This window comes from Eutrigla gurnardus, assembly GCF_963514095.1.
Source record: "Eutrigla gurnardus genome assembly, chromosome: 19".
Lineage (NCBI taxonomy): Eukaryota > Metazoa > Chordata > Actinopteri > Perciformes > Triglidae > Eutrigla > Eutrigla gurnardus.
Genome location: NC_139930.1, coordinates 18018587 through 18304554, shown reverse-complemented (window position 1 = coordinate 18304554; position 285968 = coordinate 18018587). Strand labels below are relative to the sequence as shown.

The 285968-nt window shown below is 42.2% G+C and overlaps 18 protein-coding genes and 1 long non-coding RNA gene across 33 annotated transcripts in view; 8 read left to right on the top strand and 11 right to left on the bottom strand.

The window, feature by feature from the left end:
• The window catches only part of LOC311029452 (uncharacterized protein), a 7604-nt gene extending 4024 nt beyond the window's left edge, over positions 1–3580 (top strand). Inside the window, exons 6-10 of the mRNA XM_084034593.1 lie at positions 1267–1466; positions 1936–2198; positions 2286–2461; positions 2582–2709; positions 2794–3580. Of these exons, the coding sequence (XP_083890719.1) occupies positions 1267–1466; positions 1936–2198; positions 2286–2461; positions 2582–2709; positions 2794–3038 (1012 nt within the window). The 3' untranslated portion in view covers positions 3039–3580. The remainder of the gene's footprint in view (positions 1–1266; positions 1467–1935; positions 2199–2285; positions 2462–2581; positions 2710–2793) is intronic.
• Positions 3581–6868: 3288 nt separating this feature from the next.
• LOC311029667 (torsin-1A-like) lies at positions 6869–9598 on the top strand. The gene is made up of 5 exons (XM_084034935.1): positions 6869–7237; positions 7708–7973; positions 8061–8236; positions 8357–8484; positions 8569–9598. Exons 1-5 carry the CDS (start codon positions 7039–7041, stop codon positions 8811–8813), a joined length of 1014 nt encoding a protein of 337 aa, XP_083891061.1. The 5' UTR covers positions 6869–7038; the 3' UTR covers positions 8814–9598.
• Positions 9599–12197: 2599 nt separating this feature from the next.
• On the top strand, positions 12198–14830 carry LOC311029924 (torsin-1A-like). Its single transcript, XM_084035342.1, has 5 exons — positions 12198–12458; positions 12929–13194; positions 13282–13457; positions 13578–13705; positions 13790–14830. Exons 1-5 carry the CDS (start codon positions 12263–12265, stop codon positions 14032–14034), a joined length of 1011 nt encoding a protein of 336 aa, XP_083891468.1. The 5' UTR covers positions 12198–12262; the 3' UTR covers positions 14035–14830.
• On the bottom strand, positions 14066–24323 carry LOC311029925. Its single transcript, XR_014598930.1, has 2 exons — positions 23855–24323; positions 14066–14512 (listed from the first exon to the last, which is right to left on the bottom strand). It is a non-coding gene; the product is annotated as an uncharacterized lncRNA (long non-coding RNA).
• Positions 17270–21184, bottom strand: LOC311029822 (zinc finger MYM-type protein 1-like). Its single transcript, XM_084035208.1, has 2 exons — positions 18505–21184; positions 17270–18259 (listed from the first exon to the last, which is right to left on the bottom strand). Exon 1 carries the CDS (start codon positions 20897–20899, stop codon positions 19340–19342), a length of 1560 nt encoding a protein of 519 aa, XP_083891334.1. The 5' UTR covers positions 20900–21184; the 3' UTR covers positions 17270–18259; positions 18505–19339.
• Positions 21513–23941, top strand: LOC311029923 (torsin-1A-like). The gene is made up of 5 exons (XM_084035341.1): positions 21513–21795; positions 22269–22531; positions 22619–22794; positions 22915–23042; positions 23127–23941. Exons 1-5 carry the CDS (start codon positions 21597–21599, stop codon positions 23369–23371), a joined length of 1011 nt encoding a protein of 336 aa, XP_083891467.1. The 5' UTR covers positions 21513–21596; the 3' UTR covers positions 23372–23941.
• Positions 24324–25082: 759 nt separating the features above from the next.
• Positions 25083–29004, top strand: tor1 (torsin family 1). Of its 2 annotated transcripts, none has more exons than XM_084035339.1 (5): positions 25083–25382; positions 26729–26994; positions 27083–27258; positions 27414–27541; positions 27651–29004. In XM_084035339.1, the coding sequence occupies exons 1-5, from the start codon at positions 25184–25186 to the stop codon at positions 27893–27895; spliced, it is 1014 nt and encodes a 337-aa protein (XP_083891465.1). In that variant the 5' UTR covers positions 25083–25183; the 3' UTR covers positions 27896–29004. The 2 variants fall into 2 exon arrangements, with proteins under 2 accessions (XP_083891465.1, XP_083891466.1); XM_084035340.1 differs by lacking the exon at positions 25083–25382 and adding an exon at positions 25736–26113.
• A 594-nt stretch (positions 29005–29598) lies between these two features.
• On the bottom strand, positions 29599–32122 carry nsa2 (NSA2 ribosome biogenesis homolog). Its single transcript, XM_084035933.1, has 6 exons — positions 31964–32122; positions 30808–30995; positions 30569–30719; positions 30284–30463; positions 29961–30153; positions 29599–29876 (listed from the first exon to the last, which is right to left on the bottom strand). Exons 1-6 carry the CDS (start codon positions 31964–31966, stop codon positions 29809–29811), a joined length of 783 nt encoding a protein of 260 aa, XP_083892059.1. The 5' UTR covers positions 31967–32122; the 3' UTR covers positions 29599–29808.
• A 228-nt stretch (positions 32123–32350) lies between these two features.
• On the top strand, positions 32351–40848 carry gfm2 (GTP dependent ribosome recycling factor mitochondrial 2). Of its 3 annotated transcripts, none has more exons than XM_084034802.1 (21): positions 32351–32366; positions 32492–32577; positions 32658–32742; positions 33063–33108; positions 33190–33287; positions 33381–33506; positions 33583–33671; positions 33753–33841; positions 33929–33989; positions 34635–34820; positions 35409–35489; positions 35570–35718; positions 36216–36356; positions 36440–36539; positions 36616–36802; positions 36879–36955; positions 37024–37162; positions 37240–37410; positions 37511–37626; positions 37713–37895; positions 37977–38346. In XM_084034802.1, exons 2-21 carry the CDS (start codon positions 32536–32538, stop codon positions 38103–38105), a joined length of 2295 nt encoding a protein of 764 aa, XP_083890928.1. In that variant the 5' UTR covers positions 32351–32366; positions 32492–32535; the 3' UTR covers positions 38106–38346. The 3 variants fall into 3 exon arrangements, 2 of the variants coding, with proteins under 2 accessions (XP_083890928.1, XP_083890927.1); XR_014598895.1 differs by lacking the exon at positions 32351–32366 and adding an exon at positions 40836–40848 and having other exon boundaries at positions 32375–32577; positions 37977–38238; XM_084034801.1 differs by lacking the exon at positions 32351–32366 and having other exon boundaries at positions 32375–32577.
• A 114-nt stretch (positions 40849–40962) lies between these two features.
• Positions 40963–49316, bottom strand: hexb (hexosaminidase B (beta polypeptide)). 2 transcript variants are annotated; one of them, XM_084034803.1, is made up of 14 exons: positions 48994–49316; positions 48759–48910; positions 48297–48362; positions 47619–47665; positions 47429–47539; positions 47237–47338; positions 47017–47149; positions 46744–46924; positions 46563–46649; positions 46398–46470; positions 44735–44915; positions 44295–44385; positions 44095–44199; positions 40963–41248 (listed from the first exon to the last, which is right to left on the bottom strand). In XM_084034803.1, exons 1-14 carry the CDS (start codon positions 49269–49271, stop codon positions 41185–41187), a joined length of 1671 nt encoding a protein of 556 aa, XP_083890929.1. In that variant the 5' UTR covers positions 49272–49316; the 3' UTR covers positions 40963–41184. The 2 variants fall into 2 exon arrangements, with proteins under 2 accessions (XP_083890929.1, XP_083890930.1); XM_084034804.1 differs by lacking the exon at positions 44735–44915 and adding an exon at positions 45435–45612 and having other exon boundaries at positions 48994–49309.
• Positions 49317–52253: 2937 nt separating this feature from the next.
• On the top strand, positions 52254–64886 carry enc1 (ectodermal-neural cortex 1). Its single transcript, XM_084034517.1, has 3 exons — positions 52254–52536; positions 57732–59549; positions 62452–64886. Exon 2 carries the CDS (start codon positions 57738–57740, stop codon positions 59511–59513), a length of 1776 nt encoding a protein of 591 aa, XP_083890643.1. The 5' UTR covers positions 52254–52536; positions 57732–57737; the 3' UTR covers positions 59514–59549; positions 62452–64886.
• A 75793-nt stretch (positions 64887–140679) lies between these two features.
• On the bottom strand, positions 140680–177274 carry arhgef28a (Rho guanine nucleotide exchange factor (GEF) 28a). Of its 7 annotated transcripts, none has more exons than XM_084034765.1 (36): positions 176907–177274; positions 174583–174637; positions 168034–168178; positions 167637–167960; positions 165133–165322; positions 164855–165044; positions 164463–164532; positions 163283–163317; positions 163094–163172; positions 160238–160314; positions 159897–160156; positions 159704–159827; positions 159512–159623; positions 158619–158705; positions 157505–157547; positions 156693–156797; positions 155066–155189; positions 154387–154522; positions 154260–154315; positions 154103–154163; positions 153919–154027; positions 153748–153833; positions 153307–153447; positions 152976–153226; positions 152782–152907; positions 152578–152695; positions 151812–152066; positions 151074–151150; positions 150783–150961; positions 150386–150477; positions 150120–150305; positions 149295–149530; positions 148623–148670; positions 147553–148077; positions 145753–146029; positions 140680–141981 (listed from the first exon to the last, which is right to left on the bottom strand). In XM_084034765.1, the coding sequence occupies exons 2-36, from the start codon at positions 174613–174615 to the stop codon at positions 141809–141811; spliced, it is 5130 nt and encodes a 1709-aa protein (XP_083890891.1). In that variant the 5' UTR covers positions 174616–174637; positions 176907–177274; the 3' UTR covers positions 140680–141808. The 7 variants fall into 7 exon arrangements, with proteins under 7 accessions (XP_083890891.1, XP_083890892.1, XP_083890893.1 ...); XM_084034766.1 differs by having other exon boundaries at positions 159512–159620; XM_084034767.1 differs by having other exon boundaries at positions 165133–165316.
• A 3274-nt stretch (positions 177275–180548) lies between these two features.
• Positions 180549–225242, bottom strand: erbin (erbb2 interacting protein). 2 transcript variants are annotated; one of them, XM_084035745.1, is made up of 27 exons: positions 224639–225242; positions 216525–216599; positions 202969–203163; positions 202519–202636; positions 200961–201039; positions 200770–200859; positions 199854–199910; positions 197763–197826; positions 197386–197460; positions 196596–196740; positions 195874–195946; positions 193957–194086; positions 193737–193852; positions 193224–193293; positions 191175–191274; positions 189897–190018; positions 189498–189671; positions 189199–189366; positions 189006–189123; positions 188739–188913; positions 187159–188650; positions 186705–186848; positions 185600–185653; positions 185344–185508; positions 183601–183693; positions 183006–183080; positions 180549–182928 (listed from the first exon to the last, which is right to left on the bottom strand). In XM_084035745.1, exons 3-27 carry the CDS (start codon positions 203152–203154, stop codon positions 182821–182823), a joined length of 4191 nt encoding a protein of 1396 aa, XP_083891871.1. In that variant the 5' UTR covers positions 203155–203163; positions 216525–216599; positions 224639–225242; the 3' UTR covers positions 180549–182820. The 2 variants fall into 2 exon arrangements, with proteins under 2 accessions (XP_083891871.1, XP_083891872.1); XM_084035746.1 differs by lacking the exon at positions 186705–186848 and having other exon boundaries at positions 224639–225241.
• A 206-nt stretch (positions 225243–225448) lies between these two features.
• On the bottom strand, positions 225449–233519 carry nln (neurolysin (metallopeptidase M3 family)). The gene is made up of 13 exons (XM_084034982.1): positions 233338–233519; positions 232723–232991; positions 231823–231971; positions 231384–231488; positions 230699–230801; positions 230440–230600; positions 229406–229541; positions 228211–228577; positions 227147–227348; positions 226894–227080; positions 226695–226823; positions 226421–226557; positions 225449–226344 (listed from the first exon to the last, which is right to left on the bottom strand). Exons 1-13 carry the CDS (start codon positions 233370–233372, stop codon positions 226201–226203), a joined length of 2124 nt encoding a protein of 707 aa, XP_083891108.1. The 5' UTR covers positions 233373–233519; the 3' UTR covers positions 225449–226200.
• On the top strand, positions 233519–239402 carry sgtb (small glutamine rich tetratricopeptide repeat co-chaperone beta). The gene is made up of 12 exons (XM_084034983.1): positions 233519–233598; positions 235269–235384; positions 235666–235769; positions 235855–235930; positions 236481–236580; positions 236689–236793; positions 237478–237616; positions 237705–237767; positions 238035–238072; positions 238162–238245; positions 238425–238545; positions 238635–239402. The coding sequence occupies exons 2-11, from the start codon at positions 235285–235287 to the stop codon at positions 238534–238536; spliced, it is 921 nt and encodes a 306-aa protein (XP_083891109.1). The 5' UTR covers positions 233519–233598; positions 235269–235284; the 3' UTR covers positions 238537–238545; positions 238635–239402.
• Positions 239403–240188: 786 nt separating this feature from the next.
• Positions 240189–247936, bottom strand: trappc13 (trafficking protein particle complex subunit 13). 2 transcript variants are annotated; one of them, XM_084034406.1, is made up of 13 exons: positions 247795–247936; positions 246469–246537; positions 245186–245285; positions 245008–245092; positions 244810–244937; positions 244659–244731; positions 244329–244373; positions 243974–243991; positions 241529–241662; positions 241252–241450; positions 241067–241167; positions 240569–240716; positions 240189–240491 (listed from the first exon to the last, which is right to left on the bottom strand). In XM_084034406.1, exons 1-13 carry the CDS (start codon positions 247838–247840, stop codon positions 240387–240389), a joined length of 1251 nt encoding a protein of 416 aa, XP_083890532.1. In that variant the 5' UTR covers positions 247841–247936; the 3' UTR covers positions 240189–240386. The 2 variants fall into 2 exon arrangements, with proteins under 2 accessions (XP_083890532.1, XP_083890533.1); XM_084034407.1 differs by lacking the exon at positions 243974–243991.
• A 1041-nt stretch (positions 247937–248977) lies between these two features.
• On the bottom strand, positions 248978–253048 carry LOC311029317 (lysosomal membrane ascorbate-dependent ferrireductase CYB561A3-like). Of its 3 annotated transcripts, XM_084034409.1 has the most exons (6): positions 252599–253048; positions 251875–252063; positions 250087–250295; positions 249413–249567; positions 249175–249328; positions 248978–249074 (listed from the first exon to the last, which is right to left on the bottom strand). In XM_084034409.1, the coding sequence occupies exons 2-6, from the start codon at positions 252059–252061 to the stop codon at positions 249048–249050; spliced, it is 732 nt and encodes a 243-aa protein (XP_083890535.1). In that variant the 5' UTR covers positions 252062–252063; positions 252599–253048; the 3' UTR covers positions 248978–249047. The 3 variants fall into 3 exon arrangements, with proteins under 3 accessions (XP_083890535.1, XP_083890534.1, XP_083890536.1); XM_084034408.1 differs by having other exon boundaries at positions 248984–249328; XM_084034410.1 differs by lacking the exons at positions 251875–252063; positions 252599–253048 and adding an exon at positions 250328–251210 and having other exon boundaries at positions 248984–249328.
• Positions 253049–253691: 643 nt separating this feature from the next.
• Positions 253692–255051, bottom strand: LOC311029866 (uncharacterized protein). The gene is made up of 2 exons (XM_084035262.1): positions 254905–255051; positions 253692–254422 (listed from the first exon to the last, which is right to left on the bottom strand). Exon 2 carries the CDS (start codon positions 254360–254362, stop codon positions 253925–253927), a length of 438 nt encoding a protein of 145 aa, XP_083891388.1. The 5' UTR covers positions 254363–254422; positions 254905–255051; the 3' UTR covers positions 253692–253924.
• Positions 255052–260691: 5640 nt separating this feature from the next.
• On the bottom strand, positions 260692–283707 carry LOC311029574 (tumor necrosis factor receptor superfamily member 10B-like). The gene is made up of 10 exons (XM_084034789.1): positions 283400–283707; positions 272868–273039; positions 270464–270595; positions 265249–265360; positions 264210–264343; positions 264017–264124; positions 263895–263941; positions 263496–263804; positions 263373–263409; positions 260692–263013 (listed from the first exon to the last, which is right to left on the bottom strand). The coding sequence occupies exons 1-10, from the start codon at positions 283430–283432 to the stop codon at positions 262712–262714; spliced, it is 1386 nt and encodes a 461-aa protein (XP_083890915.1). The 5' UTR covers positions 283433–283707; the 3' UTR covers positions 260692–262711.
• Between the last annotated feature and the right edge of the window lie 2261 nt (positions 283708–285968).

Below are 285968 nucleotides of genomic sequence, written 5' to 3'. Positions count from 1 at the left end.
CGGGGGGACCACGGGGCGCTGTGTGTGACGTATGCGCTGATAAAGAGGTGGGTGATCGATTAGCCTGGCATCGATTGATTCAGTTTCAGCACCACCGCGGTGGACAGCTCCCACTAAGAGCTTCTTAAGAAGCTTCTTTGGCTTGATCTTAAGGTTGTCCTAAGAAGGCAGTTAAGAACGCGTCTGGGAAACACCCGTATCTTAGCGCTCCTTCTTAGCCCAACTCTTCTTAAGAGCCTTCTTAAGTCCTTAAGAATGATCGAATCTGGGAAACGCGGCCCTTGAAAGTTGCCTATATCGCTGTCTCTGCTGCTGTTAGTTTAGCATGTGCTGAATCCACCCTCTCCTCTGATTGGCTGTGGGGGAAAAAGCCCCTCTCCTCTGATTGGCTGTGGGATCAGTCGCTCTCAGATCAGCACCCTTTGCACCATAGACTGAATGCACAGATCGTTTTGCTCCACATATCTCAGTGGAGGTGGGATTTGTGATTTGTAAGTGTACTTGCGCAGTTGTACTTCTCGATTTGTGTTTGTGTTTTAAAAGAACACAAATATTTTCGTGGGAAATTATTTTACATACATTGAACATTTATTGCACAAGTTCACATTCAGATTTGCACACATTCAAATTTTGTCCACAACTTCACATTGTCTGATACAGGTACACAAATATGTTTTGCACCAAATATACTATAACAATAGGAGCAAAAATGTGAGCGTGTCAGTTTTTTAATCTGTGACTTGTAAAATAGGATTTGTGCATCTGTAATTAAGAATTTGTGAATGTGTAAGTGTTGTGTTGTATTTGTGGAGAGAGAAAAAATCTACAAGTACACAACTCATAGAGTCTGTGACTTCAAATGTACTGATACACATACACAATCACTGTCACAACTACAAATTCCACTGTTACAGGTGCTCAAACCTTTTGCACCAATAATACCTTCATAGTAAACTAGCTAATATCAGCGAACGGTTTTAACGTTAGTTCGCATTTATTTGCATCTTGCGTTAGCTAAACATGTAAGTAAATGCTAATGCTAATACACTTTTTTTAGATTGCCATTTGTCAAACATTTCGCGTGTTTGTGATTGAACAGAGCTCGCCGTGTTTGTTTTGACGCGTGTTTGTGACGTACAAAGAAGTTAGTCTGGTTAGTCCGCTGCCGCTTTTTTTTTTTTTTTTTTTAGCATAGTTCATTCGTCCCATGATAGCTGTACGGTCGCTTCCACCCACAGCAACAACACCGACTGTAGGGATTTAAAGTGGTGGTGGTTTTCCACGATGGACGCTGCTCGCTTCCATCTGTTGCTGCTCGTGTTTTCGTCCGCCGGTTTGCCGGTTAACACGCTGGAGCCGTTCACAACCGTTGTGGGTGTCGGTGCGGCTGAGGGGGGGGGCGGCATACAAATATTATAAGGCTTATGAAAAATGTGATTCGACATGGATAAACTTCAACCAAATAGGTGAGCATTTTCATCAGCATGTAAAGTAGTTTGTATAGAGTTTGTTTAAAAGCGACCCGTTAATGGGACAAACCCTTGTAACGATACTTACTGAGAAACGAAAGTGAAAGTGCTATGGTTTCGGTTTTTTCACCTTGATTATTTCACTTTGCTGTTATGAGGACAAAAGTTTGACTTTTTTTTCCTTTATAAATGGAGCAAAAATGACTACAAATGCGCAAAAATAATTTGATAGATTACAATGATAGCCTATAAAAATGAATCTGCTCATATGTTGGCCTCTAAATATGTGCTATGCCAACATATAGGTCTAAAAAAAAAAAAACATATTTGTCGAGACTATCAAGCACTGTATTTTCATCACTCACATGATGCAGAACAACCAGTGCTGTCCATCTGAGAATAACTCAAGTTAGGGAAAGTGTTTGCAGCCATTATCCCCGTTGACTCTGTGCTCTGGACTCTTCAGGTCTCGAGGCTGACCTGGAAAACAAATTGTTCGGACAGCACATTGCGTCACACATTGTCCTGAAAGCTGTGACTGGATCCATGCGCGACAACCTGAAGAAGCCCCTGGTGCTCTCTCTGCACGGATGGCCCGGGAGCGGGAAGAACTTCATTACTCAGCTGATCGCTGAAAACATTTACAAAGAGGGACTGGGCAGCAACTTTGTCCATTTATTTACCTCTACACTTCACTTCCCACATTCAAGTAAATTTGAAACCTACAAGGTATGATGATGAATCCAGGTCAGATAGAATCCAGTTACTTTCAATGAAAACACACATGAATTTTATGTTTGGACTGTTCCTCTTCAGTCTGAGTTACAGCGGTGGATCAAAGGCAACGTCACCAACTGTGCACGCTCCATGTTCATCTTTGATGAGATGGACAAGATGCATCATGGCTTGATTGACAGCATCACGTCGTACCTGGACTTCCACGACAACCTGGATGGAGTCTCTTATCGGAAAGCCATCTTCATCTTCCTCAGGTGAGAAGCTGAAATCATTCGGACCTGTCAATCATTTTCCAGAATACAGCGCTACAATCATTCTCTGCCCCAATCGGAGGCCAATTCTAATTTGTTCCCCATTTCTAATATCCCTCCTAGCAATGCTGGAGGGGATAGCATCAGGCAGGTGGCTTTAGAATCCTGGAAAGCAGGACAAGATCGAGAAGCGATCAAGCTAAAAGATCTGGAAACGGAGCTCTCTGTAGCGGTGTTCAACAACAACAACAGTCAGTATTAAAATATATTAATGCTTTATTTTGTTGAATACTAAAAACGTGATCCTTGTCTTACTGAAGTCTCGTTTCTTATAGGTGGCTTGTGGCAATCAAGTCTGATCGACAAGAACTTGGTGGACATTTTCGTCCCGTTTCTGCCTCTGGAGTACCGCCACGTGGTCCAGTGTGTCATGTCGGAGATGAAAGCCAGAGAACTTAAGGCCGACCCGAAAGTGGCAGACGATGTGGCCAAAGATGTCGTCTATTTCCCCAAATCAGAGAGACTGTTGTCTCTCACAGGCTGCAAGACCATAGGGAGCAGGTTGAACTTCTACATATAATATCGGTATCTGATGTGCACTTTTTTTAAAGAAAATATCACTTGATGATGAGGGAGAACTGCACCTTTTGAATGAAAATTAAGACTGGAATGCTATCCTTTCTAAGTCATGGTTGCCACTTTATATCACTGCACAGCTCGGAGGTGGTCTTGTTTCCTGTCTGTGTCCTTATGTTATGTTGCTGTTTTTGCATTTGCTTTTTCAAATGTGTGCTTGATATATATTGATCAATGGAAAACCTGCCTAAATTATTTTTTTATTTTGCACATCGGAGTTCATCAGCAGTTGATATTGGCCTTGGTGATCATATTGACAGTTACATCAGCAAGATATTTTTGCACTTTCATAGTTAAATTGGTTAGTTTTCTATGTAAGATTTTGTTGTGTATATATCAGTAATTTACTGTAATTGATAATGATGAGTCCATAGTGAAATATTTCCAAGATGTAATATTTGCCTTACATTTCTGATCTTATTTACACTGTGACTGGACTATAGCAGCATTTGGACACGGTTTATGAATTCAGGACCAAAATTTTATATAAATGGTGGTTGATTTTATGGTTGATTATCCAATTACTTTGATTTAAAATTCAGCTAAAAGTTCTTTTTAAGCCACTCTGCTCTTTATTTTGTTTTTAATGAGGGGGAAGTCATATATTATATTGTGATGGAAGGAAATGTGTTGGTTTCTGAAGTATCTGACTGGAAAGTCGACACTAGCACACTTCCTTGCTGTACACACCACACAAACAATTCCAAAAATAAAACGTGAAGGGACCATGAACTTCCTCAGGTGAAAATCTGTAATCATTCCAGTTTGACCTGTCAGTCCAGGGAACGAAAGTGAATAACATGTCTATTTGTAGGTGCACAATAATATCACTGTCGGGAAGTGTAGTTGTGAAACTGGAGTTTAATCCATTTAAATACCCTTTGAACTCAAATATTACTCACTAAATGCGATCGGTGACCAACATTTGGCAGGTTAAAAAAACTTGGACTGAAATAGCTGTGTAAATAACACTACTGCTTAACACTACTGTACAAAGTGCAACACTAGGCCCAATGCTAAAATAAAGAAGAGGCAAAGTGGAATAATTCTGTGTACATTATGAAGATTTGAAAGAAACCGCAACATATTGCTGTGAAAGAAGGATGTGTTTCCCAGAGTCGCTCTTATAGCCTAAGAAGATCTTTCACTAAGAAGGAAACGTAAGATCGAGCTGACCCACTCTTAACAGCCTTCTTAGCGACGAAATGCTCAGTGATCAAGCCGCGTCAGGGAAATTTATATTCTCCACTTTTCAAAATAATAAACAAACAATGCTCAATGTTGTAATGCGCTAAAAAAAACAAAAAACAAAAAAAACTTTTCATTGAATTACACGTTTAAGTTTTCCACACACATCTGCATATATGAGTTTATAGTACTACACATAAAAACACATCAACAACCCTGTGGCATTTCACAGATATCAAGGAAACAGATGTAATTGAACTCAGCTGAACCTCATCCAGAGAGGCTCCACCTGCTACTCTATATAAAGGCGTTGCCAAAGTCCACGCGTGTGAGAAACCATGGCTGCAATACAGCACATTCTCGCTGCGAACCAACAGCGTCGCCGTGCGCGAAGCCAGACAGTCTATTTAAATGCTTACGTGCGTCAGCACTTCTCGCCACTGGACGTGCTGTCAGACCGGGCTGTCCAGACAAAGTACCGGCTGCCCCGTGCGGAGATCCAACGGCTGATCACTCTGGTGTCTCCACACATCCAGAGAGCAACCCGCTGCAACTTTGCCCTCAGCCCTGAGGTGCAGCTCCTGGCTGCGCTGCGTTTTTACGCAGTGGGGAGCTTCCTGGAGGTGGTGGGGGACGGCATCGGCCTCAGCAAGGCATCGGTGTCACGGAGTGTGGCAGCTGTGACACCGATTCTCCTCGTCCACTAACACGCCCATCTCCTCCGCGGTGAACGCCGGTGCCCGCTTGGTTCGCTTGCTGCTGCTTTCTTCCATTCTCACATGTGTGTGCCTATATCCACGGGGGTATATATGCGCTAATGGGCTTGATTACTACTTGGATACAACTGTTGGCACACACACAACCCCCCCCCCCCACACACACACACACACCCACCCGCACCCGATACATGTGTAGCCTAATTGCACCTGTGTGGGGGGACCACGGGGCGCTGTGTGTGACGTATGCGCTGATAAAGAGGTGGGTGATCGATTAGCCTGGCATCGATTGATTCAGTTTCAGCACCACCGCGGTGGACAGCTCCCACTAAGAGCTTCTTAAGAAGCTTCTTTGACTTGATCTTAAGGTTGTCCTAAGAAGGCAGTTAAGAACGCGTCTGGGAAACACCCGTATCTTAGCGCTCCTTCTTAGCCCAACTCTTCTTAAGAGCCTTCTTAAGTCCTTAAAGGAGTCATCACCAGGAAATCGCAATTTCTCTTGTTAAAACATGCATATCTGTGTTTGACCTCAGTTGAAACTTGCCTGAAAGGCTGGAGTTTGAAAGTGGCACCGTTTTTTCGCTTCTGCTCTTTTTCCGAACAGGAATAGCACACAAGGGTGTGCATTCCTAAAGCACGAGATTTTGATTCTGCGCCTTCGGTGACGTCACCGTGGCGGCTACTTGCATAAGCCCACCCCTCTTTCACCACCCAACCCCGCCCCGTCCGCTACCTGAAATCGCCGAAGCGCCGCCATTATGTTTTGGAGTCTGCATGCAGGCAAGCCCCCCCGGCTCTGTCCTTCCTGCGGCGAATCAACGCGCGCCTCATTACATATTATACAATGCACATCCGGACCAGTCAAAACCTCGCGCGTAATCTCGCGTGATAAAATCGCGGTACGAAAAAGGGTCAGAACAAGCTCAATGTTTGATTAAAATTTTTTTTTTTTTTCTAATAAGTTTTACGAATTGATCCAAAGCGATCCAAGGGGGGCTGGATACGTATAAAACCAGGTTATGACTCCTTTAAGAACGATCGAATCTGGGAAACTCGGCCCTTGAAAGTTGCCTATATCGCTGTCTCTGCTGCTGTTAGTTTAGCATGTGCTGAATCCACCCTCTCCTCTGATTGGCTGTGGGGGAAAAAGCCCCTCTCCTCTGATTGGCTGTGGGATCAGTCGCTCTCAGATCAGCACCCGCCTTTTGCACCATAGACTGAATGCACAGATCGTTTTGCTCCAAATATCTCAGTGGAGGTGGGATTTGTGATTTGTAGGTGTACTTGCGCAGTTGTACTTCTCGATTTGTGTTTGTGTTTTAAAAGAACACAAATATTTTCGTGGGAAATTATTTGACATACATTGAACATTTATTGCACAAGTTCACATTCAGATTTGCACACATTCAAATTTTGTCCACAACTTCACATTGTCTGATACAGGTACACAAATATGTTTTGCACCAAATATACTATAACAATAGGAGCAAAAATGTGAGCGTGTCAGTTTTTTAATCGGTGACTTGTAAAATAGGATTTGTGCACCTGTAATTAAGAATTTGTGAATGTGTAAGTGTTGTGTTGTATTTGTGGAGAGAAAAAAAATCTACAAGTACACAACTCATAGAGTCTGTGACTTCAAATTTACTGATACACATACACAATCACTGTCACAACTACAAATTCCACTGTTACAGGTGCTCAAACCTTTTGCACCAATAATACCTTCATAGTAAACTAGCTAATATCAGCGAACGGTTTTAACGTTAGTTCGCATTTATTTGCATCTTGCGTTAGCTAAACAAGTAATACACTTTTTTTAGATTGCCAGTTGTCAAACATTTCGCATGTTTGTGATTGAACAGAGCTCGTCGTGTTTGTTTGTTGCGTGTTTGTGACGTACAAAGAAGTCAGTCTGGTTAGTCCAGATTGATTGTTTTTTTTAGCATAGTTCATTCGTCCCATGATAGCTGTACGGTCGCTTCCACCCACAGCAACAACACCGACTGTAGGGATTTAAAGTGTGGTGGGTTTTCCACGATGAACGCTGCTCGCTTCCATCTGTTGCTGCTCGTGTTTTCGTCCGCCGGTTTGCCGGTAAACACGCTGAAGCCGTTCACAACGGCGGCGGCGGTTGTGGGTGTCGGTGCGGCTGTGGGGGGGGCGGCATACAAATATTATAAGGCTTGGAAATCATATGAAAAACGTGATTCGACATGGATCGCCTTCAACCAAACAGGTGAGCATTTTCATCAGCATGTAAAGTAGTTTGTATAGAGTTTGTTTAAAAGGGACCCGTTAATGGGACAAACCCTTGTAACGATACTTACTGAGAAACGAAAGTGATGGTGCTATGGTTTCGGTTTTTTCACCTTGATTATTTCACTTTGCTGTTATGAGGACAAAAGTTTGACTTTTTTTTCCTTTATAAATGGAGCAAAAATGACTACAAATGCGCAAAAATAATTTGATAGATTACAATGATAGCCTATAAAAATGAATCTGCTCATATGTTGACCTCTAAATATGTGCAACCGTCTATGCCAACATATAGGTCTAAAATATTTGTCGAGACTATCAAGCACTGTATTTTCATCACTCACACGATGCAGAACAACCAGTGCTGTCCGTCTGAGAATAACTCATTATCAGTAAGGGAAAGTGTTTGCAGCCATTAACCCCGTTGACTCTGTGCTCTGGACTCTCCAGGTCTCGAGGCTGACCTGAACAACAAATTGTTCGGACAGCACATTGCGTCACGCATCATCCTAAGAGCTGTGAATGGATTCATGACCAACGACAACCCCAAGAAGCCCCTGGTGCTCTCTCTGCACGGATGGACCGGCAGCGGGAAGAACTTCATTACTCAGCTGATCGCTGAAAACATTTACAAAGAGGGACTGGACAGCAACTTTGTTCATTTATTTACGTCTCCACTTCACTTCCCACATTCAAGTAAATTTGAAACCTACAAGGTATGATGATGAATCCAGGTCAGATAGAATCCAGTTACTTTCAATGAAAACACACATGAATTTTATGTTTGGACTGTTTCTCTTCAGTCTGAGTTACAGCGGTGGATCAAAGGCAACGTCACCAACTGTGCACGCTCCATGTTCATCTTTGATGAGATGTACGATATGCATCCCGGCTTGATTGACAGCATCACGCCGTACCTGGACTTCCACGACAACCTGGATGGAGTCTCTTATCGGAAAGCCATCTTCATCTTCCTCAGGTGAGAAGCTGAAATAATTCGGACCTGTCAATCATTTTCCAGAATACAGCGCTACAATCATTCTCTGCCCCAATCGGAGGCCAATTCTAATTTGTTCCCCATTTCTAATATCCCTCCTAGCAATGCTGGAGGGGATAGCATCAGGCAGGTGGCTTTAGATTCCTGGAAAGCAGGAAAAGATCGAGAAGCGATCGAGCTAAAAGATCTGGAAACAGAGCTCTCTGTAGCGATGTTCAACAATAAGAACAGTCAGTATTAAAATATATTAATGCTTTATTTTGTTGAATACTAAAAACGTGATCCTTGTCTTACTGAAGTCTCGTTTCTTATAGGTGGCTTGTGGCAATCAAGTTTGATCAACAAGAACTTGGTGGACATTTTCGTCCCGGTTCTGCCTCTGGAGTACCGCCACGTGGTCCAGTGTGTCATGTCGGAGATGAAAGCCAGAGGACTTAAGACTGACCCGAAAGTGGCAGACCTTGTGGCCAGAGATGTCGTCTATTTCCCCAAATCAGAGAGACTGTTCTCTGTCACAGGCTGCAAGACCATAGGGAGCAGGTTGAACTTCTACATATAATATCGGTATCTGATGTGCACTTTTTTTAAAGAAAATATCACTTGATGATGAAGGAGAACTGCACCTTTTGAATGAAAATTAAGGCTGGAATGCTATCCTTTCTAAGTCATGGTTGCCACTTTATATCACTCCACAGTTAGCATTTCGGAGGTGGTCTTGTTTCCTGTCTGTGTCCTTATGTTATGTTGCTGTTTTTGCATTTGCTTTTTCAAATGTGTGCTTGATATATATTGATTAATGGAAAACCTGCCTAAATTATTTTTTATTTTGCACATCGGAGTTCATCAGCAGTTGATATTGGCCTTGGTGATCATATTGACAGTTACATCAGCAAGATATTTTTGCACTTTCATAGTTAAATTGGTTAGTTTTCTATGTAAGATTTTGTTGTGTTTATATCAGTAATTTACTGTAATTGATAATGATGAGTCCATAGTGAAATATTTCCAAGATGTAATATTTGCCTTACATTTCTGATCTTATTTACACCGTGACTGGACTCTATGGCAGCATTTGGACACTTTATGAATTCAGGACCAAAATTTTATATAAATGGTGGTTGATTTTATGGTGATTATCCAATTACTTTGATTTAAAATTCAGCTAAAAGTTCTTTTTAAGCCACTCTGCTCTTTATTTTGTTTTTAATGAGGGGGAAGTCATACATTATATTGTGATGGAAGGAAATGTTGTGTTGGTTTCTGAAGAATCTGACTGGAAAGTCAACACTAGCACACTTCTTTGCTGTACACACCACACAAACAATTCCAAAAATAAAACGTGAAGGGACCATGAACTTCCTCAGGTGAAAATCTGTAATCATTCCAGTTTGACCTGTCAGTCCAGGGAACGAAAGTGAATAACATGTCTATTTGTAGGTGCACAATAATATCACTGTCGGGAAGTGTAGTTGTGAAACTGGAGTTTAATCCATTTAAATACCCTTTGAACTCAAATATTCTCACTCACTAAATGCGATCGGTGACCAACATTTGGCAGGTTAAAAAAACTTGGACTGAAATGTAAATAGTAATCAAATATTTGTTTAATAATCAAATAGTTTGCTTAACACTACTGTACAAAGTGCAACACTAGGCCCAATGCTAAAATAAAGAAGAGGTGAAGTGGAATAATTCTGTGTACATTATGAAGATTTGAAAGAAACCGCAACATATTGCTGTGAAAGAAGGATGTGTTTCCCAGAGTCGCTCTTATAGCCTAAGAAGATCTTTCACTAAGAAGGAAACGTAAGATCGAGCTGACCCACTCTTAACAGCCTTCTTAGCGACGAAATGCTCAGTGATCAAGCCGCGTCAGGGAAATTTATATTCTCCACTTTTCGAAATAATAAACAAACAATGCTCAATGTTGTAATGCGCTCAAAAAACAAAAAAAAACGTTTCATTGAATTACACGTTTAAGTTTTCCACACACATCTGCATATATGAGTTTATAGTACTACACATAAAAACACATCAACAACCCTGCGGCATTTCAAGATATCAAGGAAACAGATGTAATTGAACTCAGCTGAACCTCATCCAGAGAGGCTCCACCTGCTACTCTATATAAAGGCGTTGCCAAAGTCCGGGCGTGTGAGAAACCATGGCTGCAATACAGCACATTCTCGCTGCGAACCAACAGCGTCGCCGTGCGCGAAGCCAGACAGTTTATATAAATGCTTACGTGCGTCAGCACTTCTCCCCACTGGACGTGCTGTCAGACTGGGCTGTCCAGACAAAGTACCGGCTGCCCCGTGCGGAGATCCAACGGCTGATCACTCTGGTGTCTCCACACATCCAGAGAGCAACCCGCTGCAACTTTGCCCTCAGCCCTGAGGTGCAGCTCCTGGCTGCGCTGCGTTTTTACGCAGTGGGGAGCTTCCTGGAGGTGGTGGGGGACGGCACCGGCCTCAGCAAGGCATCGGTGTCACGGAGTGTGGCAGCTGTGACACCGATTCTCCTCGTCCACTAACACGCCCATCTCCTCCGCGGTGAACGCCGGTGCCCGCTTGGTTCGCTTGCTGCTGCTTTCTTCCATTCTCACATGTGTGTGCCTATATCCACGGGGGTATATATGCGCTAATGGGCTTGATTACTACTTGGATACACCTGTTGGCACACACACACACACACACACCCACCCGCACCCAATACATGTGTAGCCTAATTGCACCTGTGTCGGGGGGACCACGGGGCGCTGTGTGTGACGTATGCGCTGATAAAGAGGTGGGTGATCGATTAGCCTGGCATCGATTGATTCAGTTTCAGCACCACCGCGGTGGACAGCTCCCACTAAGAGCTTCTTAAGAAGCTTCTTTGGCTTGATCTTAAGGTTGTCCTAAGAAGGCAGTTAAGAACGCGTCTGGGAAACACCCGTATCTTAGCGCTCCTTCTTAGCCCAACTCTTCTTAAGAGCCTTCTTAAGTCCTTAAGAACGATCGAATCTGGGAAACGCGGCCCTTGAAAGTTGCCTATATCGCTGTCTCTGCTGCTGTTAGTTTAGCATGTGCTGAATCCACCCTCTCCTCTGATTGGCTGTGGGGGAAAAAGCCCCTCTACTCTGATTGGCTGTGGGATCAGTCGCTCTCAGATCAGCACCCTTTGCACCATAGACTGAATGCACAGATCGTTTTGCTCCACATATCTCAGTGGAGGTGGGATTTGTGATTTGTAGGTGTACTTGCGCAGTTGTACTTCTCGATTTGTGTTTGTGTTTTAAAAGAACACAAATATTTTCGTGGGAAATTATTTTACATACATTGAACATTTATTGCACGAGTTCACATTCAAATTTGCACACATTCAAATTTTGTCCACAACTTCACATTGTCTGATACAGGTACACAAATATGTTTTGCACCAAATATACTATAACAATAGGAGCAAAAATGTGAGCGTGTCAGTTTTTTAATCGGTGACTTGTAAAATAGGATTTGTGCACCTGTAATTAAGAATTTGTGAATGTGTAAGTGTTGTGTTGTATTTGTGGAGAGAGAAAAAATCTACAAGTACACAACTCATAGAGTCTGTGACTTCAAATGTACTGATACACATACACAATCACTGTCACAACTACAAATTCCACTGTTACAGGTGCTCAAACCTTTTGCACCAATAATACCTTCATAGTAAACTAGCTAACATCAGCGAACGGTTTTAACGTTAGTTCGCATTTATTTGCATCTTGCGTTAGCTAAACAAGTAAGTAAAAGCTAATACACTTTTTTTAGATTGCCAGTTGTCAAACATTTCGCATGTTTGTGATTGAACAGAGCTCGTCGTGTTTGTTTGTTGCGTGTTTGTGACGTACAAAGAAGTCAGTCTGGTTAGTCCAGATTGATTGTTTCTTTTAGCATAGTTCATTCGTCCCATGATAGCTGTACGGTCGCTTCCACCCACAGCAACAACACCGACTGTAGGGATTTAAAGTGGTGGTGGTTTTCCACGATGAACGCTGCTCGCTTCCATCTGTTGCTGCTCGTGTTTTCGTCCGCCGGTTTGCCGGTAAACACGCTGGAGCCGTTCACAACGGCGGCGGTTGTGGGTGTCGGTGCGGCTGTGGGGGGGGCGGCTTACAAATATTATAAGGCTTGGAAATCATATGAAAAACGTGATTCGACATGGATCGCCTTCAACCAAACAGGTGAGCATTTTCATCAGCATGTAAAGTAGTTTGTATAGAGTTTGTTTAAAAGGGACCCGTTAATGGGACAAACCCTTGTAACGATACTTACTGAGAAACGAAAGTGATGGTGCTATGGTTTCGGTTTTTTCACCTTGATTATTTCACTTTGCTGTTATGAGGACAAAAGTTTGACTTTTTTTTCCTTTATAAATGGAGCAAAAATGACTACAAATGCGCAAAAATAATTTGATAGATTACAATGATAGCCTATAAAAATGAATCTGCTCATATGTTGACCTCTAAATATGTGCAACCGTCTATGCCAACATATAGGTCTAAAATATTTGTCGAGACTATCAAGCACTGTATTTTCATCACTCACACGATGCAGAACAACCAGTGCTGTCCGTCTGAGAATAACTCATTATCAGTTAGGGAAAGTGTTTGCAGCCATTAACCCCGTTGACTCTGTGCTCTGGACTCTCCAGGTCTCGAGACTGACCTGAAAAACAAATTGTTCGGACAGCACATTGCGTCACGCATCATCCTTAGAGCTGTGAATGGATTCATGACCAACGACAACCCCAAGAAGCCCCTGGTGCTCTCTCTGCATGGATGGACCGGCAGCGGCAAGAACTTCATTACTCAGCTGATCGCTGAAAACATTTACAAAGAGGGACTGGGCAGCAACTTTGTTCATTTATTTACGTCTCCACTTCACTTCCCACATTCAAGTAAATTTGAAACCTACAAGGTATGATGATGAATCCAGGTCAGATAGAATCCAGTTACTTTCAATGAAAACACACATGAATTTTATGTTTGGACTGTTCCTCTTCAGTCTGAGTTACAGCAGTGGATCAAAGGCAACGTCACCAACTGTGGACGCTCCATGTTCATCTTTGATGAGATGTACGATATGCATCCCGGCTTGATTGACAGCATCACGCCGTACCTGGACTTCCACGACAACCTGGATGGAGTCTCTTATCGGAAAGCCATCTTCATCTTCCTCAGGTGAGAAGCTGAAATAATTCGGACCTGTCAATCATTTTCCAGAATACAGCGCTACAATCATTCTCTGCCCCAATCGGAGGCCAATTCTAATTTGTTCCCCATTTCTAATATCCCTCCTAGCAATGCTGGAGGGGATAGCATCAGGCAGGTGGCTTTAGATTCCTGGAAAGCAGGAAAAGATCGAGAAGCGATCGAGCTAAAAGATCTGGAAACAGAGCTCTCTGTAGCGATGTTCAACAATAAGAACAGTCAGTATTAAAATATATTAATGCTTTATTTTGTTGAATACTAAAAACGTGATCCTTGTCTTACTGAAGTCTCGTTTCTTATAGGTGGCTTGTGGCAATCAAGTTTGATCAACAAGAACTTGGTGGACATTTTCGTCCCGTTTCTGCCTCTGGAGTACCGCCACGTGGTCCAGTGTGTCATGTCGGAGATGAAAGCCAGAGGACTTAAGGCCGACCCGAAAGTGGCAGACCTTGTGGCCAGAGATGTCGTCTATTTCCCCAAATCAGAGAGACTGTTCTCTGTCACAGGCTGCAAGACCATAGGGAGCAGGTTGAACTTCTACATATAATATCGGTATCTGATGTGCACTTTTTTTAAAGAAAATATCACTTGATGATGAAGGAGAACTGCACCTTTTGAATGAAAATTAAGGCTGGAATGCTATCCTTTCTAAGTCATGGTTGCCACTTTATATCACTCCACAGTTAGCATTTCGGAGGTGGTCTTGTTTCCTGTCTGTGTCCTTATGTTATGTTGCTGTTTTTGCATTTGCTTTTTCAAATGTGTGCTTGATATATATTGATTAATGGAAAACCTGCCTAAATTATTTTTTATTTTGCACATCGGAGTTCATCAGCAGTTGATATTGGCCTTGGTGATCATATTGACAGTTACATCAGCAAGATATTTTTGCACTTTCATAGTTAAATTGGTTAGTTTTCTATGTAAGATTTTGTTGTGTTTATATCAGTAATTTACTGTAATTGATAATGATGAGTCCATAGTGAAATATTTCCAAGATGTAATATTTGCCTTACATTTCTGATCTTATTTACACCGTGACTGGACTCTATGGCAGCATTTGGACACTTTATGAATTCAGGACCAAAATTTTATATAAATGGTGGTTGATTTTATGGTGATTATCCAATTACTTTGATTTAAAATTCAGCTAAAAGTTCTTTTTAAGCCACTCTGCTCTTTATTTTGTTTTTAATGAGGGGGAAGTCATACATTATATTGTGATGGAAGGAAATGTTGTGTTGGTTTCTGAAGAATCTGACTGGAAAGTCAACACTAGCACACTTCTTTGCTGTACACACCACACAAACAATTCCAAAAATAAAACGTGAAGGGACCATGAACTTCCTCAGGTGAAAATCTGTAATCATTCCAGTTTGACCTGTCAGTCCAGGGAACGAAAGTGAATAACATGTCTATTTGTAGGTGCACAATAATATCACTGTCGGGAAGTGTAGTTGTGAAACTGGAGTTTAATCCATTTAAATACCCTTTGAACTCAAATATTCTCACTCACTAAATGCGATCGGTGACCAACATTTGGCAGGTTAAAAAAACTTGGACTGAAATGTAAATAGTAATCAAATATTTGTTTAATAATCAAATAGTTTGCTTAACACTACTGTACAAAGTGCAACACTAGGCCCAATGCTAAAATAAAGAAGAGGTGAAGTGGAATAATTCTGTGTACATTATGAAGATTTGAAAGAAACCGCAACATATTGCTGTGAAAGAAGGATGTGTTTCCCAGAGTCGCTCTTATAGCCTAAGAAGATCTTTCACTAAGAAGGAAACGTAAGATCGAGCTGACCCACTCTTAACAGCCTTCTTAGCGACGAAATGCTCAGTGATCAAGCCGCGTCAGGGAAATTTATATTCTCCACTTTTCGAAATAATAAACAAACAATGCTCAATGTTGTAATGCGCTCAAAAAACTAAAAAAAACGTTTCATTGAATTACACGTTTAAGTTTTCCACACACATCTGCATATATGAGTTTATAGTACTACACATAAAAACACATCAACAACCCTGCGGCATTTCAAGATATCAAGGAAACAGATGTAATTGAACTCAGCTGAACCTCATCCAGAGAGGCTCCACCTGCTACTCTATATAAAGGCGTTGCCAAAGTCCGGGCGTGTGAGAAACCATGGCTGCAATACAGCACATTCTCGCTGCGAACCAACAGCGTCGCCGTGCGCGAAGCCAGACAGTTTATATAAATGCTTACGTGCGTCAGCACTTCTCCCCACTGGACGTGCTGTCAGACTGGGCTGTCCAGACAAAGTACCGGCTGCCCCGTGCGGAGATCCAACGGCTGATCACTCTGGTGTCTCCACACATCCAGAGAGCAACCCGCTGCAACTTCAGCCCTGAGGTGCAGCTCCTGGCTGCGCTGCGTTTTTACGCAGTGGGGAGCTTCCTGGAGGTGGTGGGGGACGGCACCGGCCTCAGCAAGGCATCGGTGTCACGGAGTGTGGCAGCTGTGACACCGATTCTCCTCGTCCACTAACACGCCCATCTCCTCCGCGGTGAACGCCGGTGCCCGCTTGGTTCGCTTGCTGCTGCTTTCTTCCATTCTCACATGTGTGTGCCTATATCCACGGGGGTATATATGCGCTAATGGGCTTGATTACTACTTGGATACACCTGTTGGCACACACACACACACACACACCCACCCGCACCCAATACATGTGTAGCCTAATTGCACCTGTGTCGGGGGGACCACGGGGCGCTGTGTGTGACGTATGCGCTGATAAAGAGGTGGGTGATCGATTAGCCTGGCATCTCCTCTGATTGGCTGTGGGGGAAAAAGCCCCTCTACTCTGATTGGCTGTGGGATCAGTCGCTCTCAGATCAGCACCCGCCTTTTGCACCATAGACTGAATGCACAGATCGTTTTGCTCCACATATCTCAGTGGAGGTGGGATTTGTGATTTGTAGGTGTACTTGCGCAGTTGTACTTCTCGATTTGTGTTTGTGTTTTAAAAGAACACAAATATTTTCGTGGGAAATTATTTTACATACATTGAACATTTATTACACAAGTTCACATTCAGATTTGCACACATTCAAATTTTGTCCACAACTTCACATTGTCTGATACAGGTACACAAATATGTTTTCCACCAAATATAGCCTACTATAACAATAGGAGCAAAAATGTGAGCGTGTCAGTTTTTTAATCTGTGACTTGTAAAATAGGATTTGTGCACCTGTAATTAAGAATTTGTGAATGTGTAAGTGTTGTGTTGTATTTGTGGAGAGAAAAAAAATCTACAAGTACACAACTCATAGAGTCTGTGACTTCAAATGTACTGATACACATACACAATCACTGTCACAACTACAAATTCCACTGTTACAGGTGCTCAAACCTTTTGCACCAATAATACCTTCATAGTAAACTAGCTAATATCAGCGAACGGTTTTAACGTTAGTTCGCATTTATTTGCATCTTGCGTTAGCTAAACAAGTAAGTAAATGCTAATGCTAATAGCAGTGGCGGCTGGTGAAAATTTTTTTTGGTGGGGCTGGTGTGCCAACAGATTTCCCTGCCTAATCTAGCATAAGCATTCAAATGAACAGTCGGAAAATGACTACAGTTCCACAATAATAATTTAATTTCACAGTTTCACAGAAAAAGTAACAACTTACAGCTATATTAGACTTTATACTATCAAATACTATACAATACAATCAAGGGATAAATTCACAACAAGGGTATGATTTCAGCTGAATCTATACAAATCAACAGTGTGTGAGTGAATGAGTGAGTGAGTGTGGGTTGAATTATTGTATGGAGAGAATGAAACAAAACATTTCCTATTAAGATGTGACATATACAAAGAATTGAGAACCAAGTTCAAAAATTAAACATAAACTGATGAAATTAATACCCTCTCTAATCAAGAAAAAATGCAACATTTACTTGGAGAAAACAGCATCAGTGCCATAGAAGCAGCAACATTTGTCATTGCATGTCACAGCCTGAGAGAAACAACAAAGCAGTCTCCACAACTATATTACTATTACATATAATACTATAATATTATTACATATTGCCCATTGAATGTAAAATAAACTTAAAAGACACTCTGTTCCTCTGTGTGTCTCTCTCTCTCTTTCTCGTCCTCTGTGTCTCTGTTTCTCTCTCTCTTCCTCTGTGTGTCTCTGTGGTTCTCTGTTCCTCTGTGTCTCTGTTTCTCTGTGTGTGTGTGTTTGTCTCTCTCTCGGTTTTATTTGTACAAGAATTTTGCTCGTCTTTCTTTTTGAGAGGCAAATTTTTTAATGACCCTACTGTTGAAATCAGGAATGTCTTTTGTCATTTTCTTCTCGATGGAGAGCATAGCCAGAGCGTTGAGCCGATCTTGTGACATAGTGTTCCTAAGGAACGTTTTTATCCTCTTTAAGGTAGAGAAGCACCTTTCAGACTCTGCTGTTGTCATTGGTGTTGTGATGATGATGTTGAGAAGACTTACAGTTTCAGTGAATGTTTCTCCAAGGTTGTTTTCCATCAAAACCTGATAGAGAGCCAGTGCACCTTTGCAACTCCGGAACTCCTCATTCTCGTAGATCAGGGACAGTTCTGTTTTAAGTCTGGCCTTGTCCAATGAGGGATAGGCTTCCACCGTGGTTTCCAGCGCTGAATCTGGGAACTTTCTGCTGTGTTGTTGGAACAAGTCTCCTTGCAAGAGAGTGGCGCTGATGAGGTGCTTGGTGAAAGAAAACCTCTCCTTGGCATGGCTCATGATGGTGTCACATACCTATGCGATAATATACAAATTTAAAAAAGGGAAAGAATTAGGTCTTCACATGTCTCACTACAATCAATGTTCTGAATAGCTAGCCTATATTGTGTAATAAACCAAAATGGTTAACTGTAATTATTCATAGATATCATATGGCAATATACATTTGAGTCTGGACAACTATATCAAGTGGCGAGCATCTTCATTAGATTTTATTTGATGATGTCTCTGTTCCTCTGTGTGTGTAGGCAAGTGCTTACCTCCAGTGCCAAATGGTGCTGCGTGTCTTGTCCCAATGTTCTCCGTTTCTTTGTGGGTGGCTCCTGAACAGGTCCCCTGTACTCCTCATCCTCAACCAGATTAGGAACAGCCTCCCTGATCCAATACATAAGTTTTATGAGTCAGTTGTGAAAACTGTTTAGGGATGTAATAACCAAACCCAAGGTTGTAATAATTACTGGCAATTATAGTTCATCTAAACTTCACAGATAAATTAATTATTTGAATAAGATGACATACACTACTCACAAAAAGTTAGGGATGTTTGGCTTTTGGATTAAATTTCAGAATGCATGTAAAATGCACTATAACCTTTACAGGTGAACTTAAGTAAACCTTCTCTAAACTTTTGAATGCACATGTCCAATGTTCAATGTTTCTGTTCTTATTGAATAACATGCTGTTCTGTAACAAGGTGATTAACCAAAATCACAACACCTGTCTGATTTAGTGGTTCAGTTGTCATTGAACCTCTAAATGTTCTGGTTCAATGACAATTTGTATTCAAACAGTCCTCTTCATCTTGATGTTCAAATTTTGACATCATCACTTTAAAATTGATCAAGTTATTGAGACATTGAGATTTTTTGTTGTGGTATAGCCACCACTGTTGTTAGCTCTTGTTTGAGATAAAGAAATTACCATTACATCCTTCTACTTAAATGCCCTGCTTTCATGGTAGAATATCATGAACATAGAAGAACAATAGAAAAGAATAGCATGAACTTTTTATAAGGATATTCTTGTCTATGTGAGTAGTGTATAAGCATTTAAGGCTACACATAATTTATGCAGAGAATTAACAATTAGGCTAGGCTACATAATAATGCATTTAACATACCTGATAGCCTGCATGCGGTTAAAGAATGTCTGGGTGATTCCTGCGATGTAGACAGCATCGATGTTTCTCTTCTGGAGCTGATTATACAGCATGTCTACATGTGGCATGATCTTATGGAACAAGGCTAGGAAAAAACAGAAAGCTTCATCTTCCAGCATTCTCACATAGCCTCCAGCCTCTCTCTTCGTAGGGCCACCAAACTCTTCACTGTTCCGGATGGTCTGAAAACACTTCACCAGATCATTCTTGTGCTCATAGACTGTGTTGACTGCACGACTGTTGAAGTTCAAACGTGTTGACGATGCACTTGGAAGTCGGTGTGCCACCATCTCATCTAGCACTGCAGTTCTCTTGCTCGATTTTGAGAAAAAAGAAGCAAATCCCCCCATATCAGCAAAAAAGTGACTGATCTGAGGGATGTGGGAGGTTGCCTGCTGCATTACCAGGTTTAACTGATGGGCATAACAGTGAATGTAGTGAGCGTTTGCATAGATGTCCTGTACCTTTCGCTGCACTCCTCCAGTGGCACCCCTCATTACCGCTGCCCCATCATATGCCTGGGCGATCAACTTTTTTTCTTGTCCCTCGGGAAGGATGCTGTGCAGTCTCTCTAATAAGGCACCGGCTATTGAATCCGCACAGCTGTTGGGTAGCTTGATGAATTCATAGAAGCGCTCCTGTATATTGTTGCGTCCATCCATGTATCTCAGTACGAGGACTAGCTGACAGTGTGTGGAGATGTCAGTAGTCTCATCAGCTTGGATCGATAAAAACCCCGCTGTCTTCACTTCATCTAAGATCTGTTCTCTCAGAACTGCCAGCATACAGTCCAGGAGCTCGTTCTGAACTGTCTTCGAGGTGCCTTTAAATACGGTCGCATGTTCAAGGTGCTCCCTCAGGTCCCGATCAATGGATGCCATTAAGTCGACTAAACCTCTGAATATTCCGGCGTTGTGTGAGGAATCCCTTTCATCATGTCCCCGCATTGCCAATTCAAAAGCACCACAAAATTTCACACAATTGATGATCTTAGATAAAATATTGCGGTTTTTATCTACCTCTTCATTGTGCCTTCTTACAGCAATGCGGTGCCCGTCATCTAGCTGCGTTGCTATGCTAATCTTTCCGAACACAGCTAGCTTAACGCAGTTTTCCATGTGAACTTTGGATCTCTCTTGCTTCTTGATCCGTTCGGAAAGGTGCTTTAAATCAGTTAGTCCAGTCTTTGTCCAAGTCGAATCACATTTGTCGCTTCTGAAGAGGATACAGGGGAAACAGAAAAGTGCGTTGGTTGCTCCACAACCTGCCAGCCACGCCTTACGGTCGAACCAGCTCCGACAAAAACTCCGTTTGTACAACTTATCTTTCTCCTTGGTTTGCTGGGAAATGTTGATTTCAGGCTTGTCGGGTCCCAGCTCCTTAACCATAAGTTTTTCCTCCGTCGTCCGTCTCGCAAAAGGGTACATTAATAATGATTTCACCGAATTTGGTGAACGCTGCTGCTCTTGAACTCCAGTTGTTACCTCCGCCATCATCTCTTCCTCGTCGTCGTATTTTTTTCCCTCCGGACCGAGTCTGGGAGTCGCACTACGAAAAAAACGTTCGCTGGCTCCTCACGTAGCTCTAGCAATCCTAAACGTTCACGCATTTTACGTAGCAGTTGGGGCTACATTTCCAGCGCCCCACAGGCGTTAAATTTTGCGGCGTTGATAGGCCAATTATTCATCATTTTCACCTAGCAACCATAACCGGATTGGCTATTTAGCTGCAAGTCAGGGGCGCTTTGCCGAGCGCCCCATGAGAGAATGATACACTGTTTGTCAGTGGAAATTCACTGTTTAATGAGTGTCAGTTAGTGGAAATGTTGTTTAAATGATTTAAATTGCATGTAGGCACACCCACACACACACTATTAAGTAAAACTGACATTGATTAAAAAAACAAAACGCAAAAAATATCCCCTCTACAGCTGGTGGGGCGGAGCCCCAGCGCCCCCTATGGGCCACTTTTTTTAGATTGCCAGTTGTCAAACATTTCGCATGTTTGTGATTGAACAGAGCTCGTCGTGTTTGTTTGTTGCGTGTTTGTGACGTACAAAGAAGTCAGTCTGGTTAGTCCAGATTGATTGTTTTTTTTAGCATAGTTCATTCGTCCCATGATAGCTGCACCGTCGCTTCCACCCACAGCAACAACACCGACTGTAGGGATTTAAAGTGTGGTGGGTTTTCCACGATGGACGCTGCTCGCTTCCATCTGTTGCTGCTCGTGTTTTCGTCCGCCGGTTTGCCGGTAAACACGCTGGAGCCGATCACAACGGCGGCGGCGGTTGTGGGTGTCGGTGCGGCTGTGGGGGGGGCGGCATACAAATATTATAAGGCTTGGAAATCTTATGAAAAATGTGATTCGACATGGATAGCCTTCAACCAAACAGGTGAGCATTTTCATCAGCGTGTAAAGTAGTTTGTATAGAGTTTGTTTAAGAGCGACCCGTTAATGGGACAAACCCTTGTAACGATACTTACTGAGAAACGAAAGTGATGGTGCTATGGTTTCGGTTTTTTCACCTTGATTATTTCACTTTGCTGTTATGAGGACAAAAGTTTGACTTTTTTTTCCTTTATAAATGGAGCAAAAATGACTACAAATGCGCAAAAATAATTTGATAGATTACAATGATAGCCTATAAAAATGAATCTGCTCATATGTTGACCTCTAAATATGTGCAACCGTCTATGCCAACATATAGGTCTAAAAAAAAAAGATATTTGTCGAGACTATCAAGCACTGTATTTTCATCACTCACACGATGCAGAAAGTGCTGTCCGTCTGAGAATAACTCATTATCCATAAGGGAAAGTGTTTGCAGCCATTAACCCCGTTGACTCTGTGCTCTGGACTCTCCAGGTCTCGAGGCTGACCTGAAAAACAAATTGTTCGGACAGCACATTGCGTCACGCGTTGTCCTGAAAGCTGTGACTGGATCCATGCGCGACAACCTGAAGAAGCCCCTGGTGCTCTCTCTGCACGGATGGCCCGGCAGCGGGAAGAACTTCATTACTCAGCTGATCGCTGAAAACATTTACAAAGAGGGACTGGGCAGCAACTTTGTCCATTTATTTACGTCTCCACTTCACTTCCCACATTCGAGTCAATTTGAAACCTACAAGGTATGATGATGAATCCAGGTCAGATAGAATCCAGTTACTTTCAATGAAAACATGCAGACATTTTATGTTTGGACTGTTCCTCTTCAGTCTGAGTTACAGCAGTGGATCAAAGGCAACGTCACCAACTGTGCACGCTCCATGTTCATCTTTGATGAGATGGACAAGATGCCTCCCGGCTTGATTGACAGCATCACGCCGTACCTGGACTACTACGACAACCTGGATGGAGTCTCTTATCGGAAAGCCATCTTCATCTTCCTCAGGTGAGAAGCTGAAATAATTCGGACCTGTCAATCATTTTCCAGAATACAGCGCTACAATCATTCTCTGCCCCAATCGGAGGCCAATTCTAATTCGTTCCCCATTTCTAATATCCCTCCTAGCAATGCTGGAGGGGATAGCATCATACAGGTGGCTTTAGATTCCTGGAAAGCAGGAAAAGATCGAGAAGCGATCGAGCTAAAAGATCTGGAAACGGAGCTCTCTGTAGCGGTGTTCAACAATAAGAACAGTCAGTATTAAAATATATTAATGCTTTATTTTGTTGAATACTAAAAACGTGATCCTTGTCTTACTGAAGTCTCGTTTCTTATAGGTGGCTTGTGGCATTCAAGTTTGATCGACAATAACTTGGTGGACATTTTCGTCCCGGTTCTGCCTCTGGAGTACCGCCACGTGGTCCAGTGTGTCATGTCGGAGATGAAAGCCAGAGGACTTGAGCCCGACCCAAAAGTGGCAGCCGATGTGGCCAGAAATGTCGTCTATTTCCCCAAATCAGAGAGACTGTTCTCTGTCACAGGCTGCAAGACCATAGGGAGCAAGTTGGACTACTACACATAATGTCGGTATCTGATGTGCACTTTTTTAAAAGAAAATATCACTTGATGATGAAGGAGAACTGCACCTTTTGAATGAGAATTAAGACTGGAATGCTATCCTTTCTAAGTCATGGTTGCCACTTTATATCACTGCACAGCTCGGAGGTGGTCTTGTTTCCTGTCTGTTTCCTCCTGTTATGTTGCTGTTTTTGCATTTGCTTTTTCAAATGTGTGCTTGATATATATTGATCAATGGAAAACCTGCCTAAATTATTTTTTTATTTTGCACATCGGAGTTCATCAGCAGTTGATATTGGCCTCGGTGATCATATTGACAGTTACATCAGCAAGATATTTTTGCACTTTCATAGTTAAATTGGTGAGTTTTCTATGTAAGATTTTGTTGTGTATATATCAGTAATTTACTGTAATTGATAATGATGAGTCCATAGTGAAATATTTCCAAGATGTAATATTTGCCTTACAGTTCTGATCTTATTTACACCGTGACTGGACTCTATGGCAGCATTTGGACACTGTTTATGAATTCAGGACCAACATTTTATATAATTAATAATTATTTTATATGTTTTTAAATGCAAACACTTCAGAATTCTAAATTCTGGTGGTGATGTTTAATCAGAGTGGTTGATTATCCAATAACTTTGATTTAAAATTCAGCTAAAAAGTTCTTTTTAAGCCACGCTGCTCTTTATTTTGTTTTTAATGAGGGGGAAGTCATATATTATATTGTGATGGAAGGAAATGTTGTGTTGGTTTCTGAAGAATCTGACTGGAAAGTCGACACTAGCACACTTCTTTGCTGTACACACCACACAAACAATTCACAAAATAAAACGTGAAGGGACCATGAACTTCCTCAGGTGAAAATCTGTAATCATTCCAGTTTGACCTGTCAGTCCAGGGAACGAAAGTGAATAACATGTCTATTTGTAGGTGCACAATAATATCACTGTCGGGAAGTGTAGTTGTGAAACTGGAGTTTAATCCATTTAAATACCCTTTGAACTAAAATATTCTCACTCACTAAATGCGATCGGTGACCAACATTTGGCAGGTTAAAAAACTTGGACTGAAATAGCTGTGTAAATAACACTACTGCTTAACACTACTGTACAAAGTGCAACACTAGGCCCAATGCTAAAATAAAGAAGAGGTAAAGTGGAATAATTCTGTGTACATTATGAAGATTTGAAAGAAACCGCAACATATTGCTGATAAAGAGCAAAAAAGTTGAAACCAGTGTAGTTGCTGTTCGGCAAGGATACATTCAGTACAACAGTGCTATGATCAAAGCGCTATAGGTAAGAACATAGTCGTGCATTATTTATATATATATATCATATGTAAGGGAAAATTCAGAGTCGATATATTGAAAAATAAATGTACATATATCTATCATAAATCTTGAGGATGCATTTGACAAAATGAGCAGTTCACATCAATGTCCCTTTTTTATATCTCTCTGTAAACTTCGCTAATTTTTTTATTTATTTATTTGTTCATTTTTTTTTAAATAACAAACTTTATTTAATAATTTATTTTACAGCAGACCAGACATGTACTCAACATAAAACTGACTTGACAATACATTTAGAAAAAAATAAAAAATAAATAAATCTGGGGATAGAACTTCGCTTATCCTCAGGTGAACGTTTGTTTTCTGACGTCATCGCGCGTGTGCATGACAACCACAGCGTCTCTCCGCTACCAGCAGCAGTCTGCACTGTTGACACACACACACACACACACTGCCCTTTGACTTAGATTTCCAAAACTAACCGAAGTTTGAAGAAGCGCTGATTCCACAGAAATGATCCCGAGGAAGCGACACGTCCTGCTGCTGCTGATGCTCGTCTGCTCCGGCATGACGGAGGCCATCGAGCCCATTAGCACCAGCATCGCGGTGGGCATGGCCGCGGCTCTCACCGGGTTCTTAGCCAGCTACCAGAACATTTTCTACTACTTCCACGAGTGCTGCCGTCCCGAGTGGATTTCCTTCAACAGGACAGGTAACACAAACGTATATATATCGAGCTAACTCATTAGCCACATAGTTTGCGATGTATTCCGCTAATGTATATAAGCTAGCTAATATCAGCGAACGGTTTACCGTTAGCCGTTAGCTAAAAGTACCACCTTCTTCTTCTTCTGCTTCTTCTTCTTCTTCTTCTTCTTCTTCTTCTTCTTCTTTTATATACTTGTATATTTTAAACTCACTCGTGAAAACAATACATTTGGGGAATGACTTCGGGATTATATTCTTGTGAATGAAACATTTTGCATGACAGAATTTAATTACAGCAGATTTCATCAATTTTGTTTGTCGCTGTGTTAGTTTTGTTTGTCGGTTTTGTTTGTCGCTGTGTTGGTTTTGTTTGTCGCGTGTTTGTGATTGCACAGAGCCCGTCGCGTGATTTGTGACGTACAAGGAAGTTCCCCGTTGTAGAGAGATGCTAGCTAGTTAGCTCGGGGTTTAGCGCAGTTCGTTCCTGCGATATTACGTCGCTTTCACGTACAATAACGACTGTAGGGATTTAAAGTGGTGTTTTTTCCCCCACGATGAACGCTGCACGCTTCCATGTGTCGCTGCTCGTGTTTTTGTCCGCCGGTTTGCTGGTAAACACGTTCGAGCCGTTCACAACAACGCTGGTTCTGGGTGTCGGGGCGGCTCTGGGACGGACCATCTACAATTATTTACACGAAAGTTGCGACTCGAAATGGATAGCCTTCAATAAAACAGGTGAGCGTTTGCAGCGTGTTAAATGCCGGTGTGAAGGGTTTGTTTGGAAGCAACCAGCTAAAGGGAAACACACCTGTAACGTAGAATATATTATATACAGTCTGGAGACGAAAACGAAACTGCCATTCGAGAGCAAAAACAACCTAAACGGTTGCCTGAATGGGCCTTTTAGACACCCGTCACACACTTTTAGGTCAGGATTTCAGTCAGACACCTGGTTTTATGGCCGAGGTGAGCCACCTCACCTGAATTGGCTATAAAACGGTCTCCATTTACCCCCGATGCCTGTATATGACCTACATGAGCAACCTTTGACCCCTTTTAGTTCACACCCCGGTCATATTGTGCACCTTTCTAACAATATTTGCAAAAATAGTAAAAATAATAATAATTCCTTTGTGTTTTTATATCCAAATCCAAACATATTTTCTTACTGTAGATAGATAGATTACTTTATTCATAAATTGCAGTGTTACAGCAGCAATTAAACATTTAGGCATTTATCACAACAGATACACTTCATGCAATTTACCCTGATGCAGGTGCTGAGACAGGTGTTTCTGTCAGGTGTTTACAGCCACTAACCCCGTTGACTCTGTGCTCTGGGCTCTCCAGGTCTCGAGCTCGACCTGGAAAGCAAACTGTTCGGACAGCACATTGCGTCACGCATCATCCTAAGAGCTGTGAATGGATTCATGACCAACGACAACCCCAAGAAGCCCCTGGTGCTCTCTCTGCACGGATGGACCGGCACCGGGAAGAACTTTGTCAGTCAGCTGATCGCAGAAAACATTTACAAAGAGGGAATGGACAGCGACTTTGTTCATATTTTCACGTCTGAACTTCACTTCCCACATTCGAGTCAGTTTGAAACCTACAAGGTACGATGAGGAATCCAGATCAGATGGAAACACAGCGGCGTTTTTTATGTTTGGTCTTTTATATGAATGTTCTACTGTTTCTCTTCAGTCTCAGTTACAGCAGTGGATCAAAGGCAACGTCACCAACTGTGCACACTCCATGTTCATCTTTGATGAGATGGACGATATGCATCCCGGCTTGATTGACAGCATAAAGCCGTACCTGGACTACTACGACAAGCTGGATGGAGTCTCTTATCGGAAAGCCATCTTCATCTTCCTCAGGTGAGAAGCTGAAATAATTCCAGTCTGACCTGTCAATAATTTCCCTTTGACCCATAAAAACAGTTTAAATCTGGGGAGTAAAAGCGTAACACTTGTTCACTGCAGTCATCTGCTGCCCCAATCAGGCCGATTCTAATTTGTTCTAATTCTCCTAGCAATGCTGGAGGGGAGAGCATCACAAAGAGGGCTTTAGATTTCTGGAAAGCAGGACAACAGCGAGAAGAGATTGAGCTAAAAGATCTGGAAACAGAGCTCTCTCTATCCGTGTTCAACAACAAGAAAAGTGAGCGTTAAAATACATGAATGTTCCTTTTTGTTTATCGTCATCGTTCAGAAGCTAGACTTGGTGGAAAAAAGTGATCCTTGTCTTACTGAAGTCTCGTTTCTTATAGGTGGCTTGTGGCATACAAGTTTGATCGACAAGAACTTGGTGGACTTTTTTGTCCCGTTTCTGCCTCTGGAGTACCGCCACGTGGTCCAGTGTGCCATGTCGGAGATGGAAGCCAGAGGACTCGAGCCCGACCCGAAAGTGGCGGACCTTGTGGCCAGAGATGTCGTCTATTTCCCCAAATCAGAGAGACTGTTCTCTGTCAAAGGCTGCAAGACGATAGGGAGCAAGTTGGACTACTACACATAATGTGGGCATCTGATGGAAGTTGCATTTGATCACTTTGTGCACTTTTGTTTTTTTAAAAGAAAAAACTGTCTCAGCCAAATGTCGAGCTGACTGAACTCTGAAGAGGTCGCCGAGGCTTCTCTGTCTGACCTTGTGGCCACGTGGAGGATATTCAGCAGGCCTTCTCTTAATGTTGTGTATCACTTCCTCCTCATGTGGAGGCTGATGAAGGAGACCTGCACCATTTGAATGAAAACATGTTAAGACTGGAATGCTATCCTTTATAAGTGATGAAGGGGTTGGAGTCTCAAAGGCGCTCTTGTCTTCCCTCAGAGCTTTTTAACGACTAACAGCGTGTCCTCCTGTTATGTCACTGTTTATTCAATTTTAAAACGTGTAGTCCATATATATGGATTCCTGGAAACACCTGCCTTAATTCTTTTTTAATTTAATTTAATTTTAAGATCTACTGAGTTATTTTTACAAACGGCACATCTGAGTTCATCAGCAGGTGATGTTGACCTTTGTGATCATATTGAAATTTACACAGATATAGCTTTAATAGCTGATTTGATATATGTTGTATATATGTATAATAGACACTGTAATTGATAATGATAGAGTCCATAGTGAAATATTTCCTAGATGTAATATTTGCCTTACAGTCCTGATTTTATTTACACCGTGACTTGACTCTATGGCGGCATTTGGACACTGTTTATGAATTCAGGACAAAAAAAAAAGTTTTTTAAATTCTTAAAAATGCAGACACAGAATACTTAGTTGTGCAGATGTTGTATACATCAGAGTGGTTGATTATCCAATTACTTTGATTTAAAATCCAACGAAAAGGTTTGTTTTAAGACACTCTATTTTGGTTTTTAAAGAGGGGGGAAGTCATATGTAGTTGTCCTCTTTTATCGTGGGGGAAGAAAATGTTCTGTTGTTTAAGAAACCACAAAAAAAAAAAAAAGGTTATGAATGTCTTCTCTACAATCGTCACGGTTGCCTGCAGGTGAAGGAGCTTCAAGCGAACTGTGAAAGAACCTCGTTTGTGTGGATGGAAAGTCAACACTTCTCTGCTGTAAACACACCAGACAAACAATATACAAAATAAAACATGAAATGTTCCTGCTGTCGCTGTTTGTGATGTTACACACATCAGGCTGAAGAGCGAAGCGACCTTTGACCTTTTGAACCTGTGCACACTCCCATGTTCATCTTTAATAAGATGGACGAGATCATCCTGGCTTGATTGACATCATAAAGCCGTACGTGGAATACAACAAGCTGGATGGAGTTTATCGGAAAGCCATCTTCATCTTCCTCAGGTGAGAAGCTGAAATTATTCCAGTTTGTATGAAGAGAACGAAACATCTGTGACATGGTGTGGTAGATGCTGGTAGATGTTGCATGCAGGGTCCTTCTTCAGTGGAGGGTCGGGTTGGAAGAAGCTGAATTTGGTAAGAATTCTTAAATTATTTTCATATAAGCTGTTCCTCTACTATAATATTAGATGATTGGGGGAATGTAGTTTTGTTCCTGCATTGTTTTTGCATGTTTGGCTCCTCACATTGTAACATTTAAAAGTAGGCACACTACATTCTTCGAGATACTTTTGTGCATTTCACTCACTATGTTTATGGATATATTATAATAATGTATAACTAAGGGCAGAAACACAGTTTGGATTATCACAGGTAAGCAAAAGAGGAGAGAAAGTATCTGGTGTCATATGAAGTTTAATTATTTATCACATTTAACACAGTAATCACACCATTTTATTCTTCAGTTACAAAAATTGCTGCAATGGAAAGTGCAGCATCGGCGTCCGTCCTGCGATGTTAAGCCCGTTGCATCGTCGGGGAAGTCGACACTCCTCGTGTGAAGTCAGAGTTACCAGGCAAATCCAGTTAGTGTCAAGGTCAAGAGTCTTATACCAGCAGGACTGCATTAATGCAGCCATCATTCTCTGGGTTATTTGTCACCTGGGCATATTTACCTGGTAAGTAGAAGAAATATTTTAGTTAAATGATCCCATTAATGTAGTGCATGTAAATCCACCGATTCACAGATGAGCACTCACCCCAGACGACCTTTCCTCCTTGTGTGACCAAGCCCAGCTCGCTGACATTGACCTCTACGACTGTTCCTTTTGTGATGACTCCCAGGGAGGTGTAGAGCGGCGACGAGGGGTTCTTCTTCACGCCGAGGATGGGAAGGCAGAACGTGGCCTTCAACTCTGGATGCGTGACGTGAGCCTTCTTAAAACGCAAACCCTGGAAGTAGAATAAAAGAGACGGGAGATTCAACAATAAGCCTAAATGCATGTGAAGAAACCGCATCGCAAGTGTTGAATGTAACCAGACGTACAAAAACATGTCAGTTCAAGTTATACTGCGATCTCACCATGGGTCTGATGAAGCGCTCATATTTGGGAGGTTTACGGGTGAAGCCGTCGCCGACGAAGCAAACTTTGGTGACCATTCTCTTCCAGGCTTTCTTTTGTCTCTTTCCGGTTTTGATGACCTTGAGCACTTCCGTCTCTCCCTGGGCACGCACTTTTGGCAGGGGCACCTCCCATTTCCCCTACGGAAACCATAACAGTTATGATTAAAAACCAGTTACGTTATTTCCACAAATTATATTTCCCTAGAACTATTTTTTAAAAGGTGGATTTCATCTACTACTCACAGCCTTCTCTTTCCTCTTCTGTTTGATCATGTTGGAGAGGACCTTAGCCCGGGACTGTCCCTCCCTGTCCAACAGGTAAGCCGGTACTGCTCCCTCTGGGGTCTTATCATCATTCTTCTGCTTGGTCTTCCTCTGTTCATGCATTTTGATCCTGCAAGGATACAAGTGAGTATTGTTAAGCTGTTCGTTCATCATTTTCTTCGTTATAATGCTGGCAGATGTTCTGTATCTGTACTCACGTCTTCTTCATCTGGATCTTCTCTGAATGTCTCTGTTTGTGGTACAGCTTGGCCTTCAGCCCAATCAGCTTCCTGGCTTTGTGGGATCGCTCGTGGACCTCACGGCTCTCCTTCTTCCTTTTCTTTTCATGGTGGTCCAGGCGGTAGCCATGCCGCTTGCGATGTAACTCGATGTGCTCGTTCTGCGGCTACAAAGGGAAAACAAACAAACATGCAATTCAAATTGGTGCAGAAATCTACGGTTTCCGATGCCAAGTAAAAACTACAGCACGGGATACTGAAACAATATATTATGGTGAATATTTGAGAAGCTAACATCCACGGAGTCAGGTTGTATTTGCAATTTTTAACTTCTGGTATTAAACTGGTCTTATCTAACAACACCTTCCTCTTTCTAGGGTTTAATTAGTAGATATCATCAGTTCTGTCAACATAACTTATCATTGATTCATGTTCCTGTCATTCTTTTTCAAGCAAAAATGCCTCCCAAAAAATGAACTCTGGTTCCCGCTTCTCAAGTATGAGAGTTTGACGCCTTTCTCCGTTTTATATCATTATAAATTGAAGACATTTGGGCTTTGATACAAATAAATCTCCTTGGGGCACATTTGTGATATTGTGCTATACAAACGATATTAACTATATTGGTACATCGATCAATAATAATAAAAAAAAGTTAATTGCAGCCTTTAATTGATCCACTCCTAGTTTATTGTTGTGGAAACACAAATGTCAACAAAAACAATTCAGCTAGATCATCACTTTAGATGAAGTTCATTGAATGAAAACCTTACAACCTATCAGTCCATCATCAATGAGATCTACACTTATTACATCATAATACCTATTCACCTTTAAGTCAAGTCCAAGGGTTTGACCATATAAGGAACACCGTTCAGACAACCGAAAACCGTATGTTCACCATATGGATGTTAAACATGTACGCTAACTTTCGCCAAAAATCAAAATGCTCCAATAAAAATTAATTCAACCGTAGGGAACATCACATGGTTTTAATACAGTAAAAGCAACACTAGGGCAGCGCAGCACGTCACCTCGCCACATGTGAACCAAAGCTAACGCTAGCACGACATGCTAACCTGTTAAAATGCTTCGTAGAAGTCATTAAAAACAATTAAACCGGCGGTCTTCTTACCATGTTGTGATTAGTCGGTTAAGTATTTGCGTGAATCCGTCGCAGGTGGTAACAGTTGGTAAAGACGCAGACTATTCGGTGTGTTTTTGCTTGAGGCTGGGGTCGTTTCGATGTTGTTTTCCCCGTAGCCAATATGTAGAGGAAGTACGTCACGCTGACGCGCCGGATTGTCCGTTCGTTTAATGTGCTCGGCGTCGACTCAACAAAACCCTACCGTGACATTGAACTGTGTTAAAAACATAATTCGTGATTTAAAAAAAATAGAATTCGGATAAATAATTGATGTTGAACTTTTTTTGCGTACACAAAACATTTTAAATGATTTAATATCGACGGGACTTTTTGTTTTCGTGCCCGGAAATAGAAGCGACACACGCTTGTTTCTAGGGGATGTGTTTTGGAAGTATGACATTTAACAGCATATTCTTTTTTTGTAGGACATTTAAACGCTGCCGTGTTGGATAAATGTTTGTCTTCTCCCTCTGTTTCTTGTTTTTCTGACTGCACGATGGTTCCTCCGGAGCTCAGAGTGATTCCGGGGAAGAAGCCTGGAACATAAGAAGTCATTGAAGATGCGACTTCGAGGCTGTCAGACATTAAACAGCATGGTTTGGGTACGATATACGTTGTCAAGATGAATGCGTCATGTATTAATTTTAATATCGCGTTGACGTCAAAACATGTTAATTCACAGGGAAGGTATCTATTGGCTGCTGGGCTCCAGTGCTGCAGATGTAGAGTGAGCTGCCATGTGAAGAGACATTACAGCTTTCTCCCTGGTACGTGGTTTCTATAATTTATAACTATTCAGATCCTTTACTTAAGTAAAACACTGAACATTTTAAATACTCAAAAATGAAGTAGTCAATATGCAGAAAAGTCAGTGTTTTACTATTATATGTGATGCTGCATTGATGTGTGTGTTGCTGTAGATGGATAGTCTGTTGTTAAGGGCCTTGATGGACGGGGGGGACAGATGTTTAATCCACAGTAATGTGTTACAGTCTATAACACAGTAAGACAAATGGATCACATTGTAAGTAATCAGGGATTCAAAGGGATCCTCATGACTGTACTTCATGTTTATCTACCGTCACAGATGATGTGAAATCCCTGCGGACTGTGGTCAGCCCGGATATATCCAAGTAAGTGATCACAGTCAGTATTTTTTTTGAAAATGCTGTTGAGATCCAGCCCTGGGCTTCAGTGTTTAACTGTCTTTGCAGGATCCGAAACATCGGCATCATGGCACACATCGACGCGGGAAAGACAACGACCACGGAGAGGATGCTCTATTACTCTGGTTATACGAGAGCACTGGGAGGTGAGTTGAGTGGTTAAAAAACAAGATGAGGACACAGGGAATTCTTTATTGTTTTGTCTCTTAAATGAATTTCCGCTACTTTGTTGCTTTCAGATGTGGACGACGGGGATACAGTCACGGATTTTATGGCTCAAGAGAGGGAGCGAGGCATCACCATCCAGTCGGCGGCAGTCACCTTTGATTGGAAAGCTCATAGAATAAACCTCATAGACACGCCAGGTAGAAATAACCGTCTTTGTGAGAATAAAACGTTCGTATTGAAATGAGAAGCTCAAATCTGACCTTGTGTTTACAGGACATGTTGACTTCACTCTGGAGGTAGAACGGGCGCTTCGTGTTCTCGATGGGGCCGTCGCAGTGTTTGATGCTTCCGCGGGTGTCGAGGTGAGCCGAGTGATTTCAGACTTTATTTGTTTTGTGTCGTGTATTTTTGACTGAATAAAGTTCCATTTGAAAAACCCACAGGCTCAGACTGTGACTGTGTGGAGACAAGCAGACAAGCACCATATTCCCTGTGTTTGTTTCCTGAACAAGATGGATAAACCTGCAGCCAAGTAAGTGACTAAAGCAAACACAACTTTATTTTGTTGTTGTTATTTCTCAACATTTAGCTGGAAATTGTCTTTTGTTTCTTCTCTCAGTTTAGGTTTTTGCCTTGAGAGCATAAGACGCAAGTTGAAAGCCAATCCAGTCCTCCTGCAGGTAGGCTTTTAGAAAAATAATCAACTATTACATGCCATTAAAGACATCTGGAAACAAGTACTGAGCCTCAGCATCCAAGTAGCAAATTCAGGTCAGTAAAGTAAAAGTACAAAACTATGAGCATCCAAATGTACATGAAGAAAAAGAAGTAAAAGTATTCATTGTGCAGAATGCCCCCTATATTATATTACTGGATTATAATTATTGATGCATTCATGCAGCTGGTAAAGGTGGAGTTCATTTTGATTACTTCAGATTCTGTTGCGTAGCTTCACCTGTAATAATAGATCACAATTTATTATTTGATTTATGTTTTGCATTAAAAAAAATCTGGAAAGCTATCAAAAAATATAAAAAATACAATATTTGCCAACAAAATGTAGTGGTGTAGAAGTATAAAGTAGAATAACATGTATACATAAAGTGCAAGTACATCAATATTGTATTTTAGTAGCATACAGTATTTGAGTACATGTAGTTAGTTTCATTGTTAGTTATCAATCAGATAAGCAGCAACAACCAGGTTTATGAACAATAAACCAAATAAGTAGAATAACTTTTAATTACTGTATAACTTGTAATGATTTAATAATAATAATATAAAAAATGTAATGTATTTTCATGGAGGGACGTCCTGTTTCATAGATTCCCGTCGGCAGCGGTAAAAACTTCTCGGGCGTGGTCGACTTGTTGACCAATCAGAAGCTGACGTGGAAGCGGCGAGCTACGAGAGACGATGGCCGGACGTTTGAAAGCAAACCTCTCGACCGGTCGGACGAGCCGGAACTCCTGCAGGAGGTGAACGAGGCCCGGGCAGCTTTAATCGAACAGGTCAGGACATTCATAACGGCCATTTCCTCTTCAGTTTTATATGGTTTCCTGGACGGAACAAAGTATGAATATAATGACATTTTAAAAAATGGACAAAAGATCTTTGAAAAGTACAGAAATGAGGAAGGATAATGTAAATCTCCCAGATGTTAATGCTTTCTTTCTCTTTTTTTCTTTTTTTTCTTTTTTCCTTAATAACTTGATTGGAGTTTTTTGTACCGTCCGTTTAGTTTATTTGATTGGACTTGACAAGCAATTTATATAATTTTCCTTTTGTTTATTCATTTTCATCTTTTTTTACCTTTCAAAATAAATAAAATAAAATTAAATAAAATTAAATAAAATAAAAAATAAAATAAAAAAATAAATTAAATTAAAAATTAAATTAAATTAAATTAAATTAAATTAAATTAAATAAAATTAAAAATAAAATAAAGAATCAAATAAGAATAAAATAAAAATAAAATAAAATAAAGAATAAAATAAAAATAAAATTAAATAAAAATTACATTAAAATACAATAAAATAAAATACAATAAAATAAATAAAATAATAAAAAACATAATAAAATAATGTTCTTAATCACAGGTTGCTGATCTGGACGATGAGTTCGCCGAACTCTTGTTGACTGACTTTAGTGACAACTTTGATGCCGTTTCCTCACTCAAAGTAAGTGTATTGTACCAATTTAATGTGAAGTAAATCTGTGACTGGTGAATCCAGCGTGACCAGGGTCAATGTGTCCCCAGCTACAGGAGGCGGTGCGGCGGGTGACTCTGGCCCGGAAAGGTGTCCCGGTTCTCTGTGGGAGCTCTTTGAGAAACAAAGGTGTTCAGCCTCTTTTAGATGCCATCATCGCCTACCTGCCTGCCCCCCATGAACGCCACCACGACCTGGTGTGAGTGAAGAACTACTTTATAGATGCTCAGGAAATAAGATGTCTGCTGTTAACCGTTTATTATCAGCCTGCCACTTCAAATAATTAAAAAAAATCATTTGTGTGTAGCTAAATGTTGTTAGTTTCCTGAAACTGTCACCAAGTAACGTTCAAGGACAAAAACAAATAGTTTAATTAGTGGTTTAAAACAAGTCAAAATAAGTTCATATTAAATTATATAACAATTAACAAAATGATTCCACAGGTATTTAAATGTTAACTGATAAGTAACAGTTCACTTTTATAGTTGGCTAACATAACATTTTACTTGTTTCACAATTAAGTGTATTTTGTCAGATTATTTCAAGGTTAATTTCAGCCATTTTCCATTTGAGGTCCGTGGACTACTTTTCCTTGTTCCATGGAATGGGAGAGTAATTGAAATCATGCCTTTTTAATGAATTTGCTTTCATGAATATTTTTCTCCGTACACATAAACTCTGTCCATCATCCCGCAGGCGCTGGTACAAGGAGGATTTATGTGCTCTGGCCTTTAAGGTTCTCCATGACAAGCAGCGTGGTCCTCTGGTGTTTCTCAGGATTTACTCCGGTACTCTGAAACCACAGACTGCGGTCCACAACATCAACCGGAACAGCATGTACGTCACTTCCTTTACAACACATCGTCCAAAAACAAGCAACATGTCAGATATTTAAAACATTTCTGCATCGTTTTGTGTAGTGAGAGGATGAGCAGGCTGCTGGTGCCGTTTGCTGATCAGCATGTAGAAATCCCCTCGATGACGGCGGGAAACATCGCTCTGACTGTAGGACTGAAGCAGGTAGGGCATCATACATTCATTATATTCTCTTTTTTTTAAGAGGTTCATCTATAAAAACGGTTATGTTTTCCATTAGACGGTCACAGGGGACACCATCGTTTCATCGAAGGCTTCTGCAGCAGCTGCAGCCCGCCGAGCCCAAAACGACGGCGTGGCAGGGAGGAAGCGTGGGGAACATGCCGGCGTGGTCCTTTCAGGGGTGGAGGTGCCCGATCCCGTCTTCTTCTGCACCATTGAACCGCCCACCATGGCCAAACAGACTGGTCAGTGACAGTAATGACAGCGTTGCTCTTGCAAACTCCTCGTCATTCACACATTGTATTATTTCCCCCCTGAAAGATCTCGAGAATGCCTTGAATTGCCTCCAGAGAGAAGACCCCAGTCTCAAAGTCAGGGTTGACCCAGACTCTGGCCAGGTAATGCCGTCATCGGATTGGCCAGGAGATTGTTCCTCCGCATGTCAACTAATTGTCTCCATCCTCAGACCATCCTGTGTGGGATGGGAGAGCTGCACATCGAGATCCTCCATGATCGAATCAGAAGGGAGTACGGCATCGAGACTCACCTTGGGCCGCTGCAGGTGGCTTACAGGGAGTCTATTCTCCACGAGGTTTCTGCTACAGGTACAACAAACAATCACTTAGCAGGCGCATTAAGTTCTGTGAGGAGGAAGTACTTGACTTTTTGTATTCTAATGCAGATACGCTGGATCGTACTGTTGGGGAGAGACGACATGTTGTGACAGTGGAGCTGACCGTCACGCCTCTGGACGTCTCGTGTGAATTCGCTTTCACGGAGGATTTGGGGGAGCAGCTGTCGCCAGACGTTAAAGAGGCAGTGGAGAACGGGATGCACAGCTCACATCTCCAAGGTATCTTTGAAACCTGCCTTTCCCTTTTTTATAATGCTAGATTTTATTATTTCATAATGAACCGAGCCCACTGATTTTAATTACTTGCCTCCACCCTCAGGTCCGTTGCTAGGATACCCTTTACAGGGTGTCTCGACATTGATCCAAAGTGTCAACATGGAACCTGGAACGTCTCCCGCCATGGTGTCCGCCTGTGTGTCCCGCTGCATGCTGAAGGTTCACCAATATTTCATTGCCGCATCATAACCGTAAACTACAGGGTTATCAATGTGTGAGAAACAGCTCTGCTTCATTGGGTGCAGGCCCTGAAGCTCGCAGGAGGTCAGCTCCTGGAGCCAGTGATGTCCCTGGAGGTGACCGTCGGGGAGGAGCGCCTCGGCGCCGTGCTCGGGGACTTAGCCCAAAGACGAGGGACCGTCCGAGACATCCAGAGTCGTCACGACGACAAGGTGCTGCTAGCAACCGTGCCCCTGGCCGAGACGATGGTGAGACCATGTGCAATTCAAACATTTTTTTGGTTTAACCGCTCAGTTGTTTTACTGTTCTCACCCGTTTCTTTTTTAAAGGGATACTCCACCGTCCTGCGAACGCTGACATCCGGCAACGCCACCTTCTCCCTGCAGCTGGACACTTACGAGGCCATGAACCCCCAGGACCAGAACACCCTCCTGAAAAGAATGGCTGGTGTGCTGTGATCCCCTATTCTCAAATGTGTGCCCAGTAATGGGACCAACACAGCTGTGACAAAGGCATAGCGATTACTCAGTTTTCCAGAACTTTCAGTTTACTGTAAGTACAGTGTTCTGTATCAGACTCAGAAAGTGAAATGTTTTTTATAGAATGAATACCCACAGCAGGAAAGAGGAATATACAAATTGTGTACCATATTTAATGTTGGATGGAAAATAAATGAGCAAAAAAGAATTTTCACCATTGTTTATTTTTAACAATTTGATTCACAATCAATTTTACAAATATTCATAAAAAAAAAAAAAGAGTGCATTCATAAATGTGTGCTGTTTATGTCATTAGATGGGATCAAGTGTTCTGTAGAGCAGATTTAAAAAGGATGATATGTCTACCAAGGAAGCTTGGCATTTGATTTCTCAGTTTTAGATTCAAGCACAGGGTTGTTGGATTTGCTTCCTGTTCCCACGACGAGCTTTTCAGTCGTTTCAGATCCCTCTGTACTCACGGGGACAGTAGCTGGAAAACAGCGGCTCAGCTGGGATCCCACGCCTGAGAAAAGATTAAGAAAAAAATAATGAAAAAAGTCCTGGTATGCCATGAAAAATTTGTATGTTGAAAAAAGTCAGTGTACTTTTAAAAAAAGTCGAGAAAAAAGTATAGTACGTCAGAAAAAGATCATGAAACAAATCAAAGTGCAGGATGTCGAAAAAAGTCATAGTATAGTATGTCGAAAAAAGTTGTGAAAAAAGTAAAAGTATAGTACGTCGAAAAAAGTTGTGAAGAAAGTCATAGTATAGTATGTCGAAAAAAGTCATAGTATAGTACAGTGTTTCCCCTACCATTGTACAGGCCAAGGAGACCTGCGGCCAGGCCAAAAAAAAAAATCAATATGCCAAAAATAAGCCACCTATCAATTCATTCATAAATCAATAATCATTTACATTAGGAGCGCCTCCACGCAGCCACTGGCGGCGCCAGAGTATTTTTTCTGGTTCAACTACGGTGGGGCTAACTCATACGACGGTGGGGCTCAAATCAATGTCAGAATTTCAATGTGAATATATAACACCCAGTGGCGCTGCCACATAAAATGGAATCCAGTACGCACTGGGAGGACTTTTTTTGAAGGTGGAAAAAAAAAATTGATGCTGCTGAACCGGGCCGGATGCAGCCGCATTTGAGAGGACGATCGCGCGTGTGTGCGCAATTACGCATAGCGTGTGTTGGCCCCTCTCCACTACACAATACAGCTCGGCTCTAGGCTCGTCACCTCTCTGCTGCTGAGCACTGTGGGCCGAGCCGATGCATGTCTCTCTCCCCGGGCCGGCAGAGTTATCATACCGTACTGTGCGTGCGTGTCCAAGCGTGTGTGTGTGTGCGTGGAGTGCTCACAAGCGTGCGCTTGTGTTTAGGTCGGGGATGGAGGGCACAAAAAACTATTTGCACCGGGGCCTATCACCATGATATACACTACTGATTTCACTGATACTGAAAACATTAGATTTTGTCTTAAAAAAGTATTTTTCCATTTGTTGTTGTATTTGCCGTTTCTGTGCGTACATTGAAATTGAATCCTGGCGGCGGCGCTGACAACACCCTCCCACAACTATAATCACGCACACAGTGAGAGAGAGAGACAGAGACAACCAGCTTACTAACGTTAACTTAACGTGAGTGACTATAAGCCGCTAACGCGAACTGCTAGAGCCAGGTAGCTTACAAACTAGTAGCCTGCTGTCTCTGTGTCGAGCATACACTAAAAGCGGGCTCACATGAGTGACGTTGACGTACGGACAGTACAGTCTGTTAATGAACACAGATCAGTGACAGTTGTCATCGCAGCTGCCTGAATGCCGTTACGACGTGACGTGGTGGTGCTGTTGAACTCCGCACTTTTCACATGGGAGAGAGAGGGGGATGTGACATGTATCAAAGGATCTCCAGCCGGGATTCGAACCTGAGGCTGCTACATATATGCAGACATGGGTAAATGGCATGCACTCTAACCACTCAACCACCTGCCTGCCTGCCGTGAATAAGCCTTTTTATGACTGTTTTGGACTCACTACACTCATATTTTGATTGACACGCGATATAGAAGCATATGTTAGGACTTTTACATCATTTTTACAACATTTTATGAATTTTGTCGATTTTTCACTTTTTTTTCCACATGCTATATATGACTTTTTTTTTCCTGAAAAAATGGATCATGGCTTTTTATGGCTGTTTTGGACTCACTACACTGAGACTTGGTGCATCAAGCAATATGAGCGATTTTTATGCCTTTTTAACAATTTTAAATATTTCTTTATGAATATATCCTGACTGACTTTTTCATGAATTTTCGACGTGCTATAGTATGACTTTTTTTTGGGGGGGGGGGATATGACTAAGCCTTTTTATAACAATTTTGCACTCACTACACTCAGATTTTGATTGACACGCGATATAGAAGCATATGTTAGGACTTTTACATAATTTTTACAACATTTTATGAATTTTGTCGATTTTTCACTTTTTTTTGAAAAAATTGATCATGGCTTTTTATGGCTGTTTTGTACTCACTACACTGAGACTTGGTGCATCAAGCGATATGAGCGATTTTTATGCCTTTTTAACAATTTTAAATATTTTTTTATTAATATATCCTGTGACAAAGGCATAGCGATTACTCAGTTTTCCAGAACTTTCAGTTTACTGTAAGTACAGTGTTCTGTATCAGACTCAGAAAGTGAAATGTTTTTTATAGAATGAATACCCACAGCAGGAAAGAGGAATATACAAATTGTGTACCATATTTAATGTTGGATGGAAAATAAATGAGCAAAAAAGAATTTTCACCATTGTTTATTTTTAACAATTTGATTCACAATCAATTTTACAAATATTCATTAAAAAAAAGAGTGCATTCATAAATGTGTGCTGTTTATGTCATTAGATGGGATCAAGTGTTCTGTAGAGCAGATTTAAAAAGGATGATATGTCTACCAAGGCAGCTTGGCATTTGATTTCTCAGTTTTAGATTCAAGCACAGGGTTGTTGGATTTGCTTCCTGTTCCCACGACGAGCTTTTCAGTCGTTTCAGATCCCTCTGTACTCACGGGGACAGTAGCTGGAAAACAGCGGCTCAGCTGGGATCCCACGCCTGAGAAAAGATTAAAGAAAAAAATAATGAAAAAAGTCCTGGTATGCCATGAAAAGTCATATTTGTATGTTGAAAAAAGTCAGTGTACTTTGTCGAAAAAAAGTTGAGAAAAAAGTATAGTACGTCGGAAAAAGTCATGAAACAAATCAAAGTGCAGGATGTCGAAAAAAGTAAAAGTATAGTATGTCGAAAAAAATTGTGAAAAAAGTAGTTTGTCGAAAAAAGTTGTGAAGAAAGTAAAAATATATTACGTCGACAAAAGTCGTGAAAAACGTCATAGTATAGTATGTCGAAAAAGTTGTGAAAAAAGTCATAGTATAGTATGTCGAAAAAAGTTGTGAAAAAAGTAAAAGTATAGTACGTCGACAAAAGTTGTGAAAAAAGTAAAAGTATAGTAGTTCACAAAAAGTTTTGAAAAAAGTCATAGTATAGTATGTTGAACAAAGTTGTGAAAAAAGTCATAGTATAGTATGTCGAAAAAAGTTGTGAAAAAAGTAAAAGTATAGTACGTCGACAAAAGTTGTGAAAAAAGTAAAAGTATAGTAGTTCACAAAAAGTTTTGAAAAAAGTCATAGTATAGTATGTTGAACAAAGTTGTGAAAAAAGTAAAAGTATAGTACGTCGACAAAAGTTGTGAAAAAAGTTATAGTAGAGTATGTCGAAAAAAGTTGTGAAAAAAGTCAATAATACGTCGACGAAAGTTGTGAAAAAGTAGTGTCAAAAAAAGTTGTGAAAAAAGTAGGTGTATAGTACGTCGACAAAAGTCGTGAAAAAAGTCATAGTATAGTATGTCGAAAAAGTTGTGAAAAAAGTCATAGTATAGTATGTCGAAAAAAGTTGTGAAAAAAGTAAAAGTATATTACGTCGACAAAAGTTGTGAAAAAAGTAGTACGTCGAAAAAAGTTGTGAAAATGTAGTTTGTCTAACAAAGTTGTGAAAAAGTAGTTTGTCGAAAAAAGTTGTGAAAAAGTAGTTTGTCAAAAAAAGTTGTGAAGAAAGTAAAAGTATAGTACGTCGAAAAAAGTTGTGAAAAAAGTCAATAGTACGTTGACAAAAGTTGTGAAAAAGTAGTTTGTCAAAAAAAGTTGTGAAGAAAGTAAAAGTATAGTACATTGAAAAAAGTTGTGAAAAAAGTAAAAGTATAGTAGTTCACAAAAAGTTTTGAAAAAAGTCATAGTATAGTATGTTGAACAAAGTTGTGAAAAAAGTAAAAGTATAGTACGTCGACAAAAGTTGTGAAAAAAGTTATAGTAGAGTATGTCGAAAAAAGTTGTGAAAAAAGTAAAAGTATAGTACATCGACAAAAGTCGTGAAAAAAGTCATAGTAGAGTATGTCGAAAAAAGTTGTGAAAAAAGTAAAAGTATAGTACGTCGACAAAAGTCGTGAAAAAAGTCATAGTATAGTATGTCGAAAAAGTTGTGAAAAAAGTAAAAGTATAGTACGTCGACAAAAGTTGTGAAAAAAGTCATAGTATAGTATGTCGAAAAAAGTTGTGAAAAAAGTCAATAATACGTCGACGAAAGTTGTGAAAAAGTAGTGTCAAAAAAAGTTGTGAAAAAAGTAAAAGTATAGTACGTCGACAAAAGTCGTGAAAAAAGTCATAGTATAGTAAGTCGAAAAAGTTGTGAAAAAAGTAAAAGTATAGTACGTCGACAAAAGTCGTGAAAAAAGTCATAGTATAGTATGTCGAAAAAGTTGTGAAAAAAGTCATAGTATAGTATGTCGAAAAAAGTTGTGAAAAAAGTAAAAGTATAGTACGTCGACAAAAGTTGTGAAAAAAGTCATAGTATAGTATGTCGAAAAAAGTTGTGAAAAAAGTCAATAATACGTCGACGAAAGTTGTGAAAAAGTAGTGTCAAAAAAAGTTGTGAAAAAAGTAAAAGTATAGTACGTCGACAAAAGTCGTGAAAAAAGTCATAGTATAGTATGTCGAAAAAGTTGTGAAAAAAGTCATAGTATAGTATGTCGAAAAAAGTTGTGAAAAAAGTAAAAGTATAGTACGTCGACAAAAGTTGTGAAAAAAGTCATAGTATAGTATGTCGAAAAAGTTGTGAAAAAAGTAAAAGTATAGTATGTCTAAAAAAGTTGTGAAAAAAGTAAAAGTATAGTACGTCGACAAAAGTTGTGAAAAAAGTCATAGTATAGTATGTCGAAAAAAGTTGTGAAAAAAGTAAAAGTATAGTACGTCGACAAAAGTTGTGAAAAAAGTCATAGTATAGTAAGTCGAAAAAGTTGTGAAAAAAGTAAAAGTATAGTACGTCGACAAAAGTCGTGAAAAACGTCATAGTATAGTAAGTCGAAAAAGTTGTGAAAAAAGTAAAAGTATAGTACGTCGACAAAAGTCGTGAAAAAAGTCATAGTATAGTATGTCGAAAAAAGTTGTGAAAAAAGTAAAAGTATAGTACGTCGACAAAAGTTGTGAAAAAAGTCATAGTATAGTATGTCGAAAAAAGTTGTGAAAAAAGTCAAAGTATAGTACGTCGACAAAAGTCGTGAAAAAAGTCATAGTATAGTATGTCGACAAAAGTCGTGAAAAAAGTCATAGTATAGTATGTCGACAAAAGTCGTGAAAAAAGTCATAGTATAGTAAGTCGAAAAAGTAAAAGTATAGTATGTCGAAAAAAGTTGTGAAAAAAGTAAAAGTATAGTACGTCGAAAAAAGTCAATAGTACGTTGACAAAAGTTGTGAAAAAGTAGTACATCGAAAAAAGTTGTGAAAAAAGTAAAAGTATAGTATGTTGAAAACGTTCGGATTATCATCCCTGATCCCAGAATGCGGGACGCCCCTAAAAACAAGACCCTCATGCCAAGTCCGGACGTCGGCGTGAACACAGACTATACTCACTCCACCATGCGACAGCGGTGTGCAGACAGTCTGTTGAAGGCATCGTTGATGTCCGTCACATCCTTGGCGCTCCAAAGTCTCTCTGCCACGGCGCTGGCACGAGGCCTAGGACCCACAGAAGGAAAAAATAAATCAGGATACAGTCATGTGATGTGTCATGGTGGAAAATAAATGTATTTTCAGATTGAAGAATAAAATACCAGAGTCTGGGTGTCAGGTTGGTGGCGTCCACATACTCCCCCCACAAACAGGCTTCTCCACCAATCACAAGCTTCTTCTGTTCATCAGTTCCTGTTTTAAAACATATTATTTGATGAGATCAACTAGATCAGAGAGATAAATATATATATATATATATTTTTTTTTTTTTTAAATACAATAATGCTGTGAATTCTGATAGTTCATTCAACAGGCTTACACATCTTTGCACAGGAGTGACAAAACAACATGACATTTCAGATGTGTGTCAAGAGTCAAACAATATAGAGCACAATAAAGCTGAATGAGTGAGGCAAAGTCCTACCACTCATGTGAATACTAAAAAAAACCACAGCAATGTTGCATAAACAGCACATTACTAATCCTACCGGGCAGAGAGAAAAAAAAGAAGCTTGCCAATTACAATCATGCAGACACAAACCCTTGAAATCCTGCGGGTCGGCCTTGTAATGGCCTTGCCAGTCCTGGCCGTAGGAGATACGGTTCAGGTACCAGGGAGTGGACAGCAGGGTCTGGTACCCTGATGATGTAACTTTCGCCATCTCACTCTGGTATTGCTCCTGGTTTCCCTTCCAAACGTGGATAATTGTGTCTGGTTTCAGCTACACAGCAAACACACACAAGTAACAGTGTCAGTGTCAGCGAGATAAAAGAAGAAAAATGGGGGGGTTGGAAGGACAAAGACGAAAATGTCCGAGCCTCGTATCGTTTAAGTCCTGCTTGTATTGGTTTTTGACTATTTTGCAGAACATTAAAAAAAATAAAATAAAAAAAGGTTCAATCCACTCATCTTTGTCCAGGTTTATGGAGGACCAAACACGACTTATTTTCCCCTTGGCAGATGGATTTGAACTCATTCTTTAGTCTTACTTAATTTGCATATTTCGCATATTTTTCTTTACACCCCAGGATTGGTCCTCCACTGAAGTGACCTACATTAAAGACCATGTGAAACCACCGACCCCTTCTCCATTCTGACTCCTTGTCACAACTGTGCAGTTATCAAGCGTAAGCCTGTTGAACCAAATTCACCTCAATTAACCATGCCCAAATTTCCTCCACCAAATTAAATTGATCAGACATGAAACATATATATATATTTTTTAATGTTAAAAACTGACCGTTGAAGTTGAGCGGCTCAACCTTGTAGTACCTCTGCCAGTCCTGTGCGTAGCTAATGTAATCTAGGTACCACGGGGCGGAGAGGATGGTGGTGTACCCCGCTGCTGTGACCTTCCCCATCTCATCGTTAGTACCGCTGCCGCCGATCCACACATGCACTAAGGTGTCGGGCTTTAACTGGAATAATTACAGACCGAGCTACTGTACTGAGATCAGATAATACATGTTTAAAAAAAAAAAAGGAATAGTTTAACATTTTTGGAAATGCGTTGATTCCGTTTCTAGTTGCGACTTCAACTATAATTTTGATACAACTAATATCTATAACAAACTAGTATGTATGCTCAACATGAAGCTACAATAAGAAGCTTGATGAGATAGCAAGCTAAGCTAAGCTAACTAGCTTTGTATGCTCAACATGAAGCTACCATAAGAAGCTAGTTAGCTTAGCTTGCTATCTCATCAAGCTTTTTATGGTAGCTTCGTGTTGAGCATACAAAGCTAGTTAGCTTAGCTTGACGATATAGCAAGCTTATTTCCCAAAATGTCATACTATTCTTTTAACCACCAAGAATGAAAAAAAACAACAACAAAAAAACCCTACAAATGACCGATAAAGTAAATCAAACCAAAATCTTGGTTTTGCGAGTAGAGATGCAACGATTACAATTTGAACGCTGACAGTCTAATTCCAATTTTCACTCTAAACATTTTAATTGACTGTAAATTTTGTGACTTTTCTTGAGTATACAAATTCAGTGAGTGTATTTAGGCCTATTATAGTGTGTGCGTGTGTGTGTGTCCCTGATTAAAGTGTGTGTATGTCCCCGACGATAGCCATGGCCATATCCTAGACCGATATGTCTGGTAACCAGTCACGCCACGATCGGTGCATCTTTACTCATTAGTATTCAAAATACCTTATTTTATTATCTTGAACATGGAAATGACTCTTTAGTTACCTTAACACCGTTGTCAAAGACCTCCTGCCAGATTATGTAGCCCTTCTTCGTAGTGGTGACGATATCCAACAGTCTATCGGATCAACAAAAAAAGCACAAAATAAATTAAAACTCTAGTTCAAGAATGTTGTTTCTCTGCCAACAAATGTAAAATGAGCAACGCACTTTTGGATATAGAACGATTCCAGTTTGCCGTAGTCTTGTCCGAAGCCCTGCTGGTCCATAAACTTCTGAATGTCTGGGTTGGACTTCCTGCAGGAAAAAAACAAAACAAACCCAGATATTAACTGCCGGCTAATCATTTTATGCTGAGGAGGAGTTTTTAAACATTGTGTCGAGGTCGTACCAGCAGGTGAAGTCCACCTCATCACCTCCCAGGTGAATGTAGGCATCGGGGAACACGGTGCTGATCTCCTTAAAGAACTGGCTCATGAAGTCGTACGTGGTGTTGTGGATGGGATTCACTGGTCCAAAGGAGCCAGAGGGCTTGGAGCCGGAGTAACAGGTGGTGAGCAGATCCGGCTGTCCTGAGAGGTATATGGTATATATATATATACATATCGTTTATGGGTATATATATATACATTGTGGATTTTTCTGCAGCGACACCTAAACTCACCTTTGCCCCAAGACTGCGTGTGTCCTGGAGTGTCAAACTCCGGGATGACTCGAATGCCTCGCAGACGGCCGAACTCAATCACCATCTTCACGTCGGCGGGCGTATACACGTGTGTGTACGGGTGGTAAGCTCCCTGTGAGCAGTTGAATGAATTGTAAAAAAAAAAAAAATACAACGTCTTGATATTAAAAACTGTTATTCTATAACCAGGTGAGCTCACCTGCTGGCTCAGCTGTGGGAATGTCCGGCTCAGGTAAGGGAAGGACTGATCATCCACGATGTGCCAGTGAAAAACGTTGAATTTGTTCATTGCCATCGTCTCCTGTATGAATGAACAAAAAAGGATATTTAAGCAGTGGATACAATTAAAAATGAGAAAACGAAATAAAAAAAAAATGGATTATTTACATACCAGATTCGCCAAAATGACTTTAATGGGCAGGAAATGGCGAGAGCTGTCCAATAAGATGCCTCTGTGTGCAAACCTGGGGAAGTCCTTGATGGTCGATGAATTGATGCTTTTCTGAAAAGTAATTAAAACATGACTCACATACTTGACCCTGATTACAAATAAAACATAAAGTATATCGTCCTTCACTTACAGCTCCATATTCATCTTCATACACCAACTGGCTGAACGTTTCCAGACCTAAAACGCAAAACAAACATCGTTCTTAATCATTTCAAGTTCTGGAAGATTTTTATGAAACCATAAAATTAAATAACCATCACATGATAACAAACTCAAGATATGCGAGCAAAAGTCCACAGTATCAAACCCACACAGTGTATACAGGAAGTGACAACACATTTATCAACCCAGCGGCTTTTGATTGTACAGATTACATCCACAAATACATGCAAAGATATACTTTTATGCAAACATTTCCATCCGCGATTGGGTGTTTGTAAAGTGGTAACAACAGTTGTGATAATCCATTAATTTACATTTTGGAAAAACACTCTTGTTTGGGTTCTTTTGCCGAGTCAGATGAGATGGTCAATATGAATATTTCATAATAAATATTATCAAGAAAAAATGTTAAAAAAATGAAGAAAAATAAAGAAAAAAAAGTATCAGTTTCCACTTTTCTCTGTTTTTACATAATTTGTCATTTGAATATATTTGGACCAATAAAAAAAAGCGAATTAAAGACCTTGTGCTCTGACAGTGAAATTCTGATCTACGGATTAAATGATACAAGAAATAATTGTTGGCTGCAGCCCAAATGCATAGTTTGCTTTGAAGTGATGCAATAACGGGCACAAAAAAGTCCTACCGTGCAGGGCTCCCCAGACCTTCGGCGCTTTCAGGACAGCATACGGCTGATCCACAGTCAGCTCATCTGTGGACACAAAACAATCATGACATTGCATGTATGTATATATATAAAATATAGCTTTTGTATAGTTTCTAATGTATAATATATGTTCTATGTATGTTATTGCTACTGGATGTTTGAATTTCCTTCGGGATCAATAAAGTATCTATCTAAATACACACACACACACACACACACACACACACACACACACACACACACACACACACACACACACACACACACACACACACACACACACACACACACACAGCTACATATTTCAACTTGGCAGCTACATATTTCAACAATGCTGTACTTTGTACAGCATGTCCCTCAGAAACGTAGCAACACAAACACACAAGAAACGCTCACTTCAAGGTGTACTCGGTAACCTGATCTGAGGAGGAAGAGACTCACATGACTCGTCGGAAGTCACACTGGGGTGGCCGTCGCATTCAGAGTCGGACGATGTGATCAACACCTGCAGCTCCGTCAGCTCCGGGGAGCCGGTCCCGCTGCTTTTTCTCAGCTCCTGTCTTTTCGCGAAGCCAAAGATGTACTCAAAGTACCTGCCGAGACAACGGAGATGTTTTTTTTCGAGGGGTACGTGAACGCAGCACGGCGCTTCGTTTGAAACCAGAGGGGGACTCACCTCCGGTACGCGTCCTGCAGGAGACTGCAGCTCGGCCCCGCGGATGACCCTTTGGCGTCGCCTATTTTGAAGCTGAAGCTGGTCAACTTGAGTGAATCGGACGAGATTTTCACCGACTGCGGCAGAGGCCACAGGGAGCCGTATTTGGACGCCGTGACGACATGCTCAGCCTCGACGTAAGCCTCCTCGTCGACGTCATCGATGTAGTTGTGCTGGAGCCCCTGGGAAAAGCCAAGGGCCAGCAGTAGTACTAGTGTACACTTTGAAACGGTCCCCATGCTTAGCGGCGGACAGGCTAGAGTCACAAGACCGGACAAGCACAGCAGCGTTATGAGTGGATGGGGAGGTGGGCGTGGCTTCCAATGCGGAAGTCAAAATTTAAAGGGGACGTGCAACCAGCTTTTAGTTCATTGTAACGTGCAAAGAATGCAAGATAACAGCAAAATATCATTTGTTTATAACATGTCATTGTATTTATTGGTCGTCTTTTGGATTTTTAGAATTAATCATCAGATTATCCTGTGAGGCTCTGTTTGGATTCATCCACCTTTTGACAATAATTCAGAGTCCTAAAGAATACAACCAGGCATCAACTCATCTGGTGAACAACACGAACATCTTCTCTCTTTTTTTTCATTGGAAATAAACACAGATACAAAAAGAGAAGCTCGTCATGGCAGGAAATTGAATGGCAGGAAATGCTCCAACGATGTAGGGAAGGATAAAGAAGAATCAGATTAGTAATATAGTAGTAATAAACTTTATTTGTATAGCCTTTTGACAGCAAAATATAAAAACATACAGGTTAAGAGTTAAGATGAGGTAAGAATACAGTAGAAAGTCAGTAAAATATAAATAAATAACTAAAATAAAATTAAAGAAATGAAAAAGCAAGTATATAAAAGTGTGTTTTAAGAAGTGATTTAAAAGACTCCACTGATTCAGCAAGATTGTCAAGTGAATAAATGCATGTTATATTACATAGTTAAAGCATAAAATGCAGGGCACTTCACATAACAGCAAAAATAAATCAATAAACTTAAAAAACCCAAGGATATGTATATGGTGGATAAAGAGAGAGAGAAAGCAAGATGTCCCATAAATTCAGTGCAAAAGTACAATTCAGCTTTAACTGTTTGTCGGTGTGGATGTGGTTGACAGTAAAAGCTCTAAAACAGTGAGTTATGGATCTTTATTATGTCGTTACTGTTTATTATGTTGTATTATCATATAAATTATCATATAATCCTGTAGTAGTAGTAAACTTTATTTTAGCATTTTTGTTAGAAGTGTAGCCCATGAGACAAAGACATAAATATACTGGTATATGTTTTAATTTGTGATATCACCCATCACTGCAAATCTCTAGAGAAGGAACACAACTAATTGAACAAACCTTAACTTTTAATTTAGTACAGTGTCCTCACTTTTTATTGACTCATTTTTATTTGATTCACTTTATTTGGTTTGAGATCAATCATAATTATTCACTTTTTTCTATGATTAGATAAATAGAAGTGGGCAACAAACTTAACAAATATTTAATTCAATGAATAGCGACAAAGATAAAACGGTGTTTTTTTTTTTTTTTTTTTAAGAAATCTTAAACGAAAAAATACACCTTTCAGTGTTGCCTTTCAGGATCTGTTCCCACCGCGTCTGTCAACAGTTTGAGTCCCAGGAATATTTGTCTACTAGGTGTTTCTCGTATATACATAAAGAATTTACTGCTGTGACATTGTGCTTTACACACCCCTATCATTCGTTTGTTAACTGTCTGCATATAACAATCTATTTCATTAAGTAAATTAACAAAAAAATAAAAATAAAACACCATAATATTGAAGAATCAACTGTTAGAAAAATCGTCTCCTCCCAAATACAAAATCAGTTTATTTGAATTTATCTTATTTAAATGAATTAATCTAACAGGGATTTAGACCAGTGGTGTAATTCAGCCAAACGTGTTGCATAACATACATTTCATTATAGGTTAGGTGATAAAAAACAATAATAATAATTTAAAAAATGTATAAATAAATATTTTAACACACTTCCACTTTTCAAACTTCATATTTTGTCCACTAGATGTCGCTCCTGTCACATACGTGAAGTCTTTGCTGCCATGAGTTCACAACTAAATACACTTCTCCTAAAGAACACAGTGCTGGAAACACAGTAATAGTGTTATTTCTGTTCATTAAAGCAGCTGATGGGAAAAGAAACCGGATGCACGTTTGTGATCACCGCAACACACGAGTCGCCTACACAAAAAAACAAAAAAACAAAATAATGGAATCATGGCCTCGAGGGTCCACTGGAGAGTTTAGTCACAGCCAAGAGTCTCGTCAACAAGCGCCACAGATGTGACTCACACAAGATGTCCAGGCATATAATTGGACTTCCCGTTCCAGCTACTCCAACCGAAAACCGCAGCGTCATTAAAAACCTATAGGATGTTATATTGTATATGTGTATATGGCTTTCCAGTGGTGAGTTGGCATGTGACTCAGTCAAACATTACGGTCTTTTCCACATGGAACTGTTTTTATCAAATATATATCGTTGTCATTTTTAAAAGCCAAACACAAACAAAGGGGGCTTTTACGATCTGTGCAGCACGCGCCACCCTCTTGTTATTAGACCAGCTTGTTTTGCATTAAAAAAAAAAAAACTTAAATGGGGAACAAGATGGAAGAGATTTGGAACCACTACACTAAAATGCACCTCACGTTGAACACAATGTGTAACGGGTACTTTTACTTACGTACATGTGATTTCCAATACTTCTCGTACTTCAATGCAGGACTTCTAACAGGTTTTTTTTTTACACATTGTTGCATTGGTACTTTAACTTAAGTAAAAATGCTTCTTACACAAATGCTAAATAAATATATGTTAATGACCCTTTGAAATATAGTAATATAGTAGAGTAGATGTTTAAAACAGTATAAATGGAACTACAATCTCTCTCTCTCTCTCTCTCTCTCTCTCTCTCTCTCTCTCTCTCTCTCTCTCTCTCTCTCCACATGTTGCCAAAGCATCAAAACATAATTTGTCCAAATATTCAGATATAACTCAATAAAGAGTAATATGAACATTAACATTGATTTCTATGAATTATATAAACAGTATATCATATACCTCATACCTCATAGCTCTCTCTCTCTCTCTCCTCCCCCTCTCGGTAAACACACCCCCGGTTCCAGGAGAGGGAGGACCGGGAGCGCAGGAGGAGAAGCCGTCACACAGGAGCTGAGCGGCGCCGGAGGAACATCTCATCCTGAAGAGAGTTAAAAACAAACCGTTTATTCCACGCGCGGCTTTTCTACACAGAAGTCCCGGCATTCGGCAGACGGACACAGTTTAACGGTTTAACCGGCGGGACTCACTATTCGACGGTTACGCGCACGCATTTTGGGAAATAACACGCCAGGAGTCCTTCCTCCCCCGAGCGCAACGGCTTGCATCGTGGCTCTGTCACAAGTGGCATGTTCGAGCGATACCGCGGACACAGTTGAACTCCTGCTTTCACCCAAAGAGGTAAATATTATAATAATATGTGGATTATTATCAGAGTATATGTTGTGACAGCAGCTCTCATCTCTGGTCACCTGATGATGATGATGGAGGCGCAACAGAAATCCGGCTAACGGATACAATGTTGCCATTTTTGGTCAATATTATGTTTTTTCTTTCTTTCTATAATCTCCCCTTCACGCGCATCAATGATTTCTTTATTCTCCACGAGCGCTCCTCCCGGTCCTTTGTGTTCTCCTCGGCATCCCGCCCCTACATACTCATGCACGTTATTAATACGCTTTTTAATATATATATATATATATATATATATATATATATATATATATATATATAAAAGGCGACATCAGGTGCGACACGCGCTCCGCGGTGATGTAAACACGATGACGTGGAGATGTTTTTTTTGTTGGTTTAAACACAGTGAAGTACATTTAGAGATTAAAAAAATTGATGCATGCAGATCAATAGATTGTTTTTGCATCATTTTTTTTTGTCCTAACAAGTGGCAGATGTGCAGAGCTGGCCCACATATAAGCCTGGTGTTTACTTTTGAAGTCTTCTCCCACCAATCCCTCTTCCTGAGTCCACGGTTGACTGTGAACACCTGGCAATGATTTGAAACAGACTGCAGCCAGCCAAGCCTCAGATATCTGTCCAGAGGCTGCATGCATGCCTTTTTTTTTTTTTTTTTACTGTGTGCTTTGTGAGTGTGGCATGTATATGTGGATCTGTTTTTTTCTGTGAGGGGGACGAGGATGACAACTCTCTCATGCTGCTGTTGTGTGAATGCATGTTGATGTGACACGAAATAGCCTGTGAGGCCGATCGGATGAGTTTATAATACAATGAGGATTCCCTAATAATGATAGTTAATGATTGGCAATTGGTTTTTAGGGCTGCAATCACAAAACATTTTAATTAGCACTTATTCTGGTTTTAATTGGTCAATTGATGGTCTGGAATGACATGTGGGAAAATAAATGTTCCCAGGGTCTGTGGTGATTCGTTCTTACGTTGTTTTATTTGAGCAACAAGCGAAACTTAAATGTAGTTTAAAGAAAAGCAGCAGATCGTCACGTTTGAGAAGCTGAACGTGTAACAGTTGATCAACTGATTGATTGTTTCCCACTAGTTGGTTTGTTCGCCTGTTTTTAGTTGATGGTTGTGATGTTGTACTCACAATTAATATACTAGATAAACAATAATACACTCAGTGGAAGTCAAAGTGAATACTCCAGTAAACCAACGGAGGCCAAAGGTCGTGACCTTTTACCTGCAAGATTAAAAACTTGTAGTGAGGATTTAAAACAAACAAAAATACATTATCTTAACTTTTTCTCAAGTTTCCTCGATGATCCGCAAATAACATCCCTATAATTAAAAGCATCTGGACTTTTAATTTTGGATTAAAAAAATGCTTTTGTCCAAACAACAGTCCAAAATCCAAAGGCTCATATTTTTCGAGGTGTTGAATAAGAGATATTTGTCAAATATGAGACATTAATATCCGCAATTTCACAGCAACTCGTTAACCCTCAGGATCTTTTACACTCGCTGTAACAGTGTTTACTGTGAACAACCAGATTAAGGTTATATGGGTTGCAGTAATCTGATTACCCCCCCCAATAAGCTGTGTTTACCCGTGCTGGGTTAATCTCCAGAGGGATGTGTGGCAGTCTGCAAAAGACATGTTTTTGTTCATTCCATTCAGCCAATAGTGTAAATCGATGCTTCTGATCGAGAGTCCATGTAAAGAAAATATCGTTTGAAAACTCTGAAACCATCCAAGTTCTTTTGCATACAGTAATAAAAACTTGTTGAGGAAAAGCAAACTTGCAACAAAAGACACATTTCCATTTAAATTACAAACACAGGGGTTTCAGGACGTGCAGGTTTACTTGGTAATCCAGGCTTTATCCTTTAATATGCAAATAGAATAAGTATCTGGTTTACTGCTTTTCTTCCCTTTGTTCAGCTCCCGCTGTATGTGTGAGTGAGCTTGTTCAGCTTGCTTGGTGAAACACCTTTAGTGTTGCAGAATTATGTGGAATTAAAAAACAGATATCTTGTATTTTCACAGTTTCCTCCCACGAGCAGAAAACAAATCATGCTGCATAATTGGATTATTAGATTATTTCACGGATTTTTTCCTGCCTTTCAGCTACCGGACGTGATATATATATATCTATTAGCATGCTAATTATTAGTATCTGCAAAAACCTGATTCATTAGAGCCACATATTAAAATCAAGCTTTCCAATTAGGATTTGTGTGAATTTGTACGTAGGAAGTGACATGTGCAGGTGAACGAGTGAGGGGGAGGATATTCTCATTATAGCTGAGCCAGAGGCACAACATGACGGGTTGCCAGATTTCTTTCTCTCCAGCGCTGGAATGCAATAAATCCTGTTGAACCAAGGTTGCGGTCGGTTTTTGTATTTAATCACGGTGTGATAAACGATGTTTTTCCTTTCTTTTTTATTGTTGTGAAATATGAATATGTTTCATATAATATATGAGACTATAATATGTGAGAATGCTTTGAAATGAAATACATTCTTCATTCAGACATGCAGGTCTACCTGAAAGCTGTGGAAACAAATGAAACATTCACCGATGTCTTACTCCCTCTAAACTGTTTCAGGCTGTGAATGCTTTTGGTTCATTCAAGCGTATCTTTATTTTAATACGAGTATTTTAGCTTCAAATTTAAAATGAAAGATTTTTCTTTGGTTAGTCCTTGTGAATAGAACAACAAGAGTCCATGCTAGTGGCTCTGTGCAGAGATACATGCTAATGTCAGCATGCTAACATGCTAAAAATGCAGCAGTAGGCCTACTTGCTATTTCTGCCTGTTAGCATGCTAACATTTTTAACTAAACACTAAGTAGCCCACAGCTGAGGAGTTTCGGTATTTAGTCGCCAAACAAATCTACATTTAGTTCTGATGATGGTGTGAGATGGAAATTCAAAAAGTCTGTATTGAATGTCATGGCGATACATCCAACAGATGTTGACACACTTCACACAAAACCACAAATATGAACCTCACGATGACATTCGACAAAAAAAGTCAACCGATCACCAAAGTTACGAGGGATCATCCTCTGGGCACCATGAAAGTCGGAAACCAAATTTCATGATGATGCCACGTTTTGTTGAGATATTTTTGGCGGACCAAAGTGGCGGCTAAAAACACGAAACCTGTGTTGTCCTTATTGTCCGTTTGGCACAAAAGAACCTGAAAATGAATGGATGCAGTTCTTTTATGAAGCGGTCGCATTCGTACATTCCCCAAAAACAATGCACGTCCAAATTACAAAAGGGTTGTTATCCCCCACATCGCCGCGAGCCTCCTCACCTGGTTTCAGTTGTGGCTCCCGTTTTAAAGGCTTAGCTTGGAATGCAGTGCTTGCAGCTTAAATACCTCATGTTAACACTGGTTGTGTGTGTTACTTTCCACCATTGACAGCTGCAACCAGAAACACCAAAACGGTGCGTCTGGCTAGCAGCTGGTTTGGTCAGCGAGTTTAACTGGAATTCAGTTGCGTTGCCCTGGAACAATATTGTTTCTGTTGAAGGTGTGAGTGACGACGCTCACCGGATAGCAACCCCCCTGTTGGACTAACACATGTAGGGTTCACATCTGAGGATGTTTGGATGGTTGGATGATGCAACTGGAGGTAAATGGAAGCTGTACTGTTGCGTTGCAGAGGGATCGCTTACGACACCTGGAAGCTTTTAAACTTCTTGAAGTTCACCAAAAGAAAATCGTTCAGGCAACACCTGTCGGTTTGTAAAACACGCTGAGAAACTGACAGATACGATGGATTACAAATGTGAAAAGCTCCCGTGGTCTCGTGTCATGTTAGCGCTCACTTCAAAAGCTCCAAAGCTCTGCAGGAAGTCGGTTGTTTTAACTTTAAGTTTCACTTTTGTTGTCTTTAAGACATGTCTTCATGGGGCCCAATCTCTACTGAATTCAAGCTGCCAAACATGCTAAATCCCTGTTTCAACACTATAAAAAAGGCAGATTTGGGGTATAATGAGTATTTAAGAAATCTTGAGGACTCCTTAAATCACGTTATGAGACCTCGAAGAAAACTTGAAATGTCCTAGAGTCTGGTCAAAGTATCTGACAGCTGTGGATTTACTAGGTCAGACAGTGACTATGGAAAAGCGCGGGAGGCACTTGACAAGTCTAGAAATTGGGTTGAATGAATGTTCTCTCCGAGCGAGGACGGAGCAAGGGCGGCGGAGACGGGAGCTGCTGCTGCTTTATGGAAGGGAGTAAATTCTGTGCATTACTCAGCGGCTTAAGAGAGTCCTGCTGTCTCTTTTCTTTCCCTCTCTTTTGCTTTAAGAACTGCGCACAAGGACTCTTGCTTGTAAATCACCGTATCTCTAAAAACAGGGTTGGGGATTAGTGCTGCTCGGGGGTTAAAAGCAGAAAATCCTTGTGGTCTCTGCGAGAAGACAATTGTTATCTACTTGACCTTCATAACTCCCGGGGCGTGTGCTGTTTTTTGCAGTTTGCAATCACTGGATCTCTTGCTTAATGCTTTTCTATCTCTTTGCAATACTCACCAACAAAATAGCACATCGTTCATCCTATTATGAATATTGGGGCCGAAAAATGTGCCCACACAGTAGACAGGCTGAGAGTACAATTTAAGTCTTAACCTTCAATGAATTTAGATGGATTGAATGGTAGAAGATACATTATTATAACACTGTAAGGATCTACTTTCTTCCCTTAAACTGTCTTGACAGCAACATGCTCCCATATAATTACCGCCTCCTTTTTACAGTGACACTCATTATTGTGATGCTAAAGTCTTCTCACAATAATTTATGTTTTTTTAAACAGAAGGCTTTTTCTAAAGTTGCCACTTTATTAAATTTTAAAATGATTTGAAATTCCTTAGAGGATGTTAAGGATGAAGGATGAGGCTGTTTGTTCGTCTTTACTTTGAGTCATAGTGAAAATGCCTCTTCCCGAAGGCTGTCTCAGCTTAACAAGCAAGCAAAAAAAAAACATTTATATTTCTGCCTCACGGATGCAAATTTAAAGACAAATACCACAAACAAATAGCTGAATTGTGACAACCATTTCATCAGCAAAACAGAAGCTTGTGTGATGCCCCTTAAGTATGAAATGCATTAAAGAGAGATTTTTCTTGTCTTTTCTTTTTCAGGATTCAATGAAAATGTCCGTGTGCGTCCATGAGAACCGGAAATCGCGAGCCAGCACGGGCTCCATGAACATCTACCTGTTTCACAAGTCCTCCTATGCCGACAGCGTCCTCATGCACCTCAACTCGCTGCGGCAGCAACGGCTCTTCACCGACGTCCTGCTGCACGCCGGCAGCCGCTCCTTCCCATGCCACCGCGCCGTGCTGGCCGCCTGCAGCCGCTACTTCGAGGCCATGTTCAGCGGCGGGCTGAGGGAGAGCCAGGCCAGCGAGGTCGACTTCCGCGACTCCATCCACCCGGAGGTTTTGGAGCTCCTGCTGGATTACGCGTACTCGTCGCGCGTGGTCATCAACGAGGAGAACGCCGAGTCGCTGTTGGAAGCCGGCGACATGCTGGAGTTTCAGGACATCCGGGACGCCTGCGCCGAGTTCCTCGAGAGAAACCTTCACCCGTCCAACTGCCTTGGCATGCTGTTGCTGTCCGACGCCCACCAGTGCACCAAGCTGTCGGAGCTCTCCTGGGGCATGTGCCTCAGCAATTTCCCCGCTATTTGTAAGACCGAGGACTTCCTCCAGCTGCCCAAAGATATGGTGGTGCAGCTGTTGTCACACGAGGAGCTGGAGACGGAAGACGAGAGACTGGTTTACGAAGCCGCCCTCAACTGGATCAACTATGACCTGGAAAAGAGGCACTGCCACCTTCCGGAGCTGCTGAGAACTGTCCGCCTGGCCCTGCTGCCGGCCATCTTTCTCATGGAGAACGTTTCTACGGAGGAGCTGATCAACGCGCAGCCCAAGAGCAAGGAGCTGGTGGACGAAGCCATCCGCTGCAAACTGAAGATCCTGCAGAACGACGGCGTCGTGAACAGCCCGTGCGCTCGGCCGAGAAAGACCAGCCACGCCCTCTTCCTCCTGGGCGGGCAGACGTTCATGTGCGACAAGTTGTACCTGGTGGACCAGAAAGCCAAAGAGATCATCCCCAAGGCGGACATTCCCAGCCCCAGGAAGGAGTTCAGCGCCTGCGCCATCGGCTGCAAGGTGTACATCACCGGTGGGAGGGGTTCGGAGAACGGCGTGTCCAAAGACGTGTGGGTCTATGATACCGTCCACGAGGAGTGGTCAAAGGCGGCGCCCATGCTCATCGCCAGGTTCGGCCACGGCTCCGCGGAGCTGAAGCACTGCCTCTACGTGGTGGGGGGTCACACGGCGGCGACCGGCTGCCTCCCAGCATCCCCATCCGTGTCGCTCAAACAGGTGGAGCAGTTCGACCCCGTGGCCAACAAGTGGACCATGGTGGCTCCGTTGAGGGAGGGCGTGAGCAACGCGGCGGTGGTCAGCGTCAAGCTCAAGCTCTTCGCCTTCGGCGGAACCAGCGTCACCCACGACAAGCTGCCCAAGGTGCAGTGCTACGACCCGCAGGAGAACCGGTGGTCGGTGCCGGCGTCCTGCCCGCAGCCGTGGCGCTACACGGCCGCCGCCGTGCTGGGGAACCAGATCTTCGTCATGGGCGGGGACACAGAGTTCTCGGCGTGCTCGGCTTACAAGTTCAGCAGCGACACCTATCAGTGGACTAAAGTGGGCGACGTGACGGCCAAGCGCATGAGTTGCCAGGCTGTGGCGTCGGGCAACAAACTGTACGTGGTGGGGGGGTACTTCGGCACCCAGCGGTGTAAAACTCTGGACTGCTACGACCCGACGCTGGACGCTTGGAACAGCATCACTACTGTGCCGTACTCACTCATACCCACTGCTTTCGTCAGCACCTGGAAACATCTGCCTGCTTGAGCCCCGGATCCCTCGACCTGCTCCCTTTTCCATGAAGTAAGTTTGACCTCTCATGTCTCTAAGTATGTTTACAGGTCTTGGGTTGTATATTTTATAAAGTTGGGTGTGAAGACTACGAGTTTGAAAATGGAAAAAGAAAATCAGGAGAAAGAGGACTTCTGTAGCTCGCTGCTAATCTGTGCATGATAACGGCTCAAGGCTACATAGCATACCTAGCATAACACGCACAAATATGTGACCGAAACTGTTGGCGGTTGAGGTGCATTGTGGGTAATGTAGCATCAGGTTTTAACATGGAAGAGAAAAGGTTGCATGGATAGAGATTTTCTTGTGTTTTACTGTCTAGCAACATTTCAGGAGGACAGATTTATCTTCTTCTTTTCCTTTAGCCATCTGTAAAACATTGATATTAATTATATAATTTGAATTTATAATGTATTTATGCATGTACACACATATGTTTTACGCATTTGTTAAATTAATTAGAGTCCAATTACTGTGGTTCTTTTTGAGGCAGATTACAAAGATGCAAAAAACTGCATTTATAAATATTAATACATACAATGATACATTGGCTCGTATTGCATTGTCACACGTTACATAAACATTTTGGCAGTAATGCTTCAATTTTAGCAAAGATAAGGATAAAACACAATCCATAAACCATTAATATAATGCAATTAATATGCATAACATATATGCTCATACGGACAATCTGTGATACTCAGTATTTATGGGTTTCTAATATGCATTTGTGGAGTCTCTAGTGGAGATTTCTGTAAGAATTGAAATACTGACAATCAGAATGAGAGGAAGCAGCACTGGGGGAGGGGGGAGGGTGGTGGTGTTCAGGGCCTTGTGTGCGTTAGTTAAGTGAGTTATGTGGCTGTGGGGATGGGCCGAAGGACATCGAGGGTAATTGAAAGAGAATAGGATACTTTTATTGCTCCTGCGGGGGAAATCCCTCCTAAGAGGGAAAAGGGGGTCCGCCAATTAGACAAGCCACACAGCAGCAGGCTACAACACTCCGCCGCTGCTAATCCACTCTCAGTCACCTTCCTTTGACGAGGTTGTGGTCATTTTCACGCCACCCCCCCGCCCCGCCCCCCGCCGACTCATGCGGAGTCGGAAACCATTCATCAGGGGGTTGGAAGTGGAGGTGATGGGGAGTGGTGAATCTCCCCCCCCCCCCCCAGACATCCTAGTAGTGATGATCTCTCTCTGAATATTTCCCGTCAAGAAACCACAGCCTCTTGTGCCTCCATCTATATTCAGTTACCTCATTCTAACTCTCCGTGCTCTGATGATAAACGGGCTGGACGCATGTGGAGCTCTCTCCATGCTGCAGGGCATATGACCCCCCCCACCCCCACACACACACACATAGCCATGCATCCTTCATTCTGCTGTATTTATATGTATTGAAATGTCTGGGGGCCCCTGAACTCACCATGGAGAGAAGCTGAGTCTAGCACTACAAGGTTTCCCCATTTGATAAAGCCAGGAAGCAGCTCAGAGCAGCTTCAATGTGACGCCCCCCCCCCATTTCTCTCTCCGCAGGATGAAATATCTGTTAAGACGTTTATTATTCCCTTTCTTTTCACTGACTCATCTCTGAAAGGGAAGAGGCTACAGTGAAAGGTTTTTATACTATCTCTAAGCCAACGCAACACGGTGCTCAGTGGAGAGAATATAATCCTGTCCCACTAATTTAATACACAATTTGTGTTTTTTTTTTCCCGGGATAGTCTGTCATGGCAACTGACAGTCTACTCTAGTGAACGCTATGTGAAAAGACACAGAAAATGTAGAGGAATGGAAAAGAAGGCCGTTTAAAGGAATGAAAGGGGAAGGAAGTATGTCGGACCTCACAGAAGGAGGATTGTCGCTGGGAGAGAAAGAAGAAGTTCTCTCTCACTTTTTTCCCATGAGAACAATTTAACTTCCCCCTCGGAAAAAAGCGAGACTTCCTGTATGCCGTCGACGACTGTCTGTGATTTAGATATTTACAAGTGACTTAAACGTGAAACTAAACACAGACATTCCCTGAGATGCAGCTGTATTACCAGGAAGCTGTCCAAGATTACGACTAAACAAAACGAATGAAAGTCGGCCTCCGCACACACTTTTCATCTAAAGGAACCCGATCGGCGTCATCTGGTTTCCAATTTCCGTGGCGGTTGATGCAGTTTGAATGAGTTCCAGTTAAAAGGAAGAAGCGTGGCGTATGTGCACGCTTTAAGGGAATCATTTTAAATACACGTGATTACTGTTTCTCGGTGCGAGGATCAATAACGACTCTTATGTCCGTATGTGGAATTTTTGCAAAGCCTAAGTGTGAGAGCATGCAGATGAAATGCACCAGTGGCAGTGAAGAAGGAACATATTTCCATCCATTCTTTCTCTGGAATCCAGTGCAAGACATATCTCTCTCTCCCATGATGCATGCTGGGTAGAAAAGTGCTCTTCAAGGTTTACTTCCCTCATCACATGTACGTCCTCTGGCAGGAAACAGGGAAATACCCTCCAAATATGTCCAAAACACACAGGGAGAGATAGCGGGGTGATAGTACACTCGTGTTAGACACGTAGAGGACTGCCAAGTGTGTAGCCGTCTGTGGCGTAAACAGATAAGAAGGCCTACATATGAAGTAAAAGCTTTAAAAAAAAAAGGTCAAAGTGATAATATGTGAGTAAAAACACACTCGGGGGAGATAAGAAAGCCTGACGGAGGAAACAGAGTAGGATCACCAGATCTAATAGTCTAGTAGGAGATACAGAGCAGATACAATTCCAAGAAGGTTGTGAGCTTCGTTTCCAACATGTGTATTATTTTGTTTTTAAGCTTTGTACTTTGAATACATTAAAAAAAGTCACCTGTTTGCCTTCAGGCGTCTCATTCAACCATTTTAACGACTCCTTCTCTTCTCGCCCTCAGATTTCCCCCCTCCCCCGTTTTAACTTCCTGGACTCCAACTGTGAAGAAGCACACATCCTCTTCCTCTAAAAAATGAAAAAAAATACAAAAACAAGACACTGAGCAGTGATGTACAGACGCCCACGTCATCTCCATGTTGCAAAGATGCAGAAAGCGGGACGAGTTACCTGGAATGATGACGTCTCTCTCTTTTTCCCGGAGAAGGAAGCCGAGGGTTTTTTTTCCTCGAATCACGCAAAAAAGAAAAAGAAAAACAACCAAACCAAAACAGAAACTGCTGCTTGTTATATATACGAGGCACAGACTCCCACCTTGTGTACATCAGGCTTTTCACGCTGCCGTTCAGCCCCCCCCCCAATTAGTCACCACAGGCTGTATTGATGTTTTTCTCTCCATGATCCAAAAAAAAAAAAAAGAAGAAGAAAAAGGCTGCAATGTATAGCATGATGGATGTTCTATTTAGAGGGAGGGAGCAATGATTGCTGTGCTGAGGACTGAATATAGCAGATTTATAAAACAAAAAGGTACAATGAAGGAGCCGACCTTCCCTCCTCTAATACTCCTTTCACCCCCCTTTTTTCTTCTTCTTCTTCTTTCAAAGACTGTCTCCTCTCGGCTCAGACACAGAAAGTAAACTTTTGAGACTGAAGGCGGTTTTCGCTGTCACTGCAAGGCCACGAGGTGTTGACGACCAACGCCAGCTGAGGTTGAGGAGGATGGAAGGGATCTGTGCGAGGGCCCGGGGGGGTTGAGAGAGGAAGGAGGGGGAGGGGGTGTCGGGGTCACGGCCTTACATGTTTGCTGTTTCGCAGCTACGCATTAAAGCCCGCTGAGTGCCGGTTAACTAACCGACTGTACACATGGGGGGGGGGGGGGGGGGGACATCGGGCTGTAAACTTAACGCTTCTGTTATTCTGATAAAAGCAGCTGCTCATGAACACTTCCTCGAGCATGTCCACTCATAGTGACTCAGTAAAAACTGGCATGAACTCTTCTCTTTGGTCACCTTAAACCTAAAACTGAGAATGGAATCAGTTTCCTTTTTCTTTCTTTTTTTTTTCTTTTTTTAATATAACTCTTGCTGCAACGTTGTCTTAATTTATATGGCGATGCTTTTACTCTGTTAATGTGTTTTTAAATCCTTATTTATTACTTCTCTGCCTGCATTCTCATGTGAATGCATGTTCATGGTTATGTCGTGCATGGCCAGATGATGTGTTTTTTTTTAATTTTTGTTTATTTGATCTCAAGTTTTGGGCTGCATTTTTTTGCACAATTCACTCTTTCCTCCCCCTGGGAGGAACTTTTCACTTTCTTTTTTTTTTTTTTAATAAATAAAAGACGGGCGGTGAAGCTCTCACCGAGGACGTATGGGAGAACGGCTCGGTTTACTGATGCCGTGAAGCAGTTAAGGCCACATATAAGAAGACTGAATGGGGGTATTTTTTTATTTTATACTATCTTTAAGCTCTAAACCTGGGGTCCAAGTCTTAAAACGTCCCCGTCGGGGACTGGACCAACAAAAACAAAACGATATGCTCTGATAAAACAGATAAGGTTGCAGCATGTGGCCCAGGGAGTAACCCTGACATGGGGAGGAATGCGACAGTCCTTGCAGCTGTCCTGAGACAGCTGGAGGACTGTTACATGTGCTAACTTGGCTCCTTCGGGGTGTGAACCCACAGTCTTCTTCAAAAAGAGTTGAATCCTGTAAGCTGTGCATTGATAAAGGGCAGACACCGCAGTGCTTTTTCACCATAGTGTCAATAATGCACATTAAAAAAAAGGAAGAAAAGAAAACACATGGCAAGTTCCTAAAGACCAAAAAAGAGAGAATGTCCCTAACGAAATACAAGTCTAATCAGTGTTTTTGTCTGTTTGTCTGTCTAAGTGACCTGAACATTGACATTTTACAATTGAATATTAATGGAATTTCAAAGTAAGAGGAAATGTTTTTGGTGGGATATGTATATAAATATGTTTATTTTTCAAATGTCTTCCTTTGTGAATTCATAAAAGAGAATCTGTTGGGATCAAACCAGTAAACAGCTCCTGCAAATTCCTGCTCCGCTCCTTAAGCCTCCCAAAAGTTCATCCTTTTTATTGGCAATTTCAGGACTTCTGTGGATGGAGACCCTCGGGGCTCCATATAGCGTTGACCTCCTCCAACCACTGAACCAATCAGATCGGAGCATCCCCCCCCCAATAGAATGCAAGTTTCCCTGGCAACAACAGCAAGTAATGAATGACCCCTTCAATTTTTTTTTTTTGCACCGAGCGGCATTTAACATCGGGTTTTTCATTTCCCTCCTTTTGTCATGTAAGAGTTTTCATTTCTATTTTTTAATGGCATTATTTTGTACATGTGATTTTTTTCACAATGTGAAATTCATGGCTAATAAACATAAGAGTTTTTTCCTCTTGACTGTAACATCTTTTGACTCATGTGTGGAGGTATGTGGTCTTCAGGAGGGGAAAAGGGTCATTAACGGCGTGATTCGCATATTTAGGCAGCTTAGCAGCGGACGCCGCAGCTAAAGAAGGTATTTTAAGGGGGTATTTTAAGGCGGTCTTTAAGGCGGTATATCATGCGTACAGCTTTTGTTCTGTGGAAATCATCTTATCTATGCCTCCGGCTTTCTAAAGCCTTTCCTGCACAAGAACAGGCAGCCAGATACTTTTCCTTTCTCCGCCGAGTCACCTTGGCAACGGCTGCCTTTATCTGCAAAACTGTGGGGGCTGGAGGAGAACATGAAATCTCAAAAAGCACCTCCCTCCCTCCCTCCCTGACCTGCCTCCTCCCCCTCCCACTTTTCATCGGTAAAAAAAAAAAAAAAAAGCATCACAAAGTGGTCGGCCTGTTGTTGGCCCTCCCGCGTGCGACGCCTGGTTTGTAACAAGTCTAACATCTCATTAGTGAGCGGCTGTAGAACGCTGCTCGCCACATTCCTCCTCCTCCTCCTCCTCCTGCTCCTCCTCCGAGGAGTCTGTTCACTGTTTACATTCCCCCTGCTGACCGGTGACTGGAGGCTGAGAAACACCAGTTTTACTGGATCCAGACCCTCATGTGTCACAAACAAAATACACCCATATAGTAGGGGGGAAGAAATGAACAAGAATCCAGTGTCTCAACACTGGCTGACATTTTCACCTTATCTGCGTTATTTCAACACTATTTTCCAGCACACTGGGAAAAAAAAAAAAAAAGTAGGGGGGAGAGAGGGGGGGCATTCAAGGTGAAATGTGGGAACTCTGTGTGCGAGAGGCCCCTCAGTGCCCCTGTGTGATCCAACAGACCCCCATTAATCAAGACAGGAAGTTGAATTTCCTGTCCGCCAGGAAGTAGGTCTTACCCCCCCCCCCACTCCACACACAACATACACTGACCCTTCAACACAGTGAGTCCTTTGGGTGCCGTCAGCGCACACAGAGCTCGGCTGAACAGACCAAAGTCTAGTATTTTTGTGTGTGGGCAGTCTGTATGTGTGATGAAAAAACAATGCACCTACACGTCGCCGTCGCCTAGCAACAGGAGCACTAGACGCCACACATGTTCACATAGAGAGGCGATGAATTTCAAATGAGTTGCAGATGTTCAAACCGTCAGCATCTGTTTGTGGATTTATCACGCCGAGATTTAGAAGAAATATCAAGAAGAGATGAAGCATTGTTGATCGTGTACACCCAACTGTTTTTATTGGTATTCAATAACTTTTATGACAGAGAGGTCTGCAGTCATCGGGAACATTAAGATGAATGTTTTCCAGAACACGTCTTAGAGGATAAGTCTGGTGTTTTTTTTCTCTCTCTCTGTCAACAAATCCCATGAAAAGACCGAAAACCAGCAATGTGCTCCGTCTGCCCTTCAATACTTAATGACTTCCCTCGTCTGCCCGAGGCGTTCCTACTGGGGACGTCAATCTTTCAAACCAACATTCAGACTGGTTTTTATATCAACAGATGTATGATTTATTCTCAAAACCTCCGTTTTTAGTCGGATTAATTCATCATTCGTCTTTTTAATTTGTTGACTAAATAAGAAAAATATTGAATATTGCAAAACAGCTTCTACAAATCAAAGTTATGAAGTAGGCACTTGACTTCTTGAGTTGAATACAGCAATAATATTGCATTTTATTGACATTTTGTTGTTGGATTGCATATAAATAAGAGAGCCGGAGGGGGAAAATACCATGTCGCCTGAGGGTTCTGGAGGATTTCATCAGCTGGGTGGAGGTCCAGGCTGATCCAGAACTGAAGAAGCCTTCTGAGCTTTCAGAAAACATTCCTGCCGTTCTGGGTGGAGCTGCTTTAAACCCATTCCAGACATTACACGAACAGACATCGCGATGATGTCGGAGGATGTTTTCAAAATGAGGCGAGTCGTCCGCCGGGCTCTGACCTCCGCTCTGCCCTTCGAGTTACATCAGCATTCAGGACCGATCCGCCTCAGGCGGGGAGGAGACCCTTGTTAGGGGGCCAGTGTGTCCATGTCCTTAAAACCCAATTTAAAGATTCTTCTCATGGCAGAGTTACATTTAAATTCCATCAGAAATCCACCTAGCTCCGTTTTTTTCCCTCCCTTCAGAGTAAATTTGAAGCCGTTTCCTGCTTTGAAATATCTACTTTAAAGAAGGTTTGCCTTCCTTCCTTGCTTATCTGGACCACAAGGCAGACTCAGGGAGATAACACGCTGAGAGAGAGAGAGAAAAAAAAAGAGCATCTGCTGGACTGCTAAAGAAAAGAGTCATGTGAGGCCGAGATCACTGAAGATTTTCAAAAAGCTGCCGTTATCAGCGCTTCCTTTCACCTGCAGCACACGGTGACGTCTGGCTGCACAGATAGATCCTGAGTTTGTTTCCAGTAGCTCGAATGTTTTTAATAGTTTGTTTCTTTAACTTCATTAGCCCTGTGTTTATGCCCCCCCGTGTTCTCGTGAGAAGGCTGAATGAAAATGGATGAGCGAGGTAATTAAGTCTAAGGAGATCTGCTTGAACGCACAATGCCTCCTCTCTTCTTCTTCTTTTCATTCTTTGCCTGCCTCCCCTTTGTCTCTCTCTTGTGTCATTACTTTGAGCCTCCTCCTCCTCCTGGATAATCCCGCCTGACCCCCCAACCTTAAAAAAAAAAAAAAAAAAGACAAACGCGTGGCTATCCGAGGAGAAGATAGTCTGCTGATTGGGGTTTGCTTTGCAGCCCAACGAGCTAATTTACTGCTCGAACATCACCTGGAGTGATTCTCCATCAGTTGAGGACATTTAGAAAAAAAGCGGCGTAATTAATGGAGCGCCGGGGAGCAACAACTACGTGACTGACCTTGACTGTTTTCCTTCTCGAAGAACTCCAATGTTTTAAAAGGGCAACAAAGTTCAACTTCAAGGAAAAGTTTGAAAGATGCTAATTCGCTTTCTTGCTTTAAAAAAAGGTTCACGAAGCTACACAGACAGCAGCTTGTTAGCTTAGCATAAAGACTGGCGATGAGGGGGAAACTCCTAGCCTAGCACATCTAATGCTAACTACCTACCATCCTATGTCTTGTTCAATCAAAATTGACATTTCACTATTTCTTGGCCTGCTAGCTAGCTTTATCCCTCCGTTTCCAGTCTCTATGCTAAGCTAAACGCTAACACCTGTAGCTTCATACTCGTTATCTTTAGAATACACTGTATAGTTCTAATTAGCATGGTGCTAATTAACATTTCAGATGTGCTGTTGCTTCTTTATTTTACACCAGACAGGGCCATGCTAGGCTAGCTGTTTCCCCTTCTTTCCACTCTTTGTGCTAAGCTAAGCTAACTTGTTTAGTCACCATCTGACTTTAGCATGCTAACACTAGCTAATTAGCATTTAAAAAACAGTGTGCTGGAGATTAAGAAGACTGATTTGTGAAACAGCTGACTCACTACCTATCTTTTTTTATTATTTTTTTTTTTTCTAAGACAGCTGCAGATTTATGAGCCTGTGAATGAAAACACCACTTCACCCTTTGGATATCCTGCTAGCTTTATCAGGCTTTCATGTTGATAAGATGTGTTTGGGGGTCATTAGTACATACTTATTAACCGCTTAGGGATGCTTTTAAGAACACTTAGCTTACCTCAGCCATCTCAGGCTTATCTCGTAGCTGGAAAAAAAGATGAAACGCGGCGCGGCTTCATAAAAGGTAGATGTAATAACAGTTTTGGAGTGAGTCACTGCAGGCGGCGAGCTTGTGACATTGTTTACGCTCTCTTTGAAAATGGGGGTTTGTTGGGTCTTTTTAATCAGCATGGCTCAAAGGCATTTTGCCTCTGCAATTTCTGCTGTTATATGGATTTTCACCCGGGTGTGGTTTGAGGTTGGGTGAGGTAAGAGGGGAGGGGGGGGGGGCTTGGATGGGGATGATGGGGTTGAACTCACTTCACTTTAAAGTAACAAAGCTCGAGTGAAGTCTGTTAACAGTGACCATTATTCTCTCCTGACAGTAATGGGAAGCCAAAACAATCAATTAAACCCAGCCTTCTAATTAAAGGAAGGGAACTCACGGGCGAGGCGGCGGATGGAAGTGTGCCGCCGCCGCTTTCTTCTTCCATTCCTCGTCAGCTGACCTTTTCAAACAGACAACAACGGGGAACCAGTGTGATAGGGCGTCACTGTTGACCTATATCATTCTGACAAGATGTATGCTTTACGAAATCCCTCCCGATTGGACTGGTAGAGCAAAAGTACAAAAACAACAAATCTAAGGTTGAAAAGTATTATTAATATGTATATAATATCTAAAACTACCAAAGAATAATAACCCCTGTGCATAATAATAAAGTATAATACATGATTAGATTGCTAATTCATGTGTAAGTAGCATTTTTACTATAGCTGGTCGAGGTGTGGCAAGTTTTAAATACTTTATTTATTGGTATTTCTGTCTGGCGGATTCCAACCTGGGGGTCAGGCCCCTCCTAAAGGTCAAGAGATAAATGTGGGGGGTCATGAGATGATTAATGGGAGAGGGGGAAAAAAACAAACACATTTGCATTCAGCTTTTAGTCTTTAGCTATTATTTTTTTATTAATCTACCTAGTAAGGCTCCAATTAGATGCTGCCAAAAAGTTTGAGAAATGAGGCATTTAATTATAATTTTTAAGGTTACAATGAGTCCTTAACTAAAATATTAATCTAAAAATGAATTAGTTACTGGAAATAGCAGAATAAAAGTTTAGAAAAGTAAAGTAAAAGTAGCTAAAAACTGCAAATAAATACAGTACTTGAGTAAATGTAGTTCACTTTCCACCACGGAAAAATGATAAATGTCGACTTCTAACTTTCCTAACGAACCCAAACGGATCGCTTCAGTCTCTCGGCGATCCTGCGGATAATGAGAATCTTTATTACCCATCATGCTCAAGCAGAATGAGCCTCCCTGATCCCCTGAAACTATACCTGTCAGATAAAGGTCTGCCCTTGCTTTCACTCCCGACAGGCATGTCTGTGCAAACAAGACTGTAATCTGCAGCAAAAAAAAACATCACTGAGAAAACAATTTAGCTGAAGGAACGGAGTGGGCTGTGTTTACGGAGGCACGAGGCCGGTAAACGAGCGCGTGCTGATGTTGAGGTAATGAATGAGGAAGGTGTGCAGAACTCCAATTTCCCAGGCATTTTTATGAGCACTTGAAGTCAAGACTGCGGTTTTTGAAAGTGGCTCTCTTTCATCAATTAGGAGACTCTTTAACTAAACGCCTGGGTTAAAGATGTAACAGAGGTGATGCTGGAGCACTATGTGGTGAGGGGGGAGGGGGGTCAGGAGGCCTACTGAGTTTGTAATTAGCAAAGTAATGCAGGACGTCTGACAGCTGGTTAGGATTTTGACTGTTTTATCCTCCCTCCCCCCTGTGGCAGGTTATCTGTGCCTTACAGAGATTTCATTGGCTTCCACTGAACCCCCAATGGGGATTCTCAGCCCCCCTCTGACAGCGGGGGACCCCCTAAACTCCCACAAAAGGATTCCTTTGCATGACTCGGGCATGTGGTCTCCATTGGGGTCTCGGCCAGCCTGAGCGGAGATGAAAGCCTGCCTCTCTTGTTTCCTGCCGCGAATATGTTGCGCACACGCCGACTTCGCTGTCCGCTTTTTGTTCTGGGACCACACACACACACACACACACACACGTGTACATAAACACAGCAAGCTAAACCACACACGAGTCCAACACACTTCCAAACGCCCACAGACACTCTCAGTTAGCCGCAGTCACTCAGACACTCAATATGCTGAGAAGACTTTAAAACCCCCCCTGAAATAAAACACCCCCGAAGCTCAAAATGATGATGAACTCTTATTTCTTCATGTGTTTTGCTGGACATACAGGAGATGGAGATGGTTATATTTGTGCTCTGAAAAAATGTAAAGATTTACATGAAAAACTTGCAGAACTTTAAACCATTCAAGTGTTCCTGAGAGGCATTTTTTCTTTTTTTTAATACCCATTTTCATTAGATTTCCTAATCTCAAATTTTCAACACGAGTGCTGGGAAATATCCTAAAATGCGTGATTTTTTTTAAATGAATCACACACTGGTAGAGCAGATGTGATCCACATATGGGATGTGTTGGAGGGGGAAATCGGTTAAGCAGCGTAAAGACGGCTCTTTTTGCATGCGAGGAAGGTCGAGCACAACAAACAGACCCACACTGTGGACAAAATAATGCAAATTGTGCAACTTCATCGGCATCTTAACGAGGGAAATACAATCCAAAGAAAAAATCCATTCAGCAGAGGATTTCAATTACTGCTGCGTGTGCCTTTGCTGTCTGTTTGGAATCAAAAGCTATTTCCACATCTGAACTGCTGCATCCTGTGTAAGGAATTAGCTAAATAACACGATCCAAACACAACCTCTCGGTTCAGCCACAGTCTACTTGTGCCCTTTTTAGTAGGGCAGTAATTATAATTGGCCTATGCCAGCTATAACTTCTCAATCCTCAGACCTTGTCATCTTAATCTCTGCTAATCCTCCTTTGTGTTTGCAGAAATGAGTTTGGGAAGTGGGCTCAATGTAGGTCAATCCTTTCGGGCACTTTAAGAGTCTGATGGGGTTTGTGTGTGTGTGTGTGTGTGTGTGTGTGTGTGTGTGTTAGAGTTCCCCATGACAGATTTGATGGGAGGTTGCATGAAGTGGGGGACGGAGCCGGGGTGCAGCGGTGGGCACCGAGTTGGGCAAACACCTATTATCACCATTTTAATTGGAGATTAGCGGGAGGATTTAGCCGCAGAGTTCTACAGGGAGCTGACGCCGATGTGGGTGCTGGCACCGCTCGCCGTGGGCATGACTCCATATGAGCCTGCAAATATTTGTGGAGAAATAATATATATATAAAAAAAATAAGAAGATAATCTGTTTAGGTGGATGCTGAGGAGACTCTTCTTCTTCTTTTTTTCTCCACCCTCAAAAACTTGGGACACGATCCAATGAAACGACAGGCAATTTTTCTATTATGGTGCAAAATGACTTTGCCCTTTGACAAAGTCGCAGGCGATATTCCTTCAGCGGATTCCCGAGGCGCTGACAGAAATGGGTCAGATCATGAGCAGAGAAAAATAATAAGAAAAAAAAAAAAAAGGCCAGCAGGGAGAGGTGAGAAGTATTCGTGACAATATCATGGAGAGGGAGAGGGAACCATCAGAGAGACCTGTCCATCGACTCAGTGACGGAGATTAAAGGAAAAATCTGGCTCATAATCCCCCAATAACACCACCATTTTTACACTTTAGTATGTATTAAACAAAAGGTGATATAATGTGTGAATTAGATGAATTATTAACCAATTAACCTGCAGGTCTTTGGTCTGTGGGAGGAAGCCGGAGTGGGGTTAAGTGCTATAGTGGGCGGCACCCATCGTGCTATAGCTTAAAGAGAGCGGTATCAATAAAAGAAGCTATCTCAAGAAAAGTCAAAAGGTTTGCAAACGATAAAAACTGCAACTGCATTCATTTTCTCCGGTTTTATATTCCCAGGCAGCGAACCGGAGATTAAGATTAAAGAAAAACGCTGAACTGTCGGTAGTAAATACTGTCTATCTGAAGCAAACACACACGCACACACACACACAGAATCAGCAGCCGCAGCAGAGCAGCTGCTAATTGATAAGAGTTTTTATTGTGATTATTATTCCCGTTATCTCAGAAGCACCTTCGGTTGTTGCCGTGTGACTCCGGTCATATGGCTCCAAGGTGAAAAGTGCTCTTTAAATTGCCGGATAGTGCGCCGCCATAAAAAAAATGCAAAGGGATGTAAACCTTGGCCGGAGTGTGTTGGAGTGTGATAACACGCATGCCCCTCCCCCCTCGGTGCTAATGGCTAATAGGCTGGGGGGGGATTTAGCATGATATACTGTAGCTTAACAGGGTTCATGTGCTTGAAAGAATGTCTTTTTATCTTGCTTTACTTTTGCTCTTTTCCCACAACCGAGCTCCTTCACCCTCCCCGTGATTCTCATTCCTCACTGTCCTCCCGGATGTCTTCTTCTCTACTCGGTTATCTCCCTGATTTTTCACATGTGGAGAAATTAAAGCACTCAAACACTACATTTGTATTATTTACATGTGTACATTCACAGCTGACCCGCTTACAGAGTCGCTCAGGCCCGGCAGAGGTCCATTTGTGACGGAGCGGGGTCCGTTACGGCGGAGATCACTCAAGGTCGCCGCTCAATACTCACATTTCTGTTTCCTGAGGCGAGTCATGTACTATATTTCTCCCTCTATGGGACCGCAGGGAGAATTTAACTTAGTGCCATTAAACATCCAGCAGCTAAAGCCTGAAAGATGAACATTACTTGTAGGTTTTTATCTTGAGGTTGTGAAGCCGGTTTGATACGGTATGGCATCTGTTATCCCAGAATGCCCCTGGGGCTCTCAGTCACCCTCCGAGGAGTGACACTGGAATGTTAATTGACCTAGAAATCTCTAGGTGTTTTTTCTGTTCGGCTCCAGAGTGCAGCCCATACATTGGACTACCGTGCAGCTTTATGGAAGCTTGAGCAATGACTCTTTATCAAATGGAATATCTGCTAAAATATGGCTCCAACTTATTAATTATACAAACAACTGTCCCTCCTCTTCATATGGCAGTTTAACATTTAGCTACAGAGAACAGAGAAACAAGGTAAACACCTAACGTATATACATATTTAAAGAAAATTCTAGTAAAAAATACCCCTACAATGTTAGCTCACATTGGGTTGATCAATGCAAGTTCAAGAAAAGTTTGGTGACAGTCTTTACTTCAAACTACAAATCAGCCTTCAACCCATTCATTCCTATTGAAGACATAAAGATCCATGCTATACTTCTTAGCAAACGTTACTCAAACTGGAGTAAATCGCGTATTTGTTGGGAACTATTTACCACGGCGGATTAATACACATTTGTTGCTGCAGTGAGGATTTACAACAGAATGGTGTATGGTGGATTGACTCAATATAAAACTACAGTTCCTCACATTCATCGTTAGAAGTAATATGTCAGTGTGACTCATCCGTCTGGTTTAAATTTTACCGTTTTGTAAAAGAGACGTCGCAATCAGCATCACTCCATTTAAAACACTTCAAATCAACTAACAGTTCCAAATCATTTGAGATGATTTGTTATTTGCAAATTGATCACTACGAAAAGAAAAACATTTAGTAAGTGTTCAGACATCTTGAAAACCACAATAATGTCTTCAGTGGTAAAAGGCGCCTGTGTTATTGTTTTTAGCTCTCCAAGTGTATTTAGAGGTTCGGTAATAAGCACATGTATCTCATCAGCACTCAATCATACAGCCACACACACACACACACACACACACACACACACACACACACACACACACACACACACACACACACACACACACACGCACACACACACCTGCCAAAATGCTCGCGGCTGCTCGTCCAAAAAGATGGAAATTCCAGCAGTCACATCACATGCAAATCAGCTGGCGAAGCTGCTGCTGCAAAGAAGGTCACAGGTTACAGTTTAACCCCGCTTGTTAGAGCCGCTTGGTGGTGGCAGAACTGTTCCCCCCCTCCCCCTCCCACCCACCCAGCCATGCGCTCCATTTCCACACCAAAAAAACAAGCCTATTGCGATTCAGGAGAAGGCGTTTAATTTGCCCCGGAGCTAACATTTTTTTCTTCTTCTCCCCAGCATGTGTGTTCACTGTAATGGGATTTCCACTACATTCCTCTGAGCTGTGAAACCATTCTCACCACATTTGAATAGAGAGAAACTGCTGCAATTCCCCCCCAGAAATAAAAATGTATGGTGAATAACAATAAGTACCCGTTGGTTGTCTTGTTGGTTTTGCATCATTCCACTGTGTCTGGGCCTCGAAGCCTCTGAGAAAGCAAGAAAAAAAGAAAAAACTCGGTAACATAATGCCTTGTTTACTCATTAGTGCTCGTCTTCTGCCGAGGAGAAATAATGGGATAAAATGAGTCACACTGCAGCAGCGCTGTGGGCCGGGCAGCTTATTGCCGTTTGTTGTTTATTGGACTTGTTTGGTTCTCAAAACTATTGCTAATTCCTGCACACAGTTGAAAAGGAGGGGATGTAAAAATAAATGGAACAAATCAATCATCCGTCATGAAAGACAAACAGGATGGAGTGCAAAGCCTCAGTAGGAAAGGAGCAGTAATAGGAAGGAAAAAATGATTAAATGGTATTATTATGAAAAGTGTGCAAATATACCTGAAGATAACGCAGCATCCACACATTCATCAAACTGACGGCAGAATAAAAGATACCGCTGCTGGGACGAAGCTCAGTATGAGAAGAGAAACATATATTGGTGTAGCAACAAATAAGTACATTTCTAAACCGAAGAGTATGAAAGAGTATGAAGCAACATCACAAACTACAAAATGTTGATTTTGACTTAAAAGTAATCCGGTAAGTGCTTAAAATCCTTTTCTTTTTGCTGAAGATTTGCCATTTGATTTCAACAGAAAATATAATTTGCACGATTAATAGTAATACTGATCATTAAAAGTATATTAGGAATATAATTTGCACATCATATTGCAATGAGCAAGTTTCTGTATAGATATTTGCTCATTTTGCTACGTAAGAAAATACCCCCTAAAAACCCCTAACTATATATATATATTTATGGAACATGCAGGATGAATTTTGGAGGAAAGAAGCTGCTCTGAAGTCTGGTGGGGCGGCGGCTGATAATTCTGAATCTCCTGCCAGACGGCAGCAGGGTGAACAGGCTGTGACTGGCTGGGTATCGTCTTTTAATATCCTTTGAGCTCTTCGCAGGCACCTCTTGTCACCAATATCACAGACGCTCAGTTGATGGGTACCTAATGATGTTCTGGCTGGTTTTAATCATCTGCTGGAGGACATCCAAAGTCCAATTTGTTCTTCCCGTCAGGATGTTTTCTATTGCAGGAATTTAAACTTTTCAAACTGTCTTCACCTCCTTTTTTTCCCCTAAAATCGACAATCACCTCCTTGTTTTCGTTGACCTTTGAGCAGTAGGTTTTGTTCTCCGAGCACTTCTCTTCAAGATGATTTTACTCAGCAGTCGTGGGTGGTGTGCAGCGGGAACAAGCGGGGGCTGAGCACATGGCCCTGGGGGACTCCAGTGTTTCCACACTAGAGTGGAGGAGTTACGCCTTGGGTCTGTTTGAGAGGAAGTCTAATAACCAGCTGCGGAGCCGAACAGTGATACGTTTATCGGTTTCACGAGGGAGAGATTGTTTTGAATGCCGGGCTGATGAAGGTGTTGTTATTTTTGGGTGATTGCATCCATCTCTTGGCTGTGAGGGTCCAGGGCTGACTGGAGAACCACTTTCTCAAAGCAAAATGGGGCGGGGGGAGTGGGGAGTACAACTGGGGCGGTCGTGGTTTGGACTGGACAGTGCAGATAACGAGATGGTTGATTGATGATTCAGTATTTAAGTGGGATTACGGTTGCATGTGGTAATATCGTTGGGAAAAACACCTCTCCCTGTCTCTTGTGTGCATGCCCAGATGTACGAGACCATAAGAGTCAGAAAGAAAAGGATTGCATGGGGGCGGCTCCCTCCGAACTGCATTAGTCACACCAATACATCAGTTAAAAAACATGAAGAGTCATTGGAAGCAAACCTGACATCACAGCCCCCCCCTGTCCAGGGCCCCATCTGTCATAATAACTCACATATGTTTTGGGAAAAGGCCCTGGGGCCATCCTTCTAAAAAAAAAAAAAAATAAAAGGCACCCAAACATACCCTGATTAATCACAGTTCAGGATGCTTGACACACACTCTGCCATAACACGTCTGATTGGCCCTTCAGACGGAGGAAACAGACCCCTCACCCACAACCATATGGCTCATTCATAAAAAAAACTGAGCATGTGAGAAAATGCACCGACACATGATGTGTGCTAAAGAATGAGGAGCTAACATCACCACCGGCTTCATGTTCTGAGGAGACTCAATGAATGAGACACCTTCTGTTAATTGGAAGAGGTGGAGCTTCTCACATATTCAACCCATTGGCTTTGTTGCTGCTGGTTTCTCCTGCTGGGGCAGACTACTGGGTGCTACCATTTGGAGGGATTTGAGGGGGGGATGGGACGCTGTGTAGCTTTAGCAATTTCAGCACTCATTTTTAAAAGAAACGGTGTTAAAACGGAAATAAATCTTCATGCACACAAGCAGAGTTTCTTCTATGTGGTTGGTTACTAAAAAATACAGAAAACTAAAAAAACAATTAAAAAAAACCACAGCTGCTAGAATAAACAACAATCTTCTTTCTTCCAGTAAAAGGTTACGTGATAGGGTTAGGAATGGCAAATCAGGACAAGACACATGACTGGGAAGTCAAATCAGGACAAAACTTTTCCATCTGGGATTAAAGGCGGAGTAAGCAGCGTTTTCAAAAGTCTCCGTTTTAGGTTTTAAAACGTCTGAGTCGTGTGGAAGCTAGGTATAAACATGAGTTCTGGGTTTCACAATAAAAGCATAGCGTGTGGGTGTAGCTGTACATTCATACTTGTGGTTTTGGACCTGCCCGTTCTTTCCTGTGTCTGTAATGTGTTGGAATGCGGCCATTGTTCCTGATTATCTCTGTTAATCATCTTCATGCATATGAACAGAACGGTGTGGGAAATCCGGCCGGGCTGGTTCCAAACAATGTGATGCAGATAAAATGCTGTTACATATAGAAAAGCTTCCCATGCACCAATAATTATAGATAACTGTTGTTGTTACCATGCCGACATTGTCTAGTTAGCACTAAAACAAATTACAGCGGAAGCTAAAAGGACTGTCATTAGTTTATGGATATTATATGATTTATTCGTTTTGGATGACTTTAAAGGAGAAGTTAAGGGATCATCAAATAATAGTGACATTGTTTTAAAGGTCAGATTGAAAATAAGTGCAGAGAAATGTCTGTAATAATCCAAATAATAAGAACCAGGAAGTTGGAAACTGTGATGGAAGTTTACGAGGAACAGTTTGGATTACAATTTATTTGTTCACTTCTGTTTTTTATTTTTTTTGCAAATAAGTTTAGCTTTACTTTGTTTTAAATAGACTGAAAACCGCAGTACAAATACTTAGTTACTGTACTTTTTCATGTATCTGTACTTCACGTGAGTATTTCTTCTTCTGATAACTTTTTACTTTTAATGCCTACATTTAAAACAAATCTCTAAAACAGGCTTGTTACTTCAGTTTAAATGCATTTGAGGGGAATCATATTATATTCTATTTATTATTAATATGAGATTCAGTTAAAAATGCAAAAAAAAAGTAGAAATGTCCTTCATGGGGATATTTTTTTGTATTAAAGTACATTTCAGAGCCTGTAATTTGTCACATTTACTTGAGTTAAGAAGCTGAATAAGTATTTCTACTTTAAAGACTATCTGTACTTTTTGAAACCTTGTTTATGAGACATTTTAATAATATTTTTGGATGTAATGGCTCATACAAAGTGGTAATTGTGAAGTTTGTGGCGGTCGAAAAAAAACACTCATCATTTCAGAGCCAGTTTCTTGGAATTATTTTTTGTGTGGAAAACATTTTTATTTTTAACCAGAGTGGTCATGTGACTTGTCACAACAACAGTCCTGCACTGTTCTGGTGGTTTGTCAGCTGACAAGACACTTTCTGGTGTGTTCATTTCTGGTTTTACTGTTCCTCAAAAAAACAAAAAAAAAACAAAGCGGTCGCAATAATCTGCCTAAAACAAGTCACTTTATTTACAATCGTCTGATCATCTGACCGCTCGTGTTTCTCGCTCCATTTATCACACACAATGTTTTTATTACGGAGAGGAAAGATGGTCAAAACTACAAGTTATACTTAAATCACCACTGAAACCACTTTTTGGTGGGAAGATTTCCTGACTTCTGCTCAACTTCTTTTTATTTCTTTAGTTTTTACTGTACTTCATGATGGATTCCCCCGGTGGACGTGAGATCCGATAACCCAACCTGCCCATCAGCTGCTGCAGCAATGTGGTTTTAAATGCACGGTTCGCTGAGGAGTTTCAATTATTCACTGCACCGCACGCGTCAAGAGTTCTGCTGTGTGGAAGGAGGAGTTGTGGGCGTTAATATTTGATGCCCTTCTTTCTGCCGGTGTGAAGCTGATGGACCGACCCCCAGAGTTATTGATCAAACTAATATGAGGGAGGGAAGGAAAGAAAGTCGGAGGTCAAACAAGTTTTTCTCACATTTTCTCTTTCCTTCAGCGTTCCGCCGATGCCATACGGAGGAATCATGAATAACTTATTGTAAACTTTTCACCTGTACGGCCTCATCCATCACTAGCAGCTCGTAAGTGGAAACAATGGATAAAAACACAACGAATAACACATGGGATAAAACTTTCATGTTCCCATGGTGACAGTGTGAAGCTTTACCCTACAGCAGAATACAGTATACTGTCAGGATCGGGATCAGGATCAGGATCAGGGTCGATTCGGGGCCCAGAATTGTGTTTTTTCTACGTTGCCTCTGCATTGAGATGATCTACATTTCACATTATGTTTCAGGCAACAGCTCTGGATGATCTGTTGCTCCTAAAACTGCAACTATAGGCCTGTAAAAGTCTGCAGTATCACATGATAGAGGCTCGCATTTCACCCTGAACTGGCATGAACTGCTGGAGTCACTCTGCTCTATTTAACCCAGTTTAGATTTCAATTTAACCCAGTTTAGATTTCTATTTAACCCAGTTTAGATTTCTATTTAACCCAGTTTAGATTTTCTATTTAACCCAGTCTAGATATTCTATTTAACCCAGTTTAGATTTTCTATTTAACCCAGTTTAGATTTTCTATTTAACACAGTTTAGATTTTCTATTTAACCCAGTTTAGATTTTCTATTTAACCCAGTTTAGATTTCTATTTAACCCAGTTTAGATTTCTATTTAACCCAGTTTAGATTTTCTATTTAACACAGCTTAGATTAGTTCCACACAGAATGAGTTAAAAAAAAAAAAAGTAGAGAAATCTTTTCTGCATCTTTGGAGGAAAATACTAGAATAACAGTATTACATCTTTTCATAAATTGTGGTGAAGCTTCCCTGAAACCATCTATAATTTTCACCATTAAAAAAAAACTAAAAATAGAAACTTTTAATTAAAAAAACATGAAAAAATGTAAAAGCGCAGTGTTTCATCACATCGGCTTCACACAGTAACTTGTGATCCTCTGGTGTTGCAATGGTTTCAATACGTAGAGCTGAGGCTTCTTATAGGCAAGAAACCCCCCCACACACACACACACAGTTAACAGCTGTAAGTGCACCTATTCTTAAAAAAAATGTAGATGACTGTTTCTACAAATATATATGTTCATTCATCAAATTTATTCATATATTTAATTTACCTCTTTGGGCTTAAAGCTGATTTCTAAACATGTAAGAAAAACAGACGAGTGAAGTGAAGTGAATCAAACTAATCAAGGCAGCTCCAGAATAAGATCACATACTTGTCCAAATGAGAGCGTGCAAAACAGCCTGTCCATGTGTGTGTTAGTGTGGGTGTGTGTGTGCAGCCGTGGCTTAATAATAACACGAGTATTTAGACAAAGTCTGCTGGCTTCCTGCTCTGAGCTGGCTGTGATGTTTCTCACAGGAAGAAGAAAAAAAAAAAAACCCACCAATCCCCAAACTGTCCGTCTGCCTGGAAAAACATCATCACTCCGCTTATTTCCCTCCAGCTATCAGACCAGCAACGATAACCATGAAAATGTTAAATCACCCTAAAAATGAAAAGATAAGCAGCTGCTGTGTCACGACTTCAACTACACCCATCTTCCAACTCTCGTTTGTGACGCCAACTGTGGTGACCAAAATCTGTCCAGACGTATAAACATCTGGGAAAGTGCTCAGCAGCTTCTGTGGTAGTTCCCACTCATGTGTGTGTGTGTGTGTGTGTGTGTGTGTGTGTGTGTGTGTGTGTGTGTGTGTGTGTGTGTGTGTGTGTGTGGCCACAGCACCACATTTTTGCGATGGTGACACAAACAAAAACTCGCTCACACTGTTGCTGCTGGTAAAAAATAATGAGGCCTGCTGACATCACATTTTGCATATTTGACTTTCCTACGCAGCAAAATGAACGTAATTGACTGCAGATCCTCACAAGCAGCACCGTTGCCACGACGACGACAATGAGAATCCCAAAACAAGCTGCTTGTCTGATTTACTGTACCTGCTGGAAGTCAAAGGTTTGCTTTCAACATACTTGAAATCATCAGAAGGAATAATGCATGGTGATGGAAATTATTTTATATTTTAATTGAATGGGAGGAAAAATCAGTATCATCTCAGTGAAACTGATCGGTTCAGTCAGTAAGAGTGAACTAAGAGTGTGGTTGCGGTCTAGACTTGTTATAAGGAAGTAAAATGACAGTTTTATCATTATTTACAAAGCCCTGCAGGAACTTTCAGCTTCCCACACTCGTGTTTGCTTTACACTGTTGTGTTCTCTGCAGGATTAAAGCCTCGGGTGAAACACTCTTTTGTTTTGAGCTTATAAAAACAAGAGAAGAAGAAAAAAAGCTATACTTCAGTTAAACTATTTTATGGTCAGAGAAATACAGCAGCACTTATGAGATTTAAAGTTTCATATTTTGTATTTTTGTCTGTCGAGTTGAACCTAGAAATACAGATTTATCTTCATATTATAATAAAATAGCAAAGAAAGAGAGAGCTCCGTTACGTGTTTGCTCTCATTAACGTGATAGCACATTCCAATTAAGCCCCGCTAATTCATCATCCGAGCCCGACTCCCCGGAGAGAAACACTGGGATTCACGCTTGCCTTGGAAGTCACGCCGCTCGGACCCGTTTGCTGTCGTCGTTTGATCGCCGCCCGGCCTTCGTCCCCCAACAGACGAGCTGGATCCGGAGTTCAACACATCCGAAGGAAACAGGATTAACAACACGGGAAGAAAACATTTTAATCGAGGATTAAAAGGAAGTATTAAACCTTATGAAAAGTGTGAAGACGTTGTGATGTTAATGTGTTTATATTGGCTTTAAACCAGCGAGGTGCTTTCACTATGAGTCACGTCGACCCGAGGGTTTGTCAATAAGACGTCCGTGGTCTGTGTGCGTTTTGATGGTTTGTTTATGGGATTAAATTAAAAGCAGCAGAAATAGTTTTAAATAAGTGATGACTGTGAATGTTTGTTTGGGGTGGAGCTGAAATGCTGCCCCACGTTTTCTTTGCATTGCACCTTTAACCAAAGTGCTTTTCCTCTCCATTTCCGGTATCAAAGCACTTTTTACCTACCAAATATCGACCCTGACCACCTCACTGAGGCTTGTTTATGGTGCAATAGGCAATAAAACGTCATGTATGAGGAAGTTGATTTCACATTCCATGACTCAGTTCTTCTGAAAGATCAGATAATGCAGCTTGATCTTAATCCTGACTAAGTTTACAGATATGATTTCAGTCGCCGGGAGCTTTTTGTTGCTGAATGCTATAGATGGTGGAACATGAGACCGTTAACACTCGTTTCAAGAGCCTGAACACAACCAGCAGATGAAGACGCTCCTTACATGCAAAAACTGTAAACCGGCGACGTTGGGACTCGGTTTGAATGTTCACGTCAGACCAGACGGCAGTGAAATCCCAGATAGAAACTGCAGTCGGGGACGAGGAGAGCAGATGTTTGATGAACCTGCAGCATTCAATCCGGCTTCTGGGCCGGGGGGGGGGGGGCAGCCAGGGTGATTTAGTAGTGGGCCTACTGGGGGGGATTTGATTGGAGGGACCGAGGTCTGCCACTTCATAAATCAACCACATGACGTGACAGAAAATCACCTCGCCGGAGGCTGAGACTCCTCCCCAGACAACGCTTAAAGAACATTTTATTACCCGAAGCCTGAAAAACGTCACTGTATATCATCGGGTTATCCTCGTCACACACTTCTTATCGAAAATGTAAATATCAATAAGGAAAATTAATTCTGCAAACACTCCAAGTCTATTATTTGCTATGATATGAGCTCTGCTCCCCCCCCGCCATTCAGTAAATCGGCACAGATTTCAGGTTTCACAGAGACGTTATCTGTCAGACCCGCTTTATTACAGACAGGAGCTCTCGGCTCGTAGCAAGGTGTGATGTCGCAGCGTTAACACATCTCAAGATTGGAGAGAAGAGAGAATACACATGATTTTCAAACCTCACAGGGATATCTATACATATATATATATATATATACATATAATTCTGTCTGTGTGCATGAATGAGATGCATTTAATGAGTGAAAGAAAAAAAGAGATCCCTGAAGAAATCAGCTGCACGGGACAAATGACTGTGTGAAGTCATGGTGTTCTACATGATGCATTTAAATGAACTGTAGAAAAAAAAAAAAAAAAAGTCTCAAATTTGCAAGTATGCTAGCGGTAGCTTGCAAAGTTGTTTGACTGGATGTTTGCCGTTGCTATGACAACAAGTGAAAGCTACCGCTAGCATCTTAGCCCCCCGTATCAATAAACACCCATAAGATGACAATTTAGCCTCTTATAAATAAAACCATCAACATTATCACCCTATGCCTTAACGAGGCATTGTCATACGTTGTGATGTATTTATTAGAAAAATAAATGCGTACATTCATGGGACGTTAGCTAGCATAAATGCATCGTAATAAACTCACAAATTTGCTCCTTTTTTTCTCTGAATATTGCCCCCCTCACTCAGCTCCATTTTTATTTCTACAGTTGCTCTAATACGCCGTCGTACACTACAAAAGAAATAAAAAAAGAAATAAAAATACATACCAGTCGTCTGACCTGTCTAGTTTTTCAATATCTTCCATAGTCCTCCAACATAATGAAAATATATGGCACTCTCTATACTTTCTACTCTTTACTTTTCATGTACAGACCTTGGAGGATTGCGTGTTTTTCTTCTGCCTTCTCTTTGTATGTCTTTCTTGGGATTTTTATTCCACTAATAGCATTTTCTAAAAGCAACAGCCTATTTAATTTGATACATTTGCAGCAGAAAAGCAAAGTGACATCTGTGGGGAACCTTTTTCCCTTCCAATTGGCGGAGAGACCAGACGTGAGGGTCCACATTCAGACCCTCTGGTCTTCTATAGAGGGTTTTAAAAAAAATACTATTTGTGAATTCTTCCCACTATGTCCGTGATCCCTCTGTTAAAGCCCTGCGAGAGTACAAAAAGAAAAGGATGAATGGATTACATCAGCCGAATCAAAGCAGAGAGAGGGCGAGGGAATAGAAAAGGTGTGACTCCTGCAGGGTGAAGGGAAAAGAGAGGAGATGGAAATCTATGGCGGGAGGGAAAGTGAACCCGTGTAATCCCTCAGCTCGGCTGTTTTCTTGGACTTGAATGGAATCGAGCGGTGGCGTCGGAGAGGGATCGTGCCATAAAAATGATACAGAGTGGAGGACTCTGGCCACGTCCGGAGGAATATACATTATAACAAGGAGACTGCACGCCTTCCTCTCCGTCTTCTCATCTACTTCCATCTTTTTTATTTATTGCCTCCATTTCTCACGCCGAGAAATTCATTAGAAATTGACCGCGTGACAAGAGCTTAAACCTGCTTAATGGATGCAGGAGATAATAGAGGTGTGTGTGGGTGGGTGTGTGTGTGTGTGTGTGTGTGTGTGTGCCTACATTGTTGACTCTCCTATGCAACACTGATTATGTTAGTACTTTTTTCCATTAACATACATCAACACACACACCTGCCAGTAATGGAAATGTGGACTGATAAGAACTTTTTTTTCTCTCGCACAAACACAGACACATCGCGAGGTTGCCAGGCAACGGTGTGTGTGTTCGAAACACACACACACTCCTCATCACGTCTGTGGAAACACTGCATGGTTGCAAGCTGTGTTTGCTTTATACTTCCAGGTTTAAATGGAATGATGAATGAATATTTCGCCCTCCTCCTCCTCCTCTTCCTCCTCCTCCTCCTCGTCCTCCTCATGCACCAGTTAGCATTAAAGGAGGATTTTTTTGGGAGGTATAGGTGGGAATTGTCTTCAAGGCGTTCTTCACAGGAACTGCAAACAGGTGACAATCACGCCTTTGAAAATAAAAAAGCTCCAGATGAATATCTCCTCATCAGTTTGCAAAATGAGCAACACTGAATGAAATTCCCGAACGTTGGTGATTCGTGAGAAAAGTATTCACACGCTTCAGAGTACAGCAATGTGATTTCAACGCTAACCGCAATTAACATCTTAGGGCGTCAGCTTAGCTTACTGGAAATATCTCATTCTGATTATCAGCAAATGCATGAAGCAACAAGAGGGACTTTTTGTTTGTTTTTTTTTAAGCCGGATAGAAACACCAACTTAAAGGAAAACTTTGGTGCTTTTCATCCGGGGGCAACGGGGGTGGCAATTTCTAAAGTTGGTCCAGTATTGCTCAGGGAATTGCACATACTTGTTTCCGGCTCAGACTGTTATTGTAAGTGTCTGACAACATTATGAAAAGGAACATTTCTCTATTGTTACTGTGTCTGAATGCAGGGCAGCCGATCCCCCAACTCTTCACAGCATTCCTCTTCTGAGAGCTTCGGGGGGGTCGGAGGATCCACAGGAACCCCACCGGTCTCCTGAGCTTCACAACCTTTTGACCCCACTCTTACATTTGGTAGCAAACAAACATGGGTGGCCATTAAATTCAAAGACCTCGACCTCGTCGAAATGATCTCAGAATGAGACTCATTTTACGATATCAGACACTTGTAATGATGGTTATTATGGAACATTCAGTGGATGTACATCGACGGTGCTAAATTGCTTCCATTTAGCAGCTGCCGTTAACAGCGCTATTTCAGAAATGGTTGTCCCTATCAGTCAATCAGAGACACAAACATGGAACAAAAGGCATGGAACAAAAACCTTAACGCACTGAGCTTATTTGGGCTACGCTTCTACTACTTTCACAAAATAATCTGACGAAGACGACAACATGACGGCGTCTTCTATCGTTCAATTATGAGTGCAGATGTAAACGCGGTGAATTCCCTCTCTGGAAGTGTGTGTGTGTTGGGAGTGAGAACAAAGAGCCATCTGGAAGGTGAGATCACCTCCTTAAAGACGGGGTGGAGCCGCTGATCGGGATTGCAGATGGATTTAACCCAGACTGACAACACTATAACAACTTTGACACACTTAAGTCATAATTCTCTCACACACACACACACACACACACAGAAACACACACACATACATGGAAGCGGTTAGCCAATCCTACTTGAACTGAGCGGGGCCTCTTCCAGAGATACTTATCTCTGAGAAATCCACATGCTAGTTAAACCTCCCTCTCTCCCTGCGGAGCTCCGAGTGTAACCGAGAGAGGAAGGGAGACCGTGGTGGTGTTTTCATAGGAGGGCCGCCCAGCCTGACCTCCGCTGGCACCCAGCCAAGGCGGAGACACTTGACTTAATCCGACGTGATGGAAGCGGCGAGGCGACCCCCGGGTCGCGGCGGACTCCGGCTCGACGGAAACGGCGGCGACTAAAAACAATCCCGGACAATGACGTCTGCCTCGATGGGGTCGCTGAGTCTTATTGGACGGGACGGGGGTTTTCTAGACCGCTAGAGAAAACAGATTGAGTCACTTCCTCATCCGTCACACCGCCGTGAAAGTACTGCTGCAGTGCATCTCCATCTGGAACGTTCTCGGGGCCACGAAAGGTTAATCACAACAACTCGCACGAAGCATTTCATTAAACGGGACTACGGGACACAAAAAGGGCCAAAATCGTAATAATACATTGATTAGACGGGACATCAAGGCTTGTTTGGAACTACAGTTTTATAGAGGAAGTAACAACATGCAGGACTTTAAAGCAGAGACCCAGACTTTGCAATCAGCCAACAAGTCTGCAGCTATAAATACTCTAAATAATGAATATATATGCTGTCTAGGTTGGAAGTGTTTTTCCAGATGGAGCGAGGTTCAAAGAGTCCGTACTGATAACCAGCTGAAAAGACAAAGCATCAGCAGAGCAGACATACCGACCCAACGTCTGCTTCTCTTAAATGGGTTAGAACTGATTTAAAGCGCTTTTAAATGATTCATCGACATCCGTCAGCCGTCTGCAAGACAGTACTGAGGAAATACTGAATAAACAGCAATCAGCTATGATAGTAGGGACATGATATACAGGCAAGTTCAAGAACAGTTCCATATGTTTGAACCTTTTTGCCAAAACAAATCACCAGATTTTCTACTTCTGGAAAATCCTCAGAATAATTGAATCTTTCTTCATGACGACCAATTTCTCAACCTTTCCACGTTATATAAGTAATGTAGCACATCAACTGTATCATACAAATAGGAATGGGTTTGAAAGATTCAAAGGAAACATTGTCGTACGATATTTTACGAACCTGTTAAGGCAACAACAGCACTTGGTTATTACAACGTTTGCTACAAATCTTGCGTAGGTTGCCGTTTTTCAAAAACGTAAATGATGTCACAAAAGCAAGGTCAAATAAGTCAACGTAGACTTGGTTTCACATGTGACATTAACAAAGGTCTCCCGGGTGAAAGTCCTCCCGAAGCAAAATTTGTTGTCGTTCCCGGCTCACGATCACGTAGGTAATGTACGAATTAGCATTACTTTACGTACGAACAGTTTACGCGATCTGCCTGCCACGTTACAGAACATTCATGAATGACTTTCTTTTTTCACTTTTTCCAAGTTAACTTTTTTACCCGGCGACCTCTGCGTTGGCAACCACGCCGCGTCGCCAGACCGGCTTTATTAAAACGAACAGGCCGTCCGAACGTGGCCTCGGGGATAAAGTGCCCTCATGTTTTCAGAACGACATTTTGCTTTTTACAAATCTTTAGGCAAAGACAGGGGTGATTCTTGTCGGGTCCCTCGGCGGCTGGTCGGCTCCTCATTTCCATTCTGGCCTTGTTCGCCTCCGTCTCCTATGGATTCTGCTGCCGCTTAGCCACACAGAAGTGTTTTTGTCTCAGTCGAAAACTGTGATGAAAGATGGAGGTCCGACTTTCATGGTGGCCATTAATACGCAAGGTTATGTTTTGTTTTAATTTCTCAGCCGCTCAATCAAAGAAAAAAAATCTATCTAACATCAACAAACAGTGTTATAATGTTATAATAGGGTGCTTGTGATGAATCATCAAGCACATGAATGCAATGTTTTGTGATCTCTCTCTCTCACACTCACACACACACACACACACACACACACACACACACACACACACACACACACACACACACACACACTCACTCAAGTACAACCACAATGTGATTTATGGGCCCGGCGCTGGACGCTGCTCTGCAGGGGAATGCTTCAGAGCTCTTATCTGCCTCTCCCGGAGAAGGCAGGCCTCATATCATTTAGCCGACACCTATAAAGCATTACCACAAGCGATTCACTCGCCCACAGGGAGAGAGAGAGACAGAGAGAGAGAGAGAGGGAGAGAGAGAAAGAGAGAGACAGAGAGAGAGAGGAGGAACACAAGAAAAAATACTTTCTTATTGATGGGAGGTCGGTTCGGTAGGTAGGAATGCTTTTTTTTTTTAAAGATGTGTAAGTTGTGAAATGCAGAGGCGCACTGTAGGAAAAAAATGGAGCCGAGTTTTTATTACGATGCTAACAACCGTCAATCTATGCTAGCTAACGTCCCATGAATGTACGCATTTATTTTTCTAATTAATCCCATCCCAACGTGTGACAACGCCTCGTTAAGGTCCTTAGGGTGATGATGTTGATGCTTATTGTTGGTTTTATTCATATGAGGACAAATTGTCATCTTATGGGTGTTTATTGATCGGGGTGGTTGCGCTCACTTGTTGTCATAGCAACGGCAAACATTCAGTGAAAAATAAAGCTCAACAACCATCACGTTGCGATGTATTAATTGGAAAAATAAATGTGTATATTCATGGGAAGTTAAATGCCGGTTGTGAGTACAGTAATAAAAAATATATTTTCTCTGAATCGTAACCCCTCTCTCGGCTCCGTTTTCTATTTTTTTTTTTTTTTTTAACCTAATCGTTTTTTTGCATACAGATAATATATGAATGGTTATTGAAAATAAAAACTTTGAGGTTCGAAGATGGCCGAAAAAAACCCACAACCTGTTAAATCTGATTCAATCCAATAAACTGGAACGTAATCCTCTCAGTCTGCACCTCCACAGCCAGCCGGTTGGCTAGAATACTAACGAGGCCCAGAGGTGGCTGAAAAGAGACACAACAATGTTCTCTGTAACAACATCTCACCATCGGTAAACAAGCTGGCAGGAAGTAAGAAAAACATTCTCTTTCATGTCTGCACGCTTCGGAAAGAGACAAAAGAAACCAGCCGCTCCTTTAAATTCATTCCCATGCCCTCCCTCGACCACAGGGAAATACCGAGCCAACAACAGGTTCACGCTTTTCAAGTCGATCTCACAGAAGCTGCATATGAACAATTCCTCGGAAAGCTTTGCATCGTGAGTATTTAGCACATTTTAGCTCTCCGGTTCTTGTATCGGCACCTATTTCTAGTAAACAAGCTCTGTACACTCCCTGTTTACCACCAAACCAGTTCACAGCTAACTGGTGAACACAGAGAAGCATTAAGCAGTCAAAGAGTTGGAGGAGGAGACCAAACACGGAGCTAATAGTGAATATTATTATTATTATTATTAACCCCAAATTAATAACAAAAGTTGCTCTGTCACTGCTGGATGTGTCGACCACTGTTTGCTAACAAGCTTGTCACATCAATTTAAAAAAGTGATGACATGGAGAATGTTGCGTTCACAGCTTGTTCACACTTACATGCCCCATTTATTTCACGATAAAGGGCCGCCGTAGTCTCTTTAAATGCATACGAAACATTATATTAAGATAGACTTAACATTGATTTTTAGAAATCAGATCTGTCACCTCTTTGGTTTGGTTAAATTCCGGCAGATTTGGTTCAAATTGAGGAGAGTCCGTAACCATGGGCAAAAGAAAAACTCTCAATTTAAGGTGAAATAAACATATTCTAGCGTCAAAGTCCCACCAGTTGTTTTGTATTTTTAAGTGCACGAATAAAATAAAATAAATCATCATCATATATTGATATCATAATGAAAAACAGATGCAGTGCTTTTTCTTTCTTTCTCCATTCCTCCGAGATAAATGGAAACTTCCCACATTTGTCTCCGTCAACTTTAGTCCCTCCTTCATTTCCTGCCACCGAAACTATACGTATAGCAGCACTCGGTTAGCTCATCCACATTCCACTCAGAGATAAAACAACCTATAATTAGAGTCGTGTGAATTCCTCCTATCTGTCCCTCAGGTCGATCCACTATCTGTGGGACCCCCTGCAGGTCTGGACTCTGGACTCCTCCTGACCTGATTGTGTTGGCTGGAAGTGGAGCAGACGTCTCCAGATGGCTGACCGTATTTACCTCTCCTCTCTATCTGGGCAAACACAAGACGGAGCAGATCCCCGCATGGCCCCCGCGGACGCAGTTCCAACACCGACTGGAATTGAAGTGGATCCAAGCCGATGCAATCAGGCCTCATAGCCCACATTTACGCAGCGGGAACTCGTTTTACAAAAAATCTTGAAAGTGTCATTTCTTGAATTCTCAAGGACTAAAACTGTCCTTTCTAAGATTTTAAGACTAAATAAAGCTCCACCAGTTTATCATGTAGTTAACCTGTGCTGCCACAAATGACAGGACATCGCATAAACAGTTCAAGGAACGCAAATTACCACACAACTTCCAAATTATAGTATTTCAACTTTTCAAATCAACCTGCGGCCCCTTTGAACCCTAATTTATCACTGTCATCATTTTGTTGTCCTTCTTTTCCTTTTTTTAATGCAGCTGCAAACAGGGACCATTTGAAACTCTCTCTCCTTGCTGATGTGCTCAAGGACAGATTTACAAAGCAGGCTGTAAAAAAAAAAAAGTAGGAAATTCATGAGATTTTTCCTCAAAAAACACCCAGAAGCCAAACCAGGACGCTGAGACAAAAATACTGTGAAGTTGATCAAGTCATCTTAAAGTAGAACAGGATATACAACACAGTTTTGTGTGTGTGTGTGTGTGTGTGTGTGTGTGTGTGTGTGTGTGTGTGTGTGTGTGTGTGTGTGTGTGTGTGTGTGTAGACCTGAAATTATAATATAGTATTGTATTAATCCTTGTTCTAATTAAATACATCTAAATTAAGCTTGATCCACTCTTGGAAAAAAGGGGGAAAACTATGCAAAATAGCTGCTTATATTTCCTTACAAATGTGAAGAGATTTCAAATGTATGTGTAAATAAATAATAGAAATAAAAAAAGTCATTTTAACAGCTTTAACATGCAAATCCACCAGCATGGCCCTTTAAATTTGGCAGATTCCCTTCTAACGTCAGTACGGAACAATAGAAATGAACGTCTCAGGCGGGGGAACTTCTTCACGGCCTCTACATTAGGATTTAAGCCGATGAGACGCACTTATTATTCTGAATTAAAGCACACTTCCTACACTCCTTTTCTTCTGCGAGCTGTGCCGGTAGCTCAGGCGCCCAGAATGGCGTGTGGGGATTTAACTATAGGCTTTAATGTCTGGGAACCCGTTTGCAGTGACTCATGCTCACATGACTCAGCTATGCCTGGAATTTCGGTTTTCATTTGTGGTTTTGTTCGGAGCGCTTTCTTCCCACAGGTCCACCTGAGTGCCGGCTAACAACGATTAAAAGAAAAGCATCTCACCATTCAGGAAAGACCCACCGCCGACACCTTTCCATCACAGGAGCCAGAAATAACATCTGACACTTAAGCACTGGGAGCTCGGATTGACTCTGAAGTGTACACGCTCCACGTGGTTTAGCAGACTCACACCAGAGAAATTGGTGTGAGAACAGTTATTAAAGGGTCAGTTCATCTAAATTACAAGACTCTACATACACTTGACCTCAGGGAATCTATCCCTGCAGACTTTTTATGATATATTTGGATTGAGATAGAATTTGCAGCATTTCTTCCACATTATGATTATTATTTAAAATGTATATCTGCAGGACACATTTGAAAAGAATGAGGAATCCTGTTAATTACGCCTAAATGAATTACCATCTATAATTAATATGATTTTTTGTTTTAAGTTGCGATTTATCAACTGCATGTCTCTTCTAAATGGAGGTTTAATAGTTCAAGATAATACAAGCTGATGCAGGAATTTTCATTCACGCACATATTCACTCCTTTTGTGAATCGACACCGACACTAGATTAATGTCATTTTTAAACGTTGTTAATGTAACTACGGTTCTATGAATCCCGGATGAACGAGGTGGCAAGATGAATATTACGTCTTTTTGAAATTTGGGTCAAATGACCTTCATATACATATTCTGTATGTCATTTAATTCCCCGCTTTGAACGCTGCGTGTTTGTGTGTCCACACAAGCAAACGGTGCCGGTGCGTGACCCTGCTGCGGTGTCCTTACATCTGGGAGAGGTGATACTCCTGCAATGCTAGACCTGATGAAATAAACATGAAGGACTCCCACGGGACACGCCAGCCAGTCTGAGGAGGAAGAAACAGCATCTGTTCACGGAAATACATTAAAACACCAACTTCTGCTGCTACCCATGAATCTCCACACACGACCAGTCAAATTCCTGAATGTTTTTGTTCGGGTGAAGTTTTGTTGAGTCTCCTGGAGAGTTTAGCGCCGTGGCTTTATCGGGTCCCGTAGGGAAACCGGAGAGACTCGCGACTATCGGCTTACTTTGTCGCACGCTGGAATACGGTTTCAGCGAGGCTACGCAGGCGGGTTTCAACAAAAGGTCTAGACGTGTTTAAATATTTAACCTCAGCACTCATTTACACGTATGAAGTTAGAACATAAATAAACCGCCAAACGTCCCCACAAACCCCGTTAGACATATAATCAGGCAGGAAGTCAATCAGAAACATGTCGGCTATAGATACATAAATACAAATTGGACAGTCAACACTTTGTATATCGTCACCCTCTTGAAATAATGGTCATATTTTCAAGTTTTTTTTAAATGTATTCATCATTTAACAATAAGGTAATGAAAATAGATGGCCATTATTTTAAGAGGGTGACGATATGGAAGGTCAATGTATGTAAATTGCTGATTTGTACCACTTATAAGTGTTTCTGAATGATTTTTCAGAAACTAAAAAGTCCTCCAACATCAACAACCAAACAGGTGGTGGTTCTCAATGTGAGACTTCTGATCCTGCACCTGTTGATCTTCCATATAAACTTTGATAAAATGATTAATATGAACGTTTTCTCCTTTGTCATTTTGATCGTTTGACTTAAAGTAAAGATGAAACACCTTTTTAACTCTCCTAGATCACATCCCTGTGCACCTATAGATCAACATGTGCAAAAAAAATTCCCTCCGAGGAATCACGAGCTTCGCGCTTTATTTTGAAGTTCCTTTTTCCCCCTAATTCTTGAACAAAGCCCGGCTTTCTTTCTCCATCAACTTCCTGTCCAGCTCATAATACAGCCATTGTACATGACAGGCTCCCGAGTTTAATCCACGGCGGAGCTCCAAACGAGACGCACTTGAACCACCGAGCCTCGAAGCGGCGCTCGCTCAGCTGGAACGGGTGTCCGCCGGGACGAGGTCGGGAGTTCAAACGAGCGGCGCTGCAGCGAAGACGTGTTTAACGGAGGGGACGGCTTCCTGCAGGTAAACCGGCTCTGAACGGCACTGTCAATGTCTTGGTTTACTTTGGCGGCGCGGGGGCGTCAGCGGACGAGTCTGTAGGTGGATTAGACTCTTGTTTGAACATAAACTTGCCCTCGGGGGAGAAGTGGATTTGCTTAATGGGAATGTGTCCATCACCGTATCTCAACACGCTGTACATTCAATTACCGCGCTGCCTGCCTGTAATTATTTACTGATCTGGCCGACGGAGCTTTCAAGTTCAAATGTGTGAGGCGTGGAGGGGGGGGGGGGGGTTATTACAAGGGCACGTGTCATTGTTCATCCCTCCCCCCCGTGACTTCCACTCAAGAGGAACGGCGGCAATTAAGCAGGACGACATGCTCACTAATTGATTTTTACGTGAAGGAAGTCGAGGAAGCACGCCGATGACTCGAGTCCGTCTCCGAAAGGCTTTGGAGAAATCCACGATCCGCAGTCGTGTTTGTTCTTCTTCAGCGTTACAAAATGGGATTCGGATGCTGCGGGGCGCCGTAAATGAAGACAGACACATTTGCACACACGGTCGCACCAGCCACTGGTCGGGCTGTCAGCATCAATCAGGGAGGGTGATATTTTAATAGGCCGGGGGTAACGTATAGCCACTGATGTGGAGGGCTGCTGACGTCCCGCTGGCGAGCGGCCAGGTGGGTTTCCCTCTCTCTGCCCCCTCTTTTTTATTTCCTCTCTCTCGCGGAGCGTCCCCCTCTCTTTCTCCCCCGTTTGCCGTCTCTCGTTTCAGCCTTATCACAACTATTAATCTCACACAAGTACTTCACTCAGCGAGCCTTATTGTGCGAGCCACCTGTGCAGAAGTGTGGGGGGGGGGGGGGGGGGGGGGGGGGGATACGAAGCTTCATCCACATCAGCAGCCACCGTTTCATTTTTAAATCTACTTGCTTTTATATTTCTATTAAATATATTAAAAAAACGTGATCATTTTCACCCCCTGACCCCTGACCCCTGAGACCTTGGAGCAGGAGAAGCCGTTCCCTGATGTGTATGGAGAGTTTGAACAGCTGATGTAACTCTGCAATGTTTCCTGTCATAACAGTCCGTTTCCCTGGACAGCTGGGAGGGCGGCGAAACAGGATACCTGTGATCATTAAACATATAGCCCAGACTGCTTTTTCCCCTCCATTCTTAAATCTACATATCCGGGCCACTGTAGAAAATGTTTTTATTAATTAAAAAATGGAGCCACGAGAGGGAAAAAAACATTACAAATGTGTCCCTTATTAAACTCGCAAATTTGCAACTTTATAAACTCGCAAATTTGCTGTTGACAACAAGTGAAAGCTACAGCTAGCATCTTAACCCAACCGCCCGATCAATAAACACTCATAAGATGACAATTTGTCCTCATATAAATAAAACCAACAATAACCATCAACATCATCACCCTAAGGACCTTAACGAGGCGTTGTCACACGTTGGGATGGATTCATTAGAAACATAAATTAACGTACATTCATGGGGCGTTAGCTAGCATAAATGCCAGTTGTTAGTATCGTATTAAACTCACAAAAAGATATGTTCCGACAGAAACTACCAGACAACCCAACTCAAATTGACAATTTTTTGCTCCGTATAATACGTTTTATCCAATTTCAAAGAGACTGAAAAAGCACTATCACCGCCGTCGAGTGAGAACTCGACTTTTCGGGGTAAAGAAAAGGCTGTCTTGTTTTAAGCGTGACCACCGTGCATGTTTTTTTGTTTACCCAGTGGGATTTTCAAAGGCTTTTCATAAGACCAAATGTGGTCGAGGTTTTCCTCGAAGCCCCAGAGGAGCGTTTAATGCTCCGATTGAAGTGAAAACATGAAAATCACCAAAATTGGAGTCACATTTTCACAGGCACTCGCTTCATGTCTCCATCTGCAGGAATCAAAATCCTTTTTTGTTGAATAGAAACGGCTTTTCTTCTTTTCCTCGTCTACTGCCTTCCTGCAGATCCTGTCATGAGACAAAATGAGTCAGTCCGGGAGAGATTGGACTGACTGGACTCTCCAGGGTACAAGCTTTCTGGACAGGAAGCACAAAGAAAAAGCTCCTAACCCTCTGTGTTGCATTTCGGGAGATGATGTGGAGGCTGAAGGTGCGTTAAAGCTGCATCAGCTCACTGTTATGATAGTTTAAGAGGGGTCGTGCCAGATCCAGACTGGGTTAGAGCCCCCTTATTGGCAGAGGTCTACGAGACAGCATTTTCTCTCCAAACCTCAGATTCTTCACAGAGGGAAGATCTCCAACCTCCTGCCAGTCCAGTGACCCCTCTCCAGTATGATTTATTTATTTACATGTAAATACATGAGATTCTAGCTAGGTGGCTAATTTCCATCTCTAGTCCATTGGCAGGTTGGTGTTCAACGCATCGGAAGCAACGTTAAGAATAAACCTACAATAAACCAAAGACAAAGTAAGCATAATGATAACACCTCTGGCCGTCCAATAGCCTTGTTTTAAGATTTAAAGAGGTAAGAGTTGGGTTTTGTACTTGGTATTGTATTCCAAGTCTGGGATGCAAGAAAAGAAAATATAGCTTGACCCTAAATGGTATATAGCACTTTTCCTAAATGGTGTATAGCACTTTTCCTAAATGGTATGTAGCACTTTTCCTAAATGGTATATAGCACTTTTCCTAAATGGTGTATAGCACTTTTCCTAAATGGTATGTAGCACTTTTCCTAAATGGTATATAGCACTTTTCCTAAATGGTGTATAGCACTTTTCCTAAATGGTATGTAGCACTTTTCCTAAATGGTATATAGCACTTTTCCTAAATGGTATATAGCACTTTTCCTAAATGGTGTATAGCACTTTTCCTAAATGGTATGTAGCACTTTTCCTAAATGGTATATAGCACTTTTCCTAAATGGTGTATAGCACTTTTCCTAAATGGTATGTAGCACTTTTCCTAAATGGTGTATAGCACTTTTCCTAAATGGTATTACACGGTCGCCTTTAGCAGTTTACTCTGGTTGATCTGATTGAACTCTTTTTAACTAATCTGTGTAGTTGAGCTTGAAAGAAGTTGTTGTTTAAAGTCACTCTGAGGAACCTTTAACGGGAAATGATAAAGTCCCAATTTAATACTAATGCGTCTGTAAGACCTACATAAGTAAACGAGACCATCAGCAAGACGATTGCCCATTTCTTCATAGTTATTCTCACCTCGGACAGATCAGGCTTTTGCAGACCTGCTGCAAAAAATGAGAGGTTTTCTAAAAGGGACTCTGGTGCTCGGAAACACGACCAAAAAAAGTGACTCGCGTCCTTGCAAGACTGCAGAAGACGTCAGCGGTGAGTCACCTCCGTCATATTTGCTGCGCATTGAAGAATCCACAAAATGCTAATGATGAGACTCTCAGGGACGTCGTGATGTCGGTCTGAGCCTCGGCTCTGGAGGACGTGGGCGCAGAGATGATGTCAGGATGTAGGCTGGAGAGTCTGTCTGCCTTCACGAAGCAGTGACACTGGCTTTCTAAGCCGTGCTACTTTTTTTTATTAACCTGACCTTTAAAAAATAAATAAATGTTACATCTGTGGGGGGAATGTTATCTAGATTCATTTTTTTCCCAATATTTTCACTCTTGCTGTTGTGATTACACCCCCGTCTCTGACATTTGCTCTTTGAATGCCACCCACCGACGAACTCCGACGGCAGAATGCAAACCAGATTTTTATGCTCTTTACTGGTTGCTTTATGTTTCCCTGTGGAGGAGAGACTTCATCGCAGGGGCGTTGTTAGGGCTAGTTTAGGGGGGCTGGAGCTACCATAAATTGTTCCCAAGCCCCCCCAAATCATTTGGCTTTGTTTTTGTTTTTTTCAGAATATCATACTGATTAAAGGGTATACATAGTTTTAGGATTATAGCATTAAAATCTGCAGAAAGTATATACTTTAGAAAGAAGCATTTCTGTAATGCCAATGTTTTTTTTTCATCCCCATTTTGCTGGAATAACTACAGAATAAATCCATACAAAATACAGTTATTTGGGTAAAGTTTGCATTTATGTTCAACAACAATAATGAAAAAAAAGCACGTATTCGTGTTTGCGAGCTCACTTTGAATCCAACATTTTTTAAAAAATCCGATCCTCGGGAACGCACTCTACGACCCCGTCCCCAGCCGCCCCCCCCCCTCCCGTCGGTGGAACAAAGACAGTGTTGTTTTTTACGAGGGGGCTTCAGATGTGTAATTACCCCTAATCTACTCTGCAGGAAGCTCCATAAACACACAACTACATACCTCCCTGCACCTGAGATCTACACTGAGTCTCTTCACATGAACAAGAGTGACTTCTTTTTTTACTCCTTCAGCTTCGGAGGCAACAAAAAAAATAAAGAAGTGAGTGAAATCAGATCTGAGGCGACAAACCGATAAAAACACATTATGTGCTCCATTAACTCTTAGCTCTGGTTTTTAACAAACGCGTTCTCAGAAATCAAAGGGATCGTGTGTTTTTTTACCACCAGTATGAGTTTGTGTGAATCCTCCAATCAGCTGCCAGGTATTTTTCTGGCCTCTAATGCTGGCTATTTATTTAGGGGAGGTCCTGTTAGCAACGTATTTGCCTTAAAATTTGCATATTGAGCATCGAATGAAAATTTGGGTGACCTTTCCCACACTGAACCTCAGGGTTTACATTCCAAAGGACGAGAGACAGTGAAGAGTCGCAGGAATGGAAATTAAAGAGACGATAAATCATCCTGGGAATCACAGTTATGAGGTTTTAGTTTGTGAGAACGAAGATGGTGAAACCAGAAGACGTTTCCTCTAAATGAGAAATTTGGAAAAAAGCTGGATCAACCAGTTGAAGCTATGGAATCAACACAAATCACCAAACTGTCACACACAAAGAACAACAACTACACACACACACACACACAAGATGCATCTTCATTGGAAGCATTCAACGTCGTTATAATTAAGGAAACAAGCTCTCACATGTGTGGAAGTCACATGACCTCCGGGGAGGATTTGCATTTAAGAAAGATCAAGGTTTGCAAGACGTGAACTGACATACAAGCATTTTTTTTCCAGCTCATTCTTCTCTAATAATTTGCGTCACACTGTGCGGCGTGTGTGTGTGTGTGTGTGTGTGTGTGTGTGTGTGTGTGTGTGTGGGCAGAGCTTAAGGAAAGGATGAGTTCAAGGGGAGAAAAGTGCTACAACCACAAAAAATAAAACAAATATATATGGGCTATATACATGAAATATGAAATATTAATTATGATTATTCATGAGAAATGTTACTGCACTTACTTGCAGGCTGATCTACATATTTCAGATTATTTTCCAGAGTGATGCTTTGAGCTAAATGCTAACCACCAGTGATGTCACATGGTCCGTAATCCCCGCTACGCTTCATGTGTGTTTTAAATGAATTATTTGTGGAAACATATGTCGCTCTCACGCGTTAAAGCAACACTCATTTGATGAGATACACGCAGGATTGGATGCATCATCTTTTTTAATATGCAACGTAAACCTGTTCTGATTGACGGAGATATTTTTTCATCAAAAACGAATCAATGCGGTGAACGGTTCCCTCTGAGCACACTTCTGTGACAACGAGACGTTTGGAAAATGACAAGATGAAAGATGAAAGACGTATCCATAAAAGGAAATGTGTTTAATTGGATGAGCGTTGGCGTTGTACCACAGTGGCATCAGACATGTTTGCTATCAAGGTTACAGAGGAAAGGTGTTCATCAGGGAATTAATTGATCATTTGCCATAATTGAAAAAAAAACAAAAACACATTGAGTGTGACGGGATTCATTTGTTTCCATTATGCCTGATTCTTTTCTTCCTCCCTCTTCTATATTTATGATAAAGGATAAATCACGCTGCTGCGTCTTCATTCCAGCGGGAGCCTCTCTACCGCCGCCCTCTGTGATCCGTCATGTTGCCGGGCGGAGTGTGACCGATCCTCCTGTCAGCTGGAAGACGAGCCGACAGGAAGCCCGACCCCGCTCCTGCATTAAGCATTCCTCGGGGCCGGACTTGACACGGCGTCTCGCTGCCAAACGCGAGTTCAACCGCGTCCAAGGTGCTTATTTTCACCCACGAGATCATTGTTTTCCTTTCATAAACGCAAAAATACACACACGGGGTTGGAATATGACACCCACTCAATATCACAATATGTTACGAGTGCACTTAAATGAAGCTGTGCACAAAAAGAAGTGGGTTTTTCTGGGGGGATATTCTGGTACGCGAGGTGAGGAATTCTGAGTCATGTCTGTGGGAATGTTTACTATACAGGCAAGTTCTCACTTCAGCAGCCGTGAGGTTTCTAACCTGCCAGAAAGTGGAGACGACGGGGAGCGTAAACAACGAAAAGGAGAGGTGCAAATGTGTGAGGGATAAACAGAGTCGGTCCTCCGGGAGGAACGATGGGCGGGCTGACAGACGGAGGGTAAGAAACGTACACAGGGGTGTGTGATGGGGAGGTCTGCATGAGTGGAGAGGTGGATGCAGGACAAGGGTCCACTGTTAGAGGTAGGACTGTTGGGGTGGGGGCAGCTGTCTGCCCGGCCAGGCAGCGTAACCCCCCACCCCCCAGCTGTCAGGGCCTGGAGAAATGGCCAATTCACACAGAGTACATTGGGTCAGTGTTCAACAGGACCGACGGCGCATCGAAACCCGTGGCGCGTACACAGGAAGGCGTGTTTGAGGAGCGTTTAGGGGGAAACGTAGATTTTAAGACTACATTTCTGTTGTTTTCTTGCAATCCTTTAGTGAACGGGAAAATGTCACATTCTTACATATATTTACAACAAGCTTTTCCACAGTGAAATGAATTTCTGACAATCCTGGGTAAAAAGCACAGACTACTTGATCCCAGCAGAAACTCCTCAAGCCTGATTTCTTGGTCCCTGACAGCTCAGACGCCTCGTTAGTGTTGACAGGGCGGCGTTGTGCCGATACGAACGGCGACTGAAAGGCAGGGGACGGGGCTTCTCTGCGGAGGAATCGCTGCTCCGTCTTGTCAAGATTTGAGACAAGAGTTTGAGGTGGAGGGCAGACATCCAGCTGGAGATGAGGAGCGGGGGGGAAGGGAGGGAGCGGCCTGCTGATACGGAGTTTAATCAGGATGATGACATCACACACAGCGGACATGGAACGGCAGGATGTGGGGAATTAAAAAAAGATGCCAGATTTTAAAAAAAAGGAAAAAAAACACACTGTTCTGTTTATCTGCAAAACATCCAGCACGATCGGACGGCAGCAGCCCGGAAAGAACAAGAGGACCGTCGCCATCTTTAAACCTCAACCTTCATTCTGATCTGCATCATGCGACGCTATGGCAGTCCATCACCCTCTTCACTCTCAATGGGATGAAGATGTACTAAATTAACATCATGCTGGATTGAAGAAGGCTTGAAACTAGAGCTTGAGACCATAAACTCATGTTTACAATGTTTACTGAGCCTCCGAAATTGCAAAAGACACTTCACACTCTTTATTTTATCATAATTGGAGTCATTAGACCCAATAACATTTAAAAAATGCTCAAAGAGCTGGAGCAGTACATTTCTGTGAGAGTTCTTGCCTGCAGGGCGACTCTGAAGCTCGATGGGCCCGAACATGTGAGCCCAGAGGAAGCCAGAAACATATTTTCAGTGGACGCACCCAGTCGTTGGTATGAAAGGGATGCATAGACCTCATGAGGTAAAGAAGGCATGTCCCCAGGGGCCCTGGAGTCAGTCAATAAGCAGCTAAAAGCTGTTTTCCGGAGCATCCAGCCATCTGAAATCATGCAAAACATTCCTAAAAGCAGCCTAAAAGTAATATTTCCTTATTTACGTTCGTCAGGTTCAAATCTAATAACACATTTCCCCCCGTATGTTCTGTTAATTACTGCCCGCCACATTGATGGACTCCTTCTATTTGTCCCCATTTGTCTTGTTTTATTTCAATTAAAGTGACGTGGAACTTCCATCTCTATTCGTTTGGTTTCCAGAGAGGACGACTCAGCAATTTGTTACCGTCTACTTCACAACGACGTTAACAGTCCACCCACATAAACAGCAGATATGAAGATTAATCGTCTGATGATGACTGTGTCATGATTTGCTCTGCAAAGGTTTCATTTTCTTTTCTATCGTAAACAACGAGACTTTGGTGATCACTGAGCACCATGATGCAATATTTATAGCAACAATAAATCAGATCTATGTATCTTCATGTAGAGAGTGAACGTGTTTTGGGGGGTTTCTTTTTTTAGAATCACTTCCCTTAATTGGATTTTACTGGGAAGGCATTAGTAGTCCCGTCACTGACAGTCTGCACTGATCATAACTGATGAGAAAACGGCATCCTGGGATGTAAAATATCTTAATTCAGATGATTAAATATGAGCGACAGGTAACAAATCACAAAAAAAAACTGAAAAAGAAAAGAAGGAGAGGTCAGGCCGAGCGAGGGAAGGAAGAGATCAGCTGGCAGGAGGAGAAAGATAAACGTCTGCGGTTCAGGAGGAAAGAACGGAAATCTCCTCAACATTTTGAAATACCGAGGAAGGAGCCATGAAGTTCTGTCTAACATCTGTGCCTGCAGAGCACAAGGGAATGAAGTGGGGACGCTTCCTCCAACACAACACAACTGCTGCTGCTGCTGCTGCTGCTGCAGAGGGCAACGGAAGTCCAAAGGTATTGGCAAGAGATGACAAAGCTCTTCCTGTCAAAGTCAGCCGAGGTGGACAAAGAGATCGCTGAATTTGCACATGAAAGCTGCTTTCTTTCTCTCTCTCTCTCCACTTGATTCCACGTTTGAAGCGTAATTCAAAGTCGGAAAGCAGAAAAACCAATCTGAGCAAATGAGGTGCAGAGCCGACTACTGCTAATCTATTGCTCTTATAGATCTGGTTATCATCAGTAACACCGAATGTTCAGTGAATTTAAATGTCTAAATTTGAATTTGAAACCTGCAAGTTTCTTATTATCCTTGTAAATGTTTCTTTTCTTTCTTTCTTCATTTCAAACGATTCAAAAAAAGGTGAAAATGAATAAACAAAAGTAAAATGATGCAAAATCCAATAAAATCAACAAATGCTTTTAAAGAGCTACACTAGTTATATTTTTGTCAGAATATAACAGTGAGTTCACATGCATCCATCCTTATTTTTGTATTTCTTTCTACATCCAAACACGTGTTATTGCGATTCGCAGCTCATCTTCTGGTTTGATTGGAGCTCCTGCAGAGTTTTATCATCGCTGCTTTTCAAAACACAATTTTCTTTTCTGCAAACAAGTCTGAGGTCATCCAAAGTGAATGCTTGTCATTATTCTCCAAAAAAACGATTGCATTTTTCAAAATCCCCAATTTAAAAAATGGGCCTGAATTTCACAATACGGTTATTAGTTGAGGTGTGAGTTCAAGGTGTTCTTAGGCTGTGGAATTAACTATTTTCTGAAGGTTTCAACACCCAAAACATATTTGACAACCTGAGCAGCTGCCCTGCCAAAATTTAAATAAATAATAAAAATGACAGCACTCACAGTCAGTGTTTGGGAATAATCATAAAAGTTTAGTGAAAACTGTTGGGTTCTTGCGTCTCCGGTGCACAGTGATGGAAGACTGACCGCCGAAGGCAGAATCCAACCATCAGGAGGCGTCAGGCTTCATTCAGAGAGCGTTTGTATTGATTTAGACTGATTCTGCTTTGCTGTTGTGAGGAAACTCTGCCAGTCAACGGTGAGAGTGATGGGAGCAGTCAAAGTTCTCCTCCCGTGAACCGTCCACCTCCACTTCTCTGGATCGCTCATCATCGCATGTCTGCTTTAGAAATACATATTGCAGATTTTTCCTGCAGGACGGGAAGTACAGTGAGCTGGATCATCATCAAATTGGAGGTGTAATGAAACCAATAACTGTTCAAATAAGGTTAAGGAGCACGTTTTGGGCCATTGCATACATGTGAAACTATGCGAATATATTTATACATTATAATCTATAGATGCTCCTAAAAGTCTATAATAATCCCCTGCATGTGACAGCACAGGGCTGCAGTGTTGGATTGCGTAATGCATTGCATTGCATTGTCTGTAAACAGGTATTTGCAGCACTTCCGCAGCAGTTAGCTCAACTCATCAACAGATGTTTCTTTTCCCCAAAAGCAAGACGAGGCAAGCGTGGCCGGAGCGTCTCGGTAATCCCCCCCCGTTGCACGGTTACATTCCTGGTTGGGCTCCGGTGCAGATGCAGCCTCGTGACGGGGCATGTTGCAGGTCAACAAACAAACAAACTAAATCTGGATAACGCATGAAAGTGTGTGTGTGTGCAGACAGTGTGAGTTCATACCTCTCTCCCTGCTTCCTTATCTCCAGTAGATGAGAGGATTCCCGGCGAGCAGCCGCCCCCCTTTGAAATCCTCCCGGCGTGTTTGTTTATGTCAAGCACTCGCGTGTTTCAGGGATTACATCTCTTCCTTTCCTGAATTCCCCTCGTTGTTCACCTCAAAGGAATCTAGCGACGACTCCCTGAAACACACACACACACACACACACACACACACACACACACACACACACACACACACACACACACACACACACACACACACACTTGTTAACATGCTTCTGCCTTCCGGTGAGGATGAGGAGAGGTTATTAGGACAACACGATAAAAAAACCAGACAAGATAATTCATTAAAGTAGATTAAAATGTGAATATTGAGATCCAGCAGGATAACACGTCCATCTTTCTAATGAACCAAACTACCTTCTTCTCCCTCGCCAATATCATACTGTCGGTGTCTTCGACTCCTTCAGTCATCCTCTGGGCTTCATGGTCAGGCTAATGAGGTCTTGGGAGAGTACTGTTGTCAGACCGGTCAGTAGTTGTCACTATAGAGAGGAACCAGGAGAGACCATGAGAGCTGGATTGATGTCCACTCGACAATCCCCGCCAGCGTTGTTCATTTTGGACTAAATGAGCCCCGGTAGCTTATTCCCCAGAATGCACCGCTACTTCATTTCGTATTCATTATCGGGCTGAAAGTTCCCTCACGGCCGAGCAGCCCCGTGTCCTTAAAAGAAACGGAAGGGAAGGCAATGCACGACCGATTTCATGCCTTAGAATCAATATAATGAGGAAATATTGATATTTACTTCAATGTGCAAAATGGGTTTTCCTAAAGTCTTGTATATATTTTCTTCATTTATCATCTCCTGGCAACTAAAAAGACTTCAGCCATGCTAGCAGGTCTGTGAGGCTGTACTTTGGCAGTTTGAGCTAAATGCTAATGGCGACATGCCACAGTGTGTGGTAATGTTTACCGTCGTAGTTTAGCCAGTTAGCATGCTAACCTCGACTAACTAGCACTCGTGACAAAGCGCAGTAGGAGGGTGATGGAACCCTGAATGCCTCATGTATATCCTCTGGGAGCCATGAACGTCCGTAGCTGTAACAGTTATTAATTCACTTAAAACCTCGGATGCCGACCTCTTAAGAGGAAAAGTCAGAAGTCGTATCTTCACGTCGTCTTGAAACCGAAGATGTACAAACTTTTACTTCGATATATTCACTCGTTGTGAAGCTGTGTGGACCAATCACCTGACAGCGCCATCCCTGGAGCTTGATCCAATATTTAAAAAAAGCAAACGCTCACTTGAAGCTCGAAAGACACTTTGACTGCTTCAGTATTTCACTCAAAACTCAATAAGCCTGGCCAAATGTTTGAGTTTCTCAAACCCAACGACACACCAGGTCTCCTCCTCGGACTCATGGGCGATATTTGAATTTAACACTTCCTTCATTTAAAAGAAATGTCCGTGGATGAAATGCATCCAGCAACTATGTTCTCTCCAGAAATGCATTTGGCAAAGTTAAATTAGTAGGAAAGCATATGTTGGAAGAGATAGGCTTTCCAAAGGCCTGGGCAGAAATTATATTGCATGAATATTGCAGCTTGCTGTAAAATGACTTATTCCGATATGAGTTTGACATAATGTAGTAATTTCAGAAAAGTCTCCCCAGGTCAGACCATCCGCCTTCCTCGGTTTCAGGCTGAGGGAAGCTCATCCGGGCCGAAACCATGAAGACCATTAATACACCCACGCAGGTACACCGGCAATTACACAGTGAAATGATTGTAAAATGTATTTCACACGCAAGGCAAGTCCAAACCGACACAGCCTCCCGCTGCAGTTTCACCAGTTGATCTGTGAAATTATCAACATTCGGGGAAACAACCTTGATCACAGGATGAAATCTCTCCCCTGCCTGTCATTAACGTGGCTATGAATATGCATGATGAATAAATTACAGCTGTGAGGCATGATGTCCTTTTGGAGTTAATGTTTTGTATTTTATGGCGGTAGACCTTCAACTAGAACAAAGACGGTTGAGATCACAGTTTAAACACACTTTTATCAGCCTAGTTATGGATATGGGACTCCACATTTCTGAACCAATATTCGTGAACAGGTTTCATGTCGGCCTCTTATATCCGCTTGCACAATGCCACGTAATGAATGTTAATGTTTAGGCTACAAAACGTGTTAAGATTAGGAGAAACACCATCTTTGTTTCACATGGGACACGAACAGCGATCTCCTGGGTGAAAGTCCTGTGTTTGTTTAACACCAACCTCCTAGTTATACTCATTATTATACAATGTAACTTTTAATTACGGTTACTCGATAAACTAGACTGCAAACATTTCAACATATCTGTTTGCAGAAACATACAGAGACATCGTTTGTTTTTTACCCAGATGCCTCGGCTGTTTATACGATGACAGCATCAAACGTTTCCCCCCTAATGTCACGAGACAAGAATGTGGCTGAAACGTCGAGTCTCAGCAGCGGGACACGATGTAGATACGATCGGGGTTACATCACAGTTCAGCCCGGCTCTGAAAGCTGTCAGATATAATGATACAATATTTAAACAGACTCCGTACAGCTGAGGAGCCGTTCTGCTGATGACTCACGCTGAGTCATGCAACATGAGGTCAGGGAGGTGAAGTTTGGGAGGTCTGGATTCTCTACGAACTGGGAAATTATTTGAAATCCTTCTCCGCCTGCGGATACATTGTAGATAATAATGAATGTTGAATTTAATCGAATGGTTCGACATTTATAAAAACTAACTTTCCCAGTTTTTTTCGTGCTTTTTCCCCCCTCGATGCGGCAGACTAAACAAAACATTCAGCAGGAAGTTTGTTTGTTTTATTTAGGATAAACGCCGTGAGATGTATCATTTCATTTTCAAGCAGGTCCCAACATATAAGACAATCACGACAAATAACAGAGAAATGACAGAAAAAACGTAATAATAGTAAATTCAAAAAAATAAAGAAAAAAAAGAGAAGGAAAAAGAAAAAGGGAAAAAACAATTTAATTATGATGAACTGAGTGAAAACTTTATTTTAGAGAAAAACATAAACTGCATGAAAAACTATATACATATGCACTTTAATAAAATTTCCGATTTTGCAATTAGTGCAGAATGTTGCAAAATATCTGGCTATTCCCATCCTTATGTTTGTCATATAGACAGTAATTATAGCCATGATTGATAAAATGTCCCGAGGCCAAACTCTGCATTATTATAATTCCCCTTCACTTTAAAAGCATGCATAGGGAGACGTAGAGGAATGTGTCCGGCCCGTTTTATTTTGACACTTCGACGCACCGAGATCAACCTTCATGTTATGAGCTTCGTTTCTTCTTTTTTTTTCTGACACGTCAACTTCAAGGCGAAACTTTTAAATTGAAATGGGCCTTGGCAGAGTGAAGTACGCTCGCCCACATGAAAGCTCGTCAGTCATCCTGGGAAATCATTCAAAGCCTCAGGTAACAACCGAGCCCGAAGTGTTGATGAAGCAGGAATATTCATTTCATTAGTTCATCACTGCCATGTCGTGCTACTTCATAAACAATACTTTGTGTCATTCTGAGTGTCGACTCATGGATTTATGAGACTTGTATGATGATGAACTGATGATCGTATTATCTGAACTGTAAAAAGTTTCACTAGTAACTGATAAGCATACCATGGTTGGTATCAATCGATTTTTCTAGTTTCCTATGATACCTGTGGCTTTAATTTAAAGACATTAGGTCAAAAAGTATAAAAAGAAACTAGACACGTGTTTATTACCGAAGACGTAGATGAGAAGACAAATCTCATATCTGTTAAATATAACAAAGCAAGCAGCTGGTTGGCATGACGACGGGGGAACCAGAGAAGCCTGGCTCTGTCCAACAGTAACAAAACTTGCCAAGCTATTTTTTAAAATCACGGTTAAAAAAAAAAGCCACTGGTATGATCCCATTCAAATCAAATTTAAAGCCACTTCTCTACTTTTAAGGATGAACAAAAAAAGTGCGAAGAAGTCTCAAGAAGCGCACACATAATTTGTTTTCCTCCAAAAGCAATCAAAAAGTAAATATTTCATTTCTTTCTCCTCTTGACATTAAATACGAGCTGTAGCGCTTCCAGCATATTTATCTGCCTTATTTCCCCCCTCTCTCTCTCTCTCTTCTTTAATTCAGCAGAATTAGACGTAGAGGCTTCTGTAATAGCCCCCCCGAGGCATGAAATTATGAGTCAGAGAGAGCAAGGTAATTACCATCAAGACTTTGGGCCTCAACCAAAAGCACATTACCCACTTCAAACGCTGAGAGAGAAATGCAAACACAGGCGGAAGATAACTACTTTGCTGCATAACTGAACCCTCTGACCACCCATTTCCATCATGCAGGAAAAAGGTTGGGGGGGGGGGATTGATGTATATGGAAAACATTGTTATGAGAGTTATTTAATTTTTGTGTTGAAAGATGCATTCATGGCGCTTGGATTTACACTTTTATTATATTGTAATTTATTTAATCTGCCCTCATAAAGAATGTTCTGGCTAACTGGCTGATGGTAGAGCCGGACTGTGTTAGGTGCTATGAAACAACATCCAGCACACCACCGTGTCATTCCAGGTCAGTCCGTTAAAACGGTCCTCAAACACAAGAAATCAACGCTTAGTATCGCAAGCAAATACGTTCTTCTGTGCTTAACTTACTACCAACAATGTACTTTAAGGTGGGGGTACGGGGGTGCAAAGATGTGAGGGTACGGGGGTGCAAAGATGTGGGATTACAGAGGTGTGGGGGTACAGAGGTGGGGGGTACGGGGGTACAAAGATGTGGGATTACAAAGGTGTGGGGTTACAGATGTGTGGGGGTACGGGGGTACAAAAATGTGGGATTACAGAGGTGTGGGGTTACAGATGTGTGGGGGTACGGGGGTGCAAAGATGTGGGATTACAAAGGTGTGGGGTTACAGATGTGTGGGGGTACGGGGGTACAAAAATGTGGGATTACAGAGGTGTGGGGTTACAGAGGTGTTGGCGTACAGAGGTGTGGGGGTACGGTGGTGCAAAGATGTGGGGGTATGTGGGCACGGGGGTGCAAAGATGTGGGGGTATGTGGGCATGGGGGTGCAAAGATGTGGGGGTATGTGGGCACGGGGGTGCAAAGATGTGGGGGTACGGGGATGCTAACCCTTGCAAAGGTGTGGGAGTTTGGGGGTAGAGGGGTTTGGTGGTACGGGTTTGCAAAGGTGCGGGGGTACAGAGGTGTGGGGGTACAAACATGTGGGGGTATGGGGGTACGTGGGTGCAAAGCTGCAGGGGTATGGGGGTACAGGGGTGTGGGGGTACAGGTTTGCAAAACTGCAGGGGTTTGGGGTACAGGGGTGCAAAGCTGCAGGGTAATGGGGATGTGGGGGTACGGGTTTGCAAAGATGTGGTGGTATGGGGGTACGGCTGCATGCATTGGTGACTCGAGTCAAACACGATGCCTCTTCATATTTGCAAAACCCACTTTTTCTTTGTGTGTGCACTCAGCAAATTCAAATATTTTTCTTTTTACTCATTCTTCCGTTCTTCTTCCAGCACTGGAAATGAAAGACCACTAAATAGCGTCCTCCATCTGCTCTCCGAGTGACTGTTTAATGGTTGGTAGGTTTTTATTATTTTTTTTATAATATAACCATCTCAGTGGCTCATTTGTACAGTTCAGAGTCGGGCATTGATTCAGTGATGCAGCTCTCACCAATCGATAGTTCTCAAAAGGAGGCTGCATAGATGCAGCATGTATATACAGAAGATGATCTCAGCGACTACTGCCGGTTTGAAAAAAATAAAAAATAAAATCTATAAACAATAACAAACACACCCACGAACGATTATGTGAAGACTACTCAATCCTGACCCCAAAGGTAACCATTAAAAATGAAATAGCGCCGCGCTACGTAAAGCTGCTTTCACGAGGGAGCAGAAATTGTTGTAGTAAATAAAATGGTGGTGGGAGCCCAGAGACGACATGCTGGTTATTAGTTTGTTTTCCCAGAAGCACTTTTCCCTCTGCCTCACCAATAACCGCAGCCTCCGCGTCCGCCGAGAAGCTCGTTATTATACTGAGCTGAAATTTGAATAGATGTAAATATAGTGACTGTGAAGCCTGGGAACGGTCGAACGGAGCGAAGCTATTCAGCCAGATGAAAATCTGCACTCCAAGCACTTAAAAAAAGACTACAGAAATTATGAGTAGTGTATAAAATTCACATAAATGACTGCCGTGTTGTTAATTATGAATAATGAGCCGGTCTTGCCACCAGCAGCTCCGTGGATATTTCACACTAAATGGCGTTTTGTGAGTTGCTGTTACAGTCGGGAGCCGGATCTTTCCTCCCGTCTCGTCTCTCAGGGGTTCAGAGCCGTTCTGCTCCGAAGGTTTCATTTTCTCTCGAGTGAAATTGGACCTCTGCCCGCTCAGCGGAGGTTCTTAGACCTGCAGGGTTTAGTTGGTACGACCCGGCAACACCACACATCTGAACCAGGGTCATCCAGCACGGTGTAAACAACAACAACCGGCCCAGAGAGCTCCTAAAGGGCCGGCCCAGTGACCCCCATAAACCCAGGGCCACTTATATTGATCTCTTTCTAATAAATATAACTTTATTAATCTTTTCCAACCTCCCTGCTCCAATTTGTTTCAAAAGGCCGGGGCACAAAGGAAGGCAATTACAGTAATTGGCTGAGGAGCTTTTAAGGGATCTAAAGTTTGACACAAAAATATCTTTACTTTATGTTAAGTTATAAGAAAAAAAATCTCATTTGCTTCTAGTTGTGCTTTAATTTTCTTTTCTTCTGCCATTTCTACAAATATTTATAATTCCTTTTAAATCACACAATATTTCAGCCAAGTGCATCAATTTATCCACTTTCACAAAAAATAAATAAATAAACGACTCTAAATTGAGTCTAAATAAAAGCTTTTCTGATGAAAAACTGGTTTATCGTCTGTGTGGAAATGGGAAAAACAAACAATCAGAAATTAAATTGGTCATAGGCTACATCATGTTTTTCATACAAAAGGGAGGAAGCTCAGAGAAAAACAAATGACGATCTGTCTCGGATTAAAAAAATACATAGATGGTATCGGCATATCTTGGTATTGATTTGTACACACCTGTATTACTTATGAAGTGAATTTGAAAGAATGTTACACAACCTGTAATATGTTTAGCCTCATGAATAACACGGTCACCATGACAACGCACGTTGGTTTCTGGGCTGTTGGACTCTAAACAGATCATAATTGACGAAATGAACATCATAATAATCATAAATCGTAAATTTCCTAAGAGACTTCTATGCAATGAGACATATTTTTGAGTCGCCCCCTGCTGGTCATTAGAAACATACATTAAGCTGTGGACGCAGTGCTACAACTCCTAGAGGCCAACTTGTTGTGTCTTGCTTGCCACCTGCTGATTGAAGTGAAGTGAAGTAAGCGACAAAAACGGCCCTCCAACAATATTATTTTTACTAAAAAGTGATTTAGTCTCATCTCGATCACAAGCCTCAGAATTTAATCAAAATGGTACCATGTCTGACTTTGTGATATCTACAAATATATCGGTCCAAACCTTCATACACTTTTAATGCGATTCACTTCACAAACGTATTATAGTTCCTTAATATCCAGACCACATTGATTCATTCTTAATTCATTTAAAATACCATCATTGAGCTTTGGATGCGGTAATAAAATTTATCACAATAAATGAAGGCCTTGAGCCACTGAAGGGTTTTTTGCTAAATATTGGGTTACACTCCAGCTAATATATATCACTATCACTCTCAACACAATATAAATTGCCTTTTCCGAACGCAGCGATTAAACACTTTGAAAACTGCTCACAAGCGCAGAAAGTAATTGGCTCGAGGGAGTGAGAGCTCTTTGTTTCAATAAAGCATCGCTCCTAAATAATTCGCACTGATGGGAGTTTTTCTTTTTGCTTCTTAATGTTATTAAACGTAGTCCGTAACACTGGGAGGTAAGTCTTTATGTGTCATTTCTATTTCGGACTTCAGTCTCTTCAATCTCCTTTTTCACAGCAGCAGTGGATCCAGATGTGGGAGGAAAACATTCGAGAAGAAGTCGGACACACGTTTATTTGTCCGCTGTCACGTCACATTTATAGAAACATGGAAGCAGGAAATGACAGGACGTCTTCTTGTTTTCACAGTTCTTTTGGGGAGATTATGGAACGGATTTCCGGACTGAACGTTGGAAAACTCGGGCACGACGCCCAGTCAAGTTTCCCAAAAAAAGGTAATATGAAATGTGTCAATCAACCGTGAATGGAGATACACTATAGGTTCCCAGGTCTTCTGATATTTAATTTAAAAGAAAAAGTTCCAAACACGTGTATGTCTGGACAGAATTAGTGGATATGGATACTGCTGGGATGGAGACAAAGCCTACATTTGTTTCTCTTCGCTCATGCCGGTTCCATGTGGGGATGTTCCGTGATGCTTTTAAATCATGTTGGGAGGAAAAATGGGCTCGAATTTCCAACCCGACCAGTAAATCTCACATCAATAAACAGCTGCTCGCGGTGACCTGCGCTGCGTGGGAGGTCAGAGAGGGATTCTTGATTTTTTTTGTTGTTGTCTTTTCCACTTCGAGTTCCCACCCGACGCGTTCAGGGTGCTCATCTGCAGATAATAATGTGGAGGGGGAAGTGAACGATAACACTGGCAACATTCATAATGAGTGAATTGTTTTCATGTTACTCTTTTTGGTTGTCAGGTGTTATGAGGGATAAGTCTCACTTCCTGTCTGTGAGCGTCAGGTGATGGACATACGGGTGCAATGAAATTACAAGAAAAGAACGGAAGTCGGAAACCAAATGATGGCTTTGTGTTTATTGTGAGGGATTACCTCGCTCTGCGGATGTTGTTTTTCACCCTATAAGCCTCGTCCACACTCATGCGCTCACATTTGAAATGAGCTTCTGTCCACACTTCACATCCTTCACATGGATTTCTTAGAAGTCCGACACGCTTATTGTAAAATAACATGGTTCCCGTTTTATATGTAACACTTCCACCGGCATTAAATAATCATTCGATTGAGGGTCGTAAATGCTTCCTGCAAACCCGGGTTTAACAGTAATTCCTGGGCGGCCACACCCCCTCGATCGATAAACACGCCGACAGCATGAACATAAAGATATGATAGAATACGGGCTTCCCGACGTCGCTGCTGTGTGTGAATATATATATGATGGCGTCTGTGGAAGATTGGCAATCATAAGTCAGTGTGAGCGTTTTTTTAAATGGATGCGCCCTCGGGATGCATCTTTTAAAAAAGAAGAGGGATGGAAAATGCCAGCTCTGTGGGCATGAAGGCTCAGAATGGAAAAGAAGGACCATGTGTGCATTGTTGTGGATGTAACCACAGACAACTGGGCACGAAAAACGGGGATTATGTACAAAAAAATATGATCCTCTGTAACACAGCCTTCAAAAACAGACTTATGATCTCGAATAATCAGAGAAACTTACTTGTGATATAAAGATCCCCGTATCGGCTTCCCCCTTTAAGAGCTGTCGCCGTCGGGTTTTATCCCCTCGTGATGTCCTCAGATTCTGTATCCACCCGGGTCCTCTGGGTCAAGATGACCCGCCTTCACTAAACCCCCCAAAATATAGCAGCTTATTTCAATTTGAAACACCAAATCTATTATTTTGGATTATTATTCACTGTATATTATTGAGTTATATTTGGATTTTTATAGCCAAAGAAAGTAGCAGAAATGTGCAAAAAAAAGTAGTTTTAAAGGCATTTTTAGTCATCCCGATAAGTCAGGTTATTTTTTTTTTTTTTTTTTTGCCAGTTAACCCAAAGACAATATCAGCACCTTTTTTTGTACAGCTGACATATAAATAAGAATAAAGGCAATATTCCTCTTCTAGGAAAAGTCATCAAATTTCAAGTTCCCCTTATTTACTCTCTCATTAGAAACCACAGCCACCTTCCGGCTGATTCCCCTCCCGAGTAAAAGGAAATAAGATGCACAGCGGCAAACAGCAGATCAAGTTCTGCATATTGGAGTCGTAAAACGTTGCCTGGCATTTGCAATTCAAACACAATGATGCTTCCCTTCCCCCTTTTTATTTCTAAATCGATATTTCACTTTCAGCTTCACTTTCTGCTGACGGAGGGCCCCCGATCGGCTGGATGAGAAGCCGGACCGCAGCATCAGAGGATGATAAACATGATTCATATCTGATCAGCATCGTCGCCTCCTTGTTTCCTTTCGTCGTTTCTTTCTCACAGTAACTGAAGCTTGTGGCTTCTGCCTGCCCTGAAAACAAACGTTTGTTCCCACGGCAACATCAGCCATTCTTGGTGGTCAGATGATGAGATTTTTTTTCATCACTCCAGAAGAGACACTCCCATGTTTACATCGGGGAAACGTCACATAACACGTCTGAGGTAATGACAAGGGAGGCCAGCCCGCTCCCTTTATGGGCCGCAGAAACACGCACATTACGGAGCGCTGCGCTAAAACCTCGCATGAAAGCCATTTTATGGCCGACTGGCACAAACCGGAACATGCCCGACTAGTTGGGCTGAACCACATAACAGCTTCATCCAGTTACAGACAATTAACAAACACGAGGGAGCGTTTCTAAAAGTTACACTTCCATACATTCCAGACTCTTCCACTCTAAGACTTTTAAAAACGCCGAGCTAACCGTGCATGTGTTAGAGGGTTAAACTGATCATCGTGATATCGCCCACTGGTTTGTGGATAACGGTTTAAGGCCTTGAAATCGTTATCTTCGATTTTGCAACCCGTGAACGGAAGTGACCATATTTGGACTGTGGAGGAGCAACAGATGGATCTGAAGTTCATGATTCAAGGTGAGCTTTACAGCTAAATATTAACGTCATCTTAGCGGTGGAGCAGTAGGGGTGGTAGGGGGTTGTAAGGTGGTAGGGGTAGTAGGGGGTTGTAGGGGTGGTAGGGGGTTGTAAGGTGGTAGGGAGTTGTAGGGGTGGTAGAGTTTGTAGGGGGTTGTAGGTGTGGTAGAGGCGGTAGGAGGTTGTAAGGTGGTAGGGGGTTGTAGGGGTGGTAGGGAGTTGTAGGGGGAGTAGGGAGTTGTAGGGGGAGTAGGGAGTTGTAGGGGTGGTAGGGGGTTGTAAGGTGGTAGGGAGTTGTACAGGGAGTAGGGAGTTGTAGGGGTGGTAGGGGGTTGTAAGTTGGTAGGGAGTTGTAGGGGTGGTAGGGAGTGTTAGGGGGAGTAGGGAGTTGTAGGGGTGGTAGGGGGTTGTAGGGTGGTAGGGAGTTGTAGGGGTGGTAGGGAGTTGTAGGGGGAGTAGGGAGTTGTAGGGGTGGTAGGGGGTTGTAAGGTGGTAGGGAGTTGTAGGGGTGGTAGGGGGTTGTAGGGGTGGTAGAGTTTGTAGGGGGTTGTAGGTGTGGTAGAGGCGGTAGGGGTAGTTAGGCAGCAACCTGCCAATCACAAGGTAGCCCCGCAGCTAAAACATCGCCTGCTTTACCATCTTTTTGACTCTAAACGTGACCATAATTTACTAAATGAACATCATGCTGGATTGAGGAAGACCATAAACTCATGTTTACAATGTTTACTGAGACAATAAATCAAGTAAGAAGTAGAAGTTATTTTCTCGTAGACTTGACGGCGATGAGAAAGAATGCGAGTCTGAGGCACTCAGGCTACATTGGCTGCACTCCTTGGAATTGGAGGGTGCCGCCTCGTCAAACCTCACAGGCCCGAGACATTCCTGAGGACCAAACTATGAGTGTGTGTGTGTGTGTGTGTGTGTGTGTGTGTGTGTGTGTGTGTGTGTGTGTGTGTGTGTGTGTGTGTGTGTTGGCATGTTTATACACATGTTCTTACAAGTGTCCTTCACTGTTTGTGTGAGTGAATCTCATCTTTTAGTTGTGGCATCCTGGCTAGTGTGTGTGTGTGTGTGTGTGTGTGTGTGTGTGTGTGTGTGTGTGTGTGTGTGTGTGTGTGTTGTCGTGGGAAGAAGAAGGAGGAAGAGAGTGAATGTGGTGTCCTGTTTGTGTGCATTGGCCAGTGTTTGTTGGTTTGTCGGAGGTGTCGAACCACCCAGGGCCGACGGCGTCACACAGCTGCAGCATTCTACCCAAACACCTCCAAGGAATTCACGTTGTTGGATTACGACGAAAAGGAAGAAGGAAGAGGAGAATCATTAAAAACACTTCCTGAATTCCTCAGCATTTTGTTAAAAAATAAAACAAAACAAAAAGAAGTGCACTCTGCAATCCCTGGGTGTTTGTACCTTCCGTCTGCGAGATGCTCGGGATCATTATCGTGTGCTTCCAACTCGTTTCAAGATGAAGTGAAGGAATTCCGGAGCGGGGTGTGATATTTAGCCCGGCTGTGTTAAAACCAGTACAAAGCGATTCCCGTAACAGCGACGAGAGGGTGTGTTTAATTCCACAGGGCTGCTGGTATGTCTGGACATTTAGTCAAATGTTTAAAAAAAAAACAACATGTTTGAAAATGTCTTTAGACAGTGACATAAGCAGACGTCCACATCCCAATATTTTAGATCCAAAGATTTCTAAAAACAAATGTATTTCTGGATTAAACCCAAAAATGTTGTTAAATTCAAGATGACTTTTAGATCACATCCTCACTCACACTCACACATTTTATTTAAGAAAAAAACAAACAGAAAAATCTTTTTATTCATACTTTTTATATCAAAATCCAATCATCTTTTCTTCCTGTACAAAATAATGAAGTGTGCTAATGTCAGCTCTTGATAAACCAATAATATCATGACAGCCATCAATCAATCTGCAACTCTGGAAAGTCCGCCAACTTTTAAAGCAATCATATGTTAATTATTTGAATTTAAATCCCTCTCATAACGAATATTGTTTGTTAAATCCAAACAAATACAGTTCAGTGAATTGTCTGAACCTCAAATTGTGATATTTTTTTACATTTCTGTTACAACAATTTTAACGGCGGAGTCTTCCATCTTTACGCTAAGCTAATCCTTAGCATCCTGCTTAATGCACAAACACGACCGAGGTAATGATCAATGAGTAGTCAATCATACAAGTACTTCATAAATGGAAAACTGTGTGTCTTTGCTTCCACTTTTCCACCTCTTTACCGCCGTTTTTCGTTGCCATGTCAACTGCATTTTTAGCCCCAAACCAGAAGCACAAAAGAGCGGGTGATCGCAGATTCAACCCCCCTAAAAACTAGCCAGTTATTGTACATCGCTATCCGGCTCAACTTAATAACGTTTACCACCTTTTTCTTGCAGCATGAGCAGAACTACAAGGGGAAGGATCTCTTTAGAAAAGACCTACTTCCGTCTATTTGGCTTGACAGCTAACCGTTGCTTAATGACAGGTTCTGTCAGACAGAGCCGCGGGCGTCATGGCAACAGCCTTGATGAGACATTCTGATTGATTTAAAACACAGGCTGCTGACAGGCGTTGGGAGTATATTGGGTTAGGTAATAATGAGTGGGATGAAACAAGATAAACATCTATGGATTCTATTTAAATTGTGAAAAATATGGTTCATTTGACTAAAAGAAACAGGACATTTCAGTGTTTTGAAGATATTTGTCGGGACTCTTGGTGCTCGTTTTGAAAACCATGACAACCCCCGACAAACCGGGACGTCTGGTCATCGTAACATAAATGAAAAAGCATGCAGCCGCCTTTCTGTCCACGTTTGCATCAGCAGAGTCTGATTGTACTAACGAGCTGCCATAACTCAACTTAACCCCCAGAATGACATAAACACTGATTCATGTTTATGATTCACCAAATGCAGCTTCTTCTTCTTCTTCTTCTTCAAGGGAAAACACAGCCTCGGGTATGTTTGTGTGTGATCAATGACGATCTTTACACTAAGTGAACAGGTTAGGAGCGTAATTAAAGTGCATGCAGAGCTAACCCGAGGTCACACTTATACTTAAAGTACTATATACTTAAAAAAACAAAATAGTCAATTAGATCAATTAGATACAGTGTAAAAGGATCCGTCATGACTGTGTTGGGAAACATGAGTCTTTACTGTACGAGTGTTGTAGTGAAACCAATTCCCACTCTCATTTATGCCAATTTATTTTGTTTTATTTTTCCAATCACACAACTGATTGATATACGAACAATTCCCTCCGCCCAGGCTAGCACCCGAGCAGCAGCCGGCGTGCTGTTAATGAATGTAATTTAAGCGTTAGCAGCGGTTCATATTGGTGATGGATGACGGTGGACGGAGGCCTATTTTGTGCTGCGGGCGGAGGTGTATTAATCATTATTAAAGACGACTTAAACGCTTTCCCTATACGCCCAGGTGATTTAGACTCCTGGGTGGACGGAGTGCGTGGCACTGAGGGACCCGCTGCTGCTGGTTTTCATAATGAAGCACTTACTCAACCTGCTGCCGGGAGACTGCAAGGTCACAGCGAGCTGTTGGAGGCAGGAACGAGGCGGACTCAAGGGCGAGCACAAATATACACGCGGCTGCATGCGGAGACATCTGACAATGCCGTTATTTTCTTTTATCCATCCAAAAGTCGATCAAAAATCTAATTTAAAGTTTTCTGTGGATGATGTTCCAGGTTATTTCTTGGTTCAGATTAGTTGCCAGCCAACCAGAATACAGGATCCTGCATCATATGAACCTAATTCCTAGAAACTGTGCTGGAATTAAAGTCGTAAAGTAGTAGAGAGAGAGAGGCGTCCTCATAATGAGGAGTCGGTGGGAGTCTTGAAGGCGAGCGTTCATACAGAATGTCCCTTTATTAGCCAACCCCAAAAACACGGCTAGCGGCCTCATAAAAGCTTTTAGTTTGACTGTGAACCCAATCAACGGACACATCAGTGGACTCCTCTCCTGCACTGAAGCCAGAAAGATGGCGTGTTTGTCAAAAAATGTAATTACCTCGACTTGAAAGGCAGAAAAAGTGCTCTTTTAAGCCGTTGTCTCGAGCCGGCCGGGGTTTTGGTTTGAAAGATGCCCAAAAACACTGCAGCACCTCTCCAAAATATCTTTAATTTGTGTTTTCACACAAACGGACACCACAAGAGAGAAAAGACGAGAGAACGGATTTAGAGTTTAGCAATTAAGTGAAGGCAGTGAAAACAACTTTGCTTCGGTTTAATGATTAAAGTTTGGTTACAGTTAAAGAGACCAGAGTGACGTCGGTTTCAAGTTTGAGAATCCGGATCAGACAAACCAGCGTTTGAACTGTCGGTCCGGACGCTAACATGAGATAGATATCGGTGTGATGGGTTATGATGGTGCATTGTGGGTTCCTGATTTTAGTTTCCTCACTAGTCAAGACTATTTGTTCCACAAACAGAGTGTAACCTTTTCATGCTTCATGCTGCTGCAGCGATGGAGGAGGAAGAGGATCTTCACTGTGAAATATCAGGCGATAAAGTCACACAAACATCATTTAAAGCGCCTGAAAACTTCACATCTTAAGTTTGTCTCTATAATATTAAATATTCATGGCAAAATAAGCAATAGGGATAAAAAAATATTATTAATTGTGCACTGAGCTCATTCATCGAACCAAAACCAAAAAACATTTCGCCCAAAGTAACTAAAACGGGAGATACGTGGCTAGTTATGTTCTGTAACACTGTATTCTGCTGGCACATATTGATTTGATGTTAAATAAATAAATTCAATGGCATCGATATTTAAAACTCTGTCACCTAAACTTCAAACTTAGATAGATAATAATCAAATTATTATTCACGGCACGTCTTTGAGGATCATCTGTTCGGTTATACACGGAGGCTGCCGCCCTGTCAGCATCACACACACACACACACACACACACACACACACACACACACACACACACACACACACACACACACACACACACACACACACACACACACACACACACACACACACGGCGAGTGCATAGCAACGAGGGCGAGCGAGAGCAGACTGATAAATAGCTGCTGCACGTCGGACCACTTCTCCGTGACCCCGGAGGTCACGAGGGTGAGACCCTGATCAACGGCGACGGCATCGTCTCTTCCTGTCTGCTTCAGAAGGAAGGAAATGGACACGGAGGGCTGTTACCGTGGTTACCGGGTTCCAACTTCACTCACGTCGACATCAGAGTTGTAATTATGTTCTGAAAATCCAAATTAGAGCTTAATAATAATAATACTTAAACCCACGATAATGGCAGTGAAGAAGACTGCAAGCTCGCAAGACGATTAGAAATATTCATAACATTGAGAAAGGAAATGAATATAGCATATTTATTAGACGACAAGGATTCTGAAAAAGACATCCAGCTGGGATTATTTGAACTGATATTGCAATTATAGAGGGGATGATCATTCCTACATCATTCCCATGAAACAACAACTAATTATGATGTTTTTTTTTTGAGAATGTTGAATACTTTCCTGGACCCCAGTGAATGTACGTCAGGGGGTGTATAATTGGATTTTAACTCACTTTTAGTCTTCAAATAAATAGTTTGCCTCCTGTGATTTGAAATATCGTGATTCAGATACAAATTTAGATTCATTCTGTCTTTAGACGACACACTATAGGATTTGGTGAGAAACCCTGAATGTTAACAAGTTCAAAAAAGGTACTCGGCGGGGGCAAAAAAGTAGATATGCTGCAATAGTGACCTCAAGTATCATTATTACGACCGTAAAACGGTTTAATTACATGACTAATGCTGTTCAAAGGCAGCTAGAGAGCAGGGATATCCAAAAAAAAAAAAAGTCTCCTCCCAAGAAAACTTTCAGCAAATACCCAAAAACTTTAACATGTGTTTTCATTTAAGTAACAAAGCCTTTTGGCGGCCGCTGGAATTATGACTCTTGTCCTTCGAAAGAACAAAGAAGGAAATAGTGAGACGTCCTTATATATATATATATATATATATATATATATATATATATATATATATATATATATGACTTTGAAACGGGAGATCACTGTTCACCTCCTGGTTTCTTTTAAACCCGGACCACAATGCTTCTCCGAGGAGTCATCGGTACCACTTCCTGAGAAGTCTCCCTTTATAGGCAATAACACAAGTTTACTTCCTGTTCACTAATGTTTACAGATCATTTACGAGGAATCAGCTTAGCATGAATCGGAACATTTGAGTTGCACGATCGTGCAAAATCCTCCAAACAAACAAACCGCTGGAGGGTCTGAGTGAAAACACAAGGCAAGTTTGATGATGGAGGATGTTCCACAACCTGGCAACCCAAAGGTTATTATCATCAATGGCTTCTCTATGATCTATAATGCACTAGTAAACGATCTTTTAAACTTTAATAAAGCCAGGAATGATTGCTTAGAAACCTTTTTTATAAACTTTTGAGTTATTTTATAGTTATTTTAACTCAAGTTTACTGTTGTTTCATTTGAAGAACTTGTTGGAAGCTCTGATTGGGTATAAACATGGAAAACACTCCATTTACTTCCTTCCATTCCATAAAATGTGTATCAATCAATTTCATTGAGAGAATACCCAACGGGGGGGAAAAGCATCAATTGGAAGCGTTGGAAAATTGATTTTCATTTCGAAAAAACCCGACTGCCCTTTTGTATCAGTGAGATGATGTCATGGAGTGAATATAGCTGCAGGTCCTTGAAGCCTTCTTCCTCCACACTAAAGGTGTATTTATTCATCTCGCCTGTCATACAAAGAATCCACCTCCACAATGAAACCACGACAACAACCAGAAAGAGACAAACGCAGCTTGAAGGTCACGACGAAGCGGCCGCCTGAGCTTCCTTATCTGGCGTCCTCGCCTCCCTCCCCCCTCTCTGCCTTTTCATGAAATGACAATCCATTAAAACGCTCCTCGCTGCGTTCTAATTACAACCAGCTCGACCTTTGACCCCCTTGGAGTCCGTGACAAAAAGAAACGCCGTCATCCATCCATTTTTTTTTTTATCAAGACGGTTTCTGAGAAATAAAAAGAAAAAAAGTGTGAAGAAGCTCAGGAGGGATGAGTCACTTCACTGATGCAGCTTTTCGATCTGCTGGCGGCCTCGACTGAGTCACCGCGCTGGGAGAGAGCCGACCCATCTGGTGACATCACGACCTGTCGGCGGCGTTCGCTCAGAGGCTTCCACGGCTCGCCCGTTAATAATTCAACAGCAAATTAAAAAAAAAAACATATTGCAGCAACAGCAAATTGACTCCAGCCACCCGCATTGCTGGAATCTAATGAAGTCATGGTTCAGAGGAGTTTTTTTAAAGAGCGTGACCGTTAAAAGAACAAAAACATGACATCATCAATTAAAGGGGGGCCTTGCGGTCGGCGTTGCACACATTTTTCCATATAAATTACATAAAAGTTTTTTTTTTTATGTAATTTACAAAACTTCTAATTAGGAGTCAAAAGCATTATTTTTTTAAACATTTCTCCAAAAGCTGTAAATGCGGTTTGGGAGGATTTATACGTGTTATTTCAGCAGTTTCTCAGCGCTCGCTCTGAAATACATTCCTCGTGTGAACTTCACACAAGAAGGTTTTTTTTTTATTGGTCGAACCGCAGTGACAACCATGATAAATACAAGTAACCCCCCCTCCCTCGCTGCATGTGGACCTTCAGCAGGAGAACGAGAGGATGACTCCTCCAGACCTCTGGCCACACAGCTGGATGGAGTTGTCAGGAGCTAATACAAAAGCAGAATTAAATAGATAAATCTCTCCAGCCGTTAACCGATAGTCTCAGATGCTCCGAGCTGTTCGGAGGTCGATAATGGCTTCTTGAACTGCTGCCCAGATCTCTTTCTGAAAAACCCTCAGATGTTTGTGAACGTGCCATCGAAACCTCCACGACTCTTTCTTCCTCAGAAACAATAAAAAAACAGACTCCCCCCGTCTCTCTTGTCCTTGTAGCTGAAGTGCAGACATGTGTGGGCGGTTACTGTTGTGTTTGATGGAGCTAATTTGAATATGGATTTATTCCTCCAAACAATAACCGGAGCGTTTGTTGTTGTTTTTTTTAGAGTGACATTGAGCGATCACGCCGACGGTAGATAATACACATTCAACAATTCTGCTGAATGCTTACTGATTTTTTTCCCCTCAACCTTCCCTTTTGTGAATCAGATCTTTCTGTTGTATTCTATGTATGTATTGTGTTGTATTGTACAGTTTCATACCAGCGAGGGATTCAACAGCTCGGTGCTCCTTTATTCAAAAGCTGTTGAACTTTGCGATGACAAGGTCGCTCGATTTCTCATCATATACTGGCAAATAAACGCACAATATGACCGGGGATGTGATCTAAAAATCAAGGTCTGGTTACAGATCTTAGGAAGAACTGCTGCAGTGAAAAAAAAATGTGTATAAAGCTTTATTTTGGCTCCAGAAGAAGCTGCAAATCAATAAAAACAACTACAAAAAAGCTAATTGCCTGAGGTGAAGTGTATTCAGATAGGCGCGTCCTGAGTGGGTGATTATGCAAATCTTTAATGAGCAAATTAGACGTTGAGAAGATCTACTGCATATGTTGGACAAATCTCCAGAGTCAATTTCCCTCGGGATCAATAAAGAAAGTGTCTGTCTGTCTGTCGAAAGCCAATAAATTGCCTGACGTGATGTCACTTGAGTCAGTATGTTCAGGTAGCTGCGTCCTGATTGGTCGGATCAGTGTATGCACTTTTTGAAGGGGCGAACGCATGCTTGTGATTGGAGGAGAGAACTCTTCCATTAGGATTGCTGTAACCGAACATCTGGGAACATGATATCCTGTACCAACTGATCTCTGGTCAGCTTGCAGTCATTCTTGTAGCGTCAGAAGAACTGTTGTAGAACGAGGGTTACACCGTCGTAACCTTTCCTTCAGTACATTCCTGCTCGGGGCAGAGAGGCCTGGCCAGACGGACAGGTTTCCTTTCAGCCGTTTCCCAACATGCAAAGCGGTGTAGAAGTGAGTTAGTTGGCTGTAACCTTCCGGAGAGTCACCAAAGAAAGCCTTTTATGATTTATTATAACAGTCAGGTGTATTGTCAGGAAGAAAAGAGAGCATTGCAGTAAAACCACGGAGCTCCATGTGAAAGTGTCAAATCTGACCTCTGACCTGTACCCAGGGTGCATTTGGATGCAGCCTGTGTTGTAAAGCTGCGTTTGTTGACATCACGGGCGGTTTTTGATGCGTGTGCACCATCCAAACAACACAAAAACAAAAAGGCAGATAAGCCAAACGGAGGTTGTGATGTATCGATGTGTGTGTGTGTGTGTGTGTGTGTGTGTGTGTGTGCGCTAGTGTATTCTGTGCAAGATGAATATGAAACTTTCTTGTTTTCAAGATAGTTCACCGCTCGTTCTAACCCCTCGGTGTGTAATACACTAATTAACTGTAACACACACTCGCTGCTGCAGGTCAAAGGTCAATGAAATCGTCCTCTCAAAGGCACCGCTTGCTCATTTAGCCTTTTTTTCAAAGCCTGCTACAAGTGACTGATGCTGCATACTTATGTGCTGATCTGACACACTCACACTCTCTCACACACACACACACACACACACACACACACACACACACACACACACACACACACACACACACACACACACACACACACACACACACACACACACACACACAGTGAAGGTTACCCAAGGACTGTGGGTGCTATCTGATGCTGCGCTGTGATTTTTCTCCCTGTTGATTTACGGCGCGTAGCAGCGTGATAAAACTCCCGTATCTCACGGCGACGATATATATATATATATATATATATACACATACATATATACATACATATACATACATATCCGACCCGAGCCCAAAGTATCTCCGGCTCATCCGCCACACGTTCACACGCCGCCTCCCCCAGAAGGACGAGATTAGCCTCTTTGGTTGAAACTTAAATCAAACATTTAAAAAGGAATAGTTTGACATGTTTGAAGGAAAATGCATTTATTCTGCTCTCGTGTTTAATGAGAAGGTTTGAGTCCGTGTCTGGAGTTTCACACAGGTTGCATGCAGCAGGACGCTCTGATTGGTTTAGATGAGCTAGAGCTCATTTAATGAGGTAGAGCGTGCCGACGACGGAAAAATATGTTTTTTTTTTCTCAACAAAATTTAAAGTGATACCGGCATGTTTAGGTTTAAATATTATTTTTATCAGGATAATATGAAATACTCCCACGCCTCCACGAGAGCGGCATCACAACCTTCTCCTCAGGCAAAACCAAACTAATATGCATATTTCCCACAATGCAGCATTATATATTCAGGGCTAATTAAAAATATATGCAAGGATAGGACAATGCAAAACAATTATTACTGTGTGAGGAATGTGATTTTAATGATCAGAAGAGAGGTTTCATATTGGCCAAACTCTCCTTTAACTGGGGGAAATTAATGTGTTGCAAAAAACAAACCAACAACCAGTTAATCCCCAAAATATGAAACCATCCATCTCTGTCCACAGGGACGGTTTTAATCTTCATAAATTCATAACAGAAACTCTTTTTTTTCCTCTCGCTCGAGCAGACGGTAGTTTCCGGCCGATGTGAATCTTCGAATCAAGACGTGACTTCAAATGTTGATGTGTGAGGGGTTAAAACATAGAGGAGAGAGGACCCCCCCCCAGCCCCACCCCCAGGCCCGTTTCTGCAGGACTAAATTGGCTGTCAGAGCTGACGACCCTTCACACAAGCAGCGCTCTCATATTCCTGCTGCAATATGAACCGCGAGGGGAGAGGACATGCAATTACCGCTTTACCCCGTGTCACTGCTGTCATGTATGACGGTAAAAAAAAACACAGAGCAGCTCTTGTTAAACCCATCTTCCACGTGCACACAGGTGTGTGAGATCCGGTTACCTGGATCCACACCATCATCTACGTTATGTGCTATTACTCTTTCTCCTCACTGTGTTTGGACAGAAAGCTCTTCAACACACAGACTCTCCCCGAGGCAAAGAGCTTGACATCACATCTCCAGGCTGTGATGCTAATAAGCTCATTAAAAAGAGTAAAACATAGTTTATAAACACAAGCTGAGCATCGCAGGTCGGAAATTACTCTTTTTTAATCGCAATGTAACACAATGTGAGCTATTACAATCACAAAAGAACAAAATAGCAAAGGTCGAACCTAAAACATGCATTTTTACAAATTCTATAAACATTGAATAAAAATTATAAAATGATCCTCCTATCTAAATATGGAGTTTCCAAAGCCTGATATAGTTTCTTCCATAGAGCACCGTTGTTGGAAAAAAATATTTAAGAGCCACAAGAGTGACATTTTTCTCCATTTTCATTTCAGTTTATCCAAAATACTGTAGAGGAGTGATGGGTGGATAAAAAAAAAACGTACAATAAGTGAATTGTGGTGAATTTCTAATATGGGGGAAATCGTTAATATCATCACAAGTGACTTGAAAAACTAGAGACTATTAATAAAAGAAATATCATTTTATCACATTAGTTATGCAGATTTATGATCAGCTGATTCAACAAAACTGCATTCGCCGAAACTAATTTATTTTGCATGGCACTAAACTGCCCGGTATTACCGCGTTTGCTTGAATCCTACTTTGATTGAGAGCCGCCCACCGGTGACAGACTGCTGGCTCCGCCCCCTTGTCTGCCCAGATTTCCTCATTAAAACGCGCCGCTATGAAACAGCAGAGTCTGATGGATGGCACCTCTCTCTCATCTCTGCACCCCGACGTGATTTATCATCTAAACCCCCCTCATCACCCCGACTCCGCTGCAGCACCTCGTCCATCTCCTCCGGGTGTGTGTGACGACCACAGAGTGTGTGTGTGTGTGACAATCAGAGTGTGTGTGTGACGACCACAGAGTGTGTGTGTGTGTGTGTGTGTGTGTGACAATCAGAGTGTGTGTGTGTGTGTGTGACGACCACAGAGTGTGTGTGGAGAACGTAAATAAAACTGATGCAAACGTGAGTTTAAAGATTGAGGCTTAATTGTGTAGACTGAGGATTTCCCCGAGACGTGACGTCTCTGCTGTCTGACATCTGACTCTCAGGAAGACCCCCCCCCCCCCCCCCCCCCCCCCCCCCACCACCAGCTGATAGATCACAGGCAACGCTGCTCTCCTGCAAATTAAATGGGAGGTGCATTTCTCTCTCCGGCGCTCCCCTCCACATAAGAGGAGGTGATTCACCAACTCCAGGGGAACTGATGACTCGTACGACACATGAACTCCTCGCGCTCTCATTACCCACGATCCATCAGCGGCCCAACCCGTTCTCCTGCAAAAGCGGCAGAAAGCGTGGAGCCTTTTTTCCGACTGATGAGCGACCACCAGATGGATCACAATTAAACCTCTCCTCTGTCGCCACGGTTACAGCTGCATCACCGAGGGCATCGGTGCGAGACGAGGCCCGGCGTGGAAATTAAAAAACACAGACAGATAGAGAGAGAGGGTCTGTCAGTCAGTGGGAGTCAGTGTCTACAGCCCATCAACATCCAGGTAGTAGCCACCCCCCATCCCCTGTCTACTGTAGATTACCTTCTACATGAATGCATTTCCATTCATCTTTAATACGACCCGAGGAACGCACAGGAATTGGTTTTCCATGCCGGCAAACAATTGTCTGTTTGGCTGTTTTTCTTAACAAGCAGAATATGTAATATGGGTGTGTATGTGCACACACACACACACACACACACATATTGGATTTCCATACCTTCTTTCGGTACATAATGAAATGCAGATGCTCTTATGTGTCCTCCAGACAACGCCTGCAATCACACGACTACCAAGAACTGCACAGCGATGCCGACTCGTCTGTGACTCACGGGCCACGAGGCGGACGTAATTAGAAGCAGCAGTCGCCGTGGCGATGGCCACTTGCAGACAGCTCGGGAGCCTCGAGTCGTCATCCTGACCGCCCTCGACATTTTTAAACGCAACCGACTCGTCACAATTAACGTTCGTGAGCTACAAACAACACAATGAAAGGATTAAATGGTTGCAAGAAATAAACAAGAGACAACTCCCAGACCAGACAATGCCTGTCAATCACGAGTTAGCCCCGCCCTCAAGCTCAATTGTCTGTTTCACTCTATCATATTTTAGGAAACGAACATCATGCTGGATTGAAGAAGACTTGAAACTACAGATTGAGATCATAAAGTCATGTTTACGATGTTTACTGAGGGAATAAAGTGAGACGTTTTCTCAAAGACTTCTTTTTTGCAACCAGAGTCGTCGCCCCCTGCTGGTCAGAAGAAAGAATGCAAGGTTAATGCATCATCACCTGCTGATGATAATAGCTCTGAGAAAGATTTTAATGGTCACTTCTGCCAAATTAAAAAATAAATAAAAATCCACGTTTCCATCAAAGTTTCCATTGTCTATCTTGGCTGAGTGAGTTTCCCCCCCTTTCATGTTTATTTAATAATTTAATAATAGAAACAGCCCGAAGTCACCCACCCGTGACCAAGCGGCTGTCTATTTGTTATTAAATGAGAATCCTTATACAAGAAAACTTAATAAGCCACAGCTTTGCACATCAAAAGTTGTCTTTTATGGCATTTCGAGGGGTTAATGCTTTTCCCTCATTAAATGTCACTAACTTAAGGGTGTCCATGAGTCACGCTGGGACGGTCTGCATCATGTGGGAGCTGAAAGCATGTTTGGCCTTCTGGTGGAAAACACGTGTATTAAGACTCTTAGCTCATTGCCATTTTAAATGAATTAAAGCGAGGATGAGATATAACATTTAATTGTATCACACATTTTAAAAACAGTGGAATTAATTATCCGTACCAGACTACAGCAAGCTGTTTGACCTTTGCCGTGCATCTCTTGCGGGCCGGTCTTTCCGTTGCTAATTGGGCCCCTGAAACTGCCGGCGGGTTGGTAATTGTGGCATTGTGTCTGAATTTGCACTTCACTGCTTTACCCTCCTGTGATTAAAATGCACACCGGGCGCTCAGGGTTGGTGGTGTGACACGCGCCCATGCGTGGGAGTGTTGCGCCTCTGGGTTTGATTATGGAGCAAAAAACTGTGGAAATAGCTTTTTATTTCTCTCTCTGTCCTTTTTTCACTCTCAGAAATAAAGCGATGGTGAGTTAATGTGGAGTATAAACCAAACCTAATATACATAATGAGAACGTTAATGCATTATAACCAAAAGTAAGCCCCTTTTTTCCATTAAAATTATCATAGTATTTGCAATTTCTTTTGTTTTAACACTGGAAAACAGTCGATAGACTCCCACTTGTCCCAACAGACAAACAAAGATGGTTTTAATAAGAAGAACAAGTTATTATATTTGTTGGCATCTTTCAAAACACCCAAGGACACTTAGATAGAACTTAGATAGACAGAACATTTATAAAAATATAAATAAAAGCAACACATTCATCAATAGTAAAATAAAGTTTTGATGACTTTTACTGTGTTTCTGCTGAATGAAGCGTGTTTCACATTGATCAGTGAGGTAAAACTGCTGTTTGGAGGCTTTAAAGAGAGAATGTACACTGCATGGTTTTTTTTTTTGCATGTTAATAAATTATAATTATGGTCCAAATCTCTCTTGATATGATCATAAATCCACTTCTGTCACGTAGCACAGCGAAGGCTAGCCTCTCCACCTGGGTGTCATGTTTCCATCTCCGCCGCTGGAGCCGATATCGATATATTATATATATATATATTATATAAAACAGCCGTAAACTACTGCAGCCATTTGTCTGATTGTAACAAACTCCAGACAAAAGCCAGATGTTTGTGGGTGTTGGTGGTTTTTCCGTCCAGTGGAGAAGGAGGGGAGCGTTAACATCGCCTGCTGTCTGACGCTGCTCATTTACATGAATCTCTCTGCCAATATGCTATTGAATAAAACGATCATGTAGGTGGTTTCACAATCTGCAAGTCTAACTTTTATTATAGACGTTACAATATTTCACTTGGATCCGAATAATGACATTTTTCTACGTGCAAGCGTTTGCATATTTGGACCGTTTTCTAGAGCACTAATTATTAAAGATATATTGAATATTGCATTCTCTCTTCAGGTTTTTAGCTAAGCGGCTAATTTCCCACAGAAACACCCACTGTTTGTCTACAGACAGGGCCGGCTCTTGGCATAGGCGATATAGGCGGTCGCCTAGAGCGCCATCTGCTGGAGGGGCGCCGCGAGGCGCCCCTCCAGCAAAAAAAATAAAAATAAAAATTTTAAAACAATGAAAATAAAAATGACCCTAACCCTAACCCTATTTTTTGCTGTTTGCTGTTGTTGTTCAAATTAAACATGTGTGATTGTTCATTTGGCTGGTGTAATTCGTGTGTGTGTGTGTGTGTGTGTGTGTGTGTGTGTGGGGGGGGGGCACCGGAGAGCAATCTCGCCTAGGGCACAAAATTAGGTAGAGCCGGCCCTGTCTACAGAGAAGGATTTTCACAGCTCTTGCTCACATCCTTCTCAAGCCAAACTCTCAGGTTGCTTGTTTTGTATATTTTGGCATCTGCAACCTGTTGGCAAATAAAAGGGCCGGGTCTACTTTCCATTTAACTCGTTCATTCTCTCTAACTGTTGCGAGGTCTTGCCAGCGTCTGATTCACGGGCCCGTAACACAACATTTTGTTATGATTATAAGATACGTTTTTTTTCCTGATTGGATCCTGATTGGGCGTGTGCACAACTAGAACATTGTGTGCTTTTGTTTTTTTAACACCTGAGATCGTCAATCTTAACCCGCTGATCTAAACCGTCGGCCTTGCTAAACAAGGTTTCACTTTTGCAGAATTCATTTAAAAAAAACGCTTATTTAATCACCATTTAAGATTCTGATAATAATGTTAAAACTTTGCAATTCTTTTTCCATATTTTTTTTAACAATTTTTACAAATATTTGTCATTTTTATTCCTGCCTACATTTCTTTGTTCTTCAATATGTATAATACAATTTAAAAAAATAATTTTGCATTTTTATTTCTGCCAGGCTTTGCATTCGTAAATGAATTTCTAGTGACAATAAACATTAATTTAAAGATTTTTATACTCTTTTTTTTAAAAGCACTCAACTTTGGTTCCATTTGGACAGTTACACCCGTCTCCTGAGTGAAAGTTGTTCGTAAGTTTGTCCCATCCACCACCGCTCATTGCCCTTAGCCAACTTCCTGCTCTTACAGCCTCCGTTGCTTAGCGAGTGTTAATGAAGCAGGTGGGTTTAACCTGGAGACGCCAAGCATTGGTATTAAGTGAGCAGAGTGCAGGTTTAGATGACATGCATCTAAAGGTTAAAAAAACAGAACCAAATAAATATGATGATTTGAAAGAAAAGAAAAAAAATCGATTAAATCACTTTCAACACCCCTGAAATATCAATAAACTGAAATCCATGTCGATGTGCAATATGAAGTCTGGCAATAACACTAAATGATTGATGATGTCAGTCATTATTGTGGAGTGCATCCAAACAACTGCTGCTAGAAATGATTTCCCTTTCAAATGAAGCTGTGAGATTGTTTTTTTTTTTTTTATTTAAGGGAAATAAAACATTTGATTATTGCCTCAAAGTGCAGATCAATCACAAATCATCAGCGTGTGAACGACAAACAAACAGGGAGGCGAGCGGAGTCGAGGGGAAGATAATACGGGAAAAGATTTGGAAGCAATTGTTCCGTGATTGAAGCACTCGGGCTCCCGGCTATCAAATAAAGTCTGATCCGTCCTCATCTACCCCCCCATCTTTTAATGAGACCAAATCCTTTTTAACTCGAACCCTAACTGTCAGAGTTATGAATATAACTGTGTGTGTGTGTGTGTGTGTGTGTGTGTGTGTGTGTCATGGGTGGAAAACGGAAGAGCAGCAGTTTCCTCTGGAGGAGAAATCACATCAAAAGACCCGAAAAACATGCAAGCGTCAATATCAGGCCGAATGAGTATCATCTCCGAAGACCCGAACCCAGAGTCTGTGAACCGCATCTCACACACACACACACACACACACACACACACACACACACACACACACACACACACACACACACACACACACACACACACACACACACCTCAGAGACTATTAAGGCTGAACTGCAGCTGAACTATAAATGAGGGGAATCTTTGTGTCCGACATATATTGCACATGACAGACTCGGAGCTTTTACTACTGTAGCCTTGAATGTAAAAGTACCAGGATGTAAAAATGTTAATTACTTCTAAATCTGCATTTTTATATGCTTAGTTTCCAGTGTTGGTTATCTTCGTTAATAGCGGGGCTATTTAATGTCACGGCAACTTAAAATAATCAGCCCAAGGAAAAAATATCCAAAATCTAATTCTATCGGAGGCATCTGTTCACCTTTAATACGAACACACACACACACACACACACACACACACACACACACACACACACACACACACACACACACACACACACACACACACACACACACACACACACACACACACACACGCACACACACACACGCACACACACAGAGAGCTGCTAGCGTATCTCCATATACTTGTGTTTCCATCCCTCCTCCAGGCTGACGTGCCGTAAAGAAGGCCGATCATAATTTAACAGTTCAAAGTCGTCCTTCTTCCAGCAGACGAGGAAAGACGGAGAGAGGACGGAAAGCCATTTGCTTAAAACATTACATCATTTCCAATTCGCTTTGCAATCCAAACAATATGCAAACTGTCTGTTTAGAATCCTAGAAGCATCCTTTAACCTTAAGTGACAGGATAATGTTGTTGGAAATTAAAAATTAAAAAAAAAAATGCAGTGATTTCTCTGCCTCGCTTCCCTCAAAGCTTTTAATTTAACATCCATCAACATTAGCTCGCTCGTCTGCTTATTAGTCGTTTTGTTTGGCGCCGCCATGATGAAGGTGACACGTGGCGATCCGGGTTGCCGAGGCAACGCGCTGTTGCATCTCAAGCGCCGGATGCAAGTTGATGCATTGACTTGGAGTTTTGTATGGAGACGTGTAAACTAACAGGTGGGGATGGAAGAGTGGGACTACTAGAATATCAAACGCTGCCTTCATGTGTTGTCGGAATTATGGGTAATACGAGTCGGAAATCACGAAACCGAGTCGTAATAACGAGTGGGAGATCATTTTGATACACAAGTTCCCTCAATTCAACCTTTCAACATGGCGGAGAAGAGGACAAATTCAGTCCCCTAATTCTTGATTTTTAACAGTAAACAAGTATTATTAACATAATCTATAGATCTATAGACCAATGCTGTTTATCGTTACATCCAAAACAAATGGACTACAGTCTACTTAAAGTTATTACATTCACTGAATTTCTTTTTTATCATGGCAGGATTTAAAAAAGAGAGATTTTCAAAGCACTTGAACGTGACATTCTCGTAAATGTACACCGGAAGTAGCATCTTCCGAGTAGCACGTCAAGGCAGCATAACTCAAGTAAAAAGTACTGCAAGTTTTAGTCGAGTAAAAATGTACTTCTTAGATAAAAGTAATCAGCATGTACTGAGTGTATTACATGTTTAAAAAATAGGGAAAGGGGTTTCTATGATAATAAATTAAGAAAACTTAGGCTCCAAAATAGACGTCAGCAAAACAATGCATGCATGTCCAAGCCAACAACAAGGACTAGAATATATTATTATTATAATAATAAACACAGAAGCCTCCCTCTCAGCAGCCTTGCTGTACCAGAAAACAGCACAAAACTCACAACTAAATCAAACAACTCGCCACATAGAATCAACAACAATAGAAACATCTCCAATCCAGAAAAACAACACACATGTGCTGCAGCCACAAACACACACACAGATAGGAAGTGAGCAGAAACACCGTGTTTGTTGTTGTTGTTGTTGGGACTCACCTGTCTCGCTGATCTCCGGTCTGTCTGTCTGAAGTCCACGTGTTTGCTCGTTCATTCTCAATGCAAACATAAAACCACCCAATGCTTCCCACCGTGACGCGGATAAACAGCAGAAAGGCCTCCACGCGCTTCTCTGCGGGTAAAAAAAAAAGTACAGTTTTTAGCTAGCAAGTTCGGTAGGCCGGTGCACCTCCACCTCGTTGATTTGCGTCACTTATTGCGCGTCACGTGGTGTATTAAACCCCCTGATTGATTGAAGCGACTACTTTCATTTTGTGTTGATTTTGGCGACCCCTGTGGAGAAACGCGGTAGTGTTCCAGAACACCAGACTCCCTTTAGAAAACGTCTAATTTTAAATTCAGCACAGTCTCACGGACTTCCCTGCGCAGTCCTGGTTCTGGTTCTCCCGTGATCCCCTTCCCTCTAGCGGACCCAGAAATACGGCATGGGTCTTCAGCATCGTGGTGCTGGTTTTGGCTCCCAAAGGGGACTGGATCCATCCGGAGGCCCCTGCTGGAGCCCAAGTTAGTGGTGAACCTGCATGATTTCATGCAGAATCCAACCAGGTGGCATTGATCATAAACCTTCAGAATAATCTATATGAAAGATGATGATCTCATTCACTTATGTAGGTCATAGAGGCATCAGTATTACATCATAAGCAGCTAAAAGTCCCTCCCAGTAACTTAAATTGATGCAGATACACCCTGTTTACAATAATGCTTCCCTTAATGACATTCTTTATTATATTACAATCCTTTGTTAGAGCAACCATCATCTTTTATTGCTCCTATGTTAATATGTGAGATGATTAATGCTTACTGATAAAAAAAAATGACCTTCTTCACATAAATCTTTAAAGTTCTGTCAGCCGTTACTTCCTTCTGCCTCTTCTCAAACTGAGGATGAGTTTCTACTTCTGACTGGTGGGTCACAAAAAAAAAAAAGGAAATGCACGATGACCCATTTCAGCCCCGGGTGTCTAACTGGTTTAATCGTCCTGGACGACTAAATATCCGGTGTGTACATCACTAATTCCAAGCCTTTCTTGGTCTGATCACAAGGCTCCGTCCGTGACTAACAGCAAATGACTGCTGAGAGCCATAAATGCCGGTTCCTCTTTGTGCAGGCAGGCGGATGGAGGTGTGGACTGACCTTGTTTTCACCTGTTTTAACGATCATCCAGGAGGGCCGGCCAACCGCTAACCGCTGCTTCCCCTCTGATGTGGGGGAAGGATATTACCAAAGGGAAGCAGAGAGAGAGCGAGGCTGACATTAAAGAGCTCACGGTCCAATGAGCACAAAGGGATGCTCATTAAGAGATGGAAGAAACTGCGTCTATGCATTCAGATGAGCAAACAAGGAAAGCCTTATGTTAGCACTTATGTTACTTTTGCATGTGAAATCTTTCTAAATATGTATTTTCACAGTCTTAAACAACAAAATGCAACTTTCTCCAAGTGTGTCATTCAGAAAGGATAAATAAGGATTGTGACATTCCCATTCCCAACTCCGAGAGCACAGATAAAAAACAAGTATGAATGAAAATGAGGATTCTCAGTCTAGCAGTAGAGAAGCAGGTAAATGTTAGAAATGTTGACCAAAACCAGAATAATAGGATGAGTACGATGGAAGTAGGGTGAGCAGGAGTCACTTTATTAATATCCTCATGGGAATAATGTTATTTTGGGTGCAAAATCACACTCTTTCTAATCTAATAATCCTTAATTTGCTCATAGATCCAGCCTTACATACTGAGACTGTGTTCAGTGACCTTAAAAACATCTTAAAAACACCCTTACCTATCCATTACCCTTTACCCCACACTTACCCCCACACCCACCTGATGGGCCTCTGAGGTTTAGGAGGACAAAGACGCTAAAAAGAGGGTCCCGTAGTGTGTGTGTGTGTGTGTGTGTGGTTGAACTAATGAGTGAGCCTATTGTTGAGGATTCACCGAGCCGTCACGGTGCCGGATCACAGCGAAACCGCTCATCCTGGTGCTCTCACGAACGCCATCGCACGCCGATGTCACACCCTCCTCAAGTGCTGACAGGTACGGGGCCCTTTGGCGAGCGCCCCCCCCTCCCCCTCCTCCCCTCCTCCCCCCTCCCCTGAGGTGCAAAACCACCATGACCGCAAATTACAGGAGGCATTTAAAAAATGGTGGCACCCTGTCAAGTCACAATTAGATGAAAAGGAACATTCTGTCTCTCTTTCTTTGTGATTTTCTTTTCTTCTTTTTTTTTTAAAGAAAAAGCCACAGACAGCTGATGCTCTAATGGTACCACACTCCCATGACCATGATTAAAGACATTTTTGTGCTTCACACACACACACACACACACACACACACACACACACACACACACACACTGTAAGGCTGTTGTGCCAACATCATCACAGGAACGACTGATGACAGCGATGACAGGAAGAATGGAGCCGTGCTGACAGGACAGCAGGCGTGAAAAACGATACGGTGCCTCCAACAGGTGGCGTGACAGATGCAAGAAGAAAATCATAAATAAAAAACATTTAAAAGGCGTACAGAGATGGTTGGAGATGGTGTAGACGAGAGGAAAGGAGAGCAGAATGTCGACGTGGATGGATATGGATCTATTTCTATTGATTTGAACTCACCCTCTGGCAACGGGAGGCGTGTGGAAGCTATTAGAAGTCGGTGGATTATCAATACCAACCTTTTTTTTTTGGCATTTCTTAATCAATAATCAATACAAACTGATTTCTTCACCTCCAGGAGAAATGTTTCGCTCGTGATGAAGGAGAAGATGTGATGTGATGGAGATGCACCTCAGATGTGGCCGAAAAATTGCTTATTCAGTATTTCTGTTAACAAGATAATTACCATTAATTTAGGTTAGATGATGAATTAGTGTTAAGTTATATATATATATATATATATATATATATATATATATATATATATATATATATACACACACATACATACAGTGAAGCTGCCTGTGTGTTTGGTCTCATCACCTTTCATCCGTGGCGACGCCTCCAACCTCCAACTTCAAGAAGCAGCTTAGATGTGGCAGATAAGCGCCGTGTCAGTATTTCTGTTGATTTTTCATCTAATTATTCCCATAACCCTCCTTTAAGGTCGGCTGGTGCAAACGCAGATATACTGTGCATGAAGTTGTTTACTCGGATTTCCGTGGTTGTCTTGGATAAATGTGGGAAGAGGGGGGAAAAAAAACACACACATTGCACAATAAAATTTTATGTCCTTGGAGACTTATATAGACTACTAGAAATTTGCAAAGAAAGCCCATAATAACGTTGGCAAACACATTAATGCTGCGTTCACGTCACATGGAAGGAAGAAATCTACATTTTCCAGTTTATAAAACCAACATCCAAGTCCATAACTCTGACCTCTGATATACCCGACTATAACCGTAATGTGGAAATATCAGAAAGGAAACATATAATGCTTGCGTCGACCTTTACAAGGTAAATAAATCCTGATTTTTGTTTGTTTTTAACCCTTCCTTTGTAGCTCCTTTCAGCTATTCATCTCTGTTCATCTCCAGTGTGACCTGCATACCACCGTCTAATGTCTGAGTGCTGTAATTAGCATTTATTTGGGGTAAACAGCACTTGGCTTTGACACAGCTGCAGGAGATGAGGTGACTTTTAAAGGGGGGCACGATGAGTGAGACCAATTAAAATCAAGTGGAGTGGGGGGTGTGTGTGTGTGTGTGTCACTTTAAAAAGTTCACTTCTAAAGTAACACTGCAGAGGCGTGTGTTATATAAGGCTTGTTAAATGTGCTCTGACATATTTAGTTCCACCGAATACACTAATGGAGAAAAAAAAAAGAGAAAGGTATTGAAAGTCAAACAAATTTACAGTAAGTTGTTACACTCGCCGTAGATTCTGTCCCCTCGCCGGTGCTTGTGTACAGCCTGTTTATATATCGAATCTGGCCTGTCACTATATTTCACCCCCAGAGGAATCTAATAACCTGTATATATGCTGTATATTGTTCTGGCTTTCTCATAAAAAGCATTCCTCACCGGGGATAAGCTTTAATGGCCGTTATTTATATTTGGAGGCCCGGGAAGGCAGGTTTATTCTACACCCCTACAGAAATCATTACCCCCCACCCCCCGAACCCCCCCCACCCGCAGGCTTTAGCGACGCATGTTTCACCCTGGCAGATGACTCAGCGATAATATGTTTCCACTTTATCGGTTTTCTCCTTGGGCGTTATTGGGAACCTTCCACAGGGGTCATTAAAAAACAACTAGGGGGAGACGGACGAGGCCACATACAGTACTGGGGGGGGGGGGGGGGGGGGGTAATGAGGAAGGAACTACTTCTGACTAATGACTGCACACGGATTGAGGGAAACACTAAAGAGCTGTATTTAACGCTGTTTCGGTTGCAACGTGTGGTGAAAAGGAATATTGATGTCGAACCCGGAAAAAGATCTTAATCAGTGACTTTTTTTAAAAAAAGTTATCAGGAAATGAATAAAATCCTTTTGTGTTTATCATAAGGAAATGATATCCAGCTGAACTGGAAATACGCAGATGGCTGATCAGCATTGACATGACGGTGCAGGAGCATAAATGTGTGCAATAACACAAGACAAAGCATTTATATTTATAGGAATAACTTGCATAAAACAAATGTTATGCATGAATTAATTTAACCTGTAACGCATAATGTAAATCATTGCACCTGGTTAACAGTTACATTACTGGTGTGTTTAAATAGGAATAAACAGAGGACTCCAACTTTATATGGCTTCCTCTCTAACCAGAAAGACAGCAGAGGCACATTAAGAGCGGGAACAATATGATAATACTCATAAAAATCATCGCTAAAAGCGAAGGGTCCTAGAGGGTCCTTAAGTGTGAAAATCAGAAATAGGAACGGGGGCAAAGCAACACAAAGTGCTCATACAAGTCTATAAAAATCCAAATAAAATGAATTAAAACAGGAGATAATCTAAAATAAAAATAGAATATTGCCTTGAGGAACAGAAGTTCTGGTGTGGTTAAAAAAAAAATAGCCCCAAACTTCGAGCAGTGGTAAACAGAATAACATCGATTTAGACGAGGTTAGATTTAGAGCAGACGTGCTTTCTTTCACATTTCACCATTTTTTTCACCCATGAAAGCAAAGCAGACCCAGAAGACCCGAAGAAGAAGAAGAAGAAGAAAAAGCATCTTTATTATGAAAAGTAATTTTGTAATTTGTCATGAGCGATGAATGATAATGCACGTTTAGGCAACACGTGGTTAGCTTTAGGAGAAGATCGTGATTCGGGTTAAAAATACGAACGTTTGAAATGCTTCGTTAAGTTTGGGCCAAATACTTGGTTCTGTTTCTGAAAAGAGAAAAAAAATTATAATTCTGATTTCACTTTGGACTCGAACAGCTGTATCCTGGGTGAAAGTCCTGTCCTGGTTTATAATTACATGGATTACATACTCACTATTCTCATAGTGTATGAAAACAGCCTGCAGAGATTTAGTGATTCTCCATAATTTGAAGTTCACGGATGTGAATCGATTCATAGTTTCTTCAGAATTACTGGAGAAATCAGTATGATTATTTAAATCTCAGAGAAACAGACTGTCAAAAATCAATAAAAAAATAATAGACAGCAGTTGTCAGGACATGTTGGTGGGCTGTAATAGAAGAGAAAGATATGCAGATGAGGCACATATTCATTAGAGCAGCTTAGCCACCATCATTAGACATTATCTCAATAGGAATAAGGTAATCAAATTTGAGTTCAATTATTAAAACTCAATATGTGGCGATTAAAGCAGGAATTACACCGGATCTCCATTCAAACGTTTAATAAAGCGGATTCTAATGAGCTCAGAAAATAGGTCGAGGAGTGGGCGTTTTGTAAGCAGCGCCTCGATGAAATAATAATTTGGGGAGAAGACCTGATGATCTCAGACATCTGCTCTTCTGGCTGAAAGGAAGAGCATCAGAGACACATGACTGCAGTCAGGGGAAGCCGGGAAGCATCCCTGTTGTTTTTTGGATAAGACGGACTCTTTATAACCGTATTCAGAAACTTGTTATGACCCACAAACAACAATATCGTATTCATTAAATGGCGATGTGGGTTTTTTCTGCAATTGCATTTTGGGAGGTGCAGTGAGACAGGAAGTGATTGTCATTGTGCACCTGGTCCTCCACCTGGCTCACACATCTGTTAACGCATTCAGGCTGAGGGCTGTAAAAAAAAAAAAAAAACGAAGTGATACTGGAAAATTGTATTTGCTCTTCAAACCGCCTCGCTTTAAAAAAAAAAAATGTTTTATTGTGTTGACACGTTCAGCCAAGTTCCCCACGCGTTTCATAGCCTAAAGGAAAAACAAAGCACCGTTTCAAGTTCAATAAAAGTCTTATTTTTATCAATAAGGCTGCGGGTCTGAACACACAACACACACCTGTTGTACACTTCTATGCACAATACAACAAAGAACTGCAACACTCTTGTGTACTGTAATAAATAGCACAAACATGTATATACAAGGTATTTAAATCGCATGGAAATACTGCCACTGCCTTATTGTCCCATTTAAAAAAAACTACAACAGCAATTACAACGATTCATCTTTTGTAGTGTAAAAACAACAACAACAAAAAAAACCCATCAGGGGACATTTGGCACAGCGACCTGTTTACACATTAAAACGCCCACGAGAGATAATATGTGAATATACGACATGAATATTCAAGTGTAATAGAGTTTAGTATGACAACCGTGTTATTGTTATTGTACTTACGAAGATATAAAGATGTTTTTATTGTAAAGTAAAGAGGTAAAGAGGAAAGAGGGTCTACAGTCAAACTAGCAGCTAGTAGAGGCTGTGCTAAGGAACGGTGGTGCTTTGAGCTAAATGCTAACGTCAGCATGCTAACCTACTTATGCATAAACCAGAAAGTGTCCAGTCATGCTAGCAGCTAGCAGAGGCTGTGCTAACGGTGGTGCTTTGAGCTAAATGCTAACGGCAGCATGCTAACATACTTATGTATAAGACAGAAAAAGAGTGTGCAGTCATGCTAGCAGCTAGCAGATGCTGTGCTGGGGAACAGTAGTGTTTTGAGCTAAATGCTAACAGCAGCATGCTAACATACTTATGCATAATGTTCACTATCTTACTTTGTACTTTGTGTTAGCATGCCATCATTTGCTCATGAGCACAAAGCTGAGGTTGATGGGAATTTTATTTGTTTTTCAGGTATTTTTGGTCATAAACCGAAGTATTATAGCAAAACAAATGACTAAATTAGTAAAAGTCACCCTGAGAGCAACGCCATTGAATTTTCGTGGCATCAAAGCGTTTCCTTAAACACCACTGATGTTAAATGTAGTAGAGGAAAAGTCGTGAAATCGCTGAAATCTTTATGGTATTTATCCTCTGGGGATCATGAATGTTTGAAGGCGTTAGCATCCCTCGAGCTGCTTTAGCGGCTTTAAAAAGAAAAAAAAAAAACATTTGTGATGGGAATTGTTGAAAAAATGGTTTAACACATTTTCCTTTTTTTGTTGCGTTATCCTCAGCTAGGACATAAACAAAGCCCGTCTCCGTGGCAACACACAATCAGCCGCTAGAGAGACATGGCCTAATGTTCTGCTTATATTGAAGATGTGCTTTTTGTGGTAAATGTAATAAATATAGTGCTCAAGGGACGAGATGTGTGTGGATCTGAGAAAGGGAGGGGGGGTGTAGCCGCAGGGACCCAGTTAAAAAAAAAAATGAGACATTGAACACCCAGGGGTGCCTGGAGCTAAGGTGCATGACACATGTGAGAGTGACTCTTTATCTGTTTCCAGTAATTTTACACTTACAAAAAAAACACAACAACAATATTTTTATATATATTTGTAAAAGCATGACAAAAACACAGTTAAAGAGAGTGCCTGCTTGACTTTTTTAAGAGTCTGAAATGTATCAGCGTTCAGAGGTACACGATGGTTTCCTCGCTGCCCTCCTCCTCCCCGCCGCTGTCCGTCTCCAAGGCAAGCAGTTCGCTGAGGTCCAGCTGAGGGTCACCTGGATGCGGACTCACCGGGTCAGCGCCGCTCGCCGTCGACGACCAGGTCTCGGCGATGTAGCTGGGACTGTTGAGATCTGAGAGGGAGAAAATAAAACACTATTATAAGAAGAAAACGCAGCTCTTGCTACTGATAGTCCAGCGACCAGATCAATCACATCGCTAACCACTGATACGTAATCACCAGGACGGGGGACATGTTCCACTTGTTTAATGAGCTCAGTCTAATTGTTTGTCCCCACTCGTCTCAAATCGCTAACTGCATATAGATCAACCCCGGCTGATTTGAAGAGATTTCCAAGCTATCAATTAACTCCCCCGCCTGCTCTCCGCGGTGTCACTTTTATCATTATCTCCGTCAACATAATCTGTCGTCATGGTGGGTTCTCGACGACCTCCCTCCCTCCCTCCTCCTCCTCCTCACACTTTACAGCTAACGAGAGGAGACGAGGAGATGAGGGGAGTGGAGACGAGGAGGGGCGAACAAATACGTGAGTGAGAGCAGCTTTCATGCAGATAACAAGGATTCAAAACCCTCCACTTGGCAGACTTTTTGAAAAACACATTACCCCCCCCCCCCCCCAGCTTCTGCTGAGTTCCCTTCAAGGATCAATAGCATTAATCGACTAACAAATAAATACTATTTTATTACAATCAAGTGAAATTTGTTTTTTGCATTTAGGAGCAGTGGGGCTTCCGTAGGACGCTCTGACATGCGGACAGAAGGAGACGGGGATCATCACTTGTTGCCACAGCAACGGCAAACATCCGGTCAAGCAACTTGTTTACTTAAACCAACAATAAGCATCAACAGCATCCTCACCCTAAGGACCTTAACGAGGCGTTGTCACATGTCGTCATGTATTAATTAAAGAAAACATAAATGCGTACATTCATGGGGCGTTAGCTAGGAATAAATTCTGGTTGTTAGCATCTTAATAAAGTTGATAATTTGCGACTTTATAAACTCGCAAATTTGCCACTTTTTTTTCTCAATATTGCCCACCTCTCTCTGCCACTTTTTTATTTATTTTGTTAATAATACGCCGTCGTACAATCGTCATAAACACACAGGTGAAATTTGACCTTTTCACTCGGGCATATAGGAGCTGTGGGGCTTCCGTAGGACGCTCTGACGTGGACAGAAGGAGTCGGGGATCAAACTGGCGACCTTGTGGTGGAAAGGACGACCCCCGCTCTACCGCTGTGTTACAGACACCCCAAACATTCTCCTCCAGATCTCCCAAAAAAGGAGTCGTGAATGGGTGACATTGAGACTGCTCCCACAGCCGTGTGCCATCGAGCATTAGGGCAGGTGTGCTGTCATGGTAACAGATGGCGTGAACTATAAATTGCCTTATTGTGTCGCCCCCCCAGCAGGGAAGTGTGTCTCTGTTTGATTAATTATAGAACAGTCTGGTAGAGTGTCTCTGTTAGCCACCATATAGGCCTCAGCCTCTGATAGATGAGACATCAGTGTGCAGCCAGATGACAAAAACACTCAATCTCTGTCTTCGGCCATGAAGTAATACCACTTAGGCATAATTAATGTGTTGCACCGGAGACAGCGAGAGTGTGCCGTTTAAAGAAAGCAACAAAAAGTCTAATTGTTTGGGATGGAAGCCTAAGTGGCAAACAGAAACCAGTTGGCTCGGGTTGTTAGAATAACCTAAAAAAGTGGGTTAATATCATCAAATACTGCTGTGAAGTTGCTTTAAGGCCTTCTTGACGGCACTACAGAGCAGGTCTGGTATCAACACATATATATAAATATCACACACATATATAGACTTTTTTTGTATTTTTTAAATCAGGTTGTATTTGTCACTTCTCCACCATGTTGCGATCGAGACAGCTTTTCAAGTCACTCGTGATGATATTATGGTTATCATAAAAATCCTTGCAATCTGTCATAAAATATATACACACACACACACACATTCATTCAGTATGATTTAACCATTACACCCTGACGCTTTGTGACACAGATCACAGAGCACCGGTTTCGGCTCCTTTCTTCTGCACTAAATATTCACACGACAAGGTGAGCAACAACACAAAAAACCTGACGCGACTCATCACACCGACGCGTCACCTCAGAGAATTCCACCCGACTGGTTCCCCCAGATTACATTGTGCAGGGAACAAATTATGAAAATCTCACGCTGAATGAAAAAAAAGGGTGTGCATGAGAATTAAAAAAAAGAAATCTTCACATGGCGACAGATGTGAGATCGTGTTTTGATCCACGCGACAGACGGAACAATGCGGAATTAGCGTGTGATACCAGCTTCGTCCACACGGAGCACGTGATGGTGCACGAGGAGGTCTTAAAAACCTGAGAATGCATAGGAAACACCTAAATGTCTCCTCATAAGGGTATAAATCTAACGTGTGAATGTCGTTCAGTGTCTGTTTCATCACAAAGCCCTCGTGGGATCCACTGAGGAATGCATTGTGGGTAGATGTCAACCGGAACGCACCCTGCATTGTAGATTGCGAGCCAAGTATTCACCCCGGGGCTTGTTAACAAGTGACTCAGGTTTCACTGCGTGTGTGTGTGTGTGTGTGTGCTCAATAACGAGGGAAAGGTTAATAAGCTGATCAATGAGGAAGAGATTGTGGTAAACAATGGCAGAAACTCTGACCCTGTCTGTTGTGAAAGGGGAGGCGGAGGACACATGTAACCTATTCAAATGAGTGCATGAATGGATGAGGAGTGTGTGAATGTAGCGACTGAAACGCAGATTAATCCACGTTTGCATCCTCCACCCCCCCCCCTCCTCCCCCTCCCGCCCGATGCGATGACAAGTCACGCTGTAATGAGTTTTGTAAAGATTTTTTTTTTTGAGATCGATGTCCCAATCAGTCCGCCATCGCCTGTGAACTGTGATTCACATGCTGTTGTCTGCCCCGCTGCCCGTCCATAGATAGAGGAACCATTGATTTTCTTTTTTCCTGTGGCAGGTGGAGGGAGGAGGGGGGGGGGGGGCACCGGCTCACTGCCGGGGCAGGTGGAGGTATCGGGGGAGGGAGGGGGGCTTCTTTGTCAGGAGACACTGATTAACTTAAGAGGAAGGACGGACGAGGCCTCACCAGGGATAAAGCCTTGAGAGCAGAGAGAGAGAGTGTACATGGAGCTCTCTCATCCGCGGGGGGAAAGCGGTGCAGGCGGAGGGTTTGTTTACTTTCTCACAGGAAGCAGATTCCTCGTTTTCGTGTGTCGAGCGGCGGAGACGGGATGATAACGGAGTAAGAGGCAGGATATTAAACATAACCGGTGATCTCAATCAGTCATTGAGCTACTTGATGTGTTCATTAGTGGATTTTTCTAACTCAACTATGCGTCCCCTTCACAGATGGGATCTTTTTTTAATATGGAAATGAATATGCTCAAAAAGGTCAGCACATCCTTTCGTCTGTAGTTTTTGGGCAATATATATATATATTGTTTATTTTATCTTATTTGCCTCTCATACATTCACCAAAATGGGATGGGAAAGTGCCTCATTTGCATATTTAAACATAAAAAAAATGTCAACTGGGGAAGTTTCATGGTCATAGCAATTATTTTCTTACCCTATTGACCTGTAGTATCGCGCAAAATGTGTGGAATTTTAAATAACGTATCTTTCATGGCTGTTTCTCACACTCCAGAAAGCAAGAACCATACCAAATCGTCAGCGTATACATACACCAAACTGTCCAGAGTTTTATATCACAACAATGATATAACATCCATATCTTACGAAAAGAAAGCATAAGTCCACATGAGCCCCCTAGTGGCCATTCAGTAAATTGCTTTAAACTCCTTTTATACCCGATAATAAAACATTAGCACTTCTTACCACTGGGCGTTTGCTGCAGCCCCAGCCGTCCTGCAGGGCTGTAGAGGCTCCCCGTCCCGCCCGTCACCCAGCCCTGGGAGTGTGGACCGTGGGGGGGCTTGGCTACGGGGGTCTGCCTGCTGTTGGACCTCGCCAGCAGGGTGTTGAGACAGTTGTGCGCGCTGGGGTCGTTTCTTTTGTGGTGGATGTGGCGGTTGTTGACGCTGGTGCCGGCGAACGCAGCCTCGTTCACGAACACGGAGCCGTTGCCGGCGAGGTCTCGGGACTGACTCGAGTCCTGGGGGGGCAAATGTCACGTCAGACGTTCATTGATTGGATAGTTTGGAACCATGCAACAACACACATTTGAAATGCACTGATGCATTAACATGAGGGAGCATGAAATACTTTTATAATTTAACATGTAAAGGCTCCGTCAAGAGACTTCTAGATGGCTTTCTCTAAAAACGTACCTCTACTGGTATCTGGTATGATAGCTAGGTGGGTACTCCAGGTTTTACGATATCTGTCCGAGATTTCAACTTCAGGAATGGAATATAATTTCACTTTTTTTGCTCATAGCATAGAAAAATGACAAAGTCTCGATAATATACAGTGTTTGAAGATTTTTATGGGTACTGAGAAAGTGGTTGCTTGCAATTTTTATACTACTTTGAGCTCTAAATGGGATCCCGATTCACTAAATGAACATCATGCTGGATTGAAGAAGACTTGAGTAAGTAGAGATTTGCGTTTTCTGAATAATACATCAAGAGAGAAGTAGGACCATTTTCTCATAGACTTCAAGGGGAGTCGCCACCTAATGGCCAGTAGAGAGAATGCAAGTTAAGGTCACCTGGGGCCGAGGCAAAATACATAACTACAAGTAAGTGGAAAGAAAATGGTCATTTGGTGGAACTGACCCTTTACTTCATGGTGAAAGGTATCACTGCTGCAGCTCTCCTAATACCCATCTTCACATCACCATGGCCTCCTTTCCTCTGCTAATTAGAACCGAGCTGGTGTGTGTGTGTGTGTGTGTGTGTGTGTGTGTGTGTGTGTGTGTGTGTGTGTGTGTGTGTGTGTGTGTGTGTGTGTGTCATTCGATCCGTGTCTGACCCTGTGAACCGCTGCCTCTGGCTAAAAACATTAGCAGGGGGAACATTAGGACCTCCACTGTCTCTGCACGCCTCTTTGTCACACCACTGCTGTTAAAGCAGCCGACCAAAATAAATTAATGGAAATACATAACCCCCCCCCCCTCAGAACAGTGGTGTGTAAATGAATGAGGGAGAGAGAGAGGGAACATTGAAACACGAGTGCCCTCTGTGAGCGTGGTTTTGAACACTCACACCTGCTGATCTGAGCTGCAGGATCTCAGCGGAGGTACACTGAGACCTAAAGGGCAACGCTTTGGGGGGGGGGGGGGGGGGGGCATTCATTTAGGTCCTTTCGGACACGATTGATGGCTTCCTCGGAGGCCGCGCGGCTTCCAGTTTTAATTATTTTGTCGGAGCTTTTATTTGCAATGGTTTAATTATCATCAATCATTGAGATGTTTATTGGTGAGTGGAGCTGCTGGAAGACAAATGGCGCTGAAATTGCTCTCATTATCGCAGGTCGTACATCAAGTAGGGGAGGGGGGGGGGATTGAGCTGCAATGTGTAAATGAGTCAACAGGCGTAACTCAGGCTGAGAGCTGAATGACTTCACTGAGAAATACTCCATAAGTGCTTGCACACGTCGGGTCAGAGTCGAGAGCTCCTTTGATTTAAACGCCTCACATAACGAGCTAAAATCCATAGATGGAAGCTGTGGTACCTGCTGCCCGTCCAGAGGGATGACCATGTGGGGGATCACGGCTGGCAGGCTCCTCTGCCGGCTGTGCCTCCAGGTCTGGAGCAGCGTCTGCTGGTTCTCCAGACGCTGGCGTTCCCTCTCCACGTTCCTCTGGCCCTCCCTGAGCCGCTCCAGGCTCTGCTGGTACTCCTCCAGCTGCTCATCCAGCTCTTCGCGTTCACGCCGCAGCCTCTCCGTCTCCAGGTGGCAGTGCCTCTCCCTCTCCTGCAGCCTGCCCTCCTGCTCCCCCTGCTGGCCGTCCCGGGCGTGGCACTCCCTCTCCCAGCGCTCCTTCTCCTGGCGCAGCTGGTCCTGGAGCCGCTGAGCCGCCGCCACCTCCTCCTTGCGCTTCTCCAGGTTGCGCTGCTTCTCCTGCTCTTGCAGGGTGTTGCCCCGGACGCTCGGGAGGTGCGGGCGTTGGGGGGCGCGGGGAGGGGAAGGGCGCCCGGTCTCCTGGAGGAGGAGCCTCTGGACCTCGTAGCAGCTGTCCTGGATGGTCACCGCGGCCTGGAACACGACAAGGGGAAACCAGAGTTCAGGAAAATGCAATACGCGAGCGGTTTCACCACAAGAAGCAGATTTGAATGTAAAAATAATGAAATAATGATCAGACATGATGGGCAACAGCATCTCTTTGCATGATGAAATGACCCAACTGCCACTGGAACTTTTCTCCTCCGGGGGTATAATACAAAGGTGTGCAGAACTTTGAATATGAAAATATAATTAAAATCAAAAGTCAAGGGTGCACACACACACACATCACCTCATGCAAATACAGATGACCTCTCGCTTCAAATTTACATTTTATACTTAAAGGCGGTGCATGTGTGTGTCTCACAGCATTAAAAAAAAAAAAAAGATCAGTGGGTTTCAGACAGCTGAGCTCAGCGTTGGCTGTGTTCACCGGAGCGTACGCGGCAAATTAAAGCGTATGATATAGAAATATTACACGCATAGAAGAGCACAGGGTGTTTGATGGCTTGCTGATTGGATGATAATATGGATGAGGGCTGTGAGAAAATAGCAGGTGTGCTGATGAATGCACTCACCTGCAGACTGTAGAGCAACCGGGTCAAGCTTTGGACACTCTGAGCCACCTGTTAACGGACAAACAATCACTAAATAACATGCAGATGAACATGTGATCACACTGTATTTATCTTCTAAGTGTTACACTTTACAATCTAAATCACATATTTGCGCCCCCTTGAGGCGGCGAGGTGTCCTACAATGCTGTTGAGGTAAAAAAAAAAAAAAAAAAAAAAACGAACACTGCAGTGGATAATACAAATTATTCTCTCTGTCGGAGTCATTTACCTCACAGGTCACAAAAAAAGCTACAACCGCTAGCACAACTGTGGGAATGGTAATTGGAATAAGTCTCCATATCTATTTTTAATGGTGCAATACCTTCTCCTCCTTTTTTATTATGTGCTTATCAATGATTCATCGCATTAAGCCTGAAATGTAATTCTAATAGAATGTGATGAATTATTAAAACAACGGGTGGCCAATCTCCAGCCACACTTCGGTTCAGATGCAGGCTGCGAGAGGCTATTATGACCCATAATGCCTCTGTAAATACCTCCAACATCACAACCGCCGTGCTGGAGGGAGGGAAAACACATTACATCATATCGCTGCATCAATATTTAACTCAAAAACCGGCCTAATAAATCAAATCTTTATTAAGACAAGGTCATACAGAAACTGTGCCGTACCTTGAAGTCGATCTCATCCGTGTCTGTTTTCTGCGGGAGAGGCGGCGACTGCAGCCCGAGGTTGTTGGTCCAACTCCCCTCCGAGGCCTCGGGGTTTCCGGGCGAGGCCTCGGGGTACGAGGGGGGGTCTGTGAGGGCAGCGGGGCCGACAGGAAACGCAGAGTCCGGGTCGGAGTCCGGGCTGGGACTGGATGGAGAACAGGTCTGAGATGACAGCGTGGCCTTCAGGTACTCGGCTGGGAAACAGGAAAAACAAGTGTCAAACAAGTGTGCAGCCCGGAATCCTACAAAAGGGACAAAACAATGAAACATTTGATTTTTTTCATTCTGGAGATTCTTAAAATGATAATGAAAAAATTTATATTCATATATAGATAAATATAAGTCGTGTTATGTTGGCCATATAAAACCTAAATAAAAATAAAAAAGAAGAATTAGACTCATTGCTTCATTAAATGGGCCGACATCGCCTACTAACTAACAAACTTAACTCCTTATTGCTGTTTAGAATTCATAAGCCGGACATAAACATTTAATTAATGATACATAACTCACTATAATGCAGTTGTAATGTTTATTAATCTATTTGTCCGCAACCTTTATTCCTCCTGTTGTTTAAACAGACAGAAAATAACAACGCAGTTAAACACAGTTGTAATAATATAAAATATGTTAATACATTTTTGAAAAACACTGTATATTGATAAGTATTTTAAATCAGCTTAAAACCATATTTTAGTGTAATATCACCCATGTATTAAAGGTTTATGCTAATGAATGCTAAACGAGGAGTTCTGTGTGTTCGGTGTGTTTTGAACGCCTCACCCTCGTGCAGCGCGGCGGCCAGCAGCACGCCGGCCTGCGGCGGCTCCTCCGACTGCGGCTGGACGAGCAGCCGCGGCTCCAGCAGCGCCGCGTCCGTCCTCCCGCTGACGGCGGCGAGGCCGGCGTACACCTGCAGCTTCTCCTCCAGGCTGGAGCAGATCCGCTGGTCCTGGATCAGCAGACTCTCTGATGCACAACGTGTGTGTGAAATGTTAACAAGAATATAAAAACAATGAAAGAAATGATGCCACAGGTTTTATAAAGACCTTGTAACTTGTGGATCTTCTGGATACGAGCCTCGGCGGCTCGCCTCTCCTCTTCAGATTCACTCGTGGATTCTTCCTCCTCCTCCGGACAGCTGAGCAGCAAAACAGTAAGTCAGGGTTAGACTTCAGTCTCAAGATTCAAGATACAGACAGTAGAAACATAGTTCACACAGTGACCTTAAAATAGAATACCATAGAAAAAAAATATATATATAGACTGAGAACAATACAAATATGAATTGAGGGCCTGTTTTTGAGTTATAAACGTATATAAATATGTACAAAAGAACAAAAAGTATTCAGTCCGTGCAGTTTAGCAGCTTTTGTATCGGCCCATTTATGCATCTCCATATCGTCCTTACACACACACACACACATATAAAGACCAGACCCAGACCTCTCCACAGCCTCTCTAACGAGCCTCATCCAGGTGTTTCGCTCCTCTTTGGACGACGTGTGCACTTCGTACATCTCCGGCCCGGCGGCCGACGCGCTGATCAGGAACATCCCTCGCTCTTCGTTCGCCACTTCTCGCACGATCAACTTCTGCAGCGGGATCACCGGAGGCTTCTGGTCCTGGAGGGAGAGTCGTTTCTTTTTCACGTGATGGGATAATGGCCCGTGATATCAAACAGGTAATAGTGTGTAAACGGCTGATTATTGCGACAGGACGTGTGTGTGTGCGTACCACCGCGGCGAATGAATACTTCTGGTCTTTTTCCTGCAGGAAGATGAGCGTGTCGGTTAGGAGGAGCGCCAGGATGTCTATGAAGGGAAAGAATAAAAGATATCACCAGCCTGTTCATTTACCCCACATTACATCCTATTTAAGTGGCAGTCCGTGAGAGTTGAGATGCTTCTAGCGGCCTCTCTGGCGGTAGATGGAACTGCAGGCGAGCCTCTGGGACTCATCTCCCTCACCCAACAGTGTGGACCGTCTATCATCTGCGTGATGCCTTCAAATGCTCCACACTGAAAGGAGGTCCGTGGTTTCCCCTCGTTGGCGTCACTTTGCTTCTTGATGACTTTCCTTCTTCACTTCCATTAGTTTGTTGTTTCTTTTTCTTGGACTGGACGTTTCTTCTTTCTCTGCCTGCTGATCCTCCATTGTGAGTCAGCAGGAATGACATGTAAAAACACTTTAGACTAGAGGGAGCCTGACTCAGCAGATGGAAGTTACTGATTTCAGATTACATTGAACGCAGCATACTTCTGTGAGTAGCTCCACCTGCAGACCAACCGCTGCTGACTGACGTAAAAAGCTAAAACTCATTTTGAATTTCTGGCGGGAATGTCGCCACAGACACGGAGATCCTATTTCTACATTAGTGGGTCACATGATCAACCACCATTGTTTTAACTCCCTCTTTGATAGACAGGAACTTAAAAGATAATTAAATAGATGCACATGTTAAAGGAAAAGCACCTTTGAGCCGGCCGGTGGCGGTCTTCCACAGCAGCGGGCCCTGGTACTTCAGCGTCTGGCCCGGCCCCATCATGTCCTGCTTGCGGAACGTGAGGCCGTTCTTCAGCTTGGCGGCGCTGCGGTTCTCCATGCGGTTCCACACTCCCTGCAGCCTCTGATGCCGCTCGTACTCGCTGACGCTCAGGTCCACCGCCGTTATCACGTCCCGGATCTGAGCCAGGGCTCTGGAGAGGTCGGCGTGCTCCTCCGTCTCCTCTGAAGGACAGGAAGGTTGACAAGCATGAGGATGGAGGGAGATATCTGGTGTATATTCTTAACCCTTAGGAGTGACTGGAATCTTCCATAAATGACCCGTATTAGAATCAATGTATTTTTGTGCCAAAAAAAAGTAATGTTTTTCTATTGCTTTGTTCTGTGCAATCAATTTTCTTAGTTTTTAATTATAATTGTACAAAATGTTTGAATATGTTCCAAATGTTAAAAAGTGAAAAATAAAAATAACTCCAATATTCTTAACAAAAATGACAAAAACACATTGATTCTAATACTACATAATGCATAAGTATGGAAGCCTGTAGTAGTCATACAAAAACTATAATTTCTTAAAATTTAAAAAGGGCAAAATTAAAATTGTAAATGTGTTTTTTAAAGGAATACCTGGAATCTGAAATTATTTTTCAACCCACTTATGCACCTTCGGGTTAAACTGGAACATTGTTTTCGACCACATGACCACACAGCCAGCAGGGGGCAGTAGAGGACTGACCTTGAGTGTATTGTAGGATCCTCTCCAGCAGCACCGGGTACTTTGTAATCCTTTGGGTTACCAGCAAGATGCATTCTGGGATCTCCCTCCGTCTCACCAGAGAATTGTTCCCTTGTTGCTTGAAAAGTTAAAATGAAGAGCGTCTGATCAGAAGCGAATATATCTGTAAAAATAAAAAGAAGCTGCTCTGTGACGATGACGTACCTTGATGAAGCTCTGAAACCTCTTGTTGTGCTGCTGCAGCTCTTTGAAGAAGCTGACCGCTTCATTATGATGACTGCAGAACTCTCCGTACACCTGCCTCATCTTCTCGCTGTTCTCGTCTGAAAACTGCAGAAAAACAAAGTGATTCACCCTCCCCGAGAGAAAAAGTAGTCCCCGGCAGACGAGCCGCTCACCTGTTGGAGCAGCACGTCTCCGATCCGCTGGATGAGGTAGTTGCCGCGTCCCTGCGGCCGGGCCGAGCTGTGCCGCCGCTCCTTCATGGCGGCGAAGAAGGCGTGGTGGAAGAGCAGCAGCTGGTCCAGACAGGGGAAGACCCGCTCCAGCGCCTCGGGCTCCAGCTGCACCTCCTCCTTCATGCCCCGCCGGAAAACCTCCGCCATGATGTGCAGCGTCTGCAGGTGGTGGAGCTCCGTCTGCATCAGCTCTGAGGATGAGCACGGAGACACTCAGCACGCCGCACGGGGATGAACGTGATGACAGGAAGTGAGGGGCGGGGCTGCTCACCGTAGATGACGTCCTGCCGCTTCACGGCTCGCTTGTCCTGCTTGGAGCAGAACTTGAGCTCCACGGTGTGACTCCACGACTCGGCCTCGTAGTCCACGGCGTCCGCCGAGACGTCGCCGAGGACGCACCCGTCCACGCAGTCTATGGGGAGAGAATGCCAGATTACCCATCTCACTTCACTTCTTCAGAATGTCTCAATACTGCTCATCATATATATGACATTTAAGATGTTTACAAATGCCAATTATGTTTTTTTATTTTTGTTTATACAATATAATATAATCTGTGTGAAAATGGACATATTTTTAAACAAACAATATTTCATGCAGCCGCTTTTAGGAAATAAAAACGACATTTGGGTGCATGAGGACATAAATTCCCTGCTAAATTAAATGAAATCTCCTTTCATGGAAACACTGAAACCAAGAGATCTCCTCGTACCTTCTCCGAAGGACGAGTCCGTGGAGGTGGAGGACGCCGGGGTCGGCAGGAGCTCAGACTCCGTCTCTGAACTCTCACTGAGACGACTGTGAAACAGACAGGAATATAACCCAACACGTGTTTTACCAACATCACCACATCATCGTCCTAAAGTCTGAGAGCTTTAATGACCTGTCGCTGCTGGAGAGCAGACACGGCGGCGTCCCGGTGTCCTTCACGGCGGGGAGAGAGGTAGACGTGGGGACGACACCCTGAGGAGGACTGTCCCTCACCGTGAAATCTGAATAAAACAACACCAAATAAATGAAACCACACACGGGACTAACGTCGTGGAGGACGCCGGTTGTGAACTCACTCTGTGGGAGGGATGCTGTCCTGTTCTTCACCATGGTAACCGCATACTTATCCTGAAGTTTCTAAGTAATACAAATGAGAGAGGCTGGTTGCAGCGTGTAAACACTCGACACAAGGAGTTCAAACCATGTCGCGTAATCATTCAGGGCGATGCTGACCTTCAAACACGGGGGCGCCGATTCCTTACAGCCCTTATGGACGATAGCAGTGCAACCTGGGGGGGAAAGATATGTTTAAACTTTATGTTTTAGAGAATAAAAACGTTGGAATTAGGTGATTATTTACTGGAGCAATGCAGCAGGTCCTTCCCAGACGCCGGTTTGTCACAGACCACGCACACGGTGGGTCCCAGGCAGGAGCCGGCATTGAAGCGGTGGCCGTTCGGCTGCCTGTCCTTGGCCTCTCGCTCCTTCCCCTTCCCCTTGGACAACCACGACGGAGACATGAGCGTAAACAACAGGAGCAGGCTTCTAATTCATATATGAACCCGCTGAGTTTCTGTTTCTGAGTAATCCCCCACATGGACGCCTGGGAAGGACCGCCCGCCTCTTTCTTTTCTTTTTTTTTTAACCAAACCGTAAAAGAAAGAAACCGCCGTCGCCGACGAGGAGGAAATGGAGCGTTGCATTGGACGACAGATGCATGTTGGGAAGGGCTTCCAGGCTGCTGACTCAACAACAGCGGATTAATCATTAAAAGGAAAGACGCTGGACACCATGTTTGGTCTGGGACTCTGACCTCGAGTTATTCCCAGAAACGCTTCCTGAAAGCGTCTCCCGGAGAGTCGCATACCTGAGTCTAGACCGGGGATCCTGGCCTTTATAAAGTATCTATATCAGAATAACTCATGAGCAGCGATAGAGAACACATAGAATTAGATTTTTAAGCTCTTAGAACGAGGCTGAGTATAGTGAAGCATGTAAGTGTTTATTATGATATGATGCATTTATTATTATGAGTCTACCTTGGTCTTGTTGCGTGTGCTGGACATCCGGCTTTTCAGAAAGCTGAAGGTGCGGATGACTTTGTACTTCTCTGACTCCACCTTGGTGGGGATGTTGTATTTATCCGACTCCTCCTCTTCGATCCTGACGGGAGAAAATGACAGATTAATGATTAATTAATTGTGAATTCATTGATCGCTTTGCAGGCGTTAGTTGGTAAAGTCCCGGCCGTCTCCTCTCCGAGTCTACGGGACGACAGAAGCAAGCGAGCGTGTTAGTGTGGATGCAGCCAGAGTCACAGCGTATTGTTATATAGTGGACATGCATACAACACATTTAACTGTGATTCAAACCTGCCATGAAACGACAAGAACAACAGGATTTTACTGAGATATTACACATTGTGTCGTTTCAAAGTTTCACAAACAATAAATGTTAGAGACAGCAGATGAAAATAAAATCTGGATCACAAAAAAATCCCTAGTTTTTCTGCAACTCTGTGCTGTGAAGGTAAAATATAAAATAGTGGAGTTGTTAAGAGGTTGGATCCATGCAAGACAACGACGACAGCCTTCTGGTGCATTTTGTTAAAAGACAAAAAACAATATAATTATTGTTCTGCTGTTAGAAGAGAGGAGAGGAGATAAAGAAGGAGAGGAGAGGAAACAAGGAGAGGAGAGGAAACAAGGAGAGGAGAGGAAACAAGGAGAGGAGATGAACAACAAGGAGAGGAGATAAAGAAGGAGAGGAGATGAACAACAAGGAGAGGAGATAGAGAAGGAGAGGAGATGAACAACAAGGAGAGGAGATAAAGGAGAGGAGATGAACAACAAGGAGAGGAGATAAAGAAGGAGAGGAGATGAACAACAAGGAGCGGAGATAAAGAAGGAGAGGAGATAAAGAAGGAGAGGAGATGAAACAAGGAGAGGAGATAAAGAAGGAGAGGAGATGAAACAAGGAGAGGAGATGAACAACAAGGAGAGGAGATGAACAACAAGGAGAGGAGATGAAACAAGGAGAGGAGATAAAGAAGGAGAGGAGATGAAACAAGGAGAGGAGATAAAGAAGGAGAGGAGATGAAACAAGGAGAGGAGATAAAGAAGGAGAGGAGATGAACAACAAGGAGAGGAGATGAAACAAGGAGAGGAGATAAAGAAGGAGAGGAGATGAAACAAGGAGAGGAGATAAAGAAGGAGAGGAGATGAACAACAAGGAGAGGAGATAAAGAAGGAGAGGAGATAAAGAAGGAGAGGAGATGAAACAAGGAGAGGAGATAAAGAAGGAGAGGAGATGAAACAAGGAGAGGAGATAAAGAAGGAGAGGAGATGAACAACAAGGAGAGGAGATGAAACAAGGAGAGGAGATAAAGAAGGAGAGGAGATGAAACAAGGAGAGGAGATAAAGAAGGAGAGGAGATGAACAACAAGGAGAGGAGATAAAGAAGGAGAGGAGATAAAGAAGGAGAGGAGATGAAACAAGGAGAGGAGATAAAGAAGGAGAGGAGATGAACAACAAGGAGAGGAGATAAAGAAGGAGAGGAGGAGAAACGAGGAGGTTGTTGGTTCGTTGTCAGCCGGTGTGTACATGCAATCTGTTTTCAGGGTTAGTTGGACGGTTAAAGGACCCCCCCCCCACACACACACATACTCTTTGAGGAACTCAGACAGGGTGAGATGCTGGAGTGACTCGGCCAGCTCCATGCCGCCCTCGTCATCGTCGGCAGACTGGGCACGCTTACGAAACCTAATCTCCCTGAAAACAACACACACGGAGGGTTTAATACGGAGGAGACACGCCGAACTAAAAGATGCAAATCTCATCGTTCATTTCAATAATTGGGCAACTTTTTACACTCCTGATTACGTCTGATATCTTCCACCAGGGGGAGCTACTGGAGTGTGGCAATTAGGGAATTGAATACACGGAGCTGCAGAGGAAATATCAGTTGGCATCAGTAAAAAAAACAAAAAATAAAGTGGAAAAGGAAGAGTGAAGGAAGTCCTCTTTTTAATCAGTCCATTTTCCACATAATAAACCATAATCTGCCCGTGCATTTGAAAACACAGCACGCACGACTCAGCTGGTCACATCCGGTGCAAGATGACACTGTTCGTTATGGATGGAAAAAAGCCCATTATGCATTATAAAATAAATAAAAGTAGGAGTCGGGGTCACGCTGCTATCCGTACGTCACTCCACCTCGGATCAACAACACCTGTAACGCACTTCAAACCAGCTCCACCAGCACAAAAGAGCTGGATGGGAAAAAAAACATCACAGAATACCCCCCGCCGTCGCCCAGCAACCTGGTCGTCATGGTTACCCACATACGTCGGCGCTCGGGGGATGACATATTTGTTTGTGACACACGACGCATGTCATTTTAATTGAGTGAATGCTGAGTCATGTTAGAGAAATACAAACATGACATAAGTTGACATTAAAAAAAGCATAAATACCTTTTTTCATGGGACTGCTCTGATATGCTGGAGGCTCTTTGCTCTGTGAACACAAACAATGAGAAGCTGTTTTTCTTTTTAATAAACAGGAAATGCACATCTTGGTCTACAGATAGATGAGATTAGCTTCATTCTGTTGCAGAGTAAATATTTGATAAAAAAAAAAGCAGGTCGGTCAGGTTTTTTCTTTCACATGCCGGGAGGAGCCGTGTCTTATTTAAGCATCAATCCAAGCAATCAAAGATATCTTTTCACTTTGTTTCTGCAGAAGTGATTTCCACCGCCGCTCAGATCACAATCAGCCATGAGGGAAGCCAAGCAGCACACGTGCACACACGCCAAGGTCATTACAGCACCGTGATTCAGATCGACCTTTCACTTCCATTATTCTATAATTCCACTTTCAAATTAAAACTTTTTAAAAAATTTTTTTTTTTACTCGCACTTCCTACTTGAGCGTGAGAAAAAAGAATATTCACAGATTTTCAACGCTGATTCATGACATTTAATTTGTGCCGAGCAGGAAACATAACTACTGTTGTTATGGATAAATGCCCCTTAAATGTGGATAGCAACTAGCAGCTCTCTCTCTCTCTCTCTCTCCACACACAGGATGAGACTTGTTGGTGTAATTTTTATTTCAGGTCACAGGCACTATATTATTATTAAAGTTGTATTTCAACAAAGCAGCATTAACATTCCTCTGAGTCATGTTTCTGTGATATTCCCTCTCATTTTAGCTCCGTTTTGGTCTCCACCAACCCTTTATGAGAATATCTGGCGTTTTAGCTTTTAAATCCTCCATTTTGTTCACCAACTAGTCGCTGATTTAATCTGTCTGCCGGTGCTGTGAGGCAGCATATCCACACAGCGGGTTTATCAGGGCTTTTATTGTGAAAAACGGCTGCCTGCATTCAGATAATACAAGAGCGAAAACATAAACCATGAGCTCAAAACATGCTAGAAATCTGTCGAGCCGAGAAGGAAATGCTGTGTTTTTCAGCAGTTGAATCAGTTTACGGCAATAACCTTGACTCCCACACACACACACACACACACACACACAAGCACCGACACCGACATGCTGGCTACGCTGCAGGCGTCCGGTACTTACTACCAGGGTGGAGAAGAGACAGAGATTTAGACAGAGAGAGGGCCTGAAGGAGGTATCGGCTGTGGCTGACACTGTGGAGAACGCCATCTACAGGGCACAGTGGAAACATCAGCTACAGAAACCAATCAACACTATCGCACAGTCAACTCCATCTGGGAAGCTCTTCATTTATTACTACTTCTTGCAAGAAAACTGTTAAAAAGGAGTAGCTTTAACATTTTTGGGGAAATACTTGCTTTCGTACCAACAGTTGGAGAGCTCTCTCTCGTGTCTGTCTGTTGTGGTTTTTCCAGGCTCAAAAACTCTGGGAAGTCGCTGCTCCCGGGCAGGAAATAGTCCCATAAAACCTCAACTTGATGTTTTTTTGTTACCATGAGAAACTTTTAACTCGGGTCTCCCTGCTGGGAGCCAGAACTGGAGGGACTGAAGGCATGGGAGAACCAGAACCAGGACTCAGACCCTACCGCATTAAAACGAGGGGTTTTCTAAAGGGACTCTGGTGCTGGGAACTACTTTTCTCCACCTCCAAAATCAACACAAATTAAAGCTCCTCATAGTCGATTTAACAAACAGGATAAAACAGGTGCTGGTAGGCTATCTGTCTTTATGCTAAGCTAACAGTAGCTTCATATTTAATGGACAGACAAGAGAGGGATCTTCTCACCTAACTGCTGGCAAGAAAAGTAAAATATATTTCCCAAATTGAACAAACTACTGCTTTAAGCATATTCATTTCTTGGGAGTTGACCGCACTTTATTTTAGTAGTGAGATTATCTGAGAAAAACAGAACGTTCAAAAGTTAGCATCACCGAACAAGTGAAGTTAGTTCATTGTTAGTGATGTGGAGTTTGCTAACTAGGCGATGGAGTAAATATTCCCGGGCATCACTGACCGGGGCTGACGTCTGGGGTGTGGTTGTCCCGGGCAACACGAGCCGGACGCAAGCTGATTTTGGGGGAGGAGTAGGAATACGAACGCATTCGAATCCCGTGGTCAACCGACACCTCGGAGAAAAAACAAAAAACGTTAAACTTTCTTGTGAGGTAAGAAAAAAAGAAACATCTGATGAGAGATGGTGTTTTACTTTGGCGGGTTCTGAAGAGGCGGACTGGCTGCGAGCGCACGTGACGTCGGGGGAGGGGCTAACGGTTTTCTGGACTTCCGGCTCAGCGGCGTCCTCCTCGCTGTCGACCTCCAGAGCCACGAGACTGGAGAGACATGTCCAGTTATACACACAGAGGGAAAACGCTGCGTTCTGATTGGACGATGGTGAATACCTGAGGTCGCAGGGCTCCATGGGGGGGCTTTCTCCCGGCTCAAAGGAGGCGGGACGGTTCAGCCTGGCGAGCGCCTGGTCGGCGGGCGAGGGTGTGGGAGAGCAGGGGAGGGAGGGAGGGAAGAACTCCTCAGAATCAGGCGGAGGGGTGTCGGCCGGCAGGAGATCCTCCGAGTCCACCGCGTCCCACAAGCCGCTGTCGGTCCCCGTGCTGTCCCGGGTCACGCCGCCGACGCTGCACTTCCTGTCGCCATCCTCCTCCTGAGGTAAAAAAAAAAAAAGAGAGTTCTTAAAACGTAGAAGGAAAAGACAGAAAAGAATGACTCTGGGTTTAAAGATCACCTGTGTGCCGTCTATCATGGAGATCAGAGGGTCTGTAGTGAGCTGGATGGACTGGATCTGGACCGGATCCCCGTTCACTGTGATAAACACACAGTCACGTTTTAGATTCTGCTCCTCTGAGCCTCCACACCTTTTTTTCCCAGTAAGGATCACAAAGACGTCTACTCGGAATTTGTTTTTCATCCCGCCGAATGATTAACTGTCGCGGCGCACGCCGGCGTGACGCCGCTTTTCATCACCGTTACTCATCCCCCATCAGTTAAACCGATACAACGTGACTTAAACAGAAACATCAACAACGGCTTTAAAGAAAAACACCTCCAGGTACGCCAGAAAAGAGAAAATAAACGACCATTCTTGTGATTTGGGATTATGGGAACATCATTTATTGATCTTTCATTACTGATATAAATGCCAAGGCTTAGGAGTAAAAGAAAGGAAAATGTGATGCTGCATACCTGCTCCCTGTTTGACCTTTAAAAGGTCCATATATCATCCTAACCGCCAGCACGATTGACTGGATTATTGACTTTCTCTCTTATTTACGGGCGCCACATCACTCGCCGCACAAAACAAAACAGTTTCATCATCTGTTGGACTCTAAATGGACCATAATGTTCTAAATGAACTTCATGCTGGATTGAAGAAGACCTGAAACTAGAGATTGAGAACATAAACTCACGTTTACAAGGTTTACTGAGATAATTAAACCTGTGAGAAGTAGGACCATTTTCTCACAAATATCCAGAATTCCGGAGTCGCCCTGATGGCCAGTAGAGAGAATGCAAGTTTGAGGCACTTCAGATTTGGCTTCACTTTTCGGAAGGATTCTGCCTGGTTTAAACTTCTCTGTCCAGAAACTTAATTTTTTTTAATTTATTTTTTGTCACAGTGACAAGGCTTAAATGTGTGCAATATGTATATATTATAAATATATATTTATTATATTATGACCTGCAAAACAATGGCATTCCCATCAGCCTCAACTGTACTTTAACCGTTTAGCGCTAACTAATCTTAGCATGCAAATATGCTAAACTAAGATGGTGACCATGGTAACGTGAACTTAAAACAGCAGCATGTTAGCATAGCCACTGCTAGCATGTTAGCATTCTGATGCTAGCATTTAGCTGTGTCTACCGTAAGCACGCTTACTTTCTTAACATGAGAAAGTTGACACATTTATGTAAAGTTTATATTGCAATTTAATTATTAAGTTATTTCTATGCATTCACAGCACGTTGAGGTGGAGATCATTTGAACTCCTTTAATTACTGTATTTTAATACATAAGAATGCACCAAAAATATGATATTTTGCACAGAAAATCGTATTTAGTATATATTAAAAGGTAGCAGTAAGCAAAGTTAAAGCACCTCCGACATGTTTTGGGATATTTGCTGTGGAAAGTTACCAGCGTTGGTGAGGAGCCCGACTTTGATGTCTGGGCCGGCCATGCCTGCACTAATGTAAGGGAAATCCTGGGCATCACAGAGGCATTTCCTCTCCGCTGCTCTCGCACAGTGAACACATTAACACGGAGCTCAAACACACAAGACTTCTTCTCATACATATCGATTCATCGCCTTTATCACCCCATCTCAAACCCGGCCGGCAGGCGTGTGCGTGTGTGTCTGTTTGTGCAGCGTTACACGACAGATTTGAAGGATTGAAGGAGCAGCCGCTAGACTAATTGTCACGTCGGCTCGCTCCAACAACAACTGCCGCCGCTGAGTTATGTCAGCGAAACCAGAGAAACCTCTGGAAAAATAAAACAATAACTCTGGGTGACAAGTTTGCACCAGAACGACCTCGAGGTGCTGTCATCGCAATACAAAAAAAATATGCAGCTCAAAAAACCCTCCATCTCACACACACTTCCCCCCCAAAAGTTGATGGGTCTCTCTCCATTCAGCAGCCTCTCTAGAGTTTACAACAGCCCCCCACCCCTCCACATGGAATTAGCATTCACCGTAACCCGTGGCAACACCTGAAGAATCCCAGCATCCTCCCTCCAAGTCTTTACGAGTGTTTTTCACGGCAGCTGAGCTCGTACAAATCTGGCGTGCACGTGTGCGTTTAAAGAGAATCCAAGGTTAACCTGAAATGTCAGCTTTTGTAAACCGACAACATCTGAGCTCGTTAACACCCCCCCTCCCCCCCCTCTGAATTCAAGTACAGAGCTCCACTGTCTGATCCAGGGGAGTCGGGGGGGGTAGCAGGGGGTTGGGCATCTCCCAGCTCAGACAGAGCGTTTGGAGTGGGACACGCCTGACCCCATTCCTGTCTTTGTCCCCGTGACGGGGCAGATTCCTCTGGACTCCCGGACTGAGTCATTGTGGAACGACGGGGGTGAAGACGAACGGACCTGCGGAGCCTCAAGAGGATCCGTTTAAAGGAAAAGACAAACTTGCCTGTGAAGCTCGCCGGTCTATTGATTTCCTAAACAGAAACAGAGCTCGGCAGCGTTTATTGTGCCAGCGTCACCAGAGAAAGGCTTGTTGTGTTCCCACTCCCCTGCTGTTTCAGTACAGCCACAAATATGTTGTGTGTGTGTGTGTTTTTTTTTATGAATTACCCATTCATTATTCAGGCCACATGGAAGTCCTTGTTAATGCCTGTGCAGAAACATTTAAGCAGAAGTTGCTGCCCGACACACGAACACGCCCCCCTCCTCATTCTACCAGGAAAAGCAGTCGTAGAACAACTTCTGGACGGAACTCTTACTTTCAGGGATTGAAACCAGATGAGTATTATTATTGCCATAATGGAAACAGCATTTTGGGGGTTTGGATGAGTTGCCATTGCCAAATCCCTGAGGTGGATAAAGGGAGAGAAGGAAGGGAAAGAGAATTACCAGATAATGAGGATCGGTACTCTTCTTCTTCGTCGTCGTCTTCGTCGTCCAAAGAAAGAATGAGCTGTTCTTCAAATACCTTAAAACAAAGCCACACAAGAGAGGAAGTGCTGTTCTTAGGAAAAAAATCCAAAGCATTGTTTACTCTAATAAAATCTATATATATATAACATCAACAACATCACTCACGTTGTCCACCAGCGTTTCCACTCGGAGCTCCTTGCCTGTGCAAAAATTTAAAAATAATACAAATATTAGCCGTGAAGTTGCATGACACACACTAACACATCTCCCTCCCAGGACGCGTGGTACGATGTGAGCTCCTCTGCTCTCCAGGAATCAAACGCTGGCCGGGGTTGTTGTGTCCGTGTGGAGCAGCAGGTTTCCTGGAGGAGGAAAACACACTCCCGACGGCTGCTTCAATTTGGATGAACAGACGTCCGCCGAAACCAAGTCGATACCGAGGTACACTTCCTGCTTTCCCTTTACGAGTCGATACCTCCGTCTGCCGTCTCCATGGTTACCAGGAACACCGGCCACAGGTCGGAATGGGTGTGTGGTGACGGAGAGAAAAATAATAATAATAATAAGAGGCAGCGTGGATCTGAGGGACTCCCTCCGTGTGTGTGTTTGCATGAGTCACCAAAGGAAACAAACAATCGGCCCCTCAGGTTTCCCTCCACTCTCTGAGGAAGAACAAGCACGAGGGCGTGCACGAGGGCGTGCACGAGGGCGTGCACAAGGGCGTGCACGAGGGCGTGCATGAGGGTGGAAATGTTTTCTTAGTCTCTTCATGTCGTCAGACAAGACAAATGTTTGCTCAACAGAATCTGCTTTGAGGTTTGTTTTCTGGCGGCAAATAACAGCTGTTGTGATTTAAAGAACACTTTTTTATTATTATTATTATTATTAGAGTTAATTAATTATTTTTGATGAGAATTAAACATTTAGTTAGAAAAACATCAAAAAAACAAAAAAACATCTACATTGAGATCGATTGGAAAGAATTGATTATCCGAGTTTCCGTCGATCGACTCGTGGAACTGATTATTTGGAGCGCCGGACACGACTACGTCTGTGAGTGTGTGTGTGTGACGCTTGTTTAGTTCGGAGCACATGTTACACAGCTGGCTCGTCCATGTGACGGGAGAACACAGGCCACGCAGGTACCGGGCCTGAGCATCATGGGTAATGACACCTGATTCCTACAAGGACTTCCTTCCAATTAGTGTAATTGGTTAGCGATTCGATGTACCGATGTACGTAATCTTGAAGAAAAAAAACATTGTGTGATACATGACAACCGAACGTCATTATCAGCTGTGTGGAGGTGATAAAATGACCACTGCAAACATTTAATTCACCTCACCTTCATCACTGGGGAGGAATTCCTCTTCGCCTCTCTTGTCCACCTCACTGTCAGCTCTGAGCAGATTCATCTGGAAACAAAATGTGTAAAGATTTTGTTTTAAAGGTCATACCGCTGCATTTTTGGGCAGGGTGACTAATGTGATCACGTATTTCAAAACCATTATGAGTTCATTCTCCTCTCGCTGCATCCCGTCTGCCCTTTCCACGCTGCCCCGTCTCATTTATTCACTGCAAAAAAGCTGGCCTGTTTTGTTGACCGTCAAAAAAAACATCTGACTGCAAATTAAAGTGTGTGGGAGTCGAAACCTTATCTCACCACATTACATCAGACATGAGATGGGAATATTTATCGGCCACGTGCGTTACAACGAGGTTCCTGCCTCCTCTCACCAGTTTGAGGACGCCGGCGTCTCGCCGTCTGTCTCGGAGGATGGCGATGATGCCGCGAGGGCAGCCGTCAGGCGGCCGCCGCACCGTCAGGGTCAGGGAGTCCGTCCCGGGACAAAACCTCAGCATGGAGGAGCTGTCGGACCAGACACACCACACGCCTGGAACCGGGCCCAGAACAGGACCTGGAGGACTGAACGGGGGGGGAAAGAGGGGTAAGAGGTGAACAGGACAGGAAGGAGCCTCCACTATGAGTCGCTCTTCATTAGTCGGATCCTTACGCTGCCAGCACCCTGAACATGGCGTGCTGTCCGTCCCTCTGGGCCAACTGGAGGGGCGTGTCTCCCTCCTGATTGGGTAAGGTCAACGCCCTTTGACCTCTCGGCTGGTGGATTAAGAAGCGGGAGAGGTGGACCAAACCCAAACGCACGGCAAGGTGAAGCAGGGTTTCTCTGGGCTGAAGCTCTGCGGCTTAAAGAAAGAGATGGAGAATGAAATGAGGCGGCCTCATCGTTATTATGTATACTGCTGCCTTTTCCCCGAAATTAAAGCTAAAGAAGAAAAAACGTTCTGTCATATTTGCTCTAACCGTCTTAGACAGATCATCTGTGTAAAAATCCGGTTCCTCTGCCTCCTCGTGGAGCTCCTAATGGCATTTGTGAGATTCCTCTGCACCCAAAGAAAAACAACCAAGAGGAGGAGGAGGAGGAGGACGAGGAGGCGCTGATCCAACAGCAATCAGGATTGTGTTCCTGCATTGTCTCCTTCTCACCTCAAACCTTCTCAAAGACACATTTTAGTGAACGAAAGGAGAAGTTGGGCTCCGGCTTTGAGTTTCCAAAAGGTGGCGACCGAGTCACAAACTTACAGTAAGCTCAGCATTTAATCATGCACACTTTATTCAAAATACTTCTTCTGTATATTGTAGTATTCAAAACTCTACAGGTTGTTGCTTAATTTAATAACAGAAACTCAACAGAGAGTTAATGTCTGCAGATCATCTGCTGCATATGTTCAGAATGCATGGCAGTTAAAAGGTGAGGCACGGCCTGCACTACATAAATAATAATATTATTATTACCTTGACAAACTGGATGACAGTCGCTGCCGTCAGAAACAGTAACGCCATAAAAATAATGCTCAACGATGCCACTGACCGGAGCTACTTTATCTTTTGGGGGGGGTTGCCATGGCGATACCTTTTCGAACCCGGGTGAGAGAACACTGCAGAAGAATTTCCCTCCCAATTTGTTTGCCGGAGCCCTCGGATGAACTGGAACTCCTCGTCACCTCCACAATGGCGCCGTTAATTGTGACCCAGTTTGTTTTTTTTAACTGAATACTGAACCAAGCAGCAAACAAGAATGTCGCTGTCAGACCAGTAAACAGTCCGCTGAGGGACTCGGGCCTTGACGGCTACTTTGCATCTGTTTTGCATGGACGTTTGCTTCTTTCCTCCCTCTAAGCACGTATACTATACTGCTGCCTGATCAGAGGACACCTTCAGCCTGTCTGCAGCCTTCAGCAGACAGGCTGAACAGTCTGGGGTCATTTCCTTTTCCCTCCATGCTGCACCCAATGTCGAATATACAGTAATATCTTGGCACGGCCGGGAGCGCTTAGCCGCCATTCTCTTTAAAAGAAAAAAAAATATGAGGTGAGACTTCACTGCCCCTGGAATAATGAAACATCATAAATAATGAAATCTGAGGGCCGGACGCCAGAAACAACTTTGACACAGCTGTGGTGTTAAAAAAAAAAAGAAGAAAAAAAAAGAGTGGGAGCAGTGCAGAGGAGGATTGTGGGAGTTGAGACTGCGAGACAAGTCAAATCTGGCGGAGGAGGAATAATGGCAGTAATTGCTCCGGGCTTCTGGCCGGTCCGGCTCATCATGTGATGGAGACGTTGGGCTGCACACGCTCAGATCTCATGTCGGCTTTCAGACCGAAAGTCAACCTGAACGCCTGATATCGTACGTTACTGAAGGAGATGTTCATGCAAAACGTTATTTTGAAATGTAGCTGAGGAGATATGAGAGCTGTGACACGTCCGATGTAAATTTATATTTGTATCTTTATCGGCTACTTTTGTCTGATACACAGAGCAAGACAGTTTTACATTCATACATGTGATCGAACTGTGTAGAATTATTTGATTCTGTTGTTTGAACACATATTTACCCTTATTAACTATTAAGTATATGTGTAATTACACCTGAATTACCCAACAGTACTTCATAGCTAGAAAACCAACGTTGCTTAGTAGTTTAAAGAAACCGACTACAATAGTTTCATCATTGGATTTTGAAAAAAAAACATGAAATAATGCTTGTTTGAAAATCGAGCCCAAGATATAATGCTATGATCAACATAAATGCATTCAGTTCCTAAAAAAAGCTATAAATCATATGCATTCTAAAACCTGGATCTGTATAATATCTCCTTTGAAAACTCGGATACCTCAAAAACTCGTACAAACGAAAGCAAAACTCTGTTTCGTCACATTTTCCTGACCTTAAGTGAACCAGGATGTGAATAAGCAGAACATATTCAAATAAAATCCCCAAAACACAACATATGGAAAGTGAACTGTGAGAGAGAGCTCACATCTGCTGAGCAGAGAGGAATCCCTGATATCTGACCTCCGGATCAGGACGGAGTAAAAGGACAGGCCTCCTGAAGGGCTTTTGTTTTGATCAGGTCTGGTTTTGGTTTCTGAACATTAAATGAAGAAGAAGCCCAGCGTGTCAGAAAGCATCAGCAGAAAGCATGACCACGTTGCTCACCTTCTCTTGGCCGACCGTCTGTGTTTTTCCACTGCGGAGGGTAATCCATGTTGGCAACGGCCTGCGTGATCCTCTCATCCAGCTGCCTGAGGCCGGCTTCATCGCCTCCGAGCCGCTCCTCCTCCTCGCCGTCAGCTGAAAACCTCCTCAGGACCTCCAGGTGGCTCCGCGGGTCAAGCCGGTCCCTGTTGGCGCTCAGGTACTCCGCCACGTCATGGGCGACGTCCCTGAGGTACTCCAGAGACGCTTCGCCCTCGCACGGCTCGACCCGGTCCTCGGTGTAGACGTAGGAGGCGACGGGGGCGACTTCCAGGAGGGCGTGGCCTGTTGGGGGAGGAGGTCACGGTGGTGAGACGACGATGCAAAGAGAGGAATCTGAGTGTTTCCAGAGACTCACCAGGAACCGTGAAGCGAAGGCTCAGCCCGTCGTCTCCTCTCCTCGCCGCCGTCACATGTGTGACGGTCGAGCCGTGGACGACGACGTAAAACTCTGCGTCCTCCGGAGCGCCGGCTTGTAACCGAACGTGGGCCTCCACCTGTCCCTGAGACAGGAAACCAAGAAAATACATCCGTTATATCGCCTTTATAACAGCGTTTAAACGGGACGGACCTGTTACAGACTAGTGGTGGGACCCACGGAGACTACAGACCTGTTACAGACCAGTGGTGGGACCCACTGAGACTACAGACCTGTTACAGACCAGTGGTGGGACCCACTGAGACTACAGACCTGTTACAGACCAGTGGTGGGACCTCACTTCCAGAAACTAAAAAGCAACATCTTGCTTGGAGGCTGTGGAGAAAGCTGTTCTAGATCAGTGGGAGTGGCCTGCGGAGCTGTGCATTGTGGGAGTTGTTGTCTTCCATCCACATTCACCAAAAAAGTCACTTTCTGCCCTTTTCTCGGGTCAAGAAGATACATTTTGACAACAAATATGACCTACTTTAATCCAGATTCATGTTTCCACTGGTGAAGAATCCCTTTAATTCTCATAAGAATCGCTTTCTCTCGAAAGAAAATAGTCTGTTCTTGACTTTTACTCGGTTTCACAGAGTTCAGGCAACTGTACTCGATGGAAGGAGCAAAAAAAATCTGGTTCCTTGAAGAAAAGAGGGAAGAAAGCGAGACATGGTGTTGCTTTCACAGTGGGAGCAGACTGCACCACACTGAGACGACTTCATGATGCTCCCTCATAATGAGATTCATTATTTCTGACTAGTTTTCATATCGACCTCACCTGAACTCTGCTTCGACCTTCGCCGCCCAAAAAGACACAAACAACAAATCTGGTCCAAGCCTGTAGTGGACTTGAGATTTCCACTCACATTGTTAGCAGATATGTTTCTGCAAAAAAAGGCAATTCATGATCAGAGCTGGGTGGAGTAAACAAAAAAACAAATATGGTTAGTTTGGAATCACTGTACTTAAGTAGAAGTAAAAAGTAGTAGTTACTTGAGTAAGAAGTAAAACTACTCAAGTACTGACTAACTCCTGAGTAACTTCTGATTTACTGTTTCAATAATCAGAGCGTGAACGTGAAATAGACAAAATATCAATGTGCAAATTCACTCGAACTCGAACAATAATGAATGAAATCTTTACAAAATAACAGTGGAAATGTAACTGTAACTGTAAAGATTAGGGGTGGGTAAAAATATTGATACGGCAATATCGCGATACTTTGCCGCCCAATACAATATCGATTTTCAACTCAAAAAAAAGATTGATGTTTAGACGCGTTGTGAATGCAGTACTTAGTATTAATAAAATGGAGAGGCTGTTTTGAATGAAATAGTTTTGACTCAATTTGTCCTCTGATCAATATCATCTGATGTACATATACAGGTACTTGTGTTTTCATCTTTATTTATATCACAATATCATGATATCGTGATACGTATCGTATTGTGACCAAAGTATCGTGATACGTATCGTATTGTGAGGTTCTTGCCAATACTCACCCCTTGTAAAGATGCTTTTATCTGGCTATGAGTTAAGTGGAGAAGACAACTGTAGTTTTTGTTTTGCTAGTTTGTTCTTTAAATCCTGTATTTTTAAATCAGACTCCTCTACTGCGACTGCAAAGTCAAATTTTCAAGAGGGTGAGCTCACAGCGTATCAAGAGGGGATGGCATACTTGGAGATCGGAGCTTGAGCAATATCCTTATCTTCTGTTTTCTTGTACTCAGCTTAAGGGTTTTATCTTAATTTGATTCATGGGGGTTATCGTTGATTTGTCCTTTTTGTTAATAAGGCATCAATCACGTTGAAAAAAAAATCATTTTCGGGACCTGCATTTGCTTATGAGCGCACTGCTACAGAGATTCTGGGTATTAAACCTTATACATTTAGAAAGATATTTTTGTATCTTCTTATTTTTATATACTATTATTTTTCACCATTGATTATTGCTTTTTTAATAAAATCCAACATCCTCCCCGTTATCACAACAGAGATTCCAGCTGAGGCTGACGGGAAGAACATTAGCTTTAAAAAGGTCAAAAAGCTAAAATAACTAAGATAGCACGCCGCCTGCCAAAGGACACCGATAACCACTCCATGATTATGTTTTTTCTTCATTTATTACTCCGCATAAGGAAGAAACCACGTTGACCCTGGCCGACTAATCAATGACGGAGTCGAGAGCTTCAGACTGATATGAGTCTCCGTTTGGGAGGTAGAAGTGAAACTGACCTCTCGGGCCTGAGCTGATAACAGCAGCGCTGCTATTCCCACCTTAAGTGGTGAGCCGTAGCACCACTTAGCTCACACTTAACCGCCGTTAATGTTATCGCTGATTGTTTTTCCACCTCGCAAAAAAGATAAGATGTCTGTCTGCTGGTTTGTAGAGCCTTCCCCGATTTCTCACAAGGGTCTAGAGAGACTCAGGGTGTCGATAGATATGTGTATTTTATGTATTTTGAAAGTAGAATTTATACATTTACGTTTGCACTTTGCCATGTTTTTAGACAAAGATCATTCGATCACAAATTCTCCAGATTTATCGTCACCTGACGAGTCCTATTCTGTTGCATCATATTGATATAAAGGAGATGTATCCTTTCTGTTTCTTTGCTGCGATACCTGATGGTCCCAACAATATAGTACAATTTGATCAGACAGACTTGTGCTTGATCTTAATTGTATCTGCTGAGCCTCAGGGGAGGGACTGATGCGATCTATGACCTTTTCACCGGGGGCTTCATCATGACACCACCTGATCCAGTAACAATAAAATATTCAACACCTTGTGGTTGTGCCTCCTTTATGGGCAGTTCTCAGGTCAGGCATAATGCCTTAATTATGGAACATGAAGAAATCTGTCCCATATGCAACGGGGGCTCTGTGTGATTACCTTAATATGACATTATAACTGATGCATATTGATATTTGTTTTAATTAAAAAAATAAATCCAAGGCTACACCAGTGTTTTTATCATGTCGCCATGTTGGTGAGGTGGAAAACAACGTCTCCAGGAGACCGGCACTCATCAGCTTTAGGGCTCTTTGCTATGATCTCCTGAGTGTAACACACACAGGTGACGTCAGGGGAGCAGCTCACTGCCACCGCAACAACAAAAACAGCTCCAATAACAGTCACATCCCTCAGTGAGACGACCGCCTGACGTCAGCGGGGAACCAGCAAGGCTTTTTTTTACATTAACCATTTTTCACGGTGTAGTATTTCAGTTAGGAAAATGAAAATCAGAAAAGGTTGAGTAGGTGATTGCTGTTATATTACTTGAAATCCTTGTAACACACCGATATCAATGAATACATTAAATGCTCTGACATAAAAAAGTAATAAAAAAATGTTATCTGTGGTCGTGGTAGGACTAGAAAAACGGCCGTCCAATCAAAAAAGCCCTGAAGAAAGGGGGAGGGGCATTGAACAGAGGTATGAATGAAGGGCTTCTTTGGTTCGGCGATGCGTTCAAAGACAAAATGTTTTTTCTGACCTACTCAATCTTTAAAGGAACATGTGTAAAATGTTATAACTTAATATATTCTTTTGTTCTTTTTCGTTACCTTTGAATTAGTGGTTATTTTGTGACGTAGGGGCTTGATACAATTCTAAAAAGAGAATTGCACTCTGCTTTTACGTTACATGAAGGACACTGTAGTACTCTCCAGTGCGCTTGGAAAGGGAGGGGCGTTCAGTTGGACGCAATCTGGAACCTCACCACTAGATGCCACTTAATCTTACTCTTACACACTGCTCTTTTTTAATGGTTTAACGTGAGAAAGGGGACCGATTGAAACTCCTAAGAATATTAACAAAAGGGAAAATATTTGGAATATTCCAAAGTCACACGGTACAACGGTGACATGGAGTGTACGTACATATGAGCTAATGGATGCTCGGTGGGCCGTAATCTCATTGGAGTATTGAGAGTGACAGCTGGGACTGTACTGTAGGCCTTTTCCCAGCTGAGACACATACCTCCGACTTAATCTCCTGTTCAAATGAGACACTAATAACTAGTCTAGGCAAACATTTCATTTCACAGAACAGGGATAATTACCAAGAAATACACAGATTTTGTGCAAAATAGTTGCTGAAATTCATAATTATAAGGACAATTTTAAGTGTACAGTATTTTTTTTTTTTTTTTTAACGCTGTAATAAGAGAATTTGTTCACACAAAGGAGGTTTGTTTTTTGTTCTTCTTTTATGATTGACTGGCTTATCGAATGTCAATAAATGACTGGCAGGGGTGAGGTTTAGTTTGTTTGCCATGCCAAAAGCACGGCAAACACAATCGCCACGGCACTTAAAAAAGGCAAACAAAATCATAAACCATAACACGGAGATACCCGATAGCTCAAAAGAGTACTCTGATAAACGACAAGGATACGGCTAATCTGCCTCTGTTGTGAACATGTAATTTAGATAACAGCTGCTATAAGGAAACACGTAAACTTACAGCTAGCCTAGCAGCTCAATCTGCGAGGCTATATTTAGAGAGCAGTGATTTAAGCTAACGACAACATGCTAACATGCTCTTGATAACTGCTAACAAGTTGATGATTAGCAGCTGTGATATTCACCATGATTCTAATATTTGTTTAGTGTTAGCTTGCTAACATTTGCTAATTAGTGCAACAGAGCAACAGAATGTATACAAGAAGTGAATAGTTAGCATGATGTCACCCATTGGTTTGGGGGAATATTTAGTCACGCTGTGTTGAGATAACAGCTGCTATACACAAACACGTAGCTATAGCTATGCTATTAGCTCTGCAAGGCTGAATTTAAAGGGCCATGATTTCAGCTAAACACTAACGACAAGATGCTAACATGCTCCCCATAACAGCCAACAAGTTGATATTTAGCATGGGTGATATTTACCACGTTTCTAGTCTTTGTTAGCGTGCTAACATTTGCTAATTAGCACAACAGATGATGTGTTGAGATAACAGCCGCTATAAAGAAACACGTAACTACAGCTATGCTAGCAGCTTGATCTGCGAGGCTGTGTTAAGAGAGCAGTGATCTAAGCTAAATGCTAATAACAACATGCTAACATGTTCTCGATAACGATTTATAAACAATAAAATGTTGATGTTAAGGAGCTGTAATTTCAATCATGATTTTAATCTTTGTTTATAGTGTGTTAGCATGCTAACATGTCATGAGCTTCTACTGTTTTGAAACCTCAAATTTTGAATTTTGGCCGACGCCATCTTGATTTATTTGCAAACAGAAGCGACACAAGAGGGTGGAGCTAAGTCAAACCACAGCAAAGGGTTTTTGTTTGTTTGTTTTTACCAAAAATCAGTAGGATTCCTCTTCTGGGAAAAAAATGGTAATCATTTAGTTGACAGCTGTTTGGCTAAAAATTGTTTTCTTTTGGTGTATGTCTCTCTCACATGGGATCATTTCAGCAACACGAGAGTCTTCAAGGATGAACAAAATCCCCTTGTCCTGCTCGGGAGCTCCATAACACCTCCCCAAAAACAAAACACAGGAAACTCCCACACTTTTCTGCCTCCACTTCAATGTCAACCATTGATCCAGGTCGAACAGTATCTGCTGGTATTGTGTTGTGTGTTGTATGTGTGTGTGGCACCATAACACTTCACTATACGATACAATAACGGCCTTTTATAGCGCAGCGGCGTGCCGTGGCCCCCCTGACACAAAGCCTGGCATTGAAACCTGGATCTCATTCGGCAGCGAGAGTCGCTCCCGTTGAGCCGTGACCTTAGAGGAGGGCGGGGACGCCACTTCCTCCTAATGGAGACGCCGCACGTGAAAAGTGTGTAGAGGCCTGTAATGATTTCACATGCTCGGGTTTCAGACAGGTCCTCCATCAGCGTCTGTGAGATCGTGGGGGTTACCCCCCCTCCCCCCTCCGTCTGAAACTGGTGACTCAGCAAAACAAGCAGACACTCTGCACACCAGAAATCTGGCAACGCTTCAGTGAGTGGCCCACCCAGGCTTCCGCACACGATAAGGGCGAGAGACAAACAGAAAGAAATAGGGGGAGAGAGAGAGAGAGGGTGGGAGGAAGACAGATGGAGTTCTGCTATGTAAAAAAAAAATATATATTAATTCAAACACACCTGCTACTCTTAACATGCTTCCAAACGGAGAAAAAAAAAGGCAAGAAAAAACGGGCATATTCTCTCCGGTGCTTTTCAGAGGGCCTTGCCTTGTGTAAGGCCCAGGCTCCCCCCCCCCCCCCAGGGACTTGAAACCCTCCTGGTTTGGGTTTCACCTGCGACACAAGGCTCGCTAGTCAACCACCACACAGAGAGAGAGAGAGAGAGAGAGTGAAGGGAAGGCTGGAAGGGAAAGACTGTAATTCTGGGCCGAGAACACAGAATTGGGCCTAGATATGCTCCTCAGAGTTCACATATCCCCCCCCCCTCCCCCCCCAACAAAAAAAAACAACCAAAACAGACCCAGATGCTTACAGGAAGAAAAAAAGCACTTACATATAGAGGCACCTCTCTTCTGTTCACCTCCATTTTCTCTCCATCCACCAGATGCCTATAGAGGAAATATAGTCCCGTTACTACAATGTGAGGATAACAACTGAAACTGTTCCTCTATAAATCATTACATTACTTTCATTGATAGTGTTTGTAATTCATTCACATTAAAGCTGTTTTGTGATAATCAATGATTTTAAAACCCAGTAAATACACCAGGATCAAGCATCATGATCATCAGCACACACACACACACACACACACACACACACACACACACACACACACACACACACACACACACACACACACACACACACACACACACACACACACAGCTGTGAATAGTGCATGACTTCAAAGCTCCACCAGTGGTTGTCGGCTCTGCAGGCAGCACTTTTTCTAGACTCCCATCTACATTACAGCATGTCTGCATAATCCTCCCCCTCCTCCTCCTCCTCCTCCTCCTCCTCCTCCTTCTTCTCCTCCTTCGCCTCACAATGATATTTTTTGCCGTCAATTAACCTGATATTAGCTCTCGACCCTTAACCGATCATGAGAATAGTCCTCACATTTCTCTAATCTCCAATATTGTTATCATTACCCCTAATTCCACATATTAAATGAAATAAAAACAACAAGTGATTTTTCATGTTGACGCTGACATACGCTGAATAAACATAAAGTTGGAATATTTTGTTTTCAGTCCACAATCCTCTTGTTTATTCCTATTTAAATGCATCAGTCATTACTTTTAAACCACAATGATTTACATTATGTGTCCCGATAAATTAATTAATTTGTTTGGCACTATAAAAAGACAAAAAGGCAAATTGGCGACCCTGTTTATGTACAGTATGTAAACTTCTTATTACTGTTGTTATTTTATGAAAACAAAACTCGAAGCATAAAGCAGACCAGAATCCAGGTCAGGTCACATTATACTGTAATCCACCGACGTCCCGAAGGGGTTTTACCAACAATAATATCACCGTTTCTGTAATATTGTGTCCAACAGGATATTTCTATCAATAGACGTGTAATGCCACAGGCCTGGGCGGCTGTCTCCTGCTCTTTATTTCCTTTTAATCCTCCACACACATCAATGTTGTCACACTATTGTGATGTGGAACTGGAGAAGGTGTGCGTGTCCAAATGTAGAATAAACATTATCCCGGCCCGACAGGTTGCACCCTGTAATGTCAACAAATGTGAATATTCAGGTTTTTTTTGGCAGCCACACATAAAAAACATGTAAAGAACAAAAAGAGAAGGAGATATGGATATGTTTCTAACGTTTATACCGTTCATTTTTAGTATATATAGAATTATTTTCTATTGTATTTTCTATTAAAGGTCACTGTCTGAAGGGAAACAGCAATATAAGAATGTCATTGCTCAACTATGATTCTACTGTGTGTGTGACAATAAAAAACAAATCTTGAAAAAGACAAGAAATCATCATGATTTGTCGGCACAGAACGTGTCCTCGGGCTGACTCCGGACTTATGTTCAATGTGAATAAGAAACCTGACCTGGCGGCCGGCCACACACTCCGGAGCAGAGCGTGAGAAAAGAGATTACACACACACACACACTCAGAAACATACACACACACATTCTGACATCTGTACGCGTGACGGGAACACATTCAGACGTGAGCACGCTGATCCTGTTGTCCTCCACATTTTCTCAGGTGATGCATGATTGAATGATCTAATTCCCTCTCACATGACGAGCTGCAATCAAGTTACAGGCTGCATGCACTTTTTTTCCTCTCTCTTTCATTAGAAGATGCTTTATGAAAACTAACAGATGTACACAACAAGCTTTGCATAAGTCATGAAAACTTACTTTTCTGGCCACAAAGATGACATGAAAGTACCCTGGAAATAAAAATAAACTCAGTGTAAACTAGAACACCTTTCCTGCTATATTTTCACCTCCAGTGCCAAACTGCTGTCAAAACTCTCACACAGAGAGTTTAAACAAAACAGACTTCAAATAATATCAGCAATACATGACCTCTACTCCTTCCACTGGGAGGTGAAACTCCTACAGTCAAATACGGTCTGTAAATGCATCAGATTTAAAAAAAAAAAAGTGAAAGAAAAACATTAGTCTAGACTTTTTTTTTTTTTTTTTTTACCTGTGAACGCACCACCATTTGATCGTCTATAAATCAATACAACTACAAAAATGTATGATTATCCCAATAATCTCACCAGCTGAAGACGAAGAAGAAGAAGTAGAAGAAGAAACATAAGAAGAAGTAGAAGAAGTAGAAGAAGAAGAAGAAGCAGAAGAAGAAGAAGATTGCCATTTACCTGCCGTCGTTTTTAACGATTCTCTCGATAATTAGCCTCCTCGCGCGTTTATTCCGCGTGACTCAAGCTCCGTCTCCCCATCCGGAGGGGGTGGGAAGACTGTTGGGGATTTCGTCCGCAGGTGTCGCCGAGTTGTGTCTCCTCTCTGCAGCCCTGCCTCGGCTTCTCCTTCTCCTCCTTCTCCTCCTCACCCTGGCCCGGCCCCCTCACACGCCGCCGGTCTGCCGAACTTTTTCACCCCCGCCCTGAACGCGTCCTCCTCTCGCGCGTATTTAGATTCCCGCGTGCGTCTTAACGTATTTGCACAGATGTCTTTTCCATATAAATGTATCGCATTTATCCGCGCGCGCGCGTGCGCCACGTTTACCGTAAACAACCGAAAACCCAAAGTGTGAGGCGGACGCAGCAGGTCAGTTGTGCAGTTTGTAATTTTGCACCAATCAGAGACGAGCTGGCGTGACGTCACCTTCACCTATGCTCAGTCAGGTTGCTCGGTTGCTCTGCTTTGTACACAAAGAACAAGCAACGTGTTCGCAGCGGTGGAAAAGTACTTTTTACTCAGGTGCTGTACTTTCCGAAGTACTTTATACATTTGTGCAGGTAATTCGGTACTCCACGCCATTTGTTTTACAGCTTTATGTACTAGTTTACACCAAATATTTGATGCATTTCATAAATGAAAGGATATAAAGCAGCTTTACACATTGATAATAGTAATAATAATAACAATATAATAATACATTTGGGAACTGTTTCTAAATGGTCACAATCACAACAGTGACTTTTATTCTATATAATGGTTCAAGCTCCAAAAATGCTGGATCCTACATTTCCCACAATGCAACAATTTGATCAGATCTACTTTCTTCTAAATGTAAGCTTCCTGTTCAAAATCCGAAAATGAGCCGAGTCTCAGATTTAGTGACATTTAGCGGTAAAGTGAATAGCCCTCCTCTCACCCCTCCCTTTACAAGCGTGCCTTCAGGTAATTAATAAATAAAAAAAAAAAAAAAATGCAAAAGGCTCTCCAGTGATTGGTTTAACTGAACTTCAGTGTAAAATACTCCTTTAATGTAACCATAACACCAAGTCCAATTCGGATATATTTGACAAAATGCATATAGAAAAACACATTTTATACTGAGTTTCCCCAAATTATTTCCAAGCGAGACCAAAACATATTTAGCATACTTGGTCTGGTGTGACCTTAGCCTAATGGTGGCTAATGTTAGCATCCTTTAAATAGGTAGACTGGCTGTTTTTAGCACATCGTATACAGGCTAACTTTAACTGCAGCCTGCTGGTCCAGTCTTACTGATTATTAGATTAATATCAGAGTTTGCATGAAGCTCTGTACTTCCTGATGCTGTTAAATAGAAATGGGACTCCAGGTCTCAGCTGGACTGTAAACCGTAATGACAGTAACAGGAAGTGAGAGGAAGACTTTCCCACCCTTCCTGCTCCCAGACTTCTCCCACTGACCGATAATGAGCAACAGATTCAACGTTGAAACGAGGTCACGGCCGGCCGTCCACGACGATACCGCTTTTAAATTAGTTTTTATACAGTTTTCCAGCTCTGTTTCAGGGAGATGGAAAGATAATAGGTGATTAGGTGGAGGAACAAAGCCCATGTGACTTGAAGCATAGCAAAGTGAGACTGTGGTGCCACCTGTTGGGGGTGAAAAACGAGTATATCTCTAAATAAAAAGTGAATCGAGTGACAATGCTGCCACCTTGTGGCGGTTTTTCAAATAACATCTTTAAATTTCATTTCTTTTTCTTTTTTTAAAGGCTTTTTTAAAGAAAAAATGCAACATTTCTACACCCCAATTTAATTTAATTTAATTTATAATAAAACATATCTAGGACTCATAGTTGGGATAAATACTCCAGGGGCTCCTTTAACACTATTTAGATTAAATAAGATAAAACACATAGATAAAAGTGTATCAACTAGCCACATATACATATATTCATCCTTATATTATAGGTACATTAGTATCCATCAGAGGTGGGAAGTGACAAAGAACAAATACTTTTCGGGTATATTTTTCTGACAATATTACTTTTACTCCCTCCATAAAAAACATTTCTACGCCTTACATTTTTAAAACAGGCTCGTTCCTAGTTTAAATGTATTTCAGGGCATTTTCCTCTTGGATATGACCTGAGATTCAGTTAGCCAGTAGAAATCACTTCATAGTGATACTTTTTACTTCTTTGAGTACATTTCAGAGCCTGTACTTTTTCCAGCGTCGAAGCAGGAAGGGACTGACTCGAGTGTTTGGCTGCAGTACATCCACGGTTACCATGACGACCGAGAGAGCAGATGGAGGTAACGACTAATGACAACGACTACAGATATTTCCTCTAGTTAGTTAATAATTCAAATATGAGTCATGTAACTATTATGCTCTTGTATTTTATGAAAAAAGAAAATGTTATTCGTATATCTATGCTTTCTAGTTGTGTAACTTTATTTTCTGTGTTCATTTTGACGTTTGGAAAAACAAAATCTAAATCTACTTTAACTTATTTGCATACATTTATTGCAGAGGGAATTAACGTGCTGCAGTAAATCCAGCTGACTCCAGATCAGATCAGTGAAGTCAGGATCTCAAGCATTAGACTGGGTTTCTGACTTCCATACATATAGAAGAGCCACTAACATGCATTTTCTTGCAGCTTGGCCTCTTTCAGCAAGCAGGTAGCCGAGTCATCTGGATCACTTGCTGGAAAAGCATGAGGTAGATTTAAGCATTACCTGCTATTGCAGCAGCGCTGAGAACCAATCAGGGATCAGGGAGCTAAGAAGATGAAGTCATAGGAGGTTGTCAACACTTGAGGAAGGAGAGAAGGAGCTACTGCAAACATCAAAAGGTCAAAACACACATGAACACACACCTCCTCAACAACAAAAAATATATAACTTCTACATTTTATTTAATGTTAATGCATTTCATGCTTTTTCTGCTGTCAAGTTGTTGCATAAACCACATTTAACGATAATGAAATATAACTTTGGGCCTGTAAGACTAATAAAGACTAATAAAAATAATACTGGAAAGGATAAAAATCTGAAAAACCATCACTATACTTGGATACCATTCTGCAAAAGAAATTAAATAAAAGTGAAGTTTGGCCTGAAGGTGGCGCCAGAAGTGCAGCCATGCTGTTACAAGAATCAAAAGGTTTTTACAAAGAAAGCAGCGCCTTAATGACCTGTAATCCACAGAAAGCATCTTCTAATCTGCCGGCAGGATTCAGGTAATCCTGCAGGATTAGCACTTTGTTCTTCATTCATCTTCACGCTCGTCTCAAAGAAAACGATGAAATGAAGACAGGAGGCTCCTCGCTAAAGAGCATTAGTTTATTTTCCACAGGTTACTTCAGAAACAGGTAATTATGTACAAAATCTGGAATGTTGGATAAATGCATATCATCATTATCATCATCATCATCATCTCGGTGTGGCCGTTTCCAGAGAAACCTTAGAAATACTAGCTATACATTAAAACGAGTGCCTCTGCATTGCAATTTATTGCTGGTTTTTTTACAATCGCAAGTCACTAATGCCGTTTATTAATTCTTCTTCGTCTGTTTTTTTTCTTCTTTGAGAGTATTTACAATTTGATTAGTAAGGTCTGAAAAACACAGAAGACTGCTAAATAAATAAGAACAATAACGGAGCACGAGAAACCGACCGACATGAAGAAAACGTGTTTCATCTCCCTAGATTGTCCGATGTCAGACGTTTTGTTATGACTATAAAGTGACCATTACCGCAGAAATCTCCCCCCCCCCCCCCCACAGAAATCACCAACAAAATGAATACAAATAATAGACAACAATCCATCCGTGTAAAATACTACGCTCTGTGAGAAATCATGGAAATGCACATTATTAATGTCGCTTTGTGAATAAAATGTACCAATTTAAAGTTGAAAATTTAAAGTGTACAGCTTCACTTGGAACAGCACAACTATTATTATTAGAATTATTATTAAAAAGGGGGGTGTTTCATTTTTGTTAATCAACAGTGTTTCTATTTTTGTCACAAGAATAAAATACATACGGGAACAGCAGACGACTCAATAATCTACTGGAAACGACGAGGGATTAAATTATATTATAGAACTGTACAAACAAATCAGTGGTTACAAAATGTTTGAATTCATGGGGCCATTATTTAGTGAATTTGATCATTTCCATTTGTTTTTAATGGAAACACGTCTCACTGATGAGTCATTGACCAGTGAATTAATATTACGTTGCCTTTGAAAAACACAGTTTTTTGACACAAATCTTACGACAAACATGAGGAATGTTATGATATTAATCTAAAGCAACAAACAGTTAAAAAGCATCTTGGGCAAAGTGACACAAACATTCACTTTTACACAATGCAGAGAAATTGTTTGTTGATGATGATTCTTCTCACAATATAAAAATCATGTAAAACCACTGTTTTTTTTTAGTGATTACTAAAAGATGTGTCTAAAAAATGCTATCTAATGGTTTTTTGTTGTTGTGACGAAAATAAAGGCTTTGAATATTGCTTTGAAGCCGTTATATGCTGCAAATGTACTCAGAAGGTGGTGAATATTGCTTGTGTTCTGGGGTCAAAAAGCTCCTCCCCTTTTCAAACAGTTCAAGGTCTATGGCACTTGACAACTTGTTTCTCCCAACTCTACTCTGTACAGCAAAGAAAGAACAACACAAAGAAATTGAGAAACTGCTCCAAAGTGATGAGTTAAAAAGCATGATTAAACATTTTGAGAGACAAAAAAAAAAAAAAAAAAAAGGCAAACTGTGGTCTTTCTCCCATAAAAAAAAGATAAAAGTGACAGATGATGAAACCAAAAACACAACAACTGCCTGAAAGACGAATTAAAAGCCTTTCTTTAAAGTTGCACTCCTGCTTTTTTACCTTCCCCAAAAAACTTGCTTTGGTTACCTAGCAACCAGCCGTGTCTTTCTCCACTTAAAAAAACAAAACAAAGGAAATAGTTCTGACGTTTTTGGGAGGGAAAATGCGTCCCAATTCGCTCAACTCACGCTCCCACCTGTGAGCAAATGACCTTTTCCCACCCAAAAAATATCAACATTAAGCTTCCAAACGAAAGCTTCCGACTGGCAAAACAGATTAAGGCTGAGCAAAACACGCCACACACACCTCTCCTCTCCCAGTATGTGAATGACCTTCCCACTTCCTGTCTCATCATCTCCCGACAGCCCATGTTCATAATAAGGATGTCGTTTCCCCACGCAGAGCAGGAAGCTGCTGTCTGATTGGCTGATATGCAGAGTGCAGGGTGTTCACAGGTTTATGGATGATTTCCTCTTCTCAACCCTTCAAATCTCATAAGAAACAAAAAAAAAAAGAATCTCCCCAAAACGACCAAACCTCGATCTACATTCGCCTCCACACGAAAAGCACGTAACATTGTCCTCCATATAAGATCGCACGGGGCAGCAGACATGGTTTCAACATCTTAAATTAAAAAAATAATAATAAAAAGGCAAACTGGATGACAGACGAGCAGGGAACCCCGTCCCCCTAGTGGTCAATCGGCAGAACTAAAACCTAATTCATGATAAAAAGGACAACAAAGATGATCTGTACAGAGACCACAGTCACTACTTGCATCAGAGCAGGTCACATCTTCAGCTTCTATCGTATAAAAATATATATACCACAGTGATGGCCTTTTGAGGACTCGTACTCGCAGAGGGTTTCGCCGCCGTCTCACTCTGGATCCACTACATTCAGTGGTTTTCCCCGTTTCAAATCAAAGGCTATGAAGATCTCTACTATAAATAGTCCCAACAGGTATCAACAGGTCAGTGTCCTCTGTGTAGAAAAATATCAGTCAAGGTAAAATCTCTCTCCCTCGGTTTCTCGGCGGAGTCTACGCTTGTGCGTCTCTTATGATAGTCATATCCACAGTGCTAGGAAACGTCTTCAGGAGGGCCACGGCGTTCCCGTGGTCGATGTTCACGAAGCTGTATCCGTTCGCCTGCGAGGAGAAGACACCTTTAATAACTCATCGTGAAACGACAGACGTGTGATATTATCGAGCAGAAAGCAGAATACCTGGATGATTTTGTCTCCGGGCTGAAGCGTCATGGACGCCGGCCCCTCGGGTTGAACCCTCGTCACAAATATACCCTGAAACCACACGATACATACGTTTAATTACACGTGATAGGTTGTATTGATAAGTGTCCTCTTGAGGGTGTACAGCACAATGTTTACTGTGTATGTGTCCTTTAAAAAGGGATCGTTTGAAGTGGGGTTTAGATTAGATGCCGGTTGTCATGACTACCAGTTTGGAGAAACAGACGCAGGAGTTCTGCAGTAAAGCAGATTTAGCCTCCTAAAAGAAAGGCTCTCCAAAAAACAAAATCAATAAAAAAAAAATCAATAGCAATTTAAGGGTACTCAAAAACAGTCATTTTATTTTACAGAACACAGAAGTTGCTTGTCGACCGCTGCCCTTTAAAAACACCAGAGTTGCACAAAAAAGTGCAAAAAAACAAACTTGAGCAACTTCTCTTCTGAAAGGTAAAATGTGTCACACAGGCCGCTCTGATGGCTAAACTCATGGATCTTTCTTTTAGGTGGCAAAAAAAATCTGTTTTTCCAAACTTCCCCTTGAAGTATGCTCCCATAAAAGTGATAAACTTGCATTGTCATCTGGTCGAAAGGGATTTCCCCGGCCTCCCACGCCTCCTGATATACTGAAACCCAGCTCTGGATTCTTCTCCACTTTCACACGGATCTGAAACACACACCCACATTCTTTCATTAGTCAGGTATTCCTTCAGTCGCTCATCGTTAATTCCACAGTTACACAACATTAGTATTAAAAGATCCACAGCTGGAGGTTCGGGACACGAATATCCTTCACAGTATTATCCCGATTAAAATGTCATAAAACATACCAATAACATTTTGTTAAGAAACAAATATTTGTATTGTCAGATACACAACTTTTGTTAGTTAACAATGAAATAATCTTGAATAAAATGATGATGAATCATAAAGTCTCTGCATGAATACAGAATGAAAATTCACCAAGATTCGATTATTCTGTTTTTTCTTATCCTAATGTGTGATAAAATCCTATATCGTCCCATCCTTAGGGACACTGTATTATTATATATTTATTAGGGGTGTAACGGTACACAAAAATCTCGGTTCGGTACGTACCTCGGTTTTGAGGTCACGGTTCGGTTCATTTTCGGTACAGTAAGAAAACAAAATGCAAAATATAAATGTGCTAGTTGTTTATTACTTTTGTGCTTTTAACAGTAGGAACATGCACTGGAGCTAGAATGCTGCTCAAAAATATAAATACAAGTATTTAAAATATTTATTTAAAAAATAAAAATAAATAAAAATAACAGACTGTTTCTTTAAAAAAAATTCTCCATCTGATGTGCAACATTGAACAGTTGCAACACTAAATAGTTTCAAGTTGTTGCTCAGATTAAATAACATGAATAAGGCTCAGACTCTTTTTTTAAAAACATATCTTTTCTCCATCTGATGTGCAAAATTGAACAGGGCAGGGAGGGGCTGTTTAAATGCGGTGAGGAGCTGTGTTTGCACTAACGTTGCGCTCGTCTTTCTACTCGTTGTAGCGATGTTCACGTGGGGGTGGTGCCGTTTCAAATGCGTCAACAGGTTTGACGTGTTGCCAGAAACATACCCGACCTCACATGAACAATGTCGGCAAACCGCTTTGCCGAAGTGTTCCCAAACGGGAGACCTTAATGTCGCGGGAGGGTCCTCCAACTCTGGCTTGTTGCCAACGCTAGCGGCATTAGCCCTGACGTCCGCTACTACTGCTGTTTATTGTGTCGCGGTGTGCGCAACTGCGCATGTGCGGCTGCAGCACGCTCCACAAATGCGGTCCTCTACTTAATATGTCCGTATGGAAACTCGTTCGGTACGCCTCCGTTCCGAACCGAGCACCCCGTACCGAAACGGTTCAATACAAATACATGTACCGTTACACCCCTAATATTTATATAACTGGTTTGCTTGCTACATATGAAATAAAAGTCTGGGGAATTAACAATAATTAATAAGAATATCAGATTCTTCAAAGACCCTTAAAGTAATCGTTCAAGAAGAAAAGCTCGCCTGGCTCCGTCCAAAGTTAACAGAATCCACCAACCAGCATCTCCAACGCTCACATATCTACTTTAAATCTTGTAGCTTTATATTTAACCGACAGACCCGGGAGAGTATTGATCTCTTTATCAACGCTCAGCAAGAATGTGAACAAGGGAACTACTTTTTTTAAATCAAACTTCAGCTGAGGCGATGAAGAACATCCTGGAAATCAAATTAACTTTTATCACGTCGGCATGTCTTCAGGTAATTCCACACCAGCAGCAGCAGCAGCAGCAGCATGCCTCACCTCTTGCAGAGCGTCGTGCGGGACTCGCGGCGCCCCCTGGGGCTGATGGGAGACTTTGAGCATCAGGTAATCGATGAGCTGCTCTCTGGAAGGGTGGCGGGCCATCGTCGCCTGGCTCACCGGAGGACGAACAGAAGGGCCCATCTGACCGTTCACCAAAGGCACCTTGGAAACAAACAAAAACACATTTTCTCAAAATTTGGCAACCACACATTTTTATTTTTTTGCTCTGCAGCTAAAAGTGTGTATGTCATACTTTTCTGTGGTGGTCCAGGGTGTAGCTCTGCTGCCCCGGGGGAAACACATCGTCCTAAAAAAGGGAAAGCAATCATCATTAACTGACACGGACATTCTTCATGTCTGGTAATGGCATTAAGGCAGTAATGTGTTGCTTTGGAAGGAGGTGAAAGGGACACATCTGATTAAAACGATGAAAAACGGAGATTAAACTGTGTTTAGTTCCCATCAAGCGCCACGTAATTCACATTTATTAGCGTTTCTTAAATGCTCAGCGGGAAAGGAGTTACACGACATCTTTTTTACCTCAACACCCACTTTCTAAACCACTCACACAAACACCTCTACCCACGTACCTTTAGCAAACACACTCTTCACCCCCACACAAGGTGAGAGGCTTAGTGATCAGTTAAAGTGAAGATGAATGAGCACGACGAGGATTTAAAGTGCAGTTAAAAAGGAGGAGGAGAATACAAATGCAGTAGAATGGTGGGATGTGAGTGTGGCAGGGTGGAGGGGTATCACACACAGGGGTGGTGATTATATTATTATTATAATGTTAGAGCACCTGGCACGTTTAAAAAGGGGGGGTATTTTCACACATCTTGATTATTAAAAAAGCCGGTTACGTCACAGCTTAGAACAAAAAGGTGTTTTTTTGCCAGCGGGATTCAGAGAAAATACAGACCTGCTGGCAAATGTGCCTCAAGAAATACAAGCGTTCCTTTGCAAAAAAAATGACAGAAAAATCTGACTTGAACGACACGTGGTAGACATATTTACATGTATACATATATATTTCTTTTTATGGATGATGGTAGACGAAAAAAAAAACAGGGGTCCCCCTTTTAAACAAGGCATTACAACCAAGAGGAGCAACACAACAAATCAGGATTCGTCCATTTTTCACTCAGAGGGAGACAGTGACATGAAAAGGGTCTGTTTGTGAGAAATCAGATGTTAGGAGTTATACTTTCACTTGCCAGGACAAGTGAAAGGTTCTGAAGGTCAGAAGGAAAAATATATATTTTTCTTCCAAAAGGATGTGAAACCAGCAAGGACTGGAAGGCCCCCGTGGCTGAAGTGTGAGCTGCAGGAGCCGACTTCAGGTTCACAGTACTCACACAGAAGCCCAGAGCTCCGTAGGGCTGGTGGTCTCTGGCGCTAAAGCCCAGAGACCCTTGGCTGGCATGCATATCCCTACAGCTGCCGTAGTGAGACCAGCTCAGCGGAGCGTTATTGGAATTATAGGAGCGAGACAGCGCATTCTGAACAGAGGGACGACATGTCAGCCGTGGCCATGCAATCCACCAAATGAGCGATGACATAAAAAAGGACACAACAGAGGAGGTTTACAGCATATACAGACACACATGCAGTGAATCAGCAACATTGTGCATACAGCAGGGTTAGTGAACTTTACTTTATAGTAATGTTTTATATTATTATTCATAATTTAATAGCTGTTCGAGAGCACGTTTAGGGACGTTATATGAAGCTACATCCTCATTGAGCTGCCCTGCAAGGATGATTGTATTCGTACCATTGGGATCTGTATACAGGAGTACTTTTCTTTACCTTTTCCATCTTCTTGGCCTCGATGTGCCGCATCACCTGGTCCCTCCAGTCGGTCGGCACCCTCCCCGCCACCTGTCCGGGCCCGTCCAGCAGCGAGTGCTCAGACTTCACTCTGGTGTTGGGCCTCTTGCTGGGGCTGCTCTGCTGGTAGTTGAAATCGCTGACGGACATGGTCCTCTCCGGGAGCTCGTGGGGCTGCGGCCGGGAGCAGAGAGGCCTGGAGGTCCCCGGCACGTCGATGCTGTAAGTGCGTGCCGACAGGGGCCTCTGCATGGCCTGGCTCATGGCCAGCGGCCCCCTGGCGAGGGTGTGAATGTCCCGATACGTCATGTACTCCCCGTCGGGCACCTGTATGCGCCGCGGGTCGCCCATGGAGGCTGTGGAGGCGCTGCTGCTTTGCCTCTGCAGAGTGCTGCTTCGAACCTGCCCTCCGGTAGAATGAAGTCTCTCTTTAGTCCACATGTCCGCAGAGGCTTTGGGAGCCATGGGAGGCCCCCTCTGCTGGGGCTGCAGAGGGTACGGAGGCGCCTGATTGCGGTTGGAGTAGTTGGTGTTGGCTAGTGAGTGTGGAGGAGGGGGAGGGAGGTAACCTTGGTGCTCTGGCGGCATGGGCGTCCTCTGGACCCAGAGGCCGTCCTTAGGCATGGCACTGCTTGTGTACTGGATATTGTACTGAGGAGGAGGGATGCCCATGGCCATGCTGGAGGAGACTGCGTATCTGCTGGTGCTGACAGGGGGCTTAGAGGAGGAGAGCAGGTCTGAGGACGATGCAGAGGAGTTGGGGTAAATCTGCAGAGTCTGGTCGTTGAGTAACTGACTCGCTGACTTGCTCCGGACGATGCTCTGGCCCTGAGCTCCTGGGCCGGCCGCCGCCGCCATCATAGCCATTCCCGCTGCATCGTAGGAGTCGTCACCCCCTTCAAAGGAGAACAGCTTCATGCCTCCTGCTTCTATGTTGCTGACGCTGTGAGACTTCATCACCTGCAGGGGATGGCACCTTTTATCCGGCGACAGCTCCTCTGTGCTGCGAGACAGAGACATGTCACTGCTGGCCGTCACGCCTGTCGAGGCCACATGCGCGGCAGACGCCTCCACTCTCCCCGCTTGGCTCTTGTTGATGCAATCCTGCTGGTTTCCATTCAGAATATGCTCCATGTTGTCATTGCTAAAACCCTGCGGGCCGTCCAAGTCCTGCGTCAGCGGGCCGTTCTTCGTTTTATCCATCTCGTCGAGCCGCACCATGTTGTCGGTGGGCAGCTTGGACACGTTCATGTTGATCTGGTCCCACTTGGTGTAGGTTTCCCCCATGCCGTTGTTGATCTCCTTCTCGATGAAGGCCAGCCTGGCCTCCATGGAGAGGTCGTAGTCGCCCATCTTCTCCGGAGGAGTCTGCTGGGTCTTCAAAAGCGCCTGAAGGGACGTTTCGGAGCCGTTGCCGTTATGGAGGAGAGGGGTGGTGTCTTTAGGCTGGTTCATATTCTCATCCTCATGCCTTAAACAAAGAAGGAAGGGACATCAGGTTTTTGTGACGACGACGACGACACGAGGAAGACTCTTTTGTACGTTAGAATTTTACAAACCGGCTTTTTGGAAGGAAGGGCATCTTTGCCTCTCTCTCGGGAGTGCACAGAGAGTTATCCTGACTGCTGTCTGTCGTCAGAGACACCGAGTCAGACATGCGCGACGGCGATGAACAGTTACTGTTATTCTGGTTGCTGTTAGCAACCGTGTCATCCAGCAACGAGTCTGCGTCATCTGTGAATCACAAACGTCGCCGTTAGTGTATTGCTTAATAGACATCATGAGTGAAAATATGATATTTTACTCACTCGATTAAAGCTTTTTACCTTTTTTGTCCTTACTTAAAGTCACCACTTTGGGCTGGTTGATGGAGATCTCAATAAGAGGGGGTCTCATCTCTGCTATCTTCATCTCCGCCTCTTCGTCAGACAGCTCGTCAGAATCCTGAAAACAAAAACAATCATTTCCAGTGGAAACGTCACAATGTGTGTGCTGTAATGTCTTATTTGTGAAACCTACGTCCAATGTGTCCTCGTGGTTCATCATAGAGCCGCCTGAAGATTTAAGAGCGACCTTCTGGGAGCTGTAAGACTCTGAAGTGTCTTTCGGGTATTGGGTAAAAGTGTTGGTGGATACTTGGGGCTCCATGTCTGATGCTGTGCCGTTAGGATAGGGAGCCTCGATCACCTGCACAGACCATTATGATTGATTTAAACAGTCCCTTTACTCGCATGGAGAATATGTATTTTGTTGAAGGGGAACCAAGATTTCAAAAATATGTGAATAACTCTAAATCATCTCATTTAGCCGAAGCTGACCTTCACTCCCACGTCCTGCACTCCGATGTGGTTCCGCTCAATCGGTTTTGCATCCTTCCCAGACTCGTCACCCGACTCGTCCTCCTTCAGCCTGTGAGCCACAGACTGGGCCGTCTTCACCATGTTCTTCAGCTCGTCTGGGTACGGTGTAGGGTAGCGCTTCAAATTTCCCTCCTGGAACACGAGAAAATACAAATTTACAGCTAAAAACCATCTGGTTTGCAGTTTCAGAAGCGGGACTGGGAGAGAGGTGCCATGAATAGTAATTTTCCAAAGATAAAAAGCACAAATGTTGCCTCTGTTGCACCATTTCCTTTATCGATGAAAACAGTCGATGCCAAAATAATAACTGTGATCACAAATGAGTCCTTGCAGTTTAGTAAAATAGTCATCACTAACCCGTGGCGGCGTTTCTCTCTCGTCTTTGTCCTCGTCACACTCGAAGGCCACCTGCGCTCGCTGCTTGCGCTGTTCCTCCCAGAGAGCTGGATTGAAGCTCTCGGAGTCAGAGTTGGGAATGTCTGAAAAAAAAAAAGCAGAAACCAGTTTTATGGTTAATGGTGTTTAATTCATAGACGTCTCACTATGACCACAAGATGGCGCAAGGACTACACGAGGCCTCCAATGAATGAAGGAGGTGTGGAGGAACTTCAGGAGTTAACCCTTTAAACTCAAACTGCACCATTCAATAAATAAATGGATCTGCTGCTCCAAATAAAGTGTTCATCAACATTCTTGCACATGGCTGTGATGATGCTGCCGTCTTTAAACTTTGCAGCAAAAGCTTGCATTGATCTGCCCTCGTCTGACAGTATCCGACATACTATCAATAGTTGATAGCCACGTCAGGAAATACAGTTTAACACCCCAGAGTGTCGATGCACGCTGGGGATAATATGAGTCACCTGGTGTGTGTGGCCGCCATATCAACAACCTGTAAAACATAATAACTGCAGTGAGGTCATGACTTATTCCAGCTTCTCAGGAAAACATGAGGAAAGCAGATAAAGCCCTTTTGGAAAAAAAGCAAAAAAAAAAAAAAAAGCCACGAAGCAGATTACTGGAGGATATCAAACGGAGGAGCCGAACGAACAGAGCGAGTTGTGTATCGTGAGCATTTTCTGGTGGTGCACCACATCACTGACGTTACGGCTGACTCACTGCTGTGCAGTTTAAGCATGAAGCTCTAGAACCACTAATTACTCCGAAGCTAAGATGCAAACAGGGTCAGCACAAGCCGTCTGCTGAAATAGGAAACTAAGCCAAACTAGCAGATGCTTGTCAAGAAGAAGAGGACTAGTGTTTCTTCTGCAGCTTTGGTCTCAGGTAACAAGGTCCCTCGTGAAATGTGAATAAAAAGGGCTTGCAGGCCATCTAGAAGCCTGCTAGGGTAAAGATAGTGACTTGCTGTTAGGTACATTCTTACAAAACTACTATTTCCTCACTTCTTTTCAGCTTCATACCTGGGATGGAACACAAAACTCCCACAAATTCACGATTTATTCCCTTAAATTATTGGCCATAAAAGTTAAGTTCCTTGATTAACGAGCTGAAATCTTTAATTTCCAGCCCTGCTGCCGAGAACTAAAACAGGTCAGACACATTTGCGGTTTGAGCCAGATTCCTTTTTGATCTTTTTTATTCATAATTAAGTGTCGTTGAATGCACAGTACTCACAGTCCTCGGCCCTGGTTTGCTGGGGGAACATGTAGTTGGTCAGCACCGTTTTGTGTGTCTCTGGATCCTCCTCTTTCTGGAGAGGGATCAGGGGCTTTGACTGTGGGAGACAAAAACAAAAAAAGGAGGTTTGAGTGTGCTATCTGCAATCAGCAGCGCTTCGTGAACACACACAGTGCTCAAATAGTGTCCTGCTATTCTCCGTGCCTCTGCTGTGGAAAGAAGTGAACCGGGCTGCAGCGTTGGCACTTGTTAATACTTGGATCCAGTCAAGTGGAGAACACATGATTTCCCACAGTTCGTTTTTTCCTCTAATCTTCTCCAAAGCAGCCGCTTAAGCACCTCTGGGTGCCTCTTCCTGTCAACCCGTTCCTTGAGGAAGCTGGCTTCAGCGCCATCGACGTCCCCTAGGCCCCCCATCACCTCTGTTGCACCTGCCTAACAGCATCCTCTACGTCTGTTGGGCTCTCCTGGGTTTCATTTCTGCTATCAACAACCAGCGCTGCACTCCTGATCCGGAGTGAGTAAATCACATTTATATAAAACGTAGCACCTTTATAGTGTCACACAATGTTTTCCAAGGCAATAAAACTCAAGGAAGATTACAATTTCGACATCAATAAAAAGGCCTGTTTACACAAACGGGATTCCAGACTCGCATTAAAACATCGTCTACGTAGACAGACCTCATGTTTACAGGAATGCTGTTTCGAGAGCCTGGAGGCAAAAGCTGAGTCACCCTTGGTCCACTGAGCCCAGGTCATATGACCTTAGTCTCTACAGTTTCCCGTCAGACCAATTAATCAGCCAGGTTGTTATATCTGGTGACATTAGTATTGGCATACGTGTCAACTGATGAATGACAAGAAATTGAGGTGAATAAATGTTTTGAAACTTTATTGCTTTAAACTCAAATATCTGCTATAATGAGCAACTAGCCGTTAAAAATCAGTTTCTGAGACGTCGTTCAGCAGACAAAGGGACGTCCCGGAGGGGCCGCGAGCCGAGCTGTCGCCAATGTTTCCTCGGCTTGTTTCTCTGAACTTAAGATCCAGACTTTCAGGAGGGTTTTATTGGGAGCTGAATCATCCAGAGTTCTCCTCCTCTTAAAAACAAACGGACCTGGTGAATAAAGCTGGTAAAAAAACACTGAATAAATCAGTGTCATTTTAAAAATCTGCTTTGTCAATGCTGTCTGGTGGAGACGAAACATCCCAGAGCTGCGTTTGCTCACCTTGTTTCTCTGATATGTTAATCTAGACGTCCTTCGACTAAAATCCTCCATCCGGTTAAAATAAATATTTAAAAAAAGAAAATTTAAGAAAAACTGCATATTAATCCCTTAACAGACTTAAAATAGTCCAGCTCGGAGGAGCAAAGGGATTAATAATTTATTCATAGCTTTTAGAACGTGGCAGTCACACTGTAATTTAGAAATTAAGCACACTGAATCAATATACTCCCACAACTTTGCACACAATAAAATCCCTCAGCTCAGCTTGACACGAGTAGTTCAAGAATCACACAGAAAACTACACCGACGTGACAAAGTGGAACTCAAAGCCACTTCCTGACACATGAGCAGACCCCGGCGTTTCCACCTCCGATTGCCTTATCTCGTGTTCAGTCCAGGGCAGACATTCAAGCTTCCAGCGACACAACTCCTCTGCTAACGTTGATCTTTCCACGTCTGCTTTACCTTACAAACCGTTTCCCATCATTCAACCTGTGTCGCTCCAGATTTCAGAGGGTTTTGACAGGTCAGACTACCCCGCTGGTTATCTTTAAACAAAGTATTGATATATGGATTTTTGTTCCTGGCGTTCATTGGGATCCTTCCAGCCTTAAAACATTTAGGGACTACCGTCTGACCTGCGTTGGCATTTGGCGTGTTTAGGTCAGATGTCCTGCAAGTGGTTTGCTAAATTGTTAATGTGCTTTCCGACGAGCAACTTGACCTTGGATTCATTTACAGCCAACTGTTCTGTGCCATTACAATCTCTATAAAAAGCCTTTTACTTGTTATTTATACATAATATACAATCTTACCTGATTTTCAGACAGCCACATGGCAGTCATCTGGTTCAGTTTAGTGAAACTGTAGGGAAGATTCCTCAACCTAAAGAGAGGGGAAAGAAACAAAACACAGGTACAACATTATGGACCTGGTGCATCTAAAAAAAGGTCTCTCAAACTCATTGTGCAAGGTAAATCCGTTGTGTGAGCAGCCACTGTAAAGCTGGCCTGAAGGCATATGTCAGTGGGATCGTGGCCAAAGTTATTCACTGTATTTTGGCACAGAAGAGACACCAGGATTGGGAAAACCCCTGAATGAAACCGCAGTATTGCAAGGCTGCAAAAATGCCTTTCAAAATGCATATTTTTATTTTAAAAAGCTGGGCTGCAAAAACAATTATTCCGATGAATCTGCTGCCCAATTTATAGGTTGATAAAATACAAACTCTAAATCCTGCATTGTCATCTTAAAAACAGATGAGATTGCCAATGATAAGGAACAGAGAATGGTCAGTTTGTGTGTGAAGACTGTAAAACTGGACTCACTTGTTGTTGCTGAGATTGATGACCTTGAGTTTCTGCATGTCACCCATTTCCTCAGGCAAAGACTCCAGCTTGTTGGAATGTAGGAACAACACAGTTGCATTCTTCCAGTTGCCCATCTGTACATGAGAAGAAACGGCCGTGAGCCGACAAGGCTACCCGATACAGAAGACGGTTTGCCACAATTTAACACAAACGCACGTTCTCTACGTGACACACTCACCTCAGGAGGAAGCAGGGTCAGGAAGTTGTGATCTGCAGCAAAGGTGCGAATGCTGACACACTGGCCGATGGAGGGGGGCAAGGCTTCGATCTCGTTAAAACTGCAGTCCAGTTCATCCAGACACGCCAGTCTGGTTCAGAGAGGAGGACAGGAGGACTTTAATCATGTGTTGTAATTACTATACAAGTGATTTTAGAAGTGAACGTCTATTGTGTAAGCATTAGAGGCAGATATATCCTGACCTTTGGTTCATAGTGACGCACTAGATTGTTACACAGAACCATCTGATTAGAAGCCATTGGAAACAGTTTGGAGAAGTACAGGCACTTTAAAAAAAATACTTGGCAGTGATTGGATGAACCATAAAACCCTTGAGGGAGCGAGTCGGGAGAAGAGTGGTCAAATCCCATTGTGGTTAGACACAAACGCATTACTAGAAGCCCGGCCAGATGGATGTTTGTGTGATCTCATGATGTTGTGATAATCCAGCTGTTGTGCGACGTACAGGTCACATGCAGACCACTCCGGGTGCTACAGTTCCCATAATGCATCCCAATGCCCACAACCCTCCACGTCCCCAGTTTGTAACGCAGGCTTTTTGTTTCATTTTAAGTCTCCACACTCATGCCAAGATAAAGAAACATATTAATAAACTTGGAAAAGCTCCTTCTAGAGCCACAGAAGACATTATTAAACTGTTTTTCCCAGGCTGGGCAGTATTTGTCATTACGAGTAAACTGAAATTTATGAGTTAAAGTCTTTGGATGCCAGCGTAGGGAAAAAAAATATGAATAAAAGGACTAAATAATCTGGTCTGTCAAACCAGGTGTCATTACTGTGCAGCATAAGACTGTTAAATGTTTCCTAATTGCTCTAGAATAGGGCTGGGCAATAATTCAATACAATAGTCTGTCCAAAAACCTTCAAAGATCCAAAGAAAGGAAATGTCTTCAGGTTTTATCCTCGCCAGCTATTGTGATATGATCTAACAATTACAGTGAGAGACAAATAAGACATTTAAAAACAACCTCGATGCAACTAAAAAGCTTAAATGGGACATAATCTAAAGTAGCAGCCTTTCAAACTGAACGACCGCGTTGGCACAGAAGTGCCAGAGCAGTTGCAGCTCTCTGCTCAATGAAAAACACGAATGCACTCTGGGGATTCACATAAACGCGTCTCACGGGAGAGCTGCTGTGTTGTAAGAACCATCAGACTCACAAAACACAAAGGATTTGACCCCTCTGTGTCCAACATAAAACAACACTGTGCACAAACGGTGGACTGAAGAAAATCAGCTGTGTATAAAATCTGCTTCCTTAAGATGAAATCCATGCATGGGATTAAGATAAACCATAGGCTTTGTCACATAATCTGTGTCAAATTACACAAGGAGAATCATTCTAACATATGGGATAATTGATAGTGTTTGATGTTTGTAAACAACAGATGAACTATAGATTTGTCTATAATGGATGTGGGAGGGTCTGGACCACATGATTCAGGATCAGGATGTTCAAGCAGCTGGCTTCACCTGTCTGCGGCAGACAACATCAGCCCGATGACATCTACGGCTGATTTAATCAGCAGTGTATCGGAGGGCCATCTGGCTAAGATCCCAATCGACCCCTTCCACAATAAAACAAAGCTCAAACGACTAAATCAATCAGAACCGTGACATTCAATTATTGCCATCCATACTTCATAAACGTCATCGTAATGAAGTTACTCTACATCATCCGGATTGGACCAAACAAATAGAGTATCAGAACACATTATGTTTAATGGGAATGTCTGATTCATCCAGACGGACGCTTTTATGCGATCAGTGGGACGGCGGGATGAAAACAGCACCGATAATCCACCGATCCGGGGGTTTTATCCCGCCGCCGTTAAAGCTATCGCTGCTACGCTCACCCTCCGACTGAGTCCGGCAAGTACATCAGCTGGTTCTCGTCCACTTTCAGCGCTGTCAGTTTCTTCAGTGAGCCTTTAGAAAGAGGGAAAGGGAGAGAGAGGGAATCAGAGAGATGCCTACAACAGCCTCAGGAAAGTTATTGATTACGCTTCGCTGTTGCCCCACAAAGAGGAGTATCCATTACACCAGTTAATTGGATTCATTCATTCCATCATCAATACTGTAAATCAGTTTAGTATTAAAACAACCCTGACTGTACTGCACTGTGTATCTGGACTCAAATGTAATCAGCATGCTATTCCCATATGAACATTATCTCCACCCCATGTGAATAAACATATAAATCTTAATAAGTTATCAATGGTAATCTGCATCAGAAAATAAAGAAAATGTAATTTTAATAACCATCCGCATATATCGCTCAATAAAAAGAGGTATTTACTGTGTTTTCCATGTTTTATAACCTTATTATACAGCCTTATTTAGAGGAATTCCTTGGTTAAAACTCAACATCTTCTGCACGGTGGACCCCTGTGACTATACTGTAACTGGGTCTTTGTGATTTGAAAGTTTAATGTTCTGAAAATGTATTTCAGCTAGCTCAGGAAAACATCGTCTATGGGATTTAGATACCTATAAAACCACAGAGGAATGGATCCAGGAATGAGAAACACATTATAATAAATTAGACGTGTGTGTGTGTGTGTGCTGTAATATTTACCGATGGAGCCCGGCAGCTGTGTGAGGGCATTGTTGGAGAGCAGAAGGTCCTGCAGACTCTCACAACCGCAGATCTGCTCGTCCACCATCTCTAGGTTGTTCTTGGACACATCCAGGTATACCAGCTGTTTCAGCATCCCCAGCATCTGGATACATAAAGAGGAGACAATATAATTACTCACACCGCTCAGATACCTCATTATCCAAGGATTTGACGGTTGAACACAGAAGCGGTGGATTAAAACAATTCCCATCCAAGACAAGACATTATCTAACTTTGTTGAATTATTAAACACACGTTTGTATGAAAGGAAAACAGTTGGTTTATATTCATGACAGATGTCACTTCTTATAAAAAAAGGCCAGACTGTGATTACAGCTGGCGAAATGCTGGCAGAAGAACTAATGCCTTAATTATGACCCAGATACAAACAAGCTGGTCATTTGGGTGGAAAATGAATCTTATGTAACACATCAAAACATCATCATAAATGAATCATGTTGGAGGAAAATAATGACTTCACAGCTGCAGATTTTTTGGGGGGGGGTAAATTATTATCGGGGACATCTGCGAAGCCATTGTCTGCATTTTTTTCTGGAAAACTGTCAGCTTGTGTTCACCCAGCAAAGAGAATCTTTTGTAAAAACGGCGCCCTCCTTCTCTGGGCTCAAAGTCTGATGCAAACTGACTGCAGTTCACTGTGATGAAGATTTAAGCAGACGACCGAGAATCGAGGGGAATGATCTCGAGGTGATGTTCTGTGTACAGGAGTGACTGTAAAGAATTATACCCCAGGTAAAAACGTCAGTCTGTTCCCGTCGATCCACAGCTCCTTGATTCCAGTCAGCTGCTCCAACACCTCAGGCTGCAGATGTAGAGGAGAAAGGAGGTTAAGTGATATGGGTGTGTGTGAGATTTCAAGGGTGTGTGTGTGTGTGTGTGCCTGCTTGGCAGCAACTGGATAATAAACATAAACAAGCTAAAATAAATCACAATGCCAGTTATTCATTCCACTGTGAATTATGATGCATTAACGAACGCTATCTTCCCGTGAAAATACAAAAGCTTCGATTTCCAAAAAGGAAAGAAGTAGGAGGAAGGAGGCAAGGACACCAACATAAAGGTAGACAGCCTTAGGCATCTCCAGGCCGACTGACGGATACTCACCACTTCAGTGAACTCATTACTCCCCAGGTCCAACCTCTCCAGCTGTGTGAGCTTCTGCATGCTTCTGTAGGCACACAGGACAGACAGAGATCTTAAAATCAACGGGGAGAATCGAGCCAGGATTAGAAGTGATCTGGGTCATGTGCCTCAGGAAAAAAAGAAAAGAAAAGGAGGAGGAAGCCAAAAGAAAATCTGTGAATTATCATGTTATGTTCTGGATGGCGTACGTGCTCTGCCTTTTGACTGAATCATTTTATGAGAAACTAAATACCTTTTACAGCTCAGGCATGACAGAAATATGCTTTAAATAATGGAAAACGTGACGTATGCTAGCCCTAAGCCCTCGCTGCGGAGTTCTCTCTTCACAATCAGGTCTCACTTTCTCTGTTACACCGTAAACAGGCGGATAAAACCAGGACCAGTTCACTATTTAGGATGTTTATGTGATAACCAGCGACAGAAAATCAGAGGTAAAATATTATAAAGGCTTATTCAATTCAATATTTCACTACTGGCAAGAGGCCTTTGAGGGCATTTAATCTTGACGTCACTCTCCACGCAAACATAGCCAAAGTCAAGAATAAAAAAGAATACACAGCGTACTTCTTTCCACAGTTTTAGTGTCCTTGCTCGAAGGTAATTCCTCTGAACTATTCATAAAACAAACCGGGGGGGTCAAGAGTTTAAATTGCATAATTGACTTGAGGCGAGATAAAGACAATAAAAGAGTCTATTCAAATCTGACATTTCCCGAGAGAGAATCACAAGTTCCCCAGTAATAATTCTAAGACCATGACGTGTGATGAAATGGAGATGTGCAGAGAGCTCTGTTTGGGAACAGATATAATGATCCTTTCACAACACTGATGAACTGCGTTTCCTTAAAAACACATTCAGCACAGGAACGGAGAGCGAGAGCTTTAACTTGAACACGACCGGACCGGAGGCTGTTTTTTTTCTTCTTAGGTGCGCCTCATAAAAAATGAGAATGTAAAAGACATACGGCACTAATTACAAAATGTGATTTAAGCCGCTTGGTGATTTTTTTCCAATACTTGGAGGCGATATGAAAACATTAATCATGTTGACGTACTTGAGCATTAGCCAGCTTTGTCACATTCTTACATCAAAAGTTGGCAAGAACACTAGCGACCCCCATGTGAGCTGAAAAGGGGGTAAGAATGAGCTTTGCTGGCTCATCTAGAGTAAATCAACAGTGATAAAAAAAAGAAAACGCCATGGCTTACGGCCCAAAGATGTGAAGGAAAACAGAATCCTTCTTTGAGATGCAGAGAACCATTTGATCTATGCATGTGCATGGTGTGCGTGTCTATGCACCGAGAAAAAAAGAGGCTGTACTTTCTATGTGGAAGCCCTGAAAAGACTTCCACTGTGCCCCTTTTGTGCACGCACACATTTGTTTACATCTCTGAAATGCTTGCGTGTTGCTCTGGCAACGTTCCCGATCATTAGTCCTTTTTTTTTTTTTTTTTTCTTTGTCAGGGCTCCAGCCGTTAACAGGTCTGGCCTCTGTCACATAAACACTACGAGGAGAGAGGATCCTCTCCGAGCCACCGGGCGCCGGCCCCCGTCAGTTAGTCGGTGAAAAACGAGAGAAAAAAAAGGGAAAAGTGAGTGAGATTACAAGAAAGGAAACTCAACCAGATGGAGGAAGGATGAAAATGGCAAATAGGGAAATGTGTTTTTTTTTTTTCTGTTAAAATGGGAAGGACCTAAAATGGAATGATATGGCAAGTGAAGCATAAGAGGAGATTGAAAGAGAAAGTAACTTCCACCCCCACAATCACCGAGAGCTTTCACAAATATCCCAGCGGCACTGTAACCTTCCCGAATGGTGAAATAACCCTCGCCACTGTCTCAGAAGAGGATTATAAAACCCTGCCACAGCCGAGCGAAGGGGGCTCTTATGTAATGCAGGGGATTTAATGCTACAGATAGAGGTATGAGGAAAAAGAGGCAGGATGGAGGACACAGCAGAGTGAGAGGAATCTTGTTCCTAGAGCTCCTAAATTGTGTAAATGAAAACGACAATCCATATTTGATGTTTGTTAAAATATGTGAAACACTTACTTTGGCAACATCTTCAACTGGTTCTCCCTCAGCTCCAAGATCTGTAGTTTAGTCAACCTGAAAGTCAAAATCCAACAATTAACAGTAAATGTCTGATCTTCATACTGAAATTACCTTTATTTACTTAGTTTATTTGAAAATATTCTTCAATACTTCCCAATAAAGACAGAATCACCACACATTTCTGACTTCCTCTGCAGGCTTATCCTGCACTCTACTATTAGCTTTAATGTAAAATACATGCAAGGTATTCTGTGGTAAATGAATTTACCAAACAAAGAATGATGTAATATGCTCTTAAACGTAAGAAGATTTACGAGGAAATTGGATTTTTAGAAGTAGAGGAGCAATAGTGAGGTGAAATTGTGTGCAACTCACACCACATGTTTTGTGTAATCAGAAAGCTCAACATTAACTCTTGTGTAAACTAAAAACAGAAAGATCTCGACTGAAAAAACCTGTTTGAAAAGGAACCACATCCTAAAATCATGGATGTGAATATGTCACGTCGTTATATATCAGGACCAGGAAATGTTTAATCATAATTAGCCAGGAGGCATATAACAGGTTCCAGTGGATTTGATGAATTTCTTCATGAACAGAACAGTTGCTCATTTAGTTACTGAGCAAACTAAGATACCGGAAGAGTAATCACTCTTTTAGTTCTGTTTTCTTGGTCTCTACCAACTCCTGAGGAACATATGGATCTTCAGCTCCTAAATGCTAGTTGCTAATTTTGTCTGTCTGCAGTTTTTTAACTCAAAAGTTACACAACTTGAACTCTGTCGGTTTATTAATACAAGGATCCCCTTTCACATCCTCTCATTGTTTTCACATCGTCAGTTGATACACAAAACATACACCCAATACCACAACTCAGCAGCCCGTATGTAGAGTTTGTAGAGAACACACTGACCTGCCGAAGCTGGCCGGCAAGAACTCCAGGAAGGCATCGTTCAGGTAGAGCTGCGTCAGACTCAGCAGCTGGGTGAACCCGTCCGGGAGCCTGATGACGCACACGGGACGAGGAACCACGTCACGATGACGATACTCAACATTAAATAATAATAAAAAAGGACTATTAAACGCGGTTGGGGTCGTACTCACTTGGATATGGGATTCACACTGGCTTCTACAATTGCTAGGACTTTGCAATTCTTGATGTTTTCCGGAAACTCCTGGATACCTGGAGAGAAAAAGCAAAACAATAAAATACCATTAGAGGTTTTAAGTCACCATTATTTCAACATCTGCATGTTGTATCTCCATTTTATCATCACCGGTACAAAACATATGACTCCTGTCAAAACCCCAAAAAGGAGAGGGGTGATGTGAAGCTTTGTTAATATTAAACAAACGGTACGAGCAGGAAAGCTCTCTGCCTGAGCTCAAGATACATTAAGAGTGGCTCTGCACCTTTCCTCTCTAAACAACCAGAGAGACGAGCGCTCAAAAGGTGACACAATGAAAGAGCGGGAAAGGAAGAAGGGAAAAAAAAAAAAAGGACCACTGAGTGATGGTCTGCAGGTTCTCTTGAAACATTCACATTAGGCAAGCTGTGAGAAAGAGGGACATGACCTAGTCTAAAGGTTTATTTCAGCCCACTTTGTTTTGTGTCCACAACACTTAACACAGAGTGCTTTGTGAAGAAGGATAAGCTACTTTTAATGTCAGCGTGGCTCATAAAGCTCTGCTTCATGAAAACACCACCACATCCTTCAAACATTTGTTTAATCTTGTCTGTCTCTGCAATCATTTATATTAGAACAGCCTTTTTAACCTTTCCTCTATCCATGAAAGGGTTTTTTTCCCCCCCGCATGCTCCTTTAACCGTTCTTCAATGTTATCTTGCAGCGATCAATTGTCTTATGCAGTTACCCACGGTGTTTGCCACTTTCTTTAAGCTCGAGGAGCTTAACGTCCTTTTTGTGAAAATGTCACACTGTGATGTTAATGTTAAAACACTGTTTGCATATATGACAAAACCCTTTCTGAGAAATATGCAAGAGGAAGTTATGAAAATACCGACGTAAAAAAACAAAAAAAAAACACCTGATTGATTCTTTGCACAGCTGGGCATTAGAACAGAGAACTGTCAAGCCGCCAAGACACTTTAGTCTGTTTCTTGTTCTAAATACTACAGCAACATTGACAGCGGAAAGTTTTCAAACAGGCACAATTAAAAGGGACTTCTAGCACAAAGCAGTGGGAATGTTTATCTTCAAAGAGGAAAGTGTCTCCATTCAACTGCAGGACAGCACCTTGTACTGTACGGATCAAATATTCTCAGATTGTGTGGGATCCAGATCCTTCGTTTAGCTTTGGTTGTGTCCCTGCTACCACAGGAACAAAGTGTCGAATACGCTGCAGGTCTGGGCTCGTTCACTTCCTTTATCGTTCAGGTAACTTTTGAGTCACGCAGTCGCATCACATTCAAGGGAAAACGGCGTGGCACTTTACCTCAGAATATCTTTGACGTAATCTAAAACATGGCATCCTTCCTGCTTTCAGTTGCAGTCACGACAACACAACACAAGGGCAACTCCGACTGTTACCCAGGGGTTGCCGTCGCCGGTTTTCAGGCTTCCAGCAAACTGATACGATGCCACCGAGTCATTTAACCTGCCAGTCAGAAATACATACAGTGTGGTCACGTTTAGCTTACTGTTTTTGCTGACGTCGAGCTCCCTGAGGTTGATGAGGTTTGCGATCGCTGCCGGCAACACCGTTAGGTCATTATCTGGCATGCTCAGTCGATGGAGCAACTGGCAGTTGAACAGTTGCTGGTGGAGAGAGAGAGAGCGAGATGACAGGTTTTTTAAAATCAAAAAGCACATGTTTGACCAAGCACACACAGTGTATTAGATGTTTAAAAGTCCTGATCGTCTTAAAAGTTCAAATGCGTCATCAAAGACTATGTAAATGAATATGAATGACGTGAACAATGCCCACAATGCAAGCTTTTCATAAGAGATAAACTAGTTAGGCACGCAGTGAGTCAATATTTGGTGGCCTTGTGAGTAATACAATGTCGTTAAAGGGTTTTAACAGTTGTAGATGCCGTTTATAAAAGGAATATAAAGTTCCTATACATCCGTGTGGGCGTGTGTCTTACTTTAGGCAGCTCCTCGATCTGGTTGGCATCGAGGTAGAGTTCCTGCAGGGTCTTCTCAAAGCTAAAGATCTCCTTAGGAACAGTCTCCAGGCTGCAGTGGGAGTAGTCCAGCGATGTCACCGCCTCCTCCTCACCCCGCAAGCAGCGGCATGGCACCAGGCGAACAAACAAGCTCCGCTTGGACATCCTCAGGCACTGGAGGGGGAGACGGGGAGATGTGGTGAAGGGAGGAGGAGAGTGTTAGGCCATACGTCTACTGCCACTTTCACACTTCTGCTTCACGTGACCAGATTCTGACACGTTATGTTACACACACAGACACACAGATGTCTGATCAGTGCATCCTGACTCATCCGACTTGATGAGGCAGAACTCATACCAAAAACACACAGACTGAAAAAGCCTCCAGTTAATAAAAATGATATGAGGATATAAAAAGGACTGCAAAAACTGACATATTAGTCTGACGTTTATATTTGAACTTTGTACATTATACTACTTTTAATCATTGACCCTTGCAAACGTGATGTTTGTTATTATTTGTTGATTTAGTGAATTGAAGAGCCGGCCATAACAGAATGTGGCAACAGAGTCAACAACAACAACAACAACACCACGCCAGGATGGAGAATTAAAGTGATATATGTGCCAACAATCAGCCACAAATATGCAAAGAAAAAGCAGGATCTGAACAAACAGAAATTTCAATACATGTCAACCTGGTTCTTGTCGTTAATCATTAGTCATAATACCATTTTACATAACGCTCTATCGGTGGAGGGTTTTGTGAAACACACTCATCGAGAAGTAGCTAGAGTTGCGGCTCATTGCTTCATTCAACACGATCTTGTTTGTTTCAACAGTTGCTGTATGGGGATTTCTAGTGGACTACTTTCTGTGTTTACTTTCGGTGTTTAAGTGGTTGACATCAAATAAATCTGAATATCCTGGAGCGGTAGGTGGCCTGTGCTCATATCCCAAATATCTAACATTCCCCTGTAACATGGCATTACTGCTCAATGAAAAGGTTCAACTGTCTCATTTTTTTTACGAACCACACTCAAAAATTAGTATCCAATTGAGAAGGAGACCACGGTGTGATCCACTGCTTTCCAACAGCATCAGCAGATGTATTATAGCTCTTCAGTGCAGAGGCACTTCTGTAGAAAGGACCTTTGAAAACAGGCGTGGGCACACTCAACCCTTTTATTTTCTCTGAAGAATTGTGCTGCCAATGTATTCTCAAATTTGCATATAGATAACAGCTGATCACTGACAAAAGAGTCACCATTCACAGTGAGTGAAATAGTCATATGAAATGTACTTCCTTTTTATTTGAAAAAAGTTAAAACAAAAAAAACAAAAAGAAGCCAGACACATTTTGAGTTTCTCATTTCTGTTTTTCTGGTGGGAAATTATTTTGCCGAGAATTGACATATGCAAACAATACGAGAAGTTGTTCATTATCTTGGGTATACTGCGTCCTCATTTGGGTTGAAGCAGAGGATGGAAAATACAAAAAAAAGAAGTAAGCCATGAATAAGTCATCATTTCAAATCCTTGTCCTTGACTATTCAAAACTCCCTCTACTGCAAAACAAAGAAAAAATCTTTTCAGCTTTCAATCTGGCGGGGGGCTTCAGGGGCCGAGGGGGAGGAGAGTAGTAAACCTGTCCTTTAACTGTGCCATGTATATATAATATTTATAGCTCGACGTCCACACAGACGTTTTCCACCGAGTACAGTATACACTATGGAATGTGTTCTGGTCAACAGCGGCTTTGTTCCTCAGAGCATGTGGAGAATGTGACCCCCCCCCGTCTTAATCTGAGCGCCGTCCCACAGCACATAATCTCCGAGTCCTTCACTCACTGTGTATCCCCGACTGTCTAACTGAGCTGTAAAATTGTGATAGCCTTGACCTACACTGTTGGTGCAGACGATGTGTGGGTGTGACCACATGTTTGTGTTAGAGGTTTGCGAAGAGGAACTACACACTCACTTCTGGGTGCTCAGATGTGCTTTTTCTGGACGGTGCAAAGTGGGCGTGACTTTATCTGGAGCTACTCAAGATATGACCTCATAACCTACCTTGGCATTAGTCATGAATTTAATAAAGCCAAAAAAAAAAAAACATCTCAAAAGACAGGTGCACTAAATAACTCTCGATTTCAATATTTGAAGCTGGAACTTTCAAATCATGCCAAAGATGACTCAGAGGAGGACCGGTCAGCCATCCCTCCATCTCAAACTCATTAAAAAAAAAACGGGTGCATCTGTGCACACGCCCACATTCACATGAGGTATGCACAATCGAGAGGCCTGTCAAACTCCCACACACTTTTGTACTATAGCAGCAGGCGGCTCATGTATAAATACTCTGAGTAATCTGGTCTATCACCAGAGGGGATGACAGAGGGCTTGGCTCCATTCACCCTGAGTAACAAGCACCGAGCATATGGATGACGCATGCTATTCGGAGTGGGAGGCGAGGGAGTGGGATGTGCGTTCGGGGGGGGAAGATATCAAGAGCCAATAGCAGATAAAGTGTTCATGAGACAAGTTTGGGGAGGGAAAGATGTATTAAGCAGCAAGAGAGAATTAAAAAGGAAGACGATACTGGATGTGGCGAACATGTTAAAGCTGGTAGAAGAATTTAATCTCGCTTTAAGGATGGGTTCTAAGTGACGTCATCGAATAATGTTGAATGACCAGGAAATCCGAACGTGGGCAGATAGTTCGGAGTCCACAGCCACTCTGGCGCCTCTGCAAAGCTACACTCGGGTTCAGGTTTGATTTTGAGCTAAATGCTCAACATGCTAATCTTTAGCATGTTACTGCACGCTATGTCTCGATTAGCCAACATTGTCCACTCTACTTGGTAGCCTTAATGAATTATACATACACAGTTTTATTCCTGCACCGCAGAATTATATAACCCAATCCTTGATTCTTAAATAAGAACAGACTCAAAGCCTCATATTTATATGCTTTCTGAAAATGCAACGAGGCGCCAAAGCTTTTGTATCACTGGCAGTTTTATTATATAAACAGCGATTTGATTAGACCAGACATATTGTAATATGTCAATATGTTCACACTCAAAGCCTGCCAAGAAATGATGCAGCGCTCAGGGTTTTTTTTAAATTATCTGCTGCATCCACCCGACTCCACACTGCAAAAATCTGCATTAAACCAGCTGACCAACTGAGAGACAAGGTCACAGTCAACCCTCAGAGCTTTCCTCCCTGAGAAACGTCAGCTGGAGAAGATCAGAGATCTCTTCCCTGCCCAAAAGTAGCAGAAAGACCTAGGCTAAATAACTGTTGGAATATAGATACAAAATACATTTGAAAAAAAACAACAACTAGGGAAAATACTCAGCTATTGCTTTGGGTGACATATCTTCCTACCAAACATGGGACTGTAGTTACTGTAGTACACCACCTTGGTGCTGTCAAAACTCACTAGAGCATCAACGCTGAAAATAGCACCTAAAATATTCACAATTTACTAGTAAAGTGCCCAGCTGTTTAAGTTTTAATTCAACCCATTTTTTTAAGTAGGTCAAAGTTTTGAGAGATGAGGACACATGCAGAGTTTTGGTCTTTTTGGTCTTTTCGGGGGATTTATTGACCATATTAAAACATACAGAATATCTCTAGCCTTATTAAAAAAGAAAAAAGAAAAAAAAAGAAATATGTTGCACAATGTGATCAACATGCCAAGTAAGATTGCCTAACTTTGAATGATAACCTTCTGAGTCAGGAACTACCGTCCTCCAAAATAAACTTTACAGGAGGAACTGCAGCCTCTTCAATTAGGGTGCGTCACGCCCGACTTACAAGCATCAACAGATGAATGTAGAAACAGCAGCATTTGCATAATGCAAAACACACATCTATTCACTGCTGCACAGCACAACTGCATTATTTTTTCCCCCAAACTGCTGGTAGAGTACCAGCACCAGTGTAGTTGAACATCTATTTCTTCCCTACTTAGGGATTTTTGTGCTACGAGAGTTTTTACTTTATGTTCCTTGCAGGGAAACTTTCTCGTAGAGTGGAGAGAAAGTGAAATGGGCTGGATAACTGTGGCAGTGCTCGGCTGGCTGTCCGAAGCCCCCTGAGAGTAATCTGGAAGGCAGCACACTAATGAGACCCACACAGCCTTCAACATAGATAGGCTTATCCACTGACCTACATGTTATTGGAATGATGAACCGCCTACATTCACCCAGCTTTAGTCCATCAAGAGCATTTGACTTTTTGATCTGTAAAAGTTCAAGACATGCAATAGAGATTTCCAGACATGTTAAGCTCTTGGTTGAGATTCATCCCCCCTTTCTTAACCTACTTATTTAAGCAGCACATTCATTTAAATTCACTGTGCTGGTAACAGCTTGACCCGATAGCTGTGAACTTGTTCAAAAGCCTAAAAACGAGAAAACACTAGCTGTATTTATCCAGAAATTTCCAAAATGTGTGGGCATGTGTGAATGGTGGACATGTGACTCGGGCGCCTGGCAATCATCCGTGTGGTTTCCTCTGTGCAACAGTGAATGAAATAGTCAAAAGGGGGCAGGCCAGTCACAGATTCCCACTTTATTCTCCCAGTCAGGGACAGGAAACCCCTTCGCTGTCACAACCTCTCTAGCTGTAAGTTAAGTGCCTCCTGGGTCAGTGATGTTGCTATGGCGACTAAAGTCAAGGGTGGGGATCAGCTCGCCGACCCCCAAAGTCATGCACAAAAAGCACAGCTGAGTTTGTTCAAATGTACACGTCGAAAAGAAAGGGGGAGAAAAAAACCCCCCGCTCTTTGAGAGAGGTGGTCCTGTGGTCAAAATGACAGATTTGTTGAAAGTAAGATTGAAAGTAAACTCTAAAAAGACAGATGGGGATTGTCTGAGAGTGTGTGAGTTTCCCAAAAAAGATTCCTGGTAGAGTCCTACCACAATAACCAGCTAGCCTTCTGGCCTACTTCTCTGTAGGACAGTCATTTAATTAGGGTCACCAAATAAACTCATATCAGTTCTAATACATTTATTTTATAACACTGAATCCTATATGAAAGGGTAGTATAAGATTTATTTGTTTAATTAATGATAGGAAATTAAAATAATGACATAGCCTGTAAACTTCGCTTAAATGCATCTATAGTATAGAGGTTTTCATTAACGTGCATAACGTATCTTTCTTTGAAATGGCTAGTTTACCTTTTTTAAAGATGATTTAAAGTGATGCCGAAATGGCCCATTGTGAACTGGGTTGCAATGGTTGGTTATGTTTTAAAAGTGTAGGGGGGGAGTTTGGAAAAAACTGCGATAGTATGTTTTGGGAACAAATGTATAGTTTTGATTGTGTCCGTTTCAAAAACATCCATTTTATTTTGCATTTCGTGTCTTACAAGAGGTGAAAAGGTATTTAATATAAGCCCAGCAGACATTGCTGTAACCCTGTTGTGTCTGTGTGCATGACGGCTTAAGCGGAAACAAAAGTGCAGCATTTGACAGTAGCGAGCAGCTTGTGTTATTTATAGCAAATAGTACTCGTCTGGCTGATATGGCAGAATGTGATTAGTACGGGCTCTCGCCTTATGAAAGGAGCTTTTGATCCAGATTGCAGCGGACTGTTACAGGATTGGTGGGGCCACGGCTGAAATTTTATATTAGAGATTATGGCAACAAAAACAATGCAGGGGAAGAAAGATAAAAAACAACAAAAAAACATAACAGCTTGCAGCGCCTGTGGGATACACTTGAATTGCCTCCGTCTGTGGAGGAAGAGGAAAGAAAAAGTCACTTCCTCAATGTGGGGCGGAGTGCCAGCGAGCTATAGGCTTGTTTTCACACTGCCTGTGATGGAGATTTAAGTCTCTGCAAATGAGATCATGTCCTTTACCATGGAGATCCGCTTTATTATTCACAACTCGGTGCAGAAAGAGAGAAAATGGATTACTCTGTGCATTCAAGTAGAATTCACACAATAACTATTTTCCTGGATTATAACACAACATCAACATTTTACACAATATTTGTTTGATGAGGTGTGAGCACTGTGCCAGCCTTTTAAATGGTACAAGGCAATTCGGCCTTGGGTGCGTATTTTAATGAAAACTCAACCCCTGGCATTTGTTCCCGGTGTTCTTCATCACTGTTTTGGTAGAAGGAAATACCGGAAGGAACAAATTAATTGATGGTGAGGTGAAGAGTGGTTCATGTGGATTTCAAAAAAGTAAGTAAGTTGGAAAAGAATATATATTTTTTAAAGACACGTTAAAGAAACTAAACTGTTAAATTTTAGTTCACTATAAGTAGACTACATATCGCCCACCCTGATCTGGTAGTTAGCATGCTGGCATTCCCCCAAAGTAGGACACGATAACACAGAGCAATCCATGAATACAAAAAAACTGAGCGACGGGAAATGATGGCTGGAATTACATCTGAAATGGGTAGAAAGACAACCGCGTTGTCAGTATCAGTAGCGGGGGGTATGCGGCTTAGTGGAACCTGAAGTTCCAGTTTCACTCTCCCTCCGGTTTTGGTTCTCACCGGCGTTCTTAGGTCTCAGTGGTCTTGCGTGACTCCAGAAAACAAAACCATGATTGTTTTCTTTGAATTCACAGTGAAATGAGGGTAAGTAATCCGATCTGTGACAAAGACAAAGTGTCCTTGTACAGCATCTTCCCAATTTTCGACTCAGAATGGCTCCGATAGGCTGAAGTCATCATAATAACCAGACTTGTATCTGTTACATTTACATGTAACCAACACACATTTCTTTATATCAGGGCATGTTTTAGTATGGCTTTGCAAATCAGCTTAAATCTGCATGACTGTAGCAGCAAAAGGCCACTGTGCGTCATATTATTATGTACATTACTCAACAAGCTGACGCTTTAGAAAACAATAGAATATGCAGCTGCTTTATCTTTGGGACACTGTGTGTGTGTGTGTGTCATTATACAACAAGACATTAAAACAACAAGCAGACCATAAAGTACAAATTATTGCTGCGCTGGAAGAAACGCTTGAGAGAACGCAAATAATTCAAATTCTCCCTATTCGCAGAGGAAAGAAATATCTGCTCAGTCAAGCCATTATCTGTTTCACCGCTCTGTACAATAGCCTGTATTGACCAACACATTGTTTAATGATGCGGTCCTCCCACACACACACAATGACGCACAGCCCCCAGTCTAGTTAAGTCCACTAGGGCAGGGGTTCTCAGCCTTTCGTAACTCAAATCAAATTCTGATTGTTAAAACATTTCAGAGGACTCCCCTTCTCAAGAAATCATAACATGAACAAAAACTGCTACTGGTACAAAATGGATTACTACACAAGTATAATGTATTTAGATGAATGCTTATGTTGATCAAATACAAGTATTGCTTAATGATGAATAAAAGAGCCTGCTGTTCTTTAAAGAGCTTATGAAAACAAGCTGACTGATAATATTCCCATCAAATGAAATGAAGCGTGTACATATTCCCATAAAACCTTTCACTTAGCCGTCTCGTCTAATTGAAACCAACTTAAGTTGTAATGGGGTACACTTTATTCTCCCTTTTCAATCTCTGCACACTCGGCCTGCCTCACAGTGCAGATGACTGCAAATATTCTGAATCCAGGCGATTCCCTTTGAGATGCCTATCATAATTACTCTTAATGAATAATTCCCATGTTATTTCTTTGGACACGGATGGGCCCGGGGGGCAAATGAATGCAGTCTTATTTCCACTTCATTGGTTCGGGTCTTCACAACTGGGAGGTTATGGAGATGTCATGGATCCCCCAGAGAAGGACAAAAGACTAGGCACAAGGCGGTCCACGTACAAAAGGTTATGTCCTCTCTACCGTGCAACGAGATTAATAAGTGATTAATAAGCATGTTTATCTTTTGACCTTTCGTGCAAGCTGGCGATAGTCTGCTCTGCAATTTACTTGAAATGTCACTGTTAAATATATGTGCAGCTCTAGCATTTATGCAGTGTACTTTATAACATAAGGTAATGCTGTCACAATTAATTGATTCATAAATTTAACATTTAACAACAAAAGAAAATTATGTCTCATAATCAGGAGTCTTGAAGTCATTGTGGTTTTTCCACAATACTGACTGGTGACAGGGGTCACATCTTATAGGATCCTTCGTTTGGGATCCCAGATGATGATGCGTAACCCTTAAAAAACAAACCCCAGGCCGTTCGGATTGGCAGTTACACCTCCTCCACTCTAGTGTCGAACACCGGAGCCCCCCAGGGTCAAGTGGTCGGCCCCCTCCTGTTCATGCTGTACACGCTCAACGGACACTTTTGCATGTGTATTTTGTTATGTAGCGAAATGAGATTAAAACTTCTGTTGCACAAACCTGTTCTACAATGACAATAAATCAACCTTGAAAAGACGTGTGTGAAGTCATGCTTGTCATTAGTGGGAATATCCAACACCACAGGTGCAGCATCAACTACTTTAGTCAGTGTTGCAAATGCAACGCGCACCCAGCACACACAGGTCGGCTACAGGTGACGCAGGTAGACTCGTCGACATGTTCTGATAATTTGCATGCTAGTTATCTGGAATCTAGTCTGCAATCCACCGACAAGCCTCTTGGGTGAACTGTTCAACGGGGAGCGCCGACTCGACATGGATTTGTGTCTGATCTGGGGCTTTCGTCTGGGAGATCCAAAAGCTGTCGGCGAATGAAAAATCAGGACGAAAGCCATGATGTGTGGACTCGGCCTTAGTTTTAAATGAATGAAAGCTTTTTAGAGAGTCCTCTCTTGATATAATTATATCATACATGTATGTATATGTACCATTTGAAGGTCAAGTACTTTATAGGCGAAGCTTTATGACAACAACTACAGCCACAGCCTATATGGACGACCTTCTTGCGTCACTGAAAGCCACTTCCTGGCGACTAGAGACTGACGATAATTCTGCTGAGATGTGCAGCAACAGGGCATCCTGTGAGACAAGCTCACCACAGCCGTCAACCGATGTCAACTATCAATCCCACTGTCATGTCAAAGAATGTGAAAGAGAAACATTCAAGTGAGGGTTTGTTTTCATATTCTTGTTGCCCCTGTAGAGGCAGGCTAGTCTAATGAAAGAAGAAATCTAAGCAGGAAAGTATTTTTTTAAACTGGGTTTCACCTGCAGCGGAAGTCACAGATCAAGTATGTGTGATGAAAGTTGATTTTCTGAGCCACAGTTGCAGAGAAGCCAATTAAATGTGTGCAGCATAGTGAAATGAATGTGAGGTAAATTGAATACTGCTTGGTATTCTATGTAAAACCCAGGAATGTGGCCAGAAAGGCCTTGCTTATCAAAGAGATGTAGTAGATAGTAGTCTTCTGTGCCTGAAAGACCGCAGAGCTGACTTTTCAAATGAACTCCCTGCTTTATCAACTGTGAGCTATCGGCCTTTGGTAGCAAAGCACTCATGATTTTGGCCCTTTCCCCTCGCTCTACATGCATCATTTTTATTCCTCCCTTTTCCTACTATTTCTCTCATCGCTTTATGTTCCATTTCTACAATGCTCCCAATGTTTGCTGACGTTTTTTTTTTGCAGCACTCTTAGGGTCCATAAAGTCCCTCTCAAAGTCATGCATTTAAAAAAAAAAAAAAAAAACGTGACAAGCTTCTTTTTTTTTTTTGCTTTCGACTGCTGACCCGCTAGAAGGGTTTGCATAACTGTTTGCACAAAATGTTTCTTAACTTTCCCCTTTCCCCCAAATGCATAGAAAATGAACGAGCTTGCTCCAAGCCAACCTGTTCAGAGCCCAAAAGTTAAGAGAATGTCTAGATGGTGATTTAAATGATGTTATTGTCCTTATGATAACAAAAAAACATTTATGTCCAACGGCGTTCAGAATAGAAGCCTGGGTTTTTTGGAGAGCAGTTTCTTCCTCATTAAGACCTAACCAGGTCAAAGAAAAAGAGAGCCCTGTTGGTTATAAATAGTAGTCTGCTCAAAAATCCCCTTAATTAAATATGAGAACCAGTTAAATATGAGCCCATGAGATTAATTTCTACAAGAGGAGACCTGAACGATGTCACACTAACTATAAGGAGAGTGTGTACGCTCATGAAAACGTAGCTCGTTTCCAAAATCCAAAGTCCTTCGACCGACAGTGTGCTTACATAGTGCAGCCCTGATGTAGAAGTACATCAATAGTTTTCTGGACGTGTGATTTGGTGTCAACTTATGGAAAAGAGAAAAAAAAAATCAACATGGAGGTGTGAAAGTTATGCAAAGAGAGCAGCTGTGAGTTTTGGGGGAAACCAAGTAGTCAAACAAGTAAATGTGGAAGTGTTCCACTTTTATATTCAAGCTTTAAAAAACCCAAACCTACTCCTGTTAGTAGTATTACATAAAAAGTGTTGTAAAAACAGATATACTGCGACCTGTCATGATGCATGGTATTACAACAGAGTAAACAAACAAAAACAGACATCAATTAAATATCCACAAAGGCCGTGAGAAAAAAAAGCATCCACTTTGGTGAGGTTTTGCTCGTCCACCATTGCTTTTGAAATGTTTCCTTTGATTGAAAACAGCATTCAAGCTGAAATATTCTTTCTGGGGATGAAGAACGGTTGTCCAAATCCTGCAGAAGCGTTCCAGCCACAACATTTTCCGACCCTCCTCTCTCCACTGGTATGAGCCAACATTAATGCAAAGCTGTGTCTCGTTATATTTCCATAATGTGCTGTTATTCAGATTTATGATAATGCTTTTACTTTTAGCATATTGCGGTGACGCAGCATTTGACAGACACAAATATAGCAGTGCATGGCAGAGCTCCATCCATTCTACACTAGGATCACTCCCGCGTGACACTTAGAATATAGATTTACATTATTTCTACATTATCATTATTATATGACATGAATGCACAGCACGTTCAAGTGCTTCAGCCCAATGTTGCTTGTCTCGTTTCCAACTCGCAAAACTCAAGAGGACCTGGAGGGCTATATCTGCTCATGATCTAGGCTACTTCCGCAGATGGCCCAGAAGGGAGAAATCAAGAGGAATGGACGGTAAATTAGCAAGAAATTAAAATATATACAGCACACAATGAAGGCTGTTATCCTTCGCTCTGTGTCAATTAGACAAGTCTTCACAAATTCAGTTAAATAATGTGACACCAAAGAAGGGGTTCTTAAAAAGCTCTCATTGATAGCAGTGTTTGAAAGATGGTCTGGTTTGATGAAGATTTGATCTGGTTAAAAAAAAATAGAGACAGGACTGTGTTTCAGATACAGTCGCTTGTCTGTTTGTCTGTTTGCCCATGTGAGCAAGAAAAACAGGGGAGTGAGATGCCGTTTGCCAAGTCTCAATAACCAGGTCAGACACATTCAGGTCAGAGTCATGTATCCATGCAGACAACTGCCACATTTTCCTTGTTTACCTACTGGAGAATATGGACAACGTTTCCCCTAATGGCTTGTTAAAAGTCATACAGTGTGCTCATTAAATGCAGTTTTAAAAAACGGTCAACAATGAAAGAGCACAAAGCAAGGTGGGTCAAAATATAGCATTCAGTCTTTCCCAACTCTCAAACGCAACCTTCTCCGATTTAGAGAACCACGGCCCTTTGGTTAACGGAAAGTACTGTAAATATAGGCAATACGTATATTTCTTTTTACAATTATGAATTACATTTTAATTTAAGAGGAATCAGAATATGCATAGTAAAGAGATAAAATATTATATATTGATATATCCATGCAAAATTGAAGTAGAGAAGGACATTCAGCACTCAGCGAAAAAAGCTCCAACTCCTCATAACAGCAGACAGTGACACTTAGAGACTATCTGGTGAACAAAGTAGAGCATTTATCAGCTAAAGACTCAGGTATTTCCCTCAGGGGTTGGGAGAGAACAAAAATAGCCAAACACAAAGAGTGATTTTGGCCCTACATTTATTTGGCGGTTAGAAGCACGACTCCAAAATGAAACTTAATGTTTCCCTGTGTGCTCCCAACTTGTTTCCGTTTGCCTTAAAGTGTCGCAAAAAAAATCAGTTATTGCAAGTTTTAAGTCACTGAGCAACAATTCTCAGCCACACGAGGGGCTGCACCTTATTATCCTGAAAATCTGAGGGTCTAAAAATAGCAAAATTGCCTCCCAGCAAAGTCAGCGCTGTCAGTGAAACTGGGCATGGATTAATCAATTAGATATTCTGGTAAGATATCAAATCACGTTCCAGGATAGTTAATTCAATTAATAATCTTCAACAACTACTACACGGTATGAAAGGAACTATCTCTAGCAATAATGGCAGTAAGACAGTAAGACTTCCAATAAAATAAAGACCCTCCACTGGGAGCACATTTCAAAACTGCTGGCATATGTTTAACGACATCCTTTCCAGCAAATACATCATGTCAAAGAAGTCACTTTAGGAATATCAACTTTGAAGAAAAACCTTGAATGCGGTTCTGTGAATATTCCCCCCAAAATATGCTAAAAGATCCTGCAGCTACAATTTATCTTGAGGTTGACCTGAGGTCAAATTGTAGCTCCTTGAAAGCAGTTACATCAGAAACAATGTGTGGGACAAATTGTCATCTTCTGTTTTAGGACTCGGTGTGGTCGAAAAGAGGATTTGGGAGGAAACACGAGCTCCTACCCTCTCAACTGCTGTAACAAACACACATCGAATGCACTTGTAAACAACAGCAAATAGCCACCGCTAATGTGTGAATGCGTGGTAGTCTGTATCAGTCCATCAACTGACTGACAGATGTATTGATTACAGTGCAGCAAGAGCGCTTATCATCCTGAGGTACACCACTCGCTTTCTGCCCATGTAATTTTGTGTTAATTCATGAAAAAGAGAGAAAAACAATCGATACTCCAGACAAAAGGGGGGGGGAAGATGTGGAAATTAGAGACTGGAATGTTGACCTTGGTTTAGATCAACGTATCAAATGAAGATTGATGAAAAGCCTGCAGCGGTGGTAAAGTTATGCAAACAGAGCAGCTGTGAGTTTTGGGGAAAACCATGTAGTCAAACCAGTCAAAGTGGAAGCTTATCAAAATCTGTAAGCTTAAAAAAAAAAGGAGGAAAGAAAGCCAAACCTGTTCCTGTCAGGAGCAGCGTAGAGATTAGTTATTGGAGACCTCCCCTATCATACGGTAAGTTCAGCAGCGTCTGTCTCACTCATCATCAAGATGTTGGGGGGTTAAAGGACGAGTTTTAAACTTCATTGTATTCTATTGTCAATAGGGCACGATCTGAGCTTTTTTTTTTCCTTTTAAGAGGAAATAGGATGCTGATTGCATACAGAGCTAGTTTGGCAGGTGTATCATGTCTCTTGGCCTCCAGGAGAACAGGGTGGGGCACTCTTGTTGTTACTTGTTAGAGTTGGAATAGTGTTTGACGTAAAAACATCACTTCCGTGTGACTAAAACAGGTTTCCTTTGAGAGACATTTCAAATCGAAATCCAAAACACAAACCCCACACAATTTGAGTCAACTCACTCACTGCGGAAAATAGGAAATTGTGTGATATCTGAAGGGGCTTCCTTCCATACCTTGTCATTTAGGACTCAAGCGCCTGGATCCCAGTGGATGGCAGGTGATAGATCCAACAGCAACAATTTGCTTATCTGATGAAAAAAAGACAAAGACAGAAGACAACATAAGCAACCAAAAGCATTAGGAAACACTTACTATCCTGTTTGAAAAGTATAATTTCCTAAATTATCTTGCAATAACTTTTTAAAAGCCAACATCATCGGAATTTGAAAGATTACAAAAAGAGAACCCTTGCAATTAATCTTTAAAAGTGCTTTATAGGAGTTGGCCTCGCTCGTTTCACGTCAGTGAGAAATAGGGATGTGGATCGCCTAGCAACACAACACAACCATAATACTATACATTGACCATGAAAATAATAAACAGATATACAATCATCTGTTTAACATCTGGAACAGCACAGGAAAATCTCATGTTTTTTATTAAATTCAATTGACAAAACTGGCAATCAGACTAATTCTCTGTATTGTGAGATACTTTTATAATAAAAATATATATTATTAAAATATAACGGCCATAAACCTGAAAAGTTCCAAAGAAATGCTTGGATCCAGAGACTATATAGTCTCTTGTAATACATATCTTTATATGATCAAACTCAAATAATGGGATGAGATTAATTTGCATGTTCCATGGTGCATGTTCATTAGCACTCGCATTTAGGTCAAAAGTACCTCTTTCATCATCTCATCATGTTAAGTTATGCTTGTTAGGGGGGTGCTTTGCAACTGTGCAAGGTAATGTTCAGTGTGTTCGACAAAAATCTGATTTGTCAGCTAAAACTTCTTTAGAGCCCTTGAATGGGGGTGGAATCACATTTAGGATTTACTGAAATAAGGCTCCTCCAGCCTGAGGACATACAAAAAGCATAAATAGAAACATAAGATAAATGATCAAGTGGTTTTCATTTTGCTACTAAACATTGATAAAGCATTAAAACCAACATACATTGTAATGCGCACAAAAAAATCAGCTCATTTTTACAGAAATCGGTCTACTTTGTGATGGTAATCCAGCTCTTCTTAGAAATAAGAACGTGAACCAGAATCGGTGTTGAAATGCAGCATAATCTCGCCTCTCGGGTCAGAGCACAGCACAACACAACACAGAATTGTCTGTGCATGTCTGGAGAAGCATTAGCTTTGCCAGCTGATCTGAGACAAACTGAGCCGGCTAAAAGATAGGATCATCCCCTCCACTATCTCCATCGAGCACAATAGAGCTATAGAGCAGGAAAGAAAAAAAACAGGCAAGATAAAGAGGAGGAGGAGAAAGAGAATTTATTTTTACTTATTCATGGGGTCTCGTCCAATCAGCTGCAAGCATATTGGCCTGCACTGACACCCATTAGTTTCTGCTCCACTTCCTACTTGGGCGCCTTTTTCCTCATCTCATCTATTTGGGATATTGAATCTTGCCAAACAAAAAGTTCCTTCCATCACACACACACATGCTGGAATTGAGCACCAGAAGCGTCAGTTTTCAGATTGGGGATGTTGGCAGTGGGGGAGGGGCATTGCAGTTAGGCTCCACGAATCGGCTTGTCTCCTTTGCAGCCACTTGCTACTGCCGCTATACCGTGAAAGCACAGGAGATGGGTTACAGAAAACACCTGCACCTTGTTTACAAGAACTCTTATCAATGAGAAAGTACGTTGTCCTGTGCAGAATAAGATTCATGCATTCGTGTAAGCTTTTATAAGCTACAAATAATAACCAACATGCAAGTAATTATCGGTGCATCGACGGCAAATAAGAGCTGCCATCTCTCGAGCATTGACATGAGTCTCTTCATAAAGACTAAGACTATGACCATGTCAAGGTATTTTACCAAGAATCAAAAAGGGAAAATAACCTCAAAATACATTGACTATGTATGGAGACGCCACGCCACGTGACCGATAGAGACTGAGCAGCCATCGGCAAAGCAAGACATCCTTGTTTGTTTCGTTTGCTATGGTAATAATGTAATTATGTTCTATTACTGGACTAATTGCATATTAGCAATACCAGTTTATCTGTTCCTCGTACTGGCCAGTCTGTCCCTCTGCTCTGCTAATAGACCGCACAACACTGCAAAATTAAAATTAAAATTGGCCCGCTCTCAGACGTTGTGAAGCAAACGCAAAGACTTTCTTGCTGCAGTTAAAAGGTGTGTTGGTTTAATGACATCAGCACTGAAAGGGGATACTCGCAGATCAAGTGGGAACAGATAAGACTTTAGCAATATAGCTGTACACAGATGTAAACAGAGCTACGATAAAAATGCTATCCGTCACATGACATCAGAGGCAACAGAGTGTGCTGGGTTCGAGGTGCTGACCAGCCTTTGCCTGCGCAGCCTGTTTAAATCACAGCACACTTCTGCAAATGAAAACCAAATATGGAGCTTCTTTATGGGCCAAAAACCCAGCAATTTGCCTGTGCACACACGCCAGCTTTTATAGTATTCATAGGATTTGAATATGCTATAAAATTTTAAAAAATACATTTGACCCCCCTCAGCCTTATCTAACAGTTTGCACTGTGCTTTTACAAATTAGCACAGGTGTGATTTCACCCAAAACACAATAATTAGATAGCCAGAGGATACATGCACATGACTGCACTTTAGGGCCATTTAGGTAATTTTGTAGCATGTGTAGCAGATACAAATACCCCGAAATTAGCAACAACAGACCCCAACCTGCTTGAGCAACAATAATAGTATTATGGATCCTTGCACAAGGACATTTTCCCCTTGAGTGGGGATACCTGGCAGTGGATGACCGCACTGTCCCATGAGGTTATACGTTTGCATATCATGTGGTGCCTGAAGTCAATGCATTGACCAGCCTACAGCACATAAAACAAGTAAGGCTATACAGTATGGAGGCAGCTTCTAGCTTATGAGGCACATCTGTAGCTGATGTTACAACAGACCATTTCTTTCAGGGATTCATTGCATCGTTCCTCTTTGGTAATTGAAAAACTCTTTCAAATTCATCAATTACAAAAAATTCTTCTAAATAAATATCTTGTTATTATACCAGTCATTTATTCAAATTGTCCATGTGTTGTTTAGAGGGTGCTGGAGCTGTTACAGTATGTTCTGATCTGTGGTGTCTTAATCAGCTGGTAGACACCAGCAGGATTTGCCTTCATGAACATATCTGCTGATAAACAGCAAGTCTGAATGAAGCGGAGCCAGATGTTCTCCCAACTGGGTCACAGCAGCAGGCAAATCATAAGGGAGAAACTGGACACATATAACAGCATGTCAAATATTATGCAAATTTGCATTTTCCCACGCACACTGTGTCAAAATACAGACATGAATTGTAATGGAACTTCTACTGTATCAACGGCCTTCAATACACATAAATGGCTATTAATTCAATATTGATGTCTACAGTTGTGTAGCCAATTTACATTGGATGGTATTTATTAAGTCAGCTTTAATAGCCAGCGGGCAACAGACCAAGAAATGAAAATCGATAAACATGGACTTTTATCTTTGTTTTTTGTTTTTTATAATGATAAATCAGCCAAAGTGGAAGTTAAACATTGCACACAGAGCTTCACCAGATTGTAAATCAAAAATCACCACAAGCGTGTTGACAAACGTATAAATCTATTCCACTCTAAAAAGGAGAATTTAGAGAATAATTCTAAAGAAAATTGTGACATAACAGCCAACGTATCTTTACGAACACCCAGTCTGTTAAAGAGCATACACGTTTGATGTCGGATGTGTGTCAGTGCTTTTTATACAGTCTGAGTCAGGTCAATGGGCCTGCAATGAATTATAAATATCAGTTTGGGACATCCCTAGTCTGAATATAGCCTGCTCCAGATCAAGTTAGCTGTGCAGCTTTAGTTACCATGGTGATCGACCCTCATGAATAGTGTACCATTACTGTAACTCTGAAGGATTTTGCTCACAAATCACATGCATCCTATACAAATATCATTACAACAAATACCTACACACTGCTATCTTGTTTACAATCCATCCACACAATGGTTTAACCACTAATTGTCTTCCTCAGGTGGATGACTAATCCCATGACCTCGCTTTAACACATGGCCAAAAGTGTAGTCACTGCCTGCGATCAAATCACCCATTGTCTTATAACTCCGTTGCATGCTTTCACCTGCTTTAAGTAGCACAACAAGCACTTCTTGGCAGCCAAACGCTCATCGCCGGCCTCTGCAGAGATTCAGAGGGACCGCAGGGGAAAAAGCAACATAAAAGGCTCAAAAGAAAAAAAAAAAAAAAAAAAGTACAAAGCAGACAAATTCCTACCCAAACCAGTCCGAGCACATGCATTAACCTGTATTATTATCTTAAACAAAGATGTCGCACCAGTTCAAACACCGCCACTGTGTGCAGAGTGGAGCGATGCAACAGGAGTTGGCTAAAAATGTCAACACCATGTTACCCTCTCTCTCCCTCTCTCTCTCTAGTAGCCAAGCTGGAAAAGATACGACACAAACCACAAATGGAAGGGGCGAGCCTCCTTTTCAGTAACTTATGGAGTGCATGGACGAGCTACGCTCCAGTTACTTTTACCACACTCTGCAAAAATACACCATCTTTAGCATCTGCAATGAGGTAATAACAGAGACCATTACACTGTAGAGGTCTCTTGGAGGTTTGAAATGACAACAAAGACGCTGTTGATGCCAAGAACTATAAATAATTTAACTTCATCGCTTGGGTACCTCTAACTGATTTATGGTAAAATAGGGCTTTTTTTATTTCAATAAATGGAGGCTAATAGGATTGTTTCACTGTTTCTAGTTGACCACACATATCCCCAATTTCTTAATTAATGTACTCTATTAGAACAGATCCAAAAATGTTACTGGCAACGGGAGAGTGAGTGAGTGCTTGTGCCTTTTATTATCCTCAATATTTAAAAAAATAATAATAATAATCTGTGCTTGAGGTGAAACAAACAATAATTTACACCATCATCTAATGTGCAGACTATTTTCTCCATTAAAATAGTGGAAAAGCCAATCACCATGTACCACAGCCCAAAATCGTTTGGCCACAGCTCTGGTTTTCTGCCGACCAAGTTATTGATTTTAGGAAATAATTGATTCCAGCACTATAAAAATGATCATTAGCAGCAAAAATGCTCTGAGGCGAACTCCTTAATTGACAGCAAACGCATGCAACAGCTTGCTGCATGCACCTGCTACGAGAGGGAAGGGGACGTGGGGCTGCTGTCACAACAAAAATGTAGTCTGACAACTTGTTAAGAAAACCCACATCACATTTACTCAGTGACGGTTATGGGAGGACAGTTTTATGGTAACCTATTAAAGCATCGCCTGGATAGACCTTTGTTTTGGCTCAAACAATGACATGAAGATTATTTTTACTGACTGTGCAATAAGTATAGAAAACAATGACAATGGCAAAATCATCTGCCTGCTGCAATATATAAAACGCACAAAATACAAATTGGCACATTCTCACAGAGGAAACATCATCAGTATACACCCCCTCATTTCCTTAACTTGATGACAGTTTCTCACAGGTTACACGCCATCGCCTTGTCAACGTCACATGAGTATTTAGTCATTGACCACGTGTTCTTTGGTCCATGTCAACAGCTTCATTGTTGACACATAGCTTCTGCATATTTCTCTTTCCTTTCACCACAACGGTAGGGAGAAGAAAAAAAAGCATGATAATCATTTAAAGGCTTCACGTGCTGAAGTTGGCAGAGGAAATGTGCACTTATATGGTCACACTAGCTGGACTACTAAAGAAGATGGAAAAAAAGCTTCTCTATTGGATATAAAACTGTTATCTCAACACAGGGTCCAATAGCAGACAACAACAACATCACATTATACAGTGCATCAACAAGGCAGCGTTTTGGTCATGCGTTAGTTAATTGAAGTAACTGCAGCTGGAAACGACCACTTCCATTATACTAAGTTTTAAATCGTTTAAAGAGATAAGGGCCACATGTTTAAGCTTGGCCTGCAGATCAGGCCAGGACTGAGGGCCGCATTGAAGGAACTTTAAATTGAAGACATTTGTGAGACCTAAGATTCTGACTACTATCCAAAGACATACACACTCCCAGGTTAAGTTAGTAGGATGTTTGCCTGGGATGATCTTATAGACAAATAGAGACACGTCTCTACTCAAACACACATACATACATACATAGTAGGCATTTGCATACAGCACTGTGTTCAGCACCAACACGTTAACAAAAAGTGAATTTGATAAAAAAAAATTAAAGAAATTGCATCCTTTCCGACCCTTTTATGAAATCAAACATCATTCTCTCCGTTACTGATATCCCATTGGCTCACAGTTCAGAAAGATCACTCTTCCAACAGGAATTACATCACCTTAGGGAAGTAAAGACGCCGGAATAAGGTGTTGCCATCATGGAAAACTAGGCTGAGAAAACATGGTTTAACCTGAATGACCTGAGCTTAATCCTTCAAGAGTTTTTATTTGTCTGACTCAAAGTATGACATAGAGATACGGGGGGGTGGAATAAAAAAAAAACACACACAATGGAAGCATTATGGTCTTTGAATCAACAATTATGAAGCCGAGGCTTTGGGTGTACTAAACATGAGGAAACGTGGCTTTGCCACATTTGCTGAAGGCTATTGTCAATTATTTTCTTTTATTTCTATCTCAAAGTCGCACCACAAACTGTTCAGCAAGTGTACACTTTTTTTTGGCAGTAGTGTGAGTCATGAGCATGGCCTTTGTTAGAGTGAACCTTATCTTCCATTCTAGATAACATCTTTAGTAAATGATCGTATGAGGAACTTGACAATGAATTAAATGTTCACTTACACTTCAGTGGAAACATTTATATATAAAACCCCACATTGCCCCAAGCTCTAGAGATCTTACGAATGTCATCAGTCAGCATTATCATGACTAACTGGATAATAATCTACAAACAATCGACCACCAGCTCTCCGTTTATGGGCTACAACAATGATAGCTGATATGGCCTAGTCGTTCTTTATATTTTACAACAGCAAGGATGGCCTTTGTAGTCAGACCAGATACTGTATCTGTTTTACTGCACAACAATGCTCTACAGCGTCACATTCAAGGTTTGAGTTTTTAAAAAAAAAGGTAGAAGTATTTTCTCTGCATTTCAGCAAGCAGGCCTTCGGATGTCTAAAAACCTGCAGTTGTGTCTCTTGTTTTTTGGGGGGGTATAGTATAATGTCATGCTGTCATTTGGTGTGTTAAAACCACAAAAAAATCACGGATGAAATTCAGGCATGATTTTAAAAAAAATGTAAAAGCTTACAGTTAATTTTTTTTTTTTTTTTTTTTACCTGAACGTTATTTGCGTCAGGATTTCCTGCGATTTCTCTGGGATGCATTCGCCAATTTATCAAATAGTAATTAATAAATAAATAAATAAAAAGTCGACCGGCGTGGATCAACCTGCTAATAAAACCTAGAGATTAGCTCCTGATCTATGGCGAACCTTAACTGGATTAAATTGCATCGGGTTTAAGTGGGGATCGTAATCTGATTAGCGAAGTGGTGAGAAAATGAAAACACCGATACGTTTGAGTGTACTAATCCCTGAGGTGCTCCGCGACAAAGATGCTGCTGTTGTTGCAGTGCAGCTGTTTAACGTCAAAGATATGAGGGGTGGCATTATAAATATAATATTAATATATAACGAGGCTGGTAATTACACAAGACTAGCGTTACATTGGATATACTGATGCCTCCGAGTAGATAAGGAAGGGGGGGGTGGGCAAATCAAGCGACACTGCAAACGGGCAGCCATGTACAGCTGTTGACCGAAAACACACAAGACAGCTGCTTTAATTCTCTCACTACTGTCCAAAAAAAACAACTCACTATTATACCACAACATCAATGTGGTTACAAACTCACACGATTTAAAAAAAGAATGTTTTTAAAACACCAGAATGTGACTGAATTCACGTGAAGACTCCTACAGAAAGGGGACCTCAAACATACCAACGGCTACGCAGCTAGCATTGATGTTAGCATTGTTGTATGGGGGGGGGGGAGATAGGTAGAAACTGTAACTTACGCTAACAAAAAAAAGATAAAAATAATAATAAACATATCTTACCTGAATTACAGGTGTCGTTTAATGACGTCCAGGGTATGGGCTGCGTGTGGCTACTATTCCCCAAAGTGATGTAGAGAAGCGAGCATTAGCTTTCACTGTTTTTTTCTTTTTTTTTGCTTGAGTGTAGTTCAATACGGGGTTTAGCTAGCGTTAGCAGCTAAGCTAACGTCGCCCCACTTAAAGAGCAACTCGAAGCTAGCCGAGTACGCACATTCTCCCTCAGCGAGCGGTCGTTCAAACTTCTTCCAACGTCTCTCGTTGTTGTCACACAAAAACAAAGTGTTCGGCTCACTCAAAAAACAAACTCACGGCAGAGAATGGTCCTTAAATGTGATAAATGACACAAAGCATTTAAAAAAAAAATCCAAAATGTCCACGACAATCAGCAAGGAAATACAAAAAATGCGTACGACCTCCGGCAGAGTGAAAGCTTCTCGTGTAAAGTACGCCGCACCCAGATGTTTTTGCTCATAATTTCCTTTTTTCCTTCTCCCTTTCAGATCGAGAGTCGGGTGGAAGCATACATCGGGTGCCGTGTTGAGAGCAGTGTGAAGCGGGGTGGGTTGTTCTCGTCTCTCTGCGACCTTTGTGCCTACAGGAGTAGGCAGTCCGCCGGAGAAGCCGCCTTCCTAGCCGAGTCCCCCAGCGATGATGCGTTCACTGTCAGTGCCCCTCCATCACATCATCATACCTCTCTAATGAGGTCGAGGACAGATAATCAAGAAGACTACAGCTAATGCAATAATAAGAATGTGTTTAATCAAACCTCTCTTCATGTTTTCTGCACTATTTACATCAATTTTGACCATTCTTGTCAGCCAGAAAGAAGTACACCACTTTATTTAAATAAAAATAAAATAGTAACTCTCAGCAGAGAAAGTGTTATGCCAATAACATTCATTTTTTTAGCTTCACTTTAAATTCACACACACCAGCATTTGATATCATGTGGCGCCCCCTGGTGTATGTGTGTTGATATACAACTTTATTCTTTGCAGGGGGATTTTAATTATTGAATATCTATATTAAATTATCTTAGCACTTATCTCTTTTGTATACCAGCAGATTAATTAAGTAATTGGGCGTGCTTGAAACTTTGTGAAATTATTATTATTATTATTATTACATTTATTCTGATATGTACATTTTGTAAGACGCTTTGGATAAAAGCATCTGCTAAATGCCCTAAATGTAAATATAAATAAGTACCCCCCTGTATATATTTACACACACATTTACATTTTTAATAATTAATAGAAATATGATGTACTGTCTGCCTCAACCCTTGTTTGAAAAACAGGAAGACCAAAAGATGCAATGAACATTTTGTTTGCGTATCCATCCCTAACACTTCTGGTAACCTCTGAAAATACTTTTTCTTTTTTTTTTTTAAAAAGCACAATGCAGACAACTTATATCTACACACGCACACAACTTAGCAGATACTCAAAGTAGAAATACACAGACAGGATTGATACAAAAAAAATGTTTTACTGACTTGGACCTGCAAACGAGACGATTAAAAATCTACCTTGCTTTGACAAAGAGAACTAAATATCAAACTACAACGTCTGTGACTTAAACAGCCCTTTGCACTGAAAGAAGGCATCCTGACACGGGCCGCGTCCCAGGAAGGTTTTCAGCATGTCCACGCCATCCACGGAGCCCCCGGCTTCCAGAATCACCCGTCTGTACTCTCTTCCAACCTGATAAAAAAAAAAATACATGTATGCTTAAATGTGTTTAATGTATATTATGTATGATAATTAGAATCGCACCCACCTTTGGATTCATAATGCCTTGCTTTTTAAAGCGACTGAAGAACATGTCCATGGAGTAGACCTCGCTCCACAGATAGCTGTAGTACTGGCCGTCATATCCTCCAGCCAAGTGGCTGAAGCTGGCGGTCATGTTGGTGCCTGCAGAGATGAGATTCATACAGGAATTAAAACCTGCACACAATGGGCATATTTCTAATATATCAAATGGAGGTATTTACTCCTCCTCATAGGAGACAATTCAAATCTTCATGCATATTTCTCTATTTCTTTCCGACCTGGTGTAGCAGGAACCCCCAGGATGTCCCTGCAGTGCTTTGCAAACACCTCAGCCGAATCGGCACGAGGGCTGGTGTGAAGCGACTGGTCCACTTTCCCGAGGACCACCTGGCGCAGGTTCATCAGTCCTGAAGGAAACGGACACTCTTGAATTTCCGTATGAATTCGCTATGTGTTGTTGGTGAGGACGTGTCTCACCGGTGTTGGCGACTCTAGATGCGATGAGGTTGTCCAGCAGCTTGTCTGGGATCGGGCTGCCGTCCTTGTAGTGGCGAGACATTCTCCTCAGAGGCTCCTTCTCCCAAACCCAGTTCTCAAGCATCTGTGACGGCACCTCCACGAAATCCGTCTCCACCAGGGTCCCGCTGAACTCCGAGAACGTGGTCTGATACAGGAAAGAAAAAGTTCAAGCTCCGCCGCTCTACTTCATAACGGCTCTGCGGTGGCCTACCTTGGAACAGAGCTCGTGCATGACGTGACCGAACTCGTGGAAATACGTCTCCACTTCGTGGTGCTGGAGGAGGGAGGGGCATCCGGCTCTGGGTTTGGTAAAGTTAGCCACCATAGCCGCCACGGGAAGCCTGCGTTGTCCGTCGGGTCCTCTGCAGCCGGGCTGCAGCCCGAAGCAGGCGGCGTGGCCGTACTTCCCCGTCCTGGTGGAAGATGAGGCTGATTATTACATGACAACCAAGAGCTCAAGTCACTGATAGATCACAGTGATGATAAACTGATGAATCACAAAAGGTCAAGTGGGTCATTTAATGTTATGACGAAAAAGACATCTAAAATACACATTTATATGTTTGTTTTACTTCACTTTGTCCATTTGCGTCTTTATATTTATCCTAAATTCACCCAAAGTGAGCATTAAATAGTCGCATTTGCACATTTAAGCATCAGATTTCAGAAAACTTTCTTAATTTAAGTAATTAACTTGGGAAGTTTCATTGTGATATGACCATATTCCTCTCCAGTGACCTGCAACATGTAAGAAATTATACAATGCATATCTCTAAAAGCTGTTTTTGCTAAATATATATACATTTTTTGTCCATATTCTGAGCCAGAAATCACCACTTCAGTGGCACTAACATACATCAAACCTTCCAGTTTTAGTCCTTACATATAATCTGAAAGGTTTTCACCGAGAGATTTGTTAATATATATCATTCATAGCCTTATTTATAGAACATTATATTAAATAAAACCTCTGTATGTAAAGAAAACAAATCTGCATATATTGTTTAATATATATAATTTAATTAAATATAATCTTTCAAGCAAAAATGCCACCACTCTTAGTCCCAGCTTCTTAAAAAAAGCGTTGAGATTTTCTGATTTTCTTTGTTTTATCTGATAGCTTTAATTTAATTACATTTTTAAACTATTGGTGAGACAAAACGACACATTTCAAGGCATATTGCAATTGGCATTTTCCCACGATTTTCGGACATCCTTTCGACATAATAATGAAAGAATAAAAATGAACACCCATGCTCTAAACGGACACTCTACCTCGGGTGCAGGTCCAGGTAGAAGCGGCCCACCTCCTCGCCCGTCTCGGTGTCGCGGGCCGAGTACAGCTGGACGTCCTGGTGCCAGGCGGGAGCCTGCTCCACCTCGGAGAAGGAGAGACCCAGCAGCTCCTCGTAGATGCCGAACAGCCCTTCCGTCACCACGTCCAGCGGGAAATACTCGATCAGCTTGTCCTTGTCCACGGCGAACTTGCAGCGCTCCACCTGGTTCATGTAGTAGGGCAGGTCCCAGGCGTTGATCTGCCCGTCGAACGGCCGGCCCTTCATCAGGCACTCCCTCTTCTTCAGTGCAAGGATGTACTTCCTCTCCTTGACGCCCACGGGCTTCAGGGTTTCATGGAACGTGTCTGTGAAGTGGAGAAAAGAAAAATAAATAGATTTAAACTCACTTGCCACTGGAAATTTAATCTCATGTTTATTGTGAAAGTTTGGCTTCAGCAGCAAAGATGTGAACATTAAGGCTCACATCTCATTACATAACATAACATAACATTTATTTAACATTTAACATTTCAGTGTTTTGTGTCTAAATTGTTTAACTTTATTGTATTCATTGTATTTAAGACGTCAGGGACAAATACGGCGAGTTAGCTGAAGCTAGACGTCGTATACACTCGTTTAAAAGGCTTTTGTGTTTTTAAATTGTTTTTTAAATTTTATTTTCAGTGGAATTTATTTCTTTTCTTGCTTATTTTTCTGTTTGGGTCTTATTTTAACAATTTTAGAATGTGAAGTACTTCAAGACTTTATCTGTAAAAGGTGCTATATCCAATGTATTATTATTATTATTATTATTATTATTATTATTATTATTATTATTATTATTATCATCATCATCGCATTTTCCCAATTATTTGTGGCATTTTTTATATATATTGTCCCTGTTAAACAATAAAATAAAATAAAATAAAACAATACAGCAGGATTTAATTATATACATATTTAATAATGAATTATGTCCCTTCTATACATATTTGTACTTAAATAAGCAGATCCTAACCACGCTCCTTCAGCCCCTTCCACTTTGTCATACAAGACCACGAGCCACACATTACTGTACGTTTATTTTTGTTAATTTTTCTGATGAGTCTTCATCTTAAATTACACACGTGTTGCATGTGTGTGTGCATGTGTGTGTGTGCATGTGTGTGAAAACCATGGTGGAGGGGTCGTACCTAGAAAGTCCGACACGTTCCCTGTGGTCTTGGCCATGTTGATCTCCAGCACATAGTTGGCATGGCTACTGTAACCGAGTAAGTGTGCGACCTTTGCCTTCAGCTGAACCAGCTGTTCCAGGATGGCTGTGTTTACCTGGAGAAGCAAAGAAAGGCAGCAGAGTGAGAGATGATGTTTACAATATCTAAAGTTAGAATATAATGACCCGGGAGGATCTCAGTGAGCTGCTAGGGTTCCTTTACTGCCGAGGAAAAGGTGCTTCAATGCTTCCTTTCCTCTCTCCTTTAGCGGAGGATGCATCCTTCATTAGAATAACGCAGATAATGGTCACCGCCGCACAATTAGGAAGCCGAGTGTAAGTGCAGTCGGTTTCCGTATGAATTCTCCTTCGCGTCTTTCCTCGTTTGTTATCCCCATTGAGGTCAAAGAAAAGTGAAGAAGTCGGTCAATAATTGGCCTTTTCCCATCCTTCTATGGACAACTTCATTCTGAGGCTGAAGTAGTAGAAAAGTAGTAAAAAAAAAATAAGAAAGAAAATCCTGAATAATCACGGTTGGATTTTATTGTGAAAATAAATACTCTAACCGAGTAAGTTGGCTTTTATTGTGAAAATAAAAGCCAAACGTGCTTTTTTAATAGTAAATACTGTGTGTTTCACCACTTAGACATTTTAAAAATCTTCTGGCAGCAGAATGAAAGTTATTTACAATAGCAGTGATGTTATACAGCTGGATGAAAGTGAAGAGTCAACAGTGAAGCTGATATCATTGAGATCAGTTTACAGTCTGCATCATTCCCTCTGACATCCTTGTGTCGGTAGGCAAATTGAATCTGACTCTCCCATAATGATAACTACCATTAATGCACTTACTGATAATAAAATAGAAATAAAAACAAGGTGTGAGTTCATGAACATCTTTACGGATTAAAACTGTTTCTCCAGTTGGAGCTGCAGCTGCATGAAGTGAGGTTAAAAACAGAGCGATCGTGCTGATGTGCAGGAAGCACAGATTTATTGTGCGTCTCCGGTTACCTCTTTACACCTGCTGTGGAAAGCCGTTTCCATCTTCCTCCTGGTCTCGGGGTTGTGACACCTCTTCATCAGGGGGAAGTAATGCGGATATTCAAGTGTCACTTTGTACCGGCCGTCGGCCGTCTGCTCCAGGCCGTTGAGGTAGCTGTCAGCGAGGCCGCCTTCACGGGAACAAGGCGGCGACATTAACGAGAATAACCAAAGCACATTCATATTATAAAAATTAGTTTCATAATCGTAAAAAAATAAAAAATCTTACCCAGTTCCTGCTCAGAAAAAACAAGAAAGGTATTCTCCTCATTCACATTCTTGTTGAAGTCTATGGAGAGTTCACTTATGAGCTTGGAGTTTGTTTTTATTTCCTTGAGAGAAAAAAAAACACAAAAAAACAAACATTTTAATTGTCAGATGTCAGATTTTATCACAGATCTGGATTATAAAACATATTATTATTATTATTATTAAATAATAAATAATAATCGTGGGGAATTTTTTTATTTTGTTAGAAATCGTGAATTTTGGCACAAGTGACTTAAAAATGGTGTTTAGTTCGCAATCATGGTAGAAAAGTGAAAAATACAGACTGATTTAAAAAAAAATTCAAACAAACACTCAAAAATTATGCCTTTTTACATTGTATTTATCTTTAATTTATGCAGGGAGACCTTATTTAAGATTGCTTGATTATTTTTTCCCACTAAAAAAAAGGCATATCCTATCTGTGATGCAATTAAACAAATGAAAAATATAGATAATCAAATATAAGGTGCAGTGATTCCAGTATGTTTTACAGCCATTTTTAAGAGTTTTAAAAATACTTCAAAAACTTCAAAATAAAAGACTGGCACTTGCTATCACTTAAAAGGAAGACCAGCTTGTCGTTAATGTAATATACCCGCACTATGATCAAAGCTTCAGCAGCTTTAATAACACATATTCATCACCTCCTGTATGTCTCTAGACAGGTGCAGTCCATTCCGCTTGCCTAATGTGACGAGTCTGTCCAAGAATCTCTTTTCCTCCGGTGAAAGGTTGTCTTGGAGCTTTTCCTGTGAAAATAAGAATAAATATACATATTAGGCACAATTTGTTTTATTATCTTGCTCATTTTATTCCACTTCATCTATGCTGCATGTCAGCCAGCCTCTCCTAACTGGAACACGCGGCGTTGACAACGCCTGAATGCAGCAGATTAGATTTCTTTCCAAAGCTAAATAAGAACCAGTGGTAGGGGTCAGGACATAAACACCTTAGTCCTTGTATGTCTATCTGGTTGCTCCCCGGCTGACACAAAAGGGGAGCATGGATACGTCGGCGGACTAGAGGTTAAAGGTCGACCTTCCCCCACACTCCTGCTGTGAGCGATGTGTATGTTTGGCGTACCTGCAGCGCCGTGATCCGCTTGAACACATCTTCCCTCATACTCAACTCCACGTTGAACTCGGACAGCTTCTTGTCGGCCTCCGTGCTCGCTGTGCGGACCTCTTTGGAAGGGCAAACATACTGGGGGAAATCGAGAACGTGGAGCGACGCTGCAGGGACAGGAAGACGAGTGTTACTATGATCCGTGCCTCATCGGGAAAACAGCCTGAAGAGTTTAAAAAACAGCTCACAATCATATCTTATATTTTAAAGGCTTTCCTAAAACAACTGGGTATTGTAGTTCTGAGTAAACGTAACTATAACAAGAGGAAAATGAGTTTTTTGGGGGGACTATTTTCAGCTGCGGATGAATTAATGTTTGGTGCGGTTGTTGAAAGGGATAAGTCGGCATCTTTTATGTGAATGTCCAAACAGTTTGGATTGTAAATGCAGTCAGTTGAAGCAATACATTCCTCAGCGTTTACTATGGAGTGCCTACATTTACCAGCATGCATTGCATGCAAGCTTCGGATGCCTAAGGGTCCAATAATATGTTTTACTTCCATGCACCCTAGTACTCGACTCTGCTTTCTCAGCCAATATGCAACTAATTCATCAATTGCATCAATTGAATACATTTACCAACAACACTCATTGGACATCATCATTTAAATAAGTGGCAATTTTTTTTATTTAATATTTAGATCTTTTTAGAAATATTTAGAGTGAGGATCCTCAAATCTTAAAAAATATGATCATGAATCGGTTGCATAAATAAAAGATAAATAAAAATGATAGTGAGCTAAACAGAAAAAAACCTTTTTGTTATTAATAATATGAGTGTTTTATCCTGATGCATGATAAAATAATATCCTCCCATCCCCAATGTGTTCTTAAACACACACATAAAGAAACACTTACACGCATAGTCCAGTTTGGCATGAGCCAAGGCTCTCAGGGTGTTTTCAACAGACACCTGCTCCAGCTTCAGGGACCCGATGACGTCATAGACCGCCTTGACTCTGCTCATCAAGCTCTCGGTCCGGGTCCTGATGTCGTCCGGGGTCAGGTCCCATCTCAGCGCGTTACTGGGCCCGCTCCCTGCCCGGGAGTTGCAGCAGCATCCCCGGGCAGACACCGCTCTGGTGGTCCCGTTCTGGACGGTCATTCCCGGGAGAGGTTCAAGGACGCTGTGGAGAAAATCGGACATCTTAACACTCAGATTGGATTTTAACAGCTGGCGAGGTCACACTTTGAATACGTGCGTTTTAACCCCTCCCCTCTCATGCTAAGCAGGTTGACCCCCCCCAACCCCAACCCCCGCTGACAAGTGTAGCGTTTCACGGCGGCGGAAGTCCTTCAATACAACACCATAAAAATAAAAGCATGTAATTTGCTAATTAAAAAAAAAAGATCACTGTCAAAACGTGTTAAAACTTTAATGCATCGTTTAAAAATGCAAATACAACCCTTTTTTATTACGAATTAAGTTTAATTAACGTTAAATGCAGCTAATCACACACAAAACAACCATACCTGCAAAGCGCTCTGCGGACTACAACTCTCAGCATGCCGGCGGGTTTCACGCACGTCCGCCCCTCTGACTGTCACGTTCACTCAGTCCAAACACAGCAGCAAGCGAGCTCCGCGTTTGAAATGTGTGTGTGGAAGAAAAGCAGCAAGCAACGCGTTTCTTCCTTCCTTCCTTCCTTCCGCCTTCGACGCGCATGCGCACACGAAGACGCGATCAAATCCGACACAGGTCCTCATGACGCCGACAGCTGGAGAAGAGCTCAGGTAGGCGGCCGACACGAGCATCCTTTCACACTATGTTATCCATACATTAGCCTCATGGGGTTTTTTGGTTGAGGGGAGGGGTTGGGGGGTGTTGGCTCGTGCATGTTTTGCTGCCTTGGTTTGCATCCTTTCACGAGCTCCACACACAGCGCGCGAGCCCTTGTTCTCTGTAGGCTTTTTTTAAATATATATATATATATATTCTTGAATGCATTGTATTCATTATTATTATTATTATTATTTAAATTAACCCATGTATCAGGGGGGTCGTCTCCCGCGACGGTATTACATCACAGCTTCTGCATCACTGCATGTACGTATGTGTCAACACACACACACGCACGCACACACACACACACACACACACACACACACACACACACACACAGGAGGAGGAGTGGCTGTGTGTGTCGGGCCGGACCTGAACCAACGTAATGAGTGGCATCAGCACGTGATGCACGTATGAGGCAGTGTTTGGGTCTGCAAATCATTATTCTGTACCCCCCCCCCCCCCCCCCTATATGTTTGCATCTGCTTTGGTCACTGAGATGATGGAGGAAAAAAACAGCTTTTTAATGGAGCAGTGTTTTGTTATTCTTATTATTAGGCCTATAAGCCCCTAACCCCCCCCCCCCCCCTGTGAGTTGTCCTGGAAACAAGAACCAGACACACCAGCAGCGTCCTCGAAGTCGCCTCCTCCATAATAATAAAATAATAACAACATTCATCTGTTCTGTTCTGTGGTTGAGCATATATTGTGGTAATCTGATTTAATACCACTTTACTTAGGAGTAGGTATATATATATATATATATATAATATATATATATATATATATTACTGGCCCATAAAATAAGCTGCAGGGTCCGCATTAGTTGATATATTTTTTTATATAATACAATTAATTGGAGTACCGACAATCGTTTTGACTTTTTAGGACGATTCCTTTTGGGCCTTTGGGCCACCGTCCAGCTGATAATCCTGCTCCGTTAATAACGAGAGAGCAGCTAATTAACCCCAGGATTTGACCACATTTAAACAAGCAATCAAAACTCCTCCACGCAACCACACACACACATTCATAAATCATAAGAACACTTTATGATAAGAGCACAAAACGCATGCTTGACCAATGAACAACCAGTGATTAATGATAAGTTTCTAAATCACCTTCTTGCTCTGAGTAATGGGGTCCTAGATGAAAATGCCAAATTAAATCATAAATACATATATGAATAATCAGTCTCAGTATCAAAATATTAAATTATCGCTGCACTAAAATCAAAAAATGTTAATTGTATTTCTCTGAGAGCATGTATCGGGTGTGAAATCCTGATTTTAAACTAATTCCAGCCAATTTGGTGGCATATAAATGAATGCATGTATTACTGGATGAGCCATTAAGTGCAAACTCATCACAAAATACTCCCAGTTACTTCATCACGTTTTAATAAGTGAGCAAACTTGTAAAAATCCTGCATCCAGTCATGAGTCATACATCAGTTATGTATTACTAATGACTTCATCATCGTGTGTTTTCATTCCCTTCTATGAATTGTCATTGCAACGCCGTCGTGTGTGTGTGTGTGTGTGTGTGTGTGTGTGTGTGTGTGTGTGTGTGTGTGCGTGTGTGTGTGTGTGTGTGTGTGTGTGTGTGTGTGCGCGTGCAGCAGTTTCTAGGTAAAAATGGCAGTGGAGAAGCGTTTGGCATTCTCTATTGTGCAGTTCCTACGAGATCAAACACATTGCGGTGCTTTGAATTCTGATGAGCAGGAGAGCCTCGAAGGTAGGTCAACCCACACTTTACAAACACCCGCTCTCATCTCCGTCCAACAAACATAATGTTCTTATATAGAACTTTATGAGTTATTATAGTAAACGAGAGTGTGTTTTATCATCAAAAAGAGACCACAGTGCCGTGTTTCACATAGACACGACGGCTTAGATCTTCTCACTCCTGAATGTGCAGCCAAGCTCTGACTCACTGTCATAATTCTGCAAAAAAAACAAACAAAAAAAAGACCATTTGTTTGGCTGCCATCTTATAAAATCTCCCCGATGTGTCAGTTGCGATCCAGTGTTTGGAGACGACCTTTAAGATCAGCTCCAGCGACTGCCACCTCGCCGTGCCACAACCTCTCACCGAGATATTCCTCAACACCCTCCTCAAGGTGAGGATAGAACAAGCCTTCATAGAAAAACACCTATATGAGTCATAATTAATGATTTTTTTTTTAATTGTTTGCATTCACTCAGAATGACAACATTACCATCCCAGAGACCTCCCCGTCTCCAGAGGACATCGAACGAGCGGAGCAACTTAAGAATGAAGGTAAAGTTTCACGTCATTCGGACCTTGAGGATTTATTCACTGTTATATTTGCCGTTCTGGAGGTAAGAAGAATCTCTGGAAGGAACATTTTGGAGGAGAAAATGAAAACACACAGCTAATATATGTATGGTGTTTCCATAAAGATTTGATTTGATCTATATTTTCCTCCCCTTTACTTTGTTGTCTTTAAATGTGCTCTATAGATAAAGTGGATTTGATTTACATGACATAAAATACATCATACAAATAACAACAAAACTTAAATAAATAAATAAAATCATTCAAGATCGAGGAGGGACAGGAGAATCTTTACATTATGCACCTTTAATTCACATAAAACTCATATAAATCAGTGTGAAATAGTCAATATTCAAGTCAGAATATGAGATATATATCCAAAACCAAACAATAACAAAAAAAACACCTCTTTTAAATCTCCAACTCCATTCCTTTATACTTTATAACTGTTTATAACTGCCTTTAAATGCACTAAATAGATAAATGGACAGTGAATGCATCACATTGAATGATGATATATTGTTTTCTTTAGGGAACAATCACATGAAGGAGGAGAACTACAGATGTGCAGTGGAGTGCTACACGAAGGCCATCGACCTGGACCTGAGGAACGCCGTGTACTACTGCAACAGGTACTTAACCCCAACACACGTGCACGCTGTTGGGGACTTGCCCTTCAGCGTACCGGGAACACAGTTAAACCAGACGACAGTGATGGAGGTGGATTTAACGCTCCACAGGGCTGCAGCTCACAGTAAACTGGGAAACTACACAGAGGCCACCGCTGACTGCGAGAGAGCCATCGGGATCGACCCCAGCTACAGCAAAGCCTACGGGAGGATGGGGTGAGTTCTAGAAGGGGTGTAATCTGCTCCCGACGACGGGGTATCAGGGCCACTGTAGGGGGGCGGAGCCGAGAGAGAGGGGCGGCAATATTCACAGAAAAAAAAAAAGGTGTGCCACTTTATAAAGTCGCAGATTTGCTACTTTATTATGGAGGTCATAGAGGAAGTAAACACGTTGCTCGACCGGATGTTTGCCGTTGCTATGACAACAAGTGAAAAGCTACCGCTAACATCTTAGCCCAACCACCCGATCAATAAACACCCATAAGATGACAATACGGCCTAATAATAAATAAAACCAACACTAACCATAAACAGCCATCAGCCGAAAAACCCTAAAAAGGCTGTATTTATTAGAAAAATAAATGCGTACATTCATGGGAAGTTAGCTAGCCGGTTGTTTTGCCGACATCGTAATAAAGTCGCAAATCTGTGACTTTATAAAGTAGCAAATCTGTGCCTTTCAGAGCCTCTGAGAGAGGGGGGCAATAGAAGGGTGCAAATGTTTGCGACTTTATAAAGTCGCAGATTTGTGCCTTTTTTCTCTGAATATTGCCCCTTGAATATTGTTTTTTTCCTACAGTGGCCCTAATACGCTGTCATAGCTCCCTGATATTTTAAAGGTCTTTCCCCCCAAAAAAAAGAATGACGTGTGTCCCTGTGTTTTTGATTCGGGGCCTCCAGTTTGGCTTTGACAGCCATGAGCAAATATCCAGAGGCGATTTCCTTCTTCAAGAAAGCTCTGGTGTTAGACCCCGAGAACGACACGTACAAGTCCAACCTGAAGATCGCAGAGCAGAAGCAGAAGGAAGCGACGAGCCCGGTGAGTTAAAAACGCAAAAACAAAGCCACGTGTTCTCCCTCATTCTGTCATCATCACGACGTTTCCCACCGTTTGTCCGTGTGCACAGATAGCTGCTGGATTGGGGTTCGACATGGCCAGTTTGATCAACAACCCCGCCTTCATCAGCATGGTGAGCACTGAGTCCTAAATAGAGAGTCAACTCTAAGAGCCTGGCTGTGTCATAGAGGTTACTGCCGTTCATGGAAACTCACCGCTCTGGTGTCGTCTCTCCGGTAAAGGTTAGACCCAGTAGTTTCACTAATTAGTCCCGTGAGTGACAGTCAGCGGTGGAAAAAGACTCGTTAAATGATGACACACTTCTTTCACAAACATCTGAATCATCACTAGATGATAGATGATCACAAAACTGTAACGGTGAACGTTTTTCTGCTTTCAGGCTGCGAGCGTGATGCAGAACCAACAGGTCCAACAGCTGTGAGTGTCAGGAGAGCATCGGCTGTATTTATGGTGACGTGTGTTTGCTTTTAAACACACCTTTGACTCACTGTGTCACTGTGTGTCAGTATGTCGGGAATGATGTCCAATGCAGTCGGGGGTCCGGCAGCAGGAGTGGGAGGACTGTCGGACATTTCCAGCTTAATCGAAGCGTGAGTGCACTCGAAACGAAAGGGATTAAAACTGTTTGCTTATTGGTTATTGAGAGTTTTATATTTACAGATTATTTCCATAAAAAGTCCACAATGAGGAGATCATTCTGTCTCTGTTACTGTACTGAAAGCTATTCCATGAATCAGCGGGTAAAACCCACGTTGTCTCTGATCATCAGGGGCCAACAGTTCGCCCAGCAGATCCAGCAGCAGAACCCGGAGCTCATCGAGCAGCTGAGGAACCACATCCGGAGCCGCTCCTTCAGCGGCAGCGCCGAGGAGCACTCCTGATCTACTCAGGTGCTTTTATACCAAAACTAAAAGCTGATGTACAAAAAGGGGAATATGTTTATGTCACTAACATGCATTTTCTTGTATTTCTATTTCAGTCTCATGTTTTTTTCCCCCCCTCCAAACGAAGGGCAACCACACGGCGCGATTTACAATCTCTACACCCATTTCTTGAAATCAAATCCCCGGCAAAGCTGGAACGAAGAGACAAGGATGGGGCTGACGGCACTTTACTGTGACTAAAAGACTCTGCGGCGGAAAAAGAGATGAGGGGAGGGGGCAAGAGACCGGGACCACCGGACCACCAAAGGAACCATTCCACACACGTACGACACTGTTAACACCTAATTATCAAAAGAGCCAAGAAGTCATTCCGCCTGCTGAGGGAAACATGAGTAAATTCTTCCTTCAGTGCTTTTACATTCTGCAGAGATCGAGTTTTATACGTGCTGGAAATCCTGCCCTCGTCCCGGGATCCTTCTGTCCGGTCATCATAGAGATTAAAAGGGAGGGAACGTACTTTTACAGCATTGCAGGGAACATTTACGCTTCTTTTTTCCTCACTAACCGTCACACATCGGGTTTATATCGCATCATTTCATATTATTTTTGTAGACATTCAACCGCGTCGTTGTACAGCAGCGGTTTGCAGCCTGCATTGCGTCGTTATCGCACTTTAGCAAAACAAATAAATATGAATAAATATCTCCCCTTTAAAGCGTATTTAATGGTTAATTAACTAGTGGCAAAGTATTGAGACTGTTCATTTTGCATGCTCTTAAATCTGGTATTTGAGATCAGATGCTTTATGGAAACAAATAGGTACGCTAGGGCGGCACAGTGTTTTGTCTAAAAACATGTGAATAAATGTCTTGAAATTGAAAAGTCGCACATATGCTTCTTCCGTTTGTGTCTTTGGGTCATTATTGTATGAAATACGTCTTCATTATATTTAAATAGCAGGTCTTTAAAGGGACACTACACTAAAAAACAGACTTTTTAATAGTGCTAATAACTTATAACGCAGCCTTCGAACAGAGCTTTTCTCAACTGTGACTTTTGGCTTGCTACATATGTTTGTACATTATTATTATTTTTTTAAACAGCCTTTAACGAACACCATTTCCCATCAGCCCCAGACTTCCGAAATCTCGACAACAGATGGGTCCATCAATGTCCTTCAACATGCTTTGCATTATAAAAGTTCCTTATATATTCCTCGAAATGATAATTGATATATTAATTACTGCCTCGAATTCTTGGAGAAAACTTTGTTCTTGTAATTTATCCGGTCGTATGCTCACTACTTCCTGAATTCATGCATGCAGGAACTATTTAAAAGCAAAGCGAGACATGCGAGAAAAGGTTATCTTCAAGAATTCAAGCTAACATGGGGTGATTCATTGATAATAAACATTGTAAATACATATAGTATGTCCTGTGATGAGGTCAATCTCTGTCCACCTCTAGGTGAAATTATTTGGCACCAATTTGTGTCTAAAAATAGGGATTAAAATGCAAGAAATCCATAAATTCTGCATATTTATACTACAAAGGTTCCATTAAACACAGCAATGTGTACAATAAAATTAGCATTTTTGGAAAATAGTTCACCGGACACCATGATACACATTTTGAAAAGCAAAAGCCAATCAAAGATAACAGAGATTTTATTTATAACATTTATGCACATTTACATAATTATTCACAATTCATTTTAAAATACATCATTACCCTCCCTCAGATTGCAAAAAAAAGAGTGAAATTGCCAGTGTTGTGCAGAATTCCACCGTTGGTCCATTCATATCTAAAATGCCCCCCCCCCCCCCAAAAAAAGCAAAATAAAAGTCCTAGCACTCGTTGGTGTACGGACAGACCACACACACTTGAGCGATGTCGTCGTATTCGTACGTCCTCTTCAGAAACGTGTCCGTGAGTCTCAGTCCGGAAATACTCTGGAAACATAAGATGCAAAGCTTATTAGTGAGAACACCAGGGAGGAACAGTTTCCCTTAAAGGGGTCTGATGGTACCTGCAGACCCTGGATGGACGAGAGGAGGATGAGGGGCAGTGAGAGGAAGGCGCCCGGGCTGAGTTTCCCCAGCTGCCGCCCTGAAACGCCACACCAGTGGATGGACCGGGTGTTACACATCTCCAGCACCAGGTCCATGGTTCTCTCGCTACGACACAAAAACACCTGGCTGTTAGCACTCTGATTCAGAGACCTTCAACCCCATAGTTATGACAGGGGGTCGAAAAATGTAAATATGTCCAAAAATACACCTTAACATGAATACAACCTATATTAAGCAAATATAAATCTTCCTGTTTGTGTCATATTATGTTGAGAAATTGTAATTTAGGCTTAGCATATACATCCATCATTACAATGTACTGTTATACATGGCACTATAGGCTGCACGACACATTATTATTGGTTTAATAAGGAACATTTTATGAAATGTAATACGGGGTCCACTATAATAAACCTTGGGGGTGTTGAAAAGGGGATTTTTCTCCTTTTGTTTACCTGCAGTTGGTGATTTTACAGATAATGTCAAACGGTTCTTCAAGGTTGACCGTGTCAGGAATCATCTCCAACGACAGCCTGATGTCTCCATAACCTGGAGCCTGGACACACAACAGAAATATAATACAAATCTGATTTGTTTGTTTTTTTTGCATGTATTTAAAAAACAAAAAGCATGGTCATACCATTCTCTGCAGCTGGCTGGTCTGTAGCCTCCCTCTCTCCCCAAGATTGGTCTTCCACACGATGTCCAGCTTCCCGATCACCGTCACGCCCTTGATGACGCCGGCCTTCTCCGCGTACTCCGGCTTGGGCTTCAGGCAGTACAGGTACTGCCGCGTGTCCATCGGCTGGAGGTAGGACATCTTACCAAACGTGGACTCTCTGAACGTCACAAGACGGGGGTCAAGCAAAGAACACATCAACATGAAGGAATACGGCAGGAAAGCGTAATGGTTTTACCCGTCGTCTCCGCCCGCCACCGTGTTGAGCTCCGTGACGTTGTACATCAGCGAGGGCTCCAGGGAGACCTTCTCCATGAACATCGGCGAGGTGGTGATGTTCTGGATCTGAGCCTCCAGGAACACTTCGTCCGTCTGCAGCGGAGAGAAGACACCAGTCACCGGCTAATATTTGTTCAGAGCAACTAAACTGCAATTACATCGTCTCCGAGGCGAACTGAGCAACGCGTCAACATTATCATCGGGTATTAAGGAGGGTTAAATCCTACGGTCTTAAAGGATCGGTTCACATTTGTCTCATCCTTAGGACTGTATAGAAGAAGTGAACAGAGGTGACCATATTTGGACAGTGGAGGAGCGACGGGTGGATCTGATGAACACAAAGCAGGAGAGCGGCACCCTGAGAGGGAAAATACTGGATCTGGATCCATGTGGATTCTGGTGTGAAGCTGCTAACAAAGTTAGCGTCATAATTCAAGGTCAACTCTACAGCTAAGTGTTAAAGTCATCTTAGTGGCTAACTGCATTGGTAGTGACCTGTCAATCAGCAGGTAAGCCCCGCCCCCTAAAGCATCCCCTGCTTTCTGGTCTGGTGGACTCTAAATGGACCTGTCAATCAGCAGGTAGCCCCGCCCCCTAAAGCATCCCCTGCTTTCTGGTCTGGTGGACTCTAAATGGACCATAATGTACTAAATGAACATCATGCTGGATTGAAGAAGACTTGAAACTAGAGATTGAGACCATAAACTCATGTTTACAATGTTTACTGAGATAATACATCGAGAGAAGTAGGACCATTTTCTCATAGTTTTCTATACAATCAGACAGGAGTCGCCCCCCGGTGGCCAGATGGGAGAATGCAAGTTAAAGGAACTCCACTTTGTGCCGCCTGGTCCATATGAGTGGATCAAGTTACTGGTTGCTGTTATTTTCCCTCCTGTCCTTATTGACCAAGAAGAGATACTTTAAGCTAGAAAAGAGATCCCTCAGCAAGAAAAACAAATGTAAAATACAAACTTTTTGCCTTGTATTGAGAGAGAGAGACATTGCAGAAAAGGCCGCCGGTCACATTCGAACCCGGGGCGGCTTCGGTGAGGACCCAGACCATTTTAAAATGTGAACATACCCTTTAATGTACTCTCTAGGTGACGTGAGAGTCGTGAGTCACCGACACAGACATTAAAAACACAAACATGAACAACATCAGTTGACTTCTGTTAGGGTTTGCTCAGTGGACCTTTGAGGACAGTGTTAGTGAGAGTGCTGACCAGCGGAGCAGACAGTAGGGGTTGCACCACGACTCATTACATCATAGACATCAACTAGTTGTAATCAGATTACTCAGAGCAGCCATGTGATCTGCTGCAGAGCCTTTTTAGAGGAATGACTGTTATCGCTTTCTATTACGCCCATTTCTATAAACGCATTACAAACATACTTTGGGATATGGAGAAAAATAAAATAACACAGTATAACACCTCAATATAATGAGTAAAAATATGATAGAATAAATCTATTTTCAAATTCCACCAAATACCCATATGGATGATGTCATTATAAATGATAAACATTCAAAAGGAGAGTAAATAAGAGTAAATAGGATGATATGACTGATATGAAGATGGCTCTGGCTCCTTGCATGCCGTGACATGGTGTTTGCACGAGATTGTACCAAACTAGTTGATGCTTTGGAAAAAAGAAACACTCTCCACAAGCGTCAGACTGTGAGTGCAACCTCTACTATACAGTGAGATCCGATGAGAGGCGAGCAGAGATTAGTCCATGCCTTGCAATCCATCACCATGAACCGTCCTGAACGAGGTTAAATCACAGCCTCTCTGCTCCATGCAAAGCCATTCCAAACACCCCGAAAACTCACTTATGGTTATATCACACATGATCATTAAGGTGGCCTGCGTTAAAACAAGTGCGACCCAAAAGGGAAACGATTGGAAGAAAGTAATTTTTTTTTTTTTTTAGAAATCAATGAGAAAACACCTTCAAGCCCAAACATTCAAAAATGAGATTCAGAAGCATTTCATTCACGTCTGTAACGTTATGCATGAGACCAATCATAGCGCATACTGGTCATTTGATAAGCTGTTGAATCAATGCACCCCCCCCCCCCCCCCCCCCCCCCGGCTGCAATTTAACACCACAAACCTCAATTAACGAGTCCAAGCCCTGAGTAGGATGAGTTTGCAAGAAAGCATGAGTGTCCAAAGAAAGGGCAAAAGATAAATAATGGAAAGTTCATGTCAAGATGTTTAATAAATTCTAAATAAGTTCTAGCCTTTTTTAATAACTACTGACTTTCCATTATTTTTCACTTTGCACCTTTCTTTTGGCCCCAGAAAGCCAAAGTCTGCGGCACCAAAAACAAAAAAAAAAGGAAAAGGATTAAGAGAAGCTGATGCTCAGCGATGAGAACAGAAGGGACATTTACCACAGAACTGAGGTCACTCTAATGGAGAAAATAAAATACAAGACATAATAAACAAATGAAGTTACATGCCAAAAAGATGATGACAATGAATATTTGCATACCACTAATATATAAAAACAAAAAAACTACTGGGATGAAAATGAAGAAAAGGAAGGAAACAGCTTGTTGATCTCCAGACTTTAAAAGTCTGTTTCCATGAGACTGTTTTTTTACATTTACTGCCCGTACTGACATGTGGAAATGTTCCTAACTATGACATGAAACATGATGTGAAGCATGTTGCCTACGCCTGTCATACGATACGGTTCTTCTATTTGCAGAGCGGCGTGGTGAAGCGATACGAGCGCTCACTCACCTCGGCGTTGTAGAACTTTGTCTTCACGTCCAGCGGCTTCAAAACCTGGTTGAGAATAGATTGCAAACTGAACGCTGTCGTTTTCTCACACTGCACCTCCATTTGACAGACTTTCAAATATTTCCACACAAAAAACAACTTCAGAAAAGGAAATCCGAGGGATAAAACTGGGTTACATTTAGTCAGAAAGACACTGCGAGACACCGAATCCATAGCAGCTAGGAGGGTTATTTGCTCTGTTGCAGACTTGTGATATTTCTCAGCTCTCCTCCAAGCTCGTGCAGGAGTTTGCCACCGTCGTCTAATGAGAACGTTGTAAATATAACTCACCTGGAATTTGAAGAACTTCCGGAAATAGAGCTTCTCCCCGTACTGGGTGGTGTAACTGACTGCACAAACTAAGCTGGAGAGGAAAGAAACGGTCAGAATTGTAAAAAAACAAAAATGTTGGTCAGTTAAGAAGGCGGAAAGAAACACGCACATATGAGTGCCTATTTCTTTGACTTCGTGGTGGATGACGTCGTCGATGCAGCACTCGGGTTTGAGCTCCGCTACCGCCGAGTTGGACGCCGAGAGGTTGAGCCTCTGTGAGCTGGTCTGAAGATCGGCCTGTGGAGGATCAGGGGGTCAAAACGGGGGCGTAAAGTGTGCAATAAGCGCCTGAAAGCTTTCACAGTACCTTCACGAGGATGTCCTTCACTACTTGGTTGCTGTCATTGTGCACGCTTATGTAACTGGAGAACGTCTCACCGAGGAAAATGTTCCTGTGTGATGAGGAGACGTTGGGAAAAGTCACATCCAAACAGAGGTTTGCTCCACAAAAAGCACTTAAGCAGCAGGTGGCTGGCGTTTCTTACCCAAAGTTCTGGGGTAAAGTGAGCATCTCTCCCAGCATTAAAGCCTCTGCTCCTTTGATGGTGGAGGGGTCCTCCCTCATGAGCTGACCGAACAAATCGCCTGCAGAGGAAAAGACACGAGAAAAACACGCTGAACGTCAAACACCAGTATCAAAAACAGAAGAAATCATCAATCACTGCTATAATAACTGTAGAGAGAGATGATTTCTCAGAATGTATAAACTCCAAGTGACAGGTGGATGTCAGTGGAAGTTTAACAGAATATATTGAAGATCTCATATAATATGAGACGCACCCGGCTCACCCCAGTAGCATCAACATATCAATGTCAATCCATGTCTATTCATATGCACCTAGCCAAAAACAGTCCTGTCCTGTGGACCGCGAGGATGTAAACGGATGAAACAGGACCAGGTTTCCTTTCAGTTTCATTGACTCATATTAATAATATACTACTACAATCATGAATCCTAATAGGTCTACTTCTATTACTAAAAACAGTAATATCTTATGCGAATAATACGGAATATTCTGCAGTAAGCAGGAGTGAACTCACTGTTCAGATCACATCACAGCTTGAATTCATGGATCTGATAAAGCTGAAAAAAGGTTTTCATTTTGCTGCCAACTGTCGATGAGCCGCATCGGCTGATAAAGGCTCCAGACAGGAAATGATATGCCATCTATGAAGCCGAAAAAATGGTTTCATGTTTCGAATGTCAAATTTAACTAATTCATCTTTTGTGAAGTCGAAAAGGTAAGCCGTCATCTTCATCGCTCATCCTCTCATATAAATAGCGATCCTACCGAGAAGTGTCAGCGTGATTTATGGGTTTCAAGGGAGCGCTGTGCTGGAAAACAAACAGCGAACCTCTCCGCAGGAGAAGGTTCCCCAGACTCCAATACAGATGTCAACCTAAATGAAATACATGTTGTCTTTCTGCTACGATATTATAGAGAAAATGTTGTTTAAAGATTTCACTTGTGTGAAACTTTGCAGAAGTAAATACATAAGAAAAATAGGAAAAATTCAGGTATAGGACCAGAATGCACCTGGGAAGGCTTAATAAACCATAAAAAAACACCAAAACACCTCCCCCATGATGCATCAGTGGCCCTTTGATTATGATTAAGATTGATATGTTTGACGTAGAAATGGCCACTACAAGAGGTATCATACCTACCTCGTCTGTGCATGTCGGTGACCCTGCAAACGTATCTGTGAACCTGAGGAATTAAAAGCCACGCAGGCTCTGAAAGTCAAGTCTAGAAGACAGGCTCACCTGGCAGGTCTCGGTCTTCACACGTCACCGGCAAGTTTGTGAAGAGTGTCGGTTTTGTTAACCGCATCACTGTGAAGGAAGACACATCGGTTAGTGATGGGACACATGTCGGTGGGTTGTTGCATTTTGTAGTATTTGGCTGTAATGCATAAATAATAACCATAATAACAATAAATCTAAGTCTAGTTTGTGTCACAGGTACTTTATTAGCAGCTGCCTGCACCAAATACACTGGATGAAACTGCACCAGATCTCAAAGCAAGATCTGGGACCAGCACTTAATTCATTTTATAAATAAACAATATAAACAACATTAAACGTGGACAATTTACTGAATTGTTGAATCACTGTCCTCTTTTAAATCACTTCTCAAAACACACTTTTATAGACTTTTGCTATTATGCGATGTCGCCTGTTTTACCTTTCAATATTTATTTTTATTTAATTTATTTATTTATATTATATTGTCATTTCACCGTATTTCTGCTAGAAAAGAATAGAATAGATATATGTATATACAGTGTACAGTGCAAACTATACTATAAACAATAATAAACTATTAGAGTTATTGCTAATGTCAAAGTCAAAGTCATATGTATTTATATAGCACAATATCATAGACTGTTGTCATTCAAAGTGCTTTAAAATAAAATGAAATAAATAAAAAAATACATGTAAACAAAAATGAGGTACAATAAAACAATAATTATTGTATTAATTTTAATGTGTTATATTTGTGTATCTGACCATATTTATATTCTGCTTGAAAAAGCACTATGTAAACTGTAAACTATATAAATAAAGTTATTATGATTATAATTCATCACAGAATCGAGTGACGTCAGCTGACTGACATCATTTAGCTGTCAAGTGTTACACAGCATCCTTGCTTAAATCTTATATAAATAATAAAGTATAAACAGTAGACGAGAGCAGTTTTTACAGAAGAATATCGAAGATGACAAAGCTAGTGAATACAATCCCCTCATTTTGGTAAACCGTTAGATTAGCGTTTTGTCTCTCAATTAAGTTAGCATCTAAATTAGCTAGCAAAAGCTATCTGATATGGTATAATTCTTGCTGTTATATATCGCTACACGGTGTATTTCGGCTCCGGCTTTGAGGTCCAACAACAGTAAAGATACTCCATGAAGCTACACTTGTCACAATCATCTCAAATTTCACATTATCGAGTGTGAAATGTTGATTTCGATAGCGCTAGCGCTGTTAGCAGCTAACAACCACAACAAAATGCCAACAAATATCTCCCGTGTCAGTTTTAATCCCAACATGTCACCTGGAGTTTATATTTCAGAATAAAAATACCTTTTAATGCAAGAAGGTGTTCCTGTTTGGCTTGGTTTACTTCCATTTTGACAGGGTAAACTGTCCTATCGGGGTTAGCCACTATGCTAAGCTGGTTGTTATGACAGGCTAACTGGCGACCACCGGACAGGAAGCGCTTCTTCTTCTTCGTCTTTTATTTTGGAAACGGTTTTAAGATGTTACGTTGCCGCCCGCAGTCCGCGAGGAGTACTACAACTATGGAGACGTTCATTTTTAAATGGTTTATTCTTCTTTTATTTTCTTTCCACACTTTCTCTCCCTTTTTTTAGATTAGTTATTTGACAGGCATTATACAAAAACTGTTTATTAAAGTTATGATTTATTTATTTATGTATTCATTTTTTATATTTTTTGTTATGATTAAATCCAGTTTAAAGGTCCTGTGTAATGTTTAATATGATTAGAAAAAAAATCATCAATGATAATCCCATAATATAACAGTCTGGATCAAAGGTTGCATCAAAGGATGACCACACCAGTAAAAAGTAATATATGGGGTCTTGTTTTTCATTTTTTTTTTTTTAATAATTAACCAAAAAAACAACCGACAGGTATGTGAAAACTCAATTTTCATTAATATAAGCTTGTGTGAAAATGTGCAAATACCTGAAGGTACAGGAAACAAAAGTGGAGCACATCCATGTGAGGATCAGTCATCCTGCAAGACAAAGAGGAGGCAGGTGGAAAAACACCGACCCCTTGTGGATGACTAGGGTCACCACACGTACTATACTATGACATTTTATCACCTTTTTTAAATATAAAGTATGACTTTGTTTTACATTCTATAAAATACATTTTTCAACATTCTATATGGTTTCATTAATTTAAAAAAATTATATCATAGTATGAATTTATTCAAGATAGGATACCATGACTTTGTTAAGAACATTAGATGTATTTATTATTTATTTTATTGCTTTTGAGCCATTAAAAGATGACCTCTGATTGTACACGATAAGGAGAGACACATTAAAATATGAACCCACATATTTACATATGACACTGACAACAAATGTTCATTTATTTATTTTTATTTTTTCACGAGCAGCAACCCCATACCAACATCTGGATCCATATCTGGCTTCTGGTGTGCAGGCTGAATTACAGAGGTTGTCATCGCTGTTAGAAACTCATCAATAAAGTTATTCAACAAGAAAGGAAAGTTTTGATGAGATCCTATCCACACGTATGTGCTCTTTGCATGTCTTCCTGCAGAGTATCTCATGTTCTCATGTGCTGTTTTCTTGGAGGAGAAGCTGCAATTAAAATGACACCTGGATTAATATTTCACCCAAAAAGAAAATTTTGAAGTACAATCAATATAGCTTCATAATAATAAGTCATCCATTCACTCACATGAGTACTCTCCTCTGTTTCCGGCCGCTGCCAGCTGCTTCTGGACAGGATGCCGAGGACGACCAATCCGAAGGCCACGATGAAGACGCCGAGGGAATTTGCAAACACTGCTTCTGTGGGCAGCGAGTTGTACGTTTCCCCGGAGACTCCGTTACTACAGCGGGGACGGAGAAACCGAGTTCAAGCCTGGTTGTCTTTGTGCATGCTGGATGTGTAGTCATCCCATCAAGGCACTTACAGACTCAGGAACAGGTCCTCGTTGATACCGCTGATGCAGGAGATGAGACTGAGGACCAGGATGGAGGTCCCCATCCAGATGTGGACTGGTTTCAGGGCACTGCGGAACCACTGCCCAGAACACGGAAGCAGGAAGCCAGCCAGACCGAGGAGCCACTATGTGGTGGAAACAAACACAACAATGATTTAGGGCAGAGATCTTCAACAGGGGGTCCGGGACCTCTAGGGGGTCAGCAGAGATACTGCAGGGGGTCCGGGACCCCTAAGGGGTCAGCAGAGTTACTGCAGGGGGTCTGGGACCCCTAGGGGGAGTTACAAACGGTCACTAGGATTTAAAGACAGGAGAAGCACAATGAAGTCTGACAACATAAATATGAACTTTACCCAAATAACTGTATTTTGTATGTATTTATTCTGTAGTTATTCCACCAAAATGAGGATGAGTGTCTGTAAAAATAAAAATAAAACCAAAAAGACAAATTGGCTTCTTTTTAAAGTATATTCTTTCTTCAGACTATGATGCTATAATCCTAAAACTCTATACCCTTTCATCAGTATGACATTATTCTGAAAATATAGACAAAAAAAAAAGCCATTATACAATATGTAATCTGGGGTCCCTCCACTTTTTCCCTCACCGCTTTCTCCAGCATATACTCAATAATTCCTCCTCACCTGGAGTGCGAACATCCCCACGGTGCAGATGCCCATCCAGCTGTGCAGCGAGTACATGTCGGGGTAGTGGAACGCTCTGTGGAAGTCGAAAACGGCACACAGGCCCACGACGGACAAGACCAGGGCCAGCAGGGTCAGACCGGCGTGCACCAGCTTCCAGGTAAGCTTCTTCTGTGTCCAGGTGAAGGGTATGCGGTACACAATGATCGCTGCACACACACACACACACACACACACACACACACACACACACACACACACACACACAATCCAATAACAAATGATGTAAACAGCACATTCCTCATTGAAAATGGCTTTAAACGACTCCGTATTTAGCATTAAATTGATGATATTTTCACGTGCATATTAACGTCCGAATCATTTAGTCGATGCACTTAGAAGGAGTTCGAAAAAAAATAAAAATAAAAAATAAAAAATAAAAAATTCCATTCAGTTTTTAATCAGTTTTTAGCGGGGAGAGGAAAAAAACCACCTCCGGGCTCAGTGAGCCGCAGAGAAAAATCATTTCAGCTCAGACGTCTGAGAAATGATTTTTACATCCGTAAACAAAAATCAGTTGCTGGAACTCTCTGTCGTGCATTGTTGGTATGTACAGTGTTGATAGGGAGTTTATATTGTATACGACAAATATAACTGTTAATAAGGATTTTTTTTATGACTTAAAGCCCCAAAATGCAACTCATCAGCCTGGCAAATGCTCATATTTGTCAAATTCCACACTTCCACTTGGTACCGGCTTTCTGTTAAGAATGTTAAGTCCATCCATCCATCAAGGTCTTCCGGACATCCGTCTCCCCAGCCTTGTTTTTCTGCCTCCTCCATGGGGGGCCCCCGAGACGTTCACAGGCCAGACAAGATAGATCTAATCCCTGCAGCGTGTTCTGGGGTCGGCCCCGGAGCCTGCTATACCATTTGGACGTGCCTGGAAAACCTCCAAATAGAGGCAATCCAGATCAGACCCTCAAATCACCTCATTTGACCCCCTTTTCCAAAAGCCAAGGAGCAGCGGCGGCTCTCCTCCACACTCCCTCCGGATCTCTTTTCTGTTATTTAGTCGATCCCGTAGACCAGATGCCTTTTTCAGGCCAAGGACTTATAGTGACCCCCTATTACATATCATTTAAAATGATGTTCCTTATTAAACCGGGCCTATAATAATATGTAGTGCATTCATGTATAAAAGTACTTTTGTACTTATATATTCATACATTTAATTGGCATTATTCATGCTAAGGTGTATTTTTGGACATGTTTGACATTTTTGGAAGAAAAAAAGTTTGGGATCAAATAATTTCAGGGACCCCATGTAGTAACTCTGCGGAACCCCTAGGGGTCCCGGTCCCCCTGTTAAAGATCTCTGCCATAGACTATAAGAAGTGGACTAGTCTTGAGGAGTGTCGATGCCATCTTGGATTTTGATTGTAGCGTGGTAGAGACATTAGCGAGGCTGTGGGTAGTACGTTAGCGACCTGTCAATCAGCAGGTAAGCCCCGCCCCCTAAAGCATCCCCTGCTTTCTGGTCTGGTGGACTCTAAATGGACCATAATGTACTAAATGAACATCATGTTGGATTGAAGATGACTTGAAACTAGAGATTGAGACCAGAAACCCATGTTTACAGAGACTTCCACGAAATCGGACATCAGCGTCGCCCCCTGATGGCCAGCAGGAAGAATGCAAGTTTAAGGCTTGGCTTCACTTTTCAGAACGTGAGGTCCATTCTCTCGTTCACGTCTCCCCTTCACCCCTCTGTATAACGTAACGTACCGTAGCCGTAGACGACCACCAGGCCGGACACCATGAGGACGGGATGCCAGTTGAACTGCAGAGCCGAACCGTCCCAGGAGAATCCGCCTCGCCAGAGAGATCGCCAGCAGCTCACGAAGAGCAGACAGAGGAAGCCCAGAGTCAGACACAGCACGTAGGCCAGGTGGAAGGACACGGACGGCCTCATGGCTGGAGGTGAACGTACGAGATGTGGAAGGAGAAAACAACAAAATTAAAGAAGAAAATCACTGAAGTTTGTTGGCGGGACTCTAGACTCTCTTCATCAGTTCAAATCACAATTTAAAACAATCTCTTTAGATTAGCATAACATACACTTATATCAGCCTTTTTTTATTGTCTTGAATGTTTTAACTTAATTTTACTTTTACTACTGTTAAATCTGTTGTGTTGCTTTCATTAATGTTTGTAAGGTGTCCTTGGGTGTCCTGATATCAATAAAATGTATTATTATTATTATTAGCGTTATATACTGATGATTTAACTGGATTATCAGTGTAACTAGTAGCATTGTATTGTCATTAACAGGTGTAGCTGCTACTTCACAGACTGGTGGGCACAAGCTCATACAATAACACAACCGGGTGCTTAAATAAAATAAATTGTCTATTTATTTTCTCTTTTTTATTGTGTCTTTGATGACAAATCAACAAACAAATGCATTTAGAGTTAAAAGTAACAAGCAGAAAAGAAAGATGATATTTACCTCTGGATTGAAGGTGTGTAGCTACGGAAGTAAAAAGATGCCAAAAATGGTTCTTCTGTACTTTTTTCAGGATTCTTCAATCCACACCCAAAAACAAATCAATGTTAAAAGAAAAACCTTTCATCCATCATGTTCTCCCGTTGAGACTAAACCGTCCACGTCGTGACTCGCTCTCACAAGACGAGTGTCTCTCCCTCATTTCACTCAGGTCTCTTTACTCCCTTTGTATCTGAAGACCATCCCTCCCAAAAAGCAGAACCAAAACCATCAAATCTCCCATCGTTCCGCGTTTGTGTTTCAAGTCTGATCAGACGCAGCAGATCATCTGAGCAGTCAGGGGAGCCGAGTCCTGGAGGTTCAAGTCATCGGCATCGGAATCGTTTCTTCTTGGGATGAGGTTTTGTCAAATATACAAAAATTCACTTTACAAAACTCACTTTTTGCCTGGTCATGTTTACCAACTGATTATACAACAGATTCATTTTATCAGATATTATAATCAGATTATATATGAGAAGGCTCCTCATTTTATCAGATATTATAATCAGATTATATATGAGAATGCTCTTAATTTTTTAATCAGATATTTAATCAGATTATCTATTATAGTGTTCTTCATTTGATCAAATATTATAATCAGATTATGAGACTTTTCTTCATATTATCAGATATTATAATCAGATTATATATGAGAAGGCTCCTCATTTTATCAGATATTATAATCAGATTATATATGAGAATGCTCTTCATTTTATCAGATATTATAATCAGATTATGAGAATGCTCGTCATTTTATCAGATATTACAATCAGATTATAAGACTTTTCTTCATATTATCATATATTATAATCAGATTATATGAGAATGCTCTTCATTTTATCAGATATTATAATCAGATTATACAAGAGACTGCTCTTCATTATATAGGGATAATCTGTTTGCTTCTACTGGATTCTTATTAAAGTGGGATTTTTGATACATTTTCCTGCCTTTTTTTTTTTCAAAAAGGAAAACAACCACGTGCGTGAAAGCGACTTCCTCGCCTTGTCATGACGTTCAGCACAGACCTCCGCGAGGAACAACGCCTCCACTGTTCAGCGACGATCCTGAGATCTGCACCGAAGCAGATGATCGCTGACCTCTCGGTCACGCATGGCGAGCGTGTGACCTCATCATACTTTGCAATGACAATAAAAAGCAAAAGGGGGAGGACCGTGAAGCTGCAGCTGATGTTTTTTATTGGTGGAGATTACGAAACTCACAAAACATGGAATGGTTTGACAAACGAGCAGAGAACGGTGACCACGCTTTGAAAAGCCGTGACCTCTACAGGTCGTAGAGCAGCACGGTGACCGGCCCGCTCAGCGCCATGTTGTGCATGATCTGTTTGGCGCAAACGCCCTCATCGTCTTCGTCCTCCACGAAGACGGACAGGAAGCGCTGAGCGTCCCAGGGTACGTGCTGCGTCTGGGAGGCCAGCACGCGGACGCAGGCCACGCCGTCCACACCGTCCACGCCGTCCACGCCGTCCTTGCCGTCCTTGCCGTCCTTGCCGTCCTTGCCGTCCTTGCCGTCCTTGCCGTCCACGCCGTCCCTGAAGACGAACTGCTTCTTCCCGCCGGAAAGAACGGACGCCATCTGGCCGTCGCCTTCGGCCCGGGGGGCGAGGAAGGCATCGATCTCCAGGGCCTTCTCCGAGATGAACACCCGGACGTTCCTTTTGCTGAAGTTGCTCATCTGGCTCGAGGTGTTGATATTTCCCATTTTTTTAAATATTTTTTTATGACTGCTACAGCTAGTCGGGGATGCACGCTTTGCTTGAGGCTGTGGTTTAAAAAAAAGAAGAAAAAAAGAGATATTCATCATAACCTGGAATAACCCCTCCCCCAACTCACAGTTTAATACTTTATTTATAAACTTTTAGCTTTGGATTCTTTTTATATTTCTTCAACCTTATTGCATTCTAACCTTTAACCCACACTGTTGAATGAGCATTTGACTGATAATAATAACAATAAAACATTTACATTTTAGGATTTTACAGCCACAACCGTCTCCGGAGTACAATGGTGACATTATGGAGTTAGTTTTACATAAACACACAACACCATCCGCTCCACACGTGATAGAATTCTACTGAAGAAAGACATCGACATCTACAGTTCTGCTATATTTTCCTGTTAATACATTTAAGTTTTGTGTGAGACATGCGATCTGAGAGCAAACATACACTTCCTTCTGCATACAATGAAACACAAGCACTAAGCTGTAAACTTAACATAAGTCTTTACAGAATGAATTCTTACCTGTTGCTACGCCGACGACGGAAAGGCGACAATGGCGTGGCGTTCCTCCTGACCGAGGCAGTGGGTGTCTTCTTTGGGACAGAATCTGATAATATGCAAAAAAACTTTTTTTATCTGCACCTGCCTCAAAAGAGCAGGATGTCTTTGAACATTTTGTCAGTAAAGAGACGTTAATAATAGAAATAATTGAACAAACAGAGTAATGATAGGTTTGTAGGAATTCTACACTATTTTTCTTCGACGAGGACCTCCTATTGGCTATGCATATAAATTCTATATTGGCATTTCTACATCGCGATTTCGCAACATAACATTTAACAAAGAGTAAGATTTATATTTGATTACTATAGATTACTATATTTGGGATCAAATGAACGAAGGTTCTTTGGCACAGAGGAGTTCTTTGGCACTCTTTGACAGTTCCTTGGCACAGAGGAGGAACATATATCAGGCTTTGGATGCACAGTTCTGGGTGTTTTCATGGGCTTCCTTGTGAACATTATACAAAAACCACCGGTTTGATGTGAAGTGGAGAAGCTACATAAGTCCTGAGGAAGCAGATGAGACTTGTAAGGTTTTACGTCCGTGAAGCTCTTTGTGGTTCCTGCAGCTCGTTAGAGAGAGCAGAGTCGTCACATGCTGCAGCGGTTTGCATATACAAAGCGAGGCGAGAAGGTAAAGCAGTAAAAGATAACGGCGTTTCTGTTTTCATAAGTCTTCATAGTCAGCATGATGAGGCCGTGGCTGCTGCTGGTGTCCCTGCTGGTCTCAGACCTGAGTCCTCTCGGAGACAGAGACTGGGTTCAAAGGGGTCGGAGGACTCCTCTGGGACTGGAGACCACCACTTTTTACAGGACTCACAAGGACCATGATGATCCTGGATGTTTGTACTCTGGAATAATCCATAGGAGTCATATCCCAGCGCTGGTATGCTTACCTCAGTATTGGTGTGAATCTCTAAAAATACATATAAGTTTCTCTATATCTGTACTTTATCAACAAAACGCCTTCCCACTTCTGATGTACAGACAACTACTGTATTCCACATTCTCCATGAGCACATTATCATTCATTTTTGTTTCAGTTTCTCTGTTCTGCTCCCGGGTGTCTGCATGAATTATCAGCATACCAGCTGGATCTGTCACAGTCCAGCGTCCTCAAAATTACACTACCTAAAATCTCATCATTACATAAAGAATAACGGCAACCTTTATTTCCATACTGATTAAACACCGTCGCTAATAAGAATATCTGACACGCCGCATGTTTTTGCATCTGTGCAGAGTATTTATAGGAGAAACTTTTAGTGTGAATCTACCTTTCTTCGGTTTCCGGGCAGAAAAAGACCTCGGAGACCCGGAGACTTTAGAAAGACGATTACAAAGTAGACGATAAATCAGAATTAGACAGTAATAAAGAAGAATAAAGTTACTGAAAGTGCAACTGCAACAGAAGTAAGTGCCCTCTGAGATTACTTTCTCGCTACTGAACCATTAAGCCCGGATCGACGCCACCTGTCATTAAAGTTAAAGTTGCACACATTAAAGCACGACAAAAAAGGAACCATTAAAAGTTTGAAAATGTCCCTCAATGCCTTGGAAACCTAACTAGTGCTAGCAGCACTTAATGCTAACAACGTTAGCAATGCTGCTTGTTTAGCAGGTTAAATGTTTGCCATCGTCACCCTGTTAGCATTAGCATGTGCTAATTAGCTATAAAACACAACATTTGCCTCGGCGGTGTTGGCATCAAAAATTGTTCCCTTGAAAAAAAAAAGAAAGTTCTGTGGCAAACAAAAAACGAAGACATTTAAAACTTAAAGAATTCACAAAGGGGGTATTTGAGGCTTTGAAACGCAGTGTAAACATAAAAACATTCAAATGCAGTTATTAATGGGCAAATATCAAGGAATGGAGATTTAAAGTGATCTAGAGGTATTATGTTTTGTTTTTGTTATTTATTATTATTTTGTGTGGGATATACAGGTCATATTCAAAATTTGGATTAATGACTATTTCACACAGATATTGGAGGTATGTAAATTGAAATTATATGTAAATGATATGTGATAATGTAATGAAGGGGCATGCTAAGCTTAGCTTCCTCCTGTCCCTCCTGTTTTTATATTTCATAATTGTATTATGTATTTCACGTCATGTAATTATTGTACTTTGTATTCAAGGAAAATAAAGACCAAATCAAATAAAATTTTCCTGCCGGATTTTATAGCATGAAGCGGAACGTTAAAAAAAACAACTCAAGACTGCAAAACTGCAGACTCATTTCCAGGTTTTTCGGATTCATTCCTGCTCCACCACTCTAGTTGGTCATAAAGCAGCCTATTGGAGGAGGTAAATTTACGACCTGATGATGGCGCCAGATGAAAAGTCAATCTTAGTAGTTATTGAGGAATGTCCGTCCGGACTAAAGTAAATCCCTGGAGCCGAGCTCCCGGCAAGAAGTGTAGTTTAAATGTTTTTTTATGTGACCGTTCATGCATTTGTGCATTGTGGCAGTTTTTGTGTAACCTCTTTGTCTTCCTCTTCTCCTTTCGCTCCAGGTTGTTTCTCTTCTTCGTGGAAAGGGAAAAAGAGTTCCAGTATTTCTGCTGAGGTCAGGCACTCCGCCGCCGCGGCGTGTTATTAGCGATACCAGCCACATTGCCACGGACGTAATAAACTCACAGACACTGCATCATCACGGAGCCACCGCCTCGGGCCCCGATGTTCAGGCCCTCTCACTGGAGGTACCCAATAGCCGGGAACCCGACACCATATTTCAATGGCAGAAAGCGCTGACAAAGAGCTACCGCGGCGCCACAACGCTGATCATTTCCCACCGTTTTAAAGAGGGGGAAATAAGAGCAGCTGCGTATATCAGGAAAATATCCAAAGGACAGATTGCTCAACCGCAAATGAGGCAAAAAGAGAGCATGCGGCGAGGGATGGACATCCTCAAGGAGCACGACAGACGAGCCAAACTTCGTCAACAGGAAGTCTTCCGAGCTGCCGATCTGCACTCTGGCAGCTCTTCAACCAAAACCTCACATGCGTCACAATTAGAGGTGCTGGGAAAGTCAGTCCGACTCATAATGAAAGATGAACGTTTGAACTTTTTGCAAAAAAACGCTGGGAAGCGACGTCCTTTAAAAGCCGCGTTTCAAGCGTATGCTGACGATGATAGAGTTTACGTGGCGGGGCAACTCCTTCTGGTAGCCGGAGGGAAGACGGGGTCCACAAATAGACTGCCGGCCAACATAAAGGCTGCTTATGATGATGATAATAAAGAGGATTTCAAGGGGATGGTAATCACCAAACACGCAGGGTTTCAGGAAGGTGGAACAAGACGATCACATGCAAATGCGATCGCGTACGTCCTTCGAGTTTCTACGAACAAAACACATAATAACGACGTTGACACCAAACAAACGCTGACCGAGGTGGGAGGAAAAGCCTTCATTATGTTTTTCCTTCCAGACTTGGAGAGGGAGACACAAACAGAGCCGGAGAGAAAACTTATTATGAACGCAGGCACCAGGTGGAAAACAGTAAAAACACCATTAAAGGCACCGGATGACCCGACCAAAGTTATAAAAGAGAGCTTTATTATTGAATCGAAGTGCTTGAAAGGAATCCTGTTAGAAATGTATGAGCAGGAGAGAACAGAGAGAATAAATATAAAAAGTAAAGCTGAAGTAACTACGGCGTCTTCATATACGGAGGTCAGAGAGACTGAAGAGAAGGCGGGAAGCACGGAGGCTAACGCTTCACCTCCTGGAAATACAATTATGGGCATAAATCACAGAAAACAAGAGGGAGATGTGGCGTCAGAAGAGCCGGTCGTGCCCTCGCCGCCCTCGCTCAAAGAGACGGACGGAGAAACGGCAACAACAGAGACGACGACGGCGAAAACGTGGATGAAAGAGACCACGTCAAGTACGTTAGTCTTCAATCGGGGAGGCGAGCGGGAACCAGACGGACCGCCGGGACCAGATACCCCGCCGCCGACACAGATGGAGGCCGACGCCAAGACCAAGAAGTCCTTCTCAGGCCTCAGGATGAGACCGGACGCCCTGGCTGATATGAGCAGACGCCGTGAAGTCGTAACCAGCAGGCCGGAACCTGAAAGAGTCCAACAAGTCCCGAAAGAGGACTCTTTTAGGTTGGCAAAACCTCCCACAGTCCACAAACAAGCTGCGGACAGGTTTCCGGAAGTAAGTCGAGTCCTCGGTCAGAGTAAAAGGAACGGATCAACATTTTCATTCAGTGTCAGAAGAACAAGAAAAACAGTGCTAATATGTGAGGCTGCAGCTGGCAACAATTAGCTTAGCTTAGATTAGCTAAGAGTGGAAATGGGTGAGAAAAACCTTTGAAGACCAAAGTATAAAAACGTCACAACATAATGGCAATAAAATGACACATTTTTTTGTACGTGTTAAACAAATAAGATTAAAATGTGTTAATGAGCTTTTGGAGATGCTGGTTGTTTTCAGACTAAGCTAGGCTAGCTGTTTCCCTCCGTTTCCAGTCTCTGTGCTAAGCTAAGCTAATTAGCATCTGTCTGGAACAAGATGAGCGTCATCTTTTCTTCCAACATTTCTAGCTGGAGGAAGTGTTGCATAAAAACAGAGGGATATTGTTAAAATACAGAAATGTGTGAAAGACAGAGATGAATCTATCCAACAGGAAGTTGAGTAAAACCGATGATGCAAGGATGAGAAAACAATGTCATCCATGAAGGGAAATGAGAATATTATTGGATTTTTTTCCCACTTAATTATTGATCTTAAAGAGCATATATAATGCTCTGCTTAAAGTAAACTAATATTTTCTGTCCAATTAAAAAAAACATGAATGTGCTGTAACTTGAAATGAGTCACGCTTCACTGTTCTTTCTCAGCACTGATGGAAATGTTCTCCTCCACAGACTGCAGCTGATGACAAGCCGCCACCCTGCAGAGGTTTGATGCATCGCGGGTGGAAACGCTGTGCGGAGAGATCTGCCGGATCGGGATCAGAGGCGCTTTCCTCGAAGGAACCCACACATGGAGACGACGGCCTTCCCAACGACGACGAGTACAATCATTTCTATTTCTTCGACGGAGTGATGAAAAGAGTCGGAAGTCATTTTTACCCCGATTATAATAGGCAAAGGCGGCGAGGAAGAAGCCCTGATGAAGAGGAGGTTTCCACAGTGAGACACAAAGGAGGAAGTCTCCTCACTTATATCTGGCGTCTTACTTTAAGGAAAAGGACACTTTAAATACTCCAGCAATAGGAGATACACAGAGAAATAACCTGGATGTCTAATTTTACCTGCCGGTCAGTGAATGCAACATCCTGAGAGAAGAGTCGTCAAAACTCAGATGTCCAGAATAACTGGATGAACTTTTATGTCTTATTCAGTGTTTATGATTTTACATTTAAATATCTATAATATGAATAATAACATTTATACTGGTATTTCTAAAAAAAAAAAAAAAAATAGTGTTATTTTTTTTATATTTTTGTGCACACAAAGACGAGCTAATAATAATCTCCATGTTTGTGTTTAACACACATTGTGAAGTCTGAGGAATGAAACCATCTGTGATCTTCTTTTGTTGTTTCTGTGATATGACAGATATGAATATTTAACAATAAGACAATGTAATTCTATATTTATATATTCTATGTAGTAATTCTGATCTGCACAACCGGAGGAAACATTCAGGTGATTTATCTTTTTTTTCTTCCTGTCGAGGCCAAGGATGAAAAACAAGTAAACTTCAAACAATTTTAAATTGGCTCATCTGTACAAAACATTTATTTGAAATTGACATAAAAACAGCTTTGATGCATTTGCATAATTTATAATCTGAAATCCATGACAAGCAAACAATAACTAAGGGGGCGGGAAGTTTACACAAGTAAAGAGGAAGTTAATTGAACAGCTTGGGACTTGCAATGAGATATGTCAAACCAAAAAAAAAAAAAAAAAACACAAAATTGTTTTTGTGGTTTTGTTTCTTCAAAAAGAAAAAAAGACAACTCACATGAACTGTGACAGAGTGAACGAAACATGCACGCTGCTTCTGCAGGACGGAAGAGTCATTCTTTAAATAAAGAAATGTTTAAAAGGAAGTAAAAAGGGAGGATGTTTAGTGAGAGAGTGTATAGGATCCCTAGAAATTGATGCTGGCTGTATTTTCATTGTCTGTCAATAGATGGCAGTGCCAGCACTGTAGCATCACTCTTCAGCAATAATATATAACTCTGTAACTCTTTTTCCTTTATACATAAAGAGACTGCAGGAAAACGGGCAAAAAAAACTCTGGTTGGCGTTTTCCGTTCTTAAGAACTTCTTCACACCAACGATATTCATTGTGGGGTTTGTTAATAGAGCTGCATATTTACACGGAGACACTTCAGCGCTCTCTGGACATTCATATGTACACGTGAAAGAATTCAATTTCAGCTTCTTCTTCTTTTTTTTTTTAAAATCCAGAAAAAAGTAATTTCCTTCATCTCATTTGAACCGTACCTGAACGCCACACGTACAGGAGGAGCGTTCATTCAGTCGGTTCACCTCAACAGGTCAGTTTTCTAGAACGATTGCCTCTTATTTGAAATGATAGTCTGCATTTAGCATCGTGAACACATGGGACAGTGTGGACCAGAGCGCCGAGCGCTGAAGTCTGAACTGAACGCGACGACGGTTCAACCGCACCTTGAAAATATGTCTGATGTCAGTCATTTTTTTGCCCCTGAAGCTTAGAAACGTTTGTCACTGTGCTGGTTTCTCCAGGCGGGGACGGTCGTTTTTGACAACGGTATATAAATAATAAAAATTATTATTCATTACAATAAATATGTCAATAAATAAAAAATGACCTTTGAAGTTGTCCACGTTACGTGGGAAACATGTGACTATCAGCTGTCCAACAGAAACAACTTGTGAAATTCCTTCTACGATGTCATGTGCATAGCAACACTGAACATATAAAAAGACCGGACGACAAAAGAACTGAAGTTGATTGTAAATAAAAACATTTCGGAATCACTGAGCTCTATGAACATCATGAAATCAACACGGCTTGATTAAATGTAGTGGATCAAAAAGGCACCGAGGAGGTAAAAAACTCACGATTAGTAAAAGCTGCAATTTGACCGTCGCAACAAAATGGACAATATTTGCCTGTGAAGTCAGAGAACTGTAACATTTCGTTTCAGAGAAGCCTTAAAATCAAGAAAACAACAAATATAGCATGAATCCTACATGTGCCAGAGGTCAGTGCATCAAGGAGGCACAGTATCAGTGACAGAGCTAATGCCACTCCTACAAAACCAGTGTAAATCCTCGTCTCCAGGTTGGTGCATTGTGTGGGGATCTGGGTGGTGGACCAGATGTGTGTGTGTGACACACACACATAAACACCTACACACACACGCACACACACCCCGGAGACATCTAAGCGTTCAGTATGTGGATGCATGTTTGCTTCATTCGAGGCCTATAAACATGCAGCCGGTTTCTGCCTGTGGAAGCGGACGCCTTCGTGGTCGTTAAATTTCCACTCATCTTCTTCATCATCGCCATTAATACGCCTCCATTCGGCAAGTAGTCGACATCTTCAGAGCTCTGATAAATACAGCTCGGCCTTCCCCTTTTTTGTGTTTTTCTTTTTAAAACTACTGGCTTTGTTTTTTTTTTTTGTGGATACGTGGCCGGTCAGCCACAAAGAGGTAAGCCTGTTCGTGAGACACGACGTCCACTCCACCGTGTGTCTGTGTGCTTTTAGGTTTTATTTGAGTACTTTACTTCGTTTTCAGGGCTCGTCCGCGTGCTTATAGTAGCCTCTCTGCAGCGCGGCGGAGGCGATGCTCTCGGCGGAGCGCCGCTGGTCCATACTGAGCAAAGCATCCAACAGGTCGTTGATGTCGGCTTTGAGTCCCTGCCTCTGCATCCAGTTCTTCAGCAGTTCGTACACTTTGTCACCGGGGGCGCCGTTCTCCGCGATGCGGATGTGGTTGTCGCTGACTCCGATCAGTCGGAAGAACTTGTTGTGGATCCGCACGTCCAGGTACTCGTCGAACAGATCGAAGCTCTTCTTCAGGGACTTCTCAGACCCTTTAAAAGAAGAAACAGATCATGGAGTTTAGATTTGAGAGATGCAAACACACACACAACAACCCTGTGTAAGTAAACTGTTAACGGTTTATCTTTATCATCATTTCCCCCGATTCCCCTCCAGGCGACAAACACATTAAAACTTTAATAGGAGGATCAAACAGACCCGTTAAGCCATGCCCTCTTTTAATGTAGCATGACAAAAAAACAACACCAAAAAAAGACGGCGTGATCCAACCCCCAAAAGGCTCGGGCTACTGCCTGACTGTCATGAGATTATTAATCTATCAAGCAGATAATGTGAGATCCTGAGGAGATTCTGGCTGCTGTTTCAAATGTTTTAGCAGATGGTTGGTTACCTTGTTGGGGCACCAAGCGATGCTGCAGAGGATCGTCCTGCAACATCAAATGCAAACATTAGAGATGGAAGCACAGGTGATTCATGTTTAAAAACACAAGCAGGACTTGAGGGTTTGGGGTACCATGTCTGCAGGCTGCAGCCGGCCGGCGACGGGGCTGTGCTGCGGGGTGATCGGGGTGTTCTCGTGGAGGGTGATCGGGGTGTTTTCGGAGGAAGCGGCGGTGGGCAACGCCGACAGGCTGGTTTGAGACGAGCTGGTGGTGTTGGGCAAACTGTCTCCCAGTCCTCGGTCCTCGTCCTCGAGGGGAGGGGAGGCCTTGGTCATCCCGGTCTCCTGCAGCAGGGGCCGGGACTCCGGACGGGACTCTTCGCCCTCCAGGCCGGCGTTCTGATTATTCTGTCTCTCCTCAGCCGTGGCTCCACTCTCGTCCTGAGCAGGAATTAAAAAAAAAGATAGGATATGGTGACAAACTGTGTAAAAAAACAAAAAAACAAGAGAGAAATCTAAATGAAAACTTACAATTGGGATCTTCACAATTTCGCTGGACTCACAGTGGTTCTTTGAACCTGAAAGCAGACAAACGGCGTTAAAGATACGTACTTCACGCCATCGTGAAGGTGACGTCTGATGAGAAAACTCACATGGGGTTTCACAGGAACGCTTCCTGATGACGAACCACCACACAGCCAGTACAGCGATGAAGAAGATGAAGAAGATGAGGAAGGGCAGGAGAATCCATATAGGAGCACCTGGAGGGATCAAATAATGTACGATTAAGTGTAAAAACAACCCTGAGGTTAAAAGGGAAGTCTTTGCATGAAACAGTGATGTTACCTGTATCTGCTGGAGACGTCGGCGTGGGCGGAAGGAAGGCCGAGGAGGATTTGGTCGGGGAAGGTTCCCGTTTCCGACACTCGGTGTTGGACAACGGCGTGCACTTCTTCACCTCCTCCTCTCCCGGTTTACACCTGGGATTTATCAAGAAAAACATTGCATTAATAGTAAAACATACAAAAAAATCAGCAAAATCCTTCAACCTCAACACCAAAGCCCCCTCTTTTTGACAGCAAGGATAGTTCCCCAGGGGACTAGGAACCCTTAAAGGGACTCTTTGTCTTCTCGACCACATGGACCAGAATCGAAATTAAGTTCTGGGAGAAATTTTAACCCACAAAGTAAGGAAAAAATAAAACCCCAGTTGAAGAGGGAAGTACTTGAGGCAAATGTGTGATTTCGGCCTGTCGGAATTAAACTCGCCTTCACAGTACAGGGACTTGAGTGTGGTTTGCACGGATGGTTGTTACCGATTCATTCAAACAACAAGGGAGCACTGTAGTATCCATTAAGGGGAAACGAAAGGAGAACATTAAAAGCAAAGTTTGGCTTTACTAAAGTCGGCTTCCGGACTCATTTTTAAAAAAAATTATTGCGTGAGCGAGCAAATTAATAATCATCAAACACTCAACAGATGATTTCCCGTTGAGGCCGACGCTCTCAGCTCCATTATCCTCCTCTGCCTTTTACTCCCTGCATCATTAAAACCTACGCCGCAGTAAATGTCGAAGTGAAGGCCCTCGTCTCACATCATGCCACTTTTTCAACCATCAAATTACCAATTTGCCTCATTTTTGTACAAAAAACAGACAACGATGGACTCTTTTTTTAGTTCCTGGAAAAGGTCGCAGGGAGTAAAATTACCAAGAAATTCTTGGTGGAAACGGTGCATTTGGGTTTTTCTGCCAGTCTGGGTCTGAATTTTAATCACATTGCACGCTAAAAGAATGAAAACCCAGACAGAGTCATTCTCCGAACTACATTCAGCATGGTGCGACGTCGAGAACCTAGAAAACCCAGTTTCAAGAAAAAGACTTACTTGGCACATCGCTTGCAGACTTCGCAGGCCTGATCTGGGACACAGAAGGTCCCCTGTTTGCACTCGCACCTGGTGTCTGTAGTCCTGGTGCAGGACGCGGTCTGGATCTCATCTGTGGATTACAGTAAAGTATAGTATAGTTTGTGAAACATCACCATGGTAACGAGGGACGTAGGAGAGTAGACTCGTAATGAACTTGTGACCATGCTGTTGAACGAGACAGAACATGAAGGATGTCTCAGGTTATTTGTTGACCTTTAGCAAGTATGTCTTTGAGCAAAAACGCAAGTTAGATAATTGTGTTTCCAATTAGACGTTCCTCTTAGATACAATGGGCCTCATTTTAACAGGATAATGACGGAGGGGGGGGGGGGGTTCATTTATTAAATTGAGACCTGAAAAGACCGTAACCCTGGCCTTTAAGATACGATCAAAAATGAGTCACAAACCAGTGGTCTACCTCCTCGGGAAGATGACCTTTTCACAGTAATTTGATGTCCATGCTTTTCCAATTTAGGGGAAATAAAAAAAAGCAGCGTTACGTTTGTCGGGTTGTAATCTCTTTCCAAATTAATTTTTGTCACTAAATTCAGCTCATTTTGGGAGCAAGATATGAAGAGTTTTTTAAAGGGTAAAGTAGGTTTTAGGACCTTATTCACCTTTATGACTGTTCAGTCAACTTGATTGGGTGAGATTTACAACCAGGATTCAAAGTCCACAAGTCATCTTCCCCCCCGAAAACACTTTATCACGTTCATCAGGAAATCCAAGGAGGTGCGTCATTAGATGAGCTGAGAGAATGCGTGTATTTTATTACTTGCATGCCGTCCTATCATTAGTTATTAGCTACCATCGATGTAATGTAATGATCATGATGACCTAAATATAGCAGCGGTGTGGAACGGGGCCTGTGGATTTCACAGCTGTGACTTATGCTATGCACGACTATATATGGAACGGCTTGATGGCCCACAGCAACAACTCGGGATTGTATGAACATAAACACGTACACAGAGCAGGGGATTTGTCACCAAGCAGACTCTGTTGTTGTGTTCATACATATACATATATTATATGATTTTCCCCTTTAAAATCTATTTTAGATACAAACGTCTGGATGTCTACAAATCACCTCAAAAACACGGCTAAAGTGAGATCATTCCTCTAAAGTGACACCGAGAGACGAACGCATGCTTTCTTATGGAGCCGGCTCGACTACTGTAACGACACAGAAAAGGATATAAATCAGCGACAGCTGCCTGTAAGTTGAGAGAGCACATTACACCCCGTTTTTTTAAAAGGTCCCCGTAATGATTTTAACATATTTTTTCTTCTTGGTCTTGTGGTTGAACCGGTGTGGCCCCTCGAGTCCTCTGGCACGAGTCTGCTCGTTGTTCAAAGTGCAGGACTGAAAAACCTTTGGTGAGTCAGCCTTCAGCTATTATTCTCCAAACCGCTGGAACAGTGCGTCTGAGGATCTGAGGGCTGCTGAAACAGTGTTGAAGCCGACCTATTTAGCCAGGGCCTTTGATAAAGAACGCTCTATTCACATCAGTTAGCCTCTTATCTTATTCACTGTGTTTATTGTATGAGAGTTGTGTTTGATTAAAATCACAGCCGTAAAAATCGCATCCTCTTTTTAATGTTATTCTATTAATCTAGTCTTTGCTTTTCATTGTTTATCTCCTATTACTGTTATTATAGCTTTTACATCTATTTTAGTACATTTTTTTATTGTCTTATATTATTGTCAAATTGTCTCTTCTGGCGCTTTGAACTGCATTAACCTAACGAAAGGTAATACAAATGAAATAAAGTCCGAAACTAAAAACATTTTATTGATTGTTTACTAAGGTAAGCAAGAATTAGGCTGAGATGTTTTGAATTTAATATTTTCAGATGATGCAAAAGGCTATTACTATTAATTAAACTGAAAGTGTGTACTTTTGGCACATATCAAACATTATTAGGTCAGAGGGTTTGACTGTTATATTTTCAATGTTATACAACATTTAATGAGAATTTTCCAATGCAAAACAGTTTTCTTTGGGGGCAATTTTGTGTTATTTTTCTAAAGATGGAGCGATAATCTCATTTATTGCATTGCTGTTAAACACTCAGCCCTGCAGCACACTGAGTAACTGTGAAAATGTGTCACATAAAAAAATATATGTTTGAAGTTTCTCACAATTATCCTTAAAATAAAATAAAAAAGGGGGGAAAGTGCTGTTTACAACAGTTAAATAGTTTAACATGATGATGATGATGATGATGAGTTTGTAACATTTGTTTTCCATTTAGTTAATCCGATCAAGCTAGAAATCATGTTTGGTTGCGTGTGAAGTTGAAATGCCAGTAACCATACTTCACACTCTGCCGACGACACAGCGCTTTCTCTCCGCTTCCTCTGTGCTCGGCTAAAGGAAGTGTATTTTCACACTGGAAACAGTTTCCGTCTGTTGTACTGTTGCATGGAGCCGGTGGTGTTGTAGCTCAGTGTAGTGAGAAATTATGGTTTTCACTTTTGTCACATGAATTATGCTCAGTGATAATTGGAATGTAACACATGTAGAGGGAGCAGCAAAGCTTTAAATAGGATCGGAATCAGGGAAAGACCAAACCTCCATCCAACCAAAAAACAAACAAAAAAACATTTGGAAGTTGTTGCCTGGCAACAAGTCAAAGTGTCTTTAAAATGTGTTTAAAAATAAAAATAGATTTTCGCTTTAATTACACCTGAGCTCCCGTAGTTCATAATAAATGCAAAGCTCTCTCCAGACACGTGAAATATCAACATGGAGGCGCGAATAAAAGTGAGGTGTTCGTTCCCCCAAAAAGTTGCCGTCTCTAGAGCAACCCCAAAAAGAGCAATCCAAAAACCGTCCACTGGTAGGTTTGTCTAAAGTCTGTGGCAACTAAAAGCAGCAGAATGACAAATGTATTGGTATTATATGTATATAATGTGAGTCGCACGAAACGCCAAATCATTGTAATTTACGATATTATCCCAATAATCGTCAAAATATGCCTAAAACTCTTAAAATGGCAGCAAACCATACTGGTATCACTTTACACTTTTTTTTAAAAAATTGCATCACAGATGGAACATTTTTAGTGAAGATCATTTTGGACAAATAATAAATAAAATAAAATGTTTAGATAAAAAATTTAATTTTCTTCAAGAGACATTTTTTATGTATTTTTTTAAAAAAGTGATGGTCTATAATTCATTGCCGTATGTGGGTCTAGTTTGTTTTGGAGAAGAAAAAAAATCAATACATTCTTAAATCTGATGCAATGTGAAAAAAATATGAAATATGATTTTCGGCGCAGTTCAGTCAAACCTGAATATGAAATAGTTTTTCTGTCTTCTAATCTTAAATATATTATGAAGTCAACTTAATCCCAATCACACCTTAAATTAATATTTATTTAGTGAATGAAAACTACGATTTTTTTTCTTAGCAGCATCCAAAACCAGGGCTTTACCGTCCAACTAGCATCATAAATGATTCATTCAATCAACTGTGGTCTTGTTAATATGTGATGTTTCCCAACAGGAGATTCCATCGTCTATAGTGAGGGCAACCTTTTAAAATTTTACATTTCCTTGCCGTGTTCCTATGATTTTCACATGCTCATAAATAAAAACACACAAGGCTCCGTGGTGAAACGGCAGTGACTGAGCACAAAAACACATCCTATGTAACATTAGTCTCTTTTCTGGAGCTCGGAGCCTTTCGGGGACACAAAGACGGCCAGTGTGGGAGACAATGAGAGGCAGCCACACCCAGTTCAGCCAGGTAGGACAGACACACACAAGCGAATCTCCCGAGACGGCCGCCATGCTCACATTCAGCCCCCCCGACGAGACAAAAACAACAAAGACACGCCCTCCCAACTCTGTAACATCAGAGCTTCACCAGTGGACCTGAGAGAGACAAAAAGGTATTAACTTTCCCCCTAAACAATAAATCTCTGACACACTGGATTACAGGAGACTCTGCCTTTTTGAATTAAAAAGGGCAAGCCAGTTATGTGTTACTTCTGTTTTTTGTCGTTGCTGTTTTTATCGAAAGACAAAAAGACGGTACGAGGCCGAGAACAAGAGAACGACGAGAAGAAAGAATACGGGCCAGTTAAAAAAAAAAGTTTTTTCAGGGGAGGAGAAGGTGAGGCGGGTTTTTGTGTGTGTGCTTGTGTGTGTTAACGATGGGAAATAAAAATTAAAATGTTAAATATTTAGTCATAATAATGGTAATAATTACACTAATATTAAAATAAACAAAAAGGGGGGAGCCCTGCATGACATATGTTATTTAATGTATTTTCTTTCCTTTTTCCAGACCTATTTTCAGTGTTTTTGAAAATGTGACAAAGCTATTTCCTGTTTCAACATGCACTTCCTGTAGTTTTCCATAAACACACGTTTTACCGGACAGTGGTCCCATTACAATAGACCTGTCTTATACAGTTGAGTCAATGAGTCAATTCTACAGAATAAGGATCAGGAAGTAATTTTAATAATCTATTGATGGCCTTTTCCCTACCATCTTTGGGTTTTTGGGCTGTTGCTCACCCAAACGATGACTTCTGAATATGACAACTTGGGCTCTGATTTATTGGACGTCCTTATAAATTTGCTTACCCAAATTTAAAAGATACAGGGTTCCTGCACCTTTTCCATAGTCAAATTCAAGCACTTTCCAAGCATTTCAAGGTGCATTTCCATGCTTTTCCAGCACCTTCCAGCTGCGGTAAACTCCATATTTGTATCAATCCAATGGTCAGTATTCAGTCTACTTATTATGTCACTTGTTCATCACATTAAATGAGATGTTATTGTCCTATAAACAACCAACATGATGTTTGGAGACAGCTTTTTACAGAAGGACCACAAATGAAAGGAAAACTAATTCCACTAACAGATCCACAGAAATATAATCACCAACTATTTTCATCAACAAAAGTCATTTTTCATGCAGAAATGTCAGAAAATGCTGCTTTCAGTCCCTCAAATATGGAGATCTTCTATTCTCTGTTCTATCATATATGTCATCACATAGAACACACATTTCAAGACCTTTCAAACCTTGAAAACACCACACTAAAACTCAAGTGTTTTCAAGGATTTCCAGCACCCGTACAAGGCCGCAACCCGAACCTGACCAGATAAACCATTCATTCTCCCAATAATAAAGCGTGGTGTCGTTACCTGAGTGGCAGTGTGTGCAGGGCAGGCAGCGGTTCATCCCGTTGGAGTGCTCCGTGTACGTCTGTCCGTGCTCACAGTGAAGACACGTCCCTTCTTCTTGGTCTCGTTCACATCCTTTCTGCACAAACGTTCCTGCACACATGTGATGATCAAACAGGCAATTCAAAAGGTTCCCGCTGAAATAGCATGTTACATACCATAGCGATCACACCGCGTTATGTGCTTCTAAATCACTGGGAAATCAGCTAAGACGAGAGGAAATGGGACTTTTGGAGTTTTTTTCTTCATTTTACACATGATGACTAAAGATTCCTGGAAGTTACTGTCGGCATTTCACGGGGGATTAGGAGGAAGAACAGGAACGCCATTGACTGAACTTGACAGGGAGTTGACAACCGTCACTGGTCAGTTTTCTTAGCATTTTTGTACACAATTCAGGCACAGCATGACTAAATATGAGTCTCATGTATTTTTGGGGTTCATCTGATGCACAAAGGAAAAAAGTAACAGGAAGGCTTTGGCTGAAGAGAAATCAGTCGATCGAGCGTCGGTGTTGTGGTTGGCTCGGGGGGTAATAACAGTTACTTGAATTAGCTCAAGTGTGTGGGTAAAACTTAATATGCACTCAGGCCAAAAAAAAAAAATCTAGTTATATAAAAACTCGTGACTGACACAAACAACACACCCGAAGGTATGAATTACTTTTTGCACATATAATTGGATGATTAGGCTTGGGCCGGTTTAAATATTTTCAAACCGGTTCGATACTGAGCCAAAGAACGGACCGAACCGGTTATACCGACCTTTCCCACTAGGAGTCGCACTTGAGCGATACATACAGATTTTTACACAGAAGATTGCGGCGTAAACACGGAAAGGGTCAAAAATATGCTGCAAACGTACAGTTTATAAATAAGTAAGCTTTGCGGCGGGTCTCTCTTTTACAAAACATCGCAGCTTCCCGGAACAAGAGCTGGATACGCCGCCGCAGGCCGTGTGACAAATTCCCTATTAGCTTGTGGCTTCAAAACAACTTTGAAAGGTGAACTTTTGCCCGTCTTGCATATTTACATGACTCTTCAACAAGCGAAGTTGCTGTGCATCAGATACGCATTCAAGCAAGCGGCTTTTCATCTGCTTTGGATCGACATTCTCGGCTCGCTAAATGATCCGTCGGTGTGTCGCCTAGCAACGCATCTTCAAAACATTGATGTAAACAAACATAAGGTACTGCGTATGCATCTCACTCTCCCACCTCGACTGAATTGCGATCTCTGTCGCTCGGCAGCGTGCCGGCTGCATTTTACGCCGACTCGGACACTGGCCGTTAATAAATAAACACAATATTATTTTAATCACTCATCATTATTGCTGCTTATTACTAATGAAAGACACGTTGGATTTAGTAGCTGATGTTTTTAATTTTCCAGAACGTGTAATAAGTTCAACCGGATTTGCATGAATCAAACACGGTTTAGCCGAACCGAACCGGTGACCAACCCTTTGGATGATCGGCCACATGTTTAAGAAATATTTGATTTATTAAGACCTGATCAAATACTAATAGTATTTCTTAGAATTCTTAATTAAATAAGCAAGCAACTGTATCGAGCATTTTTTCTTTTATTGTAATTTTTACAACATGGTTCCACAACCAAAAGCAGCTGGTAGTCCACATCTTTGCTCCATAAGAAAATAGACACACACAAACAAATTCTATATTATATGTGGTGGATGAAGTTCTCACAGCCTGAGGAAAGAAGCTGCTCTGAGGTCTGCTGGTACGGCAGCTGATACTACAGGCTGTGGCTGGGGAGGGTATTGTTTGAGCCCTCCGCAGGCACCCCTTGTCACCAATATCACTTCTGCTGGGGAACGCTCCTGTCCTGGTCAGTGAACACATCCCATGCCAGTCTGTAATATTTCCTGTCAGGATGCTTTCTATTGTTTCTCTGTTCCTGAGCAAAGTTAAGTCCTACCAAATCCTTAATGCATAATGAATGAATGTGGCTGGTACTTTTAATTACTTAGGAGTTAAAAATAACCTCTGCATATTCTGCACTTTCCCTCTTTTGCCACTTTCACTGTGATCTTGCCTTCTGTTTCTGGCCGTCGTGCCGTCGTTCTAGACCATGCAGTCTACTTGGGATTCATTTGGGACATGAGTTCAGGTTATAGGTTTGACATTTGACTTTCACACAGAAAGCCACTTTAAAAATGTCGGCATCTGTGTTTGAGGACGCAGGAAACAAACCTATATGCCGATCAGATTAAGTTTGTGGGTTGAAGTGCTTGCGGCGGGCGAACTCATTCGGGGGCCCAAACATTCCTCCTACGTTTTTTGGGTGTGTGTAACTGGAGCTGAATTACTTGTGTATATTCTACTTAATGCGATTCTCCTTACCGGCCTTGCAGTTGTGGCAGCAGAGACCCTGGTGGAGGTACTGCTCATTCTCGATGCACGTCCGGTGCCGCCGAAGGGTGAGGTTCGTGTGCTCGTCGCCGGACCACTGAGATGCTGGAGGAGGATCGGCTGCGTGACAAACCAGCCCGATGAGGAGCGTCGCCACAAACGCCTGAATCAACAAGGTCGGGGTGGGGAGGAAAAAGCTTTGCATTAGGTTGTGTGTTATAGTATGCACACTCGCCCACTCAAAGTCTTTAGATGAAGGACAGTAAAGGGGAGAGTCTATCTTCATAGGGAACCTTGTGTGAGCAATCTGCGACTTAATCTGAACCATCTGATCTGAACATCTGCCGTGGGAAAGCAATTAAGTGGAGGCATCCAGCTGGTCAGAACTGGAGGCAAAAACAAGCTGCCAGGGACCCCAAGCAATACAGCAACTACTACGCAGCAAGCAACAGGCAACCAAACTTAATTACTCCATGATCTGGTTTTTAAAACGACACTAGCAGACTTCCTCTTCTGTGGGCGGAACAGAAAGAAAGAGGCTCTGATAAGGTATCTGTGCCGTATCAAATGTGATTCCTGAACTTCATTCATGTGCTGAGATAATAACCGGCTTGTATAGGTGGGGGTACTGGGAAGAATACAGCCACGGACGCTTTATCGTGGGGGCCCCTGAGGGCCGCTGGTGTTTATTCACACGCTTTTCACCATGTCAACGTGAGAAGGCCCTCCATTCATCGGCTGAACAACACACTTTAGTGCCTCTACTTCAAATGACCCACATTCTTAAACCCCCGGCTCTTTGAATGGCACGACATGTGACACCGCCATCAAGCACACCCCCCTCTCCTAAATGCATGCAATGTGACACCTCCTGGGTAAACGGAGAGGCCTAGATTTTGATTTTTTTGTTGTCTCTGGTGTGCAAAATCTGGCCCCTCCACCATTACCTGAGCAGGAGAGAAAGGAACAGGTTAGGGTGGAGAGAGGGCCGAGGTTGAGAGGGATAAAGGAGGAGGAGGAGGAGGAGGAGGGTGAATTCAAAGAAACTGTAGACAGCGAGTTGTAGATGGGGATGTTCTGCAGGGAATGGGTTGAGACAGTGTGGGAGAATGAGTGGAATAAAGACTCAAGGCTGAGAACAGATAAACAGGAGGTAGAAGGAAAGAAGGACGGGCTGGAGCCTGCGAACGACTCCTGACGCTAGACTTGGCTTCTCTGGAGGGACGCCATGCCTTGTTGTTCACAAGAACTTTCCCCTCTCTCTCTGCCTTTCCCCTTCTTCCTCTCCCTCTGCTCACGTCAGACTTTCCAACGACGCTGAGAGGCAGACGTGGAGGGGCAGACGGCCGGCAGAGCAGTCACAATCACACCATTTAGATCTATCCAAACATTCTGGCGGTAGGGGAGGAGAGGGGGGCAGAAGAGAGAAGGAAAGAGGGAGGGAGATAAAATGTGCAACAGCTTGCATGACACAGGGTCTTTAGACTTGAATACACTATGTGTATGACTGCAGGGTGGAGGGGGGGGGATGCAGAGACAGCCACTAAAGTAGAAAGCGAAGAGCGACGACGACAACACAGTGGAAAGAAAAGATGGGAGGGAAAAAAGACAACTGGGGGAAAGAATGAGCTTTGCTAAAAAAGGTAATCCTACACTTCCAATTCAATGTGCAACAAAAAAAAACAAAGTGTATTTATCCAGCTGCAGTGTAGCTTATAAATCACAGGGGCCAATCAAACATTCAAACTCAGGTGTGTGTCTTTAGACAGTGAAGATGCATAGAGAGCAGAGATGACATCATTTCCTGTCTTTTGTTCATTCCAGGGCTGGTGATTCAAAACACATCCCAGGTGCAGCTGCCCTCAGTTAGCGGATGAAAGGGATGCTACACAGGAGATTCAGTTAGGGGTGAGTATTGGCAAGAACCTCACGATACGATACATATCACGATACTTTGGTCACGATCAGTGTTGGGTGTAACGCGTTACTTTGTAACGCGTTACTGTAATCAGATTACTTTTTCAAGTAACTAGTAGTGTAAGGCATTACTCTACTGAAAATAGTAATAATATTACAATTTTCCGGGCTCGTTACTTGCGTTACATTTGTGGGCACAAGTGGGCCGAGTTCGGCCGTGTTCAGCAGTCTGTTTCCCGGCTGGTTTGCGTGCTGCGCGTGTGTGCGTTTCGCGTTCGACCGAGAGTCCGCCTGTGTGGACTCGCGTGGGGCTGGGCTGGCCGCTGTTTGACCGATGTCCGAGGGCTTTTCACCATGGTCTGGTGGCATCAGGGTCGCGAGTTCGGCTGGGTTCTTGTGTCTATTTAACGTCCGGATTCCCCGCAACGCGTCCGAGGGTCTACGGGTCTTTGGCGGAGCCGAAGCCCGGCTTCGCGGAGGTCAATTGTGTCTTTGCGCGGACCTGGAGCGGCCGGAGCTGGACTGAGCTGCGCGGGCTTCTCACACAGCCTTGTGGGCACAAGTGGGCCGAGTTCGGCCGTGTTCAGCAGTCTGTTTCCCGGCTGGTTTGCGTGCTGCGCGTGTGTGCGTTTCGCGTTCGACCGAGAGTCTGCCTGTGTGGACTCGCGTGGGGCTGGGCTGGCCGCTGTTTGACCGATGTCCGAGGGCTTTTCACCATGGTCTGGTGGCATCAGGGCCGCGAGTTCGGCTGGGTTCTTGTGTCTATTTAACGTCTGGATTCCCCGCGACGCGTCCGAGGGTCTACGGGTCTACGGCGGAGCCGAAGCCCGGCTTCGCGGAGGTCAATTGTGTCTTTGCGCGGACCTGGAGCGGCCGGAGCTGGACTGAGCTGCACGGACTTTTCGCCCGGGTCTGAGGGCACGGGTCCCGACATTCCGGCCCGGTTCGATTGCCTGTATAGGGGCAGGATACTAGTTAAAAAAGTAACTAGTAATATAACTAGTTACTTTCTCCAGGGAGTAATATAGTAGTGTAAGGCATTACTATTTTTGAGAGTAATATGTAATCTGTAATATATTACTTTTTAAAGTAACTAGCCCCAACACTGGTCACGATACGTATCACGATATCACTATATTGCGATATAAATAAAGATGAAAACACAAGTACCTGTATATGTACATCAGATGATATTGATCAGAGGACAAATTGAGTCAAAACAATTTCATTCAAAACAGCCTCTCCATTTGATTAATTCCCATGAAATTCACTGGAATAAATATTGAAAATAAAATGAAAAAGGATAAAGTACTGCATTCACAACGCATCGATATTGTATTGGGTGGCAAAGTATCACGATAAATTGCCGTATCGATATTTTTACCCTATATAAATATAAATAATCGTTTGGTCTATAAAACGTGAGAAAAATCACAATTACCCAGAGCCTAAGTCTGGTTTTACTCAGAAGCGACCAAAAGTCCAAAGATATTCAGTTTTACGAGGATATAATCCACAATTAATTTTCAGTCATGCAACTAATTACTATTAAAGAAAACAGCAGAATGTGCTACTGGTACTGGTTTTAACATACCAGTGCATAATCACGGAGCTCTAATGTAAAAAAAAAATGTTTTTAAATCCAAAAAAATCTCTCTATGCAGCTTTTATTTTGAAATAAAAAAAAAGTTTCTTGAAACACTTGTCCAACGATAATTCTGCCAAACTACATGAACACAAAAAGTGCTGTATACATAAACACTATGTGCAGCCACAATGTGGCTCTTAAAAACCCAGCGAGGAGGAAGACTGGAGTGACCATAACCTCAATGTTGAAAAGCCCTCCAAACCCACAATCCCTGGAAACGCTCCAACCCTCCCCCCCTCCCTCTGGCTGAAGTGGTACAGTCCACTTCACAGCCAGTCTCTATCTTCTAAGTGGGCACATTAGCTGGTGAAACAGTGTCCTATTGTCGTGCTTTATCAGTCTGCATGTACGGTAGGTTTAAAGTTAAACTAATAAAAAGTTACATTAAAATAATGACGGGCCCTCTGTTTATCCGACAACAGCGGCTTCCCTCCGCTTCCTCTAGAAAAAACACCCGGGGTTCTTCCAAATTGCCTCGGCACAAACGCTACTCATGCCGTGTACACTGAGAAAGCGTTTGTGACTAAATGACAGGACATCCTTTCAGCTGACTTAGGTTATCAATGGGCCATTTAGGGGTGATCGCTCCACATCCCCGAGGGAATTTACAGTGTCCTCCATTATTAAAAGAAAGTGCGATGAACTCTTGCACACATACAAAGCAAACACACGGTTCTTCATTTCATACGGGACAGATGATTTCAATCATGGCCCCGCTGATAAGGAACAACATGATGTACCGCCATCTTCTCGTTAGTCAATTATTTTCCTTAACGACCCGCGGGACATTTGTGATCGTTTGGAAAGTGTACGACGTTAGAACAACGCTAATCATAAGTTAATATAATAAATAAATCTCTTTTTCAGACACACACAGACAGAACTGTAACGCATTCATGACTTTTCTCCGCTTACTCTCGGCAAGTCCATAGAGAACCAATTAAAAAGTTGTCACTTTGTAGTTTAAGCAAATCCATTAAAGACAGTTTTTTTGGAGTGTAACTTAAAACTGCACGGATGATTTGTTGATCTGACAACAATTTAAGCAGTTTAAATCGGATTATAGACGGCCAGCAGCTGGAGAGATCAACAACCAGAAGTAAACCAACACTGATTATCGACCGACCATTACAAACCATTACCGCTTCATTACAAACTGATGTTTTAAAAAGGGATTCGGAGCACATGACACCATCTGGAAGGATTTGGAACAAACTGGTTTTTGTTTAAACAAAAAATCTTTAAAAAAAAAAGGAGTCGTATGTGACTTTTAATATGAAATGTTTTTTACTCCGGTTCAAATGTCAGTGACACGGCGTCTTCCTCTGACCTTACCGCAGCTCCGTCTTTATCACAACGCCGTGGCCTCCCACAACCACAGGAAAAGAGAAACATCCACCCCGTTCTCATAACAGGAGGCACGACGCAATCTACATTACAGCTGCAGCTGTTTCAACGGCGCAACTGCTGCGAGAGTTTACATACTGTACTGTTCGAAATCCTCCAAGATCATAATGTCTCTTTGTCTATTAAAAAAAAGAGAAGAAAAGCACACTTAATCTAATTTCTAGCACAGAAAAAGCAGCAAACCTTCACTTTAAAAAGGCTGGAAATGGAGTATGTGCAACATTTTTCTCTTTAACATTGAATCGATTATAAAAATAGATTTTTTTTCTGTCAACTAATCGTTTGTATCATTATTTAGCCAAAATGAAGCTAAAACAGGTCAATTCTTTTACTATTACCTAACCTCAACTGCTCAATTGTCCCGTCTATTCAAAAGAACAGTATTTATTTTCATGTTGCACTCAGATGGCTCTTCTTTGAACACGAGGTTAACAGCATACGTCTTCTATAATATCATTAGAGGTATCAGTGAAAACTAATGTCCGATACTAGTTTGGCTTGGTTTTTATGAGCTAAATCTAATATAACCGACATTTTAACTCGATTTAATCAACAAACGTACTTTTTTGAATCCTTCAAGTGGGACTTTGACAGGACAGATGAAGCCTGGCGTACCCTGGAGACCCGGGGGGGGGGGATGTACGACTTTCCTTGAGTGATGAATTACACCGACATCCTGTCTTGAATGATGAAGACATGTTCAACCCGGTGCACGTCAAGAGAAAGGACACAACGCTGCTGCAAATAAATCCAAGAGTACGTCTTTATCCAGGGCTCCTACACCTTCTTTTAAGTCAAATTCAAGCACTTTTCAATCATTTCAAGGTGCATTTCCATGCTTTTCCAGCACCTTCCAGCTGTGGTAAACTCCATATTTGTATCAATCCAATGGTCAGTATTCAGTCTACTTATTATGTCACTTGTTCATCACATTAAATGAGATGTTATTGTCCTATAAACAACCAACATAATGTTTGGAGACAGCTTTTTACAGAAGGACCACAAATGAAAGAAAATGCTGTTTTCAGTCCCTCAAACATGGAGATCTTCTTTTCTCCGTTATATGTCATCACATAGAACACAGATTTCAAGCACTTTATTCTAAATCCAAGCACTTTTCAAACCTTGAAAACACCACACTAAAACTCAACTGTTTTAAAGGATTTCCAACTCCATACAAACCGACATTTAAAAGGAGGAGAACGAACGCCTCGTGTCGATTTGAGGCAGAAAACCCACAGAAAAGAAGAAGCTGCACACGGCCAGACGACATACAATGCACAAGCCGCACATACACAGTGCATGTGTGTGGGAGCGTGTGAAAAGCGGCGGCCCCCTCCTCTCAGGGAGCACAGGAAGCTCGAGACAATACGGAGGCTTCATGCAGGGTTCAGCTACAAACTGTTCCCTCCGCAGCCTCGGAGAGAAGGCCCGGCAGCCGATTGGACCCACAACATATCCGTTAGGCTGGATATTTATAACTTGGGGAAGCAGCAGAATTCTTGCGTTTCCTCGGAGGAGCGGGGAGGGTTATGCTTCGTTGATTAGACGAGTGTGACGCTGTGTCACGAGCCGGTGAGGTGACATTTATATCATAAAAAAAAAGAAGAAGAAAAAAAAAAAGAGAAAGCCTCAAAAACAATCTGCGATGACGACAGCTTTAATGTATTTCCTGGCAGTCGAGCTGCGACCGCAAAGTCGATGAAATGACTTGACGCTGACCGCAGCCTTATTGTTGTGACGACTGAAAGCGATGAAAAGGTCGGCGGGGCTCCGAGGTCAGGAGCAGGTGTGTAGACGTGACGCGCGGCGGTCGGCTGCTGACGTCACAAACGTCGTCACGTTTTGTGGAATATTTGAACGTCAAAAGCTCAAATCTGATTGTAGAGATTCATGTAGGATTAGCTCCTTTCATATTCTGATTAGGCTCCTTTCTTCACGGGCGACTCATAAGACGACCCCAGGAGGGCGAGGAATGAAAAGAGCACCAACGGATGACTAATAGATTAAAGTATGTGCAGGAATCCATCACCACCGCTCTAGAGACAATCACATTAGACTCCATTAAAGCTTGTCTTTGTGTTAAAGGCAGAAAAAAAAAAAGCCCATGAAGCTCTGGCAGTTTATAGCCTTCTTTATAAACACATCACTGCGAAAAATGTAGAATATGCAGCTGCTGTAGCAGGTCAAGAGCATTTAAAGTGACTGTCCAAAGCTGGAATTTGATTTGGATTTATGTCTTTGTAAACAGAAGTCCATTCTAATCTCCGAACAAAGGTTGAGTTTGTTCTAAGACTCCAAACGTTCGGTAGGATTTGCCCGTTCATCCAGGAGATCCAGAAAACCTTCCTATTATGTCATATCAACAAACCAGTCAATCGATTTAAATCCATTTTAAAGCAAAAAACACCAGATTGCTTCTTCTTAAATGTAAATACGTAGGTTTTTGTCTTCTATTAGAACACCTTGAATATTTTTGTTGGCATTGAGACAGAAAAACAAGCAATTTAAATATGTCAACTTGGGTTTTTGGGGAAATTGCACACCATTTTTCGCACTAAATAGACCAATTGAAGTAACTGATAAGAAATCTTTTGCAGCTGTTTTTCCAGTCTGAAATGCAGGACTGCAACTAACAATTATTGTCATTATCAGTATTCAGCTAATTAGCTTCTCTTGTCTAAATGTTGTAGAATTTGCATCAAAGCTCTTGTTTTGTTGAACCAACATTTAAATGTCTCCAAAGAGTCGGTATAATTATATAATACATCACAAAAAGCAAAGAAAGGCAGCAAATGCCCACAGTTTTAGTTTGAATGAGGACGTGTTGAATGTTTTCGCATGAAAACTGTGGATCTATTATTAAAATAGATGATCATTCCCTCGTCAGTTGACTAATTATGATAAGAAATGCCCACATTTGCTATTGTGACAGCATTTTAATGGTGATTTCCATTAAGTGCTGCCTGCATAGGCTGCATCTAAGAAGTATTTCCATTATTTATTATTACCATATGTAATAATGTAAAAGCAAAAGAGCCTTTGTCCCAAAAAAAACTCAAAAGACATTCAGTTTTCAAAGACGTAAAAAACAGCAGCAAATCCTCACGACAGACAAATTGTCAATCAATCATGAAAAATGAACTGAAGCCGAGTGATTAAGCTTTCAGTAGCATTTGAATGTCGTATAAACAGAAAGCTTTCATAATAAAAATATGTAAACACACATTAAAAACCAATATTCAATAAGAAAAAGAGGCTAAGAATACTACTCTTTGGCAGACTTCCATTCCTAGTACAATGTCCTCAAAGAGGATAGTAAACTCATGTGATCTGACCCGTCAGATGACTTGTGTACACATGGGAGAGCCATTATATGAGAGCATTTCACCTCAAAGTCGGCCTCTGATATGGAATTTGAGTCCAGAAGGGAAAAAAACACACATCAGGCTGGAGATTTGTGTATTTAGGGATGTTTGACACACACGCAGTAAATTCTCCACGCTTATCTCAAAAAAAGCCCACGTGTGAAAGCCGTGACTCGCCTCCGTTGGTATGCGGGCCGCACCTGAACAGGTGAGGAGTGACTCAGCGGCTCTTTGATAAACCGTAGGATGATTTCACATCGACAACCAGAATAACACATCGCCCGACAATTAAAAAAAAAAGATAAGAAATACCTGGCAGGAGGGAACTACCAGCAGGTATCTGAGTGAGTTGGTTGCACCACATTGCATCATTCAGTATCATGTACCCCCCCCCCCCCTCCCCCCCGTGTCTGTTTCACATGGTCACCATGCAAAGCAGCAATAAGCAGCATGTTACGGCACCACGGGCCAATTTGTTGACCACTCGGTCCCCAGCGACCCTCCCGCTTTGGCCTCCACTTGTCCCAGATGTCAATGTCTCTGCTGCCCTTTTGTCCGTCCACGAGGGGGGGGGCACAGAGGGACATTTCCTGTGTGAACCAACACCCAGACACACAGTAAACATTCACAGATAACCATCCCCGAAGCGCAACAGGCATGACAATTCTCAGAAGCAAATTGATGCCACTAATATGTTTACTCTAGACAGGAAGTTTACTGGACGGCGAGGCACGTACACACAGGCAATCTGAAGGGGTGTGTGTGTGTGTGTGTGTGTGTGTGTGTGTGTGTGTTTGTGTGTGGAAGGGGAGGGGGTAAAGTTCCCCATAGTCCCTCAGCAACAAGGCTTTGCTGGTTGAGGCCCTCCAGAATGTACTGTGGTTTACAGAAGAGATAAACATTGACTTTGCCACACCGGAGAAGCAAAAAAATCTTTGATTTCAGTTCTGCACGACTTGAAACACAGATCAGACCACGGCGGGGAACGAAAACAAACAGCATGAAACATCCAGAAATCATCATTTAACAACTATTACAGTGAGGAGAGCTTTGAAATGCCACGACAAACTTAATGACCAGCAATTTCTGCCCTTATCAACCACACACACACACAAGCCAAGCCCTTCAATTTGCGGTCATTTGGGAGCTCTGATTTTCCTATCTCACACTGTTATGTAAACGGAAGCAGTTAGTTTGAAGGGGAACCTTCCTTAGTGTCTCACATGTAGTTTTTTTGTGTTTCATGAATCCAAAAAGGACCTTTAATGGATTGGCTCCACTTTTAAGGGTCTTATACCGGCGAGGTGGTACAGTATTTATAGTGTCAGAAGCATTTGGTGTTCACACAGATGGAAAAAAAAGAAAAAAAAAGGAGGCAAAGAGGAATGAAAAGACGTCTCTGTGAGAGTCTGAGTGGAAGAAACTTGACTGGAAAAAACTAAGAGAGGGAGAGAGAGAGAGAGAACTGACGTTTTAATTGACTAACTGGCAAGGTGAATTCTTGGCTCTTTTTTTTTCTTTAAGGGGTCAAACTGATTCACAGCTTCGCACTAAATCCTCGAGCTTCAACACAAAACTTGACTTAAAAGCTTGAGAAAAAAAGAAAAAGAAAAGGGCATTCCATAAGCAGCTTATTAATAGCGCCTATATGGCCAGCAGCTACATCCTGCTGTGACGGACCAAGAAGACCATCATAATGCCTGAACGTCTGAACAATATGACCACATGATGTCCAACACAGATGGTGGCTGTAATGTTAAGGCTGGGGGGGGGGTGAATGATGCAGCACATGTCCTGCAAACTAGAAGCAAATATTCAAAATAAAGTTATAAAAAAGCTTCTTCTTCTACAGAAAGGAAACACTAATGATCGACAACAAGCAACAATGTTGCTTCCTGTGTGTGGAAACAGTTGCAGAACAATAAAGGGGTTTCATCTTCATCAAGTTCAAAGGCCCGGTCGTGATTTTTCTACCCCCCCTCCTCCTCTTCCTCCTCCTCTTTTGTAATGACACTGAGCGTATTTTTATTTATTATTATTTTTTATAACGCACTCCTTGAAGTCCACGCAACTGGAGTCAACATTTGCGTCATTAGCTTAATAATGTACACTGTAGCGGCGCTACGCGAAGTGAAAAAAAGCACTTTAACAACTTTTTTTTTTAAAGTGTATCGTTTACTTACAGAAACATTCCCGACCACCGCATCGTAGTTCATCTTTGGGGGAGAAGAATCTTCGAGATGAGACGTGAAAATCCCGGCGACTTCGCGTTTACCGAAAAAAAAAAAAACCCAACCAGCTCGAAGTTTCTGGAAGTCACAAATTAGAGTAAAAATAAAAAACACCCAAACGTGCCGCACAAGTCCAGCTTCGAAACTCTCCGTTTGCTTTCTCTCATGAGTGTTTTTCTCGTCACTGACAAAACTTTACGGGGTTTTTCTTCTTCTTCTTCTCCCTGGGAGCTGCGAGACAGACGGACCCAGGCTGAACACCGCCGTGGAGTTTCTCCCCCCTCCTCCCCCTTCGCCGAGCTGCGTGTGACGTCACACTGCCCAAGAGCCAATCACGAGGCGTCGCCTAGAATACTAATACTTGAAGGTGGAAACAGTGTTGCGTTCTATAGAATTAACGGACGTTGTGAGGTACTTGTACTTCACCTGAGTGTTTTAACTTTATGAACTTCTATTATACTGTATGTAAGAAGCAAATATTGTACTTTTCTCTCTCAAATATTCTACCTTTCTCTCTCTTTTCTGCTACATTTGTCTAACAGCTTTAGTTACTTTTTTTTAAATTATGTGTTGAGGAAATTATCCTTCTTATTAAGCACTATTTTAAAATGCACCATTACAAAAAAGGTCTGTTTTCCTGAGGTCAAGAAAGGTAGACTTTTTAGAGATACGTGGTTGTCACCCGACAGCTATACGCTATAGTAATATGATGTTCTTATAGGATATGATGCTGTAGATTAAACTACTCAAAATTTATATATAAAGGAGTAAAAAAATCACACTTTTACTTTATTGAGGTTTTGAATGCAGGACCTTCCCTCGGAGAGTATTTTCTAATAGTATTTTCACTGAAGCAAAGGATCTGAATACTACCTCCACCACTGAATATCACATATAAATACTACTTTATATAGTATAAGAACGTGTTTACTTCAAATAAATGTAGAAGGTTCAATTTCAGAATAACATTTATTATATTATTGGATTATAATAAGTGGACATCACTTATTAACCTGTAATGGTACAGTATAATGCATGTGTTGATAATATTCTGTGTTATTAATCTGAATCTGCAAAGTAACTAGAAACCAAATTTGTAGAAAGAAGGCCTACAATATTAATAGGAGGGGCTTAGAAGTATAAAGAAGCAAAAAAGTAAAGTAAAATTATATAGAAATTGTTTTTATCACATCCTTGGTCATATTCTACACTTATTTAACAATATATGCCAAAAAAAAGATAAAAAATATCATTTTAAAATCAAAATCCAGTATCTTTTTTCTCCCGGAAACAACACTATGGCATCTACCAACTGATGATATCATCACATCCATCCATCAATCTGCATCGGCGGCTCTGCAGAGAGCTGGAGACGGCCGTGAGCTAATCTTTTAAAGGATCAAATCAGATTCCTCCTCGACGTTACGTTGCCTGTCAGTCCCGCTTCACTCGCAAATATGTCTAATAGATACTCTTGAAAAGCTGTTTCAGCTGGATTTTAAAGTACTTGAGCAAATGTGCAACAAGACAATGGTGCTTTGACTTGTTCATGAGTAACTCACTACAGCCATTAACTGTGTAATACGTGACTAACTAGTAATAACTCACAAGTTGAAGCACCAGTGAATCTTATGACCTTTGACACAAAGACATTTGCTGCAGGCCGGTGGATCCCCGCGGTGAGACACTTTATGGGCACTTCATTACACCGAAGAAGCGTTTTCATTATGAGACGAGGAGAAAGGCTGCAGCATACATATCTATATATTTTATTTATAGGCGCTTTTCTGACATCAGAGACACCGCACAGTGAATAAAGAAAAGTGCAAAACAAACAATAAGTTCATAAGCAATTGGGACACCATAACATTACTCCACTGTTTGTACGAGTCCATATCAACAACAAACATCCTCTCAAATGTGGTTCCTGCTGACAAACATCTTATCTAAAGTGTGTCCCCGGCGTGTCCGCCTAGGGAGGAGAAAGCGGAAGATATTTGGGCAGACCTACACTCGACCAATGCCGGGGGGATAATTAGTACAACAAACAAATAAACAAACACGCAGTCACACTCAGTCAGACAGACAGACAGTGGCATGATGACAGAAGGATTTCACAATCTCCAGACACACATTTTGAGTAAATGTGTCTGGCATCGTTCTCACTTCTCGTTCTGTGTGAAAACACTACGTGATTTAAATATTTTTAGATTTTAAAAGTCATGATAGCGAGTAGGGGGGTTTATACAGGTGAGGTCACGGTTTTATAATCAGTGTAGAAACACTTTATTTTGCTATCACTCTTTTACTTTTTTACTTTTAATAATTGTGTTACTGCTTGTATTTTATTTTGAAAAGCCTTTTTTTTAAGCTTATTGTGACGTATTTACAGTAATGTTCTCACTGTCCCCTGTTCAAACAAATAAAGCAATAAACTAAACTCAACTTAGAAGTGTGCGATCTGGTCGTTACGGAGTTAGAGATGACCTCTGTCGCCCCCGGCAACTACACATCTGAGGAG

Coding starts and splice junctions, on each gene's coding strand:
- LOC311029667 (XM_084034935.1), top strand. CDS start 7,039: ATGAACGCTGCTCGCTTCCATCTGTTGCTGCTCGTGTTTTCGTCCGCC. Junction 7,974..8,060: donor GTAAATTTGAAACCTACAAG/GTATGATGATGA, acceptor GTTTCTCTTCAG/TCTGAGTTACAGCGGTGGAT. Junction 8,237..8,356: donor GCCATCTTCATCTTCCTCAG/GTGAGAAGCTGA, acceptor TATCCCTCCTAG/CAATGCTGGAGGGGATAGCA.
- LOC311029924 (XM_084035342.1), top strand. CDS start 12,263: ATGAACGCTGCTCGCTTCCATCTGTTGCTGCTCGTGTTTTCGTCCGCC. Junction 12,459..12,928: donor GATCGCCTTCAACCAAACAG/GTGAGCATTTTC, acceptor TGGACTCTCCAG/GTCTCGAGACTGACCTGAAA. Junction 13,706..13,789: donor GATGTTCAACAATAAGAACA/GTCAGTATTAAA, acceptor CGTTTCTTATAG/GTGGCTTGTGGCAATCAAGT.
- LOC311029822 (XM_084035208.1), bottom strand. CDS start 20,899: ATGATGGCGGAGGTAACAACTGGAGTTCAAGAGCAGCAGCGTTCACCA.
- LOC311029923 (XM_084035341.1), top strand. CDS start 21,597: ATGGACGCTGCTCGCTTCCATCTGTTGCTGCTCGTGTTTTCGTCCGCC. Junction 22,795..22,914: donor GCCATCTTCATCTTCCTCAG/GTGAGAAGCTGA, acceptor TATCCCTCCTAG/CAATGCTGGAGGGGATAGCA. Junction 23,043..23,126: donor GGTGTTCAACAATAAGAACA/GTCAGTATTAAA, acceptor CGTTTCTTATAG/GTGGCTTGTGGCATTCAAGT.
- tor1 (XM_084035339.1), top strand. CDS start 25,184: ATGATCCCGAGGAAGCGACACGTCCTGCTGCTGCTGATGCTCGTCTGC. Junction 25,383..26,728: donor GATTTCCTTCAACAGGACAG/GTAACACAAACG, acceptor TGGGCTCTCCAG/GTCTCGAGCTCGACCTGGAA. Junction 27,542..27,650: donor CGTGTTCAACAACAAGAAAA/GTGAGCGTTAAA, acceptor CGTTTCTTATAG/GTGGCTTGTGGCATACAAGT.
- nsa2 (XM_084035933.1), bottom strand. Junction 30,720..30,807: donor AAGATCCAGATGAAGAAGAC/GTGAGTACAGAT, acceptor GTATCCTTGCAG/GATCAAAATGCATGAACAGA. Junction 29,877..29,960: donor AGGAGGAAAGGTCGTCTGGG/GTGAGTGCTCAT, acceptor TCTACTTACCAG/GTAAATATGCCCAGGTGACA.
- gfm2 (XM_084034802.1), top strand. CDS start 32,536: ATGCGACTTCGAGGCTGTCAGACATTAAACAGCATGGTTTGG. Junction 35,490..35,569: donor ATGCCGTTTCCTCACTCAAA/GTAAGTGTATTG, acceptor ATGTGTCCCCAG/CTACAGGAGGCGGTGCGGCG. Junction 36,956..37,023: donor TTGACCCAGACTCTGGCCAG/GTAATGCCGTCA, acceptor CTCCATCCTCAG/ACCATCCTGTGTGGGATGGG.
- hexb (XM_084034803.1), bottom strand. CDS start 49,271: ATGGGGACCGTTTCAAAGTGTACACTAGTACTACTGCTGGCCCTTGGC. Junction 47,150..47,236: donor TCCCACAGCTGAGCCAGCAG/GTGAGCTCACCT, acceptor AACTGCTCACAG/GGAGCTTACCACCCGTACAC. Junction 46,925..47,016: donor CACGCAGTCTTGGGGCAAAG/GTGAGTTTAGGT, acceptor TATACCTCTCAG/GACAGCCGGATCTGCTCACC.
- enc1 (XM_084034517.1), top strand. CDS start 57,738: ATGAAAATGTCCGTGTGCGTCCATGAGAACCGGAAATCGCGAGCCAGC.
- arhgef28a (XM_084034765.1), bottom strand. CDS start 174,615: ATGGAGGTGAACAGAAGAGAGGTGCCTCTATAT. Junction 163,318..164,462: donor ATTCCTCCCCAGTGATGAAG/GTGAGGTGAATT, acceptor ATTTTTGCACAG/GCAAGGAGCTCCGAGTGGAA. Junction 155,190..156,692: donor CTGTCTGAGTTCCTCAAAGA/GTATGTGTGTGT, acceptor TTCTCCCGTCAG/GATCGAAGAGGAGGAGTCGG.
- erbin (XM_084035745.1), bottom strand. CDS start 203,154: ATGTCCAAGCGGAGCTTGTTTGTTCGCCTGGTGCCATGCCGCTGCTTG. Junction 190,019..191,174: donor GCAAACCAGGGCCGAGGACT/GTGAGTACTGTG, acceptor TTTTTTTTTCAG/ACATTCCCAACTCTGACTCC. Junction 189,124..189,198: donor ACCACGAGGACACATTGGAC/GTAGGTTTCACA, acceptor TTTTGTTTTCAG/GATTCTGACGAGCTGTCTGA.
- nln (XM_084034982.1), bottom strand. CDS start 233,372: ATGCTGAGAGTTGTAGTCCGCAGAGCGCTTTGCAG. Junction 226,824..226,893: donor ATCTAGAGTCGCCAACACCG/GTGAGACACGTC, acceptor CGTTTCCTTCAG/GACTGATGAACCTGCGCCAG. Junction 226,558..226,694: donor GGGGGTTCCTGCTACACCAG/GTCGGAAAGAAA, acceptor TCATCTCTGCAG/GCACCAACATGACCGCCAGC.
- sgtb (XM_084034983.1), top strand. CDS start 235,285: ATGGCAGTGGAGAAGCGTTTGGCATTCTCTATTGTGCAGTTCCTACGA. Junction 236,794..237,477: donor AAAGCCTACGGGAGGATGGG/GTGAGTTCTAGA, acceptor CGGGGCCTCCAG/TTTGGCTTTGACAGCCATGA. Junction 237,617..237,704: donor AGAAGGAAGCGACGAGCCCG/GTGAGTTAAAAA, acceptor CCGTGTGCACAG/ATAGCTGCTGGATTGGGGTT.
- trappc13 (XM_084034406.1), bottom strand. CDS start 247,840: ATGGAAGTAAACCAAGCCAAACAGGAACACCTTCTTGCATTAAAAG. Junction 246,538..247,794: donor ACACCTTCTTGCATTAAAAG/GTATTTTTATTC, acceptor CTTCCTTCACAG/TGATGCGGTTAACAAAACCG. Junction 240,492..240,568: donor CGTCCATCCAGGGTCTGCAG/GTACCATCAGAC, acceptor TTATGTTTCCAG/AGTATTTCCGGACTGAGACT.
- LOC311029317 (XM_084034408.1), bottom strand. CDS start 252,061: ATGAGGCCGTCCGTGTCCTTCCACCTGGCCTACGTGCTGTGTCTGACT. Junction 250,296..251,874: donor GGTGGTCGTCTACGGCTACG/GTACGTTACGTT, acceptor GTGTGTGTGCAG/CGATCATTGTGTACCGCATA. Junction 249,568..250,086: donor TGGGGATGTTCGCACTCCAG/GTGAGGAGGAAT, acceptor TCCACCACATAG/TGGCTCCTCGGTCTGGCTGG.
- LOC311029866 (XM_084035262.1), bottom strand. CDS start 254,362: ATGGGAAATATCAACACCTCGAGCCAGATGAGCAACTTCAGCAAAAGG.
- LOC311029574 (XM_084034789.1), bottom strand. CDS start 283,432: ATGAACTACGATGCGGTGGTCGGGAATGTTTCT. Junction 264,344..265,248: donor GTCTGCAAGCGATGTGCCAA/GTAAGTCTTTTT, acceptor GATAAATCCCAG/GTGTAAACCGGGAGAGGAGG. Junction 263,805..263,894: donor AAATTGTGAAGATCCCAATT/GTAAGTTTTCAT, acceptor ATTCCTGCTCAG/GACGAGAGTGGAGCCACGGC.